The sequence below is a fragment of the Carcharodon carcharias genome, chromosome 20 (assembly GCF_017639515.1).
Source record: "Carcharodon carcharias isolate sCarCar2 chromosome 20, sCarCar2.pri, whole genome shotgun sequence".
NCBI lineage: Eukaryota > Metazoa > Chordata > Chondrichthyes > Lamniformes > Lamnidae > Carcharodon > Carcharodon carcharias.
Window position 1 is genome coordinate 88,762,466 of NC_054486.1, and position 288,358 is coordinate 89,050,823.

Here is a 288,358-nt window from a genome sequence, read left to right on the forward strand (position 1 = left end):
CAGGCTAATCGGCCTGTAATTTCCTGTCTTTTGCCTCACTCCCTTCTTAAACAGGGGGGTCACATTAGTGATTTTCCAGTCCTCTGGGACCCTCCCTGACTCGAGTGATTCCTGAAAGATCACCACTAATGCCTCCACTATCTCTTCAGCTATCTTATGGTGTAATCTATCTGGTCCAGGTGATTTATCCAACTTCAGACCTTTCAGTTTTCCTAGCACCTTCTCCTTGGTAATGGCCACCATACTCACCTCTGCCCTCCCGACTCTCTTGAACTTAGGGAATGTTACTCGTGTCTTCCACCATGAAGACTGACGCAAAGTACCTATTCAGTTCCTCCGCCATTTCTTTGTTCCCCACTACTACTTCTCCAGTGTCATTTTCCAGCAGCCTAATGTCCACATTTGCCTCTCTCTTACCCTTTATATATCTAAAAAAACTCTTGCAATCTTCTTTTATATTACTGGCTAGTTTACCCTCATATTTAATCTTCTCACTCCTTATTTCTTTTTTAGTTGTCCTCTGTTGGTCTTTGTAGGCTTCCCAATCTCCTGGTTTCCCACTGCTCTTCGCCGCATTGTATGCTTTCTCTTTAACTTTTATGCTTTCCCTGACTTCCCTTGTCAGCCATGGTTGCCTCGTCCTCCCTTTAGTATGCTTCTTCTTCCTAGGGATGAATTTTTGCTGTGTCTCCCAAATTACTCCCAGAAACTCCTGCCATTGCTGTTCCACTGTCTTTCCTGCTAGGCTCATCTCCCAAACAATTCTGACCAGCTCCTCCCTCATGCCTCTGTAGTTGCCTTTATTCAACTGTAATATCGTTACATTTGATTCCAGCTTTTCTCCTCTCAAATTGGAGGGTAAATTCTATCATATTATGGGCACTTCCTCCTAAGGGTTCCTTCACCTTAAGCTCCCTTATCAAACCTGCCTCATTACACATCACTAAAACTAGAATTGCCTGTTCCCTATTGGGCTCCACCACAAGCTGCTCCAAAACACCATTTCGTAGACATTCCACAAATTCCTTACCTTGGGATCCACGACCAACCTGATCTTCCTAGTCTACCTGCATATTGAAATCCCCCATGATCACTATAACCTTGCCTTTCTCACATGCCTTTTCTATCTCCTGGTGTATCTTGTGCCCCACATCTTGACTACTGTTCGGAGGCCTGTACATAACTCCCATTATGGTTTTTTTTACCTTTATGGTTCCTCAACTCTACCCATACAGGTTCTACATCATCTGACCCTACGTCGTTTCTTGCTATCGATTTAATTTCATTTCTTACTAACAAAGCAACTCCACCCCCTCTGCCAACCTGCCTATCTTTTCGATAGGATGTATATCCTTGTATAATTAGCTCCCAGTCCTGATCTCATTGCAGCCATGTCTCCGTGATACCCACCACAACAATTTCAATCTGTGCCACAAGCTCATTTACGTTATTTCGTATACTGTGAGCATTCAGATACAACACCTTCAGTCCTGTATTTCCCGTCCCCTTTCTCATTGTCGTCCCTTTATCTGATGTGCTTGAAGTTAGATTCCTAGCCCTTTCCAAACACTCTGTCCTATTTTGTGTTCTGGAGACCTTAATAGCCTCTCCTGGGCTCTTCTTTCTTTTCAGTTTTTTCATAATTTTCCATGAAGTTGAATCCATCCCCCCACACGCTAATCTGCTGTTTTGTTTCCCATTAGTCATACTTCTCAGAATTTTACCTTTCCCTTCCCCCCCACTTGGTAGTTTAAAGTCCTGTTGACCACCCTATTTACCCTTTTCGCTAGAACATTGGTCCCAGATCGGTTCAGGTGGAGACTTTCCCAACGGTACAGTTCCCTCCTGTTCCAATACTGATGCCAGTGCCCCACGAAATGGAATCCCTCTTTCCCGCACCACTCCTTTAGCCATGTGTTTACTTCCCTTAGTCTCGCATCCCTATGCCAATTTACACGTGGTTCGGGTAGTAATCTGGAGATTATAAACCTTGAGGACCTGTTCTTTAATTTAGTTCCTAGTTCCCAATAATCCCCAAGCAGGTCCTCTTTCCTAGTCTTACCTATGTTATTTGTCCCGAAATAAGAATGTGGAACTCATTACCACAGGGAATGGTTGAAGCAAATAAGTATAGATGCATTTACGGGGAAGCTAGACAAGCATTTGAGGGAGAACACAATAGACGGTTCTGATTGTAGAATTTGCTGAGAAAAGATGGGAGGAGGCTTGAGTGGAGCATAAATTGTAGCATGGACTTCAGCGGTTCAAGAAGGCAGCTCACTACAACCTTCTCAAGGGCAATTAGGGATGGGCAATAAGTGCTGGCCTAGCTAGCCACACCCACATCCTGTGAAAGAATTTTAAAAAATAAACACTGGCATGAACTGGTTGGGCTGAATTGTCTGTTTCTGTGCCGCATATCCTATGTAATTCTATCTAAAACATTTTCCACAAATGTGTAATTCCCTTTTAAGAAAATGTTAGCAACTAAAAGGTACATGCAAAGTACTGGCGCTGTGTATTTTCAAGATGCTGAGTGGCATCTGCCAAATCAACTTGTGAACGTTGCAGACAAATAAGTTATCATTGACTTGAGACAAATAACTTACTCCATATAAACGTCTAGTCCCTACAATCAGATCATGTGATTTTGAATAGAAGTAATGCTTTCCTGTTTGATATGCACAAGAGTGAGTTTGGAGTTTTTTTTATTATTGATTCCTGGGGTATGATCGTCACTGACAAGGCCAGTGCTTATTGGTCACCCCTAACTGTCCTTGAGAAGGTGGGGGTAATTATCCATGATGACATGGGTAATAATAATGGTACTGAAAATAGTTTCAATAAGAACATTTTCAAACAAACAGCACACAAATTATGAGTGCAGTTTACAAAAATACTTGCTTTAAAAAAAGAGTTTCAATAGCTAGTAAAAAAAATTGATGTATATGTGTTCGTATTTATTACTTGTTACTGCAAACAAATCTATTTATACTTAATGAAATTGCATTGTGCTCCAATACTGGAAAACCATTTTGGTGCTAGTTGCCTTCCAAGCTTCGCAAACAAATGAACCAAATTTGAATTTCTACATCACACAACATTTTAAGACTCACCCATTTGGGTGATATTCATTCATTGTAATTTAAATTATACCCGGTTACATCCCACTCTTAAAAATAAAGGCAGTTATACATTTTTAGCCAGAACAACTTATCTTTATGTAGAGTCTTCAATATGATAAAGTATTCCAAGGTGCTTCATAGGAGCATTATAAAGCAAAATAAAACATTGATTCACTTAAGGAGATATTAGGTCAGATGACCAAAAGCTTGATCAAAGAGATCGGTTTCAGGAGTCTCTTAAGGGAGGGCAGTGAGATAGAGAGACAGAGGTGTAGGGAGAGGTTTCCAGTGCTTGGGCCATAGGCAATAGAAGGCAAAGCCACCAGTGGTGGAGCAATTAAGGTTAGGGATAGCCAAGAGACCAGAGTTAGAGGATGCAGATATCTCAGACAGTTGTGGGACTGGAGAAGATTACAGGGATAGAGAGTGGCGAGGCCATGGATGAACTTGAAAACAAGCATGAGAATTTTAATGTCAAGATGTTGCTTGAGTGCGAGCCAGTGTAGATCAGTGACCACAGGGGTGTTAGGGGAATGGGACTTGGTGTGAGCTAAGACATGTGGAGCAGAGTTTTGGATGGCCTCAAGTTTACAGAGGGTAGAATGTGGGAAACCAGCCAGGAGTACGCTGGAACAGTCGTGTCTAGAGGTAATGAAGGCATGAATGACGGTTTCAGTTCCAGATGAGCTGAGACAGGGACAAAGCTGGGTGATGTTCCACAGGTGGAAATAGATGGTCTTACTGATGGCAGGAATATGTGGTTGGTAGCTCATGTTGGGATCAGATGTGACACCAACAGGCTAGCTTAATCTCAGATTGTTGCCAGGGAGGGGGATGGAGTCAGTAGTTAGGGAATGAAGTTTGGAGTGGAGACCAAAGACAATATATTTAAGCAGAGGAAGTTTTTGTTAATCCAGTACCTAATGTTGGATATGCAGTCTGATAATTTAGCAATAGTTAAAAATGATTTAAATATAACTATTTAAATTGATCTACAGTGTAGCTTAGGTCTCCCCCTTCATCACTACAAAGTAACATTGCCTCTTACAATGATGCCAGTGTGAGGCAGACAATGCCTATTGTGAACCAGGAAACAGCATCAGCAGCAACAACCAGACCTGGCAGCAGCACGTGCTCGCCGTACAGTGGGGCCGCTGCAATGATGCTCCCGCTGCTCTGATTGGCCGGAGGGTGAGACCACCTGAGCCTCGGGGCTGACGGCTCCGATTGTCAATTGTCTTACACGTCACTTCCTGCGGCAGGGGAGGGCGGGGTTGATGACGTACCTCTCGTGAGGTTTGCGGGCAATGTGTCAATCCCGGGGTCCGCGCTGCATCTGTGTGCAGAGCAGGAGCTGAGAGCCCACTTTTTCAGAAGGGGTGCAATGGATGGTGCAGTAAGTTAGAGCTTCCCTCTTCCAACCTTCCCCTTGTTGTCGGTGTGATAAGTAAGAATTGTGACATTTTGGGGGAGGGGTGGAGGGAGAAGAAGGGAATAGAGCTAACGAGATTGATGGGTTTTGGTTTGAGGTGGAACAAGGTTGTAGTCACCATCATTCCCTAATGGATTTAGTCGGGCAGTTAACATTGTGACAACACTAAGCCACAGCAGGCGTGATCAGTTCTGTTGACAAAGTTCTTTGCATTTTCAGTGTTTCAACTGCATGTAAAACAATGGATATGTAAGATGCATTTATCTAAATGGGTTGTCTTTAAATTGTGTGTTGGAGTTTTGTGAAAGTTATGTGTGCATTTAAGGTGGGATATTCTTTGCTGAGACAAGGGAATAAGTGTTGTCCCTGTGGACAGGTAATATAATTCATGCAAAAGCAAATTTTCCGGATGCTGGAAATCAGAAATAAAAAGAGAAAAGGCTGGCAGTACTGAACATGTCAGGCAGTATCTGTGAAGAGACAGTTAACATTTCAGGTCTTCTAATGAAATGGTAACGTAATTCATGCATGGCTTCAGTAAAGAATAATGTTGCATTTTTTTGATCTGTATCTTTTCTCTGTTAATCAAGTTACTTATGTTAATTTTGTGTTGGTTTAATGAAGAAATGTTCCATTCACCGTCAGTTTAATTTCATGGTTGGGTACAGTATGCATGGATGGGGATCAAAGCGATTTCTATGCTGCCCCAGCAATGTCCTGTAACCCACAAGCTCAGCAGAGTACCACCTCCTGCACCAATATGAATTTTCAATTTTTTACACTGGGGCTGGATTTGAATCCAAGCTCCAGAAGTGAAAGGTCAGTATTGTGCCATCCCATCTTCCTGAAGTTAATGACTACTGGGCTCATGGATTATTTGTGCAATATAAGTCTATTATGTTCAAACGTATCTTTTGAGTGATGTATGCACTGGTCAGCAAAGCAACCTTTAATAATCTGCTTATCTCTGGCCCAGCCACAAAACACCTGAACTGAAGTTTTTTTAAGTGATAGCATATATCCACAACATATGGAATAGGTATATGGAAGGGGAAAAAAAATCAAATTTTTCACCTTTGCATTATTTTGAAAGACATTGTGTGTTGGTAAGAAAGTGGTAATTATTTCTCAGTAGTCTCCTGATCACTTGTTCACAAAGATGGCCTTCCCTTTTTTTTAAAGGCATTGTCCTGTATGGCCTTTAATATTTTTTTGAAATCCTGCCCCCTTGACTGGCTAATATTTTAGTTATGACCCCATTCATGTTTGTCTCAAGAGGAAAAGACTACCACTTCCCATGTGTGAACTCAACTTTTCTACAGTGTGCGCTACCAGGAACAGTGTTCCAGAATGGGTCCCAACTTATTCGGATTACATTAGGGAACCTAAGCTTCATGATTTGTTTGCCATGTGTGAATTGCCAGTTATGAATACTAGCTAGGCATTGCATGTAGAATGTTAGGATGTCAGATCTTTGTTCAAATGTCAAAATGTATAGATTTGCATTTGTGAACGTAAAAAGTTTTAAAAAAATCTGAGTACTGATATCCATGCTCTATTAAGTGTTCTTTTCCCTTTTGTTAAATAGTTTGGATCGGTTTGTATAGTCTCTGATAAAAATGAAATACCAGCACTTGGAGAAGAGCATCCTGAAGATAGAATTTACCAAAAAAAAGTGCAGGTATGCTATTGTTCATTTATAGTTGTGTGAAAATGCTTCTATTTATCATAGCATCCAGTAATTAAGGTAAATACCAGATAATAATTATAGTAGTCTGGATTTTGTGATTGCCGTGAAGCAAGCACACCCACCATTGACCTGAGGGAAAGCTGCCCTGAAAGATCTTACAATCAATGTGATGTAGTTTTCCCCTTTGCTGAAGGCAGTTTAAAACGGGCACCAGGTCAAGAGGATATCTTGAATGCAGCAGCAGTGATGTCAGGAAGCAAGTAAAGAGACAATCACATTGAAGTATTCACTCACAGCTAGCCCAGAAGTTAAAAACCCTCAATATCGTTCACTTGTAATTTAAATTTTCAGGTAGTGAAGTAAATGATTGGATTAAGATATAAGGTAAAATATAGGTAGACATTTAAAAAAAATACATATATAGATTTTTTTATTATGGAGAAATTTGACATTCCACAAATATAAAATTAGCTTTTAGGGGCTGGTGAGAATGTTTAGCAGTAATTATGAAGTTAGTGCACCGTTTTAAAAAAACCCAGTAAAATGTGATACTGTGTCAGACTGGAAGTTCTCATTAATTCAATTGGTCTCCCATTGATCGCAGTCAGGGGTGGGGATGGCTTCATTAGCGCACCCTCTGGAGATGGGTAGAATTACTGACAGCAACTTTCAATTTCCGCATTACTTTGTACATGTGCACTCCAGTCAGTTTCAGTGGAGTAATGAGGACGAACGCTGCTAGTTTCACCATTGTTATTACTGCAAAATCTAGGCCAGTTTGTGTCAGTACATAGATGTGTTGCAAACTGAGTTATTGAAGCAGCAGTAAAAATTTAAAATTCCTGTGCAAAAATGCGTATGTCAACTGCAGCATAAAATTATGATCTGAGTTAGATTAGTATCTGCATACGTTACCTTTGGCAGTGTGGGAGGAATTAATGTAGATATTGGCATTTTTTTCAAAAATTAAGCTTTACAAGTTTAAGTACTGAATACTTAATTTACTGAATACATTGTGGCCAGAATTTTACGAACTGCGGGCATGCGCCCCACCCATCCAGCCTCCAAATAGCGTGAGATGATGTTGAGTGAGTGTCCTGATGTTATCGTGCATTCATGCGATATCTCGCTTGGCAGGTGCGCCTGGCAGCCGGAAGCGCACCCGCCAACAATTAAGTGGCCAATTAAGCCCATTAAGGAGGCAATTGGAAGGGACTTTTCATGGCCCGTCCACTTTTACGGCTGACGGTCAGGCCACTCAGCCAGGCGGCCTTAATTTTTGCTCAAACCTCGATCCAGGGCAGGAGATATCAGTGGACTATTTTTATTTGAGGTATGCTTTCAGGTGCTTGATTATACTGCATGGACATATTTTGCAGCATTTTTGTTTCTTTTATTCTGTGGCGGTCTGCAGCTCCCTGGGGCAGCTGTCTGCCTTCAGGGAGCTCAGTGGAAGCGCTCACCAGCACTCGCAGTGATGTCGGTGCCTGCCCCCTCTGGCAGTGCTGAGCCTTTCTCGGCACACGTTCAGCATGAAATTGTGGTCGGGGCCTGTTTCCCGTCTGCTCCCGGGTCCACCGATTGCACTGCCTGGCGAGCGGAAAATTCAGGCCTCTGACTTTTTTGTGCCTTAATCTATGCTATAAATTATTTTGGAAGTCTGTTGTTCGTTAGCATAATTTTGTCTGAACATAGTGCAGTATACATGGGGTAGTAGCGGTCATTATATACTTTAACCTCTTAATTCATATTTCTCAGTCTGTCCAGCTTGTCTCTCAAGCTGGTGGGCCAGCAGCCTGTGCTGCAAGCTTCAATGTTTGGGCAGCAGTGAGCAGATGTGGATTAGATGGCATTGACACTTTTTAAAATTACACTTAACACTGCAATCTACACGGTCTTCGCAATTAAAATGGACGTATGGCTTTATTTTTTAATACCTAGCAACATGTATAAACAGACCATGATATGACCTATATCCTGTTTAGGACAATAAGAAGACACCAATGTAGTAATGAAGTTTAAGCCATAACGGGATACAGATTGTGTCCTATTGGCACTTCACCCATCCTTTACAATTAGACAGATTTCAGAAGCTGGGTTATACTGGACTATATGTATTTTCCAAAAAAAACTTGTATCGCTGGCTTGCTGGTTGATCTGGATACCCAGTCAAAAATATGCATTCTGAATGAATTCCTGGCATAGAAAACCACACATGCTTCATAAGATAATATAGATAAACTTGCTTCTTTAACCATGTAGAAATGTCTACAGTCATAGACTGAGCATAGTCTGTGCTCCGAGTCACACCTACATGCTTAACTGGCTGAATGCAAGAGAAAGTCAAGGAATAAGAGACCTTAATTCTAAGGGACAACAGCAGGTCAGGCATCTTCTATTTAAAAAGAGAAAAAAAAAGTTAACCTTTGGGTATAATCCATGGTCAGAACTGGAACATTGTACAGATGACTACCGTATAAATTTATAAGGTGCTCAGCTGTAATAAACCTTACAGTTCTGATAAATGTTTGTACGTAAGATATTCATTATTTTTCTTTACAGATGTTGCCCAGTCAGCTGAGTGTTGCTATTTTTTTTTTGCTTCAGCAATTGCAGTTGTTTTATTTTCCCTATTTCCAGGTAAAGTTGTTGCATTTTACTTTTTAAAAAAATCTTTTAGCCCTCAATTCTGGCTCCTATATTTTAAATCATTCGTATAATTGAGGCCTAGCTCCCTGAACCTCCCAAATGGTGGTCATTGTCTTAAGATTCAGGTAAACCTTTTGTTGATGTGCTTGGTGTACAAACAGCAAATCTTGTTCGGTAATTCCTTTTCCATAATATGCTATTTTGAGCTTTGAAAGTGCTAATATGTTAAAGAGACCTTACTTAAAATAGGGAACAATTTTTTTTTTTTATTCGTTCATGGGATGTGGGCTTCGCTAGCTAGGCCAGCATTTATTGCTCTTGAGAAGATGGTGGTGAGCTGCCTTGAACTGCTGCAGTCCATGTGGTGTAAGTACACCCACAGTGCTGTTAGGGAGGGTATTCCAGGATTTTGATCCATCGACAGTGAAGGAACGGCGATATATTTCCAAGACAGGATGGTGATTGGCTTGAAGGGGAACTTCCTGGTCATGGTGGTCACATGTGTCTGCTGCCCTTGTCCTTCTAGATGGTAGCGGTCATGGGTTTGGAAGGTGCTGTCTGAGGAGCCTTGGTGAGTTCCTGCAGTGCATGTTGTAGATAGTACACACTGCTACCACTGTGCAATGGTGGTGAAGGGAGTGGATGTTTGTGAATGGGGTGCCCTCAAGCGGGCTGCTTTGTCCTGGATAGTGTCAAGCTTCTTGAGTGTTGGTGGATAAAAAAATTAATGTTTTATAAATGACTCCTAAGTATGATTTTTCTTGGTTTTTCAGCATTTTTGAGCTTGCCGTTTGGTTCCTTGTCCGAGCCTTTAAGATTATTTGTCATCAGATTCTCTAACAGCTTTTTCTCTTTTGGAAGAATTATTGGGACTTAATTTCAATGACATTCCACACAAATTAAATTAAAGGAGCTACAAACTGAACATGTTGTGAAGTCAGAGCATATTTGAAAATTATTTCTGAGGTTCAAGCTTATTACCAGTGAGATCACAATAACAAACCTCTGTGTTGTAAATGGACAGGCCTATGGCAAAACTCTGGTTCCAGCTGGTTGATAATTCCCATAAGCACAATAACTTGAGTTATAAGGAACCAACCATTAAAAAAACACTTCAACAAAGTATAATTTGCCACACTGAAGTTTGAGCACTAAAGTTCCACCCTGACTCTATTCTTATTGTGGCTCAATTATAAAATTTCCAAATACTTTTGCTTTTCTCAGTTCATCTTTGACAAAAAAAAATCTGTTGCTCATATTACAAATTTAATTGTTTCATATTCATTGCATGATACTGTAGAAGAAAATTCCTAAAGGACATTTCACTACAATGCTAGTTTGAATGGGTAGTGGTTTTCATCAGACTTCAAGCATGTGATTCAAATGTTGAAAGAATTAAATTGAATATGGTTTCTTTCTTGCTCTTTGTGTGAGATCTATCTTTTTCTTTAAAGGATATTAGTAGAAAGTATTCTTTCTTCAGAAGAACACTTGGTGATGGGAACTGCTTTTATCGAGCTTTGAGCTTTGCTTACTTGGAATCATTACTTGGAAGTAAAAAGGGAATACAAAAGTAAGTTTCTTTTACGGTTGCTCATAATATTGCATATAGTTGTATAGTGATAAGTAGGGTGGAGTTACAAGACAGTGATGCATTGAATTGAGATTTGTGAACTTAGGAGTACAGTACATTAGTCATTGACGCTTCTGATATGTATGTTATTATGCTGTTACCATGGAGAAGGAAGTGAAAGCTAGGTAAAATGGTCTTGGAGGAGGTGTTCAAGACCAGGCAGGGGAATTTTATTTCCCCATCTTTCCCTCTTAAGAATAGATTTGTACGACACAGAAGGAGGCTCTTCTGCCCATGATATCTGTGCCAGCTATCTGAAAGAACTACCAATTAGTCCCATTCCTCTGATCCTTCCCTTTCGCCCTGTAAATATTTCCTTTTTAAGTAGATATCCAGTCACGTTCTGTATAGATCGCTGGTTTGAAACAAGCAACTCGCTGTGTAAAACTATAGTTAAGTTTTGTATGCTTTACTACTATTCAAAACACTGAACAATAGGATTTTTTTTAACGCATTGAAACACAATGAACATTTGGCTGGTGAAAGAACGTTGCATTTCTTGCAGTGTCCTTGATTGTCCAGCCATTCTGACAGACCAATCAAACCTGGAAGGATGCACTTGTTGCTGAGGGCAGGGATTCTCTCCCAATATTCTTCATATAACTTTCCAAGCTAGTGCCTTAAGTGAGTGGTTTTAATTGGGTAAGCAGTTGGTAGCTTACCAGTCATTTAGTAAACTGCATTGTTTGAACTGATTTTAATTGGGTAAGCAGTTGGTAGCTTACCAGTCATTTAGTAAACTGCATTGTTTGAACTGATTTTAAACCTCTACAGTTTTTTTGTGCACCCTTGAGGGTCCTCATTCCTTGGCTTTGCCGATCTGGCCTTGGCTAAGTGGTATGTTTCTCTACAGGGCAGTGTTGTCCAATAAAAATCACTATCTAGCCACAGCTGTGGTGTAGATATGGCAACATAGTTTTAGCCACATACACTAATTTTAGTTATATGCTTTACATAAGTAGTGTGTTTACTTAAAAGCATCTATCACCATTTGGTGCATAATTTGCTATCTTTATCACCAAGCATTGGAATTCTGGCATAAATTTCAGACACGACGTGTCTTTGTGCAGCTTCTAAGCTTTTATCCATCAATTGTGAATACTTTGACTTTGTGAGAGTGATTGACTTATACAACAAGACATGCCAGACCTGGCCTTGCCCTCCATCCAGAATGCTGTTAAATGTTGCTTAACCTTTGCTATGATGTTCCGTGTTTGAGCTACTTGTTGGTTGGGCTTGCTTTCTTCTGCAGGACTGGAGTAATTGTTGAGTTGAAATGGTGACAACTCCCCTGTCCATACAGTATTGCCAGTGTTTCTGTGATGCTGAAGTCCAGTGTTGCACATCATTACAGCAGTAAACTAATGAACAAAGGATATTCCATGATCAAGGAACACTTGCATGCTGTCTTCATTGGACCATTTTATCATCAAGTTTGCGAATAGAGTTTGAGATCAACAGTATCTCTTTATAACTTTGTTGTTTACAAAGAGTAACATCTAGATTCCCAATAAAGCACTGGTGGCTCTCGTATTGCAATAGAGATTGTTAAACTTCTAATAGCTAGTTGGTGAAGGGGGAGAACAGAAGTCGATCTTTATTCCGCTTTGTTTATTCACAAAGACATTACAAATGTGCTCCTAATTCTACAATCCACCACCATTGTCAGTATCTCTTTATACTCTCTTGAATAAATCAAATAAACAAATCAATGAAATGCTGGAAAAACTCAGCAGTTCTAATAGTATCTGTGGAGAGAAAAAAAAAGTTAATGTTTCGAGTCCGTGTGACTCTTCAGAGCTATTTCAGATTTCCAGCATCCGCAGTATTTTGCTTTTAAATCAATGAAATGGCCTAGCAAGCCACTCAGTTGTATCAAACTACTACAAAGTCACAAAAAAAGGAATGAAACTGGATGGACCACCTGGCATCGACCTAGGCACCGGAAAGGATTACGGCAATCTCAGCCCTGTCGACCCTGCAAAGTCCTCCTTACTAACATCTGGGTGCTAGTGCCAAAATTGGGAGAGCTGTCTCACAAACTAGTCAAGTAACAGCCTAACGTAGTCATCCTCATGGAATCATACCTTACAGATAATGTCCCAGACACCACCATCACCATTCCTGGGTATGTCCTGTCCCATCAGCAGGACAGGCCTAGCAGAGGTGGTGGCACAGGGTATACATTCGGGAGGGAGTTGCCCTGGGAGCCTCAACATCGACTCCGGACCCCATGAAGTCTCATGGCATCAGGTCAAACATGGGCAAGGAAACCTCCTGCTGATTACCATGTAGCACCCTCCCTCAGCTGATGAATCAGTGCTCCTCCATGTTGAACACCATTTGGAGGTAGCACTGAGGGTGGCAAGGGCACAGAATGTACTCTGGGTAGGGGACTTATCTATCACCAAGAGTGGCTCAGTAGCATCACTATTGACCATGTTGGCAGAGTCCTAAATGACATAGCTGCTAGACTGAGTCTGCGGCAGGTGGTGAGGGGACCAACAAGAGGGAAAACCATACTTATCCTCATCAACCTGCCTGCCACAGATGCATCTGTCTATTACAGTATCAGTAGGAGTGACCACCGCAATCATTGTGGAGACGAAGTCCCGTCTTCAGATTGAGGATACCCTCCATTGTATGTGGCACTACCACTGTGCTAAATGGTATAGATTTCAAACAGATCTAGCAACTCAAGACTGGGCATCCATGAGATGCTGTAGGCCATCAGCAGCAGCAGAATTGTGTACAACCACAATCTGTAGCCTCATGACAAGGCATATCCCCCATCCTACCTTTAACATCAAGCCAGGGGATCAACTCTGGTTCAATGAAGACTGCAGGAGGATATGCCAGGGGCAGCACCAGGCATACTTAAAAATGAGGTGTCAACCTGGTGAAGCTATAACACAGGACTACTTGCATACCAAACAGCATAAGGAGCAAGTGATAGACAGAGCTAAGTGATCCCACAACCAACGAATCAGATCTAATCTCCGCAGTCCTGTCACATTCAGTCATGAATGGTGGTGGACAATTAAATAACTAAATGGAGGAGGAGACTCCACAAATTTCCTCATCCTCAATGATGGAGGAGCCCAGCACATCAGTGCAAAAGATAAGGCTGAAGCATTTGCTACAACCTTCAGCCAGAAGTGCCGAGTGGAAATTCCTGCCTCCTCCCAATTCCCCAGCACCACAGATCCCAGTCTTCAGCCAATTCGATTCGCTCCACGTGATATCAAGAAGGCACTGGATATTGCAAAGGCTATGGGCCCTGACAGTATTCCGGCAATAGTACTGAAGACTTGTGCTCCAGAACATGCTGCGCTCCTAGCCAACTTGTCCCAGTATAGCTGCAACACTGGCATCTACCCGGCTATGTGGAAAATTGCCCTGGTATGTCCTGTACACAAAAAGCAGGACAAATCCAACCCGGTCAATTACCGCACCATCAGTTTACTCTCGATCATCAGTAAAGTAATGGAAGGGGTCATCAACAGTGCTATCAAGTGGCACTTGCTTAGCAATAAACTGCTCACTGACACCCAGTTTGGGTTCCACCAGGGCCCTTCAGCTCTTGACCTCATTACAGCCCTGGTTCAAACATGGACAAAACAGCTGAACTCGTGAGGTGAGAGTGACTGCTCTTAACATCAAGGCCGCATTTCACTGAATGTGGCATCAAGGAGCCTTAGCAAAACTGGAGTCAATGGAAATCGGGGAGAACTCTCCACTGGCTGGAGTCATACCTAGCACAAAGGAAAATGATTCTGGTTGTTGGAGGTCAGTCACCTCAGCTCTAGGACATCACTTTAGGAGTTCCTCAGCGTAGTGCCCTTGGCTCAACCTTCTTCAGCTGCTTCATTAATGACCTTCCTTCCATCATAAGGTCGTCTGAAGTGGGGATGTTCGCTGATTGCACGATGTTCACCATTCGCAATTCCTCAGATACTGAAGCAGTCCATGTCCAAATGCAGCAAGACCTGAACAATATCCAGGCTTCAGCTGACAAGTGTATGTAACATTTGCGCCATACAAGTGTCAGGCAATGACCATCTCCAGCAAGAGAGAATACAACCATCACCCCTTGATGTTCAATGGCATTACCATCACTGAATCCCCCACAATCAACATCCAGGGGGTTACCATTGATCAGAAACTGAACTGGACTAGCCATATAAGTACTGTGGCTAAAAGAGCAGATCAGGGCTAGGAATTGTGAGACAAGGAACGCCCCCCCCCCCCCCCCCCCCCCCCCGCCCGCCCGCCCCCCCTTCCTGACTCCTCAAAGCCTGTCCATCATCTACAAGGCACCAGTCAGAAGTGTGATGGAATACTCCCCACTTGCCTGGATGAGTGCAGCTCCCACAACAATTAAGAAGCTTGACACCATCCAGGACAAAACAGCCTGCTTGATTGGCACCACTACCACAAACACCGTCCAGCACCAACGCACAGTAGCGGCAGTGTGTACCATCTACAAGGTGCATTGCAGGGTTTCACCAAGGCTCCTTCAACAGCACCTTCCAAACCCATGACCACTACCATCTAGAAGTACAAGAGCAGCAGATAGATGGGAACACCACCACCTGGAGGTTCTCCTCCAAGTTACTCACCATTCTGACTTGGAAATATTTTGCTGTTCCTTCACTGTCGCTGGGTCAAAACCCTGGAACTCCCTTCCTAACAGCACTGTGGGTATACCCATGCCACGTAGACTGCAGCGGTTCAAGAAGGCAGCTCACCACCACCTTCTCAAGGGCATTTAGGGATGGGCAATAAATGCTGGCCCAGCCAGCGAAGCCCACGTCCCATGAATGAACAAAAAAATAATCAATCGCTTAAATGGGCACTTTCATGTTATTGTAACAAAATCAAAACCCTGAAAGGAAACTCATCAAATAAAAATACCACTCTGGGTTGCGTTGATGCACTCCAGCCTCTGTGGGTCCCACCAGTCATGTAAGACCTCAAGCATACCAGTAGACACCTTGTGCTCCCTCTCCAGGGACACCTGGGCACGGACATAACCAGGGAAGATAAGCAGGCAGTCGTTTTGTGTCTCTTCATTTGGTTGCCCAAAAGAGTATAATCAAATAAACAAATCAACCACTTAAAGGGGCACTTTCAGACTATTGTGACAAAAATAAAAATTGTGAAAAGAAACTTATTAAATTAAAGTGTCATTTTGGGGGCTGATGAATCATTCCAGCCCATGTGCCCACCTATCAGCTGGGGAAGGCCTCAAGCATACTGGTGGATGCCACGTGCCCCCTCTCCTGGGACTCCCAAGTGCGGAATAACCATGGAGAAGCAGGCAGTCATGTGCACCTGTTATTATCCAGTGAGTGCCCCTGCTGCCCACCCCCTCAACTGTTGACACTTATCCCTGTTAATTGTATAAATTAAGGTTGAGAGCACATGTATTCCAATATCAGGCAGACAGGAAATGCCTCTATAGACTCCTTTGTATCATCCCTACACCTGTAATCTCATCCAGCCCTGCAATCTTCCGTGATATCTGAGCTTCTCTAACTCTGGCCACTTGAGCCCTGCCAATTTTTATTTGCTCAAACTTTTGTGCTTGTGCCTTTAGCTGCCTAGGATGTAAGCTCTGGAATTCCCTCCCTACATCTCTTTACTTTGCTTTTCTCCTGTAAGACACTCATTAAAACCTACTAGTTTGATCAAGCTTTTGGTCATCTGTCCTAACATCTCCTTATGTGGCTTGGTGACATATTTTATTTTACAATTCTCCCTGTGAAGCGCCTTGGAATGTTTTATTATGTTAAAGGTACGATATAAATATTCATTGTCGTTGTAGTGTGTTAGTGTGGAGACTCTTAACGATGATACTGGGTTTCCATCTGTGACGCCAGGGTGACTCCAAAAATGTTGTCATAATAGATGTTTCAAGGAATTAACAGGGAGGAAAAATACTATTAATTTAGATTTTGCTGAAAGTTAAAGATTTTGACTGAATTTTGCTGGATTTTCTACACCTCTTGTAAGACGAAACAGTAAACATGTATAAAACAATTATGATTTCTATATAGATAGTAAACAGTGAAAATCTTCTCCAAGCTGTTTATAGCAGTAACCTCGTTAATCATTATTTCTCTGAATTTCTGTTGTTTTAGACTTAAAAAGAATTTAACGCGAAGTAGAGATGAACTTTCATCTGCTGGATTTGCCGAAAGTAGATTTGAAAATTCTTTCACCACTGTAAGTATTTAATTCATGATGAACTGAGGGAAATTAGAAATTTGAAGGTTTTGTTACTTGTGCCTTTTGACTCAACTACACAAAAATAACAAATGAGTCAAAATTTTGAAGGGATTATTTCTAATTCCATATTTAGAATTTGCACGGAATTGCAACTTTTCCTTCAGTACGTACCAGCTCATGGTCTTCAATCTAATTGCTTTAGGTACGAGTGAACTAGTGTGGATTTTTCTTTTCCATTTGTCTTTGAGTTTTATGGCCTTTAATCCAGAAGTATTTTTATTGGAGGACACGTCCCTGTGTTGTTGAACTTTTGCTAAATTTGCTAAGGAACTTATGTAGTTTCCTTTTAAGAAAAAGTTTACATTGATACAGATGTTACTGTTAGGTTCTCTGGTTCTAGTTTATGGATGTGATTGACCTGGTGGAAACGGATGGTTCGGTCTCAAAACTTCTTGCCGTTTTCAATGATCGTGGTGTTTCTGATCACTTAGTGCAATATCTCCGACTGCTAACATCCGCATACTTGCAGAAACGGTCTGAGTTCTTCGAGCTTTTCCTTGAGGGAGGTGTAAGTGTTAAAGACTTCTGCACTCAGGTCAGTTCCAGAATTGATTATATTAATTGGTTTCATTTACTGAACATAGAGATTCCTTTAAAACCTTAGGACAGATAAATGTTTTTGGTGAATATTGATAAAACAATATAGTTAATCAGTATTTTGGGGTCAAGGCTTTTTACTTACAATGTAGGTTAACCCACCAGTGCACCACTGAGCAAGTGCTACAGTGTCAGAGATTCCATCATTTGGATGTGATATTAGACTTGTCTTACAGGGTTGGTATTTAATCACGAAAGTGATAGATCTTAAAAAAAAAAAATATTCTGAACAAGACAACTGAAACATCAAGTGAAATCTGGAATATTGAAAAGTCATCAATACAGCTTTCAAAGGGATAGATTGTGCTAGAGGATATTTTGAGAATCTTTGAGAATATAATTGAATTAATTGAAAATAGAACTCAGATTTCATACACTTAAGACGTCGGATAAGTTTCGATTCAAGCATCACATAGGAAATTACAATATATCAAAAGATGGGATAAGAGAAATGTGTTAAGTGGATACCTTTAAGTTAGGGCTTCAAAGTTTATCCATAAAAGCAGTAGACTTGGGTGAAAAGTATAGGACTTGAGCACATAATCTTGGCTGACGCTTCAGTGCAGTACTGGAGGTGTGCCTCATTGTTTTTTCTTATTCTTTCATGGGATACGGGCATACCTAATAACCCTTGAAGGTGCTGGTAAGCCACCACCTTGAACTGCTGCAGTCCTTTCAACTTTTCAGTGGCAGTTAGACCATTTTTAAAAATTCATTCACGGGATGTGGGCTTCGCTGGCTGGGCCAGCATTTATTGCCCATCCCTAGTTGCCCTTGAGAAGGTGATGGTGAGTTGCTTTCTTGAACCGCTGCAGTCCATGTGGTGTAGGTACACCCACAGTGCTGTTAGGAAGGGAATTCCAGGATTTTGACCCAGTGACAGTGAAGGAACGACGATATATTTCCAAGTCAGGATGGTGAGCGAGTTGGAGGGGAACCTCTAGGTGGTGGTGTTCCCATCTATCTGCTGCCCCTGTCCTTCTAGGTGGTAGTGGTTGTGGGTTTGGAAGGTGCTGATGAAGGAGCCTTGGTGAATTCCTACAATGCATTTTGTAGATGGTACACACTGCTGCTACTGTGTGTCGGTGCTGAACGGTGTGAATGTTTATGGATGTGGTGCCAACCAAGTGCCCAGCTTCTTGAGTGTTGTGGGAGGTGCACTCATCCAGGCAAGTGGGGAGTATTCCATCACACTCCTGACTTGTGCCCTTAGATGGTGGACAGGCTTTGAGGAGTCAGGAGATGATTACTCGCTGCAGGATTCCTAGCCTCTGACCTGCTCTTGTAGCCACAGTATTCATATGGCTAGCCCAGTTCAGTTTCTGGTCAATGTTAACTCCCAGGATGTTGATAGTGGAGGATTCAGTGATGGCAATGCCATTAAATGTCAGGGTTTCTCTCTTGTTGGAGATGGTCATTGCCTGGCACTTGTGTGGCGCGAACGTTACTTGCCACTTGTCAGCCCAAGCCTGGATATTGTCCAGGTCTTGCTGCATTTGGACATGGGCTGCTTCAGAGGAGTCAGGAATGGTGCTGAACATTGTTCGCTGCTAATTGCACATCCCCACTTCTGACTTTATGATGGAAGGTCATTGATGAAGCAGCTGAAGATGGTTGGGCATAGGACACTACCCTGAGGAACTCTTGCAGTATGTCCTGGAGCTGAGATGACTGACGTCCAACAACCACAACCACCTTCCTTTGTGCTAGGTATGACTCTAACCAGTAGAGAGTTTTCCCCCTGATTTCCATTGACTCCAATTTTGCTAGGGCTCCTTGATGCCACACTCAGTCAAATGCTGCCTTGATGTCACACTCGTCTCACCTTGGGAGTTCAGCTCTTTTGTCCATGTTTGAACCAAGGCTGTAATGAGGTCAGGAGCTAAGTGGTCCTGGCAGAACCCAAACTGGGCATCAGTGAGCAGGTTATTGCTAAGGAAGCGCCGCTTGATAGCACTGTTGATGATGCCTTCCGTTTCAGAGAGTAGTTAAAAGTTAACCACTTTGCTGCGGGTCTAGTCTGAAGTTACATGTAGGCCAGACTAGACGTGGATGGCAGATTTCTTTCCCTCAAGGGCCTTAGTGAATCAGACGGATTTTTGATAAATGTTGTAATAGTGACCATGAAGCTATCATTCAATTCCAGATTTATTAATTAATTGAATTTAAATGCCACCAGCTGTTGTGGTGGGATTTGAACCCATGTCACCAAAGAATTAGCCTAGGCCTCTGGATTACTAGCCCATTGACATCACCACTACACCACCACCTTAGTCTAAAGTGTCACCTTCCCGATGAGATGTTAAAAAGAGGTCTAGCTTGCCCGTTTAGATGGACATTAAAGATGTCATGGCGTTATTTTCAAAGGCTTATTTATGTCCTTCCTTCAACAATAGATTCATGGTCATTCGTTCATTCGCTTCCTGTTTGTTTGACCTTGCTGCACATTGATTACTGTGCTTGTCTACATCATAATAAATAGAAATAGGGCATACAATCTTTGAGCCTGCTGCACCACTCAATAGGGTTGTGGCTGATCTGTGACTTCAGCTTCACTTTTTCCCTCCCAGTCCCTATATTCCTTGATTCCCTTCGGCCCAGATTTCATAGTCAGTGGTAAAGCAATGACAATTATCACTGATCTTGAAGAAAGCTTTCTACAAAGATCTAGCGATCTTAAGCGTGGATTTCCCCCTCCCTGAAATAAGTTAGAACCTGGTGCCAAGTTGAGGGATCCCCTGGCATTCAGCAACAGTGATGTCATAAAGGTAGGCAGCCATTTGCATTGAAACATTTTCATGGGCAGAAAAACAGGGAGTAAAGTTATTCTTTTAATTAGATTCTACAGTGAGTGAAATAAACGAAGACATACAGCTGAAATATCATAGACTTTAAAAAAAATATATTTTAAATGTGGAATTTTTATCATAATGGAGAAAGTTGACATTCCACTATATATATAAAATAAGTTTTTCAGGGCCATCGAGGCTGTTCAGCAGCAGTTATGCTCAGTATGTTGCTAAAAGCCTAATGACATCTCATTCAACAAGGATGTAACTTTTTCAAAGATTTTCACCGTGAGACAAATAGCAAAAAAGGGCAAATTCTCATCAGTTCAGTGATTTGTCTAATCAATTGCAGACTGTGGTGGGGGAAGCGGGCAGTAACTTCAACAGCACAGCTCCATAGAGAAGTGTAGCATAACTGCTTGCAACTTCTGGATTTCCCCATTTAACTGCACGTGAGCGGATTCCACAAGTTGCTGTTGATTTCAGAGGAGTAATGATGGCCAATGCTGATAGCAATGATGGCAAAACTACCAAAAAAATTGGGCCTGAGGGTTCAAAAATCTATTGATCAAAGCTTTGAATATATGTAACAATTGAACATCCACAGCTCTGCAGGGTCAAGAATTACAAAGATTCTCAACCGTTTTGATTGAATAAATTTCTTCTCATCTCAGTTCTATATGGCTAACTGCTTATTCTAAGATGATGCCCCCTAGTTCTAGAAACCCTTTCAGAATCTAATGTTATAATGAGATAACTTATTTTTCTAAATGCAGGAGAGCATAGGCCCATTCTGTTCAAACTGTCCTCATAGGACAACCCTTTCATCTAAGGAATCAATCTTGTGAATCTTCGTTGCACTGCCTCTGAGGCAAGTATATCTTGCTAAGGCACGAAGATCAAAACTGTACACGTTACTCTGGGTAGAAAGCTGTGTAGAATTGCAGCAAGACTTCCTTACTCTTGTACTCCAATCCCCTGCAATAAAGGCCAACATACCATTTGCCTTCCTAATTACTTGCTGTATTGCATGCACAAGAACACCCAGGCCCCTCTGAATACCATCTTTAATAATTACTCACTATTTTAAAAAAAATTCTGCTTTTCTATTCTTCCCATTGAAGTGAATAACCCCACATCTCCCCACATCTCCTCACTTCACCTATTTATCCCTTTGCAATTTCTTGCATCCTGCTCATAACTTTCCCACTAGCTTTGCATTGTCATAAACTTGAATACATTCCACTTGGTCCCTTCATCTAAGTCATGAATATAGATTGTAAGCGGGCCTCATCACTGACCCTTGCAGCACTCTGCTTGTACCAGCCTGCCAATTTGAAGATCAGGAAGATATAATAATTCTTAACGTTATAGGAATTTATTGTGGAGTAAAAGTGGAGTGTTTATATTGAATTAAAGGCAGCTGGTCTGAAGGCTTTCGCATATTGGAAGGTAAGCTAGGTTTGAACTGTTGAGTAGAGAGCCATAGGTGTCAAGGGAATATTTTGCATTTTTAAATAAACCAGACTAGATTGATTTCAAAGGAGGGCTGAAGTGTTCCACAAACAAGTGTGAAAAGCCTTCAGCATCCAAGCCTCAAATTGCTGTCTACAAAGAACTGAAGTTAAGAAAACTTGCTTTGAATTGGATTGTTTGGGGTATTGTTTCTTTGCCTGGGTCTTTTAAAATCTATTTCTTACTGTTGCCTTAATGAAAGTGTAACTGGGAGTTAGATTAACTAGGGGATTTAGAAGTTATCATAGTAGTAATTTGTAGATCTATGCGTGTACTTAAAATCATTTCTTCTATTAATAAAGCTTTAATTTAATTTTCTAAGAAACCTTTAAGACTTGATGATCTAACTACTACTGAATTCAAGGCACACATCTTGAAATTTATACAAATTGCAAAACAGTTGTTTCAAGTTTCCCTTTGGGATTTGAGCAGCCTCAGCATTGACCATCAGCTGTGCCATAGCAAAGTTGGAGGCTCTTTGTGGGATACATTTGAGATTCCTCGATTGGTTTGCAGTTGGTGAATCTTAAGGCTACGAGTACAAGAAGCACTTTGAATGCAGGAGTTGGTGAGAGTTTTTTTTAAGTGGGGAAACTGCAATTTTGGCATTTGCTAAGACTTGTCTGGTAGTTGAAGTTATACTTTCTGTAAACCAGCCAAACTTAACTAAATTTAAGCTAATGGAATTGGCAGATAAATTACAATTGGGGTTACCTGCAGGGGTGAAGAAAGCATATATAATTTAAGTTATAGCACAGCATTTAAAGTGGAAGCGATACCGGACTCTAGTGAGTCACAGCTGGAGATGGTGAGACTTCAGTTAGAAATGAAGCTTGAACTTGAACAAGCAAAGGAAATGAAAAAAACTTGAGCTAGAGGCAGGAGAAAAAGGAAGAGCATTTCAAAGAGAATAGACAGAAAAGCAGGAGAGAGAAAGCAAGAAAGGGAATTAGAAATGGTGACCTTAGAAAAAGAGGAAAGAGAGAAAGAGGGAGAATTCCAGCTTAAAGTGCAAGCAGTTAAAAAAGAGATGCCAGTAGGTGAGGAAGGACTTATTTCCAGGTCAGAACCCAGTGGGAAGATGTTTAAATTTGTACAAGCTCTTCCATAGTTTGAAGAAAGAGATGTGGAAACATTCTTTATTTGAGAAGATAGCTAAACAAATGAAATGACCACAGGAAAACTGGACATTGTTGTTACAATCCAGGTTGGTGGGTAGAGCGCAAGGTTTATGCTTCACTGTCAGAAGAAATGTCAGTGAACTATGATGTGGTTAAAAAGGCTATTTTGAGTGCAGATGAGTTGGTTCTTGAGGCATACAGGCACAAATTTAGGAATATTAGAAAACAGCCTGGGCAAACTTATATGAGCAGGGACATGTTATCAATGAAAAGTTAAAATTTGTATTTTATTTTTAGTTGCTGTTGGAAACCTCATCCAGCCCGAGGCAGTTTGGCCTTTTCGCCTGCCTGTCAACCGTAAGGTTGGAGGGGCAGCGAAAAATTACATTTAATTGGTACTTTAATGGCCTTAATTGGTCTGTTAATTGTTGACAGGTGCGCTGCCCACTCCCGTAAGCAGCAGCCGACTGAAATATCGTGCATCATTTTACGCCGACTAGCAGGAAGTTCTCGCCCGTGTCACAGCTGTTTAAGGAAGTGATGAACATCTTGGGGATAAAACAATTTAAGTCACCAGCTTACCACCCTGAACCACTAGGGGCTTTGGAAAGGTGGCATCAAACTCTAAAACTGTGAAGAAGGCATATAGTCAGGATTATCCACAGGATTGGGATAGGGGAATTTCATTCTTGTTATTTGCTATTAGGGACGCTCCTAACGCATCAACTGGTTTTAGTCCTTTTGAACTAGTTTATGGTCATGAGATAAGGGGAGCACTGAAATTGATTCATGAGAAATTGATGGGTCAAAATTAAGAAACTATTCTCCTGGATTATATATCAAGTTTCAGAGAGAGATTGGACGGAGCATATGAGTTGGCTAGGGAACACTTAAAGGTATCACAGCAAACGATGAAAGTGAAGGCAGGCAGGAAAACTATAGCTTGTAGTTTTATTGCTGGGGAGAAAGTGCTATTTCTGTTACCAGCACTGGCTGACTCATTAAAGGCAAGATTTAGTGGGCCTTACAAGATTGAAAAGAAATTGAGTTAAGTAAATTATTTAATAAATACTCCAGATGGAAGAAGCAGACGGTTGACATGTAAATATGCTTAAAAAGTACTTTGACAGGGAAGAGGACCAAAAGGAGGTATTAGTGGTGGTAGATAATGAGAAAGAGGTAGAAATGCAGGATTCTGAAATTGATTTTCCTCCAATCAAATTGGATAATGAGGGGGTACTTGAAAATTTAAATGTAATATCGAGTTACCTTCCAGACAAGTGTCAAGGTGATTTGGAGAAGCTATGGCAGTCTCTCAAATTTATTTGTGGAAATAAGTTGGGGAGGACAGATGTAGCTATACATGATGTATGTATAGAAGTTTCATCTCCGCTAAGGCAACATCCTCTTATAGATTAAATTGGCAAAGTTATCACAAGTACACAAAGAAATCAAACTCATGCTTCAAAATTATATAATTGAGTCTAATTGCAATAACTGGAGTTCGCCTGTTATGCTGGTACCGAAACTGAATGGAACACACAGACTGTGTGTGGACTATCGAAAGGTGAATGTGGTGACTAAAGTGGTTTTATATCCCATACCATGGTTGGAAGATTGTCCCACTTTCTCAATACAATCAAAATATATCACAAAGATTGACTGGCCAAAAGGATATTGGCAAGTACTGTTATTGGAGAGAGCAAAAGAGATATCTGCTTTTGTGATGCCAGTTGGGCTATATCAGTTTAAAGTCATGCCATTTGGTATGAAAAATGCACCTGCAACATTTCAAAGACTGACAAAGTAATTGCAGGTCTGAGCAATTGTGCTGTTTATGTTGACGACTTAATAGTTTTCAGTCAGACATGGGAGGAACATTTACAACATCTGGAAGAATTATGTACTTGATTACAAGAAGTGAATTTGGCGGCAAACTTGGCTAAAAGTGAATTTGCAGAAGTGCAAGTTACATATCTAGGCTATACCATTGGATATGATAAGGTGGCTCCGAGAGATGAGAGTCAAGGCGATCGTGGATTTCCCTGTGCCTCGTTCCCTGTACAACAAAACTAGAAGTTTTGAGATTTCTGGGCATGAGTGGGTTTTATTGGAATTTGTACCAAATTTTAGCAGTGTGGTTGCTCCATTGACTGAACTATTAGAAAAGAACAAGAAGTTTCAATGGACACAGGAATGTCAGAAGGCATTTGACAGTTTGAAAACTGTATTAACTACGACACCAGTTTTGGCCTTGCCCAATAATGCCAAGCAATTTAAGTTGGCTGTTGACGCAAGTGATATAGGTGTTGGGGCCTTATGTTACAAGATGACGACACTAGAATTGAAAAACTTATAGGGTATTTTTCAGGAAGTTGAATACACAACAGAGAAGATATTCAATAATTGAAAAGGAGTCTGGTTTAGCATTGCAGCATTTTGAAATTTATGTTGCAAAACAATTAGTCAGAAACAACTGTTTATAGAGACCACAGTCCTTTAAAGTTTCTGGACAAATTTCAAGACAGAAGTGCAAGGCTATTCAGATAGACTTTACTATTGCAACCATTTAATCTACAGATTAAACATGTAGTGGGACGACAAAATCTGATTGCAGATGCATTGTCAAGAATTTGAAGCTTAAAGGGAAAATTGAAATTTAAAAACCTAGACACTGGATTAGAATGATTTCTGTTGATACCAAGGATTTGTGTATATATTATGTTAATGCATGCATCTGGTAATGTAATAGTGTATTAAGTATAGGAGGCAATATAAGATGAGTTCAGAAAATGAAGCCGTCTTTTTAAATTATGGTTCATTTTTTAATGAGGGTGATGTCAGAGATATAATAATTCTCATAACTGTCACGACTCACTGGGGATAGTGCACTGTTCCCTGAGTTATGACAAATGTGAAAAGTTTGATCAAACCACAAGATTGCCCTATTTTTACATATCCTGTTAACCCAAATTAAACAGTTATGAGCACCTGGTTTGTAAACTTAAGTAAATCACTGTCTATCGAACAAACTGTTTTTAACTAGTGGCAAAAGAAAGAAATATGAACTGCCAACTTCTAACACTAACTTAAACTCTGCCCCCTTTTTAAATCCCTATATATACAACCACATAAAACATGGATTTTAAGGGTGAGATAAAATGTTTCAATAGCACCAAACTGGAGTACAGGATTCAATGGGTTAATTTTGATCCATGTCTTCCAAACTCCTTTCAACTCTTGTTGATGACACAAGGTGGTCTTTCAGCACTTTCAGTATTTAGTTCACTGGCTGAGAACTTGCTTTTCAATGTCTCTAACAAGGGGTTTCCCCTTTTCCTTTTTACAGGGGTTTCCTCAAAGAGAGCAGGTTATAGAGATTTGAAGAAAAGGGATTTTAGATGTTTTCTCCTTGCAGGCCAGGAGCTTCCTGCTGCATTGCTACCATTTAAAACCCTGGTCACCTGGTCATTAAAATGCTGTTGTCCTTTGGTCCAGGACTCCTTTCTAGCACCATCCTGTCTTTCATGGCACACCCTGTTCCAGGACTGCAACATTGTATATCTCTCACTCTGTTCCACTGGACATGTCCTTTAAACTGCAGCCATTGAACTTCTAATCCACAGTCCAACAGAAAATAAGATATTCTCCTTACATAATGTTATTGGAATTTATTGTAGAGTAAAAGTGGGCTCTCTACGTCTGTGTGTGCGTGTCTTAATTGAATTAAAGGCAGCTGGTCTGAAGACTTTGATGTATTAGAAGATAAGCTAGGTTTGAAATGTTAAGTAGATAGACATAGGTGTAAAGGGAATATTTACATTTTTAAATAAACCAGACCAGATTGATTTCAAAGGAGGGGTGAAATGTGTCAAGTTCAGAAACTGTGTGTTTATTTTTCACAAAGATTACTGGTAAAATTGATACTGAGAGATTTTTATTATCAGAGAGGTAAAGTCCAAAGACATAGTGAAATAATGGGAGTTTGTATTCAAGGGGCAAAATATGGATAAAGGAGAGAAGGCTGTGTGCAAAGGCAGGCACTCAAAGATCTAAACACGTGTGAAAAGCCTCAAGCTGCTGTCTTAAGGAACTGAAGTTAAGAAAACTCACTTTGAATTGGATTGTTCAGGGTTATCATGTTTCTTTGCCTGGGTCTTTTAAAATCTATGTCTTACTGTTGCCTTAATGAAAGAGTAACTGGGAGTTAGATTAACTAGGGGATTTATAAGTAATCATTGTAGTAATTTGTAGATCTATGTATGTATTTAAAATAATTTCCTGTTTTAATAAAGGTTTAATTTAGTTTTGTAAGAAGCGTTTAAGAATTGGTCTAATTACTACTGAATTCAAGGCATACTTCTCAAAATTTACAGTTGTGGCAGTTGTTTCAAGTTTCCCTTTGGGATTTGAGCAGCTCAGCATTTACCATTGGCTGTGCCATAACAAAAATGACCTGTTTGTTCCAACTCTACTTTCTTAACCAGTCCTCTGCATGCTAATATATTGTCCCCAGCCCCATGAGTCCTTATTTTGTGTAATAACCTTTCATGTAGCATCTTATTGAATATGTTTTGAAAATCAAAATATGCTTCACCCACTTGTCATTTATCCTGTCCAGAAGTAAGGGGCATTGTCTCAGAATAAGGAGTCAGCCATATAAAACTGAGACGAGGAGAAATTTCTTTATTTAAAAGTGTTGTGAATCCTTGGAATTCTCTACCGTAAGAACTGTGGATGCTCAATCGTTAAATGCGTTAAAGGCTTTGATCGATAGATTTTTGAACTCTCAAATTTCAAAAACTTGAGATTTGTCAAACACAATTTCCCTTTCATAAAACCATGTTTACGCTATTATGATTTCCTTGGTCACAATGCAACCAAATCTCTAATGGCTATTACATTAACCCCACTTATCTCTCTTCATGCCATTAATTCATTTACCTTGTTACGAATGCTCTGCGAATTCAGATGAAATGCCTTAATTTAACTTTTTATAGTTTTTCCTCGATTTGATCCTAATTTGTTCATGGGATATGGGCCTCGCTGGCCTGGCCAGCATTTATTGCCCTTGAAGGTGGTGGTGAGCTACCTTCTTGAACCGCTGCAATTCATAGGTGTAGGTACATCCACAGTGCAGTTAGGAAAAGAGTTCCAGGATTTTGAGCCAGTGACAAATGAAGGAATGGCAATATCATTCCAAGTCAGGATGGTGTGTGGCTTGGAAGGGAACTTGCAGGTGGTGGTGTTCTTATGCATCTTCTGCCCTTGTCTTTTTATAGGTGGTAGCAGGTTTGGAAGGTGCTGTCAAAGAAGCCTTGATGAGTTGCTGCAGTGCATCTTGCAGATGATACATAATGCTGTCACTGTGCATCAGTAGTGGAGTGAGTGAATGTTGAAGGTGGTGGATGGGTCAAGCGGGCTGCTTTGTCCTAGATGATGTTGAGCTGCTTGAGTGTTGTTGGAGTTGCACTCATCCAGGCAAGTGGAGAGTGTTCCATCCCACCCCTGACTTGTGCCTTGTAGATGGTGAACAGGTTTTGGGGAGTCAGGAGGTGAGTTACTCGCCATAGAATTTTTTGCCTCTAACTTGTTCTTGGAGCCATGGTATTTATATGGCTTGTCAAGTTTGGTAACCCCCAGGATGTTCAACGATTCTGATGTGAAATTGCAGATGTGGTTGCTTGGGATCTCACTCGTTTCCATAAACTCCCAAATGCTGCAATTGCAACATACCATCTGCCCTGTCCTCCCTATCTAACTTTGTTTTTATATATTTAAGGTTGTTTTAATTAAACCCCAGGCACCCCACTTGCTCAGGGGCAGCCACTGCTCCTTTTATTCAACTGCTTCTCCCCACCACTCTTGCTGGGCTCTTACTCCATTGCTCTTTTTAATGTGATTAATTTGCACAACTAGTTTCCTCTATCTTAGCATTGTCTACAGTACTGGACTCTACAGTGTAAGGGGATATGCTGTCTTTGGAAAGAATGCAAAGAAACCAAGAGTTGATAAATGGGATTGAGTGCCTTTTACACAGCACAAGTGTAAACTGTAGAGGGGATTTTTTTTTAGGTATTTAACATTTTCCAAAGAATAGACCAATTGAATCGCAGAAGGATCAATATGAAGCTAAACTTGGAGAAAAGATAAATATAGTTAACGTAAAACATCTTTACACCCGGCCTACTTGGGAAGAATGCTTAAAATTTTAAGGTGATGGAGAAACACTTGATAGGCTGTTGAAGACTATCAAAGTGTGGGAAAAAAAAATTAATCTTTAGGACCAGCTTGATTTGGGGGGGGGGGGGGGGGGGGGGGGGGTTGTCGTTTCCAGCCTCGCTCAAAAGCAAATTGAAACATATTAGCAGAAAGGTGAATTTCACACAAGATAACAAGTATAAATATGGTTTCCTGGAACGTGTTTGTGAGTAGAGAGAATTTTCCCAGAGTTGTTCTTGAAATTGACCAATTTTTTTTGCTCAGGAGTTGGCAATTTTTCAAGAGGCTGATGCATGATTTGTGCACTAATCCCTAGATTAATGTGCTTTTTCCTCATTCTGTATGTTTGTGTCTGCTAGAGATCTTTATGCACTATTTGAATAGTGAATTCTCCAGGGATCAGCATTTCTTCATTAACAAAGACTCCCAAAGAAGGATTAGCTGGTCATTCATTGTTAAGAACTTGCTATATTTAACAATAACTATATTTGAGTAGCTAATGTAAAATTCAATGGATTGTTGAAAATATAAAAAAGGTGTTATATGCAAGTCATTTTCTTTTTACAGATTAATGTTCAGAGAGTAAGATATTTCACAAACATATTGGATACCTGTAACTCTCATTTTATATAGTGCATTTAGCATAGCAAAACATTCCAAAGTACTTTATAATTTGGAGGGGGTCATGAGAAATTTTCTAATAAAGGCCTGTTACTGTTTTATTTTCTTCCTTCCTTGATATTCTGCTCAGTTTTACCCTCTATTCTAAATAATTGCTTTTCTTTTCCCTATGCTGGCTGATTTTCTTCCTAAGTTGAGATCCCAGTGTAGAAATAATCATGCTGAGATTTCTGTGCAAAGTACTTATTCAGTTGATATATCCTGCTGTCTCTGACCAGAAAGGGACTGACCTAGTGCTAAGGGTGTTTGAGATTAAGTAATTTATTGCATCCTGAAGTCTTGCATTAATAGTACTTTTATGTACAGTATATAAAAATAATAATGCCAAGTTTTCCTCCTGTAGGAAGTGGAACCAATGGCTATGGAGAGTGATCACATTCATATCACTGCATTGACCCAAGCACTGAATTTACCAATCCAAGTTGAATATATGGACAAAACGGACACTGAAGTGAATCATCATGTCTTTCCTGAGGGATCGAAGCCTTTGGTTTACCTACTTTACAAGCCAGGCCATTATGACATACTTTATAAAGCAAATAAACCAAAATAGTCTTTGACCTGCCTTGTGATATCAGAACAGTTTGTGTTTGGGGAAGAGAATATCACTTTTGATACATTTATGAACACAATCTTTAAACCAGCTTTCTGCACAATATAAAATGAATGTTAATCCCCAGATGAAAATGAAATGAATTTAGCATTTTGTTGCCATATTTATAAAGCATGGTTGTAATATACTCTGTACAAAGGGCTATCCCTTTCAATGTAGCTTTTGTAGCAAAGAATACATTTCTGGTGTAAGCTTTATATAATGCTTTTAAGTTTAGTTTTAAAAGTTATATCCTTTAAGCCATCTATTTCTCCTTGCCCCTTCAATAACTCCTGTATGCTATCTGATTTATTTCTTGCTGATACACAGCTAATCAGTATTTATAGATTGAGAGTCCTCCCAGATCGGAATGTTTTCCTCCTTATGAGTCCCAGGCCAAGACTTGAATCTTCATTGATGGTCCAGAATTTTAATGTTACAGTTACTGCTACTTTCTAACTAGTAATTACAAGTATATTCCATATTGGCTTCATTGCAGGTAAAAACCAATAATAGCAGTCTTGTAGTAGATTAAAATGGATCACAGATTATTCAATACTTTATGCCGAATAAGCATATAGTATTTAATTTGGATTTTAAAACAATTGTGTAATAGTATTAATTAATGTGAGATACAAGACAGCTATAGTGCAAAATGAATTCATTGTTTACACATAATAATATACACCAATCACATATATTGTACCCTTGTCTCAATCTTGCTTTACAGGCATATATTGGAAGTAGTAAATGGTTACAGTATGACCAAATTTTCTCTAAATAAGCACTTCGCAAACTAATGCAGTTCGCACTTTCAGGAAAGCTAATTAACATTTTAAAAACATTTATGCTTGTTCTTGAATTTCACCAAGTGTGTGCATTGTTGCAATGACCCAACACAGGACAGTTGGCCTTATTTTCTTTAGTAACCAGAATTGTTAGAGCTGCCTTACATATTCTTGCGTATCTGGACTTACTCTTTATTTGAAATGCTTTTAGAAGATCTGTATCTTCTGTTTTACTTTGAGGATATGGTTGTTTTAATCTTCATATTGAAGACAACAGTACTGTACAAGTTCTGGGTTTTTATTAAATGCAATAAATGGTATAGCCACTGAATTAAACACTGATATGAGTGAGTTACAAGAGTGCTTCTTTCATGGTAGTTGTTCACCTAACTTTTTGTTTTTTTGACTGTAGTCAAAGCTGTTTCTTCGCTGGCTAATGGTAGGGCAGGCAATGTTAGCCTACCAAATTGTGTTGGGTACCTGGTCTTCAGGTAGCTCTTAAACACTGGTTGCGAAAGCAAATGTTTCAGTTGTTTCTTCATTCCTTTTAACATCCTTTGTCTCTGCTTTTCATCACTGTTAGAGCCTCCATCTAAAATCAGATGCATAGTGTAGATTTCAGTTAAATGTATTCATTGATCTTCATACATTTCAGTTCAGCCCTCAATATTGGGCTCCATATAATTTAAATGTATTAGAATTATTAGTAGACTTGGTAATTCAGACTTTTTTAAAATTGAGGTGCAAAATACTACAATTGCAGGGCTGTAAAATGACAGGACCTGTTCATTTTCCCCTGGATAATAATCTAAATTATCTAGAAAGTCTACTAAATTGTTTGGTAAGAGGATAAGACTATATCTGTAACTGTTAGTGTACACCTTTGCTAAACTGACATTTTATGGTCAGCAGTGATGAACAACAAATGTTAACTCATGAAATGTTATTTCACCCCTCTCCTTATATTCACTCAGTTCTGTGGAAGGGTCATGAGGACTCGAAACGTCAACTCTTTTCTTCACCGATGCTGCCAGACCTGCTGAGTTTTTCCAGGTAATTCTGTTTTTGTTTTGAACAAATGTTAACTTGCTGACATGCCCACAAAGATTTGACTGGCTTTAGAACAGACTGCCCGTCATCAGGTGTTTGTTCCAGTGTGGTGCCCTCTACAGTAGCATCTGTGGCTAAGGCAAGATACTGTGCCCTTCAACCAGAATCCAAACCAGGAAGTATACACTTGATTTAAATCATGGAGAAAGGGAAAAAAATTGAGAAATACAGACAGGTGAGACAAAAAGTAATTAAGTTCCACAACATTCATTTTCTTAGAAAATGAGAACTTATAAAACGAAATTTTCAGGGTCAGAGAGGTCAATCAGAAATTACACAGTTTAACCACTCCAACTCCTGAATGTACCAGCCTGTGGAGGAGTGGGGTATCTAATAGCAACTTTTGCATTTAATGATACATGTGTAAATACCATAAGCTGCTGTCAGATTTACCCTGTAACAATGTAACTATATAAAGCCTGGCCATTGTATGAAACTGGTTGCATATACTTACCCATTAGGAGATCATCCGCCAAATCAACTTCAAGTGCTTCAGCAGCTTGCTGAAACCAGCTGTTGTGCTGCTGTACTTTATTGTGCTGGTATTCCATTTTTTCTATACTCCAAGCTACATTGACACGGGCCTGTGAATTGTAAGGGAGCGGTTTTAGCTGCCTTGTTTTTAAAACTGGTCACTAAATTAACTGACATTTTTAACATATGTATAATAAATGTTTAGTAAAGTGTGAATGTTAGATTTTACAATAGGAGCCTCTAACGATTGATTTTACAAACAGGTCTAAATGCCTCAGTTAAAGTATTTGTAAAGTTGTTCAAATCTTATATCCAACAGCTTAACAGATTTTCTCCAAATACAACTAAATAAGAATGTTAAAGAGTCCAAAAATTTAGACCAGCTGCTTCCTTAACTACAGGAAAGCTATAGTTCCATTTGCAATTCCTCACAAAATGAACATAAACACTGGTTACAATAGGTCAGAGGTTGAGAGTTCTGCAGCGAATGACTCATAACTCCCCAAAGCCCTTCTACCATTTACAAATCAAGAATGTGATGGAATACTCCCAACTGTCTGGATAAGCGGCATTCCAACAATGCTCAAGAATTTCAACACCAGCCAGGACAAAGCAGCCTGCCTGATTGATACTCACCCTACCATTGGTTCACTGTGTACCATCTTAAAAAAAATATACTGGAGCAACTCACCAAAGTTCCTTCAACAGCATTTCCTAAGCCCATGCCCTTCTGACTAGAAGGACACACCACCACCTGCAAGATTCCTTCCAAGTTGCCCAAAAACTCTGACCTGGAAATCTATTGCCGCTGGGTGAAAATCATGGAACTTCATATCTAATAACACTGTGGGGGTACCTTCACCACATGAACTGCTGCTGTTCAAGAAGGTAGCTCACCACCACCTTGAGGGCAAGCAGGGATGACTGATAAATTCTGGCCTTGCCAGTAACACCACATTCTATGAACAAATACAAATATTTAGCCTTGCACTTCGCTCCATGTGCTCGGTAATAGTTAAAGTCAGTGTGTAAAGCAGTTATGCAGATCTGTCACTACAGAAGAGAATCTTTGAAATACTATACTATTCAAATAAAAGTTTTTAGGCTAGGAATTATTATACAATGTTTGCTAGTGAGCCTAAATCAGAATAAGCCATATATTTTGAATCAAAACTGCACCTGCAATAAACCAGAAATTAATTTTATAATACTTATCCAACTTTATGTAGCTGCAGTGGCCACTTTTTCTAAAAAGTGGAATTAATATTTTTGATTTTGCATTTGTTTGAAGAGGGAGTGCTATTTGAGGATTTGGGTAGGAGTTGCTGAGCCTGTCAGTAGCAAGGGGGTTGCAGCACTACAGCTGTTGTGAATACTTCAGCCCCCGCAGTGTCTGACTCTATTCTTTCACAGTAGCCACCCCCAAAATTACAACTCTTCACTTTGTCTCAAATTGTAGGGATGTGCTCGTGCCATTTGATATTTTATACCTTAACCCTTCATAGTACAGGTTCAATCTATTTATAAGCCTGAAAGAGGAGCATGCATGACATTAAGTCTGATTCAATTGGATGCCATAAGTTGATTAGCTGTATTTTAAAACCATTTTGGTAATTAATTGACCAGCTACAGTCATGTGGTGACTTCCACACTGTATGAGGTAGTGACCAGCATTTTGACCCAGCAACAACGATGGAACAGCAATATGTTTCCAAGTCAGGTTCGGGTGGGGCATTGAGGTGGTCCCATGCACCTGGAAGGAGTCACAGAGCAGGGTGGGAACCTAATCAATATTATTCCGTTAGGTACTCAGACCCTCAAGACCCTTAATCAGCTTGGCTGAGATTAGAAAGTCAGTATCGAACCAAATCCAGCTGAGTTTACTGAACTCAGTCTCAATATATCAAACCTCTTTCCAAATCATGGTTTGGAATTGCATTACATTAAAATACCATGTTTCACTTTTGCTTATGACGACCAAACAGAAATGTTATAAATTGAACTTTGTTCAATTTATGTCTTGTCCTTTGTTCAATAGAACAATCAACTAGTTACTGGATTATTTAATTAAAATTAATTGAAGTCTCATATTTCTGAAAAAATACTCGTGCTATCGAAGCTTTTCATCTTGTACTCTTCAGGACAGTTTGCAAGATAAACCAACAGTAAAAGGGAACAATAATTTATACTGCATGAGGCGAGTATGCTGATTGGTTGGCAAGTGGACTCTGATAGATGTGTTGCCATGGAGAATGCAGCACAGAACAGTTAACTGCCAAGCATTTCAAATTCAAACCAGACAGGTTGACCCTGACTGGTCAAGGCACTGCCATGGAGAATGTAACAGGGAATGGCTGACCCCCCCCAAACTTTGTTTAGTTGGAAAAGGCACAATGCGTGGACATGCTCCTGTGTGAATAGATGTTCCCATTACTGTTGGTTTATCGTGCAAGACGAAAAGATTCTATAGCATGTCTATTTTTTTCAGCAATACTCAGGTTCTACACTACCAAATGACTAACTAATTATAGTTAACCAACACTAATGTACCTTGCTAATTGAAGCAATATTGCTGGATGATGCTGGAAATCTGGGGAGAGAAACAGTGTTTCAGGTCGATGAACCTTTATCAGAACTGAAGATAGCTAAAAATGTAATAGTTTTTTTTTAGCTATTCACAATGCGGTCTCCTCTACATCGGAGAGATCAAACAGACTGGGTAACCATTTTGTGGAACACCATTCAGGCCACAAGTGTGACCTTGAGCTTCCTGTTGCTTGTCATTTTAATTCTCCATCTTTCTCCCAATCTGACATTTCTGTCCATGACCTGCTAGTGTTTCAATGAAGCTCAACTGAAGTTCGAGGAACAGCACCTCATCTTTTGTCTTGGTACTCTACAGCCCTCTGGACTCAATATGAGTTCAGCAACTTTAGATCAACCGCTGCTTCCACCTGGTTATTTTTGTTGTTGGTTTATTTCTTTCTTTATCCCTTCATGTTGCATTCAGATGGCTGTTATGTAGCCATTCATACCTCATCTGGACACTCTTCTCTACTATACCCATTACTACCCTGCTGTTACATCATAAAATCTTTTTGTTAATCTCTCCTGTCCACCACCCTATCGTGGGCCTTTTTGTTTTTCCTGCCCCCCCCCTTCCACTTACTCAAAAACTATTACATTTCTATCTTTTTTCAGTTCTGGTCATCGATCTGAAACATTAACTTTGTCTCTCCACAGATGCTGCATTTTTTTGTCTTTACCTCTCTAACAGGCTTTACTAAGATGCAGATCAGGTCCACATGTTCAGATTGACAGTCCTTTTTACGGTATTCAACGATTGTACTCCATCTAGGCAATGACTTTCACCACAATAGTTAACTTTTTTCTTAGCTGCGCACAAGAAATTAATCAAAATGATGCAGAATTTGCTTTAAATCTCATCCAACATTCTTGCAGAAATTCAAAACCTTGTTAAATCCCCTCTGGTTTTGCAGGGCAAGGCAGTAATGACAACAGGGCAGCCACAACCAACTGCTGCACAGACAATTAACATTTGTGTTATACCCACAGCCGCAAAGATCTTGTACAGTTCACCAAAAATAGTTTCAATATCCATAAAAAAAGGACACATGCACATTTGAAAATAGTATAGATCAGGTTCAGTTCTGTTCAAATGTCAACATGGAAAGTTGCAAAACTGCCTTTAAAGAATTTGTTCAGTTGTGGACCAGCAGCAGAAAAACTGACCATTAAAATTGGAATTAAAAAAAAAGTGCTTGCAAGGAAAGGAACTTGCTAACCCCTATCAATCTGACATACATGTGGCTCCAGTCCCACATTTTCATCAACTCTTAATGTTATCAGAAATGGCCAGACAAGCCAATCTGTTGTGGTCATGGCTGGTGAAGATGGACGATAATTGTGGTACTGCCAGCATCACCTACATCTCAAGAATAAAATAGCTGCACAGCTTATATGGAAGAGGGATTTTGCGCCTGCTTTTTAAATCTGTCCCATCCAGAAGACATGGAGGCCAGGTATTTTTTCAAGCTGCAAGGGCTGACTTTCACTCAAGCCATTTTGACACACAATTCACCAGTTCATTCCTTTCTCCCCGCCACCTCCCAGCAGCTTTTCCACAGCATCAGGCTGCCTACTTCTTAGAACTTTGTGGGGTAAAACTATAGAAAATAAATATTAAGGACAGTACATTTATTTTAGGCTTTTACCCAAATTTCAACAAATAAAGCAATTTCTTGACTTATTTAAATTAATGCCAAAAGCACTGGTCTGCATGCTCTTCTTTCTAACACCAGGGTTAATTTAAACATACTGAATAATAGGTGCAAATCTGAAATGACAAACTAGAAAAATGATTGATTTGGCATTTACCTTTATCGCAGACATACATTTAGCTTGTACTGGAAACAGAGGAACATTTTCATTTTTGCCCAATGTTTTGCATATCTTCTTGAAGTGCATCATGTCACTTGGCCCAACTAACATCAACGTGAGACCAGCTTTTGTGGCTCGAGCAGTTCTGCCACTCCTGTGGACATAGATCTCGGTAGTGCGGGGAACCTATACAAAAATACATAGTAATCTTAAATTACTAAAAGTTATTTTGGATTCAAGTTTGTTCCCTGTGTACCAAGGTATCAAGATGTACTTGTGTTCTACCTTGTTCCTCTCAATGTTTTAACAGAAAACTTTAAACAAAATAAAGCATGCTGCAGTTGAGGTTTTTATTCACTGTCATAGAGAATTTGTAAAGGAAAACCTGTCAAGAGTTCAGGTTTTACTATTTCAGCCTCACCTGATAGTGAATAACATGCTGTATGTTTGGAATATCCAGACCTCGAGCTGCAACATCAGTGGTTAATAAAACACAGCTGAAATATAGTAAGAAAGAAAGACAAGCTAAGAAAAACGTCCAGAATTAATGTCACCAAAGTTTCCAAAACAAAATTTGCCCCAAAAATGATGCCCTTTTATTTAGCCACACCAAGGTAGTTCTTCTTAACCAGCCTTTTTGCTATTCACAGAAATAAAATTTACATTTATTGGACTCAATTTCCCTGCAATTAAACTTGTTTCACTGAAATCCCAAAAAGAAAGTGTGAACCTTATTATTGAAGAACAATGTAGGTTTTTACATGCTCTTTGCGGCCTGTGTTTACTTGAAGACAAGTACTGTTCTATGAGCATTATTGAGTACAAATTCAGCCAGGCACTACCTTATTGATATAGTCTGGCCCCATATGCAATTCTATTACCCAGGAGAATACACATAGACACACTTATGCGAAGTATGTACGAAAATTCCCTCCCAGCAGTTAAAATCTTGTGCATGCAAAACTTAAATAGAACTCAGGAGGTTCATATATTTACAATTTACTTTTAGAAACTTACCTCTCTCTCTCAGCAAACCTTTCTAAATTCTTCAACCTCTGTTTCTGATGCATGTTTGCATGCAGCGGCAATGGATTGCATTCCAGGATAGTGAGCAGTGCGTTCAGGCGTTTGATACAATCTATACTATTTGCAAAGACCATTGTTCGGCCTGGATACTGAAGCAGGAAATAATACAGGTATATGTCTTTTTCTTCTGTCTCGCACTGAATCATGGTTTCGGTGAGGGTCTCAACTGTACCCTCTTTCCTGGATAAGTCTATTATTTTTGGTTTTCCTTTGATACCTACTTTTTGTATCAGAGCTTCTAATTTTGTTTCTGTATTTATTTTCTTGACATTCTTCTTTCCCAGTACTCTTGCAGGAGCCTGATGAACCATAGTTAAAGTGGCAGAAAATATATAGATTTTTCTTTTTGGATGGTATTCTTTTTCATGTAGCAGCTCCAGTAGCTGAGACAGTTCTGCAAAATGCCCCTTTTCAACCATGCGATCTGCTTCATCAATTACCAAGCACCTAGGTCAATTAGACAATAATATAAATTATTCAAAACTTGCAGTTCAACAGTGTATTGCATTCACAATCTTTTACATCGCATATTTATCAGTTACTATGATAGTTTACACAATAGATCCAACTTACAACATAAAGCTCATGGCTTAATTTTTAATTACATATTTATCAGTTACTGTGATAATTTACACAATAGATCCACTTTACAACATAAAGCCCCTGGTTTAATTTTTAATTCAAATCCAACAAGTACCCAGGGATCTAACCATGTTCCAAGTAGACATGAGTAATCAGGGATTTTTCCAGTTAATTAGTTACTAAAAATATCTAAGAATTGCTTACTTTAATTTGGTCAGAAATAGATATTTACCTTAACTAGGATACATATTACAATCAAAGTAGGGCCCATAATTCACTAAGCTCTACTCAAATACCAGGACTTGGTAGGCTGGTGTAGTAACTATATTACTCAACTAATAATCCAGAGACCTGGACTAATAATACAGAATGTGTGTTGCCACTATGTCAATTTGAGAATTTAAATTCAGTTGAAAGGAATCTGGAAATGAAAAGTTAGCTTGAAGCTGTCAGAATGTTGCGAAAATGCAGCTGCTTCATTGATATCTTTCAGGGCAAGAAACTAGTTGTACTTACGAGGGGTTGACTCTTATCTGCCCTCTTAAGTGGCCTGGTAAGCCAATCATTTGTATCCTGATCGCTACAAAGAATAACTGCAGAAGAATTGCTATTCCCTTCTCAGGGCAACTAGAGAAAGGTTTTTCTCTTCTGCCTCACTCTGTGTATTGTTTTCAGCAAGTATCTCAGAAGTATATTCTTTTGTGGATAAATCAAAGACTTTTATTATGGTAAATCTTTTTTGTATCAGAACTTCAAACTGCATGTCAGTGAAATGCTCTCACCTTTGAGTCAGGGGATTGTGGGTTCAAGCTCCCTCTAGGGCACAGCACAATAATCTAGGCTGACATTTTAATATAGTACTGAGGGAGTATCGCACTGTTGGAGATATCACCTTTAAGACCTTATTCTGAGTCTCTGTCTTTTTCTCAGATAATGTAAAAGATGCCATGGCACTATTCAAAGAGCTGAGGAGTTCTCCCAAGGCTTCGGCCAGCTTTAACTCATCCAACATTATAAGACTGGGTACCCAGTCATTTATCTTACTACTTTTTATAGGATCTCACTGTTTGAAAGTCGGTTTCAGTGTTTAACTACCTTACAACATTGACTACAATTGAAAAATACACAACTGACCATGAAACAATTTAGGACATCCTAAGGTTGCGAAATGTGTAATACAAATGTAAATTATTTCCTTCAACCATTATATAATCAGATGCAATCCATTTATTTCCTCTCATCGCCAATGTAACACATTCAGATTGATTCTGGCTTACCTGAGCTGTTTCAAATGACTGAGATGTGGATGTCTCTCCTTTATCAGTTCCCACAGTCTCCCTGGCGTTGCAATTACAATTTCTGGCCTGCAATTCAAAACCCTTTCCTGCTTCTGAGCAGCCATTCCTCCAACTATTATTGCAGTTCTGATGCCTGTAAAAGGTATGGATTTAAGGAGGCATTTATATGCATAAAAAGTAATTTACTTTAAGGAGGGACTGTGAGTTAAACATACTGGGACTAGAATTCAAGTCTGGCCCAATTGCATACAAGTCCTTTCTCTGCTGCATTCGAAACGACACTGGTCAGTCTTGACCTAGTTTCTATTGGCATGGATCTCTAACAGAAACCTACTCATTATGTGGCACAAATTAACACTTTTCCTCCAAAAAAATGTTAGCTGTTGTGGGAAGTGGAAAAATTCATTAGTGTAGTAGTAAGTAATGTCCTAATGCAGAGATACCCCAAACTTTTTTTTAAGCTAAGCCTCCCTTTGGAGACTCATTTGACAAAGCAGTTCTACAAATTGGCGACAATTCAAATATCCCATTCTGTGCTGCAAGGCTGCAATGCCAGTTCTCAGACTTGTTAATTTGCACCAGCTCATCCTGCCCACACACCTCGATAACCTTATCAAGTACCCTTTTTGGAACTTCTGTCCTGATGTTAAGGTAGAGTATATCTAATTTGTGTACATCCAATGCTGGTGTTGGGTTGTACTAGTGGAAAGAGGTTCAATTTCCCAGCAGTGACGTTTGTTCAGTAGAAGGTCTGACATACAAGGAAACCGGTTGCCATGTACTATCCAAAAATGTGAAATCCACATCTGCTTACCTGATCTGCCTTGCAGAGTATTTTCAGCAGCATTGTTGTTTATATTTCAGATTTCCAGTATCCATTGTATTTTGCCTTAAGTACATTTCCTTTTTGACTAAGCAGTGTTCACTCTTACCCCACTTATTTAAGGGGACAGAACTTAGATGCAGGTTGGAGGGACAAAGCTAAGGGAGCCCAAATGTGTGCATGGGATACTGTTATAACCTCAAAGCTTACCGGCAATGCACTGAGTTTCCTACTGTTTTTCCATCTAGGACCATCCTTTCCATTAACGCATTGCCTTGCAAACTTATTTGAAGAGGGAAGAATTCCAGCCCCCATATATACTTGTAGCCTCCTGATTGCATTAATGAGACAGGCTGGCTGTTCATTCATGATCAGCATTCTGGAATCCATCACAAGATTGAGAGTGCCAAAATAAAAATGGGCAATATATAGAATCAGTTTCATTCCAATGCAACACTGATTTTAACTGCCTTTTATCACTTCCCACAATCAGCTCCTAAACAAGGGAGTGTATAGGTCATCTGCTGTTCACATAATTGTGTAGAGGCATACCAACAGGCACTAACTAAAGTGAAAGAAATAGAATGGACAAGACCTACTTGCTTTCCAATTTTCTTCTCTTTCCATCAACCCTCCAATTTTCTTCTCTTTCCATCAACCCTCCCAAGCAAGTAGAGAAGAACCCAGTCTCAGATCTGCACCTCCTCTACAGTATAGCTGGGATTTAAGAACCAACTGGGTGACTAACTCTGACCAATAATTTGCATGCTTCTGTTCCATACTTAGCAAAGGTAGTGTACTGTAAAAGTACTGAAATATACATAATTCATAGACATATATAATTAACTCCAGCATATATGTTTCATAATTTCTTCAAATTCAATACTATCTTTTCTCACTAAAAAGTTTTTTTTTAAAAAACAAATCTCTCACAGAAACAAAATTCTGACATCACCGCTATCTTCGGCTGCATGCGAAAACACGCAAAAAAGGAACAAAAGCTGCAAAGTACATTTCGTTTAGTTGTAAATCTACATCCTAAAGCCTAGCTGGTTGTGCATATTGAGATGGGATTTGGTGTTGTTCTTCCTTCTTACATGCCAACAAAAGGTGGCAAGTTAATGCTATTAAGAAACAGCTACCCTGGTTGTTGTACAGTAAGTAAAAGGGCTAGTTAAAATAGAACTATTGCTTCTACAGTTTTATTTCCAGTCTCCACTTGCCAACAATCAGGAATTATTTTAGGCACTATGACAAAATTTCACTTCATATTACAGCATTTGAGTATCCTGCAAGGACCACAACGCTTAAGATTGTGATCCCTGACAAAAAAGCATTGCAGTCAACTGGATTACTGCTCTAAATTTACTCAAAACATCAATAACCACCATGGGGAAAGAAAAAACGTGCTGCATAAGACAAATATAGGTACATATTACTCGCTGCAATACAGTTCTGCAAAATTTGAAATTTCAATAGGGACGTTATTCTGCTAACAAATTCAGAGATTAATCCTGAAAAGCATTACTATATTGCACCATACTGTAGGGTTTTGCATAGTTACTGCATACTTACCAGTGAAATTGGTGACAGCGTCAATATGATGCTTTACCTGGACAGCTAATTCTCTTGTTGGTGTCAGTACCAGGCCCAATAATGGATTTTCAACATTAGAAGCTGCACCAATCTCAAAATCAAAATTTACATTGTTGATCACTTTTACGCAGTCTAGGTTGAGAGATACAGGATTCTCTTCATTTTCATTTGCTTCCTCATCTTCCTCCAGATGATCATTGATATTTTCCAGTACATCACCACTGACTGCTTCGTGACTGTCATTAGTATCCTTGTTATCTTGCCGTCCTTCCTCACTTATTTTCAATTTAGCATCTTTAGCTTGCCTCCACTCCAATATAAGGTGGATCATGGGAATAGCAAATGCTAGTGTTTTACCACTACCTTCAAGTTAAAAAAAATAAAGTAAATCAGAAAGTCATGTAATTCAGCTTATGCTAGCACATCAAAAACATAAATCGGTTTTATACATTTATAATTGAAATGTCCCAGAATTGTTATATTGGTCAGCATAACAGAAAATTATTTTACTCTGACAGTGGTGAATATATTTTACAAGTTTATTTGAATTTAGTCAAATACAGCAAAGACTTGATAAGACAATCTGAACTTGTGAATTGATTTTTAATATCACTAATATTTACTCTGGGAAATACCTCATTTAAAATCATGAAACATAGATATAAACCACAAGGAAAACCAGAAAAGTATGCACCAAACACGTTTTACATCAAGGTTACATGTAATATGCAAACAATTTAAAATGTACTAAGGCAAGTGGGTTACAAGTGAAATACTATCCAGTGACTATTACTAATCTTGTGGAACATGATCAATACAGCTTCAGTCATTTGCATTAGAATTGGTCATTTAGTTTGTTAACTACAGAGCGTTACTCCAGTCACATAACCAACATATGATAGATGTACAATCTAAGTGTGCTTGCTGCGGGAGATTGAAATCATAGCAGTCAGATAGACACTAAGCTTTCATGTGTAAGAGCTGGGTTTTAATCCAGCACAGATAGATGGCAGAGGGTGCGAAGATTCTCCATTGTTTGCCCAAACATACTTTATGCAAATCCCATACCACCAATTAACTAGTGCATACGATTCCAAAGTGCAAGAATTAACCAGCATTTTCCTCACAAATGGTGCCATTGGATCGCTTACATCCACCCAAACAAACAGACAAAGCCTCAATTTAATATCTCATCCAAAAGATGGTATCATAAACAGTGCTGCATTCCCTCTGTGTTATACTGAGAATCAGCCTAGATCAGGTGCACAACTGTTGTGGAGCTTGAACTCTCAACCCACTGACTCATGAGAAAATGTAATCACTCAGCAAGTCAAGCTGACACCCCACAGTATAATATAAAAGCAACCAACCCCCTCAAAAAAAAGCATCATCCCACTCTCACACTTTGAGCAATTGTTGCAATATCGTTGGCAAAACTTGTTTAGTGAATTGCATTTTTGAAGGCTATTGGTCTTCACATGGGAAAGTTGCTGACTTCCCAGAAAAGTCTTTACTACTGTAATTTAGTAAGTCAGCCAAAGGTGCTGCTGGATGCGAAGCCCTCTCCAATCAGTTATAACACACACTTAGTTCAGCACTTGAAGACCTCCCAACTCAGGTAATGGAATTGTTAAAAGTCACAACAAAATTCTTCTGTGTCAAGTAGGGCTTTACTCTAAATATAATCAGACCAACCACCACCGTTGATTGACTTTACTAAATTACAGCACTTGAACTTTTTCTAAACACTTACCATCTTTTCCCATGAAAGACGGGTAGCCTTTAAAAGTAAAATTCCCTAGACAAATTATACCAACAGTTTTCAATGATTGAATGCTCAAAGTGAGTGAGTGGGTGACTGACTATATTTTTTGAGGGGGTAGGCTGCTTTTTTATTATGCAGTGGGAAGTCAGCTTGACTCATTTAGCAGTACATGTTGCAAGTTCAAGCTCCATAACAGTAGTTGAGACATGATATATATATATATATACAGGGTGACACAATATAACACAGAATGCTGCACTATTTGAGGTGCCATTTTTTGGATGAGACATTTAACTAAGACCTTGTGTGTCTGCTCAGGTAGATACAAGTAATCCCATGGCATGATTTGAAAAAAAAAAGTTCTTCAAATATTTATCCCAAAACCAACACTGACAGAGATTATCAGGTTGTTTACCTCATCTGCTGTTTGAGTGACCTTCCTGAGGGCAAAGTAGCCGCTATCTTTAACTATATACCAGTGACTACACTTCAGAAGAACTTCATTGTCTGAGACATTTGAGGATATCAAAGGCACTATATAAAACAATTAGTTTATCATCCCACAAATGGTGAAAAATTCACATTGATATGAAGTTATAAATGAAATTATATCCAAATGTCTACATTTTGGTACATCCGTTATACAAGTAACCAGCAAATAACAATATACTTGGTTTACTAATGACCTTGTACAACATATTACAAAATTATAGCACCAACCTGTTTCTGCAGCACCAAGAATGTCTAGTTTGTCTCGAATAGCAGGTGGCAGTACCAGAGTTTGGATGGGAGTAGGAGCAGTATAACCAAGAGAACTCAGGGCAAGGAGTACTGGTTCTGGGACAAACAGGTTTTTCCAGGCAGAAACATCAGTTGTCTGCTCAGATGAACAGGAATGTTGTGTTGTCCAGTTTTTTACTTTCTTGGCTAGAGTGGAGGACTGAGAAGCTACAGACTTTTTTTTCTTCCTTTTCTTTTTCTTGGAAACTACTGTCATGTTTGTTTCTGCCTCTGCTGTCTCGTTTGTTTCTGCCTCTGCTGTCTCGTTTGTATCTGAAAGTTCAAGTTCAATTTTGTCCTCAGAAAAGTCAATAACATCCTCTTCATCCCCAACATGATCAACGTTGATCTTTTTCTTTTTTCTTTTTTTCTTCATTGCTTGTGTCAATGTTGGTATGTTATCATGACTAATTTTCTGTTTCTTTGGAGAAGAATCAGACACCTCCAAAATATCAGATTTTCTTTTTTTTGTTTTCTTCTCTGTCGATTTACCAGCACTAACCAACTGATAATCTGTAAGTTCTTCAAAACAAATCAGTCCTAATTCTTCCTCACCAAAGAGAGTTGGGTCTATATCCATTGGCTTCCATTGTCCAGTTACTTGAATTTTCTTCCGTTGGGTTTTTGAAGGTGTAAAAAACTTCTTTCTTTTTCCTCCTTTCATTTTGGCCCTTAAAAAAAGAGCAAAATTATGCAAACCAAGTTAATAATACTTCACATTATAAACATATAACACTGCATATTACATGACATTGTAAATCCTGAGATTAGAGCAGTTGGAAATCTTTTAAAATTATCCATAGCTAAAATATAAATAATCTGGCACACAATGTCACAAAACTTCAGGTATTTGAACCTGAGCAGATCCATTGTTCATCCCTGACCGAATCATTCTTTTCGTTTGATTAGCTCTCAACCCTAGTTGTTAGACCTGACTTCCACTTTCTCAACATAGCAGATTGTGAACAATCAAATTAGTATTAACTAAAAACAACTGAACAGCTCCAAACTAGTTAGATGCAGGTAACTTTAAACTGTTTAAGCAATGATTCTAAAAATTGCAATACCTTACACTTCTGGCTTTCTGAATGGCACTTTGGTACAATCACATACAATAAAAACATAAAATACTATATGTTTCAGCTCTCTCACCAAAAATATTTAAGTTTCACAATAGCTCAGAACTTCTTAATTTACCCATGAAACAAAGTCATGGTTCAACTCTTTCTCTCAGTATGTGCTGCCTGACCTGCTGAATGCTTTCCTACATTTTCCATTTTAATTTCTGGTCTATAGTTTGACCCTTAAGTGATCCCAGTATTAACTTCAATAATGCAGAGCAATCATATGCTACAGATTTAAAACGATGATACCAAACAATCAATTTTACAAAAACATAATGCTCCAAGCCTCAGTAAATAACAAATCTACTCATTTAATGTGAGTAGTGACACAGAAGACTCACTACTTACATGCTACAATGAATAATTTCTACCATTTTTAGCATTTCAATGACTCACTGGGTAACTACACAATCCAGAAAGTTTCTGACTCAAGAGGTTAAGAAGGTCTCGGTTTGGATCTCTGCTTTAAGCAGAGTTAGATATCTGTAAGCTCCTTTAGTCCTATAACACCCCTCACCCATCCAAACACCGGATCCCCGCAATTCCCCCAAATCTTGCCTCTTGTGAACCCTTCCCCCGCATTTCCTTCGCTCCAAACTCTGGCGGTCTTGCCTTCAATTTCCTTCCCTCCTTTATGATGATCCTTTAAACCCAACACTTCGACCAAACTTTTAAGCAACCCGTCCAAAAATGGCCATTTCTTTCTTTTTTTTTTGCCCGATAAAACGCTCCAGGGAAAGGCTTGGGGGCGTCTTACAGTATGAAAAGGCGGTTATGGAAAAGCTTTGGCGGCGCAGGCCAGAAACCCTCCAGGGAGGTGGGAGATGGCCGCCGGCCTGAGGGGCGCTTCCAGTACCTTCTGAATGATAGACACTGTTCTCGAGAACCCGGTAATAACCGAAACTCGTTACCCCGGGGCCTCAACTGAACTTCTCCAAAACCAGCCGCCGCCAAAGGCCCAAGTCAGAGCCGACATCCCCACGTGGAATAAGAGCGAAGATTCCGCTTCTATTACCTGAACTGAGGCCTCTCCTAGTCCTGGTCCTGTTCCTAGTCCGGATCTGGTCCCGGTGGCCACGCGCTCTCCCGCAGCTCAACCGCCGCTTCACGAGCGAGGACCAATCGGAAGCCGCGATACATCGAAGTGACCGGGGTTTTCCTATCGCGTGGGAAAGAAGAAACTTTATTGACAAAGTGAAGCGCAAACACAGGAGGTGCCAACCCTCCCGGGGAGGAGCAACAGCTCCAACCTCCCTCACCGCAATTGAGCTTCTGCCCGCAAGGCAGGCAATGCACGGCGTTTCCAACGGAAGATACAGCGGGTCTTGGGTTTTTCGTAACTTCAGCTAAAGGTGTACCCTCACTCTTTTTTTTATTGCGGGGAGGGTAACTAAAGAGCAAATAGCAACACTGATGGATTTAGAAATTACTGAGCGGGGAAAGCAGACACCAAGGGGGGGATGACGGATTTTGTAGAAAGTCTGGTGGAGATTCCGCCTAACAAATTTCTTATTTCACACTATATTTGATACATAAGGTTACCTGTCACATTGCATTTGCCGCTTACTTGGCAGCCTTTTTATTTTGTGTTATGCCTCCAAGAGGCTTCTAAGTAGGATTTTCCTGTTCTAACCCATTGTCACAAAGTTTCGCAAACTTTGTACCATCAGGCGGAACTTCAAAAGTTCGAGAAGCTGCAGATCATCATACTACATCATGACGAATACACACTGAAGGAAAAAAGCAAAATACTGCGAATGCTGGAAATTTGGACGTTAACTTTGTTTCTCTCTCCACAGATGCTGCAGACCTGCTGAATTTTTCCAGCATTTTCTGTTGTTATTACACACAGCAGGGAGTTCGATCTAAGCAAGAAACTGCGGATGCTGGAAATCCAAAACAAAAACAAAAATACCTGGAAAAACTCAGCAGATCTGGCAGCATCTGCGGAGGGGAACACAGTTAACGTTTCGAGTCCGTATGACTCTTCAACAGAACTGTCCGGATTGTGGGCAATAACATGGGAGTTCCACTGGTTTTGCTATTGTTTGGAGCCTACTGCAACTCTGCCTTTCAAGGCAAGAATAATTTGTGGGTTCAGATATCTTTAAATCAAAAAATAATTTTGGGGACTTCAGTATAACTTTACAGGGTTCAATTCGTCTCACTGGTAATCTATTCCTGATAAATTTCATGTCAGTTTGTGGTCCAAAGTCTTTTACACGTTTTGATCCCAACTAACATTGAATTTTATACTCGCAAGCCACAAATGGATCAGCATCTATCCTTATGCCAGATTCCAGAAAATATATTGGATCAATTTGTAGATTACTAACTAAATTTACTTACCATTAAGAATGACTCAGAAGCAGAAGAAAGTTTGGGAAAAACACTAGGAGTACAGTAATTGTATAAGAGAACTCATAACAGTCCTCAGGGGAATTAGCTACATTTACAGAGTCCAATACTTCGGAACCTCGGATAACATTTTGCATTTACCCTGCCGATATCACCTTTAAAGCAAACCGCGAAACAAGTTTATTAGCTTTCTTGCATTTCAATCAACTATATTAGCACACATTAACCTGTTGCCACTATATATATAGATACTTTAATCATGTTGTCCTATGAAAAGGAATTCTTAATTTTGTAATTCGTGACCTACAGTCTTGCGTGGTTTCCGCAGATCTAATTTCTCCAGTCTTCCCCTCTTGTATCTAGTGAAAAAGTAGCCTCCATTTTAAACCTTAATTTTATTCAAATAGATTATATATTATCCTATCAGCACAACAGTTCTGTTTTGCCATGGTAGATTTCCTTGGAAATGGTACAAAACTTTTGTTCTTTCTGTGTATTTCTATATTTGCTCAATACAAACTAACCACGCTCACACAGGACTGGTAAACTAAATATAGTTTCAGTTCATTTGACGATGTAATACAGGACTGCTTAGCAGACAGATTTACTATGAAAATTTAAGTCATTGTTAATAGGAAAGTACAACTGAACTCCTTTATATCACATGCTGCTCGCTAAACTGAAAGCTATTCTGAACAATGTCTGCTGGCCACATGGTTTATATCTTGGCTACTTATTAGCACAGTCTCTCTTAAAGCAATATCACAACATTTGTGGGCTTTTTGAATATTATTTGGGCTTTCCTTGATATCATAGTATTGCTTTTTGCATGCTGTCTGGTTTTGCCCCCATCAGCCATTCCTGTTCAGACCAGATAGATACAGTGATACTGAGCCAAGCAGATTTAGAGGGTTCCAGGATCAGTTGGTTATCGACCTGAAAAGTTAACCTTGTTTCTCTCTCTAAAGATGCTGCCTGACCTGCTGAGTACTTATGGGATTTTCAGTTTTTATTTCAGATATCCAGCTTCTCCAGCATTTTGCTTTTGTTTGAAAATGAGAACAGGAATGGACTGAACTGTGACGTGCCTTTTTCATAATTAAATAGCTTGTCAACATTTCCTGTGAAAACTCACAGGTGAAGAATGGAACATATATGGTGCCTTTCATGACCTCAGGCCATTGCAAAATTCCTTTGAAACAATAAGTATTTAGTATTTTTTGAAATGTAAACATTGTTGTAGGACTGTAGGAATCACAGCAGCTAATTTTTATACAACAAGGTCCTATAAACAACCCATTGACAGTGATCAGATAATTTTTAAATTCGTTCATGGGATGTGGGCTTCACTGGCTGGGCCAGCATTCATTGCCCATCCCTAGTTGCCCTCGAGAAGGTGGTGGTGAGCTGCCTTCTTGAACCGTTGCAGTCCATGTGGTGTTAGGGAGGGAGTACCAGGGTTTTGCCCCAGCGACAGTGAAGGCATAGTGATATATTTCCAAGTCAGGATGGTGAGTGGCTTGGAGTGGAACTTCCGGGTGGTGGTATTCCCATGCATCTGCTGCCCTTGTCCTTCTAGATGGTAGTGGTTGTGAGTTTGGAAAGTGCCCTCCAAGGAGTCTTCTTGAATTCCTGCACTGCATCTTGTAGATGGTACACACTGCTGCTACTGCGCATCGGTGATGGAGAGTTTAGTGATGATGGTTGAGGGATCAATATTGGTCAGAACATCGGGGAATACTCCCAGCTCTTTTTCCCTGTTAGATTCATCTGAGAGGACAGAGGGGATTTGGGTTTAACATCTCATCTGAATGAAGGCACCACCTACAGGGAACACTCCACAGTACTGCCTAGATTTTGTGGTCATGACTTGAACCTACAATCTTCTGATTCAGCGGCGAGAGACAAGGGTGGTGGGGGGGGAAGCGGTGTGGATGGGAATGTAGAATAGGAATCACAAACAGATCAGCCATGACCTTATTGAATGGCGGAGCAGGCTTGAGGGGCCGAATGGCCTACTTCTGCTCCTATTTCGTATGTTCGTGTGAGAGTGTTGCCACCAAGCCACGGAGTGACACTCATGAGCACATGGCTAGCTTACCAGAGGCCATGTAGCGTCCTTGGAATATTTCATCCCAGCAAAAAAAGTTCACGTCAGAGCGATGCGGAGGGGGTGGTGGGGAGGAGTCTTTTTTGACAAACACAAGTCTCACAGAAAACTGAAGCGTCCTCTCTGCAAGCAGTAAATTTCCTGCAGCATTAATAATAGTTTACAATGGGACCCCTCCCACCAAAAGGCTGCATTGCTTATTAATGCTGGGGGATCACTGTCCAGAGTCAATCGTCATCACTGAAGTGCAGCCTCCTCTCCTCGCCTACTCTGTGAGATCAAATCCCACGCACCGCACTGACGCAAGAAATTGTCCTTTCGAAGGGATTTGTTTCAGGGCCGGGATTAAAAAAAAGAAACAAATCCGAATAAAATCGGGGAGTATTAAGCGAGAGGATTTTCTTTTTTTAAGGGGGGAAGAAAATATTAAGGGAAATTAATAAGAGTGTAAGGGGCTGGCTGGGGGGAGCGAGGAGTTGATTGACAAGCGAACGCATTCCGTCCGGAACGTTTTGCCATTCTGCGCTCGCCGTAGCGGCTGGTTTCCTTGGTGACGGCGGCTGCCGGGAGACGGAGGCCCCGCCCCCCCTCCTCTCCTCCCCTCTCCCCTCCCCCTCCCCCCCCCCCTTCCTCCTCCCCCTCCTCGCTTCACGCTCGGTAGCTGCTCGCACTCACACACCGCGGCTTCCAGTCCAGTGTCTGTCTGGCTGTGTGTGTGTGTGTGTGTGTGTCTGCGGGGAGGAGGAGAAACAGAGGATCGCCTTTTGTCTAGCTAGGGAGACCGGGGGGGCCCCGGTGTCGGAGACAACAACAACCTTCCCCCCCCCCCCCCCCCCACTCCTCCTCCAAAGAGGGGTCGCAGGTGGATTAACGTGAGGAGAGGAGAGGAGGAAGAAAAGGAAAACCTGTGAGTGAGTGAGCGGGAGGGAGATCGGAAGAGGCGAAGCCCGGGCGGCTCCGAGCCTCCCCCAGCACCATCACCGGAGGACAGGAGAGGAGAGAGGGAACGGCGAGAGCCAAGAGGCGGCGCATCTTCCAACCGCCTTCCCTTCCGATCGAAGAGACGCAGCGTACCGGCGGCGGACAGGGAAGGCTCGGACACCGGGACATGGTGCCGGGACTGTCGGAGAGTCGCTGATCTTTCTCCCCCGTTCCTGCTCCCCTCTCTCTAACTCCCCAACCCCTCCACCCCCTCCTCCCCCTCATCCCCATCCCCAGGCTCAATCCCGCAGCCGCACACTCACTCTCACCCCCCCCCCCCCCGCTCTGCTGTTGGACCGCTTCTGTTCTAATCCTTAAAACAAAATCAAAGGTGATGGATTTCAACCAAGAGAATTTGTTCGGGCAAATAGAAGATTTGCAGGAACTTAGTTTCATTGAAAGACCAGTGCGTAGATACCTGAAGGTGTGTATTGGGTGGGGGGGGGGGGGTTAATGATAAATATTTTAAAATACCTTAATTGATGTTGTGCCCTCCACTGTAAGTAGGACTATCAAGGTTACACTGGGCATATGCAATTCGCCGCGGTTACAGTGCACTGAAAGGCAACCCACTTCTGACCCACTGCACTGTAAATGTACTTAAAGCGAAAATCGACTGCCTGCTTAAGGCACTGAGACGAAATCAGGTTTATTATATAGGCCCGCTGATAATACCAATTACAGCACCAGGTTAAAGAAGCTGAATTACGTAAGTTATTACCAAATGAAACATCAAATCTGTTAATCCAGGTCTAACATTGTTGACAAATTATGACTCATTTTAACGGTTTTACCTGCCAACTATTAACATAAGTATCGCCGCCACTTGCATTGTGCTTATTTATTAAGAACTGCATCCATAATTTGATATATTCATTTAACTATGCTATATATATGTGAATCGGAGCAAATATAAATTGATGCTGAACAGATCAGATTAATATTTGGCCAGAAATATAATATGCTTCTATTTTCATTCTGAAGTGTGAATGATTCACTATTTAATGCATTCTGATATATTAATTTAATGAAAACATTCCTGATGTGATACAAGCTAGATGTTCTCACTGTTGCGTACAACAGAACACATCTAACCCGAATGCAAAGTCAAATACTGCAGATGCTGGAAATATGAACTAAAAACAGAAAATGGCTGGAAGTGCTCAGCAGGCCAGGCTGCATTTGTTTTGATCAAAGGCCATTGACCTGAAATGTTAATTGTTTCTCTACTGAGGCTGACAGACCTGCTTAATATCTCCAGCACTTTTTGTTCTTTGCATGTAACCTGAATGTTAATCTGCATAGATTGGTAATCTGAAACAGAAGTTAAAACTAAAAATTAGCTCTTAATGGCACAAATAGCATTTCATGTAGCTATGTGGTTTTAGCAAACTCTTGTTAATTCGAGTAATTTATTTTATATAGCCTGTCAAATGCATACATCAACCTTTCATAACTGTTAACTTGTAAAATGTTTTTAGTAGTAAGGAAAAAAGAGAAAGACTTGCTTTATATAGTGCTTTTCAGGACCAATGAACTTCTTAAATCATTTTACAGCCAATGAAGTACTTTGAAGTTAGTCACTGTTATAATGAAGAAAATGCAGCAGCCAATTTGCTCACAGCAATTTCCTACAAACAGCAAATAATCTGTTTTTGTGATCTTGATTGAGGAATAAATATTAGCCAGGACACAGGGATTACTCCCTGCTCTTCTTTGTAAAAGATCCCATGGCACTATTTCATTTACCCAAACAGGCAGATGGGGGTCTCAGTTTAATGTCTCATCCAAAGACAGCACCCCTGACACTGCAGCAATCCCTCAGTACTGCACTGGAGTGTCAGCCTTGACTTTTGTGTTCAAGCCCTGGAGTGGCACTTGAAACTGGAACCTTCTGACTCAGAGTTGAGAGCGGTATCAACTGAGCCAAAGAAATGCTAGCTTGCAGATCAGGACCTACATAATTAGCTGTGGACAAATTACTTAGGAAGTGTGACCGGGGCTGCAAACGAATGGAACATTGAGTTTAAAATCACACTTAAAAGTTGGGCTTGATTCAGGAAGATAGAGTTGCCATTTGATCCATCATAGTACTGGAAGAGCCAAGTTCACTGGTATCAGCTAGTGTTTTCCTATGCATTTCCCCCCTGACTTTCATTCTGGCTTGTGCTGTGATACTGTATTTAAATTATAATTTTCTTTCCTAATGTAAAACTTAAATGGCTTCTCACTACTTTAATTAGTGACTTGTCACTCTAAAGTAAACAAATTGCTACTATGAACTGTGCTCACTCCTGACCAGTTCAGATTAATTGTATGCTGCTATATTAATGTATCACTGCGTCTTAACTATATAACATATAATATATATTAGATAGTTGTCAATAAATTTGAAAAGTGATCTAATCTTGTATTTTGTCAACAAACACACAATACTCAAGCTTTTCCATTGCAGTTTGATATCATCTGACATCCCATTGATTGAAATTATCTTGTAATTTAATGACAACCATCTAGCCATTGCACATCTACTCCATTTTTAACATTTATTTACATTTCTAGACTCCAGAAGAGATAGAAAGATTGACAGTTGATGAAGAGCTCAATGATATTGAAAGAGCTGTCTACCTTCTCAGGTAGGTTATGAATTCCAATTTCCTAACGCTCTGGAAGAAAGGTGCAGTAATGTCTGAAATTGTGGTTGCAGCACGTTTTGAAAATGAATATTCTTAAGCAATATGTCAACAGTATTGAGATCACTTAGTTTTGAAAGATACCTTCCTGTTTTGGTTACTCAAAAAAAAATGTACCAAGTCTCCTCACCATTCTTCAACTTTTCTATCCTTACAGGATAGATAATGAAATATATATTTAGCTCATTTTTGGTTCTCTGTTTCTTGGCTTTATCACTTCAGTATTTCAAGGCTTTTATTATCATAATTCATACTTATAGGAAGGTGTATGCCAATGCTTCAGATCTAATTTGTCGTGTCTCTTTTATTCTCCCTCACTAGAAAGCGCCTAAATCCTGGGTTTGTATATCCAGTATGAAGTTCTCCTGTCACGCATAGTGAAACTTGCACATCTGAATCCAGCGCCATTTGCTATTTTATCAGTTATAATATATTAATCTATGCAAGTTTAATTTGAAGTTTCACATTTATAATAATTCTAGAAGTTTTTTAACCATTTGTCTTTTTGATCTGTTTTGTTGCATGACCCACAAATTCAAATCTCTTATTCACTTGTTGGACTACTATCATTGCCAATGAGGTTAAAACCTTTTTCAGTCTGTGACTTATTTTCTCATCGGGTTACGAAATAGCATTGAATTGACAAGCTTTATTGGCAGGATTAAAAACTTTAAAAAAAAATTAGTTCTTTACTTTCTTACACTTTTCAATAATTGTTATCGTCTTTGTTTGGTTCTTGCTTCTCAAGCTATAAATTATATGGCAGCCATAAAACCTGGCGTGCATTTTTTGTACGCTCACAATGTGCCAAGAAGCAAGCCCATCTTGAACTTATTTGCACATTTGCTAAATTTGCTGTTCTTATTTTGTACTTGTCTAGGGTTTGTGACATTCGTTATTTGCTGATGCTATTTCAATAACCTAGAAAGGAGACATGAGCAATTTGTTTCTCTGGTGACCCACAACTATTTATAACATTAAAGCCGACTTTTCTCCAAGCATACGAGCAAGCCATGTGTTCAGTGTGTCTTGAAAATCTCTGGAATTTCAGTTAAGGTTCAAAATATCCTGCATAAGTACCTAAGATATTTTTGCCAGTTTTCTATCTGACTCTGTTGATTATAAACTGCTTTCTAAGTCACATCTTTGCAGATTCTCTGTCACTCAAGGTAGGTGCTCTCCAGGCTATTTAACTTGTGTTTTTAATTATTATTTTGCTCTAATGTGCTGTTTACTTGCCTCTTCCTTCATATTGTAAATTTTTTGAGAGAAAATATTTTTTTTCAAATTGCTTATTTTCAGTTCTTTTACACTTGACAGATGAAAAGTTAATTAAGTTGCATTAATCAGTATGTTGCCAAAGTCAGAAGGAGGGCTTCGGCAGATATTTTAAAGTGGTTATTTATATCAAACAGGCAATTCAAATGATTACTTCATGACAGCTAAGACAATGCTTTAACTTGCAAGCTTAGAAAAAAATTGCAATATAATAACATAAGAAATAAGAGCAGGAGTAAACCATACAGACCCTCTAGCCTGCTCCACTATTCAATAAGGTCATGGCTGAATGTTTACATCAACTTCATTTTCCCGCCCTCTCTGCATATCCCTTTATTCCCTTAATGCTCAAAGATCTATTGATCTCAGACTAGAATATATTAATTGTCAAAGCATCCACAGCCCTCTTCGGTAGAGAGTTCTGAAGATTCATAATGAGTGAATAAATTTTTCCCTATCTCAGTCCTAAGTTGCAGACCCCCTATCCTCAGATTATACCAACAAGATCCAGACTTGCCAGGGTGACTGCCATCTAAGAATTTCATATGAGATGTTTCAATGCTTCATGTTTCAACTCTCAATCTCTTAAATGCCACAAAATAAAGGGCCATTCTGCTCATAGGACAGTCCTCTCATCCCAGGAATCAATCTAGTGAACCTTTGTTGCACCCCACCAAGAAAAGTATATCTTCCCTTAGGTAAGGAGACCAGAACTGTAGATAGTACTCATGGTATCATCAAAGTGCTTTATAACTGCAGTAACATTTCCTTACTCTTATAGTGTAACCCCCTTGCAATTAAGGTCAGCATGCCATTTGCCTTCCTAATTGCTTGCTGTACTAGCATGTTAACTTTTTGTAAATTGTCCACAAGGACCCTTTGAATACCAACATATATTAGTCTCTTGCCTCTTAAAAACAATACCCTGCTTTAATAGTCTTTATCAAAGTGGATAATCTCACATTTAACCCCATTATATTCCATCTGACACTTCCTGCCCAATCACAAAATCACTCCACTCTTTTTGCAGCCTCTTTATATCCCCTTAGTGCTTATTTTCCCACCCAGCTTTGTATTATCAGCTGATTTGGATGCAGTAAATTGCTTTCCTCATCTAAATCATGATATAGATTGTAAGTAGCTGAGTTCCACTGCAGCACGCCACTAATTACACCCTGCCACCCCAAAAATGACTTGTTTATTCTGATTTATTTCTGTCCATTAACAAATCTTTAAGCCATACTACTATTAGCCCCAGCCCAGTGAACTCTAATCTTGTGTAATAACCCTTGTGTATAGCACCTAATTGAAGCCTCCTGAAAATCCAAATATATCACATGAATTGATTCTCCCTGATCTATCCTGCTAGTTGCATCCTCAACTGCGGCTCAATTGATCGCATTCCTGCCTCTGAGTCAGAAAGCTGTGGCTTCAAGTTCTGCTCAAGAGTCTTGAGCGTAAGAATCTAGATTGACACTTGAGTGCAGTATTGAGAGAATGCTGAACTCTAGGTAGTGCCATCTTTCGGGTGAGACATTAGACTAAGGCTCTGTCTACTCTCTCAGGTGGAAGTAGAAGATCCCAGACATTGTTTCAAAGGAGAGCAGGGGAGTTATTGATGTCTTGACAAATATTTATCCCTCATCAACATCAGTAACGCAGATTATCTGGTTGTTATTACATTGCTATTTGTGGGAGTTTGAAGAGTGAAAATTAGTTCCTGCTTTTCTTACATTGCAAATGACTGCACTACAAATTGGTTGTAAAGTGCTTCAAGGCACCGTGAGGTCATGAAAGGTGCTGAATGAAAGTTTTCCTTTCCTCTCTACCCACCTCAAAAGAAAAAAATAAGTTTGTTAGACACAATTTCCCTTTCATGGAGCTATGTTGGCTCTGCCTAATATGATTTTCCATTTGCTCTGTTACCACGTCCTTAGGTTGTTGCATTTTCCCTACTACTGATATTAAACTAACGGCCCTAAATTTCCCCTTTCCCTCCTTTCTTGCTACCTTCCAATTCATGGGGAACACTCTAGAATCTAGAAATTCTGGAAGATTAAAATCAATGTATCCATAATCTCTCTTTTAGAACTGGGTGCAGGCCATCGGACCCAGGGGTTGGCTTTCAGTCCTATTAATTTTTCCAGTACTTGTTCTTTACTGATATTAGTTACTTTAAGTTTCTCATTCTGATTAGACTCTTGGTTCACCACACTGTCCAATTCCTTCTTTGTGTGAAGACAGAAACCAAGTATTTGTTTGGCTTTGCTATTTCTTTATTTGCCATTATAACTTTTTCTGTCTCTGCCTGTAAGGGACCCATGTTTACTTTTGCTAACGTCCTCACTTTTACATACTTGTCCAAGCTCTTCCAACTTTTTTTTATATTTCTTGTTAGTTTATTCTTATGTTATTTTCTTCCTTTTTATCAATTTCTTGGTCAACCTCTGATTTTTAAAATCCTCCCAATCCTTAGGCTTACTTTGGCAACATTCTAAGCCTATTCCTTTGGTCTGACACTATTCTTAACTTCTCTGATTAGCCGCAGTGATACCATTTCTCCAGTTTTTCTTCCTCAAGAGATTTTGTTGAGGATAATAAATTATTCCTTTAAATGTTTGTACTCACTTTTCTCCAATCATTTTGTCCAATTAACTTACCAATCTACCTCTGCCAACCTGCCTCTCATTTCATGTAATTGGCTTTGTTTAAATATAAGACCCCAGATTTGGACTTAACGATATCACTCTCAAACTTAATATGAAGTCCTATCATTACGATCACTCTTCCCCAGACAATTCTTTAATGTAAGACGTCTAATTGACCCTGTCTTATTACACAGTACTAGGTCTAAAGTAGCCTGTTTCTTAGTTGGTTTCTCACCATATTGTTCTATATTTTATTGGCTATTTTGCTGATGATGTGACAATAATCACTTGTTATCCATAAGTACTGCCTGTGCATAAATAAGTTTGGGTGAACAAGTTATCAAAGTATCTTTTTATCTACAAGTCGTAATATGATACAAATGACAAATGGTGTTCCAAGGCGGCACCCCTTCTTGGTTAGGATTATGTGATAAGTTGCTTGAGTAAAGTTTGTTAAAGTTTACATTTATTTATTTATACTGGTGGGAGTGCGATGACAATTTTTAATAGATAACTCCTAATCAAATAATGTGATTTTGAATCAACGTTTCTTTCTTGATATTAACAAGAGTGAGTTTAGAGTTTTAAAAAAATTATTCGTCCATGAGATGTAATCATCGCTGGCAAGATCAGCATTTATTGTCTATCTCTAATTGCACTTGAGAAGGTGGTAGTGAGTCGCCTTCTCAAACTGATGCAGTCCATCTGGTGTATGTATACCTACAGTGCTGTTGAGGTGGGGAGAGAGTTCCTGAATCTTGACCCAGTGGCAGAAGGAGCTGCAGTATTGTTCTAAGTCAGGATGGTGTGTGAGTTGGAGGGGGTCTTGCAAGTGTTGATGATCCCATGCGTCTGCTGTTTTTGTCCTTCTGAGTGGTAGAGCTTTGGGTTTGGAAGGTGCTGTTGAAGGAGCCTTGGTATGTTTTTGCAGTGCAACTTGTAGATTGTACACACGGCAGTCTCTGTGTGCTGGTGCTGAAGGCAATGAATATTTGAGGTGGTGGATAGGGTGTCAAGCCAGCAGCTTTGTCTTAGATGGTGTTGAGCTTCTTGAGCATAGTTGGAGCTGCATTATTCCATCACAGTCCTGACTTGTGCCTTGTTGATGGTGTACAAATTTTGGGATGTCATTAGTTGAGTTACTTGCTGCAAAATTCCTAGCTTCTGATCCGCTTTTGTAGCCACAGTATGTATATAGCTGGTCCAATTCTGTTTCTGATCAATGGTAACCCAAGATGTTGATGGTGAGGGATTTAGCAATGGTAATGCTGTTGAATATCAAGTGTAGATGTTTAGATTCTCTCATGTTGGAGATGATCGTTGCCTGACACTTGTGTGGTGCGAATGTCACTACATTGCAGGTGAAATTCACAATCTGTTCAGGATAATGACTGAGTGGATGGAAAGTGGCATGGCAAAGTGCAGTGTGAGTGATTGGAGAAAGTGACCTGCTCAAAGAATGTGTTACATTGTGGAATTAATTCAAAGTTGTAATATTTTCTTACTGTTGACCATTTTTAGGAGTTTTTCTGTCAAAATTGATTCACTTAGGCTACATCTTTTTTTTCTTCAGTGCATTTTTGCCCCGACGCAAGTTCTCCATCACTGGGTTAAGGAAGAGGAAAAATTTGCTTGCTTTTCCGATTCTGACTCCTATCCATTGATGTTTGCTGAAGAATTCACTTTGGCGGACGTCTAGCAAGGATAGAATCAAGCTTAGCAATGATCACTCTGTCGAACACAGTGGTCACTTGGAATACCCAGGAGAGTGCTGTTAAAGCTTTTCTAGTATCTTCATAATCTTTCAAAAAGGAGAGAAAATTGAAATGGAAAGAAGGAGACATTTTACAAATTATTAAAGGGTTGTACTACAGACAGTTTGTGTTATACTGAGGAAGCCTTATTTGTATTGAATAGATTTGTCATGACCACATTATTGCGTTGCACCTTCACCAAGTTGAAAAATAATGCGAATGATCAAATGCAGTGATGGCTTGTTGATCACTGATTTTCTATAATGCCCAAAGACCTGTAACTAATGCTGACCAAAGCCTTTGCATGTTTTTGAATAGGTGATCAAAAGGGATGGCTTTTGACCGTTCTCACCATTGAATGATCATTTAACTGTTGTCTTGGAAAAGTTGCAGCTGACTCATATTTTTAAAATTCGTTTTACTGTTAAGCATTAAATTCTGAGCAGTTGCAAAGATTGATTGACAGAATTAGAATAGAATGATCCCTTTATGTTTGACTCCTCATTTCTCATTAGCTTATCTTAATCACTATTTCACTTATATGACAGATCTGACAAAGCTGGTAACTAGTTAACCAAATATTAATGCTATACCAATTGTGCAGTAATTATAGGTTGCAACAATAGACAGTGAATACAGCCTCGATTCCAATGATTTGTATGCAGAACTGATTTCTGATATAATAACAGTTTCATAATTTAGTTTTAGCATTTGTAATTTTGAACATTATTTTTTCCCTGTAAGTAAGACTTTGGTGTTAATTCTTGCAAAAGTGTTGCAAAGTAAGGACATCCTAAAGGATATTTACTTTGTTTATATGCTAAGTAAAGTCATTATAACATTTGTCTTGGCATTGACAAGCATGTTACTTCAAGTCTATATTGTAAATGATGTTTCTTGGTTAATTCTTTTGAGGCTAGTTTGAAGTTTCAGGAAGAGGTGAGGCATAAACTCATATAAAAAGGATGGGGAATATTTTTGGGGAAATCAACATACCTTGGCTGAGAATAGGTAGTTTGATTGGTGATAGATATGAAAATGGGGGAAATAACAATTCAGTTGGCCTGAGTTTATACTTGATTGCACAGGGTATGATTATAGTAATTGAATATTCTTCTTGGCACCTCCGAATACGTACTCACTCTATAGCACAATAGTTGTTTATAACACAGAAGTACATCATTCAACCCAAGAGTATGCTGAGCCTTTGGAGAATTCCAAAATCAATCCCAATGTTCTGCTTTCTTCTGATCACCTTGTATCTTCCTCTGGTTCAAATGCTCTATGTACATGTTTATGGTAGTATGTTTTGGTTGTTTCACGGAGTTCATTTCGGAGTACTGCTTCTACAGAGTACTTAAGTCAGGAATTTAATGCAGTGAGGGAAGAGGTTCTGTTCTGGTACTTTAAAGAGAAAGGAGTGGTCTAAGAGAGGGAGCGAGAGACAGTGGTCTAGAGGCATTGACTAGGTGGTTAGTTTGAATTTTACGTTTTTTTTCCCATAAACTGGGGCAGTAGTTTAAACTAGGATTAGGGAGGCATAAGTATTAAATTTATAGCTTAAGTTGTTAAACTATTTAACATTATTACAAATAATTGTTGAATGATGTTTCAAACTTAAAAACCTAATTAATTAAGTAAAGCAAAATAGAGATGGCAGGGTGATGTGTGTTAGAGCTGTAGCATGTGGAAGACACTAGTGCGATGAACAACAACCACATCTTTAGTTAGCATCTGCATGTTGAGGAACTTTGGCTCAGAGTTTATCAGCTGGAGCCCAAATTTCAGGCACTGCAATGCATCAGGGAGGTAGAAAGTTACCTGCACACTTGATCCAGGAGCTGGTCGCACCTCTTGGGTTAAATACTTCTGATTTGTCCAGTGAGTAGGAATAGGATGGTATGATGAGTGAAGTAGGTAAGGGGATCTAGAAGGTAGCACTGGAGGAGCCTCAGCCTTCCACTTGCCCACAGATACAAGGTCCTTACAGCCTGTGTGGGTGACAGCAGGGACTACAGGGAGGAAGAGCAAACTCAATGCAGCATTGTGGAACAGGGGACCATTCAAGTTGATGGAGTGAAAAGGAATGGTATTGCAGTCGGGGACAGTATAATTAGGGGAATAGATACTCTTCTCTGCAGCCCAGCATGAGATTCCCTGCATGGTGCTAGGGTTAAGGACATCTCTTTAGCGCTAGAGAAGAACTTGGAATCAAAGGGGAAGGATCCAGTTATTGTGGTCCACTGAGGTACCAATGAAGTAGGTAGAACTAAGAGCCTCTGCTAAAGAAGTAGCTGGGGCTAAATCAAAAAGCAGAACTACAGAGGTGGTAATCTCTCGATTACTACCTGAGCCATTAGCAAATTGGCACCCCAGCAAAGCTGTTTCAGCTGCAACACTGGCATCTACCCTAAAATACGGAAAATTGTCCAGGAATGTCCTGTCTACAAAAAGCAGGATAAATTCAATCTGGCCAATTACCACTCCACCAGTCTCCACTCAATCATCAGAAAAGTGATGGAATATGTTGTTACTGATGCTATCAAGAAAGGAGGAAAACAGAAAGCAGGAAACTATAGGCCAGTTAGCATAACATCTGTTATTGGAAAAAATGTTTGAGTCCATTTTACAGAGGTAGTAACAGGACATTTAGGTAATTGTCATAAAATCAAGCAGTGTCAAGTGTGGTTTTATGAATGGAAAAATGTTTGATAAATTTATTAGAGTTCTTTGAGGGTGTAACAAGCAGGATGGATAAGGGGAGTCATTAGATATAGGGCCTTTGGATTTTCAAAAGGCATTCAATAAGGTGCTGCATAAATGTTTACAAGATAATAGCTCATGGTGCTAAGAGTAGTAACACGCAACTGAGTCGGAATAAATGAGTCATTTTCAGTTTGGCAAATTGTCACAAATGGGGTGCCATAGGGATCAGTGCTGGGACCTCCAGTATTTAAAATCTATATTAATGATTTGGGTGAAAGGACTGAGTGGATTACATAGAATGGCATAAAATTAACATCACAGAAACAGGCCATTTGGCCCAACTGAACTTTCTCCCATTTTTTCTCATCTGAATCTACCATCAAAACCATGGCCAGAAACTTACCTATGTCAGGTGGCCTGGGTAGGAGCAGGCGTGGAGCCGATCGCTGCCTGCGATTGGCTGCACGCCATCATTTTACTGGCCCGCCCAGCGTGACACGCAGCTAGTAGCGCTCAGCGCTACCTGTGCGGGCAGGGGGAGGAGGAAGAGTCAGGGCTGCCTCGGAGATTAAGTTGATAAAAAAAAAATTTGTTACAAATAAAGTACAAAATTGTTTAAACATGTCTCCTCATGTGTCAGTGTCACATGAGCTGGGACATGTTTTTATATTTAGGAAAATTTTTTCATTTCATTAATAAAAACTTTAGGAAACCTCATGCAGCTTGTATATGAGGTTTCCTAAAAAACACGAAGGCTGCTTGGGCTCTTCACCTGCCCGCCAACCTTAAGGTTGGACGGGCAGCATTGCAAACAACTTTAATTGGATTTTTAATGGCCTTAATAGGCCGAACGAAATATCTAAATGACGTTGGGGCACACGCCTGATGTCATAGTGCGTCATTTTGCGTGTCGGCATGTCGGGCCCCCACATGCTGATGGCAATATTCTGGCCCATTTATTCCCTTCTCCCTCATATGTTTGTTTATACTATTTGCTTCAACCATGCCATGTGGTTGAGAGTTCCACATTCTTACCACTGTTTGGGTAGAGGGGTTTCTCCTGCATTCCCTGTTGGATTTCTTGGTGACTATCTTATATTGATAGCCTCTAGTTATGCTCTTTCCCACAAAAGGAAACATTCCCCACCCACCCGGTGTCCACTCAATCAAAACTTTTCATAATTTTAAAGACTTCTATGCGGTCTTCTCTCTTGGGGAAAAAAAGGCTGATAGAAGAGACCCAGTCTATCGGTCCTTTCACCCATGCACTTCAAGGGTGATCCTTGTTAATCTTCTCTGCATCCTCCACATGCCTCTCTATCAATTTTATAATATGACAACCAGAACTGCATACACTACTCTAAAGTGTGGTCTAATCAAGGTTTGACAAAGGTTTAGCATAAATCCCCTACTTTTCAATTCTATCCCTCTAGAAATAAAGACTAGTGCTTCATTTGCTTTTTTATGACCATGCTAACCTGTTGCATAATTTTTAGTGATTGGTCTATATGTATTCCAAGACCCCTTTGTTCCTCTGCCCCATCCAGGCTTTCATCTTACATTTTAGTAAGACAACTAGGTATGACCTCACATTTATTTGTGTTGAACTTCATTTGACAGTTATTTTCCCATTCTGGAAGTTTATTAATGTCCTCCTGTAATTTGTTGCAGTCCTCCTCAGTATAGAGTATCCCCCCATTTGTGTCCTTTGCATATTTATAAATTTTGTGTGTTTGATTTCTGAATTGTTAATGTAAATTGTGAACAGCAGTGATTCCAACATTGGTCCTTGTGGAACACCACTTTCCCACCTTCTGCCAGCCTGAATAACTGCCCTTTACTCCCACCCTCTGCTTTCTGTCTTGAAGCCAGCTGGCAATCATTCTGTCACTTGTCCCCTAACTCCAATTCTCTGACCCTTAGTTTTTTATGGAATACATTATTGAATGCATTTTGAAAATCCAGGTAAATTACATCTACTGCAATACTATTGTTTACTTTCTTTGTTACCACTTCCAAAAATTCAATAATGTCAAGCAAGGTTCTTGCTTTTAAAATCCGTGTAGATTGCTCATCATTGTATTTCTAGTCTCCCCTTTAGTAGGAATTCCTTTATTTTTCTTGCTACTGATGTTAAGACATCAGGACCTGTAATTCCCTGGATATGTTCTGTTTACCCCTTCCACTCCCTTAAATATAGGAATTACATTAGCCTTTTACTAGTCCACTGACACTACACTTCTAAAGAATGATTAAATATGAGTAGTAATGCCTCTTATCTCTTTCCTAGGTTCTTTTAAAATATGTGGATGCGATCCATCCAGACCAGGGGCTTTATCATCTTTGAGTTTTAGTTTTTTTCAATTGTATTGTGTGAAATTTGCTGATGATGCAAACATAGGCGACAAAGCAAGTTGTGAGCAGAGCATAAAGTCTGCAAAGGAATATAGATATATATGTTAAGAGAGTGAGCAAAAAACTTGGCAGAGGGAGCATAATGTGGGAAAGGTTTTCCACTTTGGTAGGAAGAATAGAAAAGCAGAATATTAAAATGGAGAGAGATTACAGAATGCTGTGGTGCAGAGGTATATGGGTGTCCTCATACATGAATCATAAGTTGGCATGCAGTTACAGCAAGTGATAAGGAGGACAAATTGAATTATGGCCTTTGTTGCAAGGGGGTGGAGTATAAAAATAGGGAAATATTGCTATAACTGTACAGGGTGTTGGTGAGACTACACGTGGAGTAATGTGTACAGTTTTGGCCTCCTTGTTTCAGGAGGTATGTATTTGCATTGAAGGCAATTCAGAGAAGGTTCACTAGGTTGATTTTTGGGATGAAGGGGTTGTCTTGTGAGGAAAGGTTGAGCAGGTTGGGTCTATATTCATTGGAGTTTGGAGGAATGAGAGGTGACTTTATTGAAACATATAAGATTCTTAGGGGACTTGACAAGGTAGATGCTGAGGATATTTTTCCTTGTGGGGGAAATCTAACATTTGGGGACACAGTTTCAGAATCGGGTGACTCCTATTTGAGACAGAGATCAGGGGAACTTTTCTCTCAGAGGGTTGTTATCTTTGGAATTGTCTGCACAGAGAGCAGTAGAGGCTGGATCATTGAATATATTCAAGGCTGAGTTAGACAGATTTTTGATCCACAAGAGTTATGAGGTGCAGGCAGGAAAGTGGAATTGAGGCTGTGATCAGATCAGCCATGTTCTTGTTGAAAGGTGGAGCAGACTCAGCAGGTTGAATGGCCTACTCCTCCTATTTCTTATGTCATTACGTTAGAATTCATTTTTTTTAATACAACTTCAAAAGTGTAGTGCAGCCTTTTGCAGCTAAGTTCGAAAACCTAGTGTTTAATATAATTTAGAACCTATTTGGTTCATGGCTTATGTTAATATTTCTTGGTTCAATTAATAATACAAATATTTTGCTTTATGAAATCTACAGATATTAGTTCTGCTTTGTTTAAATGGTGCTCTGATGGAGGAAGAACTGTCCTGCATTTAAATTGTAAGATAGTGCTGCAAATCTCCCTCCTTTTTGCCCACCAAACTAACTTTTTTCAAGATTCCCCCATGCTTTAGAACTTGCATCTTTCATGAGTTTCAAAAGGCATGAGAATAAATTATGACATCATCTTGCCCATGGGATCCACCTCCTGCTCTCTCACTCCCATTCCCATTAAACTACTGATCACCCAACTTCCCTTCCTGGTCTCCGTGCTAGCTGATATAAATGATTCCCTCTCCTCAGTACATTCCCCTATTCTTTCCTCACATTCCTCACAGTCACAACCACTTTTCCCAAAAAACCAACCCTTGACCCCTCTGCCTTTCCAAACGTCCACTCCAACTCCAAACTTTCTTTCCCCACCATGGTTCTTGATCCAAAATAAAAGCAGGAAGTATTGGAAAAGCTCAGTTTATCAGTGGAGAGAGAAATAGAGTTAATAGTTTGAGTCCAATATGACTGCTCTTCGGAACCTGGTTCTTGAAACAGTTGTTGCCTCCCAAATGCATGCTCACCTTTCCCGTAACCTCATACTTGAACTTTCTAATCTGGTTTCTGCCCTGCCACAGTACTGAAATGGTCCCAGATAAAGTCACAAATGGCATATTACGTGACTGTAACAATGGTGTACTATCCCTCCGCATGTTTCATGACCTGTCTGCAGCCTTTGACATGGCTCACTATGCACAGCCTCCAATGCTTTCTGTGAGCCAGCTGAGTGGAACTGCCTTCATGTGGTTCTGCTGTTACCTATCCAGCCGGAATCACAGAATCTTGTGTGATTGCATTACTTCCCACCACTGTATGCTGAAATTCCCCCAGTGGATTTATCTATGACCCCCTCCTATTTCACATCTACACATTGTTCCTTGGGGACATCATCCAAAAACATCAGGGCGTTCTTGTACACTTTCAACATCCAGCGCTACCTCTTCATCATCTTTGTCAACCCCATCCACTATTGTTTTGCTGTCAAGACTGCTTGTCCAGTCCTAGATGAGTCAAAATTTCCTTCGATTAAACATTGGGAGAATGGAAAGCCATTGTCTTTGTCCTTGTTTTCCATCTGCTTATTTCCATCTCCATAATGGTGCCTGCCTTTGTGCATGCCTCAGCCCATCCTTTACTGAATGTCTCATCTTTACTTTCGTCACTTTCAGACTCGCTATTCCAATGCTTTCCTGCCTGGCTTCCCATTCTCCACGTTCTGTGCACTTCAGCTCATTAAATACAGTTGTATAGAGCTAAGGTCAGGCCCCGTTTGGAGTTCAATTCAGTTTTGGGCTTCACATCTCAGGAACGACAGATTAGTTTTAGAGGAGGTGTGATGCAGATTAATCAGAATGTTAACTGGAGAGTTATACTCCAGGAAATACAAGCTGATTTAAGGATGATCTGATGAAGTTGTTTAAAATGTTAATATGATTGATACAAATAAACTTTTTTTTTGTTCTCAGGATATAAGCGTCGCTGGAAAAGCCAGCAGTTATTTCCTATCCCTAATTGCCTTTGAGAAGGTGGTAAGTCACCTTCTTGAATCATTGCAGTCCATGTGTCGTAGATACATGCCCAGTGCTGAAAGCGAGGGAGTTCCAGAATCTTGATCCAGAGACAGTGAAGGAATGGCAATATAACCCCAAGTCAGGATGGTGACTTGGAGGGGAACTTGTAGGTGGCGGTGTTCCTAATGTGTCTGCTACCCTTGTTCTTCTAGGGGTCGCGAGTTTGGAAGGTGCTGTTGAAGGAGCCTTGGCAAGTTGCTGCAGTCCTTCATACACTCGGCTGCCTTTGTGTACTGGTGGTAGTGAAGTGAGTGTTTTGATGTAGTGGATAGGGTGCTGATCAAGCAGGCTGCTTTAGATACATAGATACTAGGAGCAGGAGTAGGCCATTCGGCCCTTCGAGCCTGCTCTGCCATGCAGTATGATCATGGCTGATCCTCTTTCTCAACACCATACTCCCGCTTTCTCCTCTATACCCCTTGATGCCCCTAATATCCAAACATTTATCAATTTCTTTCTTGAATATATTCAGTGACCCGGCCTCCACAGCCTTCTATGGTAGGGAATTTCACAGGTCGATCACCCACTGAGTGAAGAAATTTTGCCTCATCTCAGTCCTAAAGGCCTGCCCCATATCCTGAGACAGTGGCCCCTGGTTCTAGACTCCCCAACCAGGGGAAACATCCTCCCTGCATCCAACCTGTCTAGCCCTGTTAGAATTTTGGGGATCAAAGGTTATGGGGAGAAGGCAGGAGAATGGGGTTGAGAAACTTATCAGCTATGATTGAATAGCAGAGCAGACTCAATGGGCTGAATGGCCTAATTTCTGCTCCTATGTCTTGTGGTCTTATGGTCTAATTTTATACATTTCAATCAGATCCCCTCTCATTCTTCTAAGCTCTAGTGAATATACACCCAGTCGAATCAATTTCTCCTCATACGACAGTCCTGCCGTCCTAGGTATCAGCTTAGTGAACGTTTGCTGCACTCCCTCTATGGTAAATATATCCTTTCTTAGGTAGGGAGACCAAAACTGCATGCAATAGTCCAGGTATGGCCTCACCAAGGCCCTGTATAACTGCAGTAAGACATTCTTACTTCTGAACTCAAATCCTCTTGCAATGAAAGGCCAACATATCATTTGCCTCCCTAATTAGTTGCTGCACCTGCCTATTTTCTTTCATTAACTGGCGTACAAGGACACCCAGATCCCTTTGTACATCTACATTTCCCAATATATCACAATTTAAATAATACTCTGCCTTTTTGTTTTTCACACTGAAGCGTATCATTTCACATTTATCCATGTGTTTGCCCACACACACTACTTGTCTAAATCGCCCTGAAGCTTCCTTGCATCCTCCTCACAACTCACAACCCCGCCCAGTTTTGTTTCGCCAGCAAACTTGGAAATATTGCATTTGGTTCCCTCATTCAAGTCATTTATATATATTGTGAATAACTGGGGCCCAAGCATTGATCCCTGCATTACACTACTAGTCACTGCCTGCCACCCAGAAAAAAAACCATTTATTCCCACTCTCTGTTTCAGGTCTGTCAACCAATTCTCAATCCATGCCATATGCTTTAATTTTGCCCACGAGCCTCTTATGTGGGACCTTATCTAAAGCCTTCTTGAAATCCAAATATACCACATCTACTGGTTCTCCCTTATCTATTCTATTAGTTACATCCTCAAAAAACTCCAGTAGGTTAGTTAAGCATGATTTCCCTTTCACAAACCCATGCTGACTTTGTCAAATCCCGTTAATGCTTTCCAAGTGTTCTGTTACCATGTCTTTTATAGACTCTAGCATTTTCCCCACTCCTGATGTTAGGAGGCAAAGAGCTTCTTGAGTGTTATTGGAGCTGTGCCCATCCAGACAAGTGGAGAGTATTCCATCACACTCTTGGTGTGACTTGTGCCTTTAGATGTTGGCCAACCTTTAGGGGAGACCGGAGGTAAGTTACTCTCCTCAGAATTCCCAGTCTCTGAGCTACTCTTGTAGTCACAGTATTTATTTATATGGCTGGTCCAGTTAGATTTCTGGTCAATGGTAACTCCATGATGTAGGTGCTGAGAGATGCAGTGATGGTAATGCCATTTATAATTCGGTTCCCTCTTTTTGGAGATGGTCGTTGCCTGGCATTTGTGTGGCGTTAATATTACTTGCCACTTATCAGTCCAAGCCTGAATATTGTCCAGCTCTTGCTGCATGCAGGTACAGACTGCTTCAGTATCTGAGGAGTTGAGAATGGTACTGAGCGTTGTGCAATCATCAGCGAACATCCCCACTTTGTGAACTTATGATGGAGGGACGGTCACTGATGAAATAATTGAAGATGGCTGGGCCTAGGACACTGCCCTGAAGGGCTGCTGCAGTGATGTCCTGGGGCTGAGATGATTGTCCTCCAACAACCACAACCATTTTACTTTGTGCTAATTGTGACTTGAACCAGTGGAAAGTTTCCCATTGATTCCCACTGACTCCAGTTTTGCAAGGGCTCCTTGATGCCACCTTCAGTTAAATACCACCTTGATGTCAAGGGCAGCCACCCTCTCCTCAGCTCTGGAATTCAGCTCTTTTACACATGTTTGGACCAAGGCTGTTATGAAGTCAGGAGCCAGTGGTCCTTGTGGGACCCAAACTGAGCATTGATAAGCAGTAAGTGCCACTTTATAGCACTGTTGATGACACCTTCCATTTGCTGATAAAGATTGCATTTGTTCTTTTTGTGTACATACCTGGCCAATTTCCCACCTTGTGGGGTATATGCCAATGTTGAACAGCTTGGCTAGGGGCAGGCTAGTTCTGGAGCATAGGTCCTTCAGTAATACAGCTGGGGTGTTGTCAGGGCCCATAGCCATTACTCAAACCAGTGCCTTCAGGCGTTTCTTGCTATCACTTGGGAGTGAATTGAATTATCTGAAGAGTGGCATCTATGATGGTCGGGACCTCAGGAGAAGGCCAAGATGGTTTGTCCACTCGACACCTGGCTGAAGATTGTTACAAATGTTTTAGCCTTTTCTTTTCCACTAATGTGCTGAGCTCCCTCATCATTAGGATAGGGCTGTTTTTGGAGCTTCCTCCTCTGGTTAATTGTTAATTGTCCACCTTCATTCATGACTGAATGTGGCAGGACTGCAGAGTTTTGATCTGATCCGTCATTCCCAATATCGAGAACAAGGGAACATAATGTTAAAATAGAGCCAGCTCTTTGGGAGTGAAATGAATCAACACTTTCCCACTCAAAGGGTTAAAAGAAATCCTGAATTCTCTCCCCTGATGCTGATATAACTGGAGTTTTCAGGACTGAAATAGTTAGATATTTGTTAGGTAAGAGTATCAAGGGATCTCGAGCCAAGGTGAATTGGAATTGAGGTACAGATTAGCCATGAACTAATTGAATGGTGGAGCAGACTTAAAGGGCTGAATGGACTACTCCTGATTTTCACTCTGCTGCCTGTACCCTATCTGACAGATCAAGTTCTGCTCACCTATGACTCCTATCCTTGCTGACCTACCTTGTCATTCATGCACCACTTCAAATTTAAATAGTCACCTTTGTGTTTAAATGCCTTCATTTACTGCTCCTTCCTCTCTCTGTAACCTTCCACATCCCTTTCATACCTTTGTTTCTCTTACTTAGGCATTGTGCTCCACTGCGCTCCCACCACTAGTGCTATGCCTTCACCTGTCTAGGCCCTATGCTCAGAAATTTGCTTTTTAAAGCCAATGCCTAGACCTCTGAAAACCATCCAAAGACATTTCACAATGTTAGAGGTGACATACAATTGCAAGTTGTTGTTTATAATTGATCAGATGAGGAGGTACTATGTTTGAATGTCAAGGCAGGTGAACATTAAATTGGTATTTGCTGGAATGATGTTATTGGCAGTATACTCTATTGACAAATCAAAGATCTCATTCATAGTGCAACCAATAACTTTTCCCACACACCAACCACATAATGTTGTAAAAAGCTGAGAACAGATATCTTGGCATAGGAACATAAATGAATTGCAACAATTTAAATCATTTTTTGAAAAAAAAAATCAGTTTTATAAAACAACTGTAAAACATTTCAAGACTTGGTTTCCAGTGTCTGCATATAATGCACAGGTGGTGGAGTGGTGAAGCAGAAATCGTGACCACTTCCCCATTGCACTGAGTTACCATTCAGATTCTTTAGTTGTGCATTTCAGGCAATTACTTCATTTAGCAAAAGGTACCCTTTTCTGTTGATGAGGCTGGTTTCTCAAGTGGAATGGTTGTGGCACATAAGTCCCAGCGATTGCGATCTTGGGAAGTAAATCTTGTGAAAAGTGTTGAACCTGTTGTATATAATGAATTTTTTGCTCTGTGGGAGAACCTCTGTCACTTGTTGATACATTACCTTGACTGATGTTACCATGGCCTTAAGTGTTTGAGTGGTTGAAGCCTTTGCTCTAGAAATTGAGGGACATGGATGCCTTTGTTGCTGGGGCCCTGTGGCAGGTAGACTGTTGCTTCAGATTTTCATTGAGCATCTCTCAGAGCTGGCCACAATAAATCACAGTTTGCACACATGCAGTTTCACTGATAGTGCTTCAAACAACATTAGTTCCCTGTACAATCACTGGGTGGGACAATAAGAATGAGGTTGGTGCAGTCTTTGGCCATGTGCTTCAAGCACATGCCAGCTCCTACTGCTCTCCCTCCAAGTTGTCTATGATGATTAAGAACATGGGAATATCCAGCAATTAGACCTTTGCAATGTTCTTGTTTTCTTTACACATAGAAAGAGATGGAAGTCCTGAAACCAATTGCATTCAAGCACCAGCCTGACTCTAAGTAGTAAAACTGGCAAGAAAAGCCTGCCAAAGAAATAGAATTAGAAAAATAACCCTGAACAATTTCTAGATTTCTGTGATGAGGCTCTCCAGCTTTAAAGGTTCCTCTCACTGGCTGCCTGAGCTGAAAGTCATGTGGGCAGAATAAATCGGGTCAATACCAGATTATCCATGCCTTTATTTTTCAGTCTGATAACCAGTTGAATGTCTTTGTGATGGTGCAAGGCAACAAATGGCAAAATTAATTTACTCTATAATTTCCTTAAACATTTTACATATTATTAAAGGTGCATATAGTTAATGTATTTTTACTACAGCACAAATTTATGTCCATTGCGGCCGTGTTAGTGCCATTTCTTCTTAGCATATTAGCTGAGATATTGTGGTCAGCGGTGAATGAACGGTGCCAACTGTCCATGATACTTGCAGTCGCCCATAGACTTTCTACGTGTTTTTGCACTTGAACTTACAGCGATTAGAAAACCACTATGACACTGCCCTCTACAGGCCAAGCAGGTACATTGTATTTCCTTATTTCCTTAACTAATCAATGAATAATTCCTATTAATTCAAGTAAAATTTAAATAGGGAAATGTAATGCCAAATCATGTACAAAAAGCAAGATGGAGATTGAAAGAAAGATAAGATTAACAGATTAAAAAGAAAATATTAAAAAAAATTAACTTTAAATCTCCAACAATTATTAAAATCTGTAGGAATGAGAGTCCACACTTGTTCAAATACCCTTTCAGAGCCAGAGCTGTGGCTTGCCAGTAATTAAAAATTACTTACACTGGAATGGACAAGCCCTAGCTTTTTCTGGTGAGTTTAGTGGATATCTAATGGGTATCTAGTGGTTAAGTATGCTGAGAAGAAGCCCAAATTGCAACAGTCACCAGAAAGTTATTCAGGACTGGTGCTCCAAAGGGACAGTGTGTTATAGAAAAGTTATTGAGCCAGACTGGTCTTCTGTATCTCGTATTTCTTTAAGAGAAGGTATTTTTTTTGTGCAGGAGACTTTGAATTGCAGTCCTTTTCACCTGAGCTGATTTACTCAACTCACAGCTGTTGCTTGATTATTGGATACATTCTGAATCTTCATACTGATTCGCAAAACTTTTTGGTAGAATATGAGCTTTTTGGTTAAACCTAAGTGTGCATTATGTGGTATATAGATAATAACTCAAAATGAAATAATCTCCTATAATAAAGGATTATATTACCCACTAAATGCAAAATTATTTTGTACAGAAGAAGAGCATTGATGTGGCTCTATTACTAGAGCTACTTCTGCCTGCTGGGGAAGATGTGAAATTTATTTCTTTTATAATTGTGGGATGTGAAAATTACTGGCAAAAAGAGAATTTATTACCATCTCTAATTGCCCTTGGGAAGGTGGTGGTGAGTCATCACCTTGAACAGTTGCAGTCCATGTGGTATAGGTACATTAACAATGCTGGTGGTTTGGGAGTTTAAGGATCTTGATCCAATGATGACGATAAACCATTTGGGTTTGGGCTCTCATAGTGGATATAGTCAATATTTGCTGATGGCTGCACTGTCTGTAGTATGAGGATTCCCTCCATGATTTTTTTTCTTTTCGTTTTTACTGCCTCAATTTAGTACCCCATTGAATGCACCATTTAAGGAATAGTGAAAATTACCCATAACAGAGTTATAATCTTCTTTTTCTTAAGACTGTTCTCATCAGAACAAAGAAGATGAGAGTTAGAACCCAGGTCGCCTGAATTGGATTTGACTTAGAATTAAACCAGTAAAATTGCTAGGCCACAAAGCCTGTCTCTCTCTTTTTAAAAAGTATATGGTTTCACTCTACTGAGCACCATTTTCTATTTTTAATGGGAATGGTTTTTAATGTGAGAGCTATTGTGAATACCATGAAATATTGTCTTCCCAGACTAACAAATGTGAAATGATTTGTCAGTGACAAACCTTATTTAAAATATTTTGAAATTTTTCTCCTTCATAGTCTGCCACCTGTTAGATAAACCTGCTTTGGCCTATCAAATAACTGATATCATTCACAACTCTACAATTGCATAACGATCATATTCCGTTTAGGTGAGGATGACATGAACTGAATCTGATCCCCAATGTTTATGGTTTTGCCTCATCAATTCAGTTTATACTTTACGGTTGTACTTACATGTCAATGTGTGCGTACATTTCTAGTTTACAAAACTGACAAAGCATTTACACCGAGTGTTTATAGATATCTACATGCTACAAATTTCAGCTTTACACTTTCAGACAACTAAGCAGTAAGACTTAACTGTGGTTTGATATAAGTAAATAATTTGTAGCATCCATTCACAAGGGTCTACCATCAAGATCCTATATTTAGAAAAAAAGTCACATGTTATGAGGGATGAGCTTCTATTTTGTTTTGCCTTGTTTGATATTTTTAAAACAATGATTAATGACGGCATAGAGTCATAGAAGGAGACCACTCAGCCCGTTGTGCCTATGCTTTCTTTTTGAAAGAGCAGTCGTGCTTGTTGCCCATCCTGGTCTGTAACCCTGCAAATTCCGTACCCTCGAGTACCTGTCCAACTCCATTTTAAAATTATTTATGGAATCAGCTTCCACCACTTTTCCAGGTAGAGTGTTTCAGATCCTGACAACATTGAATGAAAAATAAATCTCCTTTGTAGATCCTTTACCAATGATTTTGAATCCATGATCTCTAACTATTGATGCACTTATCCGAAGGAATTTTTTCGCTATTTATCAAATCTATCATCATCTCCAGGCCACTTCTTAACCCTCTTTGTTCCAGTGAGAACAGCCCTAACTTTTCCAGCCTCTCTTCATAATTGAAATTTCTCATTCCTGTTAAATATACCCTGTACCTTCCTAAGGCCTTTACATTTTCTGAAAAGCGGTGCCCAGAATTGTCCACAGTATTCTGAGGTCTAACCCGTGATTTATAAAGTTCTAGCATGATCTATGAGGTGACATTCCATATCCCAAGAGCCAGTTTCCATTACCAAGGTCTAGTCTGTCTTGATCTGTCCTGCTCTTGCTCACTGCCATACTGGCATTACACCCGACCCCACCCTTTGCCTTGTGGGTGGTGGGCCCACAAGGCGGCTCCATGAAGTCATTTCGGGCTGAGCCTGGCCAGGTTATGGGGTTTGAGGAGGGCCAGTTGAGGTGGTTCGGGCATCTGATAAGGATTCCCCCTGGTAGGCTCCTGCTGGAGCTGTATCGGGCATGGCCCACTAGGCGGAGACCTCGAGGCCAACCCAGGACATGCTGGAGGGATTACATCTCTTGGCTGGCCTGGGAACGCCTGGGAATCCCCCACGAGGAGCTGGAATCTGTGGCTGAGGAGAGGGAAGTCTGGTCAGCCCTGCTCAGCTTACTGTCACCACGACCCTCATCGGGAGAAGTGGTGTGAAAATAGATGGACTGATAGCATGATCTATTTGCTTTTATATGCTATTCCGCTATATATAAAATCAAGTAATCCGTATGCTTTTTAATCAATTTCAATTTACCCTGGTACCTTTAAGGATTTATGTCTATGGACACCATGATCTCACTGCTCATCTACATTTCTCAAAATTGTGCCGTTTGTTGTATACTGCCTTTCTGTATTAGTTCTCTCAAAGTGCATCACTTCACACTTCTCTGCATTTAGCTCCCTCAGCACACTCCCTATTCAATTCCTTTAAAGATACCCTGAAGCTTATGATCTCATCATGATCTGCTACTTTGCCAAATTTTGTTTCATCTCCAAACTTCATAAAGCTGCTCTTGCACTGCGTCTGGGTAATTTATAAACCTTGCAAACTGTAATGCATCCAAAACTTGGGGAAAAAGCACTGCAAATTTCTCTGTGTGATAGACATCCATCACCTACCACCCTTTGCTTCCTGTCATGCAGACAATTTTGTATCCATACCATCACTTTCCCCTTAATACCATGGGCTTCCAATAAGCTTCCTATCTGGCACCTTGATGAATACCTCTGAAAGTCTATGTATAGACCATCTACAGTACTACTTTGATCTCTCTTTTCCATGACCTCATCAAAGAATTGATTGAATTTAGTCAGACAGGATTTATCTTTAACAAATCTATGCTGACTCTCCTAGATTAACCTATGCTTTTCCAAATAAAAGTTTATTTTGTCCTTGATGGTTTCCAATAACTTCCCCACCATGATGTTAGGCTGACTGGTTTGTAGTTTCCTGGTTTATCTGTCTCCCCTTTCTTGAATAATGTTATAACTTTGCCATCCGTCCCGTCTTTTGGCAGTATTCCCAAGAATTGAAAGATTGTGACCAATGCCTCTATTATTTTTACCTTTGCTTCATTCAGCAACCTCAGCTGCATTCCATCTGGACCAGGTGACTTGCCCAGTTTGTGTTGTTAATCTGTTTAGTACACATTCTCTATTATTATTCTATCCATGACTTCCTTCTCTTTTAATGTTACCTTCACACCATTCACTTTCTTTATGAAGACAGATGCAAAGTGGTCATTAAATACTTTAGCCATGTCCTCTGCTTCTATATGAAAATTTCCCTTTGGGTCCTTAATAGGCCTATTGTTTTTCCTTGCAAACATCTTTCTTTACATGTTGATGAATTGGGTTCAATTGCCTGCAAATCTTATCTTGTAATCTCTCTTTACCTTTCATACTTCTTGGAATAAAGGGCAGGCCATTTAAAACTGAGATGAGGAGGAATTTCTTCACTTGGTGAGTCTTTGGAGTACTCTACTCCAGAGGGCTGTGGAAGCTCAATCATTGAACATTTTCAAGACAGAAATTGATAGATTCCTGGATACTAAATGACTTCAAGGGATATGGGGATAGTGGGGAAAGATAGCATAGAGGTAGATGATCAGCCATGATCTGTTTGAATGGTGAAGCAGGTTCGACAAGCGGAATGGCGTACTCCTGCTTCTATGTCCTTATGTATTAACTTTTTCAATTCCCTCTTGTGCTTCCTATAATCTTCCAGGTTACTCACTGAATCATGTTCCTGATATTTGGCATAAGTACTATTTCTGTTTTTTATTTTATTTTTGTTTTATTTTTATTGCCTTTGTCATCCAAGGTGCATTAACTTTGGATGCTCTTCCTTTTTCCTTTGAAGCAACGTGCTTAGTTTGCACCTGAACCATCTCTTTCCTGAATGTCTTCCACTGCTTCATTAAATGCTTCACCCTGGAATAATCTTTTCCAATCTACCTGTTGGACCTTCCCTTAAATCACTGAAATTAGCTCCTCTCCAGTTGAGCATTTTTACCTTAAATATTTTCTGATCTCTTTCCACAATTGCTTTAAGCCAAATTATGTTTGGTCATTGTTAGCTAGATGATCTCCTTCTGAAACAAATTCCACTTGCCCTACTTTGTTTCCCAGGACCTGATCCAAAGCCGTGTCCCTTTTTGGACTGGAGATATCATGGGTGGCAGTAGTAACTTAAACAACTTCTGGTTTTATGGAGCTGAGTTAACATGAATAGAAATACTGTGATTAGTGTCAGATTATTTCAGTTGTGTATGCTAACTCATGTAATACTGGGATTAGTAACTTTTATAAACTAGTATGATCACTGTGATCACCATTTTCTGTTGAAGTGAAAATATTCAATAAATGCATAAATTAAAACAAATGTTATGGAGTATAAGTCTTTCTACCAGCTTACTACCTGAGAGAGAGGATGTTCAGTGAGGTTATGCTCTTTAACAGGAAGAACAGAGGAGCTGAATATTATTTATATGATAAAAGATGGCAGAAAGCTACAGCACAGAGGGATTTGGGGGCCCTCATGCATGAATCACAAAAAGCTAGCATATAAGTTCAGCAGGTAATCGGGAAGGCAAATGGAATGTTGGCCTTTATTTCAAAGGGAATGGAGTATAAACATAGGGAAGTTTTGTTAAAACTATACAAGATCTCTGAAGGTGGAGGGGCATGTTAATGGGGTGGTGAAAAAGGCATTTGGGGCACTTGCCTTTATCAATCGAGGCGTAGATTACAAAAGTAGGGAGGTCATGTTGGAGATGTATAGAACCTTGGTGAGGCCACAGCTGGACAGCTGGGATACTGTGTACAGCTCTGGTCGCCGTATTATAGGAGGGATGTGATTGTACTGGAGAGGGTGCAGAGGAGATTCACCAGGATGTTGCCTGGGATGAAACATTTAAGTTATGAAGAGAGGTTGGATAGACTTGGGTTGTTTTCATTGGAGCAGAGAAGACTGAGGGGCAACCTGATGGAGGTGTACAAGATTATGAGTGTCATGAACAGGGTGGATAGGGAGCAGCTGTTCGCCTTAGTTGAAGGGTCAGTCACAAGGAGGCATAAGTTCAAGGTGAGGGGCAGGAGGCTTAGGGGGGATGTGAGGAAAAACTTTTTTACCCAGAGGGTGCTGACGGTCTGGAATGCGCTGTCCTGGAGGGTGGTGGAGGCAGGTTGCCTCACATCCTTTAAAAAGTACCTGGATGAACACTTGGCACGTCATAACATTCAAGTTTATGGGCCAAGCGCTGGTAAATGGGATTAAGTAGGTAGGTCAAGTGTTTCTCACATGTTGGTGCAGACTCGATGGGCCAAAGGGCCTCTTCTGCACTGTGTGATTCTGTGAAGGCACTAGTTAGCCCACACCTAGAATACTGTGAACAGTTTTGGTCCCCTTATCTAAGGAAAGATATACTGGTATTGGAGGCAGTCCAGGTAAGGTTCACTTGGTTGATCCTGGGGATGGAGGGATTTTCTTATGAGGAGAGGTTGAGTAGGTTGGGCCTGTACACATTGGAATTTAGAATGAGAGGAGATTTTATTGAAACATATAAGATTTTTAGGGGCTTGACGGGGTATAGGCTGAGAGGTTGTTTGTGGGAGAGTCTAGGACCAGAGGGCATAATCTGAGTAAGGGGTCACCCATTTAAGAAAGAGATGAGGAGTAATTTCTTCTCTGAGGGCAGGGAATCTGTGGAATTCTTTACCACAGAGGGCTGTAAAGGGTGAATTGTTAAGTATATTCAAGGCTGAGATAGACATTATTAATTGGTAAGGGAATCGAGGGTTATGGGGAAAAGGCAGAAAAGTGGAATTGAGGACTATCAGATCAGCCATGATCTCATTGAATGGAGGAGCAGGCTCAATGGCCTACTTCTCCTACATCTTATGGTCATACAGTCATGACTTTCTTTTATCACATTGTTCAAATAAAGGTACAATTACAGTTGAGGGTATTGAGCCATGGTAAGGTAGCACCTATGAGATTGACTGTTGGTTGGAGATTATAACTCTTAAGGTACAGAATGTTCCTAGTTTTGATACATCAGATCCTGCCTCAGAACAGAGGCTGAACTCTGTCACGACTCACTGGGGATAGTGTGCTGTAATACCAAGCCCCACTATTCCCCAAACCGCAACAAATGTGAAAAGTTTAACCAAACCACCAGATTGCCCCAATTCTACATAACTGTTTAATTTAGGTTAACAGAATACAAGCACCAGGTTTGTAAACTTAAGTAAATAGCTGTTCATAGACTGTCGTCAACCAGTGGCAAAAGAAAGAAATATGAACTGCTAATTTCTAACTCTATAACCTAAAGAGCAGGTTTTTCCGGTTGGCAAGCACGGTGGGGGGGGGGGGTGCGGGGGGGCTCATCGACATGTAAAATGATGCGGGGGATACATCGGGTGTGTGTCCCGACGTCACCCCGCGTCATTTAGATTTTCAGTTCGGCGGGCACGCAGCTGATTTGTTGAGGCCATTAAAAAACTAATTATTGATGGACCTGCCCATCCAACATTAAGGTTGGCGGGCAGTCCAGGAGTCCAGCCGGGTCTCAGAAAAGTCACAAAACCTCATCCATGGGCGGGGTGAGGTTTCATGAGGGTATTTAAATTTTTAAGAAAGGTTTTAATAAAACTTATGGACATGTCCCAACTCATGTGAGGGACCCTCACCCCCTCCCCCCACCCCCCACCCGCACGGGGAGCACATAGTGCTTCCTGGCGGACGTCACGCAGGGTGGGCCTTAATTGGCCCGCCCACTTGAAATGGTTGCGCCCTCCTGCCCTGACTGGGGATGCAGATCGGAAGGCCGCCTGCTGGCGCCCACTCTTCCCCCCAACGGGGGGAAAATGTTGCCCAAACTCTACCCCTTCTTAAATCTACACACATACAAGACGCACAAAAAAAATCCCATGGACTTTAAGGGTGGGATAAAACTGGTCAATAGCACCAATTCCAGAGTACAGGATTCAGTGGTTGATTTTTGACTGATGTCTTCCAAATTCCTTTCAGTTCTTCTTGATGACACGAGGTGGTCTTCCAGCACTTTCAGTATTAGTTCACTGGTTGAGCATTTGCCTTTCAATGTCTCTAATAGTGATTTTCCCCTTTGCCTCTTGACAGGGGTTTTCAGAGGGATAGCAAGTTATAGAGATATGAGGAAAATATATTTTAGATGTTTTCCCTTTGTAGGCCAAGAGCTTTCTGCTGCACTGCTACCACACAAAACCCTGATTACCTGGTCAGGAGCCAATTAAAATGCTGTTGTCAGGCAGCTCCCTTGGTCCTCCTTTCTGGCATCATCCTGTCTATCAGGGCACACTCTGTTCCATGACTGCAACAGTGTGTATATCCTTCACCCTGTCCCAGTGGGCATGTCGTTCAAACTACAGCCACTGCAATTCCGATCCACAGTTCAACAGAAATAAAAAGATATGTTAAGATTTCATTGGGCACATATCAGTTCAAGCATTGAGGAGCAGTTGTCAGCTCGGTGAAGTTGAAGAGGTTGTCTGCTCCACTGTGAAGCTGAGAGTTGGGGCAAAGAAAAGCCCACGAGCAGTGGTGTTTTGCTTGGCGCAGCTAGAGAACTGGGATCATGCTGGTGCAGCTTTGTAAACCCAGCATAGAACAGTCTCAGGTGAAGTGTTTGAGCAGCTGGGAGGTGAGCAGTTGCTGGGGCATTCCAAATTTGAGTCCTGTTGCCTGTAAATTACTTGCAGGCAAAAGAAGAAGCAGTTGGGCCCTCCTTAGGCTATCGAGGAGCTGCTGTTGAAAGGAAATCAGAGGCTAAATCTTCAAAGGAGAGAGCTGAAATCTCTTGTGAGGAAGAAAGAGTTTGAAGGAATTTTGTGACTCAGGTGATCACTGATGTCTGGGTGGGTTGCTGAGAAATTTGTGGGACCTGTCGTGTTTATGCCTGCCATTTGGTGTGCGGTTCGTGTTTGACCACAGTTTGTCTGTTAATTCATGTTTACCTCATGTTAGTTCTGGATTTTAGGGTATGAGATAGATAGTATTGACTGTTTGCTTTGTTGACTTTTATATAGTAAAAATTCTTGTTTGTTTAAAAACTGTGGAATTTTCTGGCTTGGTGAATACCTATACCTGGGATTTCAAATTTCATCTACTTTTTTTAAAAAAAAGTTATTGGTACCTAGCAGTACACAAAAATTTAAGGTTTAACATATATGATTTTTAAAACAACAACAGAATTACCTGGAAAAACTCATCAAGTCTGGCAGCATCGGCAGAGCAGAAAAGAGTTGACGTTTCGAGTCCTCATGACCCTTCAACAGAACTGAGTGAATATTAGGAGAGGGCTGAAATATAAGCTGGTTTAAGGTTGGGGGGGTGGGGGGGAGAGAAGTGGGGGGGGGGTGGTTGTAGGGACAAGCAAGCAGTGAAAGGAGCAGATAATCAAAAGATGTCACAGACAAAGGAACAAAGAGGTGTCGAAGGTGGTGATATTATCTAAATGAATGTGCTAATTAGGAATGGATGGCAGGGCACTCAAGGTACAGCTCTAGTGGGGGTGGTGTGGAAAGGCTAGCAGGGCATTCAAGATTTAAAAATAATGGAAATAGGTGGGAAAAGAAAAATCTATATAAATTATTGGAAAAAACAAAAGGAATGGGGAAGAAACGGAAAGAGGGTGGGGATGGAGGAGGGAGTTCAAGATCTAAAGTTGTTGAATTCAGTATTCAGTCCGGAAGGCTGTAAAGTGCCTAGTCGGAAGATGAGGTGCTGCTCCTCCAGTTTGCTTTGGGCTTTACTGGAACAATGCAGCAAGCCAAGGACAGACATGTGGGCAAGAGAGCAGGGTGGAGGGTTAAAATGGCAAGCGACAGGGAGGTTTGGGTCATTCTTGCGGACAGACCCCTGGTTTGCTGCATTGTTCCAGTGAAGCCCAACGCAAACTGGAGGAACAGCACCTCATCTTCTGACTAGGCACTTTACAGCCTTCCGGACTGAATATTGAATTCAACAACTTTATGCCCTGCTACTTTTTCCGAGAAACGTTTTATGTCCCGGAGATACCTGTAATCCTGGGTGGGTTCGAAACAAGAGGGATGGAATTTCAGTTGAAATCCACGTGGGGTAAGTCGGAGATGGAGACAATCACTGAGAAAGGAGATATGGCTATGAAAGCGGGTTTTAGTAAACATCTTGTCAAACACCAGGAGAGAAATAGAAAGCAATGAAGGTGAACAAGGCAAAAGAGAGATGCGGAAATCTTGTCGCAGAGAGGAGCAAAATTTCTTTAAGGTAGGCATTTCTTGAAGAGGAGTGGCAGTCAATTAAACACAGAGATAAAAACAAAAATCTGCGGATGCTGGAAATCCAAAACAAAAACAGAATTACCTGGAAAAACTCAGCAGGTCTGGCAGCATCGGCGGAGAAGAAAAGAGTTGACGTTTCGAGTCCTAATGACCTTTCAACAGAACTGAGTGAATATTAGGAGATTTTTATGATTTTTAGCCTGAATGCTCAGATTAAAATGATTTATCTGGGCCATCTAAAATTACTTTGATTAAATGTATCTTCTTCAATTTCAGAGCACATTTAAAAGTAGTTTTGGGGAATTGGTTTGAAATGAAAGATAAGATCAAATCCTTCTTTTGGCTGCCTTTTGTTCTCTGAATATTACCCTATATCGTACAACTGGGATCTTCCTTTCCTTTGATCGTTTGTTTTAACTACTTGAGCTCTGCTTTTTCTTGCCCTTGCATGCTTTCATTAATTTTTGTCAGACTTTAAAAAGTGCTTCTCATTGCTACTGACTTGTAGGCTCAATGAGGTCTGAGCCAGGGAGCACTGTTTTGCACACACCGATGGATGTTTGGAATGGTCTTTTGATTAGGTAAATGAACTCATTTGTTATTTGATGCTGTAGCAATGGAAGTGGGGGAGGAACTGTAGATTTCTATGGAATAATAAGCTAGATAGCTTTCTTCACCTATATATGTCTTTGTGAAATGATGAGTGGAATAATTGGTTGACGTGTTTTTGTGTGTTTGAGAATACTGTGAGGGTATCCCTGCTTGCATTATAGTGCCGTGAGTGTTAAGTCATGCTGGCGCAGAAAAGACAATGAAATTGAGATTGCTAATGGGTGTTTGTGGTTACTATATAATCATTTTGAAAGATTAAGCCTGTAATGTGATGGATTCCAGAGACAAGATGAACATTCCCTCTGTATGGGGATATAGTTAATAAAACAATGTACGTCTTGTGTAAAATTACATAATTGGTTAAAAGAAATCAAACATGAGAAATCTACTAAGTGTATCAAGCCTGCCCCAGTTGTTAACTGGGCAGTCCATTTGCGTATTTCAGAACTAAATATACTTAAATTGTAAGTATGAGATTAATTGACCAGCCAGCAAATTCTTTTTTAGCTTGTTTCTGTAACAGTTTGAATTTCATTGAGATATTTTCATTTTTATTTACCTGTTCTATGAATAAAGTTAGTAGTACCTTTACATTTTATTTATATAATTATTTTCTTGAGTTCATCCACCTGGACAATTAAAGGAAAGCTTTCATTACAGAAGACCTGTTGTCAACGTTTAAATTTTTCTCCTACATAATAAAAAGTTCTTTCAAAAAAGTGCAATTTTTTTTGCATTTGATATGTCTGTTGGTGGTGAATTTAAGCCAAGGAGAAGCGAAAATAAGTATTTAATAAATATTCCTATTCATGTTCACCTTATTTACTCAGTAAACCTTTTTCCTCCACCTTTGTTATTCTTGCAGAAGAAAATGCAAAGCAAGCAGGAACAATGCTTAAAAACAAATACAAGCATATGGCCATTTTGTGACTCTGCCAAGTACTCTAGTAATCCAATTCTTTGTTTTCTTTGGAGAACAGTTTTGAAAAAACAGGATTAAAATAATTTTATTGAGAGGTTGACAGCAGAATAACCAACATTGGGTTACATAAATTTAAGGATAGTCTTTTTAAAAGAAATGCAGTTTAAAAAGTTGGCAGTTATACTAGGCAATTCAGTAAACTGAGGAGCGACTTCAGAGTTTTGTACCATACTGGGAAACATATAAGGAGGAGCTAGCTTGTTTGATGGCCAGTATGTGGAATTTTTGACCTTTAACAGTTAAATTCATCTTGCCTTTTTTTCTTGCTGAACTGAAAGTGAGGAGAGGTAAACTTTTCTGAAATCCTTTGTTTGCCATTCTATAACTACTAATTTGAAGATGTAGAATAGATATTTGGAGGAAAAGGAGGCAAATAACTATACTTTCCAAATAACTATACATTTAATTTTACTTAATTTTAAAAATCATGCCCTAGTTCTTTATTTTGCAGACCAGACTAAAAATGGAGAACTTTTGCTTGCCATTTGGTTTAATCACTTGCCAACTAGTCAGCATCCTTTTCTCATTCAGTATAAGTTGTTGCTCTCTTTGAAATTTGATATTCTTGCATCTGTTCTGATGTGATAGCGTGTCTCTTTTTTCAGCAATATTTAAGTTCTGTGCTGCCAAGGGACTACTTATTTATAAATATTAATAGACTTAAATGCATGAGTTGATAGTTTTTCTAAAATCTAACTTTATAATTTGATTGAAAGGAAGAAGAAAAGCTGACAATTTGTTCTATAGTTGGTTACAATTTTGTGAAGGAAACCACTTTAATCTTCTTTGTAATCTTGTACTGCCTATGATTTTCTTGCCTTCAGCTTGACACAGCATAGCTAAAACTTCTGAAGTAGAGTAAAAACGTGTTTTGTATTCTGGATTTTACATTAGGTTACACATTCTAACTGTGAGGTCTATTTTCAACTGTACATTTTCAACAATTTATAGTAGAGGTTAAAATGTGAGTATCCCTAAAATATATTTTTGTTCAAAAGAATGAAATGGTTAACAAGCAATTGCTTTGGAGAAGTTGCCACTGTGGTTAATTAAATTTCAGCACAGATTCATAAGCCTGGATCTTGGCGGGTGTCTGTTTTTGAAATCAGGAAACTTAGAAGAGTGCAAACCCCTAATGTCCAGTAGTTTTCAACTGCAGGATGTTTCTTTAGCATTCCCACCCACAGCCAGCCTGATTGACCAGTGACCTCAAGCAGGAAATCTGACAACCAAGGCTGCAGCCAAACTGGGCCGAGAGCAGGTAAATCTAGTCGGGGGCACTGGCGTTGGGGTGGATGGAATTCACTCGGCGTAAGGTTCTGATAATGGCCGGGGGCACTCCTGCTCCTTCTAGTGCACAAGTGATGCTGTAAAGGCACTTAACTCATGGATTCAGTCTTTCTCACCTCCTTTCACCTGCTGGGTTTCCTGAGAATCCTGGCTAGCTATGGTTAAAAATAGAGGCATGTAACCTCTTTAAAATATTTCAATGACCAAGCTACCCTCTGCCAGCTAGTTGGTTGCTCATCCCGCCTTCATTAAAACTGAAAGTGGGCAGGTTTGAGGTGGGTTGGGTTTCTGATTCAGATTTTTTTGAATTTTAACCTATATCCAAAGCCATTCATTTTTGGGAGCTAAAATTTAGTGACATTTGCCTTGTCATTTTAGCTTTGTGCATTGCTGATTGATTTTTCTCATACTGTTGGTGTGTAATTTCCTCCTGGAGCTTTTGTGTGCTATTTTTGATTAAAAAAAATATATTTTTTAGGTTCCCAAAATCTTAATCAAAGAAGTTAAACTCGGCTTCAAATCTTTGTACTGACCATGTAATTTGCCTTTTAAGCTGAAGCTTGTTCCATTAGAAAAATATTTTAAATAAACTCTTAAGTTTATTAATTATGTACTGTTACTGATGGGTAAGTTTTGGGATGGTAGTTTATTTTCTGGCAGTAAGGTTATTGGGTTATATTGTGTGCCCCCAGTCTAAGTAAAATGTGTTCAAATTCTTTGAGGAATTGTCATCTCTGAAAAGCCACTTGGAGAGCTGTGCGTGCGTGGGGGGTGGCTGGGGGTGGGGGGGGGTAGTCTAAAGATTTTTAGGTTGTAGTGATAGCTTTTTCTCTAATCATTAGGTGACATCGTTGTTCTAAGCAACAAAGAACAGTTTTTTTTAGGCTGTTTCCTTTGCAAAATAGCACTTGTATACCTTTTAGATTTGTTTATAAAAGTCATTAGTGTGCTGTAAGCTGTTGGAGTTCTCAATGGCAGTACAGCTGTTAAAATTTTAGATTTTCCAAGATAAATGTTTATTATTTTCTACAATATTTTCTATTCATTCTTTTCTTTAGACCACATGGCTTTTGACTCATAATTGTAGCCTTGTATTTATGATTAGCGATCGTGTTAAACCCAGCTGATAAAGAGATTTTGAAAGCTTTCTGTGAACATTCAAGATTGTTGTAATCACTCCTCCTCAAAAGCCCATTGCAGATCTTCTATCTGATCCAACTATCACCCACTCTTGCTACCTTTAGTCCCTGAAAATGTTGTTGCTGCTGGTCCATGTCCGCCTCCCTTTAAATCCTATCAATCTCCCCCACAGCACGGAAGTCACCCTGGTCAAAGTCATCAGTGATATCTTTTGTGGTTATGACCATTGTGCACCATTCCTCCTAACCTTTTTCTACATCTCTGCACGCAGTACTCAACAGGACCACTCAATTCTCCTCCACTATCTCTGCTCCTTGAACCTCCCCTAGCCTAGTCCCATTCCTGTCTATCCCAATGATGCCAACACATCTCTTGCAATACCTCCTCATTATCTCTTATATCCCAAAGCTACTTCCCTGGTCTCCTTTCCTCATCTACATGTTCTCCCTTCGTAACCTCATTCAAATACATGGAATCACCTCCCAAATATTTCCTGACAACTTTCCTGACAACGCTTTGCTGCCACCTTGAAATTCCTTCAGCATCCCCTTGCTGTGATAATGTTTAGCAGACATCAAGTATTGGATAAGCAGAAATCTACTTCAACATTAGCAAGTCAACCTGTTGCATTTTCACCAAAAAATCTGCACCTTGGAGACATGAGAAGGCATTGCAAGAAATGTGTTGGCATCATTGGGATAGACAGGAATGGAATTAGGCTAAGGGAGGGTCAAGGAGCAGAGATAGTGGGGGAGAATTGAATGGTCATCTGTTGAGTACTGCAAAGATGTAAACAAAGGTTAGGCGGAACAGTGCACAATGGTCATAACGTTGGTTCTTGGTTGTCTGCTCGGTGTAATCCTGATGGATTGCAACATCAGAGAACCTGAGTTGAGCTACGAATTTTACATGCTAGCTACTGCCTATTTACTTCCTTAATAACAGCTTTTTATTTCTACTTTTTATTTTTCTCCAATTCATGCTGAATCCAATACACACACCCTTTAGTTTGCAATCAATTACTTGAAAGCTCTCTTTGTATGCTTCCCAAATTATATTCTTTACATATTGCTACATAGCCATCTTGCTGCTGCAATATTGTCCCTTTCCTCGGACCAGTCTATGTGCTACTACTTCCTCTTTCAGTCGCCTCTTTAAAATAAAGGGTTGTGAACTGCAAGAGCAGAGAGTTTTCAGAGTGTTGTCAGGGACTTTATAGAGTACCAAGCAGAACTCTCTTACTGGCACTGAACACTTGCAGAATATGATTTTTGTTTCCTTGTTAGAACCACTGATATCCCCTAGAGATTGATGCAGGTTGAAATACATTTCTTTCATTGAAGTAAAATCAATGTGTTATGGTGGATTTTGTGGGGGATGGGGGTTGGGGGGTTGCGGGGGACTGGTTAGCTCAGTTGGCTAGATGTCTAGCGTGTGGTTCAGAATAACGCTAACAGCGCATGTTTAATTCCCGTTACGACTGAGGTAGATGTGGGACCTGCCTCCTTGCCCCGTCTCTGAGAGTGGAAGGCAATGGCAAACCACCGCTGACAAAAACTGCCAAGAAAACGGCTCAGGATGAAGCATCAGCAGACAATGAGCCAAGGACTTCCCTTCAGGCAGAGCGCACATGATGATGATGGTGCTAAACTACGGTGAGATTAATCTGACAGCAAGGGATGAAATGTGGATTTTCAAAGGACTTTGGTTATTCATCTATTTTGCTCAGTATCTACAAAATGCTTAATATAACAGCACTGTGATGAACATAATGATGTACTTGTCCATTTATATTTGTTAAAATTCCAAAATACAAACAATACACTACGAGTACACAGATAACTAGAGCAATATTTTTGTTAGAGACTGTTCAATTTCTTTGATTAATTGATAACCAATAGGGTGCATAATTTTCTCTGCAACTAGATGATTTAAACATTGCTGTTGTAAAAATGGATGCCACTACTTTTTGTGTGGATAAAATTCTTCGTTTTGGATCCAGTGTGAAATTTTGATGTAAAGAAGCCTATTTTCCTTAGAGTGTATTATTACATTTGGTGGAAAAAAAACTTTTGATTTAATGTGTGTTTAATATGAGTGAGTAAATAAAAGCAAATGAAATGATGAGTAAGAATTTGGAACAGTTATAGAGATTGACAATTGCAAGTTAAGATTTTGGACAGATTTATTTTACTTATTTAATTGCTTTCCTTTATAGGTACACCTCTCCTTGTTTGGGACTATATATCTAAGACATTAGTTAGTTAGCTTGGCAGGTGCTATAGGTGACATGGACACAAAATAACAGTGTTCTTAAGCGATCATCAAATCAATGCCTGTATTATACCTATGCTAGCTTGGTGTGTGTGAGATGGATATCAAAATTTCACATAATATTTTAAGTTAACAGCAGAAAATACTAGAAATGCTCAACATGTCGGACAGCGTCTGTGAAGAGGGAAATTGAGTTAATGGGCCCAATTTTAACTGTTAGGCACTGGGTTTTGAGTTTCATGTTGATGAATTTTTGTCAGAACCAGTTTTGTAGTAGATATAGCAATATGTTGAGATCAAACCATATATGTAACATGGACAATAAAAAAGCAGTTGCAATGTTTGAAACTTAATTATTGGTCCTCTGTGCACAGCTTTTGAGTCCTACATGATAAAAGATTGGAGCTTTTTTGTAAAGTCGGTGTGAATTGCATTCAAAATGCCAACAAAAACAAACTGCAATAACCATCTAAGTATTCTTATATTTTAATGAAGAGATCAAGAATATGCAAGCTGCTAGGCATTCTAACAACTTTTTTCTTTACAATGTGGGCTTCAGCATTGTTATATTTTGCCTAAATAAAACGAGTTTACTATTTACAGATTTCGAACAATGTAATGCACAAACTCAAAACAATTATAGGGCAAAGTTATGTCCTCACTGCATGCAACAAAGTAGGCACTGCAAGAATATCAAACAAGTACACCGCCTCCAGCAACCATGGGCAGAATTTTCCGTTTGACATCCGTGCATAAAATGACCTGTGGTGACATCAGGCGAGTGTCCCGATGTCACTGAGCACCATCGCAATATTTTGCTGGGCGGGCGCGCGATGAAGTTTGACGCACACCTGCCATTAATCAGTGGGCCACTTAAGGCCCTTTAATGTTCAATGGACGCTGATTTTTCTGCGCCCGTGCGATCTTCGGGTTGGCGCACTGGCACAACGGGCAGATGGGTAGGAGTCATTTGTATTAACCTCATCCAAGGGTGGGATAAGAGGGCTCAGTGGGGTCGTGAATCTGCTCTGTGAAGTATTTATTGTTGAAAGTTTTTCAAATTTGCCTGTATGATCTGCATATCAGCTGCTTTTCTTGGACTCTTAACGTTCAGCTCAGCACTCTGCAGTGAGGAATCTTTTCTGGGCCAGCAGGTTTCAGGAAGCCTTCCCTTAGCCTGGGTATGGGAGCTGATATGTCCACTGGAGGCAGCTCCTCTGAGGAGGAAGGGAGGGCTAGAAGGGGGAGGTGGCCTAGAGTGCACAATCAGTCTCCAGGGGAGCCATCTTTGGGAGGACAAGAGGTAGGGTCAAGAGATAGGCGGAAGGGGCCACAGAAGATGCCACTATCCTGCTGCCAGGGTATACAGGTGGCGAAGCAGCTACCTCAATATGTCTGAGGTGCAGTGCCAAAGGAGGCTCCATCTCTCAAGGGAGACAGTCAACTATATGTCAGATGTTTGGGCCTGAGGTATCCCCTAACTGTTGTGGGTAGACACCCTATGCCAGTGGCTCTGAAGGTCACAGCTGTCCTCAACTTCAGTGCTTCTGGCTCCTTCCAGGACTCTGTGAGTGCTCTTTGTGGTGTCTCCCAATCAGCTGTCTACACTTGTGTCAAGTAGGTCACTCTGTTCAGGCGTGCACTGGCCTTCATCCACTTCTGCTGGGACCAGACAAGCCAGACACAGCGAGCCAGAGGCTTCGCGGCGATTGATGCCTTCCCCTTTGTCCAGGGTGCAATAGACTGCACACATGTGGCCAACAGGTGAACCCGATGCCTTTGTCAACAGGAAGGGCTTCCACTCCATGAACGTGCAGATAGCGTGTGATCACAGGATGCGGATTTTACAAGTCTGTGCAAGGTACCTAGGCAGCTGCCACGACACCTACATCCTCAGACACTCCCAGGTGCCGGGGCTCTTCAATGCTCTGGCTTGGCTGGATGGTTGGCTGCTGGGTGACAAGGGCTATCCCCTCCGAAGGTGGCCCATGACGTCTCTCCGCCATCCAAGAACAGAAGCTGAGCAGCGTTACAATAGGAGCCACAGCACCACGAGGGCTGTGGCAGAGAGAGCCATTGGTCTTCTCAAGATGCATTTCTGGTGCCCTCCAGTACCCCCCAGGCCGTGTCTCAGTGATGGTGGTTACATGCTACGCTCTCCACAATCTTGCGCTGGAAAGGGAGGATGCAGTGGACGATGAAAGCGTCGACGCAGTGGCTGCAGCTGCACACGGTGAGTCCAGCAGCAATTCCAAGGATGAGCATGCACAGGGAAATGCTGAGGGGGTAGATGCTAACCCGGGACTACTCCAGGAAGGCAGGGACACCCGGGATGCTTTAATCCAATGAACCTTCAGCTAGCACAACACAGATGGATCACCAGGACAAGCCTGGGCTGCTGCCTCGATACTCAACACCTAAGTGCAAAACCTGCCAGGGCCGCAGCACTAAGGGCCTTGTAAATAAAGCTGAATGTCCAACAAATCACTCATTACATTCTTGTCAACCATACACATGCAGAAGAAACGAGGCGCCCTCAGCCATGGTCACAAATCTGCATTTAATGTGTGAAGCAAAAGAACTTATCAAAGAGAAAACAATAGTGTTAACAATTAAAAAGAAATCATAAGGACCTAATTTTGGGTCAACACAAAAGCACCAGTGAAAAACCCGTGGTGTGCCTAAGGTGTTTTATGCTTTTGTTTACGGGTGCTACGTCATGTTGCTGCCCCATCGCCCGGAGTGGCATCTGAGACAGTCTGCTGACTCTGCTGTCCTGTTGGCCTTGATGACCTTGGTGGTCGTCCTCTGGCCTGTGGAGCCAGTACTGGCCCCACCTGGGAGGGAGCTCCCTGTTTTGCAGCTGGCATCTCCCCAGTCACCGGATGATATGGTCACTGGGAGAGGGCCGGAGGGGCTGCCACCCTCATCTGGAGCACCCTGAGAGGAGCCAGCAGAGACAACCGGCAGCTGCTGCGCCGACGTAAGGTCGCTTCAGACCTCCCTGCTCACCGTGGATGGAAGTGCAATGAGCTGGGAAGCTTGATGCCCACACCATCTCCCACACTGGCAGTGACCGGCTGAGGTCATTGCCAATGTGAGGGCTTGCTGGTCAGAGCGCATCTCCAGGAAGCCCTGGCGGATCTCCTGGAGTAGGCTCTCCACAAAAGTTGCCACTGTCTCCATGGAGGATGCTTGGCGCTCGGACATGTGGCTTGTTGCTTCGGCAAATGTCCGCGTGGACTCCTCCACCACCGAGACCATGCCAAGCATAGCCTCATGTATCACCCCTGATGCTTCTGCACACCCGGCCACATTTCCTGCCCCTGCTGTGTTGCAGACGACTCCAGAGGCACCATGGGCACTCTCTGTCTCTGCCAGTTCCTCCAGCGAGTGTGAAGTGCCGTCACCACTGTGTCCCGGGACACTGGCCGTTGTTCTAATTCTCACTGAGGTGCTAGTATCTGCGCTGGTGCCTGCCTTGCAGAAATGGTGTGAGAGGGGGCATTTGCTGCTCCTCTTCCCCGCTGTGCTCTGATGATGCTGAAAGGAAGAAGAAGGACAGTGGATCAGTTAGCATGCAGACAATTACAAAGTTCATCCCTGTTGCACCGGCTCATTATGTGCTCAACCTTCCATAACCAATGGCCCAGCAATGTTGCAACAATAACTAATTTAACAATCAGCAGTGCTATGGCTGTTGGGAGGACAATGCGGACCTCACTGTTGGGCTTAAATACCTGGCCGTGGCACCTCAGCCTCAACAACACCAGTAGACCTGGGTGCATGGTGCCTCTCCAGTTCAAGGGCCTCCTGCTCGAAGCGGCTTAATATGGAGACCTGTGCCTGGCTGCCTCCAGTCCCCAAACGCACGGCTGCGTTATGAGCATTCTTCTCCTGAAAAAGAGAGAAGAGGCATTGATTAAGGCAAATTGTACATGGACCCTGCTCGCGCATGGCACACCCCAACCAGAATGGGACATATCAAGCCTCCAAAGCCTCCTCACCCCACTGCTGCTGATCACTCAGACAAAGGTGATAGGCCTGCTCTCCGCCCCTCTACCGCCCCCTTGGCCACTTGCTGCCTACATCACATTAGGAACCGCACAGCATTTCCTCCCATAGCAAGGAGGTGCAAGCACATGCAGCATGGAGGGCAGCAGATGGTTCATTGCCACGCCACCTTGAGGCTGCCCTCCCACCATCTCATCACCCTGACTAGGACATGGCCTGGGGTTCTGAGTCTGCCCTTAAGTGCAGGTCCTCCAGGCTGCCCCCAAACCAGTCATGTGGGACTCAGATCAACACATGCTGCGGGGGAAAACTCATCTCCCCACGACCCACCCAGCTGACCTCAGCATGGGCACTATCTGCTTGCCCATCCAGCAAAGGAAAAATGCTGTCAGTTATTCAGTGCAGTCATGACACTGAGATTTGGGTGGTGGTGGTGGTGGGTGAGGTGCCGCAGAGGGTAAGGCTACCTGCTTGGTTAAATGCCCAATGCCAACACGGTACTTACCCTGCCAGAGCGCAACAAATTATTGAAGCGCTTGTGGCACTGGATCTAGGTGCGCTGCACCACATCGTGGGAGCTCACCGCCTCTGCCACCTCCTCCCAGGCATGTTTCGTCATGTTGGGGGGCCGCCTCCTCCCATCCTGGGGACCAATACCTTGTGCTGTGCTACCACCACTTTGAGGAGGGTAGCAAGGCAGTCATCAGAAAAATGAGGGGCGCACTGGCCCCTTGCTGGTCTACCCTCCAGAGTGGCATGCTCCGCTGGTCTACCCTCCAGCTTGGCATGCTTCGCAGGCCTACCTTCCAGCCTGGCCTGCTCACCTGAACCTCTCGGCTGCGGCCTCGCACTGGCCATTGTGAGCAGCCTACAAAAAGCTGCCAGGCCTTCTTTTAAACGGACTGCCGGGTCGCCATTGGACCTGGCGGTCTGTGCACACCTGCTGCTGCCTGCACGCTCCCGCTATCCTCGGGAGTTGGGAAATATGCTGGGCAGGCCTAAAAATGGCGGCACGGACGCAATCACGAGTGGCGATCGGGCCCGGTCCCACTCCACCCCCCCGCCAAACAGAAAATTCTGCCCCATTAGTTTGAGCAGCCAGTTACCTTGATTTGAGCTCGTCACCACTGCAACACCAATTAGTTTCTTAATAGTTTTTAGCCATTGTTAAACCATTGTTATAATAACATTGGTGCTTGCATTCTTAGTTTGATTTAGGTTCCTTGGATTTATACTGCAAAGGAAAACTTGAATTTTGGGTACACCACTATGTTGTAGCTAGCCATAGCAACGAACAGACAAAAAAACTTTGAATAATTTAATTCATTTAAGGATTGCCTGGAATTGTCAACATTATCATAAGCATACAGAGTCTTTCGTTTTCTTCTCTTCCCCCTACCCCACTAAGCATACTAACAATGATATTTTCCTCATCTATTTCTTGTCCCTATTTACTGGATTTTAAAGTTTTTCTTCCCCCTTTAAACTGATGTTGCCTATTTCTGTCTATTAAATTATGTCTTTTTCCTCTTTCTTTTGGATCACTGCCCTTCAAAATTGCCCAATGGCTTGATCTGGTTTCATATCATCTTCCACTATCTATCTGTCTCCCATGTTTTCTCTCTCCTGTTTCAGCGACAGCTCTTATCAACACTGCATCGTGCGAAATTGGGGTGGCGGGAGTGTTACAGCATATCAATCTCCCCGTTCCTTCAGTTCTTCACAGACCTACAGGGACTTCAGTAGGGAGAAAGTTGCCTTTCAAAAATCTGCTGGGGACATCAGGTAAAGTGCTTCAACCTTTAATTGTGGATAAACCCTTAAGATTTTTTTTTCATCAGTTCTACATAGAACATTTTCCCTACCTTCCTTATTTCTCCATGCAACTGCTGTGTATGCTTCTGATAATGAGATTTATGGACAAATTCTATCTTAATATGTGGAGCACTAATAGTGTTTTACTGCTAACTGAAAATTACATTTGAACTAAAATCATAAAGCAAATTCAAACCACATTAATACTGATGATACAACGTTTAAAGCCCATACTGCTGCTAGGGAAACATTTGAAATTTTATCAATTTTAAGTTTATGTATTTGCCACAGTTCCGCAGTGCTCACAGCCCAAGTTTTTTTTTTCTCCATGACTGAACTTATATCCTATAAAGAAAAATAATACCCAAGACAGATTAGAACATTTTTTGCTCAATGTACGGAGACCAATTTTGTTAACATATATTATCACATCTTTTTGTGTGTCTTATTGCTTGTCAGTGTAGTAGGCCTACTTTTTGCCAGGATTATCTGTTTACCTTTAGAAATTTCTGTCTAATACCTAATGTATTTTTGTACACTGTTAACGTTGCCAATTCAGGAAAAATTTGCACTGGAATTAAAAAAGAATATAACTATCGACAAAGATACTTACAACGTGTTAATAGCTGTTACTTGTTTGAAGAGTAATTCTTAGTGGAAATGGTTTTCCACTGGCAGATGTAAAGGCTCTGCACCGATGACCAGTAGGATATGCCAACATTACTTTTTTCAAGAGGCTTTGATTGTCCACCAGTGTCATTTTTTTGAAATCCATGGAAAGGATTCAGGAATGTGGTATGTTTTGAAACAAAACAATTCCATTTAGGTGCCCTTATTTTTGTTTTTAAAAAATGGTGCAGCATAGGTTTAAGATTTGTACTCACACCAGACTGACCAGTTTGCAGTATTTTACATTTTGCAATCTACTTCAGACTCGTACAATGTCAAATGCCTCATCATGCCAGGATGTTCTTTATTCATTTTGAAGATAGCAGAAGATGGCAAGTGTGGGTGGTGTGGGATGGGGAAAAAGGGTATCTTCTTTTATCGGTGCGCCTACTGGTAAATTACTGATTGGGAAAGATGAAAGAGAGAGAGAGCTCTTTCACTGGTGACGTATAAGGGACAATAAAAGACATGAGCAGTCAGTGAGTCATCTAGGTCTTGGAGGCTACGGTGGAGGGAAAGACCTGGTTAAGTGAGGAGAAATTTACTCTTCAGGCCTGGAGCCAGTCAGGGTCAAAAGGTGGACCAGAAAAAAAAATGAGCCTGTAATTTTTTTCTCAAGGAGGATTATGCAGTCAGTTTGGTCCAAGGTGAGAGCTGATTAAATTGGTTGCTCTGTAGGCTCACTTATTGGCCATAAAATGGAGCATTTTAACGGACCTTGTCTCACTAAATATTTGTCTGCCTTTGGAAAGATTGGAAGTGGTGTGTGATGATGTGTGAAACATATGAAGCCCAATTTGGGTCACAATCAGATTCTATTCTTTACACCCTGAGTTGTGCTATTTTATATTTAGATTTTGGGCAGCCTGGGCACACCCCTAAATGTGTGATGTTAGACTACTTATGGGAGTAGCATCATTGTATCTGAGAGGTACATCTAAAATTTGCAGCTGAAGCACTATCTGTTCCTGTGCCCTAGTAGGTATGCCTTTCTCTCCTTAGCTAAATGAGCCATTTTATGCCATCAGTTACCTCTAGTTTCTTTCGTGAAACATTTTATATTCAGCTAATTTTTCCTCAATTTCTCTCTGGACATATCCAATTATCGAAATAATTGACTTAATTCCTGAAATGCATGCCTGATTCTTACTTTAAGCTCCTCTCTTTGCCCCAATTTCTCTTTTTATTCCTTTCTTATGGAAATCATTGTTCATTTACAAAGGAAAATGAAGTGAGTGTGTTGGAATACTTGAGAAGAATGTGGATGATCTGCTTCTGGAGATAAATATTCAAAAAGAAACTACAAAAAACATTGTTAATGGCATTCCGGTCAATGGGGGAGGGCTGACACAAGTTAGTTTAGGCCAGTTCACCTTATTTTGGGATAAACATCTACAGTCTATGGAATAATAATGAAACATAAGAAGCATCTTGAGTTTCTGCGGAAGAAGGAAATGGACATAGTCATTTTGAGAGAGTTAGGGGAGCAGAAAAATCTTAGGAGGATATTGCACAGTAGAGATGATTTTATGAAGGTTTGGTCATGTTTGATTAATTTAATTGAGTTATTTGAGGAAATTGGAGTGTCCAGATAAAGGATTACATGGTGGATACTGCATGAGGCTTTTCAGAAGGCGTTTGCTAAGTTGCCAGTTAAAAGATTGAGAGAATTTAAAAAGTGCTTGGATAGGAAAGTGATGAGCAAATGGAACGAAGTAAATGGATGTTTTTCAGATTAGCTACATGCAACTATGGTATGTCTTTGTGATCTATGTTAGAACCACTGTTGTTTTCTATTTATCTAAAAGATTTGAACATGGCCCAAGATGAATAATATCAAAGTTTGCGGATGATAACCAAATTGCAGAGGGGCAGGCATAAGGAAGAGGAAGAGAACAGTGAAATGAAATATAGCCAAAACAGTAAGATTATTGACAGAGTGGAGGAACTGGATGATCTAAAAATGGCAAATGGGATTCAAATTTTTATACATAAAAGCAAGGAATATGTTGAATTTGTACAATACATTGGCTAGACTGTAGTTGGGAACAAATTTCAAAGTGGAATCCGAGAATTATGAAAAATTTCGACAGGGTAAAGATAGTGAAAAATTGTATCCATAAGTTGATGAACTAGGAATAAAACCATATAAACTTACTAAGGTATCAAAGGTTAATGTTAGGAAAAATATTTTTCACATTATTTGATGCCTATTGGAAAAAAATTAAGCAAATTGGACCAGTATTTGAAAAATAAGAATATAAAAGGAGATGGGGGAAAGAGCCAGAAAATGGTATTGGAATGGATGGCTCCATTTGCGGAACTAGTGTCAGCAGTGGAGATGGTATGCAAGATTATAAAACTAGATGTCCTTCACAATCTGAATTGGTTGATGGCAAATATTGTTGTCTTTTGCTGTTAATTCAGTACATCTCAGCATCCTTTAAAATCATGCCTCATGGTAGCCATAACTTTCATGTGTGGGTATCATTCCGTGAGGACTCGCAAGCTTCTAAAGCTGTAGTATCTGGGACTTGAAATATCATCCTTAGAATCTATCTGCTCACCTTTCCCTCCCTCCCTAACCCCCCCCCCCCCCCCCCCCCCGCCCCCAGTTGAATTCTGCTGTAGATTATAACCTTTGCAAGTTTATATGTGACTCAAAAAACACCTGATTAAAAATAACATCATTGCTAACTATTGTTTAGAGCACACATATATACATTTGTATCTGTATCTATAAAAATAGTTATACCCATTGCACTGCCATAGGGCATGTAGGGAGAAAATATGCTTTTCTTCAGGGGTAGAACTCGTAAATTGCTTGGCAGTGGTAAAATATCAAAATCGGCACATATTTTACATTTGCGAACTTCAGTACCACATAATGGCTCAGATTTTATGGTCAGTAGCGAATGAATAGCACACGCTATTCATTGTGCTTATGCTTGTCCACAGACTTTCTATGTGCATTTGCATTACTACTTGTATTTATTATTAATCCAGAACAGCATGCCCCCTCTACATGGTAACTGGGACCTGTGTGAACAGGGCAAACAACAGTGCATCAACTTAACTATCAGATTGAAGAATCCTTACTGAGCCATGCAAAGTTTAAACAAGGAAGTGTACGTCAGAATATTTAATTCAATGCTAAATCATGAACAGAAAGCAAAATAAATAAAGGAAAAAGAAGGTAGGATTAAGAAAAAGATGAGGGATAGAAAGAATAAGTAAAACAAAATGTATTTACTTTTTTAAAATCTTCAACAATAAGAATACAGTTCCCCAATTTTAAAAGTAAATTTTCAGTGCCAGAGGTGGTGTTTGGCAGAGACTGAGACTTAGCGCATCATTAAATATTCACTTGCACTTGAATGAAGAAGCCATAATTTTTCCTGTAGTGTTTAGTTGCTATCTACTGGGCAAGTATTGTACTGCAACTTCACACTCTTCGTGTGTTTGAGAGCAAGTTCCTCAGCAAGATTACCAGTGCAGCACAACCTCTGGAGAAGCAGAACATCTCGGACAACAATTTTCTGATTTTTACATTTCACTGTGCATGTCTAGATACTGGAAGTTGCTGTTGAAGAGTGCTCACCGTTCTTACAATAAAATCAGGGCAAATGTGATGTTTTTTGAACCCAGAATATAATACTATTTGTCTATAAATGCAAATTTGCTAATTCAAATAAACTATTGTATTTGTTTCATCAAAAAACTAATTAAATGAAGTACTATATGTACCTTACCAGTTAATACTTGCTTAATACTAAGTGTTTCATGAAGCTTAGTTTATAAATTTTATAAAATATAAACTTTATAAATATTTGACTATGATTGTTGAGTTGCTCAGCTACCAGAGAAAAGTTACCTTGTCGTAGTTTGCCAATATCAATTTTTAATATTTTTTTTATATGTCTGCATCTTGGAGTAGAAGAACAGAGATCTGAGGTACAAATACACATATCCCCAGAAGTAACAATGCAGGTTATATGTATTTATCTTTTTAACTCTGCTGGATACTTTTGGTTATCCATGAGCAATGCCACAAGAGATCGAGGTCCACTAGTTTTTGAAAGTTAAATAATGCATAACTGGGAAATATTTATATCACTTTTTAAAAATTGACCATTAGAACTTGTAGTGAACACCTGTTCTGGTTAAAAATTGAATCACAGGCTGTTCTAGTTAGTTATAGCTATGAATTTTGTTTTTTTTCAACTGTTGTTCAGTTAAGGACCTCTTGAATATAATGGTGATGTGAACTTTTACACTGGAGCCAAAAGGGAAAAACGTGATTCCAACCAACCAAAAAATGCATGTTGCTCCTCTGTTTTTGCTTGACTAAACACTGGAAACTTTGAATTATGTGACTGCATTTTGCAGGCATATCATAAGGTCAGTTGAACACTTCCACTAATTTGTATTTAATTTCAAGCTGCGAATAGCCAAGCCAATGAGCTGTCCCACATCTGCGAGACGCAGGCAGCAGAACACTCTATTTTGACTGTTCTGTTAATTCCAGGCCCTGAAGACCAAGAAATGACATTGGAGTTGATAGAAGTTGATAAAATTATCTAAGGAATCTATGGGCTCTGCAGACATATTGTCATGGATGCAAGAGAAAACTTGTAAATCTTACAGCTGGGTGGACTGTGAAGGAAAGAAAAAGACATAAAAAATGGTAGAAATATTGATGATAAATCATTCAGCAAATGCCAGGCCCTTGTGATGGACATTACTTGCTACTTTTACACTTTAAATTCTGAGGGTTAGGCAGTTCCCCGGATATACTTGCAATTTCAGACTTGTTCAAAGATGATAGTGGTGAGACGAGCTATTTGGATGAGTAGGGTAATTTGTGGAAAGTTTTGAGGCTATAATTATTGTGCAACTGAATTCATAATTAAGCTTTTTAAAATTCTACACTTTTTTTTTGATTTATGGTATATCCTATAAGGTTGTGGATATCATTGAGTGCTTTTTGGAATTTTTTTGTATTATATCCACTGGAAATGAGAACCAAGTCAGAATTGCAACTAGATATAAATATAATATGTAATGGATAAAACTCAGTTGGTAAAAAACTAGTTCAGTATTGTTGGAGGATTCTTGGTGCAGCAGAAATAACAAGGGCCAGAATTTTCCTGTCAGTGATTTGGGGGCGGGGCCCGCTTGCTGACGGGAAAATGATGCGGAATGACGTCGGGAGGAACCCTGGACGTCATCCCGGTCCATTTAAATTTTTAGGAAGGTGGGTGGACAGTGAAATCAGCTATCCACCCGCCGACCTGTCAATGGCCAATTGAGGCCATTGACAGGATAATTAAGATCATTAAAGACCTGCCCGTCCAACCTTAAGGCTGGCGGGCAGGCCAGGAGTCCCGGCGGGCTTCTGATAAAACATGAAACCTCATCCACTGGCGGGATGAGGTTTCATGTTTGTGTTTAAAAACTTTAATAAAGTTTCAGTGCTTTTTATTAACATGTCCCAACTCATGTGACATTTTCACATGAGGGGGACATGTTAATAGTGTTATTATTTTTCTATTTTTAGAGTTTTTTAACCTGTCACTGATCTCCCAGAGACAGCACTTAGTCTCAGGGAGCAGTGTGCTCTTTTGCGCGCATGCATGAAAGAGCACACTTTGACAGTTGGGGATTCCCTCCCCCCCCTGCACAGGAAGTGCATACTGCTTCCCATCGGGCAGGTCACTGGGTGGGCCTTAATTGACCCACCCACTCAAAATGGTGGCGGGCCGGTCTCGGCGGCGGGGGTCGGCTGCCCGCCAGTCGCCGAGCCGGTGGGGCCTGCACGCCCACCAAGGGCAAAATTCTGCCCAAGGATATAGCTATTTCATATATTTACACAGGTTAAGGCAGAATAATGGCCCAGATTTTACAGTCATTGGTGAACGAACACCACTCACCATTCAGTACACTTGCACTTGGCCACAGACTTTCTGTGGGCTTTTACACTGCGGATTGTGATAATTAAAAATCCATTTCAGCATAGTGTCCTCTACAGGGATCTAGGCCCTCTTTAAAGCAATGGTTGTTTCTTTACCCAGTCAGATTGAAGAATCCTTGTCGAGACAAGCTGGGCTGGATTCGGGCTGAAATAGAGGCAGGCTGCCTGAAAAAATGGTGGCGTCGTTTGCATGGACGTCCTGCCTCTGCTTCCAGCATCACCAATGTTCCTGAGGGAAGGTCGGTGTGCAGGCCTCTGAACTCACCCATGCTCTTAAATAGGCCAATTAAAGTAGTAAAGGGCCTGTTAAAAACCTGACTCTTCAATCTTTTGAAATCTTCTCAGAGGAAGTCGGTGTTCACTCGCTGTATGAATCAAACCATTTGCAGGCAGGCGAGTACCATTTTGGGGGAGAACCATGGAGATTAGAAAAGTTTAAAAAGGCAGGTGTACATGCTTTTCATGGGCTAAAAGCCTTACTCCTTTGAAGTTAACATTATAGCAGCCCATCACAGGTCAGGAGAAGGACCAGCATTCAAAACTTTATCAGTTCAGAGGGTTGTTACCCTCCTGGCATCATGTGGGTATTATAGCAGTGGACAGTTATGTTTGGACACCACCTGAGTACCAGGAAGACTGCCGCTGGAAATAGGTGGTGCACCCTCAGAAATCAAGGTCACTGAGGATGAGATGCCTACACAGGAAGGAAGATTCCTGGGCATCAGGAGGCCAGAGAAAAGGAATATGGGGTATAAAGGAGACACTACCTTGAGCACAGGCAGAGATGATAACTGGGAACCAGTGCAGTAGGAGACTGCGACTTTCTAGGCAGATGGTCATAGACATCTGTGTCCTCATTAGTGGAGACCTCTGCAGCATCTCACAGGTGACTGCGTACTGGTGCATCACCTAGGTGACAGCTGTCCTCTTCACCAAGGGTGGACAGATTCATCGCTGGGGCATTGCGGGCTCATAGTGAGCTGGGTCCATGCCTGTACCAGTCATGTGGTGTCCTGCAGTGCCCTTCTGCAAGGGCCTTGGTCATTGTGGTGATCTGCTGTGCTCTCCATAACAACAGAGGTATGATCTTGAGGATGATGAGGCTTTGGAAGGGGACAGCTCATTGGGGGAGGAGCAGGAAGTGAGAGAGGAGGATTTGGAACCACAGGGAAATTACATGGAACAGAGAGCGCCCCTGCTGCATGACGAGGTGGCTTCTCCTCCTACCCTTTGGGAAGAGGATCTCCCTCCTCTCCCACATGGGTGCCAGTCCACCAGCTCCACTGTGAAATCTTGCTTCCACTGAAGTGGCAGACTTTGGTACAAACTCTCTCCCTCAGGACAGCTGGCTGCCTCAGTATTGGCACCTTGGGTGTCTGAAACCCACCTCCATTGCTGCCCCCACTAGCTTTAATTGGATGGAAAACCCAGTCTCCATGTCAATTAAGGGCTCACTTCCAGAAAAGTTCAAAATTCGGTTAGTTTCCCACCTGACACGGGTTTCTAACACAAAAACAAACGTGGCTCCTGTTCCCCACCACTGGCAAAAATGTAGACTGCAGTATCTAAGCCATGAAGTAGTATTTAATTCAATGCCAAATCATCTACAGAAAGCCGAAATAAGAAAAAGGGATTAAGAGAGGGAGATAAGCGACAGGAAGAAAAAAATTTAAATCTCCAACAATAATTAAAATCTAAATGAAACTGAACACTTTTAAAAGCAAATTATAAGTGCCAGAGAGGTTGTTTGCCAGTAATCAGGACTTAACACTCCATTTAAAATTTATTTACACTTGAATGGACAAGCCCTAGTTTTATTTGGTGAGTTTAGCATGTAGCTGCCTGGTAAGAGACACAACTTCACATCATTGTTATGGCACAGCAGATGGTAAATGCCAAACTGCTCAAATCCCAGAGGGAAACTTGAAACAGCTACCACAACTGTTTGCAATTTGTATTTTAGTTTGAGATGCATGCCTTGAATTGAGTAATAATGAGTCCACCTTGACATAGAGGTTTTTACAAAACTAAATTAAACATTTATTAATGTCAGAAAAGATTTTAAGCACGTACAAATTACTACTATGATAACTCCTAGCTCCCCTAATTAATCTGACTCCCAGTTATACCTCAGTTAAGGCAAAAGTAAAACAAAATAGATTTTAAGAGACCCAGGCAAAGCACACAATACCCTGGACAGTGATATTCAAAATGAGTTTTCTTAGCTTCAGTTCCTGTAGACAGCAACTTGATGCCCAGAGGCTGGAGGCTTTTCACGCTTGTGTTAGATCTTAGAATGCCTTCCCCCTTACATAACCTCATCTCCTTTATACATGTTTCTCCCTTTATAATGTAAATTCTATTGTTCCAATATGTCTTTGCAATTTTACTTTTGTCATATAAATCATACTACTCATATTATCCTTTGGGAAAAATAAACACACTATTTGGCTTATCCTCTTATGGTTAGGTGTAACATATCATCTCTTTGAAATTCTGGTTTATCTAAAAATGCAAATGTTCCTCACACCTCACATTCTAAAACTTCAACTATGTTTACATATTTAGCATTTCAAACCTAGCTTCCCTTTTGACAACTCAAAAAAGCTTCAGACCAGTTGTCTTCAATTCAGTTAAATCCCACACACGCCACACAGAGAAACTAATCCAAACCCCACTATTAACCTACCTTTACAATAAATCGCAATAATATTATGAAAATTATTATTATATTTTCATGACATCATTCATTTTAATACCAAACCTCTGAGATTATACCGTTATAGCTGAAGAGGAGTGGATAACTTGGCCAGCCTTCCATTTGATAAAATTGATTAGAAACTGTTAGATAAAATTGAAGCTTGTGGAATTGCAGGCTAATTATTGACCTGGTTTGGAAATTGGCTGAGTGACAGGAGATAGAGAATAGGGATAATGGGCAGGTACTCTAATTGGCAGGATGTGACTAGTGGTGTCCCACAAGGATCAGTGTTGGGGCAACTATTCATTGCATTCATTAATGATTTTAGATAATGGAGTAGAAAACCACATATCCAAGTTTGCCCACGACACAAAGATAGACTACATCGTAAGCCATATAGATGAAAGCAGAAATTACGAAGAAATATTGATAGATTAAGCGAATCAGCAAAACTGTGGCAAATTTCAAGTGGATTTCAATGTAGGCACATGTAAGGCCATCCACTTTGGACCTAAAATAGATGGAAAAGAACACTTCCTAAATGGTGAAAAATTAGAAACACAGGAGGTCCAAACAGACTTGGGAGTGCAGGTACACAGATTATTAAAATGTCATAAATAGGCACAGAAAAGAACCAAAAAGGCTAATGGATGCCGATCTTTATATCTAGCGGACTAGAATATAAGGGGGTTAGAAATAATGCTTCAGCCATACAGAGCCCTTGTTAGACCACACCGGAGTCCTATGAGCAGTTCTGTGTACCACACTGTAGGATATATAGGCCTTTAAGGGAGCGCAGTGGAAATTTACTAGAATGATACCTGGCTCCAATGGCTCAGATGGGAGGAGAGATTAAACTAACCCTGGAATTTAGAATGTTTGATGAAAGTTTTCAAGATATTAACAGGAACAGATCAGGTAGATAAAGAAAAACTATTTTGCTAGTTGGGGAATCAAGGACTGAGGCTGTAGACTAAAGATTAGAGCCAGATCGTTCAGGGGTGAAATTAGGAAATATTTCTTCAGCAACAGGAAATGGAAGTTTCTGCAAAGAACAATTGTTAGTTTTAAACCCAAGATTGATTGATAGATTTTTGCTAGCCAAACGTTTTAAGAAACATCAGCCTTTGGCCCAAATATCTCGTTAGATTCCAGATCAACCATGATATCATTGAATGGCAGAAAAGCCTCGAGGGTAAATGGTCTACTCCTGTCCTTATGTTTCCTTAGTTTCCATGTTCAACAACATATGTGGGGATCACCAGACGTTGCTATCCGATTTACTCCATAATACAACGAACGCTGATAACCTCACCGTTATTGTTAACACAAACCTGTGTCAATCATAATGTGAGAATGTATGAGAGATTAATGAGATGCTGTCATCAAACATTATTGGTAGCAGTGTAATTAAACAATGCTTCATTTACATTACAAGTTTAATAGTGACATGAAGCAGTTTTGGCCTTGCACGGATGTTACATTTGTATAAATTAAATGGGATATTTGAGCCCGGACAACCTTGGAAAAGTAGTATGATTCTACTCTAAGCAGCGAACAAGCAATGCCAGCCAAGCATCCAAACTGTGCAGTGCCCTCTGCAGGGTATGTGGGACCTGTGCGAACAGGAATTGGAGCTGGTTATGAAATGCACAATCAAATTGCAGAACCCTTAATGAATAGTAGAGTTTGAATCAAGAAATGTAAGTTAGAATAGTAAATTCAATGGCAATTCAGGCATAGAAAGTGGAAGAAAGGGAAAGACGGAGTGGATTCAGAGAGAACTGAAAAAAGAGTATAAACAAAAATTAGGTGTAAAAGAAAAAAATGCAAAAAGATCCTCCAATAATTCTGAAGGAATGAGATTCCACACTTGTAAAACAGTTGTGTGGTGTGTGTGTGTGTGTGTGTGTTTGTGTGTGTGTGTTTGTGTGTGTGTGTTTGTGTGTGTGTGTGTGTATGTATTTATAGAGTGCCTTTGACTTAATAAAATGTTACAGGATTATTATAAAACAAAATTTGACACTGAGCCACATAAGGAGATATTAGGGCAGATAACCAAAAATGTTGTCAAAGAGAGACCTTTTTAAGAGAATCCTAAAGGAAGAAAGAGCAAAAGAGAGAGAGGTTTCGAGAAGGAATTCCAAAGCTTTAAGCCTTGGCAGCTTAGGCATGACCACCATTGCTGGAGCAATTAAAAAATCGGTGATACTCGAGGCCAGAATTAGAGGAGCGCAGCTATCTGGAGGGTTGTGGGGCTGGAGGAACTTAGAGATAGTGAGGCTTGAGGCTATGGAGAAATTTGAAAACAAGGATGAGAATTTTAAAATTGAGGCTTTGTGTAACTGGGAGTCAAAGTAGGTCAGCGAGCATGGTATGATGGGTGAATGGAACTTGATGCACGTAAAGATACGGACAGCAATTTTGAAAGACCTCCAATTTACAAAGGGGAAGCTGGCCAGGAGTGTGTTGGCATAGACGTAAAAGTTTCGATCAGCAGCAGATAAGCTGAAGCAAGGGCAAAGTCAAGTTATGTTAAGGTGTTGGAAACAGGTGGTCTCGGTGATGATCCGTATATGGCATGAAATCTCCCCTCTGGATCAAATATGCCACTCATCTTGTGCCTGGCTCAGCCTCCGACAGTGGCCAAGGTGACTAGGGAGCCAGAGACGATGGCTTTGGCCTTCACACTATTTTAGTTGGAGGAAATCTCTGCTCAACCAGTACTAGTTGTCAAACAGGCAGGCTGACAATTTAGGGGAGGTGAGGGTCAACAGAGGTAGTGGTGAGGTGTGGCTGGGTGCCATCAGCATACATTTGGAAATTGATACTGTTTTCAGATGATGTTAGCAAGGTACAGCATGTAGATGAGAAATAGGAGGAGGACCAAGGAAGGATCTTTGGGGGACACCAGAGGTAATAGCACAGGGGCATGAAGAGAAGCCATTGCAGGTGATTATCTGGTTAGATAGATAAGTACAGCACCAGGTGAGTGCAGTCTTGACATTGGAAAGGCGATGGAAATATATTTGCAGACAGGTTGCGAAATTAATTTTCAGTGCCAGAGAGGTTGTTTGGCAGTAATGCAGGTGTACTATGCTGTTAAAAGGATAGTTAGACTGGCCAAGCCCTAACTTTGTGTGATGAGTTTAATCTGTATCTGTGACTTTAGTACAGGAACTTCACACTGTTCAGTACATTGAATGAGAACATGGATGGTGGATTGCCATTTTTACACTGCTTACAAGCGGCCGGAGTATTTTATACAGTAACTTCTGGATAATTTTGTTTTAACAGCAGAGGTGTGCACATTCTGATTTTCTCATAAATAATGGTCACATGCTGTTATCCTTACCGTCATTTTTACAGTCCTTTAGTATCTGGCCGGACCCTGACTCTCACATCGTTCTGCATTGTGATTGTAACTTCATCTTTGGCACTCAAAAATATCTAGGTTGGGATTGTTATACTTTCATTGTAATTTGAAACTTGAGTATCAATAATTGGGATTAGATATCTGCTCCTTAAGTGTTTGCTGTAAAATCCTATAAATATTTCTACTGGAGAGGTTTTGTTGTGCACAAGAACTCAACTGGCGAGGAGGGGGGGCAAGATTTGCATTAATATAGCTACTTTAAAAACCTCACGATGCACAAAGCGCTTTACAGCCTTTGAAGTGTAGTCACTGTTGTGATGTAGGAAATGTCGCAGCTAATTTGTACACAGCAAGCTCCCACAAACAGCATTGTGAGGGATAAATATTGGCTAGAACACCAGGGATGACTCACCTGCTCTTGTTTGAAATAGTGCCATTTCTTCAGTATCAGCTAAGGCACCTTGCAGTGTCTGTGGATAAGGAATTAGTTTATAATCCAGTTGCACACTGATCATTAATGCTACAAAATTTTTTTATATATCTAAAATGCACTTGGGCAGAGTGAGGGCTCATTTAGTGCTGATTGTTTTCTTCACTCTGTACTTATTATTAAATATTTCAATCTCAACAAAAGCAGAAAATGCTGGAAAAACTCAGCAGGTCTAGCAGCATCTGTGGAGAGAGAAGCAGAGTTAATGTTTCTAGTCCATATGACCCTTCTTGAGAGCTGAAGAGAAGTGAAAATGTGATTAACTTTTTACAGTTTAAGGGGGGTGGTGCAGGTGAAGCTGGATAGAGGGCCAGCGATAGGTGGAACTCCTGCCTTTTTACCTCTTCCCTCCTCCCTCCTCAACGTCTAAGGGCCCAAGCACTGCTTTCAGATGAAGCAGTGCTTCATGTGCATCTCCTTTAATTGGGTGCAGTGAATGCAGTAGACCAAATGTGATCTCCTCTACATTGGGGAGGCCAGATGCAGACTGGGTGACCGCTTTGCGGAATCCCTTCGGTTTGTCCGCAAGCATGACCCAGACCTTCCTATCGCTTGCCATTTAAACACACTATCCTGCTCTCATGCCCTCATGTCTGTCCTTGGCTTGCTGCAATGTTCCAGTGAAGCCCAATGCAAACTGGAGGAACAGCACCTCATCTTCTGATTAGGCATTTTACAGCCTTCTGGACTTAGCATTGAGTTCAACAATTTCAGACCACGAGCTCTCTATCCTCACCCCTTTTTTAACCCTCTTTTTGTCTACGTTTTTATTTTTTATGCACTTATTTTTATTTTCATTTTTATTAATTTATCCATGGTTTTATCCCCCCTTCTATCCCATTTTCTATCCTTTTTTTCCCCCACCACTGCTCCCCCACCATTTCCCGAAACGGGCCATCTGTTACTTGTTCCACATTGTTCTTTCACACAATGCTACCCTTGTTCTGCTATTATCAAATTCTGCTTTCTTACCTTTACTCCACTATCAGCACCATATTTTAGCCCTTACCACTACCATTAATACTACCTTTGTCCTTTAATTCATGACATCTTTGTCAATCTCTCCCTTCCCCCACCTATCTTTTGCCTTCTATCCAGCTTCACCTGCTCCATCCCCCTTAAACAGTATATATTTCAACACATTTCCACTTCTCTTTAGCTGTGAAGAAGGGTCATATGGACTCGAAACGTTAACTCTGTTTCTTTCTCCACAGATGCTGCTAGACCTGTTGAGTTTTTCCAGAATTCTCTGTTTTTGTTTCAGATTTCCAGCATCTGCAGCATTTTGCTTTTATCCTAATTATTTCAATGTCCGGTACAATGCCTTAAGCCAAACTCGGTAGAGATTCCAATTACTCACAATAACGAATGCTTCTTAGATATCTGAAATGCATCCTTATATCCTTTACGAATAAGCTTTCCAAACTGTTAGAAAATAATGGCTAGTGTGTACTGCAGTGCTTTCTTTGCACACTTGACTATGCGCTTGACAAAATGCATTGGTGAGAAGAGATTTCAATTTTTTTCAACCTCTACTGGATCTGAACTCTGCTTTTCATGAACCTTATTTCCAATAAGCTGACTGAGCCCTGTCAACGTTTTCAGGCATCTTGCTGCGGTATTCAGCATACTTGGCGTACTTCTAAACTGCACATATGATGTGAAATTAAGTCCGAATCAACCTTTTCTGCTGTTAATTATGTGCTCATAGTGTGTAAATTAAACTTGTCAGAGGAATCAGGATAGGATGACTGTCCATCCGATTGGCCAGTGAATGGTGCATGATAAAGTGTGGTGAAATGAAACAATAGATTGCAACTGCCATTTTACTTTTTTTTTCTTGTGGTGCCTTACATTCCATTTTCACAGTTGTTTGCTTGTTCTATTGCTTTTGTAGCATGCCAATGAGTATTTGAAAAGCGTTCACAAATTATTTGCTGGCGATGTTCTTTTATTTATTTGTTAGCCATTTTATAAAAAGAATTATAATTAATCTGTTTCTGTTCATAAGAAGCACCACTTATGTTGGACTATGATGAGCTTTAGGTATAAAACATATGCAGCCCTGCTGCTGAATCTCAACAAACCAAAGTTTTTCCATTATAAAAAAAAAACCCCATTAGAGCTATACCTTGAGTGCCCTACCATCCATTCTTAATTAGCACATTCGTTTAGATAATATCACCAACTTTAACTTTAACACCTATGTGTTCTATTGTACTATTGTACTATTCTATCGTTGACATCTTTTGATGATCTGCTTCTATCACTGCTTGTTTGTCCCTACAACCACACCCCCCCCCCTCCACCTCTCTCTCTCTCTCTATCTCTCCGCCCCCCACACACACACCTTAAACCAGCTTATATTTCAACTCTTTCTTGGACTCGAACTCAAGTTCTGTCGAAGGGTCATGAGGACTCGAAACGTCAACTCTTTTCTTCTCCGCCGATGCTGCCAGACCTGCTGAGTTTTTCCAGGTAATTCTGTTTTTGTTTTGGATTTCCAGCATCCGCAGTTTTTTTGTTTTTATCTCTGTGTTTAATTGACTGCCACTGGTCTTCAAGAAATGCCTACCTCCTTGAAGAAGTTCTGTTCCTCTCTGCGACAAGATTTCCGTATCTCTCTGTTGTCTTGCTCACCTTCGTTGCTTTCCATTTCCCTCCTAGTGTTTGACAAGGTGTTTACTAAAACCCGCTTTCACAGCCATATCTCCTTTCTCAGTGACTGTCTCCGTCTCCGACTTACCCCACGTGGATTTCAACTGAAATTCCACCCCTCATGTTTCGAACCCATCCAGGATTACAGGTATCTCCGGGACATAAAACGTTTCTCGGACTGCTGTTCCCGTCACATTCTGAAATCCACACTCAGTGCCATGCGCCGCCATATGAACACACTCGACCTCTCCCTCCAGCAGCACCGCCGTACCCTTTTTCAAAGCTGCGCGTGCCCCCAGTTTCATTTTATCCTTCGGCTCATCCGACGCCTCAACGAGAAACTTTTTCTCTTTCTCTCAAGTGCTAAGGAACGCAAGCTCCAACAACTCATCAACACCAACACCCATCTAAGACCCTCCACCCCTGCCTGTCCCTCCGTCCCCACCTTTTCTTCCAATCCCAACCCCAGCCGTGTATTCACTATACCCCCTGACCTTCCCCTCTCCGATGCTGAACGTTCAGTGCTCAGCAAAGGACTTAGTTTCATACTCTTACGCCCTCACCTCAATGAATTTCGGGCTCGGCATGATACTGAACTCTTCTTCTGCCGTCTTCATCTCCGGGCTCACTTCTTTGGGCAGGAGTCCTCTCCCAGTTCAACGGATCCTTTTACCCATCTCCAATATTCTCCCCCCATCTGGACCCCTCCCTCTGGATTCTTACCTTCTCTCGATCTTTTCATTGAGAACTGTCGGCGCGACATTAGTCATCTCAATTTCTCTGCTCCTCTCACCCATTCTAACCTGTCTCTCTCTGAACTTATTGCACTCCATTCTCTCAGGTCCAACCCTGACATTGTCATCAAACCCGCTGACAAGGGTGGTGCTGTTGTTGTCTGGCGTACTGACCTCTACCTCGCGGAGGCTGAGCGTCAACTCGCAGACACTTCCTCCTACCTCTCCCTGGACCATGACCCCACCACTGAACATCAAGCCATTGTTTCCAGGACTGTCACTGACCTCATCTCCTCTGGGGATCTCCCTCCCACAGCTTCCAACCTGATAGTCGCCCAACCTCGGACGGCCCGCTTCTATCTCCTACCCAAAATCCACAAACAGAACTGCCCCGGTAGACCGATCGTCTCAACTTGCTCCTGCCCCACAGAACTCATTTCTCGTTATCTTGACTCCTTTCTCTCTCCCCTTGTCCTGTCCCTTCCCACCTACATCCGTGATACCTCTGACACCTTACGTCACATCAACAATTTCCAGTTCCCTGGCCCCAACCGCTTCCTCTTCACCATGGACGTCCAATCCCTCTACACCTCCATCCCCCACCAGGATGGTCTGGGGGCCCTTAGCTTCTTCCTCGAACAGAGGCCTGAACAATCCCCATCCACCACTACTCTCCTCCATCTGGCTGAACTTGTTCTCACGCTGAACAATTTCTCCTTCAACTCCTCTCACTTCCTCCAAATAAAAGGTGTGGCTATGGGTACCCACATGGGCCCCAGCTATGCCTGTCTCTTTATGGGGTATGTGGAACATTCCTTGTTGCAGTCCTACTCCGGCCCCCTTCCACAACTCTTTCTCCGGTACATTGATGATTACTTCGGTGCTGCTTCATGCTCTCGTCGGGACTTGGAAAAATTTATTAATTTTGCTTCCAATCTCCACCCCTCCATCATTTTCACGTGGTCCATCTCTGACACTTCCCTTCCCTTCCTTGACCTCTCTGTCTCAATCTCTGGTAATAGACTGTCCACCAATATCCATTACAAACCCACCGACTCCCACAGCTATCTCGACTACAGCTCCTCACACCCCGCTTCCTGTAAGGACTCCATCCCATTCTCTCAGTTCCTTCGCCTCCGTCGCATCTGTTCCGATGATGCTACATTCAAAAACAGTTCCTCTGACATGTCCTCCTTCTTCCTTAACCGAGGTTTTCCACCCACGGTCGTTGACAGGACCCTCAACCGTGTCCGGCCCATCTCCCGCGCATCCGCCCTCATGCCTTCTCCTCCCTCCCAGAAACATGATAGGGTCCCCCTTGTCCTCACTTATCACCCCACCAGCCTCCGCATTCAAAGGATCATCCTCCGCCATTTCCGCCAACTCCAGCATGATGCCACCACCAAACACATCTTCCCTTCACCCCCCTTATCGGCATTCCGTAGGGATCGCTCCCTCCGGGACACCCTGGTCCACTCCTCCATCACCCCCTACTCCTCAACCCGGTCCTATGGCACCACCCCATGCCCACGCAAAAGATGCAACACCTGCCCCTTCACTTCCTCTCTCCTCACCGTCCAAGGACCCAAACACTCCTTTCAAGTGAAGCAGCATTTCACTTGCATTTCCCCCAACTTAGTCTACTGCATTCGTTGCTCCCAATGTGGTCTCCTCTACATTGGAGAGACCAAACGTAAACTGGGCGACCGCTTTGCAGAACACCTGCGGTCTGTCCGCAAGAATGACCCAAACCTCCCTGTCGCTTGCCATTTTAACACTCCACCCTGCTCTCTTGCCCACATGTCTGTCCTTGGCTTGCTGCATTGTTCCAGTGAAGCCCAACGCAAACTGGAGGAACAACACCTCATCTTCCGACTAGGCACTTTACAGCCTTCCGGACTGAATATTGAATTCAACAACGTTAGGTCGTGAGCTCCCTCCCCCATCCCCACCCCCTTTCTGTTTCCCCCTTCCTTTTTTTTCCAATAAATTATAAAGATTTTCCTTTTCCCACCTATTTCCATTATAAAAAAAAACAAACCCCCACTAGAGCTATACCTTGAGTGCCCTACCATCCATTCTTAATTAGCACATTCGTTTAGATAATATCACCAACTTTAACTTTAACACCTATGTGTTCTATTGTACTATTGTCGTTGACATCTTTTGATGATCTGCTTCTATCACTGCTTGTTTGTCCTTACATCCACACCCCCCCACTCCACCTCTCTGTCTCTCTATCTCTCCGCCCCCACACACACACCTTAAACCAGCTTATATTTCAACTCTTTCTTGGACTCGAACTCAAGTTCTGTCGAAGGGTCATGAGGACTCGAAACGTCAACTCTTTTCTTCTCCGCCGATGCTGCCAGACCTGCTGAGTTTTTCCAGGTAATTCTGTTTTTGTTTCAAATTTTTTCTCTGTTGTTTTATTCCCACACCTCAGCTAGGACTTGCAAATTTTTGCCTGTGCAAAATCATTCATTGACATTGCTGCCAAAACTGTATTGTCTGAGCTTGATGAGAAGAATGTTTAAGATAAGTGAAATTAAAAGCTTTGCAAGACAAGAAGTATACTTTATTTCTGGCCATCCATTATTGGTATCTGTCAATCTATCCAGTGTGGTTTCTGTTGAGTTCCCTTTTGAAAGCTGAATTGGACTGACAGGCTGCCTTTTGTGTTACTGGGAGAAAAGAAATAGTCACTTTACACTAAAAGTCTCCTGTTGCCCCGGCTATTTTAAATTTCTATGCAATGCTAAACAATCTGGATAAGGTTTTGGCTACTAACGTGGTGAATCCTAGAATGTTGTATATTTAGTCCTGCAGAAAGCATTTGATAAGCTTACACATGAGAATAATAATTAAGCTTAAAAGGGGTGTGGACTAAGGGTGGACTTTCGCATGGGTTAGCAAGTAGCAGAAGTGAAGAACCAATGCGTACTGATTAGAGAGGGAAATTCAGGGTGGTGATGGGCGGGGTGAGGGAGGTTATACCCAGGGTTCAGTTGATTTTGAAATTTATATTTACAGATAATACTGAACTAGGAGGGATAATGAAATTGAAGGAAGCAAGCAATAAGTACAGAAATGTGGGCAACATATTTATTTTGTGAATAGTATAGAGACAGCTAAGGAAGGAATTGAAAGAGAACTTTGGAGTCTTGGTAGAACTTAGTACTCAACATGTACAGCCAATGTAGAACACTATTCAGAAATGGAATAATAGCTGGGATTTTCCTGTCCCGGCAGGACTAGAAATTCCCACCGTAAATCAATGGACTTCTGGCTGCCTCTCCAAATTTTTCATCCTGCTTGCAACATTTCGCGCCATGGACGGGACTGGAAAATCCCAGCCAGCGGTGTTGGATCGTGCATTTTGCTTTTCTGGATTTAAGTCCGTGGAAGTCATAATAAAACTGTACAATGTCATGGTTAGACCACATTATGTGTCTTGCCCAATTTCACAGATGGGTGGTTGATTAACCATTCTGGCCCTATTTGAAATAGTGATCAAGAATGTGATGGAGTCGATGTGAGGGGAGCAGTATTTGTGATAGGAGCCAAAGTTTATTGATTTGCTCTTCACTATATTGAAGTGGAGGAAATTGCAGTTCATCCAACATTGACGACACAGAAGTAATATAAGCATTGCAGTAGGTGGTGTTGAGCTGAGTGTACATGTGGAATTTAATACCATTTTTGGGTACTGCTGACAATGACAGACTTTAGCCAAAGTAAAGGGTGTGGTCACGATGGATTCTTTTGGTGACCTCTAGTTGTAACTGTATGAGGGTGGGAAAAGCAAACATTTCAGTTTAGTTTTATTTCAAGTTGTATAGTAGGTTAAAAAAATCAGTTCTTTATTTTCAGGATACTTTTCATTGATAAAGCAATGGTCATGATTTTAGCTTGCTTTATTTCATCTAGATGATAAAAGTTTGTAATTCATATTTTGAATTGTTTATTTTATGAAAGTGCTGGATTTTATTATAGATTAAATTCAGTTCACTGTTAGAGAATTTGTACATCAGATTTGACAAATCGTTAGAGTGATAAATGGTTGGGTCAACGTGGCCAAGTTGTCTGAGCTGTTAATGGTGTTGCTATGAGACATCATGGACCAAGTGCTGGTTGTAAGACACGTGTAAACAGAGGATTTCTGAGTTTTAACGAAAGGAGATTTTTCTTCTTTATTTTTCAACTTTTATTCCTGGCCTACAGTTTAACTGTGCTACAGTTGCAATTCTGTGTCCAATGTGTCAATAATCACTTTTATAAAGATCACTATAAAGATTAAGAAAGTGGTTACTTGAAATAGCAGTTTGAATGCTCCAACAACTTGCCAAATTAGAACGTTATTGCAAGAGTAATTTTGCAGCTAAATAGCAAATCAGCGTGCGTGCAGGGATATTGACACTTGGAGTGTTAGCACTGAGCATTCTAGTCTGAGGTCTCCTGATCCAGTTTGAATTCTCTGTTTAAATGTTCAACATCATTATCACTGTCTTTATTGTGCAGAATTTCAGAAATTAGAATTTTTTTTTGCAGTATTCTGATGCGGATCAAAAAGAATTATACCACATTACCTTTTTGGGGCGAATTTCGGGGGGGATTGGGCAGGAGCAGGCCCACCCAGCGTGACGCGTGCCCGGAAGCGCTGAGCGCTCCCTCTGCGGGCGGGGGGAGTTGCCTGAATCAGGGCTATCTACAGATAGCTGGCACATGTGCGCGAAAGAGTGCAGAAATCTCCCTGAAGCACAGAGCTGCCTCAGGGAGATTAGTTTAAGCTCAAAAAAATTTAATAAAGGGAAAAAAAAAATTTAAGACATGTCCCCTCATGTGAAACTGTCACATAAGCTGGGACATGTCTATTAATTTTATTAAAAGTTTTTACAAGACTTTAAAAACCTTCATGAAACCTCATCCCGCCGATGGATGAGGTTTCATGATAAATGCGAAGGCCACCTGGGTCTTCGCCTGCCTGCCAACCTTAAGGTTGGATGGGCAGCTCAGTTAATTGAACATACTTGACCATATGAATACACTTGACCATATGAATACACTTGACCTCTCCCTCCAGCAGCACCGCCGCACCCTTTTTCAAAGCTGCGTGTGCCCCAGTTTCATTTTATTCTTCGTCCCATCTGACGCCTCAACAAGAAACTTTTTCTCTTTCTCTCAAATGCTAAGGAACACAAGCTCCAACAACTCATCGACACCAACACTCATCTAAGACCCTCCACCCCTGCCTATCCCTCCGTCCCCAACCCCATCTTCCAATCCCAGCCCCGGCCGTGTATTCACTATACCCCCTGACCTTCCCCTCTCCGACACTGAAAGTTCAGTGCTCAGCAAAAGACTTAGTTTCATCCCCTTACGCCCTCATCTCAATGAATTTCGGGCTCGGCACGATGCTGAACTCTTCTTCCGCCGTCTTCGTCTCTGTGCTCACTTCTTTGGACAGGAGTCGTCTCCCTGTTCAACGGATCCTTTTACCCACCTCCAATATTCTCCCTCCACCTGGACCCCTCCCTCTGGATTCTTACCTTCTCTCGATCTTTTCATTGAGAACTGTCGGCATGACATTAGTCATCTCAATTTCTGGGCTCCTCTCACCCATTCTAATCTCTCTCTCTCTGAACTTACTGCACTCCATTCTCTCAGGTCCAACCCTGACATTGTCATCAAACCCGCTGACAAGGGTGGTGCTGTTGTTGTCTGGCGCACTGACCTCTACCTCACGGAGGCTGAGCGTCAACTCACAGACACTTCCTCCTACCTCTCCCTGGACCATGAACCCACCACTGAACATCAAACCATTGTTTCCAGTCACTGATCTCATCTCCTCTGGAGATCCTCTTCCCACAGCTTCCAACCTGATAGTCGCCCAACCTCGGACGGCCCGCTTCTACCTCCTACCCAAAATCCACACACAGAACTGTCCCGGTGGACTGATCGTGTCAGCCTGTTCCTGCCTCATGGAACTCATTTCTCGTTATCTTGACTCCCTTCTCTCTCCCCTTGTCCTGTCCCTTCCCACCTACATCCGTGATTCCTCTGACACCTTACATCACATCAACAATTTCCAGTTCCCTGGCCCCAACCATTTCCTCTTCACCATGGACGTCCAATCCCTCTACACCTCCATCCCCCACCAGGATGGTCTGAGGGCCCTTATCTTCTTCCTCGAACAGAGGCCCGAACAATCCCCATCCACCACTACTCTCCTCCATCTGGCTGAACTTGTTCTCACGCTGAACAATTTCTCCTTCAACTCCTCTCACTTCCTCCAAATAAAAGGTGTGGCTATGGGTAACCACACGGGCCCCAGCTATGCCTGTCTCTTTATGGGGTATGTGGAACATTCCTTGTTGCAGTCCTACTCCGGCCCCCTCCCACAACTCTTCTCCGGTACATTGATGATTACTTCGGTGCTGCTTCATGCTCTCGTTGGGACTTGGAAAAATTTATTAATTTTACTTCCAATCTCCACCATTTTCACATGGTCCATCTCTGACACTTCCCTTCCCTTCCTTGACCTCTCTGTCTCAATTTCTGGTGATAGACTGTCCACCAATATCCATTACAAGCCTACCGACTCCCACAGCTACCTCGACTACAGCTCCTCACACCCCACTTCCTGTAAGGACTCCATCCCATTCTCTCAGTTCCTTCGCCTCCGTCGCATCTGTTCTGATGATGCTACATTCAAAAACAGTTGCTCTGACATGTCCTCCTTCTTCCTTAACCGAGGTTTTCCAACCACGGTCGTTGACAGGGCCCTCAACTGTGTCCGGACCATCTCCTGCACATCCGCCCTCACACCTTCTCCTCCCTTCCAGAAACATGATAGGGTCCCCCTTGTCCTCACTTATCACCCCACCAGCCTCCGCATTCAAAGGATCATCCTCCGCCATTTCTGCCAACTCCAGCATGGTGCCACCATCATATACATCTTCCCTTCACCCCCGCTGGCGGCATTCCGTAGGGATCGTTCCCTGGTCACCCAGGGACACCCTGGTCCACTCCTCCATCACCCCCTACTCCTCAACTCCTACTTATGGCACCTCCCCATGCCCACGCAAAAGATGCAACACCTGCCCCTTCACTTCCTCTCTCCTCACCGTCCAAGGGCCCAAACACTCCTTTCAAGTGAAGCAGCATTTCACTTGCATTTCTCCCAACTTAGTCTACTGCATTCGTTGCTCCCAATGTGGTCTCCTCTACGTTGGAGAGACCAAACGTAAACTGGGCGACTGCTTTGCAGAACACCTGCGGTCTGTCCGCAAGAAATATCCAAACCTCCCTGTCGCTTGCCATTTTAACACTCCACCCTGCTCTCTTGCCCACATGTCTGTCCTTGGCTTGCTGCATTGTTCCAGTGAAGCCCAAAGCAAACTGGAGGAACAGCACCTCATCTTCTGACTAGGCACTTTATAGCCTTCTGGACTGAATATTGAATTCAACAACTTTAGATCTTGAACTTCCTTCTCCATCCCCACCCCCTTTCTGTTTCTTCCCCCTTCCTTTTGTTTTTTCCAATAATTTATATAGATTTTTCTTTTCCCACCTATTTCCATTATTTTTAAATCTTGTATGCCCTGCTAGTCTTTCCACCCCACCCCCACTAGAGCTGTACCTTGAGTGCCCTGCCATCCATTCTTAATTAGCACATTCGTTTAGATAATATCATCACCTTCAACACTTCTTTGTTCCTTTGTCTGTGACATCTTTTGATTATCTGCTCCTATCACTGCTTGCTTGTCCCTACAACCACACCACTCCCCCCCCCACTTCTCCCCCATCCTCCCACAACCCCCACCTTAAACCAGCTTATATTTCACCCCTATTCTTAATATTCACTCAGTTCTGTTGAAGGGTCATGAGGACTTGAAACGTCAACTCTTTTCTTCTCTGCTGGTGCTGCCAGACCTGCCGAGTTTTTCTAGGTAATTCTGTTTTTGTTTTTAGCTCAGTTGTTTCAATTAATAGTTAACTGGCCTTTGACAGTTCGCCAGGTATGCAGCCGTGTCGGCTGTGCACCCACTGAACTGAAAATCTGAATGATGCACGCCCGATGTCACTGATCGTCATTTTACACCTTGGCAAGCAGGCCCCACCCCCGCTCACTGAGCTTCAGATTCTGCCCTTTGTGTAGCTGATACAATTCAGGTGCTCTCCAGGTACTTTCTCTCATACTACATGCAAAGGTTCTGCATTCCCAAACAAGCCAACCTAGGTTATGAACAAGATAATCTGAAAGGCAAGTCCTGAATGAAAAAATCCCCCCTTTATTGCTGATAATTATAATGGAAAGAAAACATTAGCAGCAAAAGCTCCTCAATGAATGGGCAAATAGCAACTTGCATTTATATAGCAACTTTAACATAATAAAACCTGTCAAGATGCTTCACAGGATCATTATCAAACAAATTTTTTCACCAAACCATATAAGATATTAGGACAGGTGATTGGGAGCTTGGTTAAAGAGGTGCAAAGTTTAAGGAGTGTCTTAAAGGTGGGGGAGAGAGGTTCAGGAAGGGAATTCCAGAGTTTATGCACTAGGCAGCTGTGAGCAAAAAGCTAGACATATAATACTTTCAAATAATTGAACCTGTCTCACTGTAGAACATTTCTAAAGTGAGAGTTTCATCAATTAGTTTTGGTTCACAGATATTGGGAAGGTGACTTGGTTATGGCCTCAGGCCAATCATAGTCCTCAGGACAAAGCTGAGCTGCATGCCTGGTATATGGAATCTCTTTGGGGATGAGAGATTAGCTGTGGCTTTTAAAACACCCTCTAGAGTATAAAGAATCTAGTTTTTTGCAGCCTCGTGATCCCTTAATTACCATTATAATCTGGGTGAACTCGTGCAGTTGTCTCTCATTAACAGTCCACTTAAAGAGAAGAGAGCCAGTTTCATATCAGAAAGCATTTTGGATTCCATCCACAGCAGAGAAATCAAGCCTGGAATCATGAGGACACAGAAGGAGGCCATTCAGTCCATCAAATCTGTGCCAGCTATCTGTCGATCAGTCCAATCAGTCCCATCATTGTCAGGTAGATACCAATGTTGTAGCTGTACTGGAACAAGTTGGCTGGCGGTGGGTGTGTGGATGGTTTTGGAATACAAGACTTCAGTACTACTTTTGGGATGTTGTTGGGGCCCATACCCTTGCCTGTTTCTAGTGTAATATTGTGTGGAGTGAATTGAATTGGCTGAAGACTGGCACCTTGGCTGCTGGGAATCTCAGGAAGTGCCTGAGATTGGTCGTCCACTCGGCACTGCAGCTAAAGATGGTTGTAAATGCCTCAGCCTTATCGTTTGCACTGACATGCTGAGTTCCTCCATCACTGAGGATGGGGATGTTTGTGGAGCCTCACTCTCTTGATTAATTATTTCATTACCCACCACCATTTACAACTGGGTGTGGCAGAACTGCAGAGTTCTGATCTTATCTATTGGTTGTGGAATCCCTTAGCTCTGTCTGTTGCATTCCACTTCTTCTGTTTAGCATGCATGTCTTCCTGTGTTGTGACTTCACCAGGTGGCTATGCCTGGTGCTGCTCCAGGCATGCTCTGCTAGACTCCCATTGAATCAGGATTGGCTTGATAGTGTTGGTAGAGTGGGGGGTAAATGCCAAGGCATGAGGTTACAGATTGCAGTTGAATACAATTCCGCTGCTGCCGATAGCCTCATGGGTGCACAGTTTTGAGCTGCTAGATCTGTTCTGAATTTTTTAGCATGGGGGTAGTGCTACACAACACGATGGATGGTATTCTCACTGTGAAAAGGGGACTTTGTCTCCACAAGGATTGCGTGGTGATTACTCCTCTTAATATGGTATGGATTGATTGATAGTTAGATGCGATAGTTAGTTTGAAGGTAAGGTCAAGTAGGCTTTTTCACTCTTGTTAGTTCCCTTACAACCTGCTGCTGGCCCAGTTTGGCAGATGTGTCCTGCAGAACTTTGCCATTTTGATCAGTAGTGGTGCTACTGAAACACTCTTGGTGATGGACATTGAATTCCCCCCACTTAATGTACCTTCTATGCCCTTCCTACCCTCAGTACTTCCAGGTGATGTTCAACATGGCAGTTTAACATGGATTCAGAATTTGCTTCCTCTCTTTCCAAAACTATGTCTCCCTAACCAGTACTGCCACCCAACATCCTGATTTTCCTTATCTTTTATGAACACTTTGGCCTGAATTTTACCCTTGGCGGGCGGGCACGCACGATCGGCAGACCCTCGACCAGTTGAGAAACGGGCCGCCACCGGCGATCGGCCCCCGACTGCGATTTCATGCTGGCTGGTCAATTAAAGTCCACACAGCATGAAACGTAACCTCCCAATGGTCGGGAAAGGCTGAGCACGAGTGGGAGCCTGTCAGCTGCTGGGTCCAATGGTGACCCGTTGGCTGGTTTAAAAACAGTAAAGACAGCTCCTTGAAGGCTGCCGGGGAAGAACGTATTTTCTGCATTGTGAACATTGAAGTTATGGCATCAAGTGCGGCTGGAGACGCCAGGCAGGAGGCAGATGGGGTGGGCACTCAGCCCCCCTGGTTTCTGGATGAGTGCCTCGCGGTCCTCCTGGAGGAGGTGGCTGCCAGGAGGGATACCCTTGTCCCCAGAGATGGAAGAAGGAGGCGGCCACAGCTAACAAAAAAAGCTTGGGAGGAGGTGGCAGTGCAGGTCAACAGCCATGACGTTGTGCGGCATACATGGGTGCAGTGCCGCAAAAGATTTAACGACCTGCTGCACTGAGGAAGGCTGAGTACCGTGTTGGCATGGAACAGTGTGTTGGAGTGTTAAGGCCTGGCCACCCCCCTGTGGAGTCAGTGGTATTCGAGTCTGAGTGCTAACTGTCAGTGACGCCGGAACTGGCCAAGAGGGTGAGCCCTGGCTATGTGGAATGAGTGCCTTGCAGCTCGAAGGCCATGACTCAAGTGTGCCATATAAGGTGTTCCTCAGGTGAGGTTGGCCAGGCTGCAATGGCGCTGCAGGTAGAGAGCGGACTAATCCATGTTCCTCTGTTCTTTCAGGAGAAGATGACCCATAACAACATTGAACGGTCACGAACAGGCAGAGATCCCCCACCTAATCTATCCAGATTTTTGCAGGACGCTTTAGAGCTGGAGAGGTGCCATGCACCTCGGTCAACAGGCCGTGGAGAGTCTAGGGTGTCAGATGAAAGTAAGAGTGCAGTGCCCAGAGGTGAGTTTTGGATGGTGCAAACATTCTTGTGTAGTCTCATCATTGATGGGACCCTCAAAAGTGGATTCCCCATTGATCATTGAAAGAAGATGGCACCATACTGCAGGGTGCCTAGCATACACAGTGACAGTGTGATGTCTTAAACTAAGGGACATGTTGCTGTCCCTTATATTCGCCAGTAAGCATTCAATTGCAGGACCTCAAAAAGCCACCCCTGATGCTAGAGGACCACCAGGCTTCACAGCACTTCGTCACACCTGCTCTCTGAAGCATTCACCAGCGCAGATACTAGCACCTTGGTGGGCACTAGATCCTCGGCTAGAATGTTGGAGCACAGCAGTGAGGGCACTTCACATTTGCTTGAGGAGTAACAGAGGCAGCCGGAGGGCTGCTGGAGACCAGGACGATGCTCAGTCAAAGGCAGATGAGCCTCTGGAGTTGTCCATTAGGCGGCAGATGGTGGATGTCCACTGGGATGTGCAAGAGGACCTAGTGGAGATCCATGAGGGTATGCGTGTTATGGTCTCTGTTGTGGAGGAGCCCATGCGGAGCATGAACACTGTGTTGCCCCTCATGGCTGAGCACACTGCCTCCTCCATTGAGAGAGGTGCAACTCCAGGGATAGAATCAAGGGTTTCTGGGGTTGTGCTCAGACCTGCAAGCCCTCACACAGGCACTGACCTCAGGTGGTCAGTGCCAGTGTGGGAGATGTATGAGGGATCCAGTGTCCCAGCTGTGCGCCTGTCCATCAGTGGTGAGCAGGAAGGTCAAATGCGACCTCACATTGGCGCATGAGCTGTTTGTCATCTCCATGTGCTCCTCTCGGGGCACTCTGGATGATGGCAGCAGGTCCAATGCCCCTCTGCCCATGATCGTGGCATCTGATGAGGCTACAATGACTGGGGAGATACCAGCTGTGGCACTTGCCACTCCTTCCCAGGTGGGGCCAGCTCAGGCTCCACTAGCCAGAGGATGACCATCAAGGCCAACAAGACGCCAGAGTCAGCAGGCTGTGTCGAATGCTGCTGCCAGCGAAGTGGGGGCTCCAAGACGTAGCACTTGCAAACGTAAGCTTAAGACACCATGAACACATGAAGGACTGGTCACGGGTGATCTTCTGTTGTGTAATATTTTATTTATGTTTTCTGGCCTGGGAATTAAGATTAGAGAAGGTGATGTTAATTTTTTTGGATTGTCAAAATGATAAATTTTGGCCTTGCCCTGATGGCCTGAGTATATCTCACCTTACTATTTTTTTGATGCAGGGTCAATACGTAGTGCTGGACGTGAGTGGCTCTAAACTTTATTGCACAGGCACTGAGTGAACTTTGGGTTCAAATGAAAGGATCATTTCAGACATCCGGGATGGAGGTGGCAGCCCTGGCATGAGGTGGAAGCAGATCTTTGGCAGCCTAGCTGAAGGATCAAGGTGTCCCTGCCTCCCTGAAGGATACAGAGGTCTACCTCCACACCCTTTGCGTTCTCCTCACTGTGCTCCTCTTCTGACTCACTGCTGGATTCATCCTCTGTAGCCTGTGGAGCTGCGTCAAGATCCTCTTCCTCCCGTGCGACAAGTGCAAAGACATTGGTCCTGGTCCTGTTGAGGTGCAACCCATCCCTTTTGAATTGCTGGCTCTTGTCCAAGAACTGGTCCAAATGTCCCAAGAATCTCCTACACCATATCTCAAGCCATGCATTGGTTTTCCCTATCTTCCTATTTCTACTGTATTCCCAATGCCACGCAGTAATGAATCTGTGTCTCTCACTCTCTTGCACTTTCACAATTATGATACCTGGTATATCACGGTGGCTTGGATATTATGGTCAACTGCCCACAAAGCTTTGCATGCTTTAAAACCAGGTGAGAATCCAGCTAATTTGAGGGGTGGGTGGGGGTGGGGGGTGGCGGAGGTGGAATACTTTCGACCCATCTAGGTTGTCAAGATGGGCCAGGTGATCACTGAATTTGAATTCCTGAAGATCCTGACTACTGTAAGAGGTTACGCTCTCTCCAACCAGAAACATTGCCACGATCCTCATAGAGACCATTAACATTTTAGGAGAAAGGAAACCTCAATGCCAACAGGAATAACCGAAGGACAAAATTTCATTTTTTAAGACTTTTACCGTGATAAGCAAACTAAAATCAACGTGGATCAAATATTAATTAACAGATAACTGGTACATCAGACTAAAGAAAAAGGCAAGGTTCACATTAACTAAGTAGTGCAACCGAAAGACACTATGGTACGCTTCTATTCTAGGCCATGCTTTCAGCCGATATGTAGCATTAAAGGGACAGTTTCAAAGTCAGTCCGAGCTCTCAAGCAGAGGTTCACCTCTCCCTGCCATGCCAAGTTGAAACTTGTAGTGTCCTTTGACAGTCGTTCCACTCTGAGTTCCCTGATCCAATCATCACCAGCAAAGTGTACCCGGATGAACCCCCTCTCCCTTAGGTCACAGCAGTCCTGACAACCAAGAATTCTAGCAATTCCTGTATCCGGCCCCTTTAAATGGTTTAGCTGGCTCTGGTAAAACTGTTTTTCCCGTACAGAACTTTATTTCTGCTTCCCATCATTTCCTACAGAACAGAGAAGACCTGTTCCTGGGAAAGTTTCAATTCTTTACACCTTGCTTCTCAGCAGCAGCTTTTCCTTTCTTCTTTGAGCTGCAGCTCACAACCTTGGTTCAATGAGGCGTGCAGTAGACCTTGTCAAGAGCAGCACCAGGCATAGCCAACCTGGTAAAGCCACAACACAGGACTCCATGCATACTGAACAGTGGCAGAAATATGCAACAGACAGAGCTAAGTGATCCCACAACCAGTGGATCAGATCAAAACTCTGCAGTTATGCCACACCCAGTCATGAATGGTGGTGGATTATTCAATAACTAATCAGAGAAAGAGGTTCCACAAACATGGAGGAACTCAGCACGTTAGTGAAAAGGACAAGGCTGAAACATTTACAACCATCTTTAGCCAGAGTGTTGAGTGGAGGATCCATCTCAGGCTCCCACTGAGGTTCCCAGCAGCACAGTTGCCAGTCTTCAGCTAACGTGACATCACACTGGATATAGCCAAGGCTGTTGGTCTTGACAACATTCTGGCAGTAGTACTGAAAACTTGTGTTCCAGAACTTCCCCTACACCCAAACCAACCTCTTCCAGTACAGCTACAACATTGGCATCTACCCAACAATGTTGAAAATTGTCCAGGTATGGCCTGTCCACAAAGCAGGCCATATTCAATCTGGCCAATTACCAATCAATCAATCTACTCTCAATCATCAGCAAAGTGATGCCAATGGTTGACAGTGCTGTCAAGCAGCACTTACACAAGCAACCTGTATATCAGTGCTGTCAGGGTTCTGCCAGGGTTACTCAGATATTTAAGCGGATATTTCATAACACTCGACAAAAATTTATCCCAGTCGAAAAGAAGGACTCGATGAGAAGAATGAACCAGCTGTGGTTAACTAAGTTGATCAAGGAGAGTATCCAATCAAAAACTAAGGCATTCAAAGTGGCAAAAAGTAGTGGTAAGCCAGAGGATTGGGAATTTTTTAGGAGCTAGCAGTGGATGACTAAAAAGCTAATAGAGAGAGAAAATTGATTATGAAAGTAAATTGGCAAGAAATATAAAAACAAACAGCAAGAGCTTCTTTGGGTATAAGAAGGAAGAGAGTGGCTAAAATGAGCGTGGGACTCTTGGAGGATGCGACTGCAGAATTAGTAACGGGGGACAGAAAAATGGCAGATAATTTAAACCAATATTTTGCATTGGTCTTCAAGGTGGAGGACATTATAAACATCCCAACCTTTCAGATAAGCAAGAAGCTAATGGGAGGAAAGTCTTGTAACAATTGGCAAAATATTTGACAAACTAATGGGACTAAAGGCAGATCTGATGGCCTGCATCCAAGGGTTTTAAAGGAAGTGGCTACAGAGATAGTGGAGGCATTGATTGAAATATTCCAGAACTCACTGGATTCCAAGAGGATCCCAGCAGATTGGAAATCTGTTAATATGACGCCCCTGTTCAAGAAGGGAGGGAGACAAAAAGCAGGAAACTATAGGCTAGTCAGCTTAACATCTGTTGTTGGGAAAATGCTAGAGACCAATATTAAAGAAGAAATAGCAGGGCATTTAGAAAAGCTTAACATAATCAAACAGAGTCAATATGGTTTTATGAAAGGGAAATTATGTTTGACAAGTTTGCTGGAGTTCTTTGAGGATATAACAAGCAGAGTTGATAAAGGGGAACTGGTAGATGTAGTGTATTTGGATTTCCAGAGGGCAGCTGATAAGGGGACACATAAAAGGTTATTGTGCAAGATAGGAGCTCACGGTATTGAGGGTAATATGGATTGAGGATTGGTTTACATACAAGACAGAGAGTTGGGATTAATGGGTCTTTTTTAGGTTGGAAAGACGTAACTAGTGGAGTACCACAAGGATCATTCCTGGGCCTCAATTATTTACTATCTATATTAAGTATTTGAATGAAGGGGCAGAGTGTAATGTATCCAAATTTTCTGATGATACAAAAATAGGTGGGAGGGCAAGTTGTGATGAGGACATAAGGAATCAGCAAGGGGATATAGATAGGTTGAATGAGTGGGCAAAAAATTGGCAGATGGAGTTTAATGCAGGAAAGTGTGAAGTCATGCACTTTGGTAGGAAGAATCTAAAGACAGACTATTATTATAAATAGTAAGAAACTCCAAAAAATGTGCAGCATAGAGGGATCTGGGTGTTCTTGTGTATGAAACACAAAAAGTTAGCATGCAGGTGCAGCAAGTAGTTAAGAAGGCAAATGGAATTTTGGCCTGTATTGCTAGGGGGTTGCAGTTTAAAAATAGTGAAGTCTTGTTACAACTGTAAAGGGTGTTGGCGAGGTTGCACCTGGAGTACTGTGTACAGATTTGGTCCCCGTATTTAAGAAAGGATATACTGGCATTGGATGCAGTTCAAAAGAGATTCACTAGGCTGATTCCTGGGATGAAGGGGTTGACTTATCAAAAACGGCTAAACAGGGTAGGCCTTTATTCATTGAAGTTTAGAAGAATGAGGGGTGATCTTATTGAAAGATACAAAATTCTGAGGGGAATTGACAGGGGAGATGTTGAGAAGATGTTTCCACTAGTGGGACAATCTCGATCTAGGGGACATAGTTACAGAATAAGGGGACACTTATTTAAAACTGAGATGTGAAGGAATTTCTTCTCTGAGGATAGTGAATGTCTGGAACTCTCTACCACAGAGAGTTGTGGCGGCTAGATCACTGTAAGTATTTAAAGAGGAGGTAAGTAGATTTTAGAAATATCGGGGAGTTGAGGGCTATGAAGAGCTGGCATGAAAGAGGAGTTGGGGCCTGGGGCAGATCAACCATGATCTTATTGAATGGTGGGTCAGGCATGAAGGATCGAATGGTCTAATTCTGTACCTATTTCTTATGTTCTTATGTACTTGGCTTTGGACCTCAATACAGCCTTGGTCCAACACTGAACAAAAGAGCTGCATTCCAGAGGTGAGGTGAGAGTGATTGTCCTTGAGCCACTGCTATAAATTGCAACTCAACACCTCAGTGCATTTCTATTTGAATGAGTTGAGTTGAGTCTCTTTTCAACTCTCATTCCCATGGCAATCTGAAACCACATGGGCACTTCTCCAAATTGAGGTGTTTACCAGGAATTCCAATTACATTTTTTCCAGAATTCTTTTCCCCTTTGGATTTAAAATGACATTTCAAAACAAAAGTTTCTTGCAAAGTTCAGCATTCATGACAATATGTCTAGCTCTTGTTTGAAGGAATGCAGCGAATTGGTGTCCACTGCACAAGATGCCGACCTGTTCCACAGGTCCACCATTCTTTGGGAAATGGGCCAACACCTGGCACCACACAACACTCAAGAAGTTTGAAACTGTCCAGGACAAAGCTGCCCACTTGACTGGCACCACCTCCACAAACATTCACTCTCTCCACCACTGACGCACAGTAGCAGCAGTGTGTGCCATCTGCAAAATGCACTGCATGAATTCACCTAGGCTGCTTCGACAGCACCTTCCAAACCCACAACCAATACTATCTAGAAGGACAAGGGCAGCAGACACATGGGAACACTGCCTCCTGGAAGTTCCCCTCCAAGTCACTTACCATCCTGACTTGGAAATATATCGCTGTTCCTTCACTGTCGCTGGGTCAAAGTCCTGGAACTCCCTTCCTAATAGCACTGTGGGTGTACCTACGCCATTGGGACTGCAGCGGTTCAAGAAGGCAGTTCACGATCACCTTCTTGAGGGCAACTAGGGATCGGCAATAAATGCTGGCCCAGCCAGCGACGCCCACATCCCATGAATGAAATTTTAAAAGTCTAACCTAAATCTGGCCTTGCACAATTTAAAATAGCAACCCTCCCCCCCCCCTTCAGGTACCATGACCTAAGAGCATATTGGTGACCATGTACTTCCATTGGATTGGCCCATGATTATGCATGGCAAAGTACTGCAGTGTTTTGCCATTGCCTCCTGCAGTATGGCTGACCAGGAAACACACTCGCTCTTACTGCCTGTCATCAGGCGTATTGGAAGGATTTACAGGATAATCAAGCTGTTTGGCCATGTTATGAATGCACCTTCCATGGCCATTGAGTCCTGAAGTGGGACTTCAACCTAGAGTCCTGGCCCAGTGGTAGGGATGCTGCTACTACTATGCCACAACACGTCCTTGAAGTGCACATCAGCTCATAGAAAAGTTATTGCTTAGCATTCACCATGTTCGTACGTAAAAAAAAAAATGGCAGTTACCCAAGTTAAAGATCATTTGTCAGTCATGTGCCCAATCTCCTAAGGCATCAAGATCTTCTGGGAGCAGTCCAGCATCATTCACAATACTAATATTTACACAGACCTTGGTATCTGCTGCAAGATAGCAAAACATGTCCCAACTCCTACATCCAGATCATTAATAGGAATAGTAAAAAAGAAAAAATTCAACGCCAATCCTGAGGAACACCGCTGGTGACCAGTCTCCAAACAGATCCAGGTCCATCTATAACTCTCTTTTGCCTACATCCTGCAAACTAGTTTACAACCTAGATAAGTATATCACAACTAATACCAAAGGGTTCAATCTTGTATAAAAGCTTCTTATGTAGAACATTGTCAAAAGCTTTTTGGAAGTCGAAATATTTTAGGCAACTGGCTTGGATCATAGCTAGCACAAAGGAAGATGGTTGTGGTTCCATATCTCAGCCCCAGGACATTGTTGCAGGAGTTCCTCAGAGTAGTGTTCTGAATCTTAACTGTCTTCAGCTGGGATGCATGCTGTTGATGATTCATGTATTGTTCACAACTCCTCAGATAATGGAGCAGTCCATGCCCGCTTGCACCAATACAATATTTAGATTTGGGCTGATAAGTAACACAAATAATTTGCTAATTTGCTCACACAAGTGCCGGGCAATGACCATCTCCAAGAGAGAATCTTACTGCCTCCCCTAGGCATTACGAACACTGCATCCTCACCGTCAACATCCTGGGGATTATCATTGACCAGAAACTGAACTGGATTCAGCCATATAAATACTGTGAACACAAATATAAGAAAGAGACTGGAAATTTTATGAGGAGTAACTCATCTCCTGCCTACCCAAAGCCTGTCCACCATTTACAAGGCTCAAGTCAGGAGTGTAATGGAATACTCTCCACTTGCCTGGATGAGTGCAGCTCTAACAACGCCGGTAGCTCCACACCATCCAGTACAAAGCAAAATACTGCAAATGCTGAAAATCAGAATTAAAAACAGAAAATACTGGAAATACTCAGGTCTGGCAGCAACTGGGGAGGGAGAAAAAAGGAAAGCATTTCAGGTCTGTGACCTTGCATTAGTTCAAGGCAAGGTCCGCATTTATTGCCCATCCCTTATTGCACTTGAGAAACTAGTTCTTAGCTGCCGCCTTGAACTGCTGCAATCTCTGTGGTGAAGGTACTCTCACTTTGCTGTTGGATAGGGAGTCCCAGTATTTTTACCCAACAACAATGAAGGAGTGGCAATATATTTCCAAGTCAGGATGGTGTGTGACTTGGGGTAAACTTGCACGTGGTGATATTCCCATGTGCCTGCTAACCTTTCCTTTCTCAACACTAGAAAATTCTGTCGAAGGAACCTTAGTGAGTTGCTGCTGTGCATCTAGTAAATGGTGCACACTAGCAGCTACAGTACACCAGTGAGGGAGAGAGTGAAAGTTTGAGCTGGTGGTTGGCATGCCCATCAAGCAGCTTTAAGTTTCATGAGCGTTGCTGGAGCTGCATTCATCCAGGCAAATGGGGAGCATTCCATCACACTCCTGACTTGTGCCTTGTAGATGGTAGACAGGCTTTGGGGTGGGTCAGGTGAGTTATTCACCACAGAATTCCTGAGCCTCTGACCTGCTCTTGTAGCTACAGTATTCATGTGGCTGGTCCGGTTAAGTTTCTGGTCAATGGCAGCCCAGGCTGCTGATGGTGAAGGGAGAAGTGGTGGAGGAGTGGTTCGGGCCATGTTGGTTACCCAACAGGCTACTGTCATTGGAGTAGGGTGTCAGCAGTAGGGGTGTATTGGCTGGAGAAGGTTACAGAAATGGGGCAAGGTTTTGAAGGTGTTTAACATAAGGAAATTGGAGGTGTTGGGTTTGGAAGGATGATAGGTGAGTGATCGGTGCAGGATAGGATGCAGGCAGAGGATGAGCTGAAGTTTATAAAATATGGAGGATGGGTGGTTGGCTAGAAGGACTTGGGAGTAGTGGAGATTAGAATTGCCAAATATCTCGCTAAGGTTGCATCATGTGCAGAACGGCAGGAGTGAAGGAGGTGGAATTATGCAGTCTTTGTAATGAAGAGTGTGCAGTGGGTCAGAAGCTCAACTTGGGGAACACTAGGGCCCATATTGCACACTGATTGGTTCAACCAGTGACAATGGCCAAGGAAAAAGATTAAATCCATACCGAGGGTACAAGGTTAGTTGCCAGAGCAGAAGGCAATGGCTTTATTTTATCTCCCAACTAGGGGGAATTGTAAAATATTCTTTTAGGATTGACTTATTATGAACTGATAATAGATGTAGAGGTTCTCAGTACACTATTCATGAAGGTTTGATCAATAGCTTAATATTTACAACTGAGAGGTTCTCCCTTTGCATACAGTTGCAGATGTCACATTTACAGTGGTGCAGACTTTGGTTTTGTTCAGAAATGCACAACAGTGACTGGTTATTGCATTCTCTAGAGCAGTCAACAATTTATATTGAGAGGCAGAAAACCCAGTTTGTAATATGACCTGCCAGGTTCCCATGACTACCTAAGTTGTTGGCTGTTCTGAAGTCTTGAACCCCACTTTTTTCTGAACAAGTTGGAATGCTCCTTGTTGATGACATCACTAGAGTGCTTGAGCAGGAAGGGAAGCCTGGTGTATGTATATGATGTTGCATGTTCCTAGAAAAATCTGAACTAGTATCTACTCTTCTTAAAACTAATCTCTGAGCAGTCCTTTAAATACTTGGAAGAGATACCACATCAGGTTAACTTTGAGTTCCTTTGATAGTTCAGTGGGTGAATGCACCAATTAGTGTGGTATTGGTATTGAGCCACTAAAATCAGTGTCCATTCTCTGTATTACAGCAAAAATGAAATTCTGCAAGCAGCTTTGATATTCCTGGGCTAGAAGAGGCAAATAGGCCAAAGTTTTTGTTAATGATTTTTATCCACTGAGCCCTTCTGGAAGCTGTGCATGCATGAACATTGACTGAGGGACAGAAACAGGCTCAGCTACCATATATCTCACTATTGAATAGTCTGACAATTATTCAGGTTCACGTTGGAAGATTGGCTACTTAGATGAGATACTGGATAATTGTATTTCAGACTGAGACCCAAATTTTGGCTAGGAAACCAGTCACCATTCCCTTGTACTGTAGATGTTAAGACTTAGATTGGTGAAACTCTGATAGTGGAAATCTTTTTTATTTGGTATTGCTTTCCTGGTATCAGTTTTATCACTGTTACTGCTTACAAAGGGTTGGTGAAGGCCCTTTTTTGTGGTACAGGAAGGGAAATATAAGACAATTCCAACAATGTACATATATATAATTGCTGCATCCTTTTCTCGTTTAAGGAGACTGAAGTCACAGCTGTTTCATTTAAATGCATGGTTTACCAGAAGAAAATTAGTTCTGGGCACTCGACGAGAGGTGCTCAGGGACACTTTGAAACCAGCAGTTTTGCCTCATAATAATCTGATGGTCTTTCTTGATTCTAGTTTTCTGTCTTACTCAAATTACTTTCTTTAGTTTGAGTTGCCTTTCAGAGTATATGAACTTAATGAAAATCCAGGGGCTAAATTTCATATGGGTGCGGTGGTGTGTTTGGGTGCACAAATGACCACACTTTTTTTTGAGGAAATCTGATTTTCCTCCGCATTTCCAACTTTGTGCCCATTTCCTCTAGCCTTTATAGCGGGTTGGGAATGCCTGGAGCACAAAACACACACCTGGTCTGTTGCAATTGAATTCCCAATTTATTTCCTCCTGCCCAGTCTTTTCGACTACTGGTGTGGGGTTTTGGAAGTTCATTTATAGCATGCCAGGTTTAAGAGTTTGTGAAGAAAATGGATACCCTGCTGATGGTATAGCTGAGGCTTAGAGTCATAATAGAGCAAGAAGGCTTTGCCACAAGACTTTGCCTAAAACACCTGGTAAAATTCTGCATAAAGTTCTGGTCACTGCATCAGAGATGGATGTGGTCACACTGCAGAGGTTGCAGAAGATTTATGAAGATGTCAGGAATGGAGAATTTTAGCTATGAGGAAAGATTGGATAGGCTGGGTGTGTTTTCTTTGGGATAGAGAAGGTGGAGGAGAGATTTAATTGAGGTGTATAAAATTGAGGGGCCTAGATAGAGTGGATAGGAAAGAAATATTTTCTTTAACAGAATTAAAGTAATTGGTGGAGGAATTAGAGGAGAATGAGAAGAAATTCTTTTACACAGAGATTGGCAGGTGTCTGGAACTCTCTGCCTGAAACAGCGGTAGAATCTGAAACACTACATTTAAAAAATACTGGGATATGCACTTGAGATGCTATAATCTACAGGGTCATGGACCAAGAGCTGGAAGGTCGGATTAGACCAGATAACTCTTGGCTAGTATGGATACAATGGGCCAATTGGCCTCCTTTTGTGTTGTAAATCTTTCTTTTCTTTCTTGTATTTCTTGTCTTTCTATGTTTCTGAGATTTTTTGGTTAGGCAAATGTTAGAAATCATGAAATTTCAACAGTAATATCAATTCTGTATTCTGAGGCCAGTAATAAGAAACTTGGGTGTTTAGACTGTGGGCTAAACATTTAGGCCTATGTACAGAATTTTTCATTTTAATCACTGCCAGCCTCTGGTTGCCACAGGAGGAAAATAGCATAAAAAACAATTAATGCTAAGAATTGGGTGCTAAAAATCATTAATTGTGCTGACACTTAAATGAGATTGTGCAATGTTAATGTTGTCAGTAGCTGATGTGGTATTTAACAGGCATTTTTCTTTTAGCAGTCAGTTTAGCACATGCATTTCCAGCATTTGTTTTCATTTTGAATGTTTAGCACTTGCAGCTTACTTTTGATAGAATTGGTAGAGAACACAAAGTTACTGTTCTCAATATGCTTGTTAAATGGAACTGTTGATCATTTAAATATTTTCTTAAGATCCTATATTAGAAACATATGAGCAAATTTCTTTAAAAACAAATAATTGTTAGGTAGATCCTGCCAGGTTTAAAGACCTGTAGCACTGCTTCAATGAAGATATCTGCAACATTCAAATGGCTGTGTTACTGTCATTAGTTTAAGAACATTATCGATTTCTACAATAGTGATTTGTCAATGTTGGAAAGCTGTCACTAAAGTAGAAAACAAATCAATTGCAAGATTATTTTGTCCTTGTGGTTTGCGATCCCCTTCAGTAGATTATTTTTTTGTGATTCAGTGACAATTGCTCTTTATTTCACAGGTCAAGTTTCAATTGAGAATATTGAGTGGCAATTTACTGTGATCCTTTCCAGTTTAAGGATAGTTAAATATAAAATTTAGTTAAATATAAAGGTGAATTAACAGCTGTAGGGGATTGAATGCTTAACCGTAATGTTAAAATGACATTTCTAGTTATAGTTGACAAAATGTACTGGCAAATTAATTCAGAAGAAAAATATTGCCAATGTTGGAAATCTAAAGTAAAATATAAAATTCTGGAAATATTCAGTAGGTCAGGCAACATCGATCGAGAAACAAACAATGTTGACTTTTCAGGTTAATGACCTTTCATTAGAATTCTGATTTTCTCTCTCTGCAGAAGCTGCCTGATCTGCTGACAAATTTTTCCACAATTTTAGAAACACAGTACTTAAACTGAATTACCATTTACTATTTGGTTTGTTCATCAATCAACAGAATGTGGCGTTATAAGATGCCTGTTTTTGATGGGAATAACTTATTTTCTCATGTCTGCAAGCACACACAACCTTCTTTTGCATTATCTGCCTAATGTTCAGTTTGTAGGTGTAAGTGCAATTGTTTTATTTGCAGTTCTGGTCAAGATGTGCAGCGAACCAGTGTTGTTGTTAATCTACCAAACCTGATGCGACAGAATACTTCAGAGACAATTCGAAGGGTGGTGCCAAAAATTAGAGTAAGTTGCAACTTATAAAGAATCAAGTTTTGCTTAATTGAAAATAATGACATGAAAATGGTCCTGTACCCATTAAAATGGACCTTGCAAAGGCCATGTGAAATCAACTAATGTTCTGTTAGCAACATTGCATATCTGATCCAACCACTCACCTATTTCAGAAATCATTACTCATCTGTATTAAAATCACTGGTAAGGCACCAAATTCTGTGCAGTGCCTATTACCTCTGTAGATATATTTAGATAGTTAAATGTCAAAGTACCAGTTGGCACCTGAAATGTTGGAATTTTAAAAATGCTTGAAACTTTATTCCCTTAGGACTGTTTAGCTCTTCAATCATTGCTACTTTTAAACAGAAAAGGATGTGGTGCGGTTGTGGGATCTTAATGTAATTGGTACTTCAAATCCCACCCATGTCACCATAGGCATTGAGCTGAAGTCCTCATAGACTCATAAGGATTTACAAAACAGATGGAATCCATTTGCCCAACATTTCTGTGCTGGCCAAAAAATATCTATACCTCACTTTCTGGCGTTGGTCTATAGCCTTGTAGATTTTAGTACATACAAGTTATTTTTAAATGTAGTGAAGATTTTTGCCTCTTCCACCTTTTCAAGCATAGTTCCAGGCCTCACCACCCACTGTGAAAATATTTCTCCTCAATGCTAATCCTTCTACTGATTACTTTAAATGTATGACAACTGATTATTGACCTCTCTGCTAAGCTCTATCTAGGCTCCTCACTAATACTGGCATTTTGATTTTCAGGCTTTTTTTTTTCAATTTAAATTCTCAAACTGCCCATGGTCAGTTTTGAACTGCTGTTCTCTAGTTTGCTAAACCTGATAATAACCACTGCACTATCATAGCTGTGAAAAAAATTACAGGGCTATGGGGAAAGCACAGGATAGTGGCAATAATTGGAGAGCTCTACCAAAGTTTTGGCACAGGGATGATGTATCATTGAATCATTCTATGATTCTTTGAAGCATTTTTGCTTTAGAAAGGTTCTGTTGGAATTAAGCCTCGGAGGTAGCACCAAATTGTAACCATAACATAATATGCTTGGTGCTGACTGGTAACAAGTCTCATGCATCATTGATGCTTATTGAAATTATTTGGTGACTTCTCACGTTTTTGATCTTTTATTTACTAGATGCCACTTGTGAAGCACGCCCAAAAGAAAAATAAAATGTGTTTGGTATTTGTTGATATTCATCAAGAACAGTGCTCGTTATTAGCGAGTGCCAGTGACTATCTGCTGAAGCACTTGTTAGATTTTCTGCTGGAACTCAACTCCCAGTTACCTCCAGTTTAAAAAGTGGACAGTGGTAAATGATACCAAGGGACTTCTCTTGGCTGCACATTTCAGAATATTTGTCAGCCACAGGCTCCCTTCAAGCCAGCTGATATAGAACTACCTTTGGATGCTTCCCTTTTGTGAAGGCAGTGTCATGCATTTTCTAATAATTCTAAATAACTTTAATATTTGTGACTTATTGAAGTACACCATATTACACCTAACAAATCAATTCATTTAAATGCCATAAAATTAATTAACACCAATTACTTTGTGGGTAAGCAGTCAGTTTTTATTTGGTTATGTACTGCTTCTGGCATTAGGAACTGCATGATTACTAGAATCTTACAGCCCAGAAGGAAGCCCTTCAGCTCATCCAGTCAATGCTTGTGCCAGCTTTTTGAAAGAGCTAACCAATTAGTCTCACTCCTTTGCTCTTTCCAAAGGCTATGCAAATATTTCCACTTCAAATGTATATCTGACTACAAGAATATAACTTGAAATATCACCCTGCCAATTTTAAAAATAATTTTCTATTTGTTATAATACAATTATGGGTTCATAAGTTTTTATGTGCACAATACAGACTGAATTGCTTTCAAATATATCTAAAGAAATTAATACATAATGACTAGCCTTTTTGAAATTGGGTGGGTTATATGTAACTCTTGATGCTTGAAGCATCATAAATAAACAAATAGTGTATCATAGAATTCATAGAACGGTTGCAGAGCAGGAGGCCATTCAGCCCTTCAAGTCCAAGCCAGCTCTTTGTAAGAGCAACGTAGCTAACCCCACTCCACCATCCTGTCCCTGTAGCCCTGTATATTTTTTTCCTCTTCAAGGTGCTTATCCAGTTCTCTTTCTGAAAACCATGATTGAATCTGCTTCCACCACCCTTTCAGGCAGTACATTCCAGATCGTAACCACTTGGTGTATAAAAACATTTTTTCTCATGTTGAGTTTGGCTCTTTGACAAATCACCTAAATCTGTGTTAATTTAAATGTAGATGATCTTTTAATTCATCTACAATTATGAAAAGTGTTTAATGCACTTACAAAAGTCCAATGCCCATGTCGCTTATCCTGTTATCAGTAATAAGCTATAACCAAAATGTATAATTTGTAATGCTGCTTAGTAGCTCTAATTGTTAAAAGGACCATAGATGAGTATACAACATTTGAATCCTTTATTTTTCAATTAACCTGATAGGTGAGGCATCAATATATGGACAGCAAAAGTTTTAAAAAAAAAGTCTCAAAAAATTATTAACTGGTACTGTATTACTTGAACTCCAAATAATTTGATTTTTGATGTTCATTATCACATTTGACTTTTAGCTGACTTGCCAGCAATTTAAAGTACTTAAGTAGAATTTATGGCCCTGATATGCAAGACCTGTTTGTTTCACACAGTTAAAATGAATCCCAATTTATGCAATTAAGAAGGAAAGGTTTCAGTTTTCCCACAGGTGAGATAGCACTCTGCGATGTTCCACCTGCAGGTACAGTAGTAGCTTATTAGAATTCCTAAAATAAATATATACATGACTTACGTGGGCTTACAATGACTATTTTAAAATATTATCTTTGATGTCTAACAAGTTTATATTAAATGCAAAATATGTAGATTGCATAACAGCATTTAAAAATCATAGTTACAGTACTTATTTTTGACATTTAGATTTTATTAGAAAGGACATTTTGCTATAAAATGTTAGTGTTCAGAACCATCAATACCAAGTGTTTCTTTAAGTTTGAATAAAATGCTAAGTAATCATACTATGCTCTTTCTTTAAATATGTATTTAAAATGTCTGGAAAATGATGTGAAACCAAGCTATTTTCCAGCAAGTGAATAAACAATCTTTTCTCATGTAGACTTCTCTATTGTAGGAGGTACTGCATGTTGCGGGGGTGGAGATGCAGTTAGCTGCTGCAGTTTCTTTCCTTACCATCTTGCAAGAAGAGTTAGTTTCCATTGCAGCTTATATCCATTCCTTTCTCCCAATCATATTGGCAAACCTGGATCACAGAGACACAGGTCAGTTCATTGCAGTTTAGTTATTAAGCTAAAATGCTGAGCCATAGCCTTCAGCATTACATGTTTATGATAGAATTAATCAAATTCAATTATGTGGCTTTTAGTCTTTTAAACAAAAGAATTGCTGATCTAAAAATCAGTTCTGCTATAACTTTGCAAATACCTTTTTCTGAAGAATTATGATAAAACATGCAAGCAGAATAGTAAAAGGTTTGTGAACTATAACTTTTTTGTGTTGCTATTTGAAACATCAATATCAAATGCACAAGTATATTTTAATGTAACACGTCAGTTGTGGATTTAGACAAATATTTATATATTTATCTCAAAATAGCTTGCATTTTTATAATGTTGTTAATGCAGATAAAGTCCCAAGGCAGTTCAGTGGTACAATTAGGGGTAAAAATGGATGCTGAGCCAAAGACATTGTTACTAGGAAGGCGACTAAATGCTTGGTCAAAGATGAGTTTCCTGACAATTTTTAAAGGATGAAAGGGTGGAGAGACGAAAAGATTTCTGTAGTTAAAATCCAAGTTGAGTATTACGGTATTGCATGTAATTTCCAATAACTGAAATAATTTTTGCTAATATCTGATGGGAAGGATCAATGGTTGTAAGTAAAGTTATAAATTGATGTAAGTAAACAATCCACAATGGCTCCTGTAAGAAAGGAGTGAGGGTGTCGACACAGGATTACTTTGTTGAGATGTAGCATGGACAAATATTCCAGAGTTGACTTGACTGTATAAGTTGGAATATATTTGGTCACATTCCCTCAGGTGACTAACTAACTAGATAGAATCCATGGCAGAGTAGATTGACCCTCTGTATAAAGAGAAGGCTTATTGAAAAGTGGCTTTTTCTCATTTTGTGTTTTCCTTTTTTCTTTGGGACAATTCACATTAGCTAGCCACATCTAAAGTAAACATGAAAACAATAATTCAAGCCCAGATGTGATGTTTCTTTAATTATATTTGAATAATATATCTGAAGTTAAAATTGTTGCTTTAAACTTTACATCTGGGATGTATTATGACCAGCTTAGCAGGGGTGAACTAATTTCTCTCTGTCCTACTCCTGAGTTGGTTATAACAGAGTAAGAACTTTATAAGGGAGGTGATATTGCCAATTTAATATATACTTAACTATGGGCTGCATCCTACCTATGTTGGGTGGCCTGGGCGCAGAGCTGATCGCCGCCCGCGATTGGATGCACGCTGCCATTTTATGTGGGTGGGCCATTTAAGGCCCACCCAATGTAACACGCAACCAGTAGCGCTCAGCGCATTCTGTTGGGGGGTGGGGGGTTGGAGGAGGGAGTGTTGGATCCTGCACTTTTTCATGCATGTGCGCGAAAGAACGCAGCAATCTCCCTGAGGCATGAAGCTGCCTCAGGGAGATTAAGTTGATAGTAAAATGTTTTAATAAAGGAGGAGAGAATTATTTAAACGTGTCCCATCATATCACAGTGTCACAGGGGTTGGGACATGTTTGTGAATTTAGCAAAATTTAATTATTTTATAAAACTTTCAGGAAACCTCATGCCACCTGTGGATGAGGTTTCCTGAAAAACGTGAAGGTCACTTGGGCTTTTCGCCTGCCCACCAACCTTAACGTTGGACGGGCAGCATTGTTAATATGCCTTAATAGGCCATTGACAGTTCGGCAGGCGCTCGCCCGCTGAACGACAGATCAAGATGACGTCGGGACACATGCCTATTCTGCCAATATTCTGGCCTATGTATAACACAGTGCAAGAAATAAGCTAACCAGGTTCCTTAAGGTAACAGCTAAAGAGTTAGTTTTATTGCTAAATCTCACTCTGGTAAAGATGCAGAAATTATTAACAGAAGGTTTAAAATGTACAAATATGTTCAACTACCCATCAATGCAAAAAAAAAAAAACACCCACAACTGCACCGCAGCCACACCCCCCCCCCCCCCCCCCCCCCCCCCCCCCCCCCGCCCCCCCACCACCACCGCCACACACCCAAGCATACAAAAAGAAACAAACTCTGCGGAGTATTGAAGCTCAAAAACCTGGCCAAGCATCAAGTAAAGCCAGACAAAAAAATATTCACAGATTGTCCAGAATCCTGCTTATAGCTGAAGGGTCCCTTTCTACAATAAAACAGTCACCCTGCATTCATGGCTGGTTGATTCTGAATTTTCTCTTCACGACTTCTTGGTTTTGCAGCAATGAGGTCTTCTGGTGGGTTTTTCAAATCACAAACAGCTGAGCTTTAATGACAGGGATTTCAGAAGAAAGTTAGATGTGGTCAGGCTAATGCCCCTATGGCAGTCTCTCTGACTAATAAAATCCAGTATCTTTTACACCCAAGAGCTGTATTACATGACCTCTCTCTGAGAGCGCCATAGACTTCATAAAAGCAGCTTGTGTCCAAAAATGCAACATAGAAGCTGCTGTAAGCCAGTATCCTTTGCTTAGGAAAAATGTTTATTTCAAAAAGTTCATATATATCCAACCGATTACATTATAAATTAATATCCTATATCTTCACAACAGATGTAACACTTTTGCAACTATTGTTCCCTCACTATGTCCCTGCAATCTTACCTCCTTATGTATGTATACCTGAAACACTGTTTACTTTGCTAAAGACTGTTTCCAAATATTCATTTCTAAGAACCATGCTGCCCAAGAACTATCGTTGGTTGTAGAAATGCATGTTAAAAGTATTATAAAGAAAATTAAGATACATTCAAAGCTCCAAAGCTACGTTCTTAAGCCTACTGGGACTTTCTTCTGGTAATAATAAGCGCCGCCTTTATTACTTGGCTCAGCTTGACAGCCTAATGAGGACTGCCAAATATAACTATTTTGTTTCTTTACCGTAAGGCTATTTATTTACAGGATGTAAAAATGCAAGAGTTTTTATACATGTGCCAATTAGGGCTCTTGCATTAGCTGTAGGATTAGACAATGGAACTGATTTTTGCAATATGTTAAACCAATAGCTTTAAATTACTTTGTCAAAGTTCACAATGTTTTCTTCTTTGGCTAGTGGTCAGCAATGCTTGGTTGGAGACCCTCCTGACTGTAATCAATGCTTTACCAAAGGAAACCATCAGACAAGAGGTAATGTAAAAGTAAAATAGCCTACATGTATATGTGTACACTACTTATTGATTCCATATAAGCACATTTATCTTTATGAATATATATAATTAAAGTGCTATCATCTTCATGAAAAATGTTTTTATATATTTGCAGAAACTCAGACTCACCAGAGTGACTATAATGATATTGAACTGTATCATTAATCACTCGTACAAGAAATCATGGCTCTTCTGCCTGTAAGAATTTAAGCAAAAATGTTTCAAATAATCATGATACAGCACAGAAGATGGCCATACAGCCCTTTGTGTATGTGGGCATCTCTGGCATGGCCAACATTTATTGCCCATCCCTAACTGCCCTACAGAAAGTGGTGGTAAGCTCCCTTCTTGAACCACTGCAGTCTATGTGGTGTAGGTACACCCACAATGCTGTTAGGAAGGAAGATATTTTGACCCAGCAATGGTGAAGGAGCAGTGATATATTTTCAAGTCAGACTGGTGTGTTAATAGGGGCTAAAAGTGCAGATGATGGTAATCTCGTATGCCTGCTACCCTTGTCTTTCTAGAGAGTAGAGGTTGTGGGTTTGGAAGTACTGTCAAAGAAACCTTGGTGTAGTGCATCTATAGATGGTGCACACTACAGCCACAGTACGTTGGTGATGAAGGGAGTGAAAGTTTAAGGTGGTCCAACTGGCATACCAATCAATCTGGCTGGTTTGTCCTATATTGTGTCAGGCTTCCTGAGTGTTGCTGGAGCAACATTCATCCAGGCAAATGGAAAGTATTTCATAATGGTCCTAATTTGTGCCATGTCAATGGTGGACAGGTTTTGGGAATTCAGAAAGTTAATTGCTCACTACACAACACCCAATCTCTGACCTGCTCTTGTAGCCACACTATTTATGTGGCCGGTCCAGGTCAATGCTAACCCCCAGAATATTGATAGAGGGGGAATCAGTGATGGTAAAGCCATTGTATATCAAGGGGAGATGGTGAAGTGTTCTCTTGTTGGAGATGATCATCATCCAGCACCATTGTGACACATGTGCTACCTGCCACTTTATCAGCTCAAGTCCGAATGTTGTCCAGGACATGTTGCATGCTGAAACAGGCTCTTTCATTACCTGGAGGAGTTGCGAATGGAACTTAACTGTGCAATCATCATAAATATCTCCACTTCTGACATCATGATGTTGGGAAGATCATTGATGAAACTGTTGAAGATGGCTGGGCCTCAGATACTACCATGAGGAATACCTGCACCAAAGTTCTAGGGCTAAGATAACTGGCCTCCAATCACAACCATCTTTATTTGTGCTAGGAATGACTCCAGTCAATGGAGGGTTTTCCACCCTGATTCCCATTGACTTCAGTTTTACTAGGGCTCCTTGATGCTACACTCGGTCAAATGCTAAAGGCAGACTTGTGTTTATGTAGTGCTTTTCACAACCACTGGGTGTCTCAAAGGACAGCCAATGATGTACTTTTGATGTATAGTCACTGCTGTAATGTCAGAAACACAGCAGCCAATATGCACCCAGAAAGCTCCTGAAACATCAATGTGATAGTTACCAGATAATCTGCATTTTGTGATGTTGCTTGAGGGATAATATTAGGAAATAGAGATAGTTTAAGTACGTTATACTTGTATTTGTGAGTGTTAGAAAAGAGTTTTAGCTTTAAAGTTTAGGTTTGATTTGTATTTGTGTATCTGTGTGTTAAGAAAAGGTCAAGTAAGTTTTAGTTTCACTCTAAAAGGTACCTGTATTTCTAATGAGAGTTTACGACTGTAAGAGAAGTCAAGCAAACACAAGACTAGAAAACAAAAACAAAAATAGCTGGAAAAACTCAGTAGGTCTGACAGCATCTGCGGAGAGGAACACAGTTAACGTTTTGAGTCCGTGTGACTCTTCATCAGAACACAAGAGTAGAAAAACCGGGCTGTGGCCCAGCAACAAAGATCCAGGGAGGTAGGTCCCGCAGACACACACACAAGAAACTAGAAACAGCAGTTTGGTTTGGGAGTTGTTCATGTCCAGTTGGGTTTGAAGACAGCTGCCAAGCAGAAGCAACTTAGAAGAGACAGATAGCAAGTCCCAAGCTAAAGAAGAAAGTCCCCAAGAATCCAGGGGAGTGGAACAGGTAAAAATTCCAAGCAGACCTTCTAGTCAAAGGAAGGACAGGAACCTGGAAAAGGTCCTGTTAAGAATAAACAAAGAAAGGATTCAAGATTAAAGAGATAAAGGCTTTTGAGAAGCCAGAAGGTCCAAAGAGACAACTGAAGACCTGTAACTCTTTGCTACGGGCATGTGAAACAGCTGTGTGCTGTTGACAGCTGAGTCGGTGAGAGAGAGTAAATGGAAGAAAGCTTGAATGCATGTGATGACCCAGGATACATCAGAAGAAGAGTTCGAAATCCTGGAAGTGACCCTTTGCAGGAGGTATCTGAAAGAAAGCGTTGGTTTGGGAGAAGATTCCAAAGTGAGATCTTGAAGTGGAGATTGGAAACCCTTGTGCAAAAGACGGAGTTCAGAGAGACTAATTGGCGTGACAAGCATCTGGGGACAGTTGAGGAGAGATCCATAGCATCTGGTTGAGGTGGTATCTGTCGCCTGGTTTCAAAGTGTGGTGTGTCTGACCAAGGTTGCCAAATGGTTTACATAGACTGTGTATTTACTGTGAACTTTAGAGTATAAGATATCTTTTGCAACTTGTGTAATCCTTCCAAATCTGTATATATCTGGAAAGGTATAGTTGTGGGTGAAGGAGTATTGTAATATAGTTCATCCTTTCTTGTTTAATAAATGTTTAATATAATAAATGTAATAAAAGTTCATTAACTGACTCTGGTGACTCTGCTCAGTAGCCCTTCTCCATGTGTCTAAACAAACAAATAAAAGTTAGGATCTGTCAAGCTGGGTTCCACCCTGGGATCAGGTTTGTCCAGTGGTAACCTCAGCTGGGGATCATAACAATAAATAATAAATAAGGACACCGCTACCTGATCTTCAAAATGGTGCCGTTGGACCTTTTACGTTCACCTGAGAGGGAAGATGGTGCTTTGGTTTGAATGCCTCATTGTAGGGATGTACTACTGAAAGGCTTCTTTAACTCTTTTAGAGTGAAATGCTTTCTCGAGTTAGAAAGCTGATGGAAGAAGATAATCATTTCAATCATGGAGGCTGCGAGCAGTGTTTGAACGTTCACACCGAACCCCACGTGCAACATTCATGTACAACACCTTAACCATTCGGTCACCACAGCTGGACCGAGAGGCTTCTTTAGTTGAACAGCAAACTTTATTTACAGAGCTGCTGGATTAGCTGCAGGCTTCTGGCAAGGCTATAATACACATTCTAGACTTGAAAAACTCTGCCCCTTATAAACTCCCCAGTGCTCGGTGTTGATTGGCTGTTCTGACCACGTGATCCTTATTCAGTAAGGCTGGTCTTAAAGGAACAATCACTGCATCCCTCCCCCTTTAATTTCTTGTTTTACATTCCTTATTTACACAAATTACTTTACACAGGTGAATAGAAAACAATTTCAAAAATCTTAGGAATGATCACACTGGCACTAAATTCAGATTATACACTTAGATACATAGGTCCAGTTGTTACAAATCAAGTCGTTGAGGGGGTTTTCTGTTCCTGGTAGAACGGTGTAATTCTAGAGCCTGAGGCTCTCCTACAGGACCAACACCAGCAAGAACATCGATAGCGGGTACCTCTTTTGGCACAGTTCATCAGTATTTGATTGAATGGAACCATCAGTTGCGTCTATAATAGGTCGATCAGGTACTTCGGTGTTTATGGGTTCGATAACATTCCTTGGTGGTAACGCTCACTGTGAAGGTGTCTCCCCGCTCCTCAGCTGATCTATGTGTTCATGAATGACCCAGCTTTCCATGGTATGAAAGTGATCTGGTCTTACAGACAATAATTTCTGGGATCCAACTTGGAGCTTCTTGCACATACGGCTTCACCTACTTTAAATTTCTGGGCTCTACAATACAAATCGTGGCTTGTTTTCTGATTACCTTGGTTCTTCTCTATCCTCCCTGGCAAATTTGGAAATACGAGGCTCTGTCTCATTCTGAGATGACGCTTCAAAAGCAGTTCTGCTGGTGAAACTCCCATTGTTGCAGGTGAAGCCATGCCGTAGTTAATAAGGAAGCGTGAGATTTTGGTTTCCAAGGTTCCACCCAATAATGTTTTTTTAGTCCCAACTTGAAAGTTTGAATGGCCCTTTCGGCTGATCCATTTGATGCTGAGTGGCAAGGTGCAGTTTGGATGTGTTTAATGCCATTTAGATTGGTGAAATTCTGAAATTCAACACTTGTAAGTATGGCCCCATTGTCTGATGCAGTGACTTTGGGCAGTTGGATGGTGTAGTGGTAGTGTCACTGGACTAGTAATCCAGAGACCTAGGTAATGCCCTGGGGACCGGGTTCAAATCCCATCATGGCAGATTGTGGAATTTGAAACCAATAAAAATCTGGAATTAAGAGTCTAATGACGACCATGAAAGCATTGTCAATTGTCGTAAAAACCAAACGACCCGCTAATGTCCTTTAGGGAAGGAAATCTGCTGCCCTTACCTGGTCTGATCTACATGTCACTCCAGACCCACAGCAATGTGGTTGACTCTCAAATGCCCTCTGAAATCACCTTCTCAAGGGCAATTAGGGATGGGCAATAAATGCTGGCCTTCATCCATTTTATGGGCAATACTGCTCCAACACCATGTGGAGAGGCATCGCAGGTCAATATCAATTTTTTAGATGGGTCAAAGTGCACTAACAAGGTTGACGAGTGCAACGGTTGTTTTACTCTGTTGAAGGCTGCCTCCTGTGGAGCCTTCCAGGACCAACAATGGTGTTTCTTCAGCAATGTGTGCGAGGGGGCCAGTACAGTCAATAATTTAGGTAAAAATTGCCCGTAGTGGTTTCCCATTCTAAAAAATGATTTGAGTTTGGTGATAGTTGAGGGAAGGCATCTCCTTTATTGCCTTAACCTTTTCTTCCATGGGGGCTAATCCTGGTTCACCTACATGGTGCCCCAGATAGGTTATCATGGTGGCTTGGAAAGTGCATTTCTCCTTTTTTAGGCGGACTCCAGCTTCCAAAAACCTTTTCAATACCTCCTCTAAATTTGCTAAATGCTCGGCCTCTGTCGACTCAGTTTTGAGGACATAGCCAAGGTGTACTACAACCCGGGTAATCCCTGTAGCAAACTCTCCATCATTTTTAAATATTGCACATGCTGAGGACATGCCAAAAGGCAGGTGTGTACACTGGAATAAGCCTTTGTGTGTGTTTATTGTGACATATCCCCAGGATGTGTTATCCAACTCGAGTTGCTGGCATGCATGGCTCATATCCAACTTAGTGTAGGATTCACCTCCTGCCAGCTTTGCCTACATGTCTTCAATTCTTGTAATTGGATATTTATCCAGCTTGGCGGCCCGATTAATTGTTAGCTTAGAATTGCTGTAAATGTGGACAGTCTTATCTCGTTTCAGTACGGGGATGATAGGTGCTGTCATTCCGAAAATTGAACCGGTTGTATGATGCCTAGTTCAACCTGTTTAACTCAGCATCCACTTTTTCTCTTAAGGCATATGGTGCTGGTCTTGCCTAAAAATATCAGGGAGTTGCCTCCTAATCAACATAAATCTTGGCTTGCAAGCCTTTGATGTTTTGTGATTCATTAAGAAAGATGCTGTCATTTTTTTAAACAATTCTACCAGCACTCTTGCCCGCACTTGCAAAATCTCGGACCAATTTAACTTGATTTCTTTTAGCCAATCATGGCCCAGAAGGCTTGGTCCTTCCCCAGACATCATAATTACTGGGAGCTGGGCTGATTGCCGCCCATAGCTCACAGGCACCATGGCAGTGCCTTTTACTTTTATGGCTTCCCCCATGTAAGTCTTCAACTGGGCAGAAATTCTCTCCAAGCTTAAGGATTAGGTACCTTCTCTCAGGTACTGAAATGTGCACTCACCCATTGCTGTGGCTGATGCCCCTGTATCCACCTACATACATGGAGTGTGACAGTAATAGGATTTGCCTTGGCTGCTTTAAGATTAAAAAGAGAGTGAATGTTAGAATCAGGTTATTTCAGGCTCTTTCACATTATGTACTTCTAACATCTTTACCAGCTGGTTACTTGGCTGTCTGGACTTAGCTCTGCACTGCTTTATCAAATGTCCTCTTTTGTGACAGTAATAGCACTTGGCCTCTTTAAATCTACATGTTTCAGGAGTGTGGTTGCCCCACATTGGTAACATTTCAACTTCAGGATTGCTGTCTGATCGCCTCCGGTATATTTTTTTGATTTCTGGGTGATTGGAAATGATTCCTGCTTCGCTGCTGCTTCTGTGATTTTGGCGCCACCCCTGGCTGCAGGTACCCACCCTAATTGGTAAGCGGTACCATTTTGCAAGCTCTGTAACCCCTGCGAATCTCTTTCTGTGCATTCCATGGCCAGCACTATCTCCATTGCTTGTTTAAAATGTATATCGACTTCTGCCAGCAATTGATGCTGAATGGTGTCGTTGCGCACGCCACAGACTGACCAATTCCATAGCATGTCGTTCAAGGTCACTCCGAAATCACAATGCTCTGACAATTGCTTCAACTTAGCAATATAAGTTACAATCGATTCACCTGGGGCCCTCATATTAAATTTAAATCTTTGTGTAATGACTGATGGTTTTGGCTGAAAATGGCCCTTCGCTAAATCCATGAGCCCACTGAACAATTTGGAGCCAGGCGCACTTGGGGCTGAGAGACTGTGAGTAAGGTTGTAAGCTTGACTGCCACAGATGCTCAAGAGAATTGCTTTGAGCTTTGCATCCTCCCATGTCTGATTGTCTCTGGTATTTTTTTTGATTTCTGGGTGATTGGGAATGATTCTTGCTTTGCGGCTTCTTCTGCGGTTTTGGCGCCATGCCTGGCTACAGGTTCCTGCCATTTTGCAAGCTCTGGGGCTCCTGCGAATCTTCATTGATGATTGAGAGTAGATTTAATTGCAGCAGTCCTCTTCTGTATATTATATTGCAGTATTTTGGTTATTTCAACAATCGCCAGTGCAAGGTAATGTAAAGAATTATTTTGAAGAATTAATTCATAATTTACAGTGATTATGCATTCCCTCATGGAATTAAAGCCCCACAGGAAAATTGGTCCAACTGTGGCTAGCAAGAGAAATTAAAGATAGAATTTGATTAAAGAAAGAGGCTTAAAATGTTGCCAGAAAGAATAATGAGTCTGAGGATTGGGAGAACTTTAAAATTCAATGAAGGATGACAAAGGACTTGATGAGGAAAACATTAGGATATGAGAGTAAACTAACTAGAAACATAAATACAGATTGTAAAACGTTCCACAGGCATGTAAAAAGGCAGCGATGAATAAGAACAATAGTAGGTCACTTAGAGACAGATAGGAGAAATTTTAATTGGGGATAGGAAATGTAAGAAACCACTTTTTTTAAAAAAAAAACCTCGCCACACTGGCGGGGCTTGCTGGATCTTGGAGCAGTCACCACTCTGTTCTCTAGCAGATTACTCAGATCACTGGGGCGCTGCCCCACGGCAATGGCAGTTGCTCCTCTTTCGGGAGATGGTAGCATAGTGGTAATATCACGGGACTAGTAATACAGAGGCCTAGACTAATGACCTGGGGACATGGGTTCAAAGTCCACTACGGCAGCTGGTGGATTTTAAATTAAATTAATGAAACTGGAATTGGAAGCTAGCCTCAGTAATGGTGACCATGAAACTATCATTGATTGTTGTAAAAACCCACCTGGTTCACTGATGTCCTTTAGGGAAGGAAATCTGCCATCCTTACCAGGTCTTGCCTACATTGGATTTCAGACCTACAGCAATATGGTTGACTCTTAACTGCCCTCTGAAATGGCCTAGCAAATCACTCAGTTCAAGGGCAATTAGGAATGGGCAACAAACACTGGCCTTGCCAGCGACACCTACACCTCATGAAAGAATAAAGAACAAAAGGATTTTTTAAAAAAATGACAGCATTTATGCACCCATCATTGCCAGTTCACGAGTTTGCTTGCTGTTGTCTGTCAGCTAGCCAACTCAGACTAGTGCTGCCCACGCCAAGGCAATGCAGTCCAAAGCCAGGCCCTTGAGGCAAAGAACTGCTCATGGAAATGCAGCAAAGCCTTCTACAGTCTCCCCCATTGAAAGTCAGCAGTCTTCCACCAGCTATGCTACAGCCACAGGGATAACACTGCAAAGGAACACAAAGGCAACCACAGGACAGGAACTGCAGGGAATGCAAAAGGGAGAATAGTTTAGTAATGTATGATTACTGGAAGTGTTGAATAAACTTGGTATGGGATAATTGCTTCGTTGTGTCTTTTAAGTCAGGATTTAGGCCAGGAGGATGTTGTGATAGTCCCTAACAGAGGAGTGATAAGTTGGGGGAAGGTGCTGAGTAACAGGGATCTGAAGATTTCTTCAGGGGAACAAGAGTTTGATGAAAGGCTTACAGAGAGCCTGTTTGGAGCATGGATGCCTCCTTCACCCCTTCTTCCACCTCCGGACTCTTCTTCCACCTCCAGCCCCTTCTTCCACCGACTCCCTTGGATTTAAAAAGAATAGAACAGGGTACTTTCTAAGTGATGAAAGTCTAGAAACTGTAGTTGTCCAAAGTGACTTGAGAGTCCAGGTACACAAATCATGAAAATGCCATAAGAGAGGTACAGATAATAATCAAAAAGGCTAATGGACTGCTGGCCTTTATACCTTGAATACTAGATCTAGAGAAATTCAAATGAGTAGGAGTCATGCTTCAGCTATACAAATCCCTGGTTAGACCACAGCTGAGTACTGCCAGCTGTACACCTTTGGAAGGGTATATTGGCTTTGGAGGGAGTGCACTGTAGAATTACCAAAATGTTACCAGGGGCTGGATTTACAGGAGTTGGTGGGCGGGTGCAAGTAAAATTCTCCAAGTGGCCTTCCTGCCGCCTTCCTGGACCTGTCTGCAATTTTATTGTGGGACAGGTGAGGCCGAGCCCTCCCTTGCCCCAGTTGAGGGCCTTAAGTAGGCAATTAATGATCATTTAAGGGCTGTTTCCCACCTGGCCTCAATTTTGAGGCTGCCAGGAGGAGTTCAGGAGCTGGGGAAAGCTGAGCCTGGAAACTCTGCTTGGGCTTCGGGGATGGGGGGGGCACCCCCATCAAATGCTTACTTTTTGCATGCGGCAGCCCTGCACAAGGTCTGCCCTCCCCATCCAGCCTCTCCATCAAGACCCCCAGCTCCCTCGGGCTTCATCTCCCCTCCCACCATGAGACCACCTGCACTTACCTGGTCTTGGACTCCAGGACATAGCAACTACTTGTAGTCCCAGTCCTGGCTACTGCCACTGTTGCCTGACAACTCTGAGGCAGAACTTCCCCCCCAACTGAAGGATTGGCAGTCCAGTCTCCAGCCAATTAACACTCCTTGGAATGTGGCTGCTGCAGGAAAAAAACACTACTGGAATCTCATGATCAGAGAGCGACCTAGGCCACAGGTAAGTAATGTGGGGGTTTATTTTGTGGGGTTGGGGTTGCTGGTAGAGGGGTGTAGGGGTGTTTGGCAGCAAGGACATGGTCGGGGGGGTTCTCACTGGGCCCCTCTTTCTGATGTTGAGCCCCTCGATCAGACACCAAGTCCTTTGATGGAGAGAACTTCTCCCAGAAATGACAAGCTGACCGCACTGTTTTGCCTGCTGTGCACACCTCATCTTCACGGGTCCCCACCACTGGGTCAATACCAGCGATGGCAGGATAAGAACCTTAAGTGGTTATTAATTGGCCACTTAAGGGCCTCAATAGGCAGTGGGGCGGGAAGGTCGATCATGGGTCTTCTGCCCAGAATTTTATTCTGGCAGAGGAAGAAAGGTGGCCGGTTTCCGGTACTCCCCCATCCCACCTACTTACATGCCCTTCTTACCTCCAAGCTCGCCACCACCGAGAGCACAAGGTGCCATCCAATGTTTCAGGTTGATGATCTTTCTTCAGAACGGGGAAAGTTAGAAATGTAATAAAGTATTCCTTGGAATTTAGGTTAGGGGATGATTTGACTGAAGTTTTCAATATATTGACGGGAACAATTTGGGTAAATCGAGAGAAATTATTCCACTAATTTGGGTGTCCAGAGCTGTGGGGAAATCTAAAAATCAAAGCCAGACCTTTCAGGACTGAAATTAGGAAACATTTCTACACATAAAGGATGGAAGATGGTTGGAACTCTCTTCGACAAATGGCCATTAATTCTAGATCAATTGTTAATTTTATAACTGAGATTGAAAAATTTTTATTAAGCAAAGATACTAAGGGATTTGGGGCAAAGATGGAGCATATGGAGTTAGGTCACAGATCAACCATGATCTCATTGAATGGCAGAACCGTTTAGAGAGGGTAAATAGCCTACTCCTGTTCATATACAAGGGGAACTGCAATTATAGTCCCAGTGAATGGAAGCAACTGGCATAGTTAGGGGTGTACTCAAAGACACACAGCTCCTTCTGGAAGTTCAGCACAATTCCCTTCTGACTTACAGAACTTTTATCAACTCCTTCAACAACACGGCGCTTCCACTAACTCTGCAGAAGCAAGTAGGAAGTCAAAAGCATCTCAGTTGAAGGTTGAATAGTATTTAATTTAAATAGTGCTGGGGTTGGGGAGCTGGGTGGATGTCCTTTATGCAGATGAATCCATATTCAGCTGTGTGTGCTTAAGAGAGGGCATTAACTAGAGCAGTGAGGTCCAAAATGGCAGGTGAGTCACCAGATCACCATTAGATGCTGACGCACTACACGATCAGCCCTCCCTTCATACTTTGATACATGTATGGGATGCTTACACTATTGCCATCCAAAGCATGACGATTGGTGCAGATCGCACTGTAAGTTGTCAGGAACAGACCCCTGCCATTTTTTTCCTCTCCTGGTACTTTTAGTAACGAAATTAGCAACACTATGGAGCCAAGTTTCTCAGCCAAGGTGTCTCACCAATTGTGTAGTATTTTGGTGAGATCGTATCAGAAGTACCGTATGCACTTTTAGCCCCTTTACCTAGTGAAGAACATACTTGCCTAAGGGAATGCAACAAAGCATCACCAGATTGATTCTTGGGATGCTGGGATTGTCCACAAAGAGATATTGGGCTGAATTTCCCAAAAATTGGAGTCCTATCCGCCGATGAAAATGATGGGTTTTCATGTATCTTCCTGAGCCCGCCTCATTATATATTTATTCCCGTGCAGCATGCTGTTTCTATGGTGGGCAGGCTTACACTTGTCTGCTTGCCATCACCCTGCTGTTGCATCATGCTGGCCGCCATCTTCAAAAGGCAGCTGCCAGCCAAACGCTCATCGCCAGGGAGACATGGCCTACAAAGGCAAAGAGACTGCAATGCCCCCCCTTCAACGATGGGTCCCTCGAGTGACTGCTGGATGTCATGGCCTGCAAAGACAAAAAGACTGCAGTCCCCTGCCTCAACGATGGGTCCCTCGAGCGACTGCTGGATGCCTTGGAGGTCCACCTGGATGTGCTTTACCCCCGCCCTGGCTGCAGGATGAGTAGTAATGTCACCAACCCGGCTTGGGAGGTAGTGGCAGCGGTGGTCAGCATCAACGCCCTTCAGAAGAGGACAGCCACCCAGTGCTGCAAAAAGATGAATGATTTCCTCCGTTCAGCCAGGGTAACTCACTCTTTTCATTACTCCCAACTCTCTCACTCACAAACACATCACACACCCACAGGGCCCTCACTCACTGCCAGTGCGAGGGACATCACCATTCACTCTTTCACACACGCCTTCATTGTCCTCATCCCGTCCATGGAACCACTCACCACCCACACAGGCCAGGCATACTTATCATTTGGCCCGGCACCTGTTCTGATACACTCTCCCCATCTCTATCCATGCAGGACAAACTGGCTCACAACAGGAGGGAAAGGTCGCAAACAGGTGGAGGGATGCTGGAATTCAAAGTTCTCTCAGAATTTGAAAATAGAACTATCCAGCTGGCCGGTGATGACTGGGACTGGTCCTGTGCTGATCGTGAGGCCGTGCTGCTCTACCAAGCGAGGACCCAGCAGTGCAACACCCATCAGATAACCATGCCGTGAGTGATGTGACCTCTTTCACAGGCCACTGCCATGAACTAATTATCCCCCCTTGCTTTCACAGGCACATCTGGGAAGTAGCAGAAAGAGTACACGACCCAGAGCCTCCAAGCAAGCTCCAAAGAAACCTCCGAAGAGGAATCTGAATGCACCCTCCCTGAAATCCCTCACAGTGCTCACCCACACCCTCCACCAGTGCAGAGACACACACCTCGGTGGGACCTAGCTTTAGAGTGGCCTTGGGACCACAACTTGGTGAGTACATCGCACTTTCTGATCCACAGCAAGCGGAGACAGGGACTTCCTAGTTCTCCGGCACTCGGAGGACTGTTGGAGGCCAGGAAGGGATGGCCGCTGCACTCAGATTGCAAGGCACTATGGAGGAGTCCATCCGTCTTCAGGCTGAGGTGATAGCGCTGGCATTGCAACCCACCGAGGCAGGATGGTGGCTGCCATGGAGACCTTGGTCCAGGAATTCACTCCTGCACTGCTGCGCAGGCTGAACTCCATCGCTGAGGCCATGAGAGGGGTGCTGAGCAGCTTGAACTCACTCCAGCTACTCTTTCCGCTCATGGAGTCAGCCAGGGGCCCTCGGGCACCCATATGGAGGAGGATCAGCAGGTAACTCTGGGAGTGACTGGCCCATCTGACTCCCCCCTTCCTGTGACTCTGCAGACCCAGCTTCACAGGCTGAGGAGGGTGCCACTGCCACACAGCAGGACCCTGAAAGCAGGCCGGGGCCCTCAAAGTCTCGGCCCTCCAGAGGACACCCACCAAAGTCATCACAGACAGGGCATCACAGTCAGCAGGCTGCCTCCGCTGTGGATGTCTGGGGAGCACCAAGACCTAATGGCAGGGTTAGGACAGTTGAGGAGAATTAGTTGCACAGCCTGGGCACAGATGTTAATCACTTGTACATAATGTTCACTATTGTCAATAAATTCCCAAGAATGTCTGCCTGCCTATGGCTCCTTGTTCTGATGAGCAGTATTCTTGTCACTCAGATGTGAAACCTTTCCACACAAGATAAAAGGCAGGTGTCTCAGTCCAGGGTTTCTTCTCTGTGCTCTGTGCGGCCATCAGACCACAGCGATGGTCCAGCCTCACACTCCCTGGAAACATTACTGATGCCTGCACCTCGGCAGTGCTGGTCATTGCTGCCAGAATGGAGTGGGCAGGTGCCACAGAGTTCTCTCGTACTCTCCGTGTGCTCTCAGCACCTTTTTAAGGTGGGACTAGCCCCCATCATATCAGCATCTGCGACCAGTGATGCTGTGCTCCAGCTCCTGAAGGGCTGAGGCGCTAAAAGCGGACACAGCATCAGATGCATCTAAAGCTTCATGGCTCCGTCTCCGAAATGCTCCTGAGCATGGAGCACAAGTGAGCTGCCCTCGGCCAGACAAGAGTCAGACATTCTCAAGAGGCCATGTGAAGATCTATGGCGTATCCTCACTGCATGTTGTCATCATCCTCCTGCAATCGAGCGACTATTAGGGCCTGCACTGCATCTCTGTGACAGGAGCATTTTCCTAGAGGGTTTTGGCGCTGAGATAAGCCAGACTGGAGTCAAACATTCACAACTGTGATGTGAGCATCTACAGAGATACCTCACTGCATGTTGTCATCATTCTCCTCAAATCTGACAGCAATGAGGGCCTCCCGAGTGTGCCTGCCTCATCTAGTCAGTGCGTGAACCTTATTCCCGTTGTCATCACCACTGAGGACCCACTCGCCCTCATTCCTGTCAGCTACCCCCTCATTGGAGGAGACGTGCAGCTCCTCCATCTCCTCCTCAGCCAGCTCCTCACCCCGTTGCAGCGCCAGGATGTAAAGGGCGCAGCAGCCGACGACGACGCGCGACACCCTCTGTGGACTGTATTGTAAGGCTTCACCAGACCGGTCCAGGCATCGGAACCGCACCTTCAGCATCCTGATGGCCTGCTCCACCAAATTGTGAGCTGCTGCATGAGCCTTATTATAGCGTCATTCTGCTGCAGTCTGAGGCCGCTGCACAGGTGTCATCAGCCACAGCCTCTAAGGGTAGCCCTTGTCCCCAAAGAGCCAACCCTGCAGCCTCTGTGGACCCTAGAAGACTGCAGGGATCTGCGAACGACTCAGGATATAGACATTGTGCATACTCCCTGGAAACCGTGCACATACCTGCAGGATGCATTTCTGGTGGTCACATACCAGCTGCACATTCAGTGAGTGGAAGCCCTTGCGGTTGATGAAGTCCACTGAGTGTAGCGATGGAGCCCTGAGTGTCACATGAGTGCAGCCAGTCGCACCCTGCACCTGTGGGAATCCTGAGATCAAGGCGAATCCAATGGCCCTTGCATCCTGGCTACCCTGGTCCTGGGCGAAATGCATAAAGTTGTATGCCATGGAGAAGATGGCATCCATGACTCATTGATGCATTTGTGGATGGTGGATTGTGAAAGAGATCCACTGTGGAGCCCTGAAAGGAACCACTGGCATAGAAATTGAGCGCCGCAGTCATTTTCATAGTCATTGGCAGTGGACGCCCTCCATGTCTCCTTGGCACCATGTCCTGCAGTAAGTGCAGTTGTTGGCGACACTGGTTCTCAGTCATCTGCAGGAATGGCAGGCAGCATCTAAACCCTGGGTGTTGCTAGGCGCCAACCAGCCACAGTTCGCTGTTGCTCCTGGGCAGCGTGTGTGGGAGCCCCTGCTGTCTCTTCTTCATGAGGTTGCTGCTCCTGTCTTTATATGGCCAGGCGCCTTAGTTGCTCTGTCCTCCATCTTCTACGGTCACTGTAGGCCATCAGGCATACAGCTAGGTCACCAGGATCCATGATCCTGACATGGTCCTCCTGCAGCATGAAAGCGAGAGAGATGTGACTATCATGGCTGTACTTAGCATCTTTACTGGCCCTGTGTGACCACCCCTTAATGCTTTCTGGAGTGTACTGGTCACCCCTCAGATGGCCAGAGATGGATGTGCTGCATGGCTGCCCTGTCAACCTGCGACATGGGGGACACTCGTCCAAACCGGGATGCTGAGATTGCAAGGGGCTGCGAGCGCCCCCAGCAATGACTGCTACATGGCCAGTGTTGGCGAGGAGATTGTACAAAGTGTGCAGTCAACTGCTCTGCGGTCCAATAAAGTGGTGGCTGACTCGAAGTCTGCGCGGGGTGGGGGGTGGGGGTTAAGATATGGAGCGCTTGGTGGCCCTTTAGTGCCTCTGTGATGCTTGCATCGGTGGGCAGGCTAGGATCCTGACCCCAATCATATCGCTGTGGCTGCGCCTGATCTGTCATAGTTGCAGAAGCATGGTCAGTTTACACAGGTGTCCCTAATGCGTAACCATTTCCCTCGCTTACTCTGCCCCCTCCCACCTTGATTGCCTGTGCATGGGATGCAGCGCCAGGGCAGCACTTAAAACCCCCCCATACCAAAGAGGTTGCCTCCGAGGTGGGCCAGCACTAGCCCCCAGACACTCCCCACCCCTCAGCGGGGCCAGTCATCAGTCTCCCACCCCCACCTCCTCCCCAGCGCCCCTGAGGCCTATAAACTGCATGCAAGCTGTGGAGAACGCTGCTGATCACTCACCTCAGATCCCCCAAAGCGAAGGCTGCTAAGTGCACGTCGCCTGCTTGCTGTTGTGAAACATGTCAGTGCACTTTCCCACCGACATGGACAGACCGATACGGTGGGGTTCCAAGAGCCTGGCGGAATGGCCTTTTAATCACGCTAATGTATTACAACTAGCTCCCTGCTGACCGACGACAGGAAACACGGCCCACCGTTGGCGGGCTGAGCTGAAGATTGCGACCTGCCTTCATGCCACCGTGAAGTGGGTCCCGCTATATTTTCTACGCATGCCACCTAACACGCCTACCACCAACGGGCTCGGAAAATTCCGCCCATTGAATAGATTAAGCCTATGTTCCATAGAGTTTATAAGAAATAGAGGTGATTGCATTGAAGCATGAAATTCACAAGGTTCTTGATGTGGTAGATACTGGGAGAATGTTTCTTCTGGCTGGGGAGCCTAGAAAAAGGTGCCACAGTCTCAGGATAAGGGGCTGGCCATTTAGGACAGAGATGAGGAGAAATTTCTTCACTCAAAGAGCTATGAATCTTTGGAAAATATTCATTATTGAGCATATTCAAGTGAAGATGAACAAGTTTTTGGATACAAAGGAAATAAAAGGAAATGGGAATTGATGGAAGAGGGCATAGCTAATGTAGAATATAAGCCATGATTTTACTGAATGGTGAAGCAGGTTCAAGAGGCTGAATGGCCTATTCCTCTTATTTCTTACATTTTTATGTTCTGAATGTTCAGACGAAGCAGTTTATATTTTTAATTTCAGAATTTTTCCATTATGCAAAATTATGCAACAATATTTTATAATAAATTGCTAAAAAATGGTAGCAAATTTTGTTGTAAATGACTTTTTCAGTAAAGTGAATTGGGCATTTTTAAATATACTGATACCAATGGATAGATTCTTATTTAAAAATAAAGCATAGTTTATAATTTAAGAATCTAAGTTTGCATCTTCATTTTTCTAAATTCTGGATCGCATGCATTTTCGTTTAAACTGTTCACTGGTGATGACCTGGTTTGAATTCATAAATCAAAGACAGTGGCTGGCTGAGATTCCGCCAATACACAGCATCATTGACAGTTGAGAAAATGGGGGCAAGATATCTACTTGAACATTATAATTGTACAAACAGCTAGGGAATGAAATGGTTTGCGGTTGGGATTTAACTTTAATAGACGTCCTCTTTTGTAACTTAAAATGCAGACCAATTGGTAGTTTGTTCAGCACAGTCATAAATACTGTTTCTTGAGAATTTACAACTAATAAAAATTAAATACAGGGATTGAATGTAGAAATAAATAATATAGTTGAATATGGGAAAAATTGCTAAGCATTTTTAGTTCTATATATAAAAAATGATTCCGATGTATTATATGTTCACTGTAGTGGAATGAGGAAAAATTTTAATTGGTATTCTTGGAGCAAAAGGTTAATGAAGCAACATCCATTAGTAATCCATTTGACAAGATGTAGTAAATACTTCGGTACAATTTTAATTCTTTATCATCCCACAGCAAAAAAACGTTGTGACAATTTTGATATTTACTTTTCAGATTGGATTTTTAGGGAACCATTACTGTTATGCTTGCTGACCCACCCTGGCTGCCAGTGAAACAATGCCTTAATTTTAAAATTCTCATCCTTGCTTTCAAACCCCTCCCTACCTCTGTAATCTCCTCCAGCTCCAAGATATCTACGCCCCTCTAATTCTGGTCTATTGAGCAGCTGATTTTAATTGATGCCCATGACTTCAACTGCCTGGGCCCTAAATTCTCTAAAACTCCTTAAACCTAAACCTTGCCGCTTTCATCACTTAAAATACCCCTTAAAGGCTACCTCTTGGACCAGGCTTTTGGTCATCTGCCTTAATGTCTTATGTGGCTCAGTGTTATATTTTGCTTTACATGTCTCTGTGATGAACCTGTGGATCTTCTATAATGTTAAGGGCGCTATATAAATATAAGAAGTTGATGACAAATCATTTAACCTTTCAATGTTATCTTCTACCTTTAATAATTATCATTTCTTACTCATGTTCCTTGATATTGGAATAACTTTAGGGAATATGACTCTTTTTATAGAGGGATTTTAGGCTTGCTAAAACGCTTGAGTAAAAATAAGCTCCAGCTTGATTTATTTATTGTTCATTGTTTATCATGGTGAAGCAGCTTCTTAATGCAATTTCTCTTAAACCTAGGCATGTGGTGAGGAATTCTATAGAAAGTTGATTCCTCAAAGAACCTGTAATCCCATAACATATTCAGTAGTTGTAGAATTTTAAAAACCTTTACTGTGAATTAACCATACAGTGCATTATGTGGTGTAAATGTGCTAAATTGGAAACTGTATTAAACTTAGCTGCAGTGACCAGTTGGAACTAATAATTTCCATAGTAACCTTTTTTACTTTTGTTTAGATTTTGTCCCCACTGGTTTCAAAGGCTCAATTATCACAGACAATCCAGTCACGTTTAGCTAGCTGCAAGATTCTGGGAAAAGTTGCCAGGAAATTTGAATCTCATATGTAAGTGAAAATAAATATTGATCCTTCTCTGCTAAGCACAAAGATCTGACATGAATGCAACATTATATACTATGGTCTGCTGTCATACTACTTGTATGAGTTCTCTGATGTGCAAGAATTGCTAAATATTTTAGCAGAGGCAAGAAAGATAGTTGGTATTCTAATAAAATTTCTGTCAATATTGTATTCTTGCGTGGACATATCGGCCGATGTTTGTTGCTTAGTAATTATGAATCTCTGCTTTACTTATCTACAGTTCAGTCTGACTTTTATAAATTTGCATATGAAGGTTACATAAGAACATCAGCTAAGGACCAGAAACCCATTTGTACAATTGGACTGCAGTCAGCTTAGTTAATTTCCCCAAACAAGTTAATAATGACAAATACATTTTCTAGATGAAAATTAGATTTCCATTTTACCTTTGAAAGTGATTGAGCAACGATTTCAAGGTGTGAATTGTAACTCTTTCGAGTACAAACACGTTTCCATCTGTTCCTATTCAGATGAAATTACATTGTTTCATAATTTGCCATGGTGAGATTTGAACTCTTGATCTTGGGGTTACAAGCCCTGTACCATAACCACTTGGCTTTCATACCAGAACTAAGGTGTGAATTGTAACTCTTTCAAGTACAAGCCCGTTTCCATCTGTTTCAGATGAAGTTACATTGTTTCATAGTTTGCCATTGTGAGATTTGAACTCTTGATCTTGGGGTTACAAACCCAGTACCATAACCACTTGGCTATTTAGGCCAAGCTGTGAATTGTATGTTAACTCATTGCAATCCACAAATGATTTACCCAAACAGATCTAAATTTAGTGCTCTATCTACTATTTAATCCTTGTAATCTTGAATCCCTTTAATGGATAAATATCTCTTCTACTCATTTTGAAGAGTTAGTTAACATACCATTAACTTTTTTTGTGGAACCATTGATGTGAAGATAAAAATTACTTCTTCTAATCTAGAGTCTGGCAATATTTTTAAATATGGGTTTTCTCTCTCAAAGTGCACAGACTGTCACTGTCCAGCATGATTAATATTGTTATTCAAAATATGGATCCAAATCTGGAGTAAACTATTTCCATTATCTACATACCATCCATCCTTATGTATAGAAAGCTATTTCTAAGTGTGAACGTTTCATTTTGGGATTCAGATGATGGTCAAATGGCTGAAGCTTTATCAGAAACATTTCAATGAGTTAACTGCCATGTAGGCACACTTGGTACTTTTTAACCATAGTTAATTGCACTGAACCTTCGAGGATTGCGTTGATCTTTTTTTAACTGAGCCAAGAATTTTTCTTTTTTCTAGGTTATATGACACTTTTGTTTTAGTTTGTTTTATATTGCAGTTATTCATTATACTATATTTTGCAATTTTGACAGAATTTTTAAATTATAGAGTTCTCTTTATTTTCTATAAATTTTTGGTAGATTTTAATGCTATACAGAAATCTTATTTAGTATTTAGTTATAGACTTCATTTCTATTTTTGTGAAGAATTATTACTGGTTGTTTTATTCAGTATGCCTTGCTGTAAACTATACAATCTAAGGTGAAGTTTGGTTTAAATTAATTTCTGAAAATAAAATTGAAGCAAATTGAGACATTTACTTATATCTGTTTAAAACAAAGTGATAAGAAAGTATAAATAGAATTTTTATTTTTCTAAGTAGCAATCTGGTTGACCGCAACATGTACCGGTGGCGATGTGCAACATGTGCAGGTGGTGATGCATCACTATCACATGGTTGCAAGTTTAGACCAAAAATGTTGCAAAAATGTAAAATATGTATGCTGATAACACCCAGCCGTCCTCCTTCACTATTCCCTCTTAACACCTCTGTGCTGTCAGACAGCCTAACAAAGATCAAAATGTTCTTCAGTGTATCAGAAAGATCAAACCATTGTTGCCAGTCACTTTGTTCAAGTTGTATAAATTCTTGTTCAGCCCCGGATCAAAAAATAACATCACACTTTTCAAATTTTATCCATCACCATGACGATTTGTGTCTCCCTTGATAGTATTGTGCTCCATCGATAATATTGTGAGCCCCACTGTTGCCGAAATCCTTATCCACATTTTTGCCACGTCTAGAATTCAAGCTCATCTTTGCTGGGCTTTCATCCTGCACGCCAGATAACACCATCCTTCCCAATTCTTGCTGACTTACATTGATTCTCTGTCCCTAAAAGCCTTGAATTTAAAGTCTCCGCAGGATCACACTCCCTATCACTGCAGTCTCTTCCACTTTTATATTCCATCCTCAGCCTTTGGTCTTTGTACACTCACCTCCCTTTGCCCAACCATTGATGGTAGAAATTTTAACCATCTTGGTCTTAATTTGTAGAATATCCTCCATAAATCTCTCCATCTTTCAGTCCATCTTTTCAGCCAAGCTTTTAGTCAGCCCTTAACCATTCTGCCATGATTCAGCACCCATTCATTTATCCCTTTTATTTTTTTGTACCCGTTCTGCTTTGGTCTGTATTCTATGTTAAAGACACTCTATAAATACAATTTATTGTTCTAAAATGGCGTCAAGTATGATTATATGAGCTATCATAGCCTTTTCTGTTCTCAAATCATGGGGAGAATTTTCTCCCCACAGGGTGGGCTGGGGGAGCAGGCACGGAGCTGATTGCCACCCACGATCGGCTGCGCTCCGCCATTTTACGTGGACGGGCTAATTAAGGCCCACCCACTGTGACGTGTGCCCAGTAGCGCTACTTGTGCAGGCAAGGGGAGGGCATGCGCACAAAAGAGTGCAGAAATCTCCCTGAGGCATGGAACTGCCTCAGGAAGATTAAGTTCAGTTCTAGAGTTGGAATAAATAAAAAAAATTAAATTATTCAGACATATCACCTCATGTGACAGTGTCACATGAGCTGGGACATGTTTATGAATTTTCATTAAAAAATTTATTTAATTAATAGAACCTTCATGAAACCTCATCCCGCTTGTGGGATGAGGAAGCGCCTTGGTTTTAGCTGGAATATGAAGTAAAGCATTTCATGGTAGAAGTGGTTCCATTCCATTGACTAGAGAATGAGACAAACCCTGATATCATTGCTTGTAAATTGCTGCTTTATAAATCAATCTCTCTCTCTCTGTCTCTCTCTCTTTTTTTCCCTCTCTCTTTCCTTTCTTTCTCTCTCTTTCTTCCTTTCTTTCTTTCTCTCTCTCTTGAATTTTTCATGCTTCTGTGTTATGCAGGATACCGCATTGGAATATAAGATATCTTGGAATTAGGATAATATTGATGTTGCTGTAGTTTCAATCACTTTTTGTAATATTTCCTTGATATGTTCTAAGACAGTACATTTAAGCTATGTGTGCCTATTTTAAATTATTAAAAAATAGGCAAAAAAAGTACATAACAGCTACATTGTCTCTGCAGAATAAAAAGAGATATTCTGCCTCTAGTGAAATCACTTTGCCAGGATGTAGAATATGAAGTTCGCTCCTGTATGTGTCGTCAGCTGGAATTTATAGCACAAGGAATTGGGTAAATATCGCAACTTACATTTCAAACCTATGTAGCCATTGTTTAAGTGAAATAAGAATGCTAGATATTAGAGAAAACCATAAATGCTGCAATTTTCTGAGTGACATGAAACTTAACTAAGCAAATAATCCATCAGACTGGACAACTCTGTGCCAAATTATAGGAGGGAGAATATCAGGAAATATTCATGAACATAGCTACTGCTATAAAGATGATATTAAGTCCTGACTCTACAAAATAGAATGGATCAAGGTGAAATTTGTGGTGTATATATTATATTTAATTTGGACAGCTGTTTTTGCTTCAGATTACATAACATTAGAAAGTTGTGTAGTGCACTTGAAGACGTTTAAAAACTGTAATTTCTTTAGCACTTTGGTCAAATTTATAAATTATGTAGCATTTTAAGTTTTATATTTAGAAACAGCTTGCCTGCTAAATTCAGTTGTTTATTTTATAGTGCTAACTACATTTTTATAAATCTATACAATATAGACAGCTTTTATAATTAAATGTTATGCTATAATATAGTCTATATTGCTGGAATTATAATGATCTAATCTTGATACCATTCAGATACATAATGTTAGAGATACTTGGGTAAATATTGGTTTCTGGTTTAAATTTGGCTTTGATGGGTGCAAAATTAAGAGAACAGGAGTATTTTGAAATTATGGTACAAGGGCTCCTTGGAGTCGGTGAAACTGTTCTGTAATCTTAAACAACTCAATTTAATTACCTACATCACTGATATATGGCTGCATACTCATTTCTAAAAAGTGGAATTAATTCTGAGTGTTTTGGATTTAGTGTGAGATTCAATCATCACTCATTCTTGATGCTCCATAAACCTTCTCTGTAATTAGGGCTCATGCTTTAGGCTTTATTCACCCATGGCTTCTCTGTATAAACTTACTAACTTCCAGGCAATTGATATGATTTACATTCAGGTTACATTGATGGGATTGAAAGAAGACGTTTAGGGCATTCTACACCAGTAGGATTTTTCTTTGATCTTTTCATACAAATTGTTTTTATTTTTATTATACAGGGTTGAGCAGACAAAAAGTGCAATACTTCCTGAATTAGTGGAGTTGGCTAAAGATGAAGGGAGCAGTGTACGCATTGCTGCATTTGACACCATTGTTAATCTGCTTGTGATTTTTGACAGCGGTAAGTTAACCCAGAGATAACAACTTATGTGGTCAGTGAATTAGTAAACTTAAGCATATAGTAAATTCTAAATGTTACCTTTGGTGATAATGAAGGGACAATTCTGATCTAATAATGTATTGACAGAGTTTAAGTGAAATTATAAATTAAACAATGGTTTCTATAAGACAGTCTTGTGAGACTGCCCATTGGATAGAGTTTTATGTAATTGTTTTATTATCTTGATTATAAGCTTGTCAAACACTTTTTAGTTTAAAACTATAGTTCGAATGGATGTTATGAGGTCTGCCAATATTATACACTACTTCACTTCCATCATTTTGTCTACACTAAAGTTACTACTATACATGCAACAAGAAAAACTATTGAAAACACACCTTCCCATGATAGCACTGATGAAGTAAACAAAATACCAAAACAAATTGCGGAATCAGAATCCTTGTCAGACTGAAAGTGCATGATTAAAAATACTGCACGTGTAACAATCTAATTTACATTGCCTTTCATTTTGTGATGCCCAACTGCAAACAAATATTCATTCATTGGATTTCCAACATGTTTGCCACCCGAAGGTGGACTCATCATTGTAATGAGTTGTGATTGAGTCAAATAAGTGTGTGTGTGTGTGTGTGTGTGTGTGTGTGTGTGTATGAGAGAAAGAAAGATTGCCATCAGGCTCACACCTTGGCTGCGGTAAATAGGGGCAAACACTTTGAGGGGATCCAAGTTGACTATAAAGGATGGGGGGTAAGGGGTGGGGGTAGCCCACTTGTGTGTTTATTTGTTATAATGAGCCTCAGAATTCTTTGTTTATTTGGGAATTGACAATCGACATGGTCTTGACCAACTAGGAGTTGTTTAACTTGAGTCATTTAGTATCTCAAAAAAAAACTTTCAACCCAAAAAAATTAGCACGCAGGACCTCTTATATTTTTCCAAATGGAGAATACACTTGCTTCTGTTCAGTAATTTATAACTGGAAACTCGTAAGCAGTAGGAAGAAAAATAAATACCCCTATTACTTAAAAAAAAGCATCCTTGAGTTCAGAAGGACTACTACTTTCGTTCAGATAAAGAGTCTTGTGGAAAAGTTTGCAAGGAGTCATTTCACTACTTCACGAAGTCAGAGAGCAGATCATATGAGACTAGTAAACTTAAAGGACTTGATGTTTTTTAGTTTAAAACCAACAGAAGCTTTTGGTTTTTTTTTGAGTTTGAAACTGGCATAGTTTATTCCAAAATACATACAATCATCAGCATCAAATGCTCTAGCATAACTATAAGACTAACACATTAAAATTCCAAGTACTTAACAGAGTCAGGCATTAACATGACAACTTCAATGACTTGTTGAAGTTTCTTCTCTGAAACTCCAACATTTGCTTCCTTTGAACCTGAAACACTCAGCATATCTTTGATCTCCCATACCTTCTCCTCGATTGGAATGTATATTGGGTCAAAAGTCAGCAAAAACCCTAACCATGGTCAATTTAACATTCACTTTATTGTCCTGTACTTTTCTCAGAGTTAAGCTATTCAATTCCAGCCCAAAATGGAAATGCTTCCCTAGCTTTCAGAATTCAATTTTCAGCTAGTTAAGAAGTATGAAGAAGGAATTAACCTTCAGAGGAAGTGAAGGTCTTCTACCTTCAGTGGTGTGTATGTGTTTGGTATTCAGAAAATGTTTCACTTCAGAGCCATACAACACCAAATTGCAACATTGAATTTATGGTGACTGGAACCACTTTACACCAAAAGGCTGTTAAAACATTCTAGCTTTATTTGCAACAGTTTTGACTGGAACCTGACGACAACAACAGTAGTTAATTTAGTAGCTATTCTGGATTCTACTCCACTGTGAATAGAACATCATTTGACTTTTAAGCAGTTGGGCTAGGGAGGTTCATGCAAATTTCACATGACTTCTGAGGGTATAGAGCTCCTGAGATCGAGTGGAAAAAATTGTTAATCTAAGGCTTATGAAGGATAAGTACTTTCAAAGAATGTAAAAGGACTTGCATCCATTAGCAAGATCAGTTAAAAACATTAACATGAACTAAAATTAATACTAGATAGTGCTGTGTTTGAAATAATACCTTCTTTACCTGTCAATAAACTTAATTTATCCCAGTTCTACCTAATATTGACTCGGAGTCAGGAGATATTTACACAGGTTCCCTAATAAATTTGATGTTTGAATTGTCATTGATCATTTTCTGTATCGATGCTTCACAGCATTTACCCTTTCATTTCAAAAGTGAAAATAGGGCCTTCTGCAGGAACCTATGTACTATCTTGTGTACCAAGGTGCTTTGATACCTTCCTATATTTTATTATAGCATCTTTAGTGTGGAAAAACACCTCAAAGCATTTTAGAAAGAAGTAATCAAAAAAAGGAACAACATTAAGTAATGTCTAAGCAAGCTGTGTGATGCTTTGGCAGCATGGTAAAATAAAATATTTTTTCTTAAAAGTAGACCTCAACACTTCCTAGCAAAACAGTTCCATTTGGCAGTTTGAAGTATTAATTTCCCATTTAACATCTGTATGCTCAATGAACTTTTTTGAGGTTGGTGCAGTTTTTGTATAGGATTATTTTCCTCTTTACTTTTGTTCTATCAGTAATAAATTATTCTGTGATGATCTTGTTAGATGACCGTACCCAAATTATATTTCCCTTGGTGATGATGTTCTGTGAAAAATCATTCAAAGCAGATGAGACTATCCTTGCACCATTGTCACACCAACTAGGAAAACTCTGTCATGGTCTCTCAGGTAAATTTCGTAAGTTTTGTTTTAGTTTCTCAACTTCAGTTATAGTAGTATTTTTAAAACATATATGTCTAAATGGAGTTTTTTATTTTCTTCTCTTCCTATCTGCCTTTGAATGTCAATATTGGTTTTAATTACTTGCTTGACTGTATCCTACTGTCCTTGTGTACCCATCTTCCAACAGCGAAGGAGCTACAACACAATTACTAGTATTGTACATTGCTGTGTAACAACCTCAGGAAAGATACATCGGCTTTGGAAGGAGTAATCAGGAATATAGACAAGTGTATGAAAACCTGTCCTCTTAATTTAACCCTCTGAACCCTGACATCAGCCTGGTGAATTTTCCCATCCAAGGCCAGTATATCCTTCATGAGGTGCAGTGCTCAAATATTTGAGTGCACAAATATAGGGGAAAATTCATTTGTGAACTAGACTTTTAGCACATCTTTGGGAAATGATTGCTGGGATGTCAATTGATCCTTCCTTAAACCATCAAAGCTATTGTTTTGTATCATTTGTTTTTTTTACACTCTCCTCTGGTTCTACAATCCCAATACCCATCGCCTCTGAAAACCAAGGCAAGTACTTATAATTATAGCTGACCTAGGCTCTATACAAATGAAGCATAACATTCTCCCCCTTATAGTCCAACACTTTTAAGATTAAGGCCACCATTCCTATTGCCTTTTTGATTTTTCTTCTTGTGACTGTATATTACTTTTAAAAGATTTCTATACTTGGTCTGCAAAATTTCTTTCTACTGCAGCACAAATTCACCAAAACTTTGCCAGGGATTACAAGGTTAAATTATGAAGACGTACTGCATAAACACAGTTTGTATTCCTTTGAGTTTAGGAGTTTAGACGGGGATTAATCTAATCAAGATGTTTAAAATGATTAAGGGGTTCATTAGATTAGATAAAAAGAAACTATTTCCTGTAGTGTGAGAATCCAGAATAAGAGGGCACAACTTTCAAGTTTAGAACTAGGGCATTCAGGAGTGAAATTGGAAAACAAGTTTTCCCCCAATTGGAGTGAAAAATGTGGAATTTCTGTTCTCTCCTCTCAGCTCCGTCCCCCATCCCCCGTCCCCTGTCCCCGTCCCCCGTCCCAAAAAAAACTGGGTCAATTAAAACTTCCTAGACTGAGAAGGTATTTTTCTGTAGTCAAGGATATCAAGGGCTATAGAGCAAAGGTAAGTTAAGGTGCAGATCAGTCATAATCTAACTGAATGATGGAATAGGCTCAAGTGGGCTGCTCCTGTTCATATGGGCAGAATATTAAGCTCGGCATGCGGGCTCGTGCTCGACATCCTGAGCATAAAATGATATGCGATGATGACGGGTGAGCGCCCCGACATCATCATCACAGTCTCGCGATATTTCGTACGGCAGGCGCGCACCGAAGTCGGCTGCATGGCTGCCGTCAATTAAAAGGCCTATTAAGTCCATTAAGAAGCTAATTAAATTTAAGTTTAAGCTGCCCGCCCAACCTAACAGTTGGCGGTCAGGCGAAAAGGCCAAGCGGCCTTTACATTTTTTAGGAAACCTCATCCACGGGCGGGATGAAGTTTCCTAAAGCAAATAAACATCAAATAAAAGTTTTATTTTTGAATTAAAAACATGTCCCAGTTCATGTGACAGATTCACATGAGAGGACGTGTTTTATGAGAATTTTATTTCCTTTATTTTTTTTTAAACCACTTCATCTCCCTGAGGCACCTTCGTGCCTCAGGGAGATTAAAGCTCTCTTTCGTGCGCATGCTTGCCCACCCCCCGCCTGCTCGTGTTCCACGGGGCCCACCAGTGTGAAATCGTGGTACGGAGCTGATTGCGGGCAGCATTCGGCCTCCCAATTGCTCCACCAAGGGCAAAATCTCGCCCTATGTTCCTATGATTCATCGAGTGTTTAGTAATGCCCTCCTGTGTTAGACATGCTAGTCTTTTATCTAAGCTAAAGCCAGACTAACTAGCCTTTAATTTCCTGGCTCAACTTGGCCTCTTTTTTAAAGAGGGAGCTTCAATTGTGAGCTTGTGGACTTTAACACATCTTTGTAAAATTATTTTTAGAACGTCAATTGATCCTTCCTTAGATTTGTTTGGATTTCAACCATCAAGGCTAAGTGATTTGTTTTGTACCATTTGGTTTTTTAAAAGAGTTGTCCTCTGCTAACTGTTTTGCACCCGCCTCTGGTGGTTCAACAATCCCAATGCTCATCATCTCTCTGAAAACCCTTGGTCCTATGAGTCACCTCCATGGGTCTAACCTCTGCATCCTCTGTTGCTGGGGCTCCTCTAGGGCCATGGGCCTCAGGCTGGGCCTCCTCTCCAAGCTGCATGAGGCGGTGCTGGGCCCTTCTCCTCCTCCTCCTCCTCCTCCTCCTCAATCAGATCACTGCCATCAAAAAGGCAGCATTGAGCACAGTTTCCGTTATTCAATCCCCCTTCTCCCTGTGGACTGATAGCTGCAGCAGATTGATGAATACTGGGCAAATATGGCAGACCTCTCATTCATAAAAAGCCAATGTCAGGCCCTAAAGCTGTTTCTGTGCTACTAGGTTTTGCTGATACAGCCTTGTAGCTGAGGCACAGACTCTCAGATCTAGATAACAAAAGTGCCAAACCTGATGCTTGATATCTCAATCCCACAGAGGTTGGAAGAGATTTGGATGCATTCATGAAATGTTCCACCTTAACAAAGGCAGTCCTGCAATATCTGATCTGGTATGCTGATCAAGCACAACTTGCACTTAGCAATGACTGATGCCCTGTTATACATGCCAGCTGGAGAAAGCACATTAGAGGCTTTCGATGATCTGGTAGCTATGCAGCAGCTGTGTTTCCTTAACGGCTTCCTGCATTTTCCATTTTCATATACCTCTATGTTAAAGCTCAAATGGAGCAACTGTATTGTGAAGCCAATGCTTCCTGCAGTCTCTTGTTAAAACACACTAAAAGGCAATGGCTCCAAATGCACTTCCTCAAGGAAGTCTTCCTCTTTTCTGTCAGCTCTGACTATATTTCAATGTTGTAACTCTAAGCAGTTTGAGGGTGCCCCCTGAAAGGACCCCTTAGTCCAGCCATGGACTCCTCCCACACTGCCTCAGACCCCTCCTGTGCAGATTCTTTTTCAGTCTCAATTTCAAACAATGGGGTTTCAAGATGGTGGTGCTGCATTTTTATTTTGACACCAGCTTTGACCCTCTCCCTGTCAGTCATTTGATCCCTCCAATCTTCCTTGAACCTCACAATGTGTAGGTAGAACACCCCCCACACACACACACACACACACACACACACACACACACACACACACACACACACACACACACAGACACACACACACACACCTAATTATTCGTTCGCCTCCCTCAGTAACCTTGGATCCCATTGTAGTTGGGGTGCACGTTCCAGCCCTCCTCCCCTGAACCCGTCACTATTTATGTCCCCTAAAACTCCATAAGCTCCATGTGGACCTCACCCTTTTCGAGGCTGTGTACACGATCACATACATTGGAGAACCCCCCTCAGGGGATCTTCGCAAAGCACTCCACTCCCCCATTCCATTTTCCCCCTTTAAAGGGTACGGATGACCCCTCTAACCATGAATATCCCATCTGCAGCCCGGTACTGAGCCAGACAACCCTATTGCCACCAACTGCAAGACTATGAATATTCCCTGCACACCAAGCTGTGCCTGATCCCAATGAGCACACAGGCCTTGCCTCTCCCTGGAGCGTGACTGTGACATGTGTGCCATGTATAGCCCTGTGGCATGGCCTGAAAAGCCCCAGGACTGCCTTTAATCTCTCACCCTGACTGAGGTGCACAAAACCCTAGGACTGCCTTTAATCTCTCACCCTGATCTCTAGGCCCAGACCGGGGACATTAATTCTCTTTCAGTGAGCCCTCCCATTTCGTCTTTACTGTAAACCACACAATCTCCCTCCCCAGCATCCCCCCATCACGAGTCTCTGTCCAACCCATCCTTCTTGTGCCACACTAACACAGCTCCGCGCCAGTACAAACTTGCCTTTTTTAACTCTGCCCTTCCTGTACTGTGACTATCCTCTTACTATAAAAAGCTTTTGTATTAACCCTCATTTTCTGCTATACTCCCTATTAACCATTTTCAATCTCCTCCTTAGCCTTCTAATCTCCTTTTTGTAGCATTCCTGTCTTTTTGCATATGTCCTAGGTGTTTCTTTATCTCCCTGTAAATGCTTAATACTCCTATTTTTAATTTCAGATATGATGTAATTTCCCCTTTCATACATGAGGTCTCAGTATTCACATCACTCTTTTTTTTCCCTTATTAGCATGTACTTGATGTTTTGTTTAACCTTTTAAGTATTTTTATTTTCTGATGTCTGTAATGGTTGATTGTCCCTTGATGACTTAAATCTTATTATAATTAGCATTCTTGGATTAAAACTTTTTTTCTTTTGTATTCTTGCATTGAACCTAATTATGTTGCAGTACTATTTCCCAAATGTCTCCTACTTTTAATTCACTTACTTAATTCTGAGTAATGAAGTGGACAATGCTAAGTATTTCTTCTTTCCTATTTGACTGCTAACATATTGACTGAAACACAGCTAAGAATCAGGTTTGGTGATCCCATTAGCAGCGTCTGTCAAGACACACTATTTTCAATCATTATCTTTTTTCCCCATTTAGGGAATTTAACTGATGAACAACATTTGTGGTTTTTGGATTTCTACAAGAAATTTAGTACATTAGGCCTACAACATGAAAACGGTCAAAGTGATCACACAACTCAATTCTATGCAGCAGATATGGATGCAAAGTATGTGTCTGTCAGACAGAATTGTGCCTATAACTTGCCAGTAAGTACTGATTATAAAATGCTGATCTTAACCTATAGATTTGTTTTGTGTTGCACTACTCAGCCTGTCACAATGTACAGATAGTGTAATAACTCTAGTATTATAACTATTCTCCATCTGTACATGGGAAATGTGGACCCCTGTACCAGTCTCTACAATCTGTGATCCTGATTCTTTCTCTCCTCCTCTGCTTCTGTCTTTCTCTTTCTCATTTCTTAATTTATTACCAGAATTTTTTCTTTATTCCTTGTCATCCTGTTCTGTCTCTCATTTTCTTTCCTTGTGGTTCGAGATGGTGTTTGGCAAGGCAAGGTGGGGAAAGCTGCCATTAGCATCTGGAGCCTTGATTTCGGGTAGTGTTTATGGGGATTATCCTGCCTACTCTGACTTGTTTCCTGTCTCCCCTTAGGAAAAGGGAGGAGAAGAGAGAAAGGGATGTGGGTAGAGTGATGGAAGAGGCAAGAAGGAGGGAACTGGGTGCAAAAGGATGGGAAAGGGGCAGAGGGAGGAGAACTATTTTAGGAATATTAGAAATAATTAGAAATAACTCTTAACTGAATATTGATATAATGTTTATTTTTTTAACCATTGTAAAATTATTCTCTTCCTATTTCAAACTGTCCTTTTTTTAGAGGAGGGATGAGGAAGTCTAGATTATAACTATAGTCAGATAATTAACTGTTGGAGCAGACAATAGGTTGCTTCACAATCAGGGCATGGAGCAGTTCTGATTCAGAATGGGCTGGCTTTTTCTCAATGTCTGGCAGGGGGCGGACGATGTGACTGTGGTCATGGCCTACCTAATTTAATCAATAGGTGAGAGGGAAGCCCTCACAAACTCAGTTAACAGGGTTGAAGGAAGGAGACCAGAGTGTGAATAACCTTAAGGCCAAGCCTCATTGCACAGGGGGCCACCTCATGGCCCAAACATTATTAAATCTCAGCAATTACTTAAAGCTTTCCCTCAGAATTAACCCAATGAAGAAAAATCAACAACTTAATGCCGCATAGTTAACCAGTGGATTGGATGTGGAAATGCAAAATGACCCCCCAGTGCCAAAAAGCAGGGAAGATTGGCTACAATTTACATAGGTAGTTTTCATTATAAATATGGATATTAGAATTAATAAATTGGAAAAGATGATGATGGGAATTAAAGTTTTATAGGTAGAATGTGCACACTGGGATAAGATATATAACAATTAAATATTAAAATTACATAAAAATAAGGACAGAATATATGACTTCAAAGTGAAGACTGCATTACTTAAGTATCCTGAATATCATGACTTTTCCTTCAAGCCCACTTCACCAGAATACTGCATTTGGTATGATTCCCCATGTACAATATCAGCAACTTTCATTTATGTAGCACCTTTAAATGAAAAAATGTGCCAAACTCTTTCATAAAGGTGTAAATGGACAAAAGAGGAGCTATGAGGATTGGCAACCAAAAGTTTGGTCAAAGAGGTAGACCATAAGGAGGATCTTCAAGAAGGAGAGGAAAGTGGATAGACAAAGGGTTTTAGAGAGGGAATTCCATTGTAGGCCTAAGTCAGCTGAAGGCACAGCTGTCAATGGTTGGGCAAAGGAAGGGGGAAGATGCACAAAATAAAGAGTAAAGTGCTGGGGCATGGGCTTGCAGGATGGAGGAGGCTATAGAGAGAGAGTGGATTAAGGCCATTAAGGGATTTACATATATTTTAATGTACAGGATTATACAAGCTTTATTCCATCGATTTATATCTGAGTTCCTGAATTTTTTTACTAAATTTGAATTTGTAAAATATTCCAGACTTTATTGCTTGTGCAATTACTAAATTATTCAACCCCAAATAAATGCATCACTTCAGGATACATTTGTTCTTGCTTGGCTTAATTCTGCGTTTTTCCACACAGGCCATGATACTTTTTGTGGATCCAAAATGTTTCTACTCTGAACTTTATCCCACTTTTTCAACCCTCTGTCATGATCCTGAAACTCTTGTCCGACGTACTGTTGCTACTGGCTTCCATGAAGTAAGTGTTTTCCAGTAGCTCTTCACGATTTTGCTTCATAATTTAGCATGGTGGTGCAGCAGGATGATTTATGAAGTCAGCAGTAGTCTCTAAAATCAAAATGATGCTTATTGCTCACATTGAAGTGGGGAAAATGGTCACTATGCCTATGTATTTGCCCATGCCAATGTTGAGAAAGGATAGGATCAGGCTTGGCTAGGATAGTCTGCTAACACTCATCAACAATGGCAAAAGCATGTATAACAGCTCCTCATGCTCATAGAATCATACCCAGTTTCTTCAGAAGTGGACAAAACAGACAACAAGGAATAAAATTGTTACTGTCTCCTGTTAGTTTCTCACCCATAATAATATTTTCAGAATAAACTCAACCAGGTGAGTGCCTTATCTCTTTAGTTCTGTGTTTTTGTTTTTGATCAGTTATAGTAGTATTTCATTGCTCTACCTATTGTTATCTAAATGACTGCAACTCTTAATTTTTTCTGGATATGGTACAAATTGGCAAACCCCAACTCATTGTCACATGACTTTCCAGTTTCTGTTGTGAATAATTTCAAACTCCTTTGTGCTTGTTGCAAAACAAATTTTTCAAATTGGACAGATGCAAACAATGCTTGCTTCACATGAACCCCTACAACGCACAATGCAACACTAATTGCTTCCTACTTGAATAGATGGAAGCAATTGTTCTGAAAATAAAGTAGTTACCTCTTGACCCTTCAAGGCCAGGGAGTAGTTCAGAATCAAAAGGGAAAATAAAACATTCAGTCTCAAAGCTAATGCTTTAGGAATCAAAATGTTGTTGCTTAGAAACATGGAGTGGAGTACAGTGGCTTGACACTGGAAATTTCAAGATAATTATAGTGTATACCTGGCACCAAAGGTTCATCAAATCTGACTGACACAGAAATAGTAGAGTTATTGTGGATTGACTGCAGGGGAAAACAGGCCATTTAGGAAGTCAGGAGTTTTGAATATTCCATAACTCTTACTTATCGGCAACTCCTCTATTCTTTTCCATGAGAATCCTCCCTTTTTCCGGGCAGCTGGTCAACTCCTGACTGGTTTCTTTCACCAGCGTGTGATAGTTCCAGTAAGGTGAACGACAGGAACTGCTCTTTTGCAGTATGGAATCTATCCTCAAGCTATAGAGTGCTTCTTGGCTGGAGGGCATTCAAACATGGCACACAAGTAAAATTCCCTTTTCAACCCCAAGTGATATTGCTGATTTATTGATAAGAGTATAGGCAACTTTCATTCTATATCTCAGAAAACTAAAGAAACAGCTTAAAAACAAAAAGCTAAAAATACTTCTGTTCTGTGTTGACGTGGTGTGCCCTGTATCCTCCTGAGGTCCCCACCAATACCGATGCCCATCTTCAGCCAATTCAGTTCACTCCACGTGATATCAAGGATCAGTTGAGCATAATGCAGATGACAAACACTACAGACCCTGACAACATCCGGCAGTAGCACTAAACATTTGTGCTCCGAAACTAGCCACATCTCTAACCAAGTTGTTCTTGTACAGCTACAATGCCAAGGTATGCTCTGTTCACAAAAATGCAGATCAAACCCAATCTGGCCAATTACAGCCCCATTAGCCTACTTTTAACCATCAACAATGTGGTGGAGTGTGTCATCAGCAATTCTATAATGTGTCACTTAGTCACCAATAACCTGCTCACCGCTTAACCTGGGGCCTGTCAGGATCACTGGGCTTCAGACCTCATTTCAGCCTCAGTCCAAGCATAAAACAAATGAGCCAAATTTCAATGGTGAATGCTACCCTTGACAGCAAACAGCACTTTCCCAAATGTGGCATCAAGGAACCCTAGTAAAAATTAAGTCAATGGGAATTATGGGGAGAACTCTCCATTGGCTGGAATCATATCTTGTACAGAAGGAGGTGGTTGTAGGAGGCAAATCATCTTAGAACATCACTGCAGGGGTTTCTCAGTAATATCCTAGAACCAGCCATCTTCAGCTGATTGACCAACAAGCTTCCCTCCATCATGAGGTCAGAGCAGTTTGTGCCCACATGCAACAAGACCTGAACATCCAGGCCTGGGCTGATAATTGGCAAGTAACCTTTCTGCTGCACGAGTGCCAAGCAATAACCATCCCCAACAAAAGAAAGTGTAACCATTTCCCCTTGATATTCAACAGCATTGCTATCATCACACCCCCCACCATTAATATTCTGAGGATCACCATTGACTTAACTCGTAGCCATAGCTTTTTATGTGGTTGGTTGAGAGCAAGTCAGAGGCTTGATATTCTGTGGCAAGTGACTGACATCCTGACTCAACTTATCTGGTTGAGTGCAGCTCCACCAGCACTGAAGGAGCTCCAAGCCATCCAGGACAAAGCCACGTGTTTGATTGGCACCACATCTGGCACCTTAAACACACTTCTTCCATCAACAGCACAACACGGCTGCAGTGTGTACTATCTACAAGATACACTTCAGCAAATTGCCAAAGCTTCTTTGACAGCACCTCCCAAACCCACACTCTCTACCGCATAGAAGGACAAAGGTTGCAGGCACATCGGAACTGCAAGTTCTCCTCCAATTCACACGCCACCCTAACTTGAAAATTGTTGACCTTCGGCATCATTGGCTCAAAAATCATGGAACTCCTTTATCTAATTACTGGGAATATCTTCACCACAGGAACTACAACAGTTCAAGAAGGTGGTTTCCCAGCACCTTCTTGAGGGCAATTAGGATCGACAATAAATGCTGGCCTTGCCAGTCGCGCACACCTTCTGTGAATGCATAAAAAGAAAGAAAATTTTGTGTAATGTACTTTAATACATACCATATTCACATTGCATAAGGTAATTCCACACAAACTTTTTTTATAACAATTATTTTCATTTCCCTTTCATACAAGTAAAGAGGTTGGATAAAATGCATGTCCCAAACTATTTCTGTCACATTTAGGTATTATCAAAATGTCCAATTTATTTCTGATTGTCCTTTGGTAGTTAGGTGATTTTAACCAGCAAGTCGTTAAATCCCACAGACATGTTTGGACAAGGTGCCAGAGGGTGACTCAGTACTTATTGGACTAGATACCAGCAAAATGTCAACACATTCAATAAGGAGTGAGAAAAACAAAAAGAAACAGGAGGCAGGAAGAAGGGGAAGTGTAGGGAGGGAATTTTAGAATGTAGGACCTAGATGATTAAAGGCACTGTGTCATTGGTGGACTGAAAAGATTTCAGGATGTGCAATAGGCCAGATTTGGAGGAATGGAGGCTTGTCGGACTGAAGGTTACAGATTTAGGGGAAGACATGGTCAATGAGTAAATTCTTGTAAATTATCAAAATTCAAATATTGTAAGGTTTGTTTGACTTTAGAAATGCCTGCTTTTTCTGCTGTGGTATTTCATTTTCAATCACTGAATATTTGAAATTGAATTAAAGAAATCTAGAACTTTATGGAACATTTTTTCATTCATAGTATTTCTTATATGTGTTGAACTATTGAGATAATGCAAATTTTTTGCTGTAGTTCTCAAAGAACTATTTTACTTTACAGGTAATCAATTCATTCCTTACTGGAGTGTAATGCTCTTTAAGTAGGTCAATGTATAATGTTTTGTGCATTTTATACTTGTAGGTCATTAAGCTGCTAGGCTCCAGTGTTCACATAGTTCACAAAGAACTGATTGCGCTTTTACAAGATGAATCATTAGAGGTAAGGTAAATAACATATCATCAGCTTTACCTAAGGAATTATTTAATTCTTTGCCATTTTTTTGAGGTTTTTTGGTTTGAGAATAAAAGTCTCCAAATTTTGTAAGTATTTTTTCCACTTTTAATTCACAGTTTTCTTCTACCATTGCTACAAACTCCGTAATAGATTTGTGCCTTGTCTTCATTGGCAAACCCATTTGCACCCCCCACTATAGCCATCAACTTATGTCATCTTATGCTTTGAAATTTTGTTCAGTACTACGAACTTACCTAGTTATCAGCTTTCACAAACATTTCTTTTTCTTAATTGTATTGTGTAATTTGAAGCCTGCTCCAGACTCAGCACAATGATTAAAGAAGAAAGAAAGCACTTGCATTTATACAGCACCTTTCACATCTCCGGACATTCCAAAGTGCCATACCACCAATGAAGTACTTCAGAAGTATAGTTGCTGTTGTAATGTAGGAATGCAGATATGACAGGCTTAACTGCTGAATGCTGGTACTAGACTCCTAGTTCGAATTTTGTTTACCCTCACTGCACCAGAGTCTTCAGGTTAGCTCATACAAAAGTCAACTTCAAGACACTGGAGAATTGAGCATGAACTTTCAATGCATTAGCAAACCCATGATCTAGATCAGCTGCATATGAGTCGGACATATGGGAGGGTGAAGAGAGCCTCTGGGTTGCAAAGCATTGGCTGCATGTCGGCCCAGTGTTCAAGTTTGACTATTGGAACAAAAAAAGCTGTGCACGTAGTAAAGGCATGTTCAGTAGCAAAGGTCAAGAAGGAAAATGAGCATGGCTTAAAAAAAAAGTAAAAGAAAGATTAAAATATGCATATTGCAATGCATAGGGTGTGGTGAATGGCAAACAGCTATTTTACCGGAAGACCTAGATTTGCCATTGTTGAGAGAAACCTTGCTGTAAAGGGGCCAAGAATAGAAATATATTGTGACATAATATAATTAGAAGGGATTGAAAAAGTAAGAAAGGAGTCAGAGCTGAATATTGGTAAAAGAAGAAATAGTTGTATGGAGGGCTGATGTGGACAAGAAGATAGATGCGATTTGGGCTTTTTTTTTAAAACAGGCTTGCTTTATTACTTGGGTTGTACTGTAAACCTTCAAATTGTGGGAAAGAAATGGAAGAGAAAACCTGCAGTCAAACTTGATGAGTAGGAACAAAAAGAAAATTGGGGATGTTTTGTTCTGGGAGCATCTTGCATAACCCACTAGTAAAACCAGGAAAATATAGCTTTGTTGGCAGCAGGATCATTCAGTCACACCAGTTGTCCCGAGAAGCAAACAATGCAAAGGCTGTGTTGCTGCCTTTTTGCTTTAATGATTTTGTGTAGTTTATCAAAAGTTTTCAAATAAATACTCTTCAGTATTTTCCTGTCTTCCCCTTAGCCTTTGATCAATATTTATGTACAGTGTTCATTATCTAGCATGTTAGGAAAGAATAGTTAGATATGCTAAACGCACTTTTTAAAATCCATAATGGCATTGGCAGAGAAGCCAAATGATGTCGTGGTGTAGGTTAGAAAAATCTCTTAAGGGCTCTCAATTATGTTCAAGTCATTTATCTTTCTCAAGTGTACCAGCTACTGCAAACTTCTTTCCTTTTTGAAGATCATTATCTTTTCCTACTATTTAACATTGGCAATCGCAACATAATTGATTTAAATAACTTAGAGACACCCCTGTTCAGATAAATTAACTAGCTATTAATAAGTAATATTCAGCACACAAGAATTTACAGTATCATGAAAAAATGATGCATGTCTCTAAATTATAAGACAGCCTGTCCAATGCCCATTACTGGATAAGCAGAAATTTCTTCCAATTAAAGACCGAAACTATTGCCTTTGGTCCCGACTACAAACCCTGTTCCCTAGACAGTGACACCATCCCTCTCCTTGACAACTGTCTGAAGCGGAACCAAACTGTTTGCAACATTGGTGTCGTAATTGGCTTCAAGATGAGCTTCCAACCACATATCCATGCCATGCCAAATGCCACCTATTTCCACCTCTCAGACACCACCTGACTGTGGTCCTGCCTCAGCTGATCAGCTGCTGAAACCCTCATGCATGCCTTTGTTACCTCTATACTTGACTATTCCAATGCACTCCTGGCCTGCCTCCCACATTCTACCTTCCATAAACTTGAGATAATCTAAACCTCTGCTGCTCATGTTTTAACTTGCACCCACCCATCACTGCTGTGCTCGTTGACTAATATTGGCTCCCAGTTAAGCAACGTTTCAATTTTAAAAATCTCATCCTTGTTTTCAAATCATTCCATGGCCCACCCTCTCTCTCTCTCTCTTCCCCGCCGCGCGTGCGCCGTGTCCCCCCCCCCACCAATCTAAATAATCTCCTCCAGCTCCTCAACCCTCTTGCAATATCTGCACACCTCTAATTCTGGTCTCTTGAGCATTCAGATTTCACTTGCTCCATCTTTGGTGGCCGTGCCTTCAGTTGCCGAGGCCTTAAACCTCTCAACCTCTCTATCTCTCTTTTCTCCTTTAAAATGCTCCTTCACTCTTACCCCTTTAACCAAGCTTTTGATCACCTGCCCTAATGTCTCTTTATGTAAATTTTGTCAGATTTTGCTTAATGATGTGCTTTGGGATGTTTCGTTACATTAAAGGCGCTATATAAATGCAGGTTGTTGTTCCATTTGTTGTAAAATATGTTGAGAGGTTCAGAGAACTGGGGTGGGTTTTACAAGAAAGGGGGTGGGGAGCCTAGTCATGATTAATTTCTGATCCTTCAGTTGCCTTGAAAACTGGATGTATATTTTTACTTAATTTGAACTCCCTCTGTCCTTTGAAGAAAGAGTTGAGGGTGCAGACCTCTACCAAGGACCTCACTAATGAGGGCTAAGTGATCGTCAGAATACTTTGTTAGCCTGCCAGAGAGCCGAACTCTTTGTGATCACCAATTATCTGAAAAGCGTACATTTCTAGTAGGTCTGTGCTGATCTCTGCTCTAAATCCTAGGTGGATGAGCTCTCCTTTCTTCTGGTGAGGCTATCTTGTGTAGCAGATGAATTATAACTAAAAAATAAAGATACTGTGGTGCATTATTCCTCCTCATCCTCTGTAACCTCTGCAACCTAATATGATCAAAGCCGTAGACTCTCTGTAATGGTTCTCCTCTCATCTCTCTGCTGTTGCATCCATTTACCCTGGACCCCCTACTCTTCTTGATTCTATGTTCTGCCCCTTGGTGGTATCATCTACAGACATTGGATCAGCTTCCACACGTATGCTGACAACATCCAATTCTACCTCTCCACCAGCTCTGAACCATCAACCCTCAACCCTACTGTTTTCAATCTTGGATGCTACTTGATCCTAAGCTGAGGATCTGACCCCGTAATCCTGTCAATTACAAAGGACGTTTACTTCCACATTGAATGCCACTTGCCTTTGCCTCTCTCTAAGTCCATCTGTTGCTGAACCCCTCATGCATGACTTTGTCACCTCTAGATTAAAATATTCAGATTGCTGGTTTTCCATCCTCTTGAACTTAAATTCATTCAAAATTTTGCTGCCGGCATCTTTTCCTGCTTGTTGATCATCATTGAGGTGATGTTTTCTCTGTTTTCATAACAGCATTGCTTGCCTTCCTTCTCTATAGATTAGTCTGTTGGAACGGAGTTATATAGTTGAATTTTTCAGATAACTTTTCATCCCTTATTTTAATCTTCTAATTTGATCAATCTATTTGATCAGTCAACAGATTTGCTATTTGTCATTGGCATTTAATGCTGAAAATTTAATTCCTCCCTTATATATGTCATAATAAAATGAGTCCGGTGGGGGGGGGGGATGATTCATAATCCCGAAGCATGGGCTGGGTTGGGTTGGCTGGGGTTAAAGGGTTAAAAGACCTGAATTCTGACCACAACTCCCCTCATTTCAGGCTTTGTTGGAGGTGGGGTGGGTTTGGGCAAACAACCTGCCCCCAAGAAGCAGCTTGGCACTTTAAATATTATTCACCATTTTGAACTTAACTTTGGATGGTTGAGTTTCCTTAGCCTTGGGTTAGCACTTCCTGGACGCAACCCTCCACGATTACCCCATGACCCTTGCGATTTCCCACCTACCTACCATCTCTGTTCCCCCACCAAGGCCCCCAAATTCCTAAACCGCTCTCCCACCCCCCCACCCCCCACCAACCGACCCCGCTCCCCCATAGGATTGAATGTGGGGAACCCCGTCTTCTAGGGAACTTTGCATTCTACAATCCGCATCTCCCCCCCACCACCCACATGTTATTGCTGCTGAGTCAGGTAAGTTAAAATTCAACCTTTGATCTCTTCTCTGAAATTTATGCTAGAGTATCTTTTGATGCAAAGAGGACATATTGATTCACAATGTATTTTAGACTTTGTAAGAAAAAATATGATGGTTCTGGTTCACCTAATTATATGCAATATAATCTTTTTTTGAACAATGGTGACCACTACTATAAGAGTGAGCAGTCTGTGCTTTTTAAGAACTTTATGTTCTGGCAACACTGATCACTGTACATGCAGAATAATCCTTTTATAAATTTGCCATAATTAACTCTTGATGCAGTCATGCTGTATAACTGCTGGGTTCATTGCTTTGTCATATCTAGGTATTGGATGCACTTCTTGATCATCTTCCAGAAATTCTGAGATTTGTCATTACAGGAGGAGACCATGTGGGGTCAGAGAGTAAGGTAATCTATTCAATATTATGATATTTTAGTACTATAGTAATCAAAACCCTTTATCACTAAAATAGCTTTTCCTACTGTGACCACTGAAAAATTTTGATGAGCAATCAAACAATTAGTCATCATAATGATGCTTTTCAGGTGATTACTTGCAAGGATCACTGAAGGTTACCAAAGCAACAGTAATGTCAGAAAGACTGCCTATCTAGTATTTACCATGTAAATATGTCAGTATTTTACTACTAAACAGTACTTTGTAATGATCAAATTATCTCAATTTTGATTTGTCAATGTTGCCCTTTCCGCACATTTGTAATACAGAAAACTTATGATTCAATAATGAATGTTGTACTTGTCCCCTATTGATGTTTACTGCAGACCATTAGAGAGCATGGTAAAACTAAAAATATTACATTTTCATGACCTATATTTGTACTTACTGAATGAAAAAATTCTGGCAAAAACTGATTCATCACTTAACTTTAATAGTTAGGCATGTCTCATAAATATTTTACTGCCGCCATACCATACAGTTAACTCCCTGTTGCATCATAAGCAAAATGCTCCAGTTTTTCACCCCTGACCTTTTAATACTTGCATGGGATGCGCCTGGCGCAGATGTTGCCCATCCTGAATTTCCCTTGAGAAAGGGGTGGTGAGCTACCATCTTGAATCACTATGCTCTATCTTGTGTAGGTGCACCCAGAGTGCTGCTAAGAAGGGAGTTCTAGGTTTTTGACCAAGTGACAGTGAAGGAACAATGATATAGTTCCAAGTCAGGATGTTGCGTGGCTTGGTGGGGAATTTGCAGATGGTGGTGTTCCCATGCATTTGCTATCCTTGTCCTTCTAGATGGGCGAGGCTGTGGATTTGCAAGTTGCTGCTGAAGGTGGTCTCATGAGTTCCTTCAGCACAACTTGTAAATGATACAAACGGCTACCACTATGTGCCAGTGGTGGAAGGAATGAATGTTTATGGTGACGGTTGGGGTGCCATATCAAGCTGGATGATGTCATGTCATGCTCATTGAGTGTTGTTGGAGCTGCACTCATCCAGGCAAGTGGAGAGAACTTCCATAATGGTCCTGACTTATGCCTTGTAGATAGTGAACATGCTTTAGGGAATTTAGGGAATTCCCAGCCTCTGACCTGCTTTTGCAGCCACAGTATTTATATGGCTAGTCCAGTTAAGTTTCTGGTCAATTGTAATTCCCAGAATGTAGATGGTGGGGGATTCAGTGATGATAATGCCATTGAATGTCAAGGGGAGATGGTTGGACTCTCCCTTGTTGGGAGATGGTCATTGTCTGCCACTTCGGTGGCACAAATGGTACTTGCCACTTAACAGCCCAAGACTGAATATTGTCCAGATCTTGCTGCAAGTGGATGCTTCAATACTTGAGGAGCCATGAATGACAGTGAATATAGTGCAATCATCAATGAACATACTCACTTCTGACCTTATGATGGGGGAAGGTCATTGATGAAGCAGCTGAAGATGGTTGGGCCTAGGCACTATCCTGAAGAACTCATGGAGTAATGTCCTGGGACTGAGATGATTGGGCCTCCATGCTTTGTGCTAGGTATGACTTCAACCATTGGACAGTTTTCCCCCTCATTCCCATTTGGTGATTTTGTTTGGCCTGCTTGATGCCAATACTGTCTTGATGTCAAGAGCAGTTGCTCTCACCTCATCTCTTGAATTTAGCTGTTTGTCCATGTTTGGACCAAGGCTGTAATTAGGTCAGGAGCCAAGTGGCCCTGGTGGAGCCCAACCTAAGCATCGGTGAGCAGGTTATTTCTGTGTAATGGCTACTTGATAGCACTGACAATGACACCTTTCATTTTCTAATGATTGAAAGTTGACTGAAGCAGTAATTGCCAAGATTGGATTTGTCCTGCTTTTTCTGGACTGGACATATTTGGACAATTTTCCATGTTGTTGAGTAGATGCCAGTAGCTTGATTCAGAACACAGCTAGTTCTGGAGCACAAGTCTACCGTATTAGTGCTGGAATATTGTCAAGACTCATAGCCTTTGTTGTATCCAGTACCTTCAGCTGTTTCTTGATATCAGGTGGAATGAATCTAATTGGTTGAAGACTCTCAGTTTGATGCTGGGGAACTCAGGAGGAGGCCAAGATGGATCATCCATTTGGCACTTCTGCCTGAAGATGGTTGCAAATGCTTCAGCCTTGCTCCTTGCACTGATGTGCTATGCTCCCCCATCATTGAGGATGGGGGTATTTGTGGAGCCTCCTCTTCTGACTAGGTGCTTAATTGACCACCACCATTTATGACTTGATATCACAGGACTCCAGGGGTTTGATCTGATTCACTGATTGTTGAATTGCTTCACTCTATCACCTCTTGCTTAGCATCCAAATAGTCCTTTGTTGTAACTTCACTAGGCAGGCACCTTGTTTTTAGGTAAGCTGGTGCTACCCCTGGCATGCCCGCCTGCAGTCCTCATTGAACAGGGTTGTTCCTTTGCCTCGATGGCAATGGTAGAGTGAAGGATATGCTAGGACATGAGGTTGCACATTGTGGTTGAATACAGTTCTGCTGTTGCTGATGGCATGCTGTGCCTCATGGATGCACACTCTTGAGCTGTTAGGTCTGTTCTAAATCTTTCCCATTTAGTAATGACTAGAAGCATCACAATTCAAATGTTAGGATGCAGCAGAGGATGTGTGCCAGGTGGACCAAATCCACGAGGGAAACTTGGTCATGCTATCACAACAGTTTTGTAATTTTTATTTCGAGATGCGTGCACTGAATTCAGAAGTAATAAGTCCACCAAGACTTGTAGAGATTTTTTTAAAAATTAAAATATTTATTAACAAAATAAAAGATGTCAAGCACATACATAAGACTACAATTACTATTATAATAATTCCTAAAATTCCTAATTAAGCTGACTCCCAGTTACACTCCCTTTAAGGTAGTGGTCCAAAAATAAATTTTATATTTTAAACAGGTCCAACAAATTAACACAATACCCTGGACAATGGAATTCCAAATGGAATTTCTTTAGCTTCAGTTTCGGTAGACAGCAGACTTATGCACAAATGCTGGAGGCTTTATTGATGCTATTGCACGTACTTTTGTTAGTTCTCACATGGCCTTCTCTTGACACACAGCCTCATTCTCCTTTATATATGTTTCTCTGTTTTTAATATGTAAATTCTATTGTTTCATATGTCTTTGAAACTATCTGCCTCACAATATAAAAACCTTCATGTTGCTACTATTTATTGTCAGTAATGTTTGGGAAAAATAAACACATTCCTTAGCCTTGCTTATCTGGCTAGTTATAAACAGATTAAAATCCCTTTGAAATCCAAATCTCCCTTTATCTATCTAAAAATGCAAATTCCCTCGCACCTTACAAACTAAGCTCACATCCATGTTTAATCATTAGCATGTCAAGCACCTAGCTTCTTTTGATGAGTTAAAGCTTGCAGCCTACTTGACTCCAAATGTAATTCAATCACACACAGACAGATCCAACAACATTTACCTCCATAAACCTACTTCATAATAAATCAGACAAATATTATGAAAATTATTATACTTTCATGACAACAATCCCCTCATCCCAAAAGAAAGCATTACAATTCTAGCAAGGAAGTGTATAAATAAAGTAATAAACTGGAATTATTGTATTTTTGAGGCAGGTTTGCAGAAGACATGTTGGTTATAATGGCAATCTTACTTTTGTATTATATACTGCAATACCCCAGTGTGCAATAATTTAATTGATTGTTTAGGCAAGGTATGAACAAGTTACTAAATGTAAATGTTTGGCTTTGTCAAGTATTTGTGTGCATATAGATATAGATAGATAACTGCAATTTAATAGATTTTATTTAATTGGAAATTCTGTTGCCAGGTACATGTTCCTGATCTGATCCCAGCTCTCTCAGTGGCTGAACAGAGAGCTGCCACTTCTTTAAAATGGAGAATACATGAGAAATTGTTATTGACGTTTTCCTGTCTGCCGCAAGTCATTTCAAGTGATCAGATATACTACAAGTTTTTGCCTATGATGTTTAGAATAATGACGACAAATGTAAGACCTATCTCTAATGTAATTTTTAATAATTTTTGAAATAATGTGAAAGCTGTGATACACAATCCCAGATGAAGGGGATTATTTTTCCAATTTGCTTGAGTTTATTTTGTAACTCTACACTAAGGAAGATTCCTAAATCGTGTACAATTATTGTGTGTCTCTTTTTAACAAAGCAATGCAAACACAATTTTAAGACTCACCCAGTTAAAACATTGTAATTTGTACATACTACAAATTTTCTCATAGCCTTCAGCTTGATTTATAAGAAACTAATAGATAATTCTTCTATTCCATTCTGACATTTAAACCTGTTATCACTTTATACTTTTATCCTGTTTGGTTCTGTGGATTTAAACAGATTTAATCCGCAATAGCATTTAAGGCATCCCTTCATATCTGTAACTATATTTTAACAACGGATTAATTCTTCTTGCATACAAACGTCATTTAGATCTCAAATATTTTCTTCAAATACCTAATTTGAAATCAGAAGTCAAATTATATTCACGTTTTTCTGTAGTGTAATTCTCGGCTCTGTTATCGAACTGCCACTTCCATGACTTGGAATATACAAACAGCATATATTTCTGTTGCCTTCTCCATTTATGTCTGCAATATTTCTTTACAATCACTACTTTTAGCGTGCTTTATTTATGTCTGAAGATATTAGGCCATCATTAGAAAATATCATTGTAATCTCAGATGTTAGATAATTATTAATATTCAGATGTTCTGATAGTTTTTTTTGCTTAAGGGGTAGATCATTAGTGACTTGCCTGTTGGCATTTAATTTCAAGCTTGCGTAATTGTTAATTGAGATTCTGTTAAGGCCCCCTGTATGCTTTTATGTTCTTTACCTCATGAAGAACTCTTCAGTAGCAAGCATAATTTAAAATTTAACTTATTATGTCTAGTGCAGGATCTTTGGTATCAATAGATTGTTGCATGACCATTTTTGAAGGAAATGCTAATTCTGAAAACACTAAAATTCAGGTTGGGATTATTATTATCTAGAATGTCCTCCCAGTCCAAAGAGCCTCAGCCAGAACCCTCTGTGTATTTGTTCGGTACAATCGCAAACAGGAGCAAAGGCAGGAAATATGCAGTAAGCTCATTGCACGTAAGTATTCTTTTAAAGTAAATATAGTAAAATAACTTATAGTCTCTCAGTAGATTGTTCTCCCAAACCTGGGAATAGAAATCCCAGAGTAATAGAAGCCAAACCACACATTTTCCTTTTCCAATGCACCATTCCGCATTAAGGAAACAACAAGAAAGAACTTGTATTTATATAGCATATTTCATGACCTTGGAACATTTCAAAGCACTTTGCAGCCAATCAAGGACTTCCGAAGTGTAGCCACTGTTGTAATATAGGAAATGTGGCAGCCGACGTTTGCAGAGAAATGTACCACAAACTGCTGTGAGTTAATGATCAAGTAATCTGTTTTAGATGTTAAATGAGAGATAAGTATTGCCCAGAATACCGGGAGAAGTCCCTTTGCTCTTCTTCAAATAATAATATAGGATTTTATATCTCCCCTTGTTGGAGCTTTGTTTTAACACCTTATCTGTGAGTAGCATCATCCTCAGTACTGGACTGAGGTGTCAGCCTAGATTATGTGCTCCATTCTCTGGAGTGGGATTTGAATCCACAAGCTTCTGACTCAGTGGCAAGAATGCTATCACTGAACCAAGGTTAATTATAGAAAGTCTTTTAAGCCAATAGATTTAGCACATATGCCTAATAAAAGTTGCATTGTGTAAGTGAATAACATAATAATCTAAGCACAAAGAGGAAATTGCATACAAGTTAATTTCTGAGCTTAGTTCTAGGGAAACAACTATCTGACAAGACAAGCTCTAGTCCCAACTTTGTATTTTTGTTGATGTGCTAAATTCGTATTTTTGTTGATGTGCTAAATAAATTCCTATTTGCTGCTGTAGAAGCCCCTTAGGCTGCATAGTGCACCTGGATGATAACTTGATTTTGATAAGATCATTTGTTCAACTCCCATTTGCTTAATCCTCATAGTAGCAACATATGTAACCAAACGAGGAGACAGAGGCCAGAATTGATGATGGTTGGGAAGTGGGAAGGCTGGCAAAATGGTGCAGGAAGGAATTTTCCCACCACCATGCCATTCTACCAGTGTTGAGAAATGTTATAGATTTGATGCCTGTCAATGAGGGGCTAACTCCTGACTCCATGTGGGAGAGACTGCTCAGTGAAATCTGGCAGGCTACTTTGGGGGCCCTCCTTTTTGGGCACTTTAATGCCTATGAAGGGCCCCTACCAGCACCCAATCACTGGGGCCTGCCTGCCAGCTCCCAGCATTCCCTAATCCCACTCCTGTCTTTAAGGACAGCCAGCCACCGAGGTATCCTGTCCCTGCAGTTGCAGCTTCAGCAATGGCCAGCAGCTCTTGAGGGTGAGTCCTGCTGCCAACCAAAGCATGGTCAGCTCCTGCTTTTGGCCCAGGCAGTGGGAATTTTGCCACCCGAGTAAAATTCAGCCTAAGATCTTTTGTTTCCTTACTCTGGTCATGCCTTTAAGCATGGCATGGCATTCATGGTACTTCACTGTCTGATAGGCAGCATGCTTTCTTAATGATCTCATCGATAAAAACATGATCCTGTGTTTTGAATGAAGTGATGCATCATTGCTGTCAAGTGACAGGACTGACTGCCTAACATTGAGTACTTCAAGCACTGCAAAATAACTGCAATCAAAGGAACAATTGAAAGGTCCAGTTGTGTTGGCCTGGACATGTCATTCGCAAGTCTGACAACAGAATTTGCAAACCATCTTCCATTGTGGATAGCAGTCAAATTATCAAAGCAGTGATGGACAGATCAAATGATTTCAAGACACACTCTAAAACAGCTTACAATATTAACCCAATACCTAAGAAGATACAGCCACTAATGGACCACAGTGCGTCATTTCTAGTAGGTTGATTTGAATGAATTTGAGGCTGTGAGGTTGCAAGATTGGGCTGTTGAACACTTGGCATACATTCTGCTAGTCTCATCTGGCTTTCAATTGAACTTGCAGTCCTACATGTGTGTCCAAGATTTGGTTAATCTCCCATCAGTGCACCTCATCAACTGAGATTTGTCTGTTGATTTGACAGGAAACTGTATCATCACAATCTGTCACTTTTTAAAAAAAAAGCTATTACATATGTCAATTACAAATTATGGTTAACAAATCCATACCTTTGATTATTCCCTGAATAAAAGTTTACCCTCAATTGACAAAGCTTAACATCTGTCATAGTGAAAGTGCTGGAATCTAATATTAAGGAGATTGTAGCTTGTTACTTAGAAAATTTCAATGCAATCAGGCAGAGTCAACATGGTTTTGTGAAAGGGAAATCATGTTTGACTAACTTATTAGAGTTCTTTGAGGAAGTAACAAACAACATGGATAAAGGGGAACCTGTGGATGTGGTGTACTTAAATTTCGAGAAGGTATTTGACAAGGTGCTACATCGAAGGTTACTACACAAAATAAAAGCTCATGGTGTGGGGAATAACATATTAGCATGGATAGAGGAATGATTAGCTAACAGGAAACAGAGTAGGCATAAATGGGTCATTTTTGGGTTGGCAGAATATAACAAGTGGAGTGACATGGATGAATGCTGGGGCCTCTACTATTTACTACCTATATCAATGATTTGGATGAAGGGATCAAATGTATAGTTACTAAATTTGCTGATGACACAAATATAGGAAGAAAAGTAAGTTGCAAAGAGGACATGAGGGACCAACAAAGGGATAAAGATAACGTGAGTGGGCATAAAAATTGGCAGATGGAGTATAATGTGGGAAAATGTTAACTTGTCTGCTTTGGCAGGAAGAATAGAAAAGCAGCATATTATTTAAATGGAGAGAGATTGCAGAGGGCTCTGGGTATCCTGGTGCATGAATCACAAAAGGTACTATGCAGGTACAGCAATTGAGTAGAAAGGCAAATGGAATGTTGTTTATTGCAAAGGGATTGAGGTATAGAAGTAGAGGTGTTTTGCTACAGTTGTACTGGGCATTAGTAAGCCCACATCTACAGTACTGTGTACAGTTTTGGTATCTTTATTTAAGAAAGGACATAATTGCATGAGAAGCAGTTCAGAGAAGGTTCACTCGGCTAATTCTTGGGATAAGGGGGTTATCTTACGAGGAAAGGTTGGACAGGCTGGGCCTGTATCTATTTGCTGTTTAGAAGAATGAGAGGTGCTCTTATTGAAACGTACAAGATCCTGAAGGTGCTTGACAGAGTGGGTGCTGAAAGGATGTTTCCACATATGAGAGAGGCTAGAACTAGGGGGCACAGTTTTAAAAATGAGGGATCTCCCATTTAAGGCAGAAATGAGGAGAATTTTTTTTCTGCGGGTTGATTTTGTGGAACCCGCTTCTCCAGAGGATGGTAGAGGCAGGGTCATTGAATATTCTTAAGGTAGAGGTAGATAGATCCTTGACTAACAAGGGAGTCAAAATGTTTTGGGGAAAGGTAGGAAAGTGGCATTGAAGCAACAATCAGATCAGCCATGATCTTATTGAATGGTGGAGCAGGTTCAAGGGGCTGAATGGCCTACTCCTCCTAGTTCATATGACATTAGACTAATTGGTCTGTAGTTAGTCAATTTATTCTTCCCTCCTTCTCAAACAAAAATGTTACATTGACTACTCTTCAGTCTCCTGGAGTAATTTGTTTATCCAGAAAGGATTGGGGAATATTGTGATCGGAACTGCTGCTAACCCCTTTTCTGACTTCCTTCAACGGCTAAAATTTGTGGCTTCAAAGTCTGATGCTTTATTTATTTTGAGTTCTGTTAAGTTTTTTTCAGCCAAATTCGTTTTTACTGTTATTTCAACAATTGTATCATATTTTAGTCTACCTTTCTGTCCTCATTCATACACATCTTTGCCATTTCTTCTTTATGAGGAGGCAGTGGTATAGTGGTATTGTCACTGGACTGGTAATCCAGAGAACTGGGGTAAAGATCTGGGGACCTGGGTTTGAATTTCACCGTGGCAGATGATGCACTTTGGATTCAATAAATATCTGGATTTAAAAGTCTAATGATGACCATGAAACCATTTTCAACTGTCATAAAAACCCATCTGGTTCACTAATGTCCTTTAGGGAAGAAAATCTGCTGTCCTCACCTGGTCTGGACTGCATGTGACCCCAGACCCACAGCAATGTGGTTGACTCTTAAGCATGCCCTCTGAACAAGGGCAATTAGGGATGTGCAATAAATGCTGCCTTTAGTGATCTGACTCTCTTTTGATTTTTGTTTTTTACTTTTCATATAAAAGCCCTTATTATTTCCTTCTTATATTCTAAATGAATCTAACCTCCCTTTACACCTCTCCAGTACACATTCTATATCCCTGATTTTCTTTGCATTGTTGGGCCTAGTGTTATCATGTTAAGTTTCAACTTAGTGTTAATCCCCCAATTAACTCAAGGAGCTCTATTAATTGATGTTCCCCCCCCCCCCCCATCCTGCCCCTCTCACATTTTCTGTTGGAAGCATATATATTTTTGGTTCTTAATGACCTTACCGTAATTCATTATCCTATTTATTGCTGTCATAATTTGAGCCTTCCTATCTCACCAAATGTTGTCTTTATCTTTGTTATCTTTGTTCGTATTACTTTACTATTTTCACAATGAACCTATGTTATCATCCCACTTCATTTCCCAATATGAAATCAAGCAATGCTTACTTCCATATTGGAATAGAAACATCATCTAGAAAACAGTCTTGAGTATTCAAAGAAAAAGTTCTCCACTTTAAACACAGACATTATTTTTAGCCCAATATACCTTGAGATAGTTACAATCACCCAGTGCTATTGTCTTGTTGCTCTTGATGTTGAGATTCATTTTCACTATTTAATAGCTTGTAATAAACATTGAAAGTTTTTGTTCTTTATTCCTTCTGGGGATGTGGGCTCACTGGCAAGGCCAGCATTTGTTGCCCATCCCTAAATGCCCTTGAACTCAGTGGCTTGTTGGACCATTTCAGAGAGCAGTTAATAGTCAATCGCATTGCTGTGCATCTGAGTCACATGTAGGCCAGATCAAGTAAGGCTAGCAGATTTCCTTCCCTAAAGGGCATTAGTGAACCAGATGGGTTTTATGACCATCGATAATAGTTTAACAGTCACCATACTGAGACTAGCTTTATAATTCCAGATTTATTAATTTAATTTAAATTCCACCAGCTGCCATGGTGGGATTTGAACCCGTCCAAAGTAACCCAGAGCATTAGCCTGGGCCTCTGGATTACTAGGCTAGTGATAAAACCCCTATGCCACTATCTCCCAAGGTGTGCCACTTTCTTTCTCATTTAACTCTGTGAATTTATTGTTAATGCAACCTTGCATTTTAAAACTGATAAAAATCCAATATTATTGCAACCAACATCCTTTTTGCTCTCTTGAATTCTCCTACAATTGTTGCCAAGGATATTAAGATCCCAGTCTGTCTAAACCTCTGTATTACAGCCCTTATTGACACTTATTAATTGCTCTTAATCTTCACTGCTGTTTGGGATACTTTGTGAATTCACATATCTATCATTCAACTATCCAATTCTTGGCGATCTTACTCTTTTTATTTCTTCCTCTCACCAATCTGATTAATTACTTTCCTGATTTTCACTGTTATTCTTTCCAAATTCTTTTTTTTTTGCTTTACTTACTGTTTCCACACCGTTTCTTTGCCAATCCATCGCACACAATACTTACCCTCTCTTATCTCCCCCCTCTCCACTCCCATGAAAAGGAAATGATCGAGAGTTCTAGCATCTTCCCCACCCAGCCTTTGGAGGGAAGGTATGGGGTGTTTATTATGGTGAGCCGTTAAGGATTACAGCAGTAAATAACGGTTACCAACATAGTTTTTATGCAATTTGCAGCACACAAAGAAGGATCTACGTCAGTAAGTGAAAAGGGAATTCCTGTCTCTTTCACCAGATCACTGAATAAATACATTGAAAATACTCTTTCAGCCCATTTTAATTCATCCATCCAGAAGCACAGTGCAGCTCTCTATAGCAGTTTTCAATTGTTTCTTAATATACTCTAAATTCTTAAAGCCTAGTGGTATATGTGCACAAATCATTGAAGGTTGCAGGGCAGGTTGAGAAAGAGGTTAATGAAAAAGGCATATGGGATCCTGGGCTTTTAAATGGAAGCATGGAGTACAAAAGCCAGGAAGTTATGATGAACCTTTATGAAAAAATTGGTTTGGCCTTAACTGGAGTCTTGTTTCCAATTTTGGGCCCCACATTTCCAGCAAGATGTGAAGGGTTTGTAGAGGAACCAGAAGAAGATATACAAGAATGGTTCCAGAGATGAGGGCCTTCAGTTATGTGGATAGATTGGAGAAGCTGGCATGCTCTCCTTAGAGAAGAGAAGATTGAGAGGAGATTTGGTTGATGTCTTCAAGATCATGAGGGGTATAAGAATGGATGAGAGAGAAACTGTTCCCATTGGCAAAAGACCAAGAATCATAGGTTACAGATAAGATTATTGGCAAAGGAATAAGAGGCGACATGAGGAAAAACTATTTAATGCAGCGAGTGGTTAGGATCTGCCTGAGAGTGTGGTGGTGGCCGATTTAATCATGGCTCTCAAAAGCGAATTGGAAAAGCACCTTAAGAGAAAATCAGTGCAGGGCTATGGAGAGTGGGAGTAGGACTAACTGAGTTGCTTTTGCAGAGAGCATGGAAACGACAGCCTGAATTATCCTGCTTCTGTGCTGTAAGCATTCTATGAAATGTGCTATATAAATGCAAATTCATTTACATGTTCTTAATTTTGCTTTTGCTTGTTTGAATTTGTCCCACTCTTTTGTAATAATATTTTGGATATATACTTTTCATACTTCTAACCAGCTAGTGTAATTCTATAAGATCACTTCTCAGATGCTTGCTTTCAAGGTCGTAAAGCTCAAGTTTATCCTAGTTTTCCTCATTAATGAGACCTTTTCTATTGAAGTTCAACCCCGTGACTTCTAGTGCCTCCCTTGTGCCTTAGAACCCACAACTAGACATGGGTCAAAATTTCCCCCCCTGTCAGTGGGGCTGGGGGGGGGCGGGGTTGTTCAGTTCAAGAGTGGGTACGTGCAGGCGTGCCTCCGATCGGCGCCCCTGATTTTACGTGGGCGGGCCAATTAAGGCCTGTCCAGCGTGTCACATGAGTTGGGACATGTCCATCACTTTTAGTTAAACTTCTATTAAATTTTTAAAAACCTACATGAAACCTCTGAAGCCCGCTGGGGCTCCTGGCCTGCCCGCCAACCTCCTTTAACTGCTGCAATTACTTTTTAAATGGCCTCAATTGGCCGTTGACAGGTTGGCGGGCACACAGCTGATTCGGCTGCGCCCCTGCCGACCTGAAAATTGAAATGACGCAGGAGTTCCGCCCGACGTCATCCCGCATCATTTTACGCATCGGCATGCAGGTCCCGCCTGTCCCGCATGCCGACCGCGAAATCCTGCCTATCGTACTCAAGATGCCTAGAGCACTGTACAGTTTAACTGCAACTTCTTCTGACTTAAATTTTAATGTTCTGGCTTTATATTCAGACATCAATTAGTTTGGTCCTTTATTGGATGAAAGTATTTTACCATCTGGTCAAACAATTCTCTTCAGTCTCTCTCAGCTTTATCCTACTCTCTTTCAACACCATTCATGTCGTGTGTGTATATCTCATTTGCCCCTATGTGCAGTATATTGTGCTTGTCCACATCAAATTTAATCAACCCATGTACTTACTTTGTCCAACCCATTCAGTAAGCTCTCAATTGCTGTGTTGATTCTGTTGCAGCTCCCAGTCTGGTTTCATCTGCAAATTTGACCACTTTGCAATGAGTTCCTGAGTCTAAATTATTTATGACATGAGGAACTGTACTGATCCCAACACCAAGCCTTAGGCCATTCTCTTGTTTTTGCTACCATCTCCCACTCCAATGTAACTCCTTTATGAGTAACTGTCTTTTCTACCTTTCAACCAGTTTCTTACCCATTCATAATCAGATTTAATTTGACTTCTCTCTGTTTTGAGTTCGACCAATAATCTTTCGTCTTTGGAACTTTTTCAAATGCTTTTTGGGTTTTTCACAGTGCACTTGGAAAGTCATTACATCAAAGAAGTCAAGGAGATTGGCTAGACAGGATCTTTTCCTTTTGGCTACTGTTCCTTTGATTGTTTTTTACATATAGTGCTCAAGTTTGACCCTGGTGGTCAGTTCCATTATTTTCCATGAAAGACAAGTGAGATTCATTGGTCTTACTTGCTGATGTATATTTGGTCAAGGGTTTGGATGTGGGCACTTCATTGGCTTGTTTCCAATTGACTGGATATCCACATGTCCGGTGACTCTATCACTGGCTGTGAGTGTCTCACAAATCTCCCTAGTTTCTTTTGCTTTAAATATAGTCTATCCCTGCTACTTATTTGTTTTGTGCTCTCTTAGCCTGTACGCAGGACTTCCAACTCATTTGTATCAACTTCATTGATTTTACTTAGGATTTTTTTTTGGTGAGGTGACAGATGGTGTTCAAATTTTAGATTGTGAAGAATTTGGAGAAAGCAATTATTAGGATAAGCAGAAAAAAATTATGGGGAGAAATTTTTCTCTGTCGGGGGGCTGGATGAGAGTGGGTGCAGGCGGGCACACAGCTGATTGCTGCCCATGATTGGCTGCGTGCTGCCATATTACGTGGGCAGGCCAATTAAGGCCCACCCAGAGTGACACGCACCCAGGTGCGCTGAGTGCTCCCTGTGCGGTGTCATGTCTGCAAAATTTTTTTCTTTTTCTTTATTAAAATTTTTAAAAAACAAACTAATCTCCGAGGCAGCTCTGTGCCTCAGGGAGTTTTCCGCGTTGTTTCACGTGCATGCGCGAAAGAGTGCAGGCCCCAAACTCAGCCTTCCCCCACTGCACCCGCACAGGGAGCACTCCGCGCCCGGGTGCGTGTCACTCTGGGTGGGCCTTAATTGGCCTGCTCATGTAATATGGCAGCTCGCAGTCAATCATGGGCAGCAATCAGCTGTGTGCCCGCCCGCACCCACTCTCTAAAATTCTCCCCATAATTTTTTTTCTGTTTTATCCTAACAATTGCTTTCTCCAAATTTTTCACAATCTAAAATTTGAGCGCTATCTTCAGCTCAGTTCATTATTTAAATGGCCTTAATATGCCTTTGGCAGTTCGGCAGGCGTGCTGCTGATTCCAGTGCTCGCCTGCCGAACTGAGGATCTGAATGACGCGCGGTGACGTTGGGAAGCACGGCCGTTGTCCCTGTGTGTCATTTTATGCATCGGTGAGCAGGGGCGGACCCCGCTCGTCAACCCGAAGATTCTGGCCTATGTTCTAAAGTTTTGCTTCTTGGTTAGTTCCATTTGCATTTTCTTTGGTTTTATCCTTTCTCCAATTGTCTCATTACTGTTTTAGTTCTAATTTATTACTATTCTGCTTAACCTGTGCTGTTCTTTTCTATATAACTAACTATATAACTCCACTAACTTTTTTATGGATCAGGAGTGAGTTCTGAAGTAATTTAAGCCATGACTGTATACTTTAGAGTGAGTTTAGCGCATTATTTAAATTTACACCTTTTAATTTTTTATTGAATATATAAGCGATTCTTTGCACCTATATCTATTTCTAATGTGAAAAACCTTATCTGAAGAGCATCTATTTTCTGGGAGTTGCATGCCTTGGCTGCTCACCCATCTAGCCTAATATCATGTGAGAGGAGTGCAGGAATTCATCCAACCTGAATTTTGCAAAGAACTTAGTTTTATCCTTTAGATGTAAAGAACATATTGTTATTTCATTTTTATGATGCTAGAATAAGATAAATGTGCCACTTGCATTGGCGTTAGATTAGTAGGAAAAGATCCTTCCCCATCATTCAGTTAACGCTGAGGGCAATTTCACAAGATTTTGTTCCGACTGCATAACTTTAATGCTACTGCTTGGAATAACTGTGTCAGCTGTGGCTCTTACCTCTGAGCCACAAGCTTTTCTGGGTTCAAGTACAACTCCAGGACCTGAACACAAAAATTAAGGCTGACACTCTAGTGCAGTACTAAAGGAATGCTGCACAATCGGAAGTGCATCTTTTGGAGGAGATGTTAAACCGAGGTCCCATCTGCCCTCCCAGACGGACATAAAAGCTGCCATGGCACTATTTTGAAGAGGAGCAGGGGAATTTCCCTGTTTTACTGACCCATACTTATTCCTCAGTTGATATCACACAAACAGATTTTATGGTCATTATCACATTGCTGTTTGTGGGAGCTTGTTGTGCACAAATTGGCTGCCGCATTTCCTACATTACGGGAGTGACTGCACTTCAAAAGTATATGATTCTTTAGAGATGTAGTTTGATGGAGAGTTATCCCTTTTAGAATTTCTTTTCACGAACCATTAAGTTTATTCCCTCATTCTTTTGTCTCTTGTGAGCCTTTGTCATGAATATCACATCCTACTTCCGATGGTAGACCAACGTCTTACTTATCAATGACTATAATGTTATTTTTAATCAATTAAAAAAATAGTCGAGTCAAAGCATTACTAAAAGGCTTTAGCAGAACGATTTCCTTAACTGATATGTAAAAAAACAAATTCTGAACATTTTTGCCAACATGTCACTGATGAGAAAAAGCTTTGCTGGGGTACATTTAACAGCACCGCAAAAATCCCAAAAGGCGCTGATTTCCCTATGATTTTCGAGTTGTTTGGAAGATTTATTTCACGTGATAGGCGGCTAAAGGTGCACAATTTTCTCTATATTCTATCGTGCATCATCTATAAAATTAGCCATCTGTAAATTTCAAATATATATCTTACTGCTGGAAATATACAGCAGCTGAGTTAACATCTGTAAAGAGAAAAGACAAGTTGTTGGCATTTTGGGTGTATAATCCCTAAAACATCAATAATCTAGTGTGCTCTCTTCACTTGGCCTTCCAGTAATTTCTATTTTTATTTTAGATGTCCAGCCTGTACCTTTTTTTAAAGAAAAAGCTGTTTATTTGTAATAGCGGGTATTTTGAAATAGAAGCAGAGACTGTGATGAAACCACAAAATGTGCTGCATTAAAAAAAAACCCTTTTGTTCGATTAATTAAAACATTGTACTTTCCTGCTCCAGAACTTGGTCAAGGAAGAAGTTGCTGGAACAGACTAAGATTTCTTGACACTTGTGAATGTATCATGGATCTGTTTTCAAAAGCCTTCTTCTGTAAATACTTTTTCCTGCCTGTACTTGAACTTTCAAATGATCCTGTTCCAAATGTAAGGTAAGTAGATCATTGCTATATTGCTACATATTATATGCTTGTTGCTTGGCACCATTTTGTAATAACCTTTTTAACTCTTGTAAAGGAGAAGAGCTCATTTCATGCTCCAACTGGCACTGCTACAGAGTATGTGGCAACCTCATAACAGTGTCAAAGTTTCCTTTGGTAGCACAAATATTTAGGCTTAGCTCGAGCATCTGATGAATATTCTCTGCTGCATCAGTGTGAAATTTTTATTTTTCACAGCTACTCTTTGAGACTGAATGAACTGAAACTGATATTTCAAGCTTTGGAGTTGTTAATGCATAGCACGGGATATCAGGTTATTCAGATTAACCAGATATAATCCAAAGCAAATTTAAAGTAATGCCTAATACTTTGTGAAAAAACCTTTTTGGGAGTAGAAAACTACACCTCTGGAGATGAAGAATGGTTTAACAAAACAGAACCATTGGGGGAAATTTTAACCTATCGGGGTGGGTGGGTGTTGGTGGGCGGCTAGTTAATAGAATAAAAATTGCTGGCATGCCAGGAACTCACCGAATTTTGCATCTAACTCAAGCATGTTCATTAGCACATGGGAAACCCCAGCAGGCCAGCTGAGTCTGACATTTGACTTTGTTATAAGGCAATTGAATGGAGTTTTAACACTGGATTCTGTGTTTAGCTCTCAATGCTCGGGTTTCCCAGAACTTGAAACAAGGTGAGAAGACAGTGAGGATTGACCGGACTGAGCAAGTGACAGGCAAGAATACTGAGACACAACAGCTGCTGCTTTGCCTAAGTGAAATGATTTGTTCTGGGAGTGTGCTTTCATTGCTTTGGAGGTGATTTCCAACACTTTGGCAGTCATTTATGTTGCTTTCAATTTTTGTGCCTTTGATCTGCACTTCTCTGCTGTCCAACTTCAGATCAGCATGGAAGCTGCTTATGCAGCTCTATCTTGGATCTCTGATGAGGGATAGGAGGAGTAGTAGTAACCTTCTCCTCAAGTGCCTGCCACTCTACAGGACAGAGGGGATAAACACAGAGCATTAACTTGCATGAGGCAGTAGCCTGAGCACAGAATATACAGGTAGAGGATTAGCCTCTGGACATGACTGAGCACCAGTGCCTGCAGAGGCTCATATTTCCTATCAGATGGTTGCTGACGTTTTCAGCCTCCTGGAAGAAGACTTTCTGCCAAGTGGAGCAGGTGGGCATGCACTACCAGTTGCAGTCAATGTCACAATAGTCTTGAATTTCTTCTCCTCCAACTCCCTCCAGGAACCTGCTGGTGACACTTGTAGAATTTCACAATCTGCTGCCCAAAAGTCTATCTGCAGGTGACAGATGTCATGTTTGCCAGGGCCACCACCTACGATCACTTCGCTACTATGAGTCCAGTCAGAATGAGATAGCCCTCACATATGCTTCTCTGACTGAATTCCCACAGGGAGTCATTGATTATACACTTGTGGCAATCTGGGTTCCCCCAGGCCACCTAGCAGTATTCATCAATGGAAAAGGACTACACTCCATTAATATTCATTTGGTATGCAACCACTGAAAGATGTTCTGTGATGCATGTTCTGTGAAAGTTACCCAAGAAGTTGCCATGATGCCTTCAACCTGTGCCAGTCCCCCAAAGCATCTCCAAGCAGTTCCAGCGGTTGTTTTCTTGGAGATGAGGGTTATCCTCTAAGGGGCTGATTGTTGACACTTGTGAAAAGCCCTACCACTGATACCCAGGAAAGGTACGACTGAAGCCACATGAGCACAAGTGGTCATTGAGCAAGCCATCAGGATGCTGAAGATGATGACTGTTCTACATCTTCAGAGGGGGAGCCTGATGTGCTGAGGGCAAATCCAGCTATGGTTGCCCAAGATGGACTGATTCAGACGTGCTTCAGATAATCTGAGGCAATGCAGCCATCTGGCATGTCAGTTCTGAAACAACTGTCTGTCCTTCTGCTCCCAGCACACAGCACTTATTCAAGCCAAGAGCTAGGGAGCACTTTGCTGCACTTCATTGAAGCGCTGAATGGCCAAGGCAAGGCTTTCCTCCATCCTATTTAAGATATGGTAGACTGTGCAGGCCATATTGGTAAGGATAAGCATGTACTTGGCTGCCTGCTGCATCTGATGGTCCATGAAGATGGTCACCCTTTCCATGGGCATAGGCACCTGTTCAAATGCTTGAGACATCATGGCACTCATGCTAGAGGTAGACTTGTCCAATCACTGTACAGTTGTGCAGCTGGAAAGGCTGATAGACTTTCACACATTTTCTGTTGCAGCTTCAGAGTAGTCCTCATCATTGGTGAACTCTGATGCTCAGCATTTGCATGCAGTTGAGCAGAGCTTGAAGGATCCCGCGCCTGAGATGGGGCCTCTCCATTGCCGTACTTGATCCTGCTCACTTCTGATGTACGCAACAACCTGCCTTGCTGGCCCTACTGAGGTGTACTTATCTGAGCTGATGGAGGGTGTATATGAGTCATGTGACAGTGCATCCTCTTAGGAATCCTCATCCTCCCCTGGCAGTAGCTGCTTAAGGGATACTTGTGGGACCTATGGAAGATGAAAGATGAAGATGAATCAGAACTGACAAGGTAAGAGGATGCTAAACCGCATTGTGCATATCATATTTTTGTGACTACTGACAAGGAGTCCACATGAGTGAGTGTTGTTTGCCATCTGTTTGTGTGACATTTATTTCTGTCACCATGTATCTGTGAGGCCCCCTTATCTCCCATCACCAATTATCAGGCGCATAAAGTTCTGTCTTAACTCCAGCACTTCCTCCTCTACTGCTGTCAGGGCTGCTATTATGGGAGAACTACCTCTGGTTCTCTGTCTCTTTCCTGCAAGGAAATAAAGGAGAAAGCTATGTGTGGAATGTTTAGGAAGAATGGAAGGATGATGTTTGTGAAAGGTCACTGTGAGGGGTGTGTGTGACATTGCAAAATGACTGAGCCCCTTTGGAGGCTGGTTAGAAAGGGATTTGATGAGGTGCCTTGGGAGAAGGATGGGTTCACCTGCCAGGTGTGCTGATCTGAGGAGTTATATTCAGACCATCCTGCTCTCATGCCCACATGTCCATCCATGGCCTGCTGCAATATTCCAGTGAAGCTCAATGCAAACTGGAGGAACAGCACCTCATCTTCCAATTAGGCACTTTACAGTCTTCTGGACTTAACATTGAGTTCAACAACTTCAGACCATGAACTCTCTCCTCCATCCCCCTGCCCCCCCCCCCCCCCCCCCCCCCCACCGCCACCCCCACCTTTTTGTTCCCCTTTTTTCTATATTCATTTTTATTTAAAATTTTTTTTTTCCCACTTACTTTCATTATTATTATTTTTCAAATTTATTTCCATTTTTATTCATTGTTTTATCTCCAGCTTTTCAATCCCCCCCCTCCCCCGACTATGGCCATCTGACACTTTCCAGAGCGCTTACCCTGGTCCTGCCATTATCACATTCTGCTTTCCACTCTTAATGTCACCATTAGCACCTCCTTTAGCCAGTACCACCACTATTAACAACCCTTTGATCTTTTGTTTATGGCCTTCTATCCAGCTTCACCTATTCCATCTCTCTTAAACAGTATATATTTCACCACATTTCTATTTCCCTTTAGCTCTGAAGAAGTCATTTGGACTCGAAACATTAACTCTGCCTTTCTCTTCACAGATGCTGTCAGACTTGCTGAGTTTTTCCAGCATTTTTTGTTTTTGTTTCAGATTTCCAGCATCCGCAGTAGTTCGCTTTTATCCCTAAACATGTCTCCTCTCAAATCCATACCCACCTATCCTGGTATTCCATGTTTGAATGTCTCCAAACAGGTTTCCACTCCAGCCATAGTAACAAAACTGCTGTTATCAAAGTCACAAATGACATCCTTTGTGACAGTGACAAATATAAACCCCTCCTCATCCTTTTTGACCTGTCTATAGTCTTTGAGATCATTGATCACTCCATCCTCCTCCACTGTGAACCAGCTGAGTGGGACTGCTCTCACCAGTTCTGTGTTTATCAACCTAATCATAGCTAAAGTATCACTTGCAATGGCTTTTCTTACTGCTCCCGCACTTCTGGTGTTCCCCAGGGATCTATCATGCATGCTGCCCCTTGTTGACATCATTCAAATGCACTACCTCTACCACCACCTCCTTTGAATCCTCCACTGTTGCTAAATTATCAGACTGATTATCATTATTGGATGAGAAGAAGTTCCCTTCAATTAATATTGGGAAGATTGAAGCCATTGTTTTTGGTCTCCAATCCAAACTCCATTCCCTAACTACCGACTCCATCCCTTTCCTTGGCAAGACTGTTTGCAACCTGCGTGACTGATGTGACACCAAGATGAGCTTCTGATCACATCTTTGCGCCATCAATAAGCCCAGCTAAGACTCTGTAACATTGTCCAACCTTGCCCCTGTTTCATCTCGTTTGCTGCTCAAACCCTCATTCATTGTTTTGTTATCTTCTAGACTTGATTATTCCAATGTACTCTTGGCTGGTGTTTTACATTCTACCCATCATAAACTTGAGGCCATCCAAAACTCTGCTACCTATGTCCTAATTTACATCTGGTCTGCTTCTCCTATGACCCTTGTGCTTGCTGACCTACATTGCCTGCTGGTCAAAGTCTTGATTTTAAAATCTCATCCATGTTTTTAAATCTCTCCATGGCCTGGCCTGGCCCCTCCCTATCTGAGTAATACCCTCCAACCTCTCAATCCTCATATCTGGGCTCATCTAATTCTGGCCTCTTGGTCATCCCAACTTTAATCGCTGCACCTTGTTGACTGTCCTTCTCTTGGCTCTTCATTGCTGCCCTTGCCATCCATTCTGCCTGAATAGGAGGGAGGCAAAGGGAGTGGGGGGTGGGAAGCAGCAAAAGGAACAGGAGAAAAACAGTGGAGAGAGTAGATGAAGAGTGGTGAAGGGGACAGGAGGGAGAGGGGCGAAGCGGCAAAGGTACTGGGGACACCGTGAAGGGAAGCAGTCAATGGCAGTGGGAGGGAGCGAGAACAGTGTTGCATATTATTTTTGTCTATGATCTGCATCACCTTTAATGCAGGCAGCTGATGTCACTGTCAGTGATGTCACAGGAACTGACACTACATATGCACGTGTGCGGGGAGTGCACCCTCTGCAATTATGGTATTAGCAAATGCATCCTTGGGTTAAATATTCATTTCCAGATAGTTCTGACATAGTGTAAGATATTTGGATGATTCAAGGCTTGTTAGAACTGCACTTTGAATTTTGAAATATGCTAAAATGTGAACAAACATTCCAAACCAAAACTGAAGCAACAACTCCAGATTACACCTAGAAAAATGTGCAATATTGTAGGTTTAATGAATAAAAAAATTTGATAATGGTTTTTATTGCAAAACATAACTTTGAAAATGTAGAAAAAGAATTCTCGTAAAATAGGCAACGATGTGCTACTGGTATGCTGTAAATTACAATGTACAGTTTCGCAATTAATATATGGCTAAAGTTTGTTGCACTTGCCAAAATTTAGTCTGTGCTGAAATGGCCTTCTGGTGGATACCTACTTAAACAACTACAGCTTTGTTTTAGAAAATTAATTGTTCTAGAAAATAATAATGTATTGTTTTTATTATACGTATATACGAATGCACACACACAAATGGGAGGTGTTTAGATTTTATTTTTGTTATTAGCAAAATAAAGTTTTAAATTATATTAGTAAAATTCTTAATTGTTTTTAAACCATTATCTATATATTATGGTAAAGGGCAGGAATGCTATATAGAATTACACTACTGTATAGGGTGGAGGAAAGGTGGATCACTGATTTTAAGGTTTCTTGAATTGTTCGATTGTTCATTCACTGGAATCAACTTATCTATGAGATGAACAAAAAGCAAACATGTTGCTGATACTAGCATATACGGAAACAAAAAATGAAAGTACTGGACATAATCGGAAGTATCTATGAAGTAAAGTCTTCCAGTCCGACAAAGAGTCCGTATGTGAAATGTTAACTTGTTTATTGTCTCCGTAGATGCTGCCCGATTGGCTAGTGTATTTCCAGAGGTTTTTTAGTTTTGTAACATGTTCTACTTAGTAAATAAACTGAATTGAACCTCATTGGAGCACTCAGTAATCCAATATGCTCGCCAGACAATATTTTAGGGTATGGTTAATAATTGCCTAGCAGTCATATCTTTTCAAATAAGTATCTGAGGGGAATTCTAAACCTGCAACCAATGACCTAATGAGCAAGGTGGGCCTAGCTGGACAAGCATCAGGATCCTTCACAGTGGTATGGGCTGGTATGCCATTACTCATTGAACAGCAGCACAGATTGGAATTCCTCAAAACTTCTCTGGCTTGTGCAGTTAGGGTGTCTCCCTCTGGAGGTAGAATGTCCACTCCTTTTCAAACAATTGGAATTTCTACCTGGGTATAATTCTCAACAATTTTGTTTGGAGAACCTTGGATTAAGTATGGTGATGGGCTTATATGAATGTCACACTGTCAGCTGACCAAAAAAAAATGCTGTGTTAATTCTAGGTTTATGGATGGTGCAGCTGTGAATGTGAGTGCTTGTACAGAACTCATTAGAAAGCATCATCCACTCCATGTAAATACAGTTGTAAATTCTGAATAAATCCCCCAGCCCCATTCTCTGGTTTGACACCTAATGATTGTAAACTACACACCAGTAATTACATATCACAGGCCTGAGTATTTAAAATGAATCATAAATTATCTGTTTCAGCAGCTTAGCAAAGATACCCTCCCACTGATGTTCTTATACTTTAACCCAACAATCTAAAGCAGCATTAAAGGCTGTAAAGTCGTCTCATCATCCTCTGCCCGCCTCCACCCTACCCCCAACACCACCCCTCTTTACCAGACGCACAACTACGTTTTGGAAAATGTGTGACAATAGATCTCAACATAGCAGATCATATCACCTAAGAAAATGTCCATTTGATGACCTAACTGAATTGTAGAAAAAATATTAGGAATTATTTTCATTGTGGGGTTTGCATTTTGTTAGGTTGCAAACCGTTTTGAAAATACAAAGGTTTTTTTTTCAAAAGACTGACATTAGTGCTGGTGGTGTGCTGTAACTCTCAATATATGGTTTCATGTTTATTCTTCCAGGATTAAATTCTGTTACATGCTGCCAAAATTGAAGTCTGCATTGAAACTGCCTGCTGACAAATACCTACTTCAACAACTAGAGCTTTGTGTTAGGAAATTACTGTGTCAGGAAAAGGACAAAGATGTCACAGCGATAGTGAGAATTGTATGTTTGCTGCTTACAACTTTTTTGATTATTCTGCGATCGGTCTTGAATTGTTACACTTGTTCAATGCTTTTTTTTTAAATTCATTCACGGGATGTGGGCTTCGCTGGCTGGGCCAGCATTTATTGCCCATCCCTAAGTTGCCCTTGAGAAGGTGGTGGTGAGCTGCCTTCTTGAACCTTGTGACTAAATCAGTGGTTCATTTGAAAGGAAAATGCATTTGATCTTTAGTACTAATGCTATGCTTTTTATACAACTTTTTTGCTTGTAAATTGTTTAATATTCAAACAAAATTGGCTATCACATGGCAGAGTTTGCTGTACCAAAAATATGGCACCTGAACATCATCCATTATTAATATGCAAATTAGCCAGGAACTTGTAGGGAGGAAGAGATATCCCATGAACTGTGAAAACCGCAAGGCCTACCGTTAGCTTCGGGCATAGTTTTCGTGAAGTTTTAGCATTTGCACATTAATTATCAATTAAACTCACCAGAGAAAGCTAAATTTTGTCATTAACAGTTTACGTACCTTTTTAATGTGATTATTGTTAATGACCAGTCTTGCCCAGAAAATAAATAATTATAAGTGTGGCATCTCATTCCTTCAGGTCGAGCATTGTTTCGGTAAATTTTTAAAATGTCCAATTTGAGTTTTGCTGAAAAAAGAGATATGCCTAAGCTTTTTGCCTTGCACTCATCAGGACACTCGCAAGAATATCAATGTAAGGGGGAAACCAGCAATTTATATTGTATGTGAAGAGAGTACTGATTGGTTGGCAAGTGGCATTGCCATGGAGAATGTACCACTGCTCGTGACTGAAAGTTAACCTCCAAGCATTGTTTGAATTTAAAGCCAGGCAGCTTGATCCTGATTGCTCAAGGCATTGCCCTGAGGAAGGACTGAGTCAGCGAATGGCTGTAATTTTTTTTATTTAGCTGAAACAGGCGCAATGTGTGTACATGTTCTTTCTGCCTGCAAAGAACAGGGCCCTGTGTATTAAGAGAAGTAGCTTCCAATACATGCAAATGCACCACACTGCAGGTCTGACTGACAATCTCAAATTGGTTGTCAGCATAATTCATTAAGGATTATTTAGCAAATGTTGTCCAATTGCAGAATCACATCTAATGTTGGGCACTTTTGAGATTTGTAAGCATGGGCTGGTTGGGCATGGTCTATACACTTCCCGTTGTGAACAGCGGCTGGGACATGCTGTTTGATACGATCTGCCAGTCTTTGGGATGTATGGCCTACATACCCAGCATCACACTGGCACTGAAATTCATATAACACATTACTCATTTGTGTGATATGCAGAACCTCTTCTTGGTTTGACGACAGCATCCTGTTAGTGGGGGATTCACACACATACGGTATAAATTGATGTTTTCCCCCTTTATATTGGTATTGTTGTGAGTGTGCTGATGAGTGCAAGACAAAAAGCTTAGACATGTCTCTTTTTCCAGCAATACTCAAGTTATGTACTCCCAAAGGACTAAATGTCAAATTTAACATCTTTTAAAAATCTTACTTTTCCATTGTCTTCTAATACCCCTCTCTCTCTCGATCCAGCCTTTCTTTCCCTCTCTTCATTTTTCTGTTCCTGATTTGACCTTGAATTTGGCCAACTTAATCTGCCCTGCTCCTCAGTCTTTCCTTGTTGGTTAAGGAGATGCATTGTTTCTCCTGTTGTTCACTTAGGTCTGAAATGTCTTGTTGCCCTCACTGCACCATTTGCTCACACTTCCAGCAGCTTTGTGGGCAAAACGTTTTAAATAACTAAATGTGCACGAGCAAGTCTGAAGAATGGGACACACCTCAAGAAGCAGAATATCCAATTCAACGGATGGAAAGATAGATGATTTGTTGTGGAGGGGTGATTCTGAAAGCGAAAGCGCCAAATCTGTTCCAGAGTGGGATCCTTACGATGATGCCATAGTCAAAATGACTCAAGATGAATCCGATGAATTCTTTGCATCAGTTGAAGTTGACCGTTTAAAATTGTTTGATTGTACTATTAATTCATTCAATAAATCGTGCCACATTAATTTAGTAGGAATTACCAATGTTATGCTTTATCCAAATTTCAAAATGGTGACCACCCACACTTGCAGTCCACATTTTATTCTCTGTATAAATCAACCCTTGTTTTTGGATGGATTTTTTAAAGGTTCCAAGGTTGGCTTGTATGCCATAATCCTATCAAAAGCCATTATGCTATCATGACTCCAATCTGAAGAAATTTGCTGGTTAGGACCCTCTGTCATTTAACAGGAGGCAAGGAATTGTACTGACTGGAAGCAATGAGGGAAATTCCTGATGAAATTTTCAAAATTAATTTGATTCTTTTGTGCTTTTCATTTCCATTCAATTGCTGCCAACACTCTTTTACTCTTATTTTTAGATTACTTTGGAATTAGATCGAATGGAAATGAGCATGGAATCTGTAAGTGAGCATTTTGATGTACTTTGATTCAAAACAATCAATTATTCCAGAAACAAATTAAGCAGTTTAGTTATTCAGCAAGGAGGATTTGACATTTTTTTCTCCTCTCAAGTTTCCCAAAAGGTTGCAAGAAAAAGACTTGCTAGATCACAAAAAGGAAAAAGAAGAAAATTTGCTTCTAGAAATGGTAATGTCTGCTGAAACCTTTTTGAATGAAAGATTGTTGTTTCATGTTAACTACATTTATATCCTTCTTTTCAATATGAAGGAGTAAACATCTGTTAATACTGAAAATTGAATGATGTGTACCTCACTTGCAATTAATTTCAATCATTTGCCCTCATCTTGAACAGTGTTTTTAATATGTAACTTTTGGACAGGTTTTTTTTTTTGGGGCACATTCAGATTCACAGGAGAATATGTGGCTTAAGGGTTTAGTGCTGATCTGATGATCCAGCGAGAGACAGTATAATGAATATGTTTAGAAACATCAAGTGCTTCAATATTGTTTTACTCTTAAAATCAGCTTTGTGTGGGCTTTGGTATAACAGCCCTGATAAAACGATTGGTCATAAACGGACCTTTATTGTCATACCTTATACTTTGTACTAAAAGAAGAAAGGAGAAACAACACGATTAAAATTAAAAATTAAAATAACTCATGCTTATTCCACTTGTGTTTTTAGTTGGTGTTTTTGGAAAGATAATAGACAAGACTTTGCTGTCAAAACAATGGCAATACTTAATAGTGCTTGTTGTTATTTCTGGAAAACTGGTGCGGCAGCTTCAGTTGAGGAGCAGATGATTGGTTAAATGTAAACAACCACAGGTTGTTGTCTGAGATGCACCACTCCACCATTAGTTTTGTAAAAACAGTTTCTTGTGCTTAGCCACCATATTTTTATTTGGTGCTTTGTATATTTGCCGATTAAATGCCTATTAAATTTGCCACTGCTTGGAGCATTGGCTCCGTCCTGATCTGCCGCTGAGGGGCTACCTCCATGGACCTAAGCCAGCCCCCACCACCGAGGGGCCTTGGAGGCTGACTAGAAAATCTGTCAGCCTTCTTTGATTGGCCTCAGCAGGCTCATAAAAGGACTCGAAACGTCAACTCTTTTCTTCTCCGCCGATGCTGCCAGATCTGCTGAGTTTTTCTAGGTAATTCTGTTTTTGTTCATAATAAGCTGTGTTGGGTACCCACCACATAAAGGCAGGTAGGTCCACCCAACCCCTCATCTCGTCTCAGCAAAAATGGTCTGGGAACAAAGCCTGGGAACAGTCATGCTGGCCGGTGGGGCTATTTTTAGTGCCCACCTGCGTCTGATATCAGCCCCTCTGGGGGCTGAAAAGTTAACCCATAGAGTCTATAGTGCAGAAACAGGTCATTCAGCCCAATTGGTCAATGCCAGCGTTTATGCTCCATGCAAATCTCCTTTTACCCCTCCTTCATCTAACTCTATCTGCATTTCCTTCTATTCCTTCCTTCCTCGTGTGAATTTCTAGCACCCCCTTAAATGCATCTTTGCTATCCACTTTACTGCTGTGGCACCAAGTTCTGTATTCTTATCACTCTCTAGCGTTCATTAACACTTTGCTGGTGCCAGAGCTGATTGGGTAATTAACTATTACAAAACTTCAGGTTTTGAATTTCTCAGTGAGATTTGAAAAATGTCAAATTTAAATTTAATTTTTTCTTTTTTCCCCTCTCTCTATCCAATAGTTATTTTCCACTTCCCTTTATATTGCTGATTTGACATTGAATTCATCTACTTTAACTCAGCCTCCTCCTCCTCAATCCTTCCTGTGTTTATTTTGCAAACCTTAGACCTCAGTGGTTAAAGAGAGAACCTGTTGTTTGTTTTATTCACTCAGGCCCTAGATGCGCTGTTTCTCTCATTGTGCTGTTATCAGCTCACACTTTCAGTAACTTGGTGAGGAAAAATGTTTTGAGCAGAAGGGTACAGGGACAAGTCTGTCTAACTACAGATACCATTGGATGCCTTGCTATGACAAGTCCTGGCCCATTGACTTGAAGATGTATTATCACCATGTATAATCCTTTCTTTCTCTTTTCATAGCCAGGTATGAACATGGTGGCATGCTTACGTTGATAAAAGCTAACATTATGACCAGAATTTTTCCGTCGGTGAGTTGGGGGGCGGGGCCCGCTCGCCGATGCGAAAATGACGTGGGATGACATCGGGAGAAACCCCTGATGTCATCCCGCCCCATTTAAATATTCAGGAAGGCGGGCGGACAGCGAAATGAGCTGTCCGCCCGCCGACCTGTCAATGGCCAATTGAGGCCATTGACAGGATAATTAACCCAATTAAAGGCCCTGCCCGTCCAAGCTTAAGGCTGGCGGGCAGGCCAGGAGCCCCAGCGGGCTTCTGAAAAACATGAAACCTCATCCACCGGTGGGATGAGGTTTAATGTCTGTTTTTAAAAAGTTTAATAAAGTTTCTGTGCTTCATATTAACATGTCCCATCTCGTATGACATTGTCACATGAGGGTGACATGTTAATTTGTTCATTTTGCTGTCTTTTACATTTATTAAACTTTCCCTGAGACAACACTTAGTCTCAGGGAGCTGTGCGCTCTTTCACGCGCATGTGTGAAAGAGCACACTTTGAGAGTTGGGGAATCCACCCCCCCCCCCCCCCACCCAGCACAAGAAGCGCATAGTGCTTCCTGTCGGGCAGCCACTCAAAATGGTGGTGGGGCCAGTTTCGGCGGCGGAGTTCGGCTGCCCGCCTGCCGCCAAGCCAGTGGGGCCCGCCTGCCCATCGAGGGCTAAATTCTGCCCTATGCCTTTCAGAGGTGGATCAGTCCATCACAACACATATGGGGTGCATATGGATATTAACACTAAACCATAATTGCTTTTCAATCAAAAAGTCTAACGTATGTTGAGAAAAATACTCAATTATTCTACAAGATACTATATACATTCACCTACATCAACAGCTTGCAATTGTATCTAAGAAGCACCAAAGCTATTTTTAAGCAATAGATCATCCCTCACAACTGAACTGAAAATTGGACAATGAGATGTTCAGAATGTATTTGGATTTCAGAAAGCATTTGATGAAGTTACACTTGTGATACTTTTTAAAAAGGGTAAAAGCTCAGTATTAATATTGACCTGGAATTTGCTTTTGTCAATGAAGGGGATGGTGCCTGCCATTCGCCTTGCTGAGTGATGCCCGTAGACCTTTTATAGATTTGTCAATGGAGAACTGCTCTAATCTGGCATATTTCCAGTGTACCATACTCTACAAGGGATGTATGCCGCTTGTGAACAGGGCAAGAAACAGGGAGGGTCTTCAACCAGTCAGATTGAAGAATCCTCATTGAGATATGCAGGAAAAATAAATTACACTTAAATTATGTAGAGAGAGTGAAATAAAGACTAGGAAATACAGAGGGGATTAAAGGAGAGGTGGAGATAGATAAAAGAGACAGACAGAAAAGTGTTTAAAAAAAATCTCCAACACTAGTGTTCTCTGAGAGAATAAGACTCCACACTCGGAAAATTCATATTTCATGGCCAAAATGATTGCCCAGCAATAATTATACTGTAAGAACATAGCAAATATGAGCTGGAATGAATCATTTGGCCCTTCGAGCCTGTTTGCCTTCCAGCTAGATCATGGCTGCTCTTCCACCTCAATTCCACTTTCCCACACTATCCTTGTATCCCTTAATTCTCTTAGTACTCAAAAATCTATCAAGCTCTGTCTTGAATATATTCTATGACTGAGCATCCAGAGACCTCTGGGGTAGGGAATGCCAAATATTTACGACTCGTTAATTGAGGAAATTTCTGCTCACCTCAGCCCTGAATAGCTGACCCCTTATTCTGATACTGTGACCCCATGTTCTAGATTTCCAGCTAGGAGAAAATATTCCCAGCATCTGTCAAGCTCCTTAAGAGTTTTTAATGTTTCAATCAGATCACCTCTCATTCTTCTAAACTCCATGAAATATCAGGCTAGCCTACTCAATCTCTCTTCATCAGACAATTCTCTCATTCCAGGAACTAGCCTAGTGAACTTTTGTTGCACACCCTCTTGGGCTAGTATGACCTTCCTTGGATATGGATACCAAAACAGCACACTTACGTGCTGTTAAGAACTTACTTCTGAATACACCAGCCCTAACTTTCTCAGTCATGGAACGTTTAGTACAGAACTAGTGAGCAGGTATAACAAATTGTATCATTGTTGCAAAGACCTGGCATTGAAATGAAACAAGGCAACCCTGTGGAGGAGCAGAGTTTCTCTGATGACAACTTCTGGATTTCCACGTTTAACGCCTTGCCATTATTTTTATTGTAAGTTCCAGGCCAATAAATTCGGAAGCTGGATTGGAAATGAACTGAGAAATAGCTAATGGTAAATGAAGAAAGCTCCTTCTGTTGGGACAGAGCTGTAGAGCTCCAAAAGGATCTGCCTTATCCGTAGAGAACAGCTTTCCAAGGTTAACTAGTAGAAATGGGTGGTAAGGAGTGGTGCTTAATGACTTTTGATGTGAGGGATTAATACTGCAAAACATTTTTTTAGCACATCCTTAACATAGAACCTATGTTAACAATGGCTTGAATGACTTTCTCAAGATAATTGTTATTCTTATGTACAACCCTTTTCTACATATTTTGTGTATACCCTTAATTTCAAAACTTGCACTGTAATATTTCACTTAACAGGAAGACATGGAAAAACGGGGGGAAAGCAAGTCAATGAATGAAAAGAAATTACGTGAGTTCTTTTGCTCTAAATTGATTTAAATATTTTGCTGCTGAACACAATGCTATCATTTAAAAATTATTATATTCTTTAAAGTTAGTTTATAAACTAACTCACCTCTTGACTTCCAAAACCTGTCCATCATCTACAAGGCACAAGTCAGGAGTGTGATGGATGAGCACAGCTCCAACAACACGCAAGAAGCTCAAGTCAAGTCAAAGCAGCCCGCTTGATTCACCACCTTAAACATTCACCCCCCCCCCCCCCCCCCCCCCCCCCCCCCCCCACCCCACTACCACCACCACCACCACCACCACCACCTTCCCCACAGTGGCAGCAGTGTATACCGCCTACAAGGTGCACTGCAGCAACTCACCAAGGTTCCACAGACAGCACCTTCCAAACCTGTGATATCTATCACCTAGAAGAACAAGGTCAACAGACGTATGGGAACACCATCACTTGCAAGTTCCCCTCCAAGTCACACATCACCGTGAATTGGAACTATATCACCGTTCCTTCACTGACTCTGGGTCAGAATCCTAAACTTCCTTAACAGTACTGTGGATGTGCTTACATAAATGGACTGCAGTGGTTCAAGAAAGTAGCTCACCACCATCTTCTCAAGGGCACTTAGAGATGGACAACAAATGCTGGCCTTGTCAGTGAAGCTTACACCCCAGAAACGAATATTAAAAAAATGCCATTTGATTGGCATTTCCTGAGTTACTTTTGCTATGTTGCAGAGCAGCTTTACTCTTGTTAAACAGCCTAGGTAAATTCACCTTATAGTATTAATTCCATTCTGTGGAGGTAGCAGGAGAGACAGGAAAGGAACAAAAGAAAGAAAATAATGAAATGTATAAGGCAAGCGAAGCATGCACTTCACAAGCTGGATGGCACTTCCCAATCAGATAGTGATACCCATCATTCATCTTCAAGCTCCAACTCTTATTGCTATATCTGTTAAAATGGCCCATAATTTGATGGTATCCTTTATTTGTGCTACAAGATATGCATTGATATTAAGGAAATTTCACAGTGATATGAGTACTGAACACAAATCAGTTACTCCCCAGATTTTTGGGGAGTAGCTCTCTATTTTTGAACATTATAAAACTGAAATCTAGAAATGTACAAAAAAAAAGTCTCACTTTGCAGCGTTATCGAAAGTACTACAGTATGTTTCTGCTGTTATTTGTATTTTCCACCCATGCTTACATTAAATTATTCCATTTTGATTTTTATCATCCTTACCAGTTTCATCTTTTAACAAAGATGGGAAGAGGAGGACTAAATTAGGTCGTAGCCGTTCACTTGGTGGTCGAGTGTGTCCTCCAAAGATCGCCACTGATAAATCTGCAATGTAAGTAAGGTCAAATAAGGAAAATATCTCAAAGCTAGGGGGAAGTTGTACTCCTCATGGTCAGTTGCGATTTTCCTCTCACAAAAATGACATCAACCACAGTAATTCTATTTCAGTTTGGGAAAATCAGACTTGCTAATCTAATCATTAGCGCCACCTAGTCCTCAAAAATAAAATCTGTATCCAGTAGAAATAAAATAGACAACAAAATATTTATCAGTGTAAGTATAAATATCCTTGCATTGTTAATTAATTTATCTATTAAAAAGTTTCTGGTTTATTTCTGGGAGCTTTTATGCACCACAAAGTCAATTGTTTCATTTAGTTGTGGCTCTTATCATTTCTACTGATTACATCACAATTTTTATTCAGATTATTCACATGACCTTGTGCGCGGTCAATTTACAGTCATTAATGGGTGGTTTCAACTACATGCTGATTTGACTTGGTGAATGAAATGTACATACACTATGCACAGAAATACAACTCCGGATTCTAGGCAGTAAGAGCAAGTAGTATTATGCATGTAATGTTATCAACTAAAATATTTTTGTATCTTATATAAATACAGTGCATGACAAGTATGTGCTGCTAATAATGTCTGATATGACAGCTGCTCTAGTCTTTATGACCATACTTGAGTTCTTATGCCGATTGCTATGGTACCTAGAAAATCACCAGTAACCAGCCTCATGTGCACAGTGATTTGCCTTGCTTCTGCCCTGGCCAAAATGCAGACGAGCGATTGAAAAGTGATTATTTGGTTTTTGGTTGTTCAGCTGATGATTTAAAATGTTATATTAAGAAATAATTTATCTCACCTAAAGCTTCAAAGACAATGGATCAGAATTTAATGTAAATATTATAGTGAAGCTAACAGCTGCCACTTATTTTTTGCAAATCAGACAGCAACTTCAGTCATGCACAGATGCGCAATTGAATGCAAAAATCCAGAATTGTCATCCAAGATGTGCCACTCTGCAGTAATCTGTGCGTGAATGACATCTGTTCACCTGGCTCCCTATTCAATTGTGTTGAATAGTTTTGTAATCACGCACTGAACCTGCCACAGAAAGTTAGGGCTTGTCCATTTCAGTCAAATGACATGATAAATCTTCATTATTATCAAACAACCTTTCTGACACTGAAAACTAACTTTTCCAAGTACGGAGCCCCACTCCTTCAGCTTCTAATTGTTGCCGGAAATCAAAAAACATTACGTTTAAAATTCACCTCTCTTTCTCTTAATCCAATCTTTCTTTCCCTCTCTTTATTTTGTTTTCAATACCTGATTTGACATTTAATTCACTATTTTAGCTGATGCTTACTGGTTCAAATTCTCTGCTGATCATGAAATGTTCTTCAATCTGATAGGTTAAAGAGATGTACAGTTCCTTGCCTTCTTCACGCAGTTCCTTGATGCTCTATGGAGGGCACCCCATCATTTCAATATCCCCCTTGTAGCAATTTACCATGTAAAAGCTCATGTAAATGGGCAAGATGCATGACGGCTACTGAGATTCACCAATTACAGTAAATTCTGGCCCCATTTTGACATGATTCATCAAATTATTTTATTTGAAATGTAAGTTAAAACATCTCTCATTCTTAACCGCAAAATGCAATGTTTATCTTCTAGGAAACTTACTTCAGCAGCATCTAATTCTCAAATTGCTACAAGTACAAAAAATGCTCTAATGTCATTTGGTAAGTAGACCATTCACATACTTTACTTCAGCATTATAGCAATTTATGTAGAATTCAAAAAGACTCGGTTGAAGAATACATTCTTGGCATGGACTCAGTGGGCTAAATGACCACCTCCTGTGTTGTTATGATTCTATATTCTACATTTTAAAAATTCATATAAATGGAATCTGATTAATAAGAAGGATTTAATAATTGTGCAAATGTTACTATTGGCTTGGAGGATATCCATGAATACTGGAAATATCCAAACATAAATAAGATCTGCCTGTGTAATGTACAAGCAAAGAACTCGCATTAATGTTGCACATTTTACCATTGTTTTGTAGGTAAATGATGCTGTTAATTTTCATGCAAACAGGGTCAAACAAATAGCAAATGAGATAAATGACCAGTTAATTTGTTTTCATGGTCTTGTTCGCCCTTCGAGGTGAAGATGATCATCATTGGAGTGTTTGGTAGGGTTCCAGTGGCTGCTTAGGCAACTGCTAAGGCTGATCTGCACCTGGAAAGTTCTGCTGCAAATTGGACAGGATAAATTGCTGGCTTGGGATTTCCTCTTCTTGCATTTTTTTTTCTCTGTCTTTGAAATGCTCGTCCTTTCAAAGGGGTTTGCACTGTTTCTTATTTGGTTACGTCAGGTGCAGCAATCCTGGGTGAACTTCTCCCAAGACTCGAAATTGTTATCGAAATTCCTAAGCAAAGCCTTTAAAGTGGCCTTGCAGCACTTCCCTTGACCACCATGAGACTGTAGCCCAGACTCGAGCTCTCAATAGAAGATTTACTTGAGTAAATGATTGTCAGATGTTCTGACTACATAACCAGCCCAACTTAGTTGTGACTGTTTCAACATGAAATGGATGTTTGCTATGCCAGTTCGGGTGAGCACCTCAGTGTCTGGTTCTTTGTCCAGCCTCCTGATCTTCAGGAGCTTCCGAAGGTAGCTCTTGAAAGTGGTTGAGCTTCTTGGCATGATGCTGCTACACTAGTCCAACTCTCACATGCATAGGGCAGGAGAATTGTTCTATAGACTTTCATTTTGGTAAGCAGAATCACACCTCTTCATTCCCAGATTGATATTTGAAGTCTGCTGAAGGCTTCACTTGCTTTGGCAATTCTTGCATAAGTCTCTTCATTGATACAGACAGCTTGAGAGAGTGTGCTGCCGAGATAAGTGAATTTATCTGCTGCTAACAAGTTCTAGTCATGAACTGAAGCATTAGGCTCAAGATTGGAGCTTCCTGGAACAGGCTGGTATGTTACTTTTCCTCGTGCTGATTGTAAGGCCAAACATGTCACATGCATTGGAGAACAAGTCTATGCTATGTTGCATGTTCTAGCTTCAAGCCAGCAGCTAGTGCACAGTCATTGACAAACAGAAAATCACAAAGCATGCCCTTGGAGAGCTTGGTCTTGCCTCAAGTCACCTGAGATTGAGCAGCTTCATATTCATGCAATATCTAATTTCGATCCCAGGATCACCATCATGGAAGGCATTAGAGGACATGGCGGAGAAAAATATGCTAAGAAGGGTTGATGCTAGCAGACAACCCTTGTACTTGAGGCAAGACCAAGGCCTCAGTTGCATTTGTGACTGAGAATGGGTCAGAAGACATACCACCATCCAGGACACACATGAGCATGCCGTCATGGAACTCTGAACGAGCCTTTATGATGAATTCCTCAGGGCAGCTGAATTTCTTCATTACCTCCCAAAGGTCCTCATGGCTGACTGTTTCAAAGGCCTTGGTCAGGTCAACAAATGTGGTGTAGAGGCCCCTGTTTTGTTCTCGGCATTTCTCATTGGCTTTCTAACTGCAAACTCCATATCAGTGGTACCTTGACCTTTTCTGAAACTGAACTGTCTCTCAGGCAGCCAATCCTGGTTGACATGTCACATTAAGCAGTTCAGACTTCTGGCAAAGATTTTGTCGGCAATGGAGAGGAGTGAGCTTCCTCTATGATTGTTGCAAGATTGGGGAGGTATCTTTTTACTCTTGCAGGATGGTTCTTTGCTCTTACATGTACTAAAGGAGTTCAGTGAGATTCTTGACCAGGCATTGATTTCCAACCTTGTTAGTCTCAGCTGGAATGGCATTAGCTCCTGGAGCTTTGCTGTTAGACAATCATTTGATAGCTTCTACCGTTTCTACCAGTGTGGGAGGGTCATCAAGAAAACAAGACTGAAGGTTGTTGGCTGGGACGCCAGGCAAACTTCCTGTTCTTTTTAAATAGTTCTCTGGTATCTTCCAGATCCTTCTGCATTGACAGATGAGGCCTCATCTTAACACCTCATTTGAAAGGCAGCACTTTTGTCTGTATTAGACAAAAATGCCAATTTAGATTATGTGCTGTAGCTCTAAATCCATGACCTTCACTCTCACCACTGAGCAAAAAGAGGCTGTCAAAAATGATGACTGCAAATGCATTCTCTTTGGTTGGAATGAATTATGTTTATATTGTATCACATTGATGGCTAACAATGTTTATACAAATGCTCTAAGAAATATCAGCAGATTCACTAGATAAAGATTAAATATTTTTGTCAATTAATTTTAAAATTGCATTCGGTCTTGTTACTTATGTACTATGACATGGTAATAAAATTGTCAACATGGCATTACTCAATAGAAAAAGCAAATGGTAACAGAGCACCATTATGTAAACAAAAGTGGTAATGTGTTCTACTTCACTTTAGATGGGACACTTCAGAGTCATTCTTCAAGTTCTGGTGGGCCCTCCAATCTGCCATCTTGTTCTTCTCGTTTTTATTCAGCTAACTCCAATGAACAAAAAACAAATGGGGGTAAAGATACTCTTCCAAAGAAGTTTAACTTGTAAGTCTGTGCGTGCAAGTTTATTTCTCAGATTGCTACGTAAAGATTCTTTTAAAAAATGCTTCCATTTCCTTACTTCCTGTAAGAACCACAGCACGATTGTTAAGGCTCCACAACTGTTAGTTGTCCTGTACTATCTCCCCCAAAATGATCATTCTTCATTGGAAGGATTTTTCCTCGGCGAGTGGCGGGGGTGGGGGGGGGGCCTGCTCGCCACCGACGTCACCGCACCTCATTTAAATTTTCAGGTAGGCGGGGGCTCATCAAAAGCAGTTGCGCGCCTGCCGACCTGTTAATGGCCAATTGAGGCCATTGACAGAGTCATTTAAGTAATTAATGGACCTGACCGTCCAACCTTAAGGTTGGCGGCAGGCCGGGAGCCCAGGCGGGCATTAGAAAAAGCATGAAACCTCATCCATGGGCAGGATGAGGTTTCATGTAGGTTTTAAAAAATTTAATTAAAAAGTCTTTTAAAAAGTTATGGACATGTCCCAGCTCATGTGACAGTGTCACATGAGGGGACATGTCGGGGATTTTTTTTTCTATTTTAAATAATTTTTTACAGTAGAGACGATCTGCCTGAGGCAGCACTTAGCCTCAGGGAGATGAGCGTGCTCTTTTGTGCACATGCGCGAAAGAGCGCACTCTCGGTTTAGGGAAACCCCCCGCCCGCCCGCACCGGGAGCGCATAGCGCTTCTGTGCGGACATCACGCTGGGGGGCCTTAATTGGCCTGCCCATGTAAAATGGCAGCACGCCCCCAATCGGGGGTGCTAATTGGAGGTGCGCATCTGCACTTCAACTCCCCCCTTCGCCCCCAACGGGGGGATAATCCTGCTCCAATTGTGTAAGTCCTAGAGCAGAATCTTGTGCCCTCCCCTGTAGTGAGTTTGGTGGCAAGGAGAGCATTTAAACAGGCAGGAGGGGACCCTGCCCACTTCTTGCCTCCACTCCCACTACTTCCAGGGCGGGAAGATCCATGGACAGCCTTCTTGCTCCACTGCCAATTGAGGCCTTTGAGTAAGCAATTAATGCCCACTTAAGAGCCTCTTCCTGCTGCCACTGGTATTCACCCAGCAGTGGGCAGGGGGCTCACTATGTGGCATGCACAGCAAGCAATCCCTGGCATGTTCACTTGTAGGCTTCTGGATGCCGAGACCCCCATCACCGGCATGAGATTCTACCCCTAGTGTACCAGTTATCCACTGGGGGTTAAGTTATTTAAGTCTAGCTAAACCTTATTTTCACTTTCTAGCAGAGATTATTGGATAGCAATCTGAAAGGGGAACTTTGTCTTTGCCCATCACACCAGCATTTCCCCACCACATTCCACTGCTGGACCAAGCATTAAATTTGGGACTGGTTAACCTAGGCTACATAACCCAACTGCCCATCCCAACTCATTTCTTTAGCAGACATCTCCAACTTGCCAAAATACATTATGCAGTACACTTATCACCAGGACACTATCACCTTGACACAAGGAGAATCTTGATTTTTGTATAGAGTTGTGAAGATAATCTAATGTAAGCAATCTGGGTTCCTTTTTAACAAGAAACTGGCAATATTTCTCAGTTCCTTTTATTATATCAGGACAAATTCTGTGAAATAATATTGATAAACTGTTTAAACAAATGATTTTTTTTTAATGAAGGAAAAGCAGAAAATCAAATCCTTAACAATATGGAAAGAAACTTGCACTCCGTGGATAGACGTTTCATGAAGCGCATCAGTGACTTCCTTAAAACCAAGTTTCAGTAAGTGTCTCGTGATTTTGCAAGCTGTGAGGAAATAGACATATTTGTCTGACCTACCAAGTCTTGAGGACGAAGCACCCCAATTTGAAGCCAAGTCTGTGTTTGTGGTTTCACAAAAGTAACTTATTCACATTTTATTTTTCATGTCAGCTGTTATTTGAATATTACTGCATATCTCCTTGTTTGCTATACAGTGACTGAAATTCATTAAAGAAAGCATTACAGAGCTTTCAGCAGCTATTACCGCAAATACCTCCAAGGACCCTGATGGGTATGCACAAAGTTTGAAAATGTAAATTTGTTTTAACACCCTTAAGATGACTATCTTCTCGCTTGTAAGAAAATGGACTGTAAAGAGTTTGGCGTGATGATGTACCCACATTCCCATGCATGTCTGGGGATGCATTTTTGCTGTGGGTGACTACTAGAAACAAACTAGGTTGTTTATGGATTTTGAGCATCACTCGTTCATCTATAATGACTGGCAGGGTGACCACAAAACCTTTGTAAAGTTGTGTTGCAAATGATTAAATTTCCTGGTTCTTGAAACTTTTGCTTAATTTGAAGCATAAGTGGAGTTTTTAACTTCTCCCTCTGAACAACGACAAACTACCATGCTCAAATTTCAAGAATGGTACCAAATTGTAATGTGATGAAATACAGATTCAAGTCTAAATAATAGAAATTTAGCACAAGTATTGAACTAAGAAACAAGCTTTCAATTACATTCCCAGCAAACACAAGGTTACTGAAGAAGTGGAGCAGTACAGTTTTATCTCATCCATGTTCATTGATTAATTTCACTAATCTAACCTAACATTATATATGAGCAAAATAGTACCTCTGTATTTTTGTTAATGGGATCTTGTGTATTGGTTTTACAGGATATCTTTTATTCTAAACTATGAAGCAGAGCTCAAAGTAAAATGTTGACATTGTCAACTTCAGTGCCTGTTATATTTTGTGTTTTGAAACTGCACAACAGACATTTGCACTGCTGTTAGCAATGGGGTAACTTTCATCCATAGCCAAAGGCAGTACTTGAACTTAGATTTTGCAACAATTTGTTTTAGATGCTGACTGTGTCAAATTGTTCTTTCATTCAAGACCACATGATTTAATAAATATTGTGATCTTGAAGCAAATCAGGAGGTTCTGGGGACCAATTTCTTGAACTCCAGGCACAATCATATTCTAGCTTGCAGACATGGGACATTTAGTTTTTAAGGGACTGCTGGCAGACTAAAATCCTTCACTAACCCATTGTTATAATAATCTAATAAACCAGAAATTCAAGACTGCTATGGTATAAGTTTTCAAAAAAGAGAAATGCATCAATTGAGATCTGAAGAATAATATTAGAGAAAACTCCTTTTAGTAAAATAGCTGTACCAAATATTAAAGGAGCATTCCTTCAGAAATGGAATGTTGCACACTAAAATTATTAATTTTTAAAAAATTCTCTGAAAATTTAAATACATAAATTTACTTTGTAACTTCTATATTTCTCATCAAACACACACCACAGCGGTGGATGTTGTCACCCTCTTGCAGCAGGTTTGCCATTTTGAGTACATTTTGGCATAAGCTGATATAACACAGTCATGTCTCCCGTATGTGTGTGCTGCCAAGTGTGGATTGTACTTTGGCTAACATGCTGCCATGGGTGCCAAGTGAATGTAATGTAAAACCGCCTCTTGGAGTTATTCACACTCTTGCTGGTACTGGCTGGTATTAGTTGTGTCATTTTGCTCCTTCAGTGTAGGTGTGATGAAAATATCAGCATGGCGCCCGTACTGAAGATTGTATATAATAATTAAATGGCATTGAGTACCCTATATCCGTGCCCTGCATTGATCTCAGAAAGTTTCAAGAGGCCTGTAGTAGTCATTTGGTGTTTATTTTAACAATAGTACAAGATGTACTGGCTTGTTAAGACTGAATGTAACAAATTACTTAAGAAAAAATCTGAAGTGTTTCTATTTATATTGCTCTGAAAGATAGTTTTTTTTAATGAAGCTTTGCATACTGTATAGAAACTGCAAACACTATGATGTCATGCAGGATATCAGTATTATCAATTGTTGCCCTATGTTGTCAATATATTTAGTGATGACTGTATGTACATTTTACCTATTTGGTTCTGTCTTCTCATGTTGCAACCTGATGGCAATTTGAAATAATTTCTGGTAACCAGAGATTTATTATAAATTTTCAGTGTTGAGTTCAGCTTCTCATTGTAAAACCTTTCAGGTACAATGTATTGTATTATTTTCCCAATTATTTTCAGATCTAAGTATTGTAATTCCTCCATTTGATTTAAAATCCCAATACTTTTTTTCCACCCACAAGACTTTCTTTAAGAGATACTTTCTGTAAGAGCAGGTGTTATCCTGTCATTTTGCCATATATTGTAAATAACCATGTATAATTGCACAAGAATTGTAAGCGTGTAAAAGATATGCAAATGTATTGTTTTTAAAAAGATAAAATGAGATTAATTATTTTAATGTTTATTTTGTTTAGCATGTCCCATGATTCTTTTTAAAGCTAATTTTGCATAAATTCCTTTGTCACATACCTACTGTACTGTCTTGCTACAGGAATATTTATAAACAGTGTTATGGATTAGATGTGCATACTGGTGTAAATATGGCCTTAATCAGATTGAGCTATGCAGTCTAAAAACCTGGCTTTGTGAAAAAACTTTAAACAGGTAATGTCAACTCAAGTTCTGTTAAAGTTGTATGTTACATATTCTTAAATAAGTTATAAACTCTAAATAGAAATACAGAAATGCTGTTGGTGTTTGTTATCTCACACAAAACCATAATGGGCACATCACTGGCACATTTAACACATTCATGGGTTGCCCTTTATTATGAAGAAAAAGTTACCAGTTGTGGTCTGATCGTTTAAGAACATAAAACATGGCACGAGGAAAGGCCATTGACCGCATTAAACTTGGAAAAAGGACTGACTGGAATCAAAAGTGTATAAAAATGAGGCCAAGAGCTGTCCCATGATTTAAGTGTTCGGTTTCATCAGTTTGCAGCTTAGTGCTGAGAGGAACAGTATCATAGTATCTAGTTTCACATCATCATCAACTTCACGTGTGCTCTGGCCGAAGGCAGGTCCTTGGCTCATTATCTGCTGATGTTTCATTCTGAGCAGTTTTTGTCTGTGGTGGTTTGCCATCGCTTTCCACTCTCAGGAACAGGGTGAAGAGGCAGGTCCCAAGTGCACCTCAACTGGAATGGGAATGGAACCTGCACTGTTGGTGTTATTCTGAACCACACATAAGCCATCTATCCAACTGAGCTAACTCCCCCACCCCTATCCCAGATATTTACAAATTTGGAGAAAAAAGACAAAAGCTCAAATTATCTGAATTTTGCTGCTACAATGAAAAACTGAATAAAGCCATGGTCTGCATTATCTAAACACCTTGACAAAAGACTGTTTTCTCATTTAGTTTCTCACCATTTTCTAGTTGCAACTATGCCATTCCTTTAGCATGGAAGATAAAGCAATTTCTCTACAACTGTTACTGATGAGGTGGCCAGAGTTGATCATGGCAAGTCAGATTCTGTTATTCTTGCATGTATGTGCTAATAATACTTGCACAAGTTCAGTTCAGCTGCAGCATATGAAGGGACTGAGATATAAATTTAATTACATCAAACAGCATGCCTAAATATCCTGATCTTGCTATAACTCTTTTGGTGAACCACTTAAACATTTATCATAATGTAACTGTGCTTGTTATGATTGGAAGAATGAATGGAGGGAGCTTTATGGCTTGTATTCACCACCTGCCTATTAATTAACCTGCGCAATTACTCTGGGAGCTAAACAGTCAGATGCCTCTGCATCTCCTCATTGGCAAATATTTCAGTTCAGAAGTGGTAAATAAGTAAGCCTAGAAGTTGCTGTTGGCATAGTAATCAAATGTTAATGAAACACTTGCTAAACTTTTGAGTTTCACAAAGCATACTTATTAATCTTTGCTTTTACTCATTTAATGAGTGAGCTACCAAATGAGATGGCAGAGTCACTAGGTGGAATTTTCCCCACCAGCCAGCGGCGATAATCCTGGCACAAAATTAGGCATGATGGCAAAAGTCAGTTTCCTGCGGGTAGGAAATCAGTTTGGAATTTTGTTCTCCCGACTTTGGTGGGTTAAAGGTGGGTGGAGTTTCCTGCTGATTTGTGTGGGGAAACACAGTTGCACCTTGTGAATGGCCATTAAAAGGCCAATTTGCCAGAATTATGCTCCCCGTCAAAATTAAGTGCCTTGCCAGTAGATAATTAGAACAGCCTGTTTCATAAGTGGCGTGCACCTGGCGAGCTTCAGTTCATCGACAACTTTGAGGTATGTAGAAGCTTTGTTCGCCTACTTTTAAGTGTTGCTCTGAGATTTCTGGTGCTTTTATTGCAAACTGCACCAAGGCTGGGCAAGGGAGGCAAGACCAGCGGGGAGGTGGCAGACAGAGGCAGAACTGGGGGTGATGGTGGTGTGGTGGACCACTGGAGGCAAGGGGGAAAACAGAGGCAGGAGTGGGGAGCATCAAAGGACACAGTGGAGTCATGAAAGACTATTTTGGGGCAAGAGTTATAAGACTGTCCTAGGGCTGAGGCCATGCTGCCGATGGCATATTGAACATCTGACCTGGGGCTGTGGCCATGCTGTCAGGGGCATATTGAACAGACTGTCCTGGGAATGAGGCCATGCTGTCAGGGGCACATTGAATAGGCTGTGCATGCCATATTAGGGGGCTCTGCATGGCACACGACTTGGTCCCAGTCTTATGTGGGGAAAGGCCTCTCTGGGCAGTAACGATCGTGTATAGCATAGTGTGCAGGGTGTGGTCAGTGTCTTAAGGAATTGGGCTTTGGGGGTTAGAGGCATACTACAGTAAACACCTGTTGTTCATGGGGGTTATGTTCCCACAAAATCTCAAAGGACTAAACTACAAATGACGAACATACTTTACAATGGAAGTCAAGTAGATAGGTTCCAGCCATCTGAATATTTAAATGTATACAGGAGCAGAGACAATAAAAATGATTTTTTCTCCCTGCTGGCCTTGCCTCCCGTGCCCAGCCTTGATAGAGCTTGCGATAGCAGCACCAGAAATCTTGCAGCAACACTGTTAAGTTGAGGCGAAAGAAGCGTCTTCATACCTCAAAGTCATTCATGAACTGAAGCTCGCCAGGTGCATGCTGCTTATGAAACAGACTGTTCTATTTATCCGCTGGCAGGACACTTAATTTTGAGGGGTACGTAATTCTGGCAGGTTGGCCTTTTAATGACCATGAGTTGCAAATTTGTTTCTCGACATGGATCAGCAGGAAACTCCACCCACCTTTAACCTGCCAAAGTTGGGAAAACTCAATTTCAAACTAATTTCACGCCAGCAGAAAAACTCTTGCCATCATGTCTAATTTTCTGCCAGGATTATCACCACTGGCGGGTGGGGAAAATGCCACCCAGTGATTCTGCCATCTCATTGGATAGCTTTAAGAGAAATTTATTGGAGAAATTGTTTAACAAAGCAATAAAACAAGAACAATGTAAAATTTGTCACAGTACTGTACTTGAGAGTGGAGATGGTGGGAGTCGGTGAAGTGGCTGTTGTTGCGGATAATAATGTTATTCTTGACTGCTTCACCTTTTGCCTTTCAAATTTGGAAAGTTCTCGGTAAGGAGCAATAGCAGTGTCAATCATTCTACAAGAGGCAAGGCTTCTTTCCGTGTTTGTATCATCCTCTGTCGCCTGTTTTTCTCAAATCTCCAGCTGATCTTATGAGCTCTGTCATCATCTTGGATGTAAAACGAACTTTAGGTTCTTCTTCCTGCTCCTGCTCCTGTTTAAATTTGCTTAATTTCATCAATTGCACCAATTCTTCTGCAGAGAGTTCTTCTTGATGAGACTGAAGCAACTCCTTTACTTCATCTGTGGCCAGGTCTTCAAATCCCTCCCTCTTTGTCATGTCAGCATCCACATTGCGGAACCCTATGAAATCATTCACAGCCTCAGGCCAAACTCTTTTCCAGCAGGTATTTACGATTGATTCCCTAACCTCATCCCATGAGTCCTTAATTATCCCTATTGCTGTAAGAATGTTGAATTCCTAACAGCAGTCACAGAGTGTAGTCAAAGGGTTTACTTCCATAAGGTTGAGAATGTGGCTGAAATTTCAATGGGTGTAGTAAGCTTTGAAGGATGCAGTGACCCTCTGGTCCATTGGCTGGATAAGTGAGGTCATATTTGGGAGTAAGAACAAAATTTCAGCATCTGGATGGCTCTCTGCAAGAGAGTGTGGATGTCTAGGTGCCTTATCGTGGATAATTAGAATCTCGAAGGACAAGTTTTTTTCCCTCAGATAAGTCCTGACTTCATGCAGAAAGCAATTCTCAAACCAGTTTTCAAACACTACTGCTGTAACCCAGGCATTGCTGTTAGTCTTCCAAAAGACTGGCAGATGAGATTTATTTTTTGCTTTAAGGGTTTGAGGATTTTCTGACCTATAAACCAGCTTTGGTTTACATTTCAAACCAGCCACATTGACACACAGTAAGAATGCTAGCCTGTCCTCTGCGGCTTTAAAACCAGGAGCTGTCCTTTCTTTGGGTACGTAAGCCCTATTTCACATTTTCTTCCGGAACAGGCCAGTTTCGTCTGCGTTAAAGACCTGCTCCACCTAGTAGTCTCTCACTTCAATGCAATCCTGCAGAGCCTTGGGAAACTCCTGCAGTTGCCTGGTCAGCTGAAGCAGCCTCCCCCACCAACTTCACATTATGCAGATCAAAATGCTCTTTAAAGCAATCAAGCCATCCCGTACTGGCTGAAAATCCCCTGGAAGGCAAAGGAGAGGCACCCTCTACAACACCATCATTACTATTCTCACTAGTAATACCAGCACTACCTATCTTACTACTCTTTATGTGCTAGTACAATTCAAGGGCCTTATTTCTAATGATGGGACCAGTAACTGGGGTCCTCCTTTGATGCTAGTGCTCTATACACATGTTTAGTAACTTCTCCATTTCCTCCAAATGTGGATCTCTCCTACTTACAAAAGTTAACCTGGCAGTACGATTATCAGAAATACTGACACCGGTCCTTATTTTATCTTCAGACTGCCTAATGTACCTGATTGTAGTAGAGTCATTGACACTGTATTCCCTGGCCAGCATGGTTGACCTTGCACTGTTTTTCAGTCTAATGTCACTTTTTGGGCAAATGTCATCACTTTTCTAGGACGTTTGCTGCTTGGCTCTGACTCATTTTTTAATACAGTACTGTACTGATCAAGGATTAAAATGCAGCAAAAAGTAACACCCACGTGCAAACAGTGACAACACACATGCAGGAAATACGCCAGGACACCTTGCCTTTTTTCTGTCTTTGTTTAGGCGGGTTTTTTTTGGTCCAGTATTTTCCAAAGTTGGCTCTTACAGTATTTTTTATGTTTAAAACTGTGGATAAACGAACATTTGGACTTACAATGGGTGACCTTGAGTATAAAGACTTTTGTGTGGGTAAACAAATTCACAAGAGAGGAAATCATGATTGACAGGACTTTACTGTACTGTGAGGCAGATGGCACAGTCATGGTCAGGGGAGGCATCTGCATCTTGCATGTTGGTAGTTAAAAAGACATGGGGGGCTATTGGATGATCTCACGGGGAGGCGGGGGGTAACTCCTGGGAAGTCAGGGTGCGTGACATCAAGAGTGGGGGGGGGATCAGGTCGACAAAGGGCATGGGGACGTCAACATTAAAGGCTTCAGGGGGAGGACAGGCATATCAACATACACAATGATGGTCAAGAATAACAGGGGAGGTTGCATAGTAATAGGAGGAATGGGTATTAGGAGGCGGTGACAATGGAGGAGGATAGGAGGAACTTGGTGGGTGATGGAGTTTGGAAGTTGGTCACACTCACAAATCTAATAAGCACCACATGTTTATCTTCAGTGATCAATGATGCAGTTGGAAAATATATGAGAGGGTGTTGAGGCAGTTGTGCACAACTATTTTAGGCCGATTAAAAGGATACCCTATAACTGTCTTGCTCAAGCCATGAACAGCATGCCACAGCTAAGTGCTGGGCTCATGGGTCTCATGCACAATGAATGAGCTTGATTCCTTTTCTAATGGTACGCAGTCAGGCGACAATCCAGCGAGTTCTAAATGCTGTGCTGCATTCGGTTTTGATTGGCATTGATTCTCACTGAGGCAATGGATGCAGGCTCCAAGATCAATGCCTACGCCTGCAGAGGCAGCATAGGCCCTACAAGCCTCCATCTTCCTAGTGCATTGGTTATTGCATTCAAGGCACCATGCTTGCAGTCAGGACAAAAGTGCAAGGACTGGATATCCATAGTTGTTGTAAAGGCCACTGGAGGACAACCAACATGAGGCTGACTGTGGCTCCTAGGGCTTAGGTCTTTGGATGTGAATGAACACTCTCATGAATGTGCATTCACATCAGAGGGGACAGACAACTCAGCCACCTATCATCCTCCAGTATGATATCATCCTGGAAGGGGTTGCCTTGATATGCAATGTGCAGACTAAGAGAGAGTCAAGGGTTGGAGAATGCATAGCTGCCTTGTACATGGAGGACCACAAATCAATGGGAACTAACATTGATTGCTCAATTGTTTCAGTTCACAGAAACCAACATACCTTCTTGATAGCTTTGATGTGAATGAGGAAAGAAGGACCAAGAGCCAGCAGGGTCCCAGTAAGACCCAGATGCTGACAAGGAAGGGCCAAATCCATGAAGATGTTTAGTGCAATCAAGGGTCTACAGAAGGCGCTGCTCATACATGGAGATGAGCAAAAGACAGTGTTGCAGATGCCTTTGCTTGTCTAGGGATGTGGCAGCTCATATTTGCCACATTGTCCATCAGAATCTCATGCTGCAAGGACTGGGAGGGCATCCAACGCTAGTTGCACTTAAGGTTACCACTGCACTCAACTTTTTTGTCATCGGATCCTTCCCGGCCTCCACTAGGAACTTCTGCTGAATTTCATAATTGGCAACACATGAATGCATTAGAAAGTTGACAATTCCCTTTTCAATAAAGCTCACCATTACGTGTAGTACCACATGAATGAAGCAAGCCAGGCTGCCAGAGCTGTGAGATTCACAGTGATCTAATGTTTCCTGCAAGTGCAGGATGCCATCGACTGCTATCAGAGAGCTCCCTGGCAGTAGCCTGTAAGATTCATTTGTAGAAAAGGATTTCACTCTCTAAACGTTCAGCTAATCCGCAATCAAATAAAGCAGATCATGCACATTTGTGCTAGGTACCCAGGGAGTTCTCATGACCCTTACATCTTGAGTGACTTGCATGTTCCACAGATCTTTAAGGGCCCTTGGTGCATGGAGAGTTGGCTGCTTGGAGATCAGGGGTACCCATTAAAGATGTGGCTAATGATCCCCGTTCCTTGTTCACAGAGTGTATCTGAGGAGAAATATAATGCCGCACATTCAGCCACAAGATCCTTAATAGAGCAGATTATTGGCCTCCTAAAGATGTGTTTCAGATGTTTGGACCAATCAGGCAGGCCTCTCAAGTATTCACCACAGAGGGTGCCCCGCATCATCGTTTGCTGGGCTCTGCACAACCTAGCACTGCAAAGGGGGGATGTTTTGCCACAGGGAGACATGGAGGAGCTACATGTACCTCAGATGAAGAGGATGTTGAAGGTGATAAAGAAGCCGAGGATTCAAATGAGCCACATGATGATGTCATTGCTTGTGCACAATGTGGAAGATGTGCCCGTGACAACCTCATTGTTACAAGATCTCAGGAGGAATAGGATGAAGACAAGTTGATATGAGTACAGTTCTCCACATGCTTCAATGCAGGGAAGACAATAAGACTTTCATTGTCACCCTCAACATCTCATGAAAGATCATCAATCTCAAATTGGTAACAGAGGAAGCATAAGCGCCCTTTAACCCCAACAATGGGGGCATCCTTAGAAGGCACAATAACCTAGGGAGCATGTGGCTGCTGTGTAATCGGATAAGCACTCCACTGGTGCACATCCTTAAGCAACTACACATAGTGCAGTCTTTTCAACCATGGTGCACAAAGGTCAGTGGCTATGGCAGCCTTCAAGAGGCAGAACTGCTATTGCACATATCGATGTGCTCACGTAAGCATGACAGCAGATTAGCGAGGCGGCTCTAAGGGGAATAACATGGTCAATGGTAATCACTTACCTGTCTGAAGATGGAGCTACATCTGGATAGGATGTCATCAGACATCAGGACGCAGTGATCTGTCACATGACAGCATGGATGCAAACCTGTGAGTTATGTGAGCATTGTACTCATTGTGGTTCAGCAGGACCATCATGTGATTATTGACAAGAACTCATTATCCTGCATTCGTCAGAAGCCTACCAAGTTTACGTCCTGCATTGCCTTGGCATCTGGGAGCGACCTGGCCCAGTCAGTTTTGACATAGTAGTCAATGATAACTTAATCCCTTCATAGATACAGATGAGCACTCAGGAGATACGCCAGAGCATTGCTTTCATGCCATTACAGTGCTTGACCTCGCCAATTTCACAAAGGTCAATCCTTGCTATGAACTCTAAGACACTGATTGTACAGTCATGTAATGTCATAACATATAGATTGATGTTCTGTTACCTCACAAAGGGAATCCATCAAGCAACACTAGGCAGCCATTGAGAAGCAATGCACCATCCTCACAGATAATTGGTCAGCTTCATCAGGATGAACACACACCTCTGACATCATACACTCATGCCCGTCTAGCAGACCTTTCAAATGTCACCGAGTGGAACCAAATTCCATTGCTTCGTTGAGTGATGGGGAGAGTGGGAACTAATAAAGGAGTAATATTAAGCCCTAAAAGTGGAGACAAAGCTCCAGGGAGGCATGAAAGACTATAGTGCTCAATGAAGAATAATACTTTTACCAAAACATCACAGTCATAAAATAAATGCCATTGCAAAGTGCACTTAAGTGAAAAGGCTTCAACGTGGGTCGTGATAATAGTTATAACATCCACAGAGAACATACCTCAGTGCAGCACCATCATTAACCTTCAATGAACAATTCTCATAAGGTCGCCTACTGTGAGCCTCAGGTGCAAGGCTTACATGTACATTGTCCAGCCATCATTTTCATATAGGAAGTGCGTTTGTTTATGTCGCTTTTGTGGAACTAAATACAATTGACTGAGATGAGATTGAGTGAGACCTCATGGAACTGAAGGACAAGATGGGAGATAATTGGGGTGGGGGGTGTGGTGAACTTGGTATCCTTGAACGAATGCGGGACGTTACATCACATTGGTTAGTCTTTCAATACTTGGGTTAACAGCAAAATATATTTACAAAAATGGGAAGTACACGCAGTGATTGAACGCCTGTGCCACCATTGTGCATTCACAACTTTTTAATTTTCCTTACTCTACCGTTACAGCTAAGTGCAGTCCCGGCACCTGCAGCAGAGGTGGAGGCAACCTGCTGACTGCTATGCCCTGTTGTCTGAGATGACTTTAGCGGGCATCTTATGGAGGCTCGAGGCCTGGAGAGCCCTGGCCTGCTAAGGGTCTCCTGCTCTGGGGCAGACACAACTTTCTTGGCCTGACTTGCTGGAACTGATGGGGTCAGAGACAGAGGGAATTTGGAGCAGCAGGTCATTCTTGGAGACTCCCAGGTGGATGCCCCCGTGTGCCTGGCTCATGCTCCCCCTCCCTTTGGGTCCATACTGGACTCATTGAGGAGAAGGGGCACGTGGAGGGAGGTCGAGATGCCCCATCCCTCTCTCACTTAACCGCTACTGGAAAGCACCCATGGCTAGAACGATGGTGTGTAGGTACGAGTGCATATCTAGCAGAAATGGTCCATCCTGCTGGACCTGGGTCTCTAAGGCGGATACCACCCTGCCCATGGAGACTTTGATGCGCTTGAATGCCAAAGTCATGACATCAGACAGAACATGAGCGGACTCCTCCATCTTTCATTCCAGCCTGTTGACAGCCTGACAATCCTGCCTGATGTTCCTCTGCCTGTCTTTCATCTCCAACATTTCTCTTAGGGCTGATTGCAGAGGCTCGCAATTGGACTCTGGCTCAGCAGGAGCCTGGTCTCCAGCAGTCCTCTGAGTGCCTGAGATCTCGGCTATCACTGTCCTGGCCTGCTGTGGACCCATGTCTGTGTGTTGATCGCCAGATTGTGAACCTGAGCACACTCTAGAACTAGGTCCCTCTGTAGTGTGTGTATCTGCGCTGGTGGAGGGTGCAGGTGAATGCAGTGATGGTTCTTCATCAGATGTTTGGTCTGCTTCCTCATCTGAGGTGGCCTGGGTGCTGGGGCTGAGTCATCTGGAGGACGTCCTCTGTTTTATCTTGCTGTTGGCTGGAATAGAGAAAATAGATAATTAGTGATTGACTCGGCAGGCTCCTACACTATAGATTACACAGTCAATGTCTGCATGTGGCCGATGTATGCTGGATGGACATTCACTGGCTTGTTGGGGGAGGCTGATCTCACCTGACGAACATAGGAACAGGAAAAGGCCATTCAGTCTGTCGAGCCTGCCCCACAATTCAACTGGATTATATTATATTATATTATATAGTAATATATTATATTATATTCAATACCATTCAATACACTATTTCCTACCTTCCATGCAGGAACGATCTCTAAGCTCTCCAATAACCTCTGCCGTCTGCTCCCCTTTCTGGGAGACTGTTCTCAACTCCAGGGTCTCCGCTCCAGTCTTTGATCTCTCCCTTTTGTTGTGGGAAATCTTGTCCTGCATAAAGCCAGATGGATTGACTGTCAGCACTGTGGATGAAAGAGTAGTGCAGAAGCATGCATTCCTGTTGTGTGTGCTGAGCCCTCACCAGTACCTGATGAAGACACTGCTTGTGCAGGATCTTACATGAGATGGTGATCTTCAAGTGGCTGGCAGACATTCAGTGTTCATGTCCCACCTGTTGGTAGTATGTGACATCCCTGTGGACTGTAATCCTAAGACTGCCTGATGCTCTTTAAAGAGTGTGAGTTTAGAGTGAGGAGATGGCTCACTTAGCCTGGCAGAGCAGCTCTGATCATTCATTCCTTTCCTGCACTGCAGGGCGGTACTTTTTTCTGGCCCACAGGCACTGATTTTCCTGGCAACCTCTTCCCAGGCCAGCGTGGTTAGGCTGGCGGACCTCCTGCTCCCATCCCTCAGAAAGAGGGCCTGCTGCCTTTCCTGTGGGAGAATCCCCAGGGAGGCCTTGCTGTACCGTGGAGCAGAGGGCTTATTTCATTTGGCCGCAATGCTAATTTACACCTTCAGCCCCCGCCAGTCCTGCAGTGAGTGAAAGCGTGAGGGTGCTGTTACCTCATGTGGTCGAATGAATCCCTGCCAGTCCCACCACAAGATTCGATGAGATCCTCGCTGATGCATAATCAGCGAAAGATCCAGCATGAAAATTTGTACAGCAGAAATCGCACTAACTCTCCCACCCGCCGCTGCACTTAGTCTCCAGAAAGGGAATTTCCTCACACTGAGACTTACTAGTTTGTGTTAAGCAGGCAGTGTTGAGCAAGCCTTTCAAACAGGACATGGGCAACCAGAACAGCAACTTGCCCAGAAATTTTACTTACCAGCACAGCCTTTCAAACAAAGGAAAGCATGTTTGTGACCTGACAAGTATAAGCTTTTATAGAAGGAGTGAGAGAGCAGAAGGACATGGAATGTGTGGAATGAATCACCCAGAAATACCTGGGGCTGGATTTTCACTCCCGAGGCAGATAGCGTGGTGTGCGAAATGTCTATATTTAACCAGACGTATAAGCTATATGTAGATGATCTAACGATATGAATAAAGCAAATTTAGAGGTAAGAGGGAATTGACTCTTCTCCTCTTTGTACTAAGCCAACAACCGTTACCAGTGACCTCCGGCAACAAGCCCATTCATCAAAAGTGCAGAACAACTAGTAATTTTAAGAATGTTTTTAAGATCCTGCATAAATGTGAAAGCAAAATTTGAGAAAAGGACCTCTTTATTTTAATGTTTTTAAATATTAAACATACTTATCTAAAGTTTCCACAGCTGAAAAATTGATAAGTATTTGACCATTCTGTTGTCTGTGCTGATATAGACCAGTCACAGTATTTTCCAAAATGTTGCCAATCCTTTCAAAATTATTGTAATGCCTAATTTACAAAAAAAAAATTAAGTTTAAAAATAATGCTTCCACCCGAACACTCTCTAAAGCTTGGTGGGATCTTTCACTCTTCCTATAAACAGTAAGGTTTTTGTTGTTTCCTCATATATCATAAAGATAAAAGGATGGTCCACTTTTATAACAGATGGAAGGGAATAAGGCACCACTGAAGCACCAGTGACAGCTGCAGCTTCTGTTCCTCTCTCATCCACATCGATCACTGCTTTGTGAATAATCTGGAAAATGAACAAAAAATGCAACTAGTCGTTTGCTGCTTACTCCTTCTTGAGCTGCACCAAAATAAGTACATCAGTCACAAGAAAAGCTAGCATGCATGCTCAGTGATCATTCTTGGAGTAAGTTTACCTTGGAAATCTTCAGATGGTGAGATGAAGAGATTCCAGAAAAATTGGCAGCGGTTGTGAAGGGCATTATCATTCCCATCTGTCTCAGCTTCCTTTCCAAGTTATACGACTTGTCCAGTTTAAATTTTGGAAAATGTAATTCTATTTTCCTAGGAAAAAAGAAAATATGACTTACAAAGAATGGAAAGCCAAGGAAAAACGTAATTATAATTTTGTTACTTTTTAATTCTTTTGACATACAATACAACGTGCATAGGTATATTCTACAAGAAGCATGAGGGAAGAATAGATGATCGAGATATAGAGCAAGGCCTTTGCTTATGGATCTTTGTTGTATATAGCTCAAACTAGTGAGGTTAAATTATTTGCCAGTTTGTGACAATTATTTCATAGTAAGCTTAAAAGAGTGATCTACATCATTACAATTTATATATTTAAAGCTTATATATGCAATGAGTAAAATGCACTTCTATTCCAGCAACAGGAGGCCATTCAGCCTCGAGAGTCTGCTCTGCTATTCAATTAAATCATGGCATAGCTGATCCTTAGCTCCATCAGCTACTTTTGCTCCATCCCATACACTGTCTTTTACCCAGTTAATGTGAGAGATGCAAAGCTCAGCACTGAGCAATCACTGTACCATATAGTCACAAAGAAATGGGGTCTGAATACAATCTGCTCAGTTACTGCAAACTCAGTGGTAGATCTTGTCTGCTTTTTAAGAAGCATCTTTCCCTTAATTTATATATACTTATTTTATAGATTCTGGCAGTTGAATCACAATATTAGAGGTTCTGCCACTAACTAGACCAATTAAAACAAGCCGCCTTTTCAATGTCAGGGATTTTGTTAAATAAAGTCATCATGGTTCTAGAGAAAAGAATTTTTGAAGCCAGACATTTGCTGCACTATTTTCAGAATGTGAGGATAATTCTGTGTGAACTCTTACTGAAGTGCTCAGTTAGTAAATGGAAAGTACTTCATTGTCATTATGTCTGCAGATTCAATTCAAGTCTTTAATGGCTCTCTCAAAATATGCTTTAAAATGAAACTATATTTAAAAATCAGTGAAGAAGCATATTGGTTAACAATCACTGCTATGCTATTGAGCAGAAGGATGAAGATTTGTGCCTGACTCAACCATCTGTCAAGTTCCTGATCTCAGCCAAGCTGTTGGGGGCAAGAGCCAGGTGGAGCTGCTGCATTCTTATAGGGCAAAGGGAAAAAGATGATACAATCTGAATCTTTTCTAGCAACTGATCACAAACCAACATTGGTAAAGATATGTGAACATATTTACTTCCAACTTCTCATCTAGGGAGTAGGGTTTGACATGCAGGGAAACTAAAAAAGGTGAATTGCAATAAAATGGAATGATCCATTCTTGCTTGAAGTGATCATTCATTTAAAAACAATGGAACTATGAGGATTTTGCTGGTGAAGTTTATGTTTTACAATTGAATGCCTATATATGATTTTATTTTTAATGTTACTCAGTTGCATTCATGTGATACATTGATCTGACCTGGATTTATTTATATTCTAAACAATCATTAGAAATTAGATTTTTGAAAAAAATCTGATCACCCTATCTTAAGAAGGATTGATTGGCCTTGGAGAGAGTGTAGATTTAGTTGAATAATATCAAGGGTTAAATTACAAACAGAAATTGCACATTATGATTATACTCACTGAAATTTAGAAAATTAAGGGTGATTTGATAGAAGTTTTCAAGATTTTAAGGGCAGCCAATAGGGTAGGTCTATAGAAACTATTTCTGCTGATTGGGGATCTAGGATTAGGGGGCATAACATAAAAATTAGAGTCAGACTTCATCAGGGTAAGGTTAGAAAATGCTTCTATATGCAAAGGATCGTGGAAGTTTGGAAATCTCTTCCGCAAATGGCTATTGATGCTGGGTCAATTGTTAATTTTAAATCTGAGATTGACTTTTAGGTACTAAATGCCCTACTCATGCTCCTATATTCCTAAAATGAGAAATTACGTACCACATTAGCATATTCTCAATAAATTGCCAGTAGCCTAAACTAAGCTCATTTTATGTAATGCTGGCTCATTAGTACCTCTGTTTATAAATGTCTTGATGAGATATTTGTTTCCAATTCTGGATAATGTCATAGAGTTGTTATGATACTGGACCATAAACCCACAGGTCATGAGTTCAAATCTTACTATGGCAAGTTTTGAAATTGAATGGAACAAATTCTGTTAATTTGTGGTCTTCCAGCAGAAAAAAATGACCGTGAAAACTGTTGGATTATTTTTAAAATGCAGGTGTTTCACTAAAGATCTCCTGGGAAGGAAACCTACCAAACCAGCCTGCTCAGGCCCTTTCACGTGACCCAGTAAGCTACTAATTTAACAAAATAATAACTATACGATTGTTTTTACAAATGTGCTCTTGCAAGCATTGCCACAACTCCAGAGCATGGTAAGAAAAGGGCAGTCTACTTCTGAAAATTAACCTACCCACTTTCCTTTATAATAAGTAAACTACGTGCATAATTTCTCATACAAAAACACACAATTAGGGTTTTAGATAAGTCAGTAATTTATCATTGTTACACCCTAAAGATTATAATAACACACTTACATAAAACAAGTACATATCATTTTAATTAAAGCTACATTTAATTTAAATGATGAAATTAAGTTATAGGTAATGATAGTAAAGCTTACGCTTCTGGGCCTACAAAATGGCCTTACCCTTTCATCTGACTCCACATTTATCAAAGAAACTTAAAGGAAAATCAAATTACAATAATGAAAAATGGGTTCTAATTGAGGACAGCAGTTTATTGAAAAAGGTAAATGAACCCTTCCCTCAATCCATCTGCTTTTTCTCGATTATAAACTATAGGATTTTCACATGCTCATTACTGTTTAGTTATAAAACTGGAAGTTGTACTTAGGTTTCAATTCTTTGATCCACTTGGCAATTAATTTTTCTGTTAGCTCATCTTCCAGTTGTAGGTACTGTCCATCCTTTGATAGCAACACCAACATGCTTGCACTTCCTCGGTATGGAATCTTCAGGATTATACAAGAATGAGTCAGGTCATGTGTTAAGAAAAATGTGTCCTCTTTGAACATCATTGGAACTTTGATTCTGGTATATGCATTTACATAGAATGTCCCATCCGTAGTAGCATTTGGATCAAAGGGAGCCATCCATTTCCCTGAAGAAAAATAGGCAATCATTGCTGATCTATAGTTACTCATTATTTGATTTCTCATATTGCAGACAAACATATGTATCTTTGGTTGTGTGACTACTGTTGGATGGAGTATTATGAAGGTGAAGTAGCAAGGGCTTCCATTTTTGTGGTTGTCTTTCCATAACAGTTAATTCTTTTCTCCTTGTCACTCTCTCCCCTCTCTCCCGAACCTACTGTAAGGAATGGTATTAAGCTGAGAAAAAAAAGCATGCACAAATACAAGGAAAAGGAGAAATCCCAAGATGCAAAAAGGGAATATGCACAAAACTAAGAAAACTAAACTAAAAGTAAAATGGTAAGGCAGAACATGGGTCCATTAAAGACAGGTTCAGGTGATACGATACTGGCTGCTAAGGACATGGCAGACCTATTCAGTGAATGCTAGAAACTGGAGGAATAAAGGGATTTGGATGACCAGGTACAGAATCACACAGTGCAGAAGAGGCCCTTCGGCCCTTCGGCCGATTGAGTCTGCACCAACACGTGAGAAACACCTGACCTACCTACCTAATCCCATTTACCAGCACTTGGCCCATAGCCTTGAATGTTATGACGTGGCAAGTGTTCATCCAGGTACTTTTTAAAGGATGTGAGGCAACCCGCCTCCACCACCCTCCCAGGCAGTGCATTCCAGACTGTCACCACTCTCTGGGTAAAAAAGTTTTTCCTCATATCCCCCCTAAACCTCTTACCCCTCACTTTGAACTTATGTCCCCTCGTGACTGACCCTTCAACTAAGGGGAACAGCTGCTCCCTATCCACCCTGTCCTTCCCCCTCATAATCTTGTACACCTCGATCGGGTCGCCCCTCAGTCTTCTCTGCTCCAATGAAAACAACCCAAGTCTATCTCACATCGCTTCATAACTTAAATGTTTCATCCCAGGCAATATCCTGGTGAATCTCTTCTGCACCCCCTCCAGTGCAATCACATCCTTCCTATAATGTGGCGACCAGAACTGCACACAGTACTCCAGCTGTGGCCTCACCAAGGTTCTATATAATTCCAACATGACTTCCCTACTTTTGTAATCTATGCCTCGACTGATAAAGGCAAGTGTCCCATTTGCCTTTTTCACCATCCCACTAACATGCCCCTCCGCCTTCAGAGATCTATGGACAGACACGTCAAGGTCCCTTTGTTCCTCAGAACTTCCTAGTGTCATGCCATTCATTGAATATTTCCTTGTCAAATTACTCCTTCCAAAATGTATCACCTCATACTTTTCAGGGTTAAATTCCATCTGCCGCTTACCTGCCCATTTGACCTTCCCGTCTATATCTTCTTGTAGCCCAATATACTCAACGTCACTATTAACCACCTGGTCAATCTTTGTGTGATCCGCAAACTTACTAATCCTATCCCTCATATAGTCATCTATGTCGTTTATATAAATGACAAATAATAGGGGACCGAGCACAGATCCCTGTGGTATGCCATTGGACACTGGCTTCCAGTCACTAAAGCATCCTTCTGTCATCACCCTCTGTCTCCTACAACTAAACCAATTTTGAGTCCATCTTATCAAATTACCCTATATCCCATGTGTATTTGCCTTCTTTATAAGTCCCCATGTGGGACCTTGTCAAAGGCTTTGCTGAAATCCATATAGACTACATCACTGCACTACCCTCATCTACACACCTGGTCACCTCCCACTGACAAAGCCATGCTGATTATCCCTGATCAAACCCTGCCTCTCCAAGTGGAGATAGATTCTCTCCTTCAGAATTTTCTCCAATAGTTCCCCTACCACTGAGTTGAGACTCACTGGCCTGTAGTTCCCTGGCTTATCTCCACAACCCTCCTTAAATAGCGGAAGCACATTAGCTGTTCTCCAGTCCTCTGGCACCTTCCCCGTGGCCAGAGAGGAATTAAAAATTTGAGTCAGAGCCCCTGCAATCTCCTTCCTTGCCTCCTTCAGTAGTTTGGGACACAAATCATCTGGACCTGGAGGTTTGTCCACTTTTAAGCCTGCCAATACCTCCAATACCTTGTCACTCCCTATATCAATTTGCTCAAGAACCTCACAGTCTCTCTCCCCGAGTTCAATACCTTCATCCTCATTCTCTTGGGTGAAGATGGATGTGACGTATTCATTCAACACTCTAGTGATGTCCTCTGGCTCCATCCCTTGGTCCCTTATGGGCCCTACTCTTTCCCTAGTTATCCTTTTCCCATTGATATACTTATAGAATATCTTGGGATTTTCCCTACTTTTACCAGCCAGAGCTTTCTCATATCCCCTCTTTGCCCTCCTAATTGCTTTCTTAAGCTCCACCTTGCACTTTCTGTACTCTACTAATGCCTCCGCTGATTTGCTTCCCTTGTACCTGCTAAAAGCCTCTCTTTTCCTTCTCACCGTAACCTGAATATCTCTGGTCATCCATGGTTCTCTAGGCTTGTTACTCCTTCCTCTCACCCTAGAGGGAACATGTTGAGCCTGTACCCACCCCCATTTCCTTTTTGAAAGCCCCTCACTGGTCCTCTGTATATTTCCCCACACGTAGCTGTTCCCAGTTTACCTTGGCCAGATCTTGCCTTATTTTACTAAAATGCAATCTCCCCCAGTCCAAAACATTTTTTTGCAACTTGTCTATTTCTTTGTCCATAACAAACTTAAACTGTACCATGTTGTGGTCGCTATCACTATAATGCTCGCACACCACCACCTCAGCCACCTGTCCAGCTTCATTACCCAGAATTAGGTCCAGCACTGCTCCATCCCTTGTTGGACCCTCTACATATTGACCTAAAAAGTTCTCCTATACTCATTTCAAGAAATCCACTCCATCCCTTAACACTATGTCTATCCCAGTTAATGTTGGGAAAGTTGAAGTCGCCTTATATAATTATACTATTGTTATTGTTTTTACACATCTCTGCAAATTGTGCACATATTTGCTCCTCAATTTCCTGCTGACTATCTGGAGGTCTATAATAAACATCTAACAATGTGGCTGTCCCTTTTTTATTCCTAAGCTCTACCCACAAAGCTTCATTCAATGGCCCCTCCGAGATATCATCTCTCCTTCCTGCAGTAACTGACCACTTAACTAATAATGCAATGCCTCCTCCTCTTTTACCCCCTCCCCTGTCTCACCTGAAGTTTCTATATCCTGGAATGTTGAGCTGCCAATCCTGCCCCTCCATTGACCACGTCTCAGTGATGGCTACTATATCACAATTCCACGTGTCAATCCTCACCCTTAACTTATTTGTTTTACCTGTAATACTCCTGGCATTAAAGTAGAGGCCATCCAGCCTTGCCTTACTCCCTTGAAACTTAATGCAGCTGTACTCCCTCTGACTTGATTGTTTTACTGTATTATGATGTGTCCCTATTCTGCTAACGTTCTGTGTCCCCTCCCCCTGCCAAATTAGTTTAAACTCCTCCCAACAGCACAAGCAAACCCGTCTGCAAGGATGTTAGTCCCACTCTGGTTCAGATCTAATCACTAAAAGCTAGTGTACAGGTACAAAAGTAATCAAAAAGATAATGGAATGTTGGCTTTCATTTCAAAGAGATTGGAACATAAAACAAATAGCTATGCTTCAGTTGTTCAGAAATTTGGTCTGTTCACATCTGGAGCATTGTGTTCAGTTTTGGGCAACATACCACAGTAAGAATATTATAATTTTAAAGAGGAATACTGTGCAGATTTATCAAAATGATACTGAGGCTTAATGGTCAAACTGTGAGCATAATTTGCATAAAAATGATTACATTCCTTTGAGGTTAGAAGGCTTAGGGGTGATATAATTGAGGCATTTATATTGATGAAATGATTTGATAGAGCAGTCACAGTGCAGCTATTTCCTCTGGTGAGGGAATCCAGAACAAAGGGGTACAATCATAACATTAAGAGACAGGCTATTCAGGTGTTAAACTTTTTTTTACACAAAGGATAGTGGAATCCTGGAATGGCTCTGGATACTGTGTCAATTGAAATTTTCAAGACTAGAGATTGACCAATTTTTAGGTAAGGTTAACAGGGGATATTAATCAAAGATAGGTGAAAGGAGTTGAGGTACAGATCAGCTATGATCTTACTGCTTGAAAGATTTAACTGTTATGTTTAATTAGGGGACGTACACATTTATACTATATGCTCTAGCTCTAATTTGGCTAAGGAAGTGCCTCTAGTTTCAAACGATTCTCCCATAAAGCTAATCCACAGTTCTTAAAACAGAACACTCAGTCTTACTTTCTTCTGACAACCTACAAGCTTAGTGTCATCTAGCTGCCACCACTTAATTTATTTAATCTTCTATTCATTCCAGCCTTGGTGATGTCTTCACTTTGTGGCTTTAACCTAGGCTTCTCAATTCATAAAAAAGAATGGCACAGTTGCTATTTTATATTAATATTTTGAATGAATTTCATATACTCAATCAAAATCTTACCTTTGAATAAGATGTAATTAGTAAACACAAGTTTGATTTTGCTATCCACGGCATCAAGCAACTTGTTGATTTTTCCATTTGTTCTATTGCTGATATATTGATTAATAACATCTTTGGTATTGGCTGTTTCTTGAAAATTTACAGGAATAATATTCGCCATATAAAAATGAGAAAGATCATCAATGAATGTTGGTTTCAAATCAATGTCATCCTGTACAAACAAAGAACTTCCCTGTGAGATAAGAAGCTCTTTGTTTCTGCTAATGTTGCACTGAAGCCACTGAAACAATGTGTGCAATAGGTACTGGTTGTCAGCATTGACCAAATCTTTTATGTTGAGGCCTTGGAGTATGTCATCACCTGTAGCTTGATTGGCACCAAGGGATATCATGGTTAAGGTTGTGGAGACTGCAATAGGTGAAAGGAACACATTATCTTCATATAGGTTTGCTATTTTCCTGTAGAGGTTAAAACCAAACTCACTATTCTTTTCTGTCAATGCATAAATTGTTTGCATATCAGGGACTGATTCTGGTCGTTCCAATGGTGCAAGCATAATTTCAACATCATGTTGTGAATCTGCACTGAAATTCTGAGGTTGCTGCAGCTTGCTGCTTTGCTGAGTTCCAGATTGCTCTCGGAGCTGCTGTGCTATTGTGGTGAGCATGAATTCACCACATACCAGAAGGATAAGAACTTCCACTTTCATTTTTCGTGTCTTGATGATCACAGAGTTACCTGCAAGTGAAATGCTTGACTGTAGATGAATACTAACATAATACTTGAACCTAACAGTAACATAGTCATGCATATTGTAACAAGTTGTATTCAACAGATGTAGTGCAGTGTTTCATAGAAATATTTTCTCCAGGGAAAAGAAAAAATATATAAAAGAACAAATTTCATACCACCTTAGGTGTGACTGAAAGCTCGGTCCAAAATATGGGTTTTGAGAACATTTTTAATGGTGGAGTGGCATAGGGTGGGGATTTAAAGAGAGTTCTAAGGCTGCTGAAGACTCTGCCACCAGAAGGAGGAACTGCGTGCCCGGGGTTGGAATGCCAAAGGTTGTGGGAGGGTATATAATGTCAGAGAAGGTTGCAGGAATAAGATGGCTAAATATGGAGATATTTGAGAATGAGGATTTTAATACATTAGACAGTAGGGTAAAAGGTAAGTGGAATTTAATGTAGGACAAGATATGGGAAACTGAATTTTGGACAAGTTGTTGAATGAGAGTTGGAGGATGGGAGACCAGTAAGGAGGGCACTGGAATAGTCAAGATTAGAGGTGACAGGAGTGTGGACCTTTCAGCAACAGCAGAGTTGACATAGAAGCAGGAATGGGTAATATTGCAGAGGTGAAGGATGAGGAGAAAAGTAGGCTTTGACATTCATCTGCTTATATTTAGAAAATTAGACTTAAGTGTGAGCAAAATAAAAAACTGATTTTTATTCTCAAGTTAAGCTGAATGAAAACTAACTCAGAAATTCAGCCTAATGGAGAAAAGGGGCATGTAAATCAATATTTTAAATATTCAATAATTTAATTTACTCAGAACCTAATATGGAATGGTAAATATTACAACATTTTTCTTGTATCTGATTACCAGAATGCAACATTGAGCACAGAATCACAGATTTTTAACAATGTAGAAGGAGGCCATTTGGCCTATCGTGTCTGCATCCGCTCTCCGAATGGGCATTTCACCTAGAGCCACTCTGCTGCCTTCTCTCCATGAATCTGCACATTGTTTCTTTTCAAATAACAGTCTAATTCCCCCTTGAATGCCTCCACCACACTCTCAGGCAGTACATTCCAGATCCTAACTACTCGATGCATAAATAAATTTTCTCTCATATCACTTTTGCTCCTTTTGCCAATTACTTTAAACCTGTGCTGTATTGTTCTTGATCCTTTCATAAGTGGGATTGGTTTCTCCCTATCTACTCTGTTGAGACCCCTCATTATTTTTGAGTATCTCTATCAAGTCTCCTCTCAGCCTCCCTTTCTCCAAGGAAAACAATCCCTACTTCTCCCATTTATCTTCATAACTGAAGTCCCTCGTATCTGGAACCATTCTCATTAACCTTTTCTGCTCTCTACAATGCCTTCATATCTTTCCTGAAGCAAAGCACCCAGAACTGGATGCAATATGCCAGCTGAGGCCGAACTAGTGTCTTAAACAAAACAAAAACAGAAATACCTGGAAAAACTCAGCAGGTCTGGCAGCATCGGCGGAGAAGAACAAAGTTGACATTTCGAGGACCCGAAACGTCAACTTTGTTTTTCTCCGCTGATGCTGCCAGACCTGCTGAGTTTTTCCAGGTATTTCTGTTTTTGTTTTGGATTTCCAGCATCTGCAGTTTTTTGTTTTTATCTCTAGTGTCTTATACAAGTTCAACCTCCTTGCTCTTGTCCTCTATGCCCCTAATAATAAAGCCTAGGATACTGTATGTTTTATTAACCACACTCTTAACATGTCCTGCCACCTTCAATGACTTATGTACATTTGCATTCAGTTCCCTCTGCTTCTGCACCCCGTTTAGAGTTCTTTCCTTTATCTTATATTGTCTCTACATGTTCTTCATACTACAATGAATCACTTTACATTTCTCGGCATCGAGCTCCATTTACCACCTGTCCACCCATTCTACCAACTGTGTCATTTTGAAGTTCTATGCTACCCAGGTCACAGTTCACAATGCTTCCAAGTTTCGTATCATTTGCAAATATTGAAATTGTGTCCTTTATGCCAAGGTCTAGGTTATTAATATATATCAGGAAAAGCAAGGGGCCCAACCCTAACCCCTGAGGAACTCCACTACAATTCTTCCTCCAGCCTGGGAAATATCCATTAACCACTACTCACAGTTTCCTGTCACTCAGCCAATGTCGTATTGCTCACAAGTCTGTTGTGCGGCACTGTATCGAACGTCTCCTGGAAGTCCATGTACACCACATAAATAGCATTGTCCTCATCAACCCTCTCTTTTAGCTCTTCAAAAAACTCAAGCAAGTTAGTTAAATATGATTTTCCCTTAAGAATCCATGCTAGCTTTACTTCATTAACCCGCATTTGTCCATGTGACTATTAATTTTGTCCAAAATTATCGTTTCTAGAAGTTTCCCCACCATCGGAGTTAAACTGACTGGTCTGTCATTGCTTGGCTTATCTTTACACCCTTTTTTGAACAAGGATATAATGTTTGTAATTCCCCAGTCTTCTGACGCCACCCTTGAGTCTAAGGAAAACTGAAAAATTATGACCAGTGCCTTTGCAATTTCCACTCTCACTTCCCTCAGTATGCTTGGGTGCATCTCATCCGGTCCTGGGGCTTTATCACATTTAAGTATAAACAGCCTATCCAATACCTTCTTCTCATCAATTTTAAACCCTTCTAGTGTCTGAATTACCTCCTCTTTCACCATGACCTTGGTAGCATCTTCTCCCTTGATAAAGACAGATGCTAAGTATTAATTTAATACCCCAGCTATGCTCCCTGCCTCCATGCATAAATCCCCTTTTTGGTTCCTAATCAGTCCCACTCCTTTTTACCACTATTTTACTATTTATATGCCTATAGAAAACTTTGGGATTTCCTTTTATGATAGCTACCAGCCTCTTTTCATACTTGCTCTTTGCTTCTCTTATTTGCCTTTTCACTTCCCCTCTGAACCTTCTATATTCAGCCTGGTTTTCGATTGTATTTTCTACCTGACATCTATCATAAGCATACTTTTTCTTTCTCATCTTAATTTATACCTCTTTTGTCATCCATGAAGCCCTGGATTTGTTTGCCCTACCTTTCCCTTTCGAGGTAATATACCTTGACTGTGCCTGAATTATCTCTGTTTTGAAGGTAACCCATTGTTCAGCTACTGTTTGTCCTGCCAACCTTGGACTCTGATGAAGAGTCATTCGGACTCAAAACGTTAACTGTATTCCTCTCTGCAGATGCTGTCAGACCTGCTGAGTTTTTCCAGGTATTTTTGTTTTTGTTTTGGATTTCCAGCATCCGCAGTTTTTTGCTTTTATCCAGTTTATTTGGCCCAGATCCATTCTTACCCCATTGAAGTTGGCTTTCGCCCAGTTAATTATTTTTACTCTGGATTGTTCTTTGCCCTTTTCCAAAGCTGAAATCTTATGGATACAACGATCGCTGTCCCCTAAATGTTCTGCTACTGACACTTGATCCAACTGGCCCACCTCATTCCCAAGAATCAGGTCTAGAAGTGCCTCCTTTCTCACTGGACTGGAAATATACTGCTGTAAAAAATTGTTCTGAACGCATTCTAGAAACTCTTGTCTCTTTGTCCACTTTACACTACTACTATCCCAGTCTATGGGCGGAATTTTCCATTCTGGAAGTGCAGTGGCAGGCAGGAAGGTTGACGTGATTCCCGCTGGGCAGGGGGTTGGATTTATCAGCTCATTAATTATGCATCAATGAGGAGCTCGTGGAGTCCCATGGTGAGGCAGGCAGGGATTTGTCCTCTCTGCTGTTAGCTCATGGGGTCGAAGGCCCTGGCACCATATTTAAACAGCACTCGGCATCCACACAGACGTTCAGTCACTGCAGGACAGATGAGGTGTAAGATTTTGCTTCACCATGCACCCAAACATACAATCCCTTGGCTCCAGGGTTCAGTGAAGCCTGACTGGGGATTCTCCTCCAGGCTGTCCAGGAAAAGCGGCAGGCCCTCGTTTCAAGGGATGGAAACAGGAGGTCGTCCCACCTGACCATGCTGGCTTGAGGGGAGGTCACCAAGAAGGTCAGTGTCCATGGCCAACAGAAAAGGACAGCCCTGCAGTAGAGGAAAAGGATGAACGATCTGATACGCTCCACCAGGGTAAGTGAAACCTCTACTCACTTCAAACTCCCACTCTCATAAGGGCATCAGGTAGTCTAAGAGTCTACAGGGATGTCACACAGTACCATCAGCTGGGACATCAGCACTACATGTCTGCCAGCCACTTTAAACTCATGTAAGATCCTGCACAAACAGCATCTTAATCCCTTACTGAGAAGATCTCAGGAGACACAACAGGCATGCATGCTTCTGAAGACTCTTTTATCCATAGTGCTCATACTCAATCCATTTGCCTTTATGCAGGACAAGATCTCCCACAACCAATGGGAGAGATTGAAGACCGGAGTACACTCTCCTCCCACAAGAGGTGTGTGGCAGAGCTCACTGAAGAGGGCAGAGATCATTCTTGCTTGGTAGGCGAGATTGGCCTCCACCAATGAGCCAGTGAAAGTCCATTCAGTATACATTGACAACATGGGGACAATGACTGTGAGTGACCTATTATGTTGGAGCCTGTCCAGTCTATCACTAATTATCTCTTCTCCAGCTACCAGCAGGAGAAGGTGGAGAAAGACCACCAGCAAGCGCCCCAGACCCAGCCCCCAGAGCACCTCAGATGAGGAGGCAGAGGAACTATCTGAGGATGACCCGTCACTGCGTTCACCTGAATCCTCCACCAGCACAGACACACATACCTCAGTGGGTCCTTGTTCTAGAGCAGGCTCGAGTTCACAAACTGGTGATCAGGTCTCTGACATGGGTCCACAGCAGGTAGAGACAGCAGCAGCCGAAGCCCCTGACACTTGGAGGGCTGCAGGCCACTGTTGAGTCTGAGTTCGAGTCCGATGATCAGCCACTGCAATCAGCCCTAAGAGAAATGCTGGAGATGCCCAAGGGCAGGTGGGGAACTTCAGACAGAGTTGTCAGAGGCCATCACCAGACTGGAACAAAGGATGGAAGAGTCCATCCATGGTCTGTTTGATGTCATCAAAGTCTCCATGAGAAGGTTGGCGGTGCCTTGGAGAGCCAGGTCCAGCAGAATGCACAGTTTCTGCCAGATATGTGCTTGGACTTGCACTCCATTGCTCTAGCCATGTGTGCATTCCAGCCGTGGCTAGGCGAGAGGGGGCCAGAGCACCTTGTCCTCCCCCCAAGTGCTCCTTCTTCTCAAAGAGTCAGGGACTGTACCTCAGGCACTCAAAGGGAGGAGGAGCACCAGCCATAAACTCTGGGTGCGTCCACCCAGGACACTCCAAGGGTGTCCAGCCTCTTCAAATCCCCTCAGCCTGTGACCCCATCAGCTCAAGCAGCTCAAGCCAAGGAGGGTGCATCTTCCCTAAAGGAGGAGACCCTGAGTAGGCCAGTGCCCTCCAGGCCTCGGGCCACGAGAGGAAGCATACCAAAGTCATCTCAGACAACAGGGCGTAGCAGTCAGCAGGCTGTCTCCTCCTCTGCTGTGGATGTCAGGGCTGCAGTTAGATGTAACGACAGAGTTGGAAAAATTAACTGGTTTTGAATGCACAATGGTGGCATGGGCGTTCATTCACTGTATATAATCTGCACTATTGCAAGTGTGTTTCACACTTTTCCCTCTCCATGTCTCAGGTATTGAATTGCTAATCAAGGACTTGTGTTCATTCAAGGGTACAAAATGAACCCATCCAATTATCTGTCATCTTGTCCATCAGTTCCATTAAGTCTCATTTGATTTCTACACAGTGAATTGCCTTTAGTTCCACATCAGCAGCATGAGTTAAGGCACATCCTATATGAAAATGATAGCTGGACAATGTGCATGTAGTTGTTGCATCTCATTATTATTATTTTATGACATTATTTGACCTCATGAAAACTGTTCATCAAGGTTAGTGATTATCCTGATGTTGTCACACTGCAGTCTGTCAGTTGTGGAAGTTACAAGTATTTGTTGCAACCAAAGTTAGAAACTTTTCACCAAAGTGCACATTGCAATAGCATTTATTTTAGAACTGTGAGTTCTAGGGAAAAGTAATATTCATCATCTAGCAGCATAGCCTTTCATTCCTCGCTGCAGCATATTTCCAACTTCGCATTTCAGGCTGAACATTATCCATTTATTAGTTCCCACTCTCTCGATGCAGGACTCTGAATGATGTAAGTTGGTTCCACTTGGTGGCATTAGAAATGTCTGCTAGATGTGAATGAGATTGTGATGTCAGAGGTGTGTGCTCATCCTGATGAAGCCGACTACTCACCTGTGAGGATCTTACTCTGCTCCTGAATAGCTGCCTAGTGGTGCTTTATAGAATCCTCCTGTAAAGGCACAGTACACAGATCGATATGGAATTCATTGCATGACTGTGCACTCGTTGACTTAGGGTACATGGAAAGGATTGACCTTTGTGATTTGGACAATGTGAAGTGATGTAATGCTATGAAAATTATGTTTTGGCACACCTGAGTGATCAGCAGGATCTATGAAGGGAAGAAGTTGTCAATATTGCTGTGTCAATATTGACTGGGCCTCGTCTCTCTCAAATGCCAAGGCAAAGCAGGACGGAGACTTGACAAGTTTCTGACAAATGCAGGGTAATGAGTATTTGTAAGTAATCAAATGATGCTCCTGCTGAACCACTCTCTGTGAGGATAATGCTAGTATAACTTGCAATTTTGAGTGCCTGCTGTTGAGTAATAGGTCACTGCATCCTAATGTCCAATAACATCTTGGGGCTCAGTATCGAGATGAAGCCTTGGCATTATTCATGCATGAGAGCTGGCATTTCGAGAGATAGCACTGTCCGATGTAGCTTCTTCTTGAGACAGTCAAACACTAACCATTGATGAATGTTTTTTGTCTTAGAGCCACCTTGCTAAGCTGCTGCCACACTGGCATGAGTACATCCATGTGTGCAATAGTGTTTCAGTCCCTTGAAGAATGCCATGGCCAGTGACCTGTTGCCGCCATATTTGAAAGGACTGTACTATGTGTAGTTGCTTAAAAAGGTGCGCTAGTGGTGTGCTTATCACATCGCAAAATGGCCACATGTTCCCGAGACGACTGCGACTTTCAAATTCCAGCATTAGGATTGAAGGTGACTTATGCTTCCTCATTGATCACTGTGAGATTGATGCCCTTTTGTGATCATGTTGAAGATGACAATGAGGGTTTTGTTGTGTTCCCTGCATTGAGGCATGAAGAGAACTTCAATCATGAAAACTTGCCTTTACCTTATTCCTCTTGAAACCTTGTAGCTGTGAAGTTGTCATGGGCACATTTGCCATGTCGTGCCAGTGCATTGGCATTCTCATGTGGCTTGTCCGAATCCTCGACCCCTTCAGATTCATCACCTTCTAAGTCCTCCTTGTGCGAGGAGACATCTAGCTCCTCCATGTCTCCCTGTGGCAACACATCCCCCCTTTGCAGCACTAGGTTGTGCAGGGTGCAGTGAACAATGATGATGCTGGCATTCTCTGCAGTGAGTATTGAGGAGCCCCACCTGACTGGTCCAAACACCTGAAAAGCATCTTTAAAAGGCCAATAGTCTGCTCTATCAAGGATCTTGTGGCTGAATGTGCAGCAATTTTTTTCTCCTCAGAAGCACTAATTAGCCCATTTCTTCTGATGGTACCCCTTATTACCAAGGAGCCAACCATCCAAGCGCTGAGCTCCCTCAAATATCTCTGGCACCTAAGAGTGGCTCAAAATGTACTCCCTGGGTACCTAGAGCAAACATACTGGATCGGCTTTCTGTGATCACAAATGTGCTAGCTGTCCAGAGAGTGAAATCCTCTTCTATTAATGATCTCACAAGCTGCTGCCAGGGAGCTCTGAAGGCCACATGCGTGCAGTCAATGGGATCCTGCACTTGCAGAAGGCCTGAGATCACAGTGAGCCCAACAGCTCTGGCAGACTGGCTTGCTTCATCCATGCGGAACTGCATGTAATGGTGAGCTTTACTGAAAAGGGCAACTGTCACCTCCCTTATGCATTTGTGTGTTGTAGGTTGCGTGATTCTGCAGAGGTTCCCAGTGGAGCCCTCAAAGGATCTGCAGGCAAAAACGTTCAGTGCGGCGGTAACCTACAAAGTAACCAGCATTGGGTGCCCTCTCAGTCCGTGCAGCGGGAATTCTTCACAGAGAATGTGGCAAATATGAACTGCCATATCCCTAGACATGCAAAGGTGCCTGCGGCACTGTACTTTGCTAATCTCCATGTATGAGCAGCATTTTCTGTAGAACCATGGTTATGCCAAACATCTTTGTGGATTTGGCCCCTCCTCGTCAGCATCTGGGTCTTCCTGGCTCTCCATTGGCTCTTGTTCCTCAGGGCGACAGTCTTCCCTGAGCAAGGGTATTAGGAGGTGGTGAGTATAGAGGAGGATGGGAGAAACTTGATGGGTGATATGGAGAGGCTGGAAGCTGGTCTCAAAGATCAGCAGCACCATTTTCGATCTCACCTGACAATGATGCAGATCGAAAAGCAAACTAGATAAAAACAATCAGGGAGGGGTCTCAGGGCATGTAGAAGGAGCGTGGCCTCAGCCCGAGGAGAGTCTCTGACCTCCTCTTGGACAGTCTTAAAACTGTTGCCACAGGATAGTCTTTCAGTACTCCACTCTGTTCCTTGACCACCCCCTAGTTCTACCTCTGTCTCCTTCCTCCGTTCTCGTGTTCCCCTTCCAACACCCCCAGAAGTTCGCCAGATGCACGTCACATGCATACAGTCAGGAAACAGACCATTCTAAGTACCCGCTAGCCGGGCATTTAATTTGGAAGGGGAACATAATTCCAGCGAGTTTTACTGAACATTCATGAGATGCAAGTGAATGCAAATGTGGTTCCCGACATAGATCAGCGGGAAACTCAAGCCATCTTTAACCCGCCATCAGCATCGGGAGAACAAAATTCCAAACTAATTTCCCGCTAGTGAGAAACTGACTTTTTCCATCATGCCAAGTTTAATACCCTAGCCTGCCATGATTCCCGCTGCTGGAGGGAGCTGAAAATTCCGTCCTACATTTGCGCAATTAAAGTCCCCCATTATAACTACTTTACAACTGTTGCACCTCTCTGTAATTTCCTTGCAAATTTGTCCCTCTACATCCTTCCCACTAGTTGGTGGCCCAAAGACTACATCAAGCAATGTAATTGCACCTTTTTTGTTCCTTAGCTTTAAGGCACAAAATCTATTTCCCAAAATCTGTTTAATAAAAAAAGTCAATCTCCCACACACAGACAGATGTCAGAAAAAGCTCTTCCCGAATTAGTTAAGCATTATTGTTATTACATATCTGGAACAAGTTTGCTGTAACACAACGTATATTGAGAAGATTCGTGTGGCCAAAGTTCCAGTAGTCATATAGTCCAGTAATTTTATAGTTCTGCTGACAATTTAATCTCATACAGGCAAAGGCTGTATGCAGTAACCCACCATTTTGCTACTTTTTTGTAAACTGTATTTTGCATGGCAGGAGAATAATTAAAGATTATATCAGTCATAATTTGTGAGTCTTCATAAATTATGAGTTAACACTTTTTAAAGTTTCTACTATTGAAGACTGTTTTGCTATCCAAAAAGATGAAAGTGTAAGGGCTGCTTTGTAACATGTGAGTATTTTGTCTGTCTGTTTTAACATAAATAGGTTATACTTGGTATGAGTGATGAAAATCTACAAGTGTGCATAGTTGTAGCTCAATTAAAATTAATGAAGAATATTAGATAGTAAATCATAAATATGTAATTACATAAATATGTAATACAAACATCTCATTGCATTGGACTATCAATTTATTAAATCATCTGTCTAATGGATCAAGCCTTTGCTTTAGTGGCAACATTTCTACTTCTGAATCAAAAGGTGTAGGATTGAAACTCCATTCCAGACAGTGCGGGTGAGTGGAGAGCTGAGCTTTGGCTCTAAATTTGGGGTTGTCATCCAGCGTCAATAGGTGTGGGTATAGATGCCCCCCACCCCTCCCCCACATCGAATGGATTGCAGGAGCCCATAAAATCTGCCTACCATGTAGGATTAGCTACCTTATCAACTGATATAAAAAGATGGCTACAACCATGGGGAGACCATCTACACTGCAGCCTGACTGTTATTCAGCAGAGAACCCCTTCACTACGTCACAATATTCTCCAAGGGAAGAGTGTGAAGCCTCAGAAACAACAACAGCTTATTTGAATCGACAAACAACACAGCTTTCTTTAGTTTCAGCAGTTCACTTATTTTCACTAGTTTGTTGACCTTGATTTCAACTCAGCACTGCTCACACAGATCGCAAGCTATGAGTTTAATTTTAATTTTGTCAAACAAGTTATAAATTGATATAATATAAAATATATTATAATATTTTATTAATATAACAGATGAATAATAATTAGTAATTAATGAATACCAAAATAATAATTAAAATGATATGATATAAAATATATAATATGATATAGAAAAGCAAAACATTAGAAAAGAGATGCAACAATTAAACTATTGCTGAATCAAATCTCACCGCTCACATTTCTTGCTTGTGCTGAAGGCAATAGGTTTTTTTTTACTGATACGTATCTTGCAACATCATTCTGATAGATATTTTGTTGTGGAGAAAAGCCAATTGAGTAAAAGAGTCAGAAACCATTTTTTTGCTCGTTAATCATTAACAGTAAGTACATATTACTCAACGTGCAGATATAATCCAGTCTTTGAGGCTTGATCAGAGACACTTGCTCTGAACTATTTTCAGCTCTATTTTCCTTTAGCTCGAAAAGCATGAAGAAGAGGTTGGAGGTGATAGGGAAAATTGAAGAGGTGCCATGCACAAGTCTTTCTCTACTCCCTCTTTTCAGAAACCAAGAAGCAATTGTCCCTTCAGTCCACACTCTAGTATCCTCTCCTGAACATCCTTTGCTGCCTCACCTTCATCCCCTTCTTTACTGCACAAGTTAAAACCCACATTTTGAACCAAAGTTTTGGTCACCCCTGCTAATATCTCCTTCATTGCCTAATCACATGTTAGTGAAGCGCCTTGGGTGTCTTTCTATGTTACTGTTCAGCCACATGAATGCAATTGTTATTGTTGCTGTATAGGTAGAAAACTGCAAAGCTGAAAATTCACAGCAGTTCATTAGTGGCCATCATCAATGGTCAGCTGATTCAGCGGGCCATCCTCAGCTCTGGAGCAGAATGTTGTTGGCATGGCCTAGGCTGACACTCGGGTGCAACACTGAGAAGGCTGTATTGTTGAAGGTGCCATCCTACAGCTTCAGTGTTACACCAGCCTTCCATTTGCTGAACATTAAAGATCCCATACTCCTGTCAGAAAACAGTGACCTCACCTTCATTCTCCAACTAGTGCCACCAAAAATAGATTAACTAGAATCTGACCCAATCTGTCCAGCAGGCAGGAAATATGGCAAATAGAGAATTGGAGTGACAGCACCTGGAAAATGTTATAATAAAAGTTTTTACTCAGAATGTTAACTTGTTTTCCTCTTTTCTGATGAAGACTTGCATTCATAGAGTTAGTGCCAGAGCATTTCCCTCACTAACATCCCAAAGCACTTGATTTACAATTTATTACTTTTTAGGGCTTGCTGTGCAAAAATGTACGGTAATCGTTTTGTAAACAGCAGGATCATACAAACAATATTGGAAAAAACATCCAGTTAATATATCTTTGAACATATTGGTCAACATCTTTGGTAATAGTGATCTGCCCACCCAATGACTTCAGCGAGTTGCCTATTTTCATGGTTGGACCTTATTGTTATAAAATTAATGAGCTGCCAATGTCAATCGCAGTCCCTATAGGCAGCACATTGATCTTACAAATCCAGTGGATGTTATAGGGTGGCCGAGTTGTGCTATTAATGATAGGGTTGATCTGCAGACACTTCTTGGGTGGAAACATTAAGTTTATTTACAATATGCTCAGCAGCAACGACATGTGTGCTTTCAACTCCAACTCTATCTCTACACTGACTGCTGAGGTAGCCCGCGCTACTCTCCTATTGGTTACTACAGATCACGTGATCTTGCCTAACCAGTATTACTCTTAAAGGTACATTACTCACTAAATAAAATCATAATTACTACATAATTACTGCTATTTAGATGTAGACTGGACCTCTGAAAGGGGGTTATACTTTCCTTATGCTGGTTGTATTCAGTTCTTAGAAACTAGTAATGGCAAGAGGATTGTGACCAGCAGCAACTCTCCTCCTGCCCCCCACCCCCGCTCTCCCCACCCCCACAAATGTTTGGATGGTACCATTGCGATGCTACTTGAGAACTGAGCAGAAGAATCAATGTCCTTTTCTCCTGTGTTGGTGCCTGGGCAAGTTCCTTGACTGCAAGGGAAAGAGGTGGCCAGCAAGTAAACTGTTCCCAGGACACTGTAGCAATGTAGAAAGACATCTTTACATGTTCTTTATACATTCTGATGAGAGATCACTGACCTGAAATGTTAATTCTTTTTCTCTATACACGAATGCTGCCTGACTTGCTGAGTATTTCCAATATTTTCTTTTCTTATTTCAGGAAGAGAGTTAATGACCTCATTGCTAACTACTACAGTTAGTCCCTGCTGCATCCCCTTCACAATTCTCTTACTCTCTGCAGAGCATGGAGCCACTCTAAATTTAGCCCCTGCATTAGCATTCCTTTCCCTTCCTTACTTCCCTCATCTCTCCTCCAATCATAACAGGATGTTTCACTGGAACACCTTCTGCCCTCAACATGATTTCATCTTCTTGCTCACATTTGCTGCTTCTTCCTCTCAATATGTGAACAATGCTAACTTGCCTCACATGTCTTCAGAATCTGGTTCATACAAGAATGGGCTGCAGAGGGACAGGCTGCTGATACCCCCTATGGGAGCCTGGAAGGAGTCGAAGGCAAAGATGTTGAGTGCTGTGGTGACCTTGACAATTTACGATCAATATTATGACTTGGATGTAGAGACTGAGTGTACTGCTGCCAAATTTGCTGTTGATACAAAAGAGTGAAAGTCGTGAGGAGAACACAAAGGGCTGAATTTTCGCCATAGACCTGGGAAATAGGGGCTGGATTTATTTACAGGTCAGAAACTCCACTGGGAAACTGATTAAAGTTAATATTTTGATGGCAGTGAGCCCTCAATTGATATGGAGACAGGTTTCCTGTCCGATTAGAGCCAGTGAAGGTAGGAATGGGGGTAAGCCAGATGAAGCATGGGACTTATTTAAACACTCAGTGACAGTCATCACTGAGGCAGCTAGCTCTCCTAAGGGAGAAATCTGCTAATTCTGACAAAGCCTGCTATTGCACCATAAGAACACAAGAAATAGGAACAGGAATAGACCATTTGGCTTCTCAAGTCTGCTCCACCATTCAATAAGATCATGGCTGATCTTCTTGTGTTTCAATTTCCACATTCCCATCTAACCCTGATAATCTTTGATTCCCTTACCTAACAAGAATAAAACTACCTCTGCCTTAAAAATATTCAATGACCCCGCCTCCACCATCTTCTGAGGCAGAGAATTCCAAAGCACACGGCCCCCTGAGGGAAAAAAATCTCCTAATCTCTGCCCAAAAAGGGCAACACCTAATTTTAAAGCAGTGCCCCCTAGTTCTGGACTCACCCACAAGAGGAAACATCCTTTTGACGTTTACCTTGTCAAGGCCGTTCAGGACCTTGTATACTTCAATCAAATCACCCCTCACTCTTCTAAACTCCAGTGGAAACAAGCCCAGTCTGTCCAACCTTTCCTCATAAGACAACCCAGTCATTCCAAGTATCAATCTAGTAAACCTCCTTTGAACCACCTCCAATGCCTTTACATCCTTCCTTAAATAAGGAGACCAAACCTGCACATAGCATTTGAGGTGCGGTCTCACCAATGTCCTGAATAACTGAAGCACAACATCCTTACTTTTATGTTCAATCCCTCTCGTAATAAAGGATAGCATTCCATTAGCCTTCTTAATTACTTGCTGTACCTGCATGCTAACTTTTTGTGACTCATGTACTAGAACACCTCGATCCCTCTGCACCTCAGAACTATGCAGCCATTCTCCATTTAAGTAATACTCTGCTTTTTTTCCTTCCTGCCAAAGTGAACAACTTCACATTTTCACAAATTAAACTCCATTTGCCAGATCTTTGCGCACTCACTCAACCTATCTATATCCATCTGCAGCCTCCTCATGTCCTTTTCACAACATATTTTCCTATCTATCTTTGTGTCATCTGCAAATTTAGCTACCATGTCTTCACGCCCCTCATCTAAGTCATTGATGTAAATCATAAAAAGTTGAGGCCCCAGTACAGAACCTCATCACATCCTGCCATTCAAAAGAAGTACCATTTAATGCATACTCTCTGCTTTCTTCCAGCCAGCCAATCTTCTATCAATGTTAACATTTACCCACTACACTATGCGCTTTTATTTTCCGTAATAATCTTCGATCAGAAGGAAGCGAGATGTCACAGGAGAGCTGGAGGCCTAACACCAGTGGCAGTGCTACCTCTCACTTCATCATTGCTGATCTGGATCTAATGTTGGATGCTGTGAGGGGAAGGAGAGAGTTGCTGTTCCCCGAGGGTGGCAGGAGGAGGCCACCAGGTGGTGCTTGACACTAAGTGGGTCAATGGAGTGCCTTCTTACTGTATCTGTCTACTATTTACCCTTATTTGAAATGCATAAATGATGACACTTTAAGCCATAACCCTTGAACTCTTATTATTGCTGGCGTGAGATAAAACGTATGAGGTATGAGGCGGTAGAAGATATAATGGGATCTTCAATGGTGAGTGCAAATCTTCTGGGTGGGTATGCTTCCTTCATTAGTGGTAAGTGATTAGAGATTCCAGGCTGTGTCTCCCATACATGTGCTAGTGCAGATAACTTAGGCTTCCTTCCATGCCATGCCCTTTAACCTGGGTCAGAGCGGCTGAGTTGAAACTTGAGTAAATCAAAAAATCCTTGACATTTGCGATGACCTCCTGTCCCCTCCACACCTCAAATTGTGCCCAGCCACCTCAATGTGCAGCAGGGGCATCTCTCTGTTCAGTGTCATCTCTCTCCACTTCCACTTCCTCTTCCTCTGTCACCTCTTGTCCCTCCTCTTCCTCAATGAGCTGTCTCATTCCAGGGCCTCATCATCCTCAAGGTCCACAGTTCTCTGAGGACAATGATACGAAGAATGCAACAGACTAGCACAATGCCTGATACCCTTTCCGGTACTGGAAGATGCCAACTGACTAATCCAAGCACCGGAAACACATCTCCAAAAACCCAGTGGCCTGCATAATGGTTGTTCTAATAAGTAGGTGGCATAGGTTGTATTGCTACTGTGCCTCTGTCTGGGCTCCCGAAGATAGGTGAATAGCTATTCACGGTATTACGCCACCCATGCAATTTGGGGGTTGGAATGAAGATCTGAGGCAGCCTAAGCTGGCAGAGGATAAAGGAATCATGGCAGCTGCCAGGAAAGTTAGCATACACAGAGAGGAAGCACTTGTTGCAGTCGTGAGGTGTGAGTTCTTAACCAGTGAGGTCACAGATGTCTGTGAGCATCTGCCTGGAGACTGGTCCTCAGTCATCTCCAGTTAGCTCTGTCTTTGATGGTTTATTCAATCCTATGTTCAGATTTTAGCCTCTGTTGGTTTCCTGTGCCTCTTTACTCTCCCATGCCCCACTGTTGTTCGGCCTTCCGCCCTTCCTGCAGACACTAGTGTGGGTGGGGTGGGGGCGGTGGGTAGGGCAGCAGTTATTGCCCCTCATTGCCACTGCACTGAGCCTAAAATCTGTCAGTCATGCTGTCATTGCCAGCTGCAGCCTTTCTTTTGGGCAGGTGGCCATCCTTTTGTGATTGGCAGTCTTGCCGCCTGCTCTTCTTCCCTCACAAAGTCAAGGAGTTACAATGCCATTCAATGCCTGAGCACTGAGTGCTCACTCTCCCTGCCACCTGTGCAGTACCGAAGGCATCTCCTTTGCAAAGGCTGAGTTGCCCTTTGCCCTCTTATAGGCTGGGGGTAATTCCCTGGGGCAGCCATGATTGGCACCCCAATTTACCTACCTCCCTTCAGGTGATCACAAATAGACAACTCCTGAAACCTGTGTACCTCCTTAACTTCCACCTTTCCCATCCAACAAACTCTTAAATAGCTTTTTAACTAATTTAATTGGTCTCAATCGGGAGACAAGTGGAATCCCTACCCTCCCTCCCCCCACCCTGGTGAACATTATTGGATACGAAAATAACATCTTGAAACTGACATGCCAGCTGGTATCAGGAAGTTTCCTCTCTCCCCCGTCATCACCTTCTTTTCCAACCGGACCCTGAAAATTCAGCCCAAAGTATCTGCAAAGGGGTATAGTTGGTTCAGAGAGTGGGCAAAAAATTGGCAGATGGAGTATATTGTGGGAAAATGTTATCCATTTTTGTAGGAATAAGAAAAAAGCAAAATATTATTTAAATAGAGAGAGACTACAGAATGCTGCGGCACAGAGATCTGTGTGCCCTCGAACATGAATCACAAGAAGTTAGCAAGCAGTTACAACAAATGATTAGGAAGGCAAATGGATTGTTGGCCTTTATTGCAAGGGGAATGGAGTATAAAAGTAGGGAAGTCTTGCTACAAGTGTCAGGCTATTGGTGAGCTCACACTCAGAGTATTGTGTAAGGCTTGGTCTTCTTACTTCTTGCATTGAAGGTTCACTGGGGATGAAGGGATTGTCTTATGAGGAAATGATGAGTGTGTTGGGACTATACACTTTGGAGTTTAAGTGGATGAAATCTTAATGTAACCGCTCTGAAGAAGAGTCATGCAGACTCAAAACATATTTCTCCCCTCACAGATGCTGCCTGATCTGCTGAGTTTTTCCAGCATTTTCTGTTTTATTTTATGTTATTTATGAAAGTGCTGATATTTTGCAGATACTGACAGGATAACTTTAGTCTGAATTACTTTAAAAAATTGTAACCATGTCACAGAATGAGTTAAGTTTTTGTATTCAAACTGGTTTAAGACCCTTGCAGCAGCTAGTCAATTAGTTCGATGAGCAGATGTTTGCTTAAACTGTGCAACCTAGGAGAATTATTAAAGTCATTATTTGAATTTCGCAAAGTGATGGCATCTTACTGAGTCCAAATAGCACACAGATAAAAACTAGATAATGTTCAAAGAGATTGCTTTCATTGGTTCATTTTATCACCTCCTATGTACTTTTCAGCAAGGTCACTTGTAAAATATATAGGAGATTTTGTAAAGACTCTGTCATCAAAGTTTTTTTTTATGTTCTGTGAAAAACATCTTTTGCTGTTAGATTGGCCAAGTTATAAATCCTAAATTCAATGTTGTGCAAAGCTCCAGGCCAAATGAAAAAGCTCTGTCCTGCTGAATCTGGAATATTGAGGTCTGCTTCTACTGGTAGTCTTGCTGTACATTTTTAACACTGGTTATTTTTCTCGATTGACATTTCTGGTTTTTATGGTTCAATGCCACACCATACGATGCTGTTGTTAATCCAACGGTTAGAAAAAGGGGAGAGTGATAAGCCTGTCAACTAGAGACTAGTCAGCTTAACTTTGGTGATGAGGAAACTTTTAAAGACAATAATCTAGGTTACAATTAATTGGCATTTGGTAAAGTGTGGGCTAATAAGTGAAAGTCAACATGGCGTGTTTAAAGGTAACTTCTGTTGACCAACTTCATTGAATTCTTGGATGAAATAATGAAGAGGGTTGATGAGAGTTGATCAGTTGATGTTGATGCTATGGATTTTCAAAAAAAGCACTTGACAAATATCACATAATTGACTTGTTAGCAAAATTTAAAGCCCATGAGGTAAAAGGGATGGGCTCTGCAGATGCAAATTGGCTATGGAAAAGAAAGCAGACAGTAATGGTAAACAATTGTTTGTTCTGGCAGGTTGATGGTAAATGCCAAGCTGCTCAAATTCCAGAGGGAAACTTGAAACAGCTGCCATAACTATTTGCAATTTGTATATTTATTTTGAGATGCGTTTCTTGAATTCAGTAGTAATAAGAACACCGAGCCATATTTTTTTTTTTAGAAAACTAACTTAAACATTTATTAATAAAAGAAATGATTTTAAGCACATACATAGGTCTACAAATTGCTACTATAATAACTCCCAACTCCCCTAATTAATCTAACTCCCAGTTATACCCCTGTTAAGGCAATAGTAACACACATAGATTTAAACAGACCCAGGCAAAGCGCACACTTTGGGCAGTCAAATTCAAAATGAGTTTTTCCTCAGCTTCAGTTCCTTGTAGACAGCAATTTGAGGCTCTTCACACTTACGTTAGATCTTACAAAATGCCTTCCCTTGCACACAGTCCTCTCTCCTTTACATGTATTTTCCTCTTTGAATGCAAATTCCCATTGTTTCACTATGCCTTTGGACTTTAGCTCTCTACTAATAAAAATATATCATGGTACTAATTTTACCAGGAAAAATAACACTGGGCAGAATTTTTCTGTCGGTGAGCAGGGGGCGGGGCCCGCTTGTCGATGCATAAAATGGTGCGGGATGATGTCGGGCGGAACCCCTGACATCATCCCGCTCCATTTAAATTTTCAGGAAGGCGGGACCGCAGAAAAATCAGCTGCGGGCCCGCTGTTCTGTCAATGGCCAATTGAGGCCATTGACAGGATCATTTAAACAATTAGAGGACCTGCCCATCCAACCTTAAGGTTGGTGGACAGGCCAGGAGCCCCAGTGGCAAACAGATAAAACATGAAGCCTCATCCGGGATGAGGTTTCATGCAGGACTGCAAAAATTTTAATAAAGTTATTATGTAAATTATGAACATGTCCCATCTGATGTGACATTGTCACATGAGGGGGAGATGTTGGAGAATTTTTTTTTCTATTTTTAATATTTTTCAACGTGGAAGCAATCTCCCTGAGGCAGCATTTAGCCTCAGGGAGATGTGCGCTCTTTTTTGTGCATGCGCGAAAGCTTCCTTTTCGATTGTCAAATATCTTCACTGTTGTACATTCAGCTTTAATGAAAAATACCCTATTGGGTTTTCAATTCAATTTTCACCTTCTTGTAACAGTATGGCCCCACTGACTATATTGCTTGTGTCGACTAAAATTACAGCCAACTTAAATTGCTTGGCATAATTGGGTACTGCTAAAACTGGTGTCATAGTTAATACAGTCTTCAAACTGTCAAGTGCCTTCTGACACTCCTGTGTCCATTGAAACTTCTTGTTTCTTTTTTAATATTCATTGAATGGAGCAACCATTCTTCTAAATTTCTGGTAAAATCCATTCATGCTCAGAAATCTCAAAACTTCTTATGTTGTTGTAGGCACTGGCAAATCCTTTTCCTGTAACTCCACTAAACGTCTTGAAAACACCACAGCTGCATTGTCTTCCAGTCTTGATAACAATGTTATCAAACAGAGTGCCAGTTAATTGAACTTCCACACCTTCTCTCTGCCTTTGAACTTCCTGTTCTTATTGTTTCAACCTGTGAGCCTGTGATCTCCTTTATCACACAATCTGGAAGCAATCCAGGATGCTCTCTCGGCAACAATTCTGTTGAAAACACTTCTGCAGGCTGCTCAGTTACCATAGGCATCACCCACATCTGTGTCCCAGCTATACCATTACCCAGAATAAATTGAACCCCTGTAATGGGCAATTTTTCCACTACTCCCACCTCACCTGTTTTCCACTTGCTCTTTAAAATTACCTTCCACAAGGGAATAGATTTACCATCTCCATGAACCATGTTTATTACCACCTCTTCCTGCAATACTCCCTCTGAACAACAAATATCACCATTCCACAACATTAAAGATTGACTAGCCCCTGTGTCTCTTAAAATTTTAATACCTTTACCTGCTCCACCCTGTGCATATGGAAAGACTTCCCCTTCACACACAAAATCTTTAAACATTTCTGCAACCTGCTCCTCAGAATTCTCTTGGGTAACTTGTAAACACATTCCCATTTCTTTACATATCAGCGATTCTTTTACCTGTACACAAACTACTGGTTTGTGTCTGAAACTCAACCCATAGTTTTACTTCCAAAACTTTTCTGCACCCCAATAATCCCAACAGATTTTCCTTGCAATTTTCAACACACAGATTTCATGTGTTCAACTTTATTACAATGAAAACACCTCAATTTTCAAATGTCACTTTTATCCTCAGCACCTTCATTTTTATTCTGAGAAAAAGCTTCCTGTGAATGTCCACCTACTCCTTCTCTTTCCTGACTACCCTCCTTCGTTTCATCTTCCCACTTTCTATCCTTTTCTGATTTAAAAGGGTGACAAAAAAAGTTTAGCTCTATGAACTAACTCATAATCATCAGTTATCTCCGCTGCTTGTCTTACCATTTGAACCCTCTGATCCTCCGCATGGATCTGAAGGATTGAATCTTTAAACTCTTCCAAAAGAATTACTTCTCTAAGAACTGCATATGTTGTCTCTATCTTTAAAGCCTGTATCCACCAGTCAAAAATACTTTGTTTCACTCTCTCAAACTCAACATAAGCTTACCCAGACTCTTTTCTCATATTCCTAAATTTCTACTTGTATGCCTCAGAAACCAATTCATATGCACTCAAAATAGTCTTTTTTTTAACCATATCATAGTTCACCAACATTTCTTCTTACAGTGAAGCACAAACCTCATGTGCTCTACCCATCAACCTGGATTGTAACAACAATGTCCAGTTTTTCTGTGGCCATTTCATCTGTTTAGCTATCTTCTCAAATGAAATACTGGTAAGCCCCAGGATGTTGATACTGGGGGATTCAATGATGGTAATGCCATTGAACATCAAGGGGCAATGGTTAGATTCTCTCTTGCTGGAGATGGTCATTGCCTGGCACTAGTGTGGTACGAATATTACTTGTCACTTGTCAGCCCATATACTTATTTAGAGATGCGGTCCTTGAACTCAGAAGTAATAAACCACCGAGTCTGATTGGGTTTTTACAAAAATAAAGTAAGCATTGATTAATCGAAGACATTTTTTCCAATATGATTCCGATATTATTTTGTGATATAATTCCAAGCCAAATGATTTTAAGCATATACATAGGTCTACAAATTACTACTATGATAACTTCCAGCTCCCCTGATTAATCTAACCCCCAGTTACACCTCCATTAAGGCAACAGTAAAACATATAGATTTAAACCGGCTCAGACAAAGCACACGCCCTGGACAGTTGAATTCAAAATGAGTTTTTCCTCAGCTTCAGTCCCTTGTAGACAGCAACTTGAGGCTTTTCACACTTGTGTTAGATCTTAACATGCCTGCCCCTTACACTTAACTTTCTCTCCTTTATACCTATTTTCACCTTTGAATGCAAATTCCCATTGTTTCACTAGCCTCTGGACTTCACCTTTCAAATACAAAAAATCTATCAAAGCATTAATTTTATCAGTAATCTTTGGGAAAAATAAACACGCTGTTTCTTGACTTCTCCTGGCCAGGTGAAACATTTCACCCCCTCTTTTGAATTCAAGCTAGTCTGGTGTCTTTAAAAATGCAAATGTTACCTTTATGCCTCATATTCTAAAACCTCACCCAAGTTTACTTATTTAGCATTTCAACCTAGCTTCTCTTACATCAAAGGCTTCAGACCAGCTGTCTCTAATACAATTAAGTCCCACACACACAGACACACACACATGCATTGGCACAGATCCCACTATTACCCTACTTTACAATAAATTCCAAATAATGTTATGAAAATTATTATATCTTCCTGACACGTTTTTCAGGCTGGTGGCAAGGTTGGCGGGATCAGTATTAGGATCACTGTTCTTTTTAATATATATTGATGACCTGCACTTGGGTATACAGGAGGTCACTTCAAATTTGCAGATGACACAAAATTTGTAAACGTCAACAATGAGAAGGACATGGACAGACTGATGAAATGGGCAATAGTAACTTTCAAAGGGAATTGGATAAATATTTGCGGGGAATAATTTACAGGACTATGGGGAAAGAGCAGGGAAGTGGGTTTAATTGGATAGCTCCACCAAGAGCTGGCAACATAGGTTAAATGGTCTTTTTAGTATTTGAGAGGTAAAGTCCAAAGGCTAGTGAAACAATAATTTACAGGACTATGGGGAAAGAGCGGGGAAGTGGGATTAATTAGGTAGCTCCACCAAAAAGCTGGCAACATAGGTTAAATGGTCCCCTTCTGTATTGTATATAAGACTGCTTCGCACTACTGGATTCAGAAAAAGCAAAAGCTTTTACCGCTGATTCTGAAAACCTAAAATAAAAACAGAAAATACTGGAAACACCCAGCAGGCCTGTGGAGACATAAACAGAGTTAATGGGCAGGATTGTCTCCCCTTTGCGGGGGGTTGGACGGGAGTAGGTGTGGGCAGGAGAGCAGCCATTTTATGTGGACGGGCCAATATAAGGCCCACCCAGCGTGACGCGCACCCGGAAACGCTGAGCGCTCCCTATGCGGGCAGAGGGTGGGGAGAGGAGGCTGAGTCTCACAGGGAGATTAGTTTGATGTTTAAAAATTTTAATACAGAGAAAAAAAAATTTGAGACCTGTCCCCTCATGGGACATGTTAATAAACTTTAATTAAAACTTTCATTCAATTTATAAACACTTCATGAAAATTCACCTCGCCTATGGATGAGAGTTCATGATAAATGCAAAGGCCGCCTGGGCTCTTCACCTGCCCGCCAACCTTAAGGTTGGATGGGCAGCTCTGTTAAGTATTTCAATTACTATTTAAATGACCTTAATAGGCCTTTGACAGTTCTGTGGGCACGCAGCCAACTCCGGTGTGCGCCCGCCAAGCTGAAAATCTGAATGATGCGCACGCCCGAAGTCACCGCCCCCGCATGTCGATCTGAAGATTCTGGCCAATGTTTCAGTTTGATAATCTGCAACCGGAACTGGAAAAAGTTACGGGATTTAACAATGTTTAAGCAAGTACAGAGGCTGGGAAAGAAAAGAGGTGGACGATGGAGGATTGATGAGGGATTGGAAGTTTGGAGTGATTAAATACCAAAAGGGGTGATGGTGCAAGGCAAAAGGTGTCAAGTGAAAACAAAAGATGGATTCAGGAGAATTTTAAATGACCATTTTGCTTTAAATTTCCACGTGTTCCTCACATTCAAATGATCCATTTCTTGAGTTCTCTGCCTCCATTTCTGGAGGAGAGGCTGTCAATCAATACCTACCATACCCACTGCCTCCCAGAGCTAACTTGATTGCAGTTCCTCACACCCACTTCCTGTAAAGACTCTATTCCATTCTCCTAGTTTCTGTCACTTCTGTTCTAGATGCTATCTTCCATGCCAGGGCCTCCAACGTGTTTCCCTTTATCCCCATTTGAGGATTCCCTTTCACCATGCTCAGCAGGACCCTCAACAGTTCCTATGTCATTTTTCACCCTGTCCTCTGCCCATCCTCTCCCTCCCAGACCCATGATCGTGTTTGCTTTGTCCTCACTTTACATCAGCCTCCACATTCAATGGATCATCCTCTGCCATTTCAGCCACCTCCCCTTTCAGCATTTCGAAGGGAGTGTTCCCTCCATGACCTTCCAGTGCACTCTTAAATCACCCCTAACACCATCTCCCCTTCTCACAAATTGCGAGAGATACAGCACCAGGCCTTCCACCTCCTTTCTATGGTCTTGTGGTCTTATGGTCCTCCCTTCCCACTGCCTTGAGCTCCAAATATGCCCTCCAGGTGAAACAGTGATTCACTTGTACTTCTTTCCACTGACAATTCAGTCAATTGTATTCACTGCTCACGGTGTGGTCTCCTCTGCACTGGGGAGACCAAAAGCAGATTTGCTGATTGTTTTGCTGGGCACCTTCATGCAGTCCGTCAGCATGAACCTGAGCTTCTGGTTCCTTGCCAGTTAATTCTCCGTCTCGTACTCTGGCCTTTGTGCCTTCAGCCCTCCTGCACCATCCTAATGAAAGGCAACAGAAGCTCGAGGAGTAGCACCTCATCTTCCAATTGGGCATTGTACAACCTTCCAGACTCAGAACTGATTTCAACCATCATTTATGGGCACAGAAGGAGGCCATTTGACTAATATAGCCCAGGCCGGCTCTCCACAGTGCAATCCAGTCAGTACCGCTCCCTTCGCTCAAACTCCGAAGCCCTGTAAGTTTATTTCCTTAAAGTGACCATCCAATTTTCTTTTGAAATCATTGATTGTTTCCACATCCACCACCACTAGGGAAAGGTTTTGATCATATCTGTTGCTGTCATTTCTTTAGACAGCATTTGCCAATAATGGTCCTGCTGTTGCCATTTACTGTTCCTCTCGGCCTATCTTTTGCTTCTTCACTTGATTCATTTTTGCCTTGCATCATCATTCCTTTTGGCATTAAATCAGTTCTGCCTTCCACCTGATCACAGACCTTCCCTTTTTGTTCTTCTTCTAATCCCCCCTTTCCTTGCCTCTGTACTTGCTTAACTGTGCATTTCCAAAATTTTCCAGTTCTAAAGTAAGGTCATAGGCCTGAGACATTAACTTTGTTTCTCTATCCACAGATGCTGCCTGACCTACTGAGTATTTCCAGCATTATTCTGATTTTATTTCTGACATCGTGAATCCTCCCAAGCAGCAACCTGTGTTCCTGACTGCACCTTTACTGTTGTAGTCTAGCTTGACTTGCAATAACAGATTTATAATCTAGACCTATCAGCAACTTGAGAAGAGGGAACTATTAAACATAAGCAATTGACATGGAAACCAGGAGGTTTAAAGAAAGGATGTTATGAGTATATTGGTTACTAACAATAGCACATAAAAAATAGTGACATATAAATAAATCTATTAATTGCACAATATATTCCATCAGAGTCAGGCAGTCTCAGATCTGGTGAATAATTTGATGGTCAATTACAGATTAAATCGCTTTTACTTCTACTGATTCCTGTACTTGAAAGAAAATAAACATCCAGAGACAAATAAATAAATCAACTTAATTGCTGATACTGAAAAGATGAAGAAAATTGCTATTTGTTTCAAAGTTCATAGGGAAAAGTTATGAGCAAATTTATGACAAGTGGGAGTAGTTTAAAACAAAGACTGTTGTTCATAATGGAACAAACTGACAGATAAAGAGCCCCGATTAAATGTAAAGAATACTGGGTACATTACAACATCAATTACTTTTTCTTTGACTATAGATCATAAGATAGGAACAAGTCAGGTATAACTGGTCATACATTTTGTTAATAGTTACAATTTTTTGCTTATAAAATAAAATTTATGAAAATAACGCCACTTATTAATGTATTTTCAGAGCATTTATATGGGCTCAAAGATTCTAAATTAGGGCACTCTTAGTTCACTTACAGTGCAACCAGCAGTTTGAGACACAACTGAAGCCAATACCTAGCTTTATCTTGCCTTGCCCCAATTTCTTGTCGAGCAAAGGGCTCTGCTCATGTATATTTGAAAACATTTGCAGAGCCCTCATTCCCAGGAGTTTCAAAGTTTAGAGGCAATGGTGGGAGCATCCAGAGTCCCAGTACACTTAAGGTGTGTTTATATGGCAGCTAGCAGTCTGGGCTGTTGTTCAGGTTGAAGCCAACCAGAACCATGTTTACATTGCTTGGCCCCTGACTGGCTCTAATCCTAAGTTACCTAATCAGAAGAGATATTTGCACATATATGAGTAGCTAATGTTTGGCTGTTTTGATGGAACTAAAACCATACTCCACTGATCTCAAGGCATTAATTTCATAATAATTATGTCATATATTTCATCAAAGTAGTATTATTCTGTATTATTTTTTAAGTGAGATATTGTCGCTATACATCTTATGCTGTCATCTTTAGAGAGGGTAGCAGGAATGTTGAGTGCTAACCTATGAAGAAACCCAAGATGGCCTCCTTAAGGGAGCATATGCTTGACTTGGATGCAATGCAATACAGATGCACTTGATTGATTCCTGGCATGCGAGGGCTGGCCTATTAGTGGTTGAGTAGAATAGGCTGGTATTCTCTGAAGTTCAGAAAAATGAGAAGTGATCTCCTTGAAACTTTAAATTCTTTGAGGGCTTGACAGGGTTGATGCTGAGAGACCGTTTTCATTGGCTGGAGGCCCCAAATGAGGGATCATGGTCTTGGGGTAAAGGGTCATTCATGAGATAAAGAGAAGTTTCTTCACTCAGGAGGATCTGAATCTTTAGTATTCCCTACCCCTGAGATGTGGAGTTGATGAGCATATTCAAAGCCATGATTATTAACTTTTTCAGCATTTTTTGGTATCTAAGTTTATGGGAATAGAAGAAGGAAAATAGGGTTGATGGTAGAGTGGGCTGAAGAGGCTACATAGACCGTTCTTGCTTCTATTTGTAATTTTCTTATGAGTATAGAATTGTGTCACCCAACATGAAACCTGTTCATTCATGTAAAGTCACGGATGGCTGTCAAGCCTGTATTTTTTTCTCTTGCCCCCCACACCCCCCCCCCCCCCCCCCCCCCCAACCAAATAAATCATTCTTTGGGAACATATTCTTCCTCCCTACATCTTATTGTTTTGAAATCAAGGCTAATTGTGTTTGTCCAAAGTAACTCATTCTTTTCCAGAATATCAAAATTGTGGTGCTTCTCCCATTCCTCAGGGCTCACTTAACTAATAGTTTTTAATGTTCTTGCTCTTCCCTCCACTTTTGCATTATGAGCTTTGCAAACCACCTCCCACCCCACCCAAACTTTTGAGTTTAAACAAAAAAAAGCAAAGAAATTCAAACTGAAAATTTAACAGGGCAAACTACCAGGGAAAAACATAATGATTGCCAAGTTATTAATTAACCAGAGATAAAAACAAAAAAACTGCGGATGCTGGAAATCCAAAACAAAAACAGAATTACCTGGAAAAACTCAGCAGGTCTGGCAGCATCGGCGGAGAAGAAAAGAGTTGACGTTTCGAGTCCTCATGACCCTTCGAAGTGTTCTGAAGGGTCATGAGGACTCGAAACGTCAACTCTTTTCTTCTCCGCCGATGCTGCCAGACCTGCTGAGTTTTTCCAGGTAATTCTGTTTTTGTTATTAATTAACCAGGATGTATTTACATTATAATTGTGGTGTCAGTGTGAAATGTTTTGTTTTGCATTACTGCTGCAGCTATAATGTAAAGGCAGCTTGAATCCAGCATCAATGCTTAACGTGACTCCAGGATAAATGCAATAAGACTTCCTGGAAGTCGTCTCACCATACCTCCCTTCAGAGTTACTTCAGGTGTTGGCACTTGATTCATGTTCCAGATGGTGGTGTTAAACGGGTTTTTTTTTCCACACCAATGCTAGACATGTGTCATGTGAATGCATCGTTAGTCTCAATGGTACAATTAGTAGCAACTCATGGCGCTAAATGGCATTGAAATGTTCAAGCACCGCTTGAAAATGATTAACAAGGTGATATTTTGTACAGGCTCTGACATAGAGGTTGAGTGTTTTAAGTAGATATTTCTGCTGATGCTTGTGCAAACATGTTTTAAAACAAATAGGGGGATGTAGACTAATTTTGTTTTAGAAGGTTAAATCCACATCAGCTTTTTAAAAAGAAAATAGTTAGTGCCAGATACTACTTTGCCTGATGATATTAATGCATATGTAACTCAAGAAAGTGCCGGATAAGTAAGAAAATTAGATCTTCTAGCACTCTGTCCTTCACTAGGCTCATTACCAACAAAGCAACAGGCACTGTGCTCCAAAGTAATGTATTTACATGCTTTGAGATGTCTCTGACAGATGTGATAAGGTGCAATATAAATACAAGTCTCTGGTCTTCCAGTATATGCAATCTTATTAAAGACTGACTTACATTTATATAGCGCATTTCTTGTCCTCAGGATGTCTTGGACCACTTCATTGACAATTAATTACTTTTGAAAGCCACTGTTGCTTTTGTAGGAAAATTCGCCAGCAAATAAACATACAGCAAGATCTCACAGACAGCAAGAAGATAAATGATAGTTAGTCTGTTGGTTGAGGGTGAAATATTGTCTAAGACACAGGAGGAGTTCCTGGCTCTTCCTTGATTAGTACCATGAGATATTTTGTATGCATCCAAGCAGGCAAGTGATTTAAAACTTCATCTGAAAGATCAACAATGAAGTATTGCCTCAGTACGGTGAAAGAAAGAAAGATGTGCATTTATGTGATGTTTCTCATAACCGCTGGATGTCTCAAAGTGCTTTACAGCCAATGAAGTACTTTTTTTTGAAGTGTGGTCACTGATGTGATGTAGGAAACCTGCAGCCAATTTACACACAGAAAGCTCCCGCAAATAGAAATGTGATCGTGACCAGATACTCTTTTTGTGTGATGTTGATTGAGGGATAAATATTGGCAAGGACACTGGGGATAACTCCCCTGCTCTTCTTCGAAATAGTGTCAAGGGATCATTTATGTCCACCTGCGAGGGCAGACAGGGACTTGGTTTAATATTTCACCTGAAAGGCAACATCTCCACCAGTCCAGCACTACCTCAGTACTGCTCTAGGGTGTCAGTGTTGATTTTTATGCTCAAGTGGAACTTGAATTTCGAACTCTGTGACTCAGAGAGCTACAAACTGAGCCACAGCTGATAGTGAAGTGTCTGCTTAGATCACACACCTCATCAAGTACTAGAATGGGCTTGAGCTCCCAATCTAACTCAGGTGAGAGGGCTACCACTGATCCAAGCTGATGCATATTTATTTCCATACCTTTTATTATTATCAGTACAAACATTACTTGGCTCAACATATATATTTTAAATAAAATGAAGTAAATGACGGTTACCCAAATTTAACAAGTTAAACAGCAATATTTAGACAAAATTACATGTGGCATACTATCAAGAATTGATGTTGTGTATTCATCCTACATAAATCAAAAAGATTCAGCGGGTTTATTCAAAGAGATGCTGAGACACGCAGTTCAGAGCCTGGATCTTGTTAATAATGGCTGTAAGGCCTATCTTATTGAAGGGTTGTGAAGCAATAATTTTGGAATTATTTTGGAATTATAATGAGAATAGTGCCCAACTCCCATGTGCAGTTAAATTTCTGTGCTGAAAGTTTGCACTAGGGTAATTGAACTTCATTATTGCCAATAGAATAGAATTGTAATGGAAAGCCAATTTACACACAGAAAGCTCCCGCAAATAGAAATGTGATCGTGACCAGATACTCTTTTTGTGTGATGTTGATTGAGGGATAAATATTGGCAAGGACACTGGGGATAACTCCCCTGCTCTTCTTCGAAATAGTGTCAAGGGATCATTTATGTCCACCTGCGAGGGCAGACAGGGACTTGGTTTAATATTTCACCTGAAAGGCAACATCTCCAACAGTCCAGCACTACCTCAGTACTGCTCTAGGGTGTCAGTGTTGATTTTTATGCACTGATTTTTATGCAATGTGATGCACTGATAGATGTCACCTGAAACTGCTGTTGTTGCAGAAGCTGCAGTTTATTTGCTTGCCTATTTGACAAACTTGAGATGAAACCACTCTTCTCTTTGAATATGAGGAGGAGTGCATTCATTGTTCTGCTAATATTGGCTGAGACAGGCCAGTAAGATCAGAAAAGGACTATCTATGATATCGGAGAGGTCATGTTTGCAAAGAGCATACACACAATGCCATACAGCTATATAGCCCAAGGATATAATGTATGTTGAGAATGTAATTTTCTTGTTTGAAACCCTTCAAAAAATATTCCTGTGCTCAGTTTGTAATATATCTTCTTAACTATGTTACCACACTTCCTAAATTTCCCTTTTCATACAAAACCTTCCTTGCCAAGGCTTTATTATGCCAATAAGGGAAATATCCTCAATGCATAAAATCTTCCAGCATGAAAGGACTAAAACATTAACAAATAATGCTTTCTTGCATGTCTATTTGTGAGATGTGTGTCACTAAAGTCTATGGGAATCAGGGGGAAAACTCTTCACTGGTTGGATACACCTAGCACAAATGAAGGTGGTTGTGGTAGTTGGAAGTCATTCATTTCAGCTCCAGGTCATCACTGCAACTGTTCCTCAGATTAGTGTCCTAGGCTCAAACGTCTTCAGCTGCTTCATCAAAGATTTTCCCTCTATCAAAAGGTCAGAAGTGGGCCTGATGTTGATGATTACACAGTGTTCTGTTCCATTAATATATTCTCAGGTAATGAATTAGTCTACGTCTTCATGCAGCATCCAGGCTTGGGCTGATACGTTGCAAGTAACCTTTTCAACACACAAATGCCAGTCAATGACCATCTCCAACAAGAGGGAGCCTGACTAATTACCCTTGGCATTTAATGGCATTATTATCACTGATTTATCCACCATCAACATCCTGGTGTGGCTTACCATTGACCAGAAACTCAACGGACCAGCAATGCGAATCCTGCGGTTGCTAGATTCAGTCAGAGGCTGGTATTCTGCAGCAAGTGACTCATCTCCTACCATCCAAAGCCTCTAACAAGCCACAAGTTAGGATTGTGAAGGACTACTCACCAATTGCCCAGAATTGGTGCCGCTGCAATAACACTCAAAAAAGTCGACACCTTTAAACAACAACAATGATACCATTTAAACAACTCGACACAGAGCAACTTGGGAGTATAAGGTTAAGAAGGAATTAAGATTGGGAGAATGGTGTTACTTTGTAGAGTAACAGCTTACATTTATATAGCACCTCTTATGTAAAGCATCCCAAAGCACTTCATGGAAGTGTCATCAAAGAAAATTTGAGATAGACAGAGGAGATATTAGGAAAGGTAAGCAAAAGCTTGGAACTTCTTAAAGGCAGAGAGAGACTTAGAGAGTTGGAGATGGGAATTCCAGATCTTAGGGCAAAGGCAGCTGAAAGCACAGCCGCCAGTGGTGGGCTGATGAAAATAGAAGATGCGCAAGAGGTCAGAGTTAGAGAGTGTGGAGATCATGGAGAGCAGCATAGCTGCAGGAGGTTACAGAGAGAGGGAAGGACAAGTCTCTTGAGGGATTTGAAAACAAAAATGAGAATTTTAAAGTTGAGGCATTGTTTAACTGGGAGCCAGTGTAGGTCATTGAGCACAGGGGTGATGTGTGAGCAGATCTTGGTACAAGTTAGAACACAGACAGCAGAATTTTGGATGGACTCAAATTTATGGTGTTAGGTGTGAGGCTTGCTAAGAGAGCACTGAGTCTAGAGGTAAATGATGCAAGGATAAGGGTTTCAGCAGGGGCAGAGTTCGGGGTGTTATAGAGCAGATATGGGGCCGGAAACACATAGGAGATCAATTGTGTAAACAGTCCAGGTTAGTCTCAGAGAGTGGCTGGATGAAGCAATCTGCTTGATTGGCACCTCATCTACTAGCATAAACATCAACCTGTCCCTTCACCAGCATATCTTGGTTCAGTGCATACTAACTCCACAATGCACTCACTTGCTGAAACTTCATTGACAGCTTGTCTGAAACTCACGATCGCCACCTAGATAGACAAGGCCAGCAGAAGTACTAGAACATCATCAAGTTCATGTTCCTTTCCAAGTCTCACACACATTCTTGACTTGGAAATATATTGTTCCTTCATCACCACTGGGTTAAAATCCTGGAATTCCCTATCAAACAGCATGTTTGTCAGAAAGACTGCAGTGGTTCAAGAATAAGGCTTTTCTCAAGGGTAACTAGAAATGGACAATAAATGCTGGCTCTGCCACCAACACCAATATCCTGAAAATGAATTTTAAGTAAAATATACTGTATATGAAGTTCACTTCAAGCGACAGTTTTACGATCTGCTTTAAAAAATGAATTGTTAACAAAAATCAAGCAGCCATTTGTGTTTTCTTTTCTATCTATTTCTGTTGAAGAATTGGATATTTTGGCTTGAATGGTTTGTGGTTTTTATATTAATTTAGGGAACCACTTGCAAGAGAATTGGGATTGAAATTCAAAGGGAACTTAAAATGGGCGAAACTGAATTGACAAGCTATTTTACACTCAACACAATTTATTTTTCATTTACAAGAAAGGAGGGGATAAAATATGTAAGCAAAAGGAGAGTCATACTTAGCACATATTATTCCAGCAAAATTAGAAATTGTGTTTTTGATTCCTAAACCAAAAAGGTTAATGTAAATTGTGAACAGCAGTGGTTCCAGAACTGATCCTTGTGGAAAAACCACATTATACTTTCTGCCGCTCTGAATAACTATCCATTATTCCCACTCTCTGCTTTTTTGTCTTGAAGCCAGCTGGCAATCATTTGCTACTTGTCCCCTGAATCCACATTCTCTGACTTTATTCATTAGTCTATTATGGAATAATTTATTGAAGGTCTTTTGAAAATCCAGGTAGATTACATCTACTGTATTACTATTGTCAGACTCAACTTCAAGCAAGATTTTTGCTTTTGTAATCCACGATGATTATTCATTATTACACCTTTTGTCCCTAGATGTTTTTCTGCTCTCTCCTTTAGTAAGAATTCCATCATTACCGATGGTGAACTGACTAGTCTATAATTCCATGGGCATATTCTGTCCCCCTTCTTAAATATAGGAAACACATTAGCTATCTGCCAGTCCTCTGGCGCTACACCTTTTTCTAATGAATTGTTAAGTATCTGTAGTAATGGTTTCAGTGCTCTCTGTCTGCCTTCTTGTGTTTGATAACCTGTTTCTAAAACTCAGTTTCACAGCAACTAGCCCTGGCTCCAAATAATTCCATGTGATTCCATTCTAAATTCTACCCTTCCTCTGCAAGTGATCATTGATATCTCTGTACTACTCAGTATTATTCTAGCCACTGCCCAAATTGCCTCATAAGTGACACCCTCTTCATCACCCACCACCACTTACAAACGGCTACACTTTCTCCTCAGCAGCACTAACTTACTTTACTTTAGCGCTATTCTGGTCCTCAGTTCTCTTTTTTTCTTTGCCTCATCCTTCTTTTCAGGTGGAAGGACCAAGAGTTTCAATGACACTTGGATCCCAATGCCTCTTCTGATCCCCTATTCCCTTCACTCTCTTTTGAGCCCAGCCCTCCTTCCATTCTCATCCTTTCTCACTTGGTATTTTCACTATCCCCACTGATTTCCTTCTTTCTGACCCCAAGTGATTAGTCCTCAGCAAAAGTCTCAATTTCATTCCTTTTCTCAATTTCATTCCTTTACTCATTTTTCCCTGCCTCCAACCTCAATGAATTTCAAGCTGAATGTGATGCTAAGCTGCTCTTCCACTCCCTTCACTCCATCTTTGTTTTGGCCAGGAGTTTTCTCCCCCACACCCCCTGCCCAGTTAGGCTTTTCCCCCCTTTCTCTTGACTTCAGAATTTCTGTTTCTGCTCAAGCCCATCCTCTGGTCTCTGACCTTCCTTTGATCTCTTCATTGGGAATTGATATCGGCCATATTAGTTTCTTCACTCCTCTCAATCAAATCTATCTCCAGATAAAAAAAAACATCAGCAGTGTTTTCCCCTTGCCAAAGATACTGCCTGACCTGCTGATTGTGAACAGCATTTTCTGCTTTAATTTCAATTCATGAGTCCTTGTTTTGAGAACCAGTTAAAAAAAATAACAGCATTGAAAATCTTTACCAAACTATGATTTCATTATTTTTTATAGCGGCTTTTTTATAGTTAAGAATTCCATTCAGGATAAAAACGTCGGAATCAGACAATAACCCTAACAATTCGTTGTGTGTATGCTTGACATCTTAACTTTGTTCTACTCCCTTGAGCTGTTGAACCAGTTAACTCTTCTTTCAAGTCAGTTCCCTGAATTGACATAGCTAGTGCATACAAGTTGTTAAAACATGAAGTAGTTCTATGCTGAACAGTACTGGGGGCAATATGGCTGAGGATCTCAATGGCTTTAGCTGTTGCCTCTTGGCATTGTGCTTGAGCCTTATAACGAAATAAGTTTTGCCTGTCACAAATAGAGAAAAAATGTGATTTTTTCGTTCCTCAAAGTCACTTAATTAAGCACAGGCTCAGCTTTTTATATCCTTTCTTATTAGAAAACTGTTCAAAGGAATTGCACGAAATCATTCCAGATGCAGGACAATTCATCAGCTAGAAAGCATCAAGCTTTTATCCCTAAGATAAAAGCAAAATACTGAGGATGCTGGAAATCTAGAATGAAAACAAAAACAGCTGGAAAATGAGGGGTCATACGGACTCGAAACATCAACTGTATCCCTCTCCACAGATGCTGTCAGAGTTGCTGAGTTTTTCCAGGTAGTTTTGTTTTTGTTCAAGCTGTTATCCCTGTTCTGTTCATAGTACTATTCCTATGAAAACTTCCTTCATTCACATTTTCTATATCTAACTATAACATGACATTGTTACTTTGAATTATAATAACAGATTTTATCGGTAGCCTAATGTTAGCATTACTGTACTGCTTAAAATCCGCACTGTTGCATATGGCACTGATATATCAGCTGTGGCTCAGATGGTAGCAATCTTGCCTGTGAGTTAGTATGTTACCTAAACTGACACTCCGATGCAATGCTGCATTGCCAGATGTGCTGTCTTTCAGATGAAATGTTATGCTGAGGTCCTGTCTGCTCGATGTAGATGATCTCATGGCAATGTTTAGAAAAAGAGCAAGAGGAGTTATCCCCTGTTTTCCGGCCAATATTTATCCCTCAATTATCATCACAAATTTGGGTGTTGCTATGCTTTATGTACATCCATTGCAAATCCCTGCTGATGCCTCCATTTGTACGTTGTCTCTAAATAGAGCTGAGATCACATCATGCTAGTTCTGGAGATATGAAACCTTGAAGTGGAAATGTATTACTTCAATCTGGCCTGCGGTTGTAGATTCTGATTTGCTGAAGATTTCTGAGTTACCCCTACTCAGCCCACTCCCTGAGTAACCACCTCTCAGAAAAAGATTCAAGTTAATATGACACTCTTGTTTCAAAATAACATTTCAACTAATTACTCTGAGTGAGTTAATTGTTTCCGGGCAATTGAATGGTCTGACAAAAGAGAAAAACATGGAGGTCTTTTGGATGTCAAAAATCCCTTCATCAGGTGAACATTAGCAGACTTATTCCATTTGCATCCTCTGAGAACATCCTGATGAACTGTTCTGTTGCTATGGTTCCCATTTTTAACAAAACATTGAAAACCTTTGAGAACTCACCATTGTGTAAGTGTCACAACTCACTGGGGATGGTGTGCTGCAGTATCAAGCCCCACTGCTCCCCGAACTGTGATAAATGTGAAAAAGTTTGATTAACCCACCTAACTGCTTAATTTAGGTTAACAGAAAATGAGCATCAGGTTTGTAAACTTAATAAGTAAATAACTGTCTATTGAACAAATTGTCTTTAACCAGTGGCAAAAGGAAGACATATGAACATACGAGCTGCTAATTTCTAAATCTATAACCTAAACTCTCCCCTTCTTAAATTCCTATACACGACGTACAAGACACATAAGACACACAAAAACGTGGATTTTAAGGGTGGGATAAAACAGTTCAATAGCACCAATTCTGGAGTACAGGATCCAATAGGTTGATTTTGATTGATATCTTCCAAATTCCTTTCAGTTCTTTGCTGATGGCACAGGTAGTCTTCCAGCACTTTCAGTCTTTAGTTCACTGGTTGAGCACTTGCCTTTCAATGTCTCGAACAGTGATTTTCCCCTTTGCCTCTTGACAGGGATTTTCAGGGAGAGAGCAAGTTATAGGGATAAGAGGAGAAAAAGCCAGATAACTAATATTGTAGAATTACTGGAATCTTACACATAGGAGAGAGAGGTTTTAAGTCTTTTTCCTTTCAGGTTAGGAGCTATTCTGCTGCGCTGCTCTCACACAAACCCTGGTCACCTGTTTAGGAGCCAATTAAAACATCATTGCCAGGCAGGTCCCCATTAGGCCAGATTTCTCCTTGACACCATCCTGTCTTTCATGGCACACTCTGTTCCAGAACAGCAACATTGTATACATCCCTCACACTGTTCCAGTAGACATGTCCTTCAAACTGCAGCCATTGTAATTTTAATCCACAGTCCAACAGAAATAAAAAGGTATGCTCTTTAACGTAAGCAACTGAAGCCATTCATTTTGAAATACTTCTGAGTTGTGATAAGACATTACATAACTCTAACCTTTTTTCTTTCAATTGAAAGAAAATCATTTTGGGGATGTGGCATTGCTGGCAATGTCCATCCCTAGTTGTCATCCCAAACTGAGAAGGTGACAGTGATAGACTTTCGCTGTCTGTGTGATATCTATCTACGGCATGATTTTTCTTCATTACAATAAAGTATTGCTAAATTGACAACAGGATGGGCAAGTAAGTAACTAAATTTTGCCCAAGTTGAAACAGAAAATGTAGAAATTATATGGAGCAATTCTAACCTTTGCCGGACTGCAATACCTTGTCCACAGTGCATGAAAAGAAATGAATGTAATTTGATTACGTAGCAAAATTACAAACACAGAATTCTCCATAATTCAATAAAGCAGTGAGTAGCTGAAGGTGCTGGACCTGCGATCAGCATTTCTGACGATTTTAAGATATGTTTTAACTCGGTCATTTTAACTAATTATAGTCATCTGAAAGTATTGAATCTTTGAATTAGAAGTGTGTAACTTATCAGAGAACATCAATAATTTAATTGTAAGAATAGGACGTTATACCTCTTTCCGTATAGTTACCACATGTCTAGTGAATATGTCACTTGCAGATGACAGTATCAAAAATTTCATTCTAGAATCCAAAGGTTCTAAGAATAAATGTTTGTCCTTTCTTGACCTGAAGTTCAATTTAACTTGACATTTAGTCTGTTATCATGAGGTTATCTCGGGATTTGTTAACTTCTCATTCAAAAGGCATTGGTCTTTGTTCAAAAAGCATTTATTTACACATTAACTTTTTACAATGGTTAAATAAGTCTAACCTATAGCTAGAGCTGCCCTCTGAGGTGCTACTCAGACATCCTCTGCCAGTGAGGGACATTACTGTGACATAGCTTCTTTTGCACATGCTCAGTATGATCTTATTAGAGTTAACCCTTTACTCTACATTTAACATCTGATTTTTAAAGTTTATTTACTATTTCATAATATCAGTTGTGAGCAGCGCTCCTTGATGTCAATTCATTTGCTTTCATTTAGCATTTATTCTTCTTACTGGCTGATCAATATATGTAAAGAAAGCATAACAATATAAAGAAAGAGTGATGTTATGTTCAGTTTGGAGACACTAGCTGGTGTTCAAACTTGACATGGAAGCCATTTAGGAACACCTTGTTCGCCATGATATTCTTAATAGCATCGCTGGATTTAATAGGTTACAAAATAAGCCACTGTGACTGTCATCCTACTTTTTGGAAGTAATGACACGAGTCGTTTGGTAGGACAGAACTTGAGTGTTGCTGAAAAATTAGACCTTTTTTGTCGAAGCTTTTCTTGCACTCACCAAATATAAAGGGAACAACAATTCATACAGTATGAGAGGAGAGTGTTTATTGGTTGGCAAGTGGTCTCTTGGTAGAGGTGTTGCCATGGAGAATGCACTGATGCAGTTAACTTCAATGCATTCTCCATGGCAATGTCTTGACCAATTAGAGTCCACTTGCCAACCAACCAGCAGTCTCTTGTCATACAGTACAGATCGTTGTTCCCTTTACATTTGGTATTCTTGTGAATTATCCTGATGAGTGCAAGATGAAAAGCTTCGACAAAAAGTCTCTTTTTACAACCATACTCAAGCAACGACAAAGTTTAATTTGCTGATTGCTTTTCCTCTACATGCACTGCCTCCATCAAAAAAGTGTCAACATTCCTCCATCTGTTCATAAACATACAACCCAATGATACTAGCTATTTCTGTGCTTGCTAACCCATGTTTCTTGTGGTCATCCATTTTAATGGGTGAATGATTACAGAAGTGGAAAATCACTGTGAAAAGGCATTATTGTGTTGCATGGATAGGGTATCATCCTGCTGAAACTTAAGATTAATTCTTCTGGTCCTTCTGTGCACCAAACAAAAAATAAGCTTATGGAAACTAATTCACAAAGAGCAATAAATTAAAACAAACTGCGAACAACACTGGAAAGTTCAAATGCATTTTCTATTTTAATGTAAGTTGTTCAAGGTAATTAGTTATGAATTATGCAAAGCACAATCAACAATAAGTCTACATTTGAAATGTTATTCGTTATTATTGAAGAGAGCTTTATTTGACTTCATAAAAGTCTTGGCCTGTTACTCTCCAGTAAAGAAAATTGACTAACTTATTACGCCAGGTAATCTTCAAATTATTTGATGTTAACAGCTGTCGGAAGTAACGTCATTGTTTTCCATTTATCAATGATACAACTTCCATGAATGAGTGGAATTTATGCCAGCATCAAACAGTGGGGTTCACCACTCTTCCTGCAAACAGGACACTCTTAATATTGTGGTCAGCAATTAATAGGAGGAAAGGGCTATCAAATTTATATTGATGAGGTACTGATAATAGGGTCACTTCAACATCTGTAGCTGCTGTAGCTTTTGTTCCCTTTTCATCTATCTCCAGCACTGCCTCATGAGTCACCTATAAGAACAAGGAACCATGAAATATGATTAATAGAAGCAGCATCTATTTTAAAAGCTTAATCTGCTTTTCTCACACTTTAATATTAAATCAATTCTTATAATCCAGCAACCAAAAAATCCAGCAGTTTTAAATACAATATCATAACGCGAGAGGTGTGGCAGTCTTAAAGAGCGAGAGGAACGAGGCCAAAGACTAGAGCAGGACTGGGAACCAGCACGAGAGGTGCATCGGCCTTGATAAGTAGAACCTAGTGAGTATTTCTACTGTCCAGTCTTTAAAATAAAAATTTGTCTTTAGCTCAGATTGAGTAGTGTTTAAAGTACAAGAACTAAGGTTCCTAGTATTTATTTAATATTTCTTAAACTAGAGAAAGTAAAAGTAAAGAGAGTAATTTAAGTGTAGGTCATGGCAGGGTAGGTTGGCCATGTGGAATGCTTCTCATCTGTGATGTGGGAAGTCAGGGACACTTCCAGTGTCCAAGGTGACGACGTATGCAGGAAGTGTCTCCAGCTGCAGCTACTCGAAATCCGTGTTTTGGAGCTGCAGCTGGAGTCATACGGAGAATCCACAGGGCTGAGATCTTGGTGGATAGCTCATATGGTGAAGTGGTCACACTGCAGGTAAAGAGTGCATAGGCAGATAGGGAATGGGTAATCGCCAGACAGAGTAAAAGCACTAGGTGGGTCAGGCAGAGGTCCCTTTCTTCACGGAAGAAGACACAAATAATGTCCCAGAAAAGGGCGGGATTTTCCCCACCCGCCGTTGGGATCTTCCAGTCCCACTGCAAGCCAATGGACTTCTGGCCCCACTACTTAAAAAAGGAAGGAGGGAGAAAACAGGAAATTACAGGCTGGTTAGCCTAACACCAGTTGTAGGGAAAATGCTAGAGTATTATAAAGGACATGATAACAGGACACTTAGAAAATATCAACATGGATTCACAAAAGGGAAATCATGTTTGACAAACCTACTGGAGTTTTTTGAGGAAATAACTAATAGGGTGGATAAGGGAGAACCAGTGGATGTGGTACATTTGGATTTTCAGGAAACTTTTGATAAAGTCCAACGTAAGACTTTAGTGTGTAAAATTAAAGCGCATGGGATTGGGGGAAATATATTAGCATGGGGTGAGAATTGGTTTTTCAGAGTAGTAGGTGGTGACTAGTTGGGTATCGCAGGGATCAGTGCCAGGGCCCCAGCTATTCACAATATATATCAATGATTTGGATGAGGGAACCAAATGCAATACTTCCAAGTTTACTGATAACACAAAACTAGGCGGAAGTATGCGAGTGAGGAGGATGTAAAGAGGCTTCAAGGTAATTTAGACAAGTTGAGTGAGTGGGCAAATACATGGCAGATGCAGTATAACGAGTATAAATGTGAAGTTATTCACTTTGGTAGGAAAACAGAATGGCAGTGTATTATTTAAATGGTGAAAGATTGGGAAATGTTGATGCACAAAGGGACTTGAGTGTCCTGGTACACCAGTCACTCACTGAAAGCAAATATGCAGGTGCAGCAAGCAGTTAGGGAGGCAAATGGTATGTTGGCCTTTATTGTGAGAGGATTTAAGTACAGGAGCAAGGATGTCTTACTGCAGTCATATAGGGCATTGGAGAGACCATGCCTGGAGTATTACATGCAGTTTTGCTCTCCTTACCTAAGAAAGGATAGACATGCCATAGAGGGAGTACAGCAAAGGTTCAACAGATAGATTCCTAGGATGGCAGAAGTGTCGTATTAGGAGAGATTGGTGGACTAGGCCTGTATTCACTGGAGTTTAGAAGAATGAGAGGGGATCTCATTGCAACATGTAAAATTCTGACAGGGCTGGACAGACTGGATGCAGGGATGATGTTTCCTCTGGCTGGGGGGCCTAGAATGAGGAGTCGCAGTCTCAGGATATGGAGGAGGCCATTTAGGACTGAGATGAGGAGAAATGTCTTCACTCAGAGGGTGGTGAACCTGTGAAATCCTCTACCACAGAAGGCTGAGTCATTGAATATATTTAAGATGGAAATAGATTTCTAGACTCTAAAGGTGTCGGGGGTACGGGGAGAGAGAGGGACTATAGTGTTGAATAAAGGGGATCAGCCATGCTCACGTTGAATGGCAGAGTAGGCTTGAAGGGCCGAATGACCTACTCCTGCTCCTGTTTTTCTATGCCATATTTCTTTCGACATGTATAGGCCTATATTATGTTGAATCGTCCAACCATTCTTAGAAAGACATAGCATGTATACAACACTGAAACAGTGTATACTGTGTAGGTGTTACATGGCTAAAATGGATGGAACACAATGATTAATATAAATAATATATCAATTCTAATTAAGAATATCAGACAACAGGGGCAGGATTTTGTGTTTTGGGTCAGGACTCCAGGAGAAGGCACTTGACAGTGATTTTGCCTTAATTGGCCAATTAGTTGCCAGAGGGCATGTTTGCAGTCCAAGTAAGGATGATAAGTGGGCTGTTGAAGCTGGAGGCCCAATAAGAGGCCCTCCAGCATGGAAGAAGTTGAGATCTGCTATTGCAGATAGAGGAGAAAGAAGGTGCTTCCATCTTGAGGCACTGTCTCAGGAACTTTAAAAAAACGCAAAATAAAAGCTGTCCACAGCTGCCAGGTCACCATTGTGGAGAGCAAACATATCCACAGGGCAGTTTGAATCCACAGCTGTGGTCACATGAGGGGGGTGGGGGAGAGCCTCAAAGCCTGCCAGGAGTTCTGGCCTCCATTGTTTGCTGCCTTAATGCCTAGGTCAACAGGAAAATTCCAATCCATCTTTTTGATGCCTGGCCATAATTGGCTTTTAATTAGCTTAATAAACTACAGTCCTGCTTATGGGTAAGCAGCCGCTCCGCCCTGATCCAGCCTCCAGCAAAATGGCTCGGTTGGGGGGTGGGTGGGATGGTGCAGGCCGCTGACACCTCGGCTGGTGCTGAAAAGTTACACACCTGCCCATCTACATTTTTACTCCCATATCAGAGTGAAGGGCAAGGCCCAGGTTTTATATCCATATGTCTGTTAAATCTTTCACTTCCTGGATTCCAACAAACTCTCCTGTCCTGCTACTTTCACATTGGGGCCATTGGATACATGCCTCTAAATTTATCCTATGTTAATTTGTCTCTTTATTCTTTCCCCAATACTCTGTTTTCTTTCATTCTCCCGATCAATAATTTCCTCCACTCATCATCCAATATCATCTCCTCCTTTGAGGACAATTCCATGTAGCAGTCATTAAATTCCTGCGTAGCTTAAGTGCAAATTGCTCTCATTTCTCTTGCACTGTAACAGTTGAAACCCTGAACCATTGTCATTGATGCTTTCATTTATTTGTAATTATAGTTTTGTCATATTTAGTCGTGTGACATTTAAATCCAAATCAACAGTAACTGCCTTTTTCCTTTGTTGGCTCCAATCTTCTCCTTTATCGTGTATGGCACCCCCTCTATTTTTTCTTATCACAAATGGTGCTTCCATATCTCGTTCACTGTAAAGATGCCTTGGACAAGCTCAGTGTCCTTTTTAATGCCAAGTACTTATTTTCTTCTCAACAGCTTTAGTTGCTGATAACCCCCATTCTGCCTAATATACAGGTACTGCTCATAGGTCTGTTAAGGGCCCTTTTGCATCTTTATAATTAGAATTTTAGATTACATCCTTTAGAATTCCTTAACAAGAAAAGGTTTGTTGTTCGATTGACCCTTCTTTCACCTGTAGCCTCCAACTTCTCTCTCTGTCTATATTGTGTCGTGGTGATCTGCCTGAGGGCAGATCTCTGCTCATTGCTCCGCAACTCACTTTCCTGCATTTTCCTTTTTAGTCGCCCATTAGAGCCTCACATTTTCAAATTCAATGAACAACGAGCAATTGACTAAGGAAAAGGATACAAGAAATGATTTCCCTTTGCCTTCCTCATAAGTCTTAAAGGAAACCAAAGTCCTCTTCCTAAAGGATCATCCACATGCAGCCATTGTTCTTTGAAGTTCTAGCTTTTTCACCATCACCACCGCAAATTCATTGGTTCTGCCATTGGCCACAGGTCATAACCTGAGCATAGGACTCTTACCTGGGCCTGGATCCACTCGCGAAACAGCAGGGATGTCCACCCCAAGGTCTTAAATGACTCTGCTACCCTATTTCTAAATGGCCAGTAATGCTTCAAATGCTTTTCCCCCTAATTTTCTGATATATCATCCTTTACATCCTTCTTCCTGATTTCATCCTTGTTGTCTTTAATTCAAGACTTCAAACAATATTTCCTATAATTCAAAGATTCCTAGAGCCCCAAATCCGTGGAAAATGTTACTTCCCTCAGTTTTTTTTTACTGCTTGCAATGTAGAAGAATTTAATACTCAAGTTTGACATCCTTTTGCTACTTCTCCATAATTCATCTCATTTTGTTGCTGGAATTTGCGTCCTGGTTAACATGTTCACGTCGTTTTTCCAGCATGCTATACAGTATTCTATAACTAACCTGATTATCTTCATCATGATTACGAATAGGATATTGATGAATAATGTTGGCTTAGGCATGGCAAGTACCTCAAATGGGAATTTGAATCTTTTACCTCTTACTCTTGTTGCAACGCTGTTGTCATGAGCTGTGGCGCTCTTTCCAACAAGCCATTTGTGACTTGCTGAAGTTACATTGCACTTAGATACTACAGAAAGATATTTCTCCTGTCTCATTCCTTTATGAATTTATTATAATTGTTAGGTTCTCATTTGATTAGTGGTCTCAATAACTCTTGCCTGGAAATCGGATTCCTATGTTGTGTCATGGATTTCAGAGCGTTGTCAATACATGGGGACAACGGATCATGTGTATTCTTGTAGCAGTTGCGAATTGTTATTTTTGACCACAAGTTGCCCCTGGTTTTGGGCCAAGGTTTACACAGGCCAGCAATGTGAAAATGGATATATTTTTTTCAGTACAGGTGGACTCAGCCTACTTACAGC

At 41.2% G+C, this 288,358-nt stretch overlaps 5 protein-coding genes and 1 long non-coding RNA gene across 6 annotated transcripts in view; 3 read left to right on the top strand and 3 right to left on the bottom strand.

Annotated features, from left to right (window-relative positions):
* Positions 1-4,375: 4,375 nt before the first annotated feature.
* On the top strand, positions 4,376-31,470 carry LOC121292482 (ubiquitin thioesterase OTUB2-like). The gene is made up of 6 exons (XM_041214475.1): positions 4,376-4,521; positions 6,146-6,238; positions 10,351-10,469; positions 16,676-16,760; positions 17,164-17,358; positions 30,092-31,470. The coding sequence occupies exons 1-6, from the start codon at positions 4,510-4,512 to the stop codon at positions 30,299-30,301; spliced, it is 714 nt and encodes a 237-aa protein (XP_041070409.1). The 5' UTR covers positions 4,376-4,509; the 3' UTR covers positions 30,302-31,470.
* Positions 31,411-47,350, bottom strand: ddx24 (DEAD (Asp-Glu-Ala-Asp) box helicase 24). Its single transcript, XM_041214474.1, has 9 exons — positions 47,183-47,350; positions 44,984-45,714; positions 42,478-42,861; positions 40,059-40,212; positions 38,131-38,646; positions 37,535-37,610; positions 37,111-37,299; positions 32,693-32,822; positions 31,411-31,720 (listed from the first exon to the last, which is right to left on the bottom strand). Exons 2-9 carry the CDS (start codon positions 45,705-45,707, stop codon positions 31,515-31,517), a joined length of 2,379 nt encoding a protein of 792 aa, XP_041070408.1. The 5' UTR covers positions 45,708-45,714; positions 47,183-47,350; the 3' UTR covers positions 31,411-31,514.
* Positions 47,351-51,904: 4,554 nt separating this feature from the next.
* Positions 51,905-215,503, top strand: ppp4r4 (protein phosphatase 4, regulatory subunit 4). Its single transcript, XM_041214211.1, has 21 exons — positions 51,905-52,040; positions 54,179-54,252; positions 135,677-135,779; positions 138,977-139,124; positions 142,151-142,224; positions 160,359-160,465; positions 163,877-163,984; positions 165,036-165,157; positions 167,810-167,932; positions 172,612-172,781; positions 174,681-174,800; positions 178,433-178,510; positions 183,150-183,233; positions 187,124-187,303; positions 188,321-188,426; positions 199,496-199,643; positions 206,790-206,934; positions 209,343-209,384; positions 209,497-209,571; positions 214,094-214,145; positions 215,394-215,503. Exons 1-21 carry the CDS (start codon positions 51,951-51,953, stop codon positions 215,501-215,503), a joined length of 2,259 nt encoding a protein of 752 aa, XP_041070145.1. The 5' UTR covers positions 51,905-51,950.
* Positions 215,504-217,163: 1,660 nt separating this feature from the next.
* LOC121292234 lies at positions 217,164-222,132 on the top strand. Its single transcript, XR_005946226.1, has 3 exons — positions 217,164-217,206; positions 219,905-220,043; positions 221,697-222,132. It is a non-coding gene; the product is annotated as an uncharacterized LOC121292234 (long non-coding RNA).
* Positions 222,133-236,080: 13,948 nt separating this feature from the next.
* Positions 236,081-252,231, bottom strand: LOC121292361 (protein Z-dependent protease inhibitor-like). The gene is made up of 5 exons (XM_041214212.1): positions 252,086-252,231; positions 244,047-244,834; positions 239,331-239,601; positions 236,403-236,550; positions 236,081-236,272 (listed from the first exon to the last, which is right to left on the bottom strand). The coding sequence occupies exons 1-5, from the start codon at positions 252,229-252,231 to the stop codon at positions 236,081-236,083; spliced, it is 1,545 nt and encodes a 514-aa protein (XP_041070146.1).
* A 30,962-nt stretch (positions 252,232-283,193) lies between these two features.
* Positions 283,194-288,358, bottom strand: part of LOC121292362 (alpha-1-antitrypsin-like) — a 21,923-nt gene continuing 16,758 nt past the window's right edge. The window contains exon 7 of the mRNA XM_041214213.1: positions 283,194-283,382. Coding sequence (XP_041070147.1) covers positions 283,194-283,382 — 189 coding nt within the window. The remainder of the gene's footprint in view (positions 283,383-288,358) is intronic.

Bases quoted from the DNA above. Each gene is read 5' to 3' on its own strand.
- LOC121292482 (XM_041214475.1), top strand. The intron at 6,239-10,350 runs GTATGCTATTGT...TTTTCTTTAAAG, and splicing joins TTTACCAAAAAAAAGTGCAG to GATATTAGTAGAAAGTATTC. The intron at 10,470-16,675 runs GTAAGTTTCTTT...CTGTTGTTTTAG, and splicing joins AGTAAAAAGGGAATACAAAA to ACTTAAAAAGAATTTAACGC.
- ddx24 (XM_041214474.1), bottom strand. From the start codon at position 45,707: ATGAAAGGAGGAAAAAGAAAGAAGTTTTTTACACCTTCAAAAACCCAA. The intron at 38,647-40,058 runs GTAAGCCAGAAT...TAATTGACCTAG, and splicing joins AGTCATTTGAAACAGCTCAG to GTGCTTGGTAATTGATGAAG. The intron at 32,823-37,110 runs GTAAATGCCAAA...TACAATTCACAG, and splicing joins AATGTATGTCTGCGATAAAG to GCCCGTGTCAATGTAGCTTG.
- ppp4r4 (XM_041214211.1), top strand. From the start codon at position 51,951: ATGGATTTCAACCAAGAGAATTTGTTCGGGCAAATAGAAGATTTGCAG. The intron at 165,158-167,809 runs GTAAGTTAACCC...TGATCTTGTTAG, and splicing joins GCTTGTGATTTTTGACAGCG to ATGACCGTACCCAAATTATA. The intron at 206,935-209,342 runs GTATGTTTGCTG...TCTTATTTTTAG, and splicing joins TCACAGCGATAGTGAGAATT to ATTACTTTGGAATTAGATCG.
- LOC121292361 (XM_041214212.1), bottom strand. From the start codon at position 252,231: ATGGAGGAGCTAGATGTCTCCTCGCACAAGGAGGACTTAGAAGGTGAT. The intron at 244,835-252,085 runs GTTTCAAGAGGA...TGTTACTGTTAG, and splicing joins GACAACTTCACAGCTACAAG to GTTCAAGTATTATGTTAGTA. The intron at 236,551-239,330 runs GTACAACTTCCA...CTTTTTTCCTAG, and splicing joins ATCAAAGAATTGAAACCTAA to GAAAATAGAATTACATTTTC.